At 42.9% G+C, this 274,838-nt stretch overlaps 8 protein-coding genes and 1 long non-coding RNA gene across 20 annotated transcripts; 6 read left to right on the top strand and 3 right to left on the bottom strand.

Annotated features, from left to right (window-relative positions):
• Nucleotides 1-18,090: 18,090 nt before the first annotated feature.
• On the bottom strand, nt 18,091-24,794 carry CPXM1 (carboxypeptidase X, M14 family member 1). Its single transcript, XM_070588923.1, has 14 exons — nt 24,257-24,794; nt 22,703-22,864; nt 22,406-22,515; nt 22,144-22,283; nt 21,951-22,041; nt 21,185-21,335; nt 21,013-21,101; nt 20,566-20,689; nt 20,286-20,482; nt 20,019-20,198; nt 19,636-19,933; nt 19,318-19,457; nt 18,568-18,670; nt 18,091-18,466 (listed from the first exon to the last, which is right to left on the bottom strand). The coding sequence occupies exons 1-14, from the start codon at nt 24,426-24,428 to the stop codon at nt 18,225-18,227; spliced, it is 2,199 nt and encodes a 732-aa protein (XP_070445024.1). The 5' UTR covers nt 24,429-24,794; the 3' UTR covers nt 18,091-18,224.
• Nucleotides 24,795-28,873: 4,079 nt separating this feature from the next.
• Nucleotides 28,874-31,873, bottom strand: LOC139078176 (uncharacterized). Its single transcript, XR_011531003.1, has 2 exons — nt 31,766-31,873; nt 28,874-29,138 (listed from the first exon to the last, which is right to left on the bottom strand). It is a non-coding gene; the product is annotated as an uncharacterized lncRNA (long non-coding RNA).
• On the top strand, nt 30,790-31,403 carry C21H20orf141 (chromosome 21 C20orf141 homolog). Its single transcript, XM_008527593.2, has 2 exons — nt 30,790-31,055; nt 31,132-31,403. Exons 1-2 carry the CDS (start codon nt 30,790-30,792, stop codon nt 31,367-31,369), a joined length of 504 nt encoding a protein of 167 aa, XP_008525815.1. The 3' UTR covers nt 31,370-31,403.
• Nucleotides 31,874-32,127: 254 nt separating the features above from the next.
• On the top strand, nt 32,128-32,599 carry TMEM239 (transmembrane protein 239). The gene has a single exon (XM_008527594.2). The coding sequence runs from the start codon at nt 32,128-32,130 to the stop codon at nt 32,584-32,586; it is 459 nt and encodes a 152-aa protein (XP_008525816.1). The 3' UTR covers nt 32,587-32,599.
• An 11,058-nt stretch (nt 32,600-43,657) lies between these two features.
• Nucleotides 43,658-48,801, bottom strand: PCED1A (PC-esterase domain containing 1A). The gene is made up of 8 exons (XM_008527596.2): nt 48,321-48,801; nt 47,882-48,023; nt 47,280-47,359; nt 46,933-47,171; nt 46,681-46,831; nt 46,317-46,563; nt 44,361-44,636; nt 43,658-44,043 (listed from the first exon to the last, which is right to left on the bottom strand). The coding sequence occupies exons 2-8, from the start codon at nt 48,003-48,005 to the stop codon at nt 43,796-43,798; spliced, it is 1,365 nt and encodes a 454-aa protein (XP_008525818.2). The 5' UTR covers nt 48,006-48,023; nt 48,321-48,801; the 3' UTR covers nt 43,658-43,795.
• VPS16 (VPS16 core subunit of CORVET and HOPS complexes) lies at nt 48,776-69,050 on the top strand. Of its 2 annotated transcripts, none has more exons than XM_070588921.1 (24): nt 48,776-48,934; nt 62,173-62,261; nt 62,787-62,884; nt 62,975-63,103; nt 63,184-63,328; nt 63,453-63,568; nt 63,673-63,795; nt 63,926-63,981; nt 64,336-64,425; nt 64,519-64,613; nt 64,767-64,843; nt 65,321-65,452; nt 65,550-65,677; nt 65,810-65,848; nt 66,042-66,150; nt 66,304-66,438; nt 66,533-66,641; nt 66,733-66,830; nt 66,916-67,023; nt 67,345-67,422; nt 67,514-67,683; nt 67,765-67,861; nt 68,557-68,660; nt 68,776-69,050. In XM_070588921.1, the coding sequence occupies exons 1-24, from the start codon at nt 48,882-48,884 to the stop codon at nt 68,918-68,920; spliced, it is 2,523 nt and encodes an 840-aa protein (XP_070445022.1). In that variant the 5' UTR covers nt 48,776-48,881; the 3' UTR covers nt 68,921-69,050. The 2 variants fall into 2 exon arrangements, with proteins under 2 accessions (XP_070445022.1, XP_070445023.1); XM_070588922.1 differs by having other exon boundaries at nt 48,790-48,934; nt 65,813-65,848.
• Nucleotides 69,051-75,558: 6,508 nt separating this feature from the next.
• On the top strand, nt 75,559-243,020 carry PTPRA (protein tyrosine phosphatase receptor type A). Of its 10 annotated transcripts, none has more exons than XM_070587979.1 (23): nt 75,564-75,860; nt 136,371-136,443; nt 180,729-180,807; nt 181,297-181,638; nt 200,337-200,421; nt 201,610-201,683; nt 201,897-202,033; nt 211,004-211,097; nt 215,243-215,333; nt 216,243-216,319; nt 222,624-222,660; nt 226,705-226,802; nt 227,979-228,098; nt 228,843-229,009; nt 229,500-229,635; nt 230,315-230,464; nt 231,621-231,714; nt 232,011-232,087; nt 232,579-232,713; nt 236,825-236,950; nt 237,029-237,180; nt 241,769-241,904; nt 242,724-243,020. In XM_070587979.1, exons 6-23 carry the CDS (start codon nt 201,663-201,665, stop codon nt 242,796-242,798), a joined length of 1,923 nt encoding a protein of 640 aa, XP_070444080.1. In that variant the 5' UTR covers nt 75,564-75,860; nt 136,371-136,443; nt 180,729-180,807; nt 181,297-181,638; nt 200,337-200,421; nt 201,610-201,662; the 3' UTR covers nt 242,799-243,020. The 10 variants fall into 10 exon arrangements, with proteins under 10 accessions (XP_070444076.1, XP_070444080.1, XP_070444073.1 ...); XM_070587972.1 differs by lacking the exon at nt 211,004-211,097 and adding an exon at nt 187,211-187,237; XM_070587980.1 differs by lacking the exon at nt 136,371-136,443 and adding an exon at nt 187,211-187,237 and having other exon boundaries at nt 75,578-75,860.
• A 5,330-nt stretch (nt 243,021-248,350) lies between these two features.
• LOC103555821 (progonadoliberin-2) lies at nt 248,351-249,284 on the top strand. Its single transcript, XM_070587983.1, has 2 exons — nt 248,351-248,799; nt 248,922-249,284. The coding sequence occupies exons 1-2, from the start codon at nt 248,490-248,492 to the stop codon at nt 249,146-249,148; spliced, it is 537 nt and encodes a 178-aa protein (XP_070444084.1). The 5' UTR covers nt 248,351-248,489; the 3' UTR covers nt 249,149-249,284.
• Nucleotides 249,285-249,528: 244 nt separating this feature from the next.
• MRPS26 (mitochondrial ribosomal protein S26) lies at nt 249,529-252,236 on the top strand. 2 transcript variants are annotated; one of them, XR_011530744.1, is made up of 4 exons: nt 249,529-250,545; nt 250,622-250,768; nt 250,850-251,171; nt 251,717-252,236. XR_011530744.1 is itself a non-coding variant. In XM_008527604.2 (4 exons), the coding sequence occupies exons 1-4, from the start codon at nt 250,322-250,324 to the stop codon at nt 251,849-251,851; spliced, it is 630 nt and encodes a 209-aa protein (XP_008525826.2). In that variant the 5' UTR covers nt 249,529-250,321; the 3' UTR covers nt 251,852-252,236. The 2 variants fall into 2 exon arrangements, 1 of the variants encoding a protein (XP_008525826.2); XM_008527604.2 differs by having other exon boundaries at nt 250,850-250,973.
• Nucleotides 252,237-274,838: the final 22,602 nt, after the last annotated feature.

The raw sequence follows: 274,838 nt of genomic DNA, 5'->3' as shown, positions 1-274,838 counted from the left end.
TTTGAGCTTCATCCCACTCGGAGGCTGCAGGGCCTCACCTGGGCTGTGTCAGGCAGCTTTTGGCTCACAGGAGAGCCTATTTTGAGTAACGCCACCCCTCCTGCCTCCTCTCTCCTCCCCAGGCCTAGGTACCTTCTGGCTCTCCTGTCTCAGAGATTGGGACGAGGGGTAGTAAAGAGGCAAGGCTCCCAGGCTCATTTACTGCCCCCCCCCCCCCGCAATGAATCCCAGTTGTCTCCATGAGACATGTTCCCTAGACCCCATAGGCCTAGTTGTCTGACCCTGGAAGCCACTTTTTTGACCCACTGTCCAGAGAGCCCACTGTCCAGCCCCAGGTCTCAGGCCCTCCTCTCTCTCCTGGCAGCACTCCTTGGCTCTGGCCTTTGGAAACCCTGTCCTTTCCTTACCCACTTGCCCACACTCTGCAGCCCTCTGGACAAACACACTTGCCAAGGCAGATGGGCTGGCCCTGTCCATCAGAGGCCTCCACTGCCTTCTCTTGTCTTATTGGCCAGTACCTGGGATTCATCTCACCTAGGACCTGTGACAGGGTTAGTGTCTGGTCATCCTGCCCTATTTTCAGTGCTCACCTGGCCTGTCCCTCAGTTCCTGCTTCCAGCCTGTGTTGCAGAGCCCCAAAGCCTGTGAGCCCATGCCCTGCTGCATTCAGGCTCCGCACAGTTCCCACTGCCCAGGGCCCTCCCAGGGTGGGCACCCGCAGGACTCCACTCTGACTGGACGTGGGTGGTTACTGGATGGTGATCACACTCTGCTTCCTGGGATGGGTCAGGTGCCGTGGTTGATATAAATGAGGTGTGATATCTGTCCTCAGAGACCTCACAACAGTGTGCTCCAGCCACCATGTGGGTCAACACTGCCCTCTCCCTCATCCACAGCAGGCAGAGCTAATCAGTTATGAAGTTTGCTATGGACTGAATTGTGTCCTCCCAAAATTCATACCTTGAAGCCCTAACCTCTCCTCCCCATGGGACTGTATTTGGAGACAGAGCCTTTAAGGAGGTGAAAGGTTAGTAAGATCGTAAGAGTGGGGCTCTAGTCTGATAGAACTGGTGTCCTGTATAAAGAGAAAGAGACTCCAGAGCTCTCCCTCCACCATGTGAGGACACAATGAGAAGGTGGCCGTCTACAAGCCAGGAGAGAGTCCTCACCAGGAACCAAATCAATTCAACTGCCACCTTGACCCGGGACTTGTAATTTCCAGAACTGTGAGAAAATAAATCTCTATTGCTTAAGCCACCCAGTCTATGGTATTTTATTCTGGGAACCCGGGCTGACTAATACAATGTTCTTTCCCACATGTTGTAGTTTTGGTTCCCCTAGAAGCGGAAGCTGAGACAGTCCCTGCCGGAGAACTCTGGGAAACACTTTAGAGCACACCACAGAGTTTTTGCACCCAAGGGACAAAGGATCTAAGATGCTGATCCCCCAGCCCTCATCTCTCATTGCCTGAGGGCTGCTCCCAGGAGATTAACCCTCTAGCACTTCTGGCCTGCCCCTCCCACCTGCAGAGAAAAAACCACCAGTTAGGCTTCTGTTGTACAATGTTGTAAGCAAATTCTAGAATAATGAGTCAAAGGGATATAGGCCAGGCACTGATAGCCTCTGCTATGCCTCAGAGCCACCAGGATCACAGAATCCTTTTCAACACAGCCCCTGATTAGAGCTGTAACTTGAGATGAAAACTATTAACCAAATGTGGTAGATATCACACCAGGCCTTTTTGTAGCCAATAAATCAGTCACAAGTCCGTGTAAGACGAGCCTGCAAGCAATCCTGGGCCTGTGTCTGCGTCTGCGTCTGCAGCACCTCCAACAAAGCAACAAGGGCATCTTCTGGGCCTCACAGACGGATTACTTCCTGGACTGCCCACATTCCTTAGTCTACTCCATTTTCAGTAGCTCCAGCAATCCTAAATCTGAGGATGACATTGAGCCAAGTGACAGAAGCTCAGTCTTGATCTTACATAAACCTGTATAGAGACCCCACTGCCCAATAAATGCTATCAGATAACCAGGTCTTAGTTTAGCAACAGTCCTGAGGCCTCGTACACAAGACAGAATTGATTGATTCCTGGGGCTTGACCCCTACATGTGCTGGACATCCCAGACCAGTGATGGAAATCCTAATCTTGGCTCCAAAGCCTACGTTCATTTTGGTCAGAGTGGTATCATTCACTTGGAATGGAGGTTATCTTAGTATGGATTCCTCTCAGGAGCAGAGCCCTGAGACAAGGATTTGGGTTCAGATGGTTTATTTGGGAGGCAATCTCAGGAAGCACCAGTGAGCGAGGAAGGAAGAGAAGCAGCGAAGGGAAGGAAACCCAACACAGTGTGTTATTGAGCAAGTTACTACTGTGGGTTTTCTGGACCTCAATCCCTCTGGGGAACTCTGGGAAACATATTAAGTAAATGCCTCAGAGATTTCCCACCTGAGAGGCGAGGGAGCTTGCGTATTTGTATACTATCTTCCATCAGTCAGGGGTTGAGGGCTTCTGGGGGCAGTGGGAGGGAAGCACTACCTTCCTGGCACTACAGTTGGCCCCTTGGGTGAGAAAACAAGGCCCCAGACACTAGAGAAAGCTCTCAGGCAAAGAGATGCAGGTGCTGGCAGATGGAGTCAGACAAGTATACACCAAAAAGGTAAAGATGAGGGAATACAGATGGGGTATAACAGGGTCTGCCCTGGAGGTGGTCCCTGGCAGTCAGCCTGTGGAAAAGGAGGCTGGCTTTTCATACTTAGTACATTTAGAGTGGTCATGAATTTTCCTCTACCTACAGATCCCACTGTTCTTGGGACTAGGTGACAGAAACTCTGCCCAGGCTGTTTCTAGTTGAGGTATCAAGATGCCAGGTGACAAAGGGACCCTTCGCAGCATCAGCCCGCCCCCAGGCTTTTTCCCACAGGGCCAATGAGGATGGGGGTTGGATGGGGGTCAGACCCTTGGTTGCTTGCCCTTCAGAGAGAAAGCATCTCCAGGAAGTCCTCTGCTTTCTCCCCATGTATGTTTCCCGGCAGAACCAGACTGCTGTGTTCTACATCCTACCCGGGGGATCATACAGCCTCTGGGGCTGCATTTGGCTGGAACAGGACCCACTGTGGATAGGCCTCACTGATTCAAGGGAAGCCACACAGCAGCTTTGACCAGCCCTACTACTGACTATTCTGCAAAATACCCTTCTTCCTCCCACCCACGTCCATGTTGGTGGGGCCCTTAGCTTCTTCCAAAAAGGAAAAATCTCCCAGAAAAATGGAAACTGCCACGCAGTGGGGAAAGGATGGTCTTTTCAGTAGTGGCATTGGGTCAGTTGGATACTCATATGAAAACATTAAACTTGACCTCTGCCTCACACCTTATACAAAAATCAATTCCAAGTGGACTGTTGATCTAAACGTGAAAGCTAAAATAATAAAGCTTCATGCCCTTGAATATAGACTAGAAGTCTCTTTCCAGAGTAACCTCCAAGGTCTATTTCCTCACTGTATGATCAACTTTAGAATGAGGCAAGCATTGAACATATTTGAGGTGATTCAAATGGACCCCAAGATCTCTTTTCCCTTCCCTAGGATAGTTTTTATAAATAGGAAAAATTTTCACAGATCACAGTGTCTTTCTCCCCTAGAATAGACAGGCTTTTCACAGTTACTGATTCTCTGAAGCTCCTAGCTCCTGAGCCTAGGGTAGCTCCCTTCCCCCTCCCCATCCACACCTTCGAGGCTATAAGTATACCCTTCAGCTTCCTTCCTCTGCTACCACCGCAGTGGCAGTGACAACACTCATTGGATGGTGGCAAAGAATGAACCAGCTCCTTGAAGCCACCAGGCTTGAAGTTCTGTGTTCACAAGACTCCCACTGTGAGAGTCCTGATAGTTGTGGGGCATTGGCTACTCCCGTGGACTCAGATCCTCCTGTCACTTCTTTACATTCCCCTTCTCTTCACTCTCATTATGAGCTTTTGATGACTAGAACTTATTAACTGAATGTAGTGTAAGTTGTCAATTTTTTCTTTATAATTAGTGCTTCTTGTATCCTTTTAAGAAATCTTGGGGCCAGCCTGGTGGCATAGTGGTTAAGTTCATGGGCTCTGCTTCGGCAGCCCGGGGTTCACAGGCCCGGATCACAGGCAAGGACCTAGCATCACTCAACAAGCCATGCTGTGGTGGCATCCCACATAAAACAGAGGAAGATTGGCACAGATGTTAGCTCAGTGATAATCTTCCTCAAGCAAAAAGAGGAAGGTTGGCAACAGATGTTAGCTCAGGGACACTCTTCCTCACACAAAGAAAGAAAGAAAGAAAGAAATCTTCACCTACCCCAAAATCAAGAAGATAATTTGATTTTTTTGTGTATGGTATAAGCTAGGGATCAAGTTTAATTTTTTCTTTTTTTGTACGGATAGCCAATTGGCTCCACACCACTTATTTGTTGTTGTTGTCGTTGTAAAGATTGGCACCTGAGCTAACATCTGTTGCCAATCTTCTTTTTTTCCCTTCTTCTCCTCAAAACCCCCCAGTACGTAGTTGTATATTCTAGTTGTATGTCCTTCTGGCTGTATATGGGAAGCCGCCTCAGCATGGCCTGATGAGTGGTGCTAGGTCTGTGCCCAGAATCCGAACTGGCAAAACCCTGGGCCACCAAAGCAGAGTGCATGAACATAACCACTTGGCCATAGGGCCAGCCCTCCCACACCACTCATTGACATGACCATCTTTTCCCCTACTGCACTGCAGGAGCATCTTTATCATAAATGAAGTGTCCATATATGTATGAGTCTGTTCTAGATTCTCTGTTCCGATCCATTGGTCTTTTTGTCTATCTTTATACCAATACTACACTATCATAATTACTTTCAATTTATAGGAAGTTTTTATATCCAGTACAACAAGTCATCCAACTTAGTTCTTCATGCTTATCTTGGCTATACTTGGTCCTTTGCGTTTCCATATAAATTTTATAATTAGTTTAATAATTTCTATTTTTTAAAAACCTGCTGAATTTTCATTGAGATTGCATTAAGTTTATAGATCAATTAATGGAGAATTGACACCTTTAACAGATTGAATATTTCAATCTATGGATATTGCATATTCCTCCATTTATTTAAATCTTTTAAAAGTTCTCTTAATAGGATTTTATAGGTCTCTATGTGGGAGGCTTACACATCTTTCATTTATTCCTCAGTATTTGATTATTTTGTGCTATTATAAATATATCATTTTCTTAATTTCACTTTCTGTTTGTGGGCACATAGAAATACGACTGATTTTCGTACAATAACCTTCTATCCAGCAACCTTGCTTAGCTCACTTATAGCAAGACTTTATCCATAGATTATCTTGAATTTTCTTAAGTAAATAATTACATCATCTGAAAGAAAGACAGTTTCATCTCTTCATTTTCAGTCCTTATTTCTTTTACTTCTACACTGGTTGGAAGCTCCAATACAATGTTGAGTAGAAGTATTGGTGGTGGACATCTTTATTATGTTCCTGGTTGCAGAAGGCAAATTTTTAAGATTTAACCATTAAGTATCATATTTGGTTTTATACATATCCTTCTATTCTTAATTTTCCTTTAAAATTTTAAAATTGTGAATAGATGCCAAATTTTATGAAATGCTTTTTCTGCATGTATTAAGATAATCGTGTGACGGTCTCCATTATTTTGTTAATGTGCTGAATTACATTAATTCTATGTCTAGTGTTAAGTAATTGCATTAACTGTTTAATTACATGTTTAATGGTACACTCCTTTGTCTCCTTTACCCAGAGTATACCAATTGTTAACATGTAGCCCCATCCCCCCCACGTTTGTACTACTCTCCCGGAAGGCATCCTTTGGCCCTCACCTTCCCCACTTCTCCTCAAGAAGCTAGGCTTCTGGGAAACAAAATGCAGAGATCTGCAGACTACCTCGGTCCTTCACCCTGCCGTGCTACCTTCTGGGAGCAGGGGAGGTAAAAAAAACCACAAGAGCAAACACAAATTAATCTCTCACTAAGTCATTCTACCTCAATTCTACCCTGTCTCTCCCCAGCTGGACTCTTAGTTCTGGGTTCCCTCTACTGGAGCTCCAGAATAGCACTTGTGGGCCATCTGTCCAGGAGCCCCTGCCTCCACTCACTTCCCAAGGGGAAGGTGTCCAAAGCACCCCGCCTCACCTTAGCCTTGGCAAGGGAGTGCAGAGTGGCAGCCCCCAGGGGGATTGCGGGGTTCTGCTTTTGGAGCTGCGGGGACTGCCGAGGAGAATGGGTGGGAGGGTTCTGAGTGCACAAACCCCTTTCCCCACCCCCCGCCCCCACTGGAGACACAATGGAAGAAACTTCGTGACTCCAAAGATATAGAAGAGGCTTCCCAGCAGGGCAGTAACAGAAACAAGATCGTTTTTGCACATGTCTTTGGGCTATTTTATTCCTTGAGAGAGAAGGAGCCAAGCATTTAAAGGAGAAAGGAAAAACGCCGTCAAGTAGCACTGTTTTTTGGGGCCCAGCATCCTGGCATCTTGGTTCTCCAAAGCCTTTCCTTCCTCAGCCTCTGCCAGCTTGGGAGTGAAAGCTGCTCCCAATGTAACCTGGGCTGTGCGGTGGGCCCCTCAGGCTAAGCTGCCGGAGCTCGGGGGATGAGCTGGGAGAAGCTGCGAAGGTGCTAGGAGAGGGGAGGTGTGGATGTCGCCCCATGGCAGGGTTGTAAAGTCCTGTCCATCCAGCACTGTGGCCAAGGGCCACTCCGTAGCCTGGCAGCCATCCCGTGAGTCCAGTTCCTGAAGGCCTGCCTCGGGATGGAGTGTGGGGCAGGAAAGCCCTTTGGCCTGGGTCCTTGCCCTGCTTCATCTCCCAGGGTTCCACCCACCTGGGAGCCTGGCCCTCCTCCATACATCCATCAGCTCACCTAGAGCCTGAGTCCACTTTCAGGTGAGTGAGGGAGAGTCTGGCCACTTCCCAGCTGGCACCATCCAAAGCCCAGCCAGCCTTGGCTTCTGTGGTAAAAACTGGTTTGTCTGGGCTGTTCCCCAGGCCCTTCTTGGAGCCAGGCCTAGAAGGCCACCTTTGCCAAGACAAATTGTGGCTGCTGGGTGGAATGTGGTAGAATGGCTGCTGAGCAGGCCCAAACCTGACAGGCCTGTCAATCGTGTCCCTGCCAGTTCCACAGCAGGGAGCCCCTTTTCCACAACAGGGTCCCCAGGGTGAGGCCAGGCCAGGACCAGGTACCAAGAGACTGTCAGGCATCTCTCCACCCTCTTTTGAGTGAGTAGGGGCATCCCCTCCCTTGGTCTCACCTGAAAACCAAAAGCCCATAATGAGGCCTCAAGGTTGACAGAATTCCTCCAAACCCGCTTCCTCCGGGGGAGCGGGGAGAGGCTCAGTAGCAGAAGGCGGGAGAGGAAGGGTGTAGGGAGATGTGTGTGCCTCTGTGTGTGCCTCTGGGTGTATGTGTGGAGTGGGGGCTGCCAGAGCAGGAGAAAGAACCCCAGCAGGGCTTCTTCCTCCCTCAACACAGCCCAGTATAAGGGGGCTACATTGCCATTAGATCCCCCACTTACTCAGCACTTGCCATAAACCCATTCCCTTAGGTGGGATTCCCTGAAAGCAGGACCTGAAATGGGGATTTGGGAGCATGTGAAAGTACTCTCTGGAAGAAAAGGGGTGAGGGTGGGGGAGCTAAGCAAGAATGTGCTCTCGGTAGGCTCTAGCATGATCCCCCCGGGAGCTCTGGAGCATGAGGCACAGGCACCACAGTTGGACCCTCTTAGTGGCAAGGAGATGACTATAATACCCCTGTGCCAGTCAGTCATTGGCTGCTGGTTGCCAGAATGGGGTGGAACATAACCACTGGGTCAAGTAGCTCCCTTTGGCCAAAAGCAGTACTTGGGGGCAGGGGGCATCTGTGAACTGTTAGCAGCCAACACCCCAAAGTTAGGGGATGGGTACACTGGCTAGGAAGGAGGATCTTGGTGAGACGCTAAGGGACTCCACTATACCCATCTGTGTATTACCTCCAAGACCAGGGCCTAGGCCTTCCTTTATGGTACCACCCCTTCTTGGATGGCAAGGACTCTCCTTCTGTTTCAAGCAGGGCTTATAGGGAATATCCTGGGCTGTTGACAAACAAAGGGCAGCGATCCACCCATCAGATGAGGCTCTGGAGAGCTCTGCAGCAGAGGTGGACTTATAGCCAGTGGAACAATTGACTCAACAGCGGTCACTCATTGGAAGAGTGATGGGTGGTGTCTACAACACTCTGCTGACCCAGGGCTCCTCATTCATTGCCACAGATGTCTCTGAAAGCTGGCCCACCCTCTTGTGCCTGTCATTCTCTGCCTCCTCACCCCTGCTACCCAAGTTGGCCCCATTTCCTTTCTCCTCTACCTCCCAGATCAGGTGACCCTCAGCCAGTCCCCAAGGTAGGGGGAGAGGTGGCAGTCTTGCTGTCCCTCTAGTCTCTTTCCAAGAGATCATCTTGGCATCAACTCCTGCTTCCCTCAGGCCTTCCCTTTTGATATTCAAAAGCCAACTTCCAAAACAAAACAAAAATTTCTGAGCCTGCTCTGTTCCCCCTCTGACTTGCTGGGATAGCATCTTAATTCTCCTTTGGGCAATGTGGACATTACTGACTGACTGGGGGAAGATCACAGAAATGAGGGAAGAGAGGAGGAGGGAAGTTCAAAGGGATGCAGTGTCCGGAGCCTGGGAAGGGGACACTAACAGGAAGCTGATGGGAGGGAGCGTTAGGAACAAATAAAGGATGCGTGGAAAGCACTTCGTGCACCAAAAGACAAGTAAAACAAAACAAAAGCGCAGTAGAGACTCCCACTTTGAGAAGACGGAATAGATGTACTTTCCCCTATTCCTTCTGCTAAGTATAACTTAAAACCCTGGACATTATATATAAAACAAACACAAAAAGACTCTGAAAGGTAGAGAAAAGGAGATAATCTGGGGACTTCAACATCTGAGGAAAGAAATGGCAGTGAGTTCCATGGGTTTTCTTTTTGCCTTGTATATTCCAGATTTGGAACTGAAGAAGCTGGCAACCCCAAAATGCCAATGGGTGCAAACAACAACAAAAAAAGGCCCCAACGAAAACCCACTCTTTCTAGCCAAGGGACCAAGAAAGGAGCAACCTGGTAAGATAAACTTTTAGATAAAAAAGTCTCTACTCCAGCCAAACCCCTAGAATAAACTCTGGCCCCACCTATGCCCAGGCCAGCAAAGGCCCAGTGGAGAGCCTAAACTTCCACCCTCCCGAGGCTGCAATGAGGTACCCAGCAACCCTGCTGGAGTGACGTCAAAGAAGACCAAGTGGAGAGCTGAGACTTTCATCCCTGCCAGCTGACAACGAGGTCTCCACTTGGCCCCACCCATGTGTTCTTACTGACTCCTCAGTGAAAACCACGTAAGGAACCCGGATTTCCACCCCACTCAGCAGTTACAAGCGGCCTCTCACCCTCCCTACTGGGATGGTGTCACAGGAAGCCTAATGGAGAGTCAGGACTTTCGCCATGGCCCAGAGGTAACAAGGCTACTCCCCCATGGAGGTGTCAGTGGCAGTCACACTTGGAGCCAGACCTCCCACCTCTGTCCATCAGTAAAAAGGAGCACCCTCATCTCCAGGTGTCAACAGAGGTCAAGTGAGAAACTTGTACCTTGGACCTCCACCTAGCAGTTCCCACCGCTTTCCCTGACAGATTGGTGTCAGAAGAAGCAAGTTAAAATATAAAATTTAAATAAGATCTAGAGTCTTGTAACATAATGCAGAACTTTCAGGTCCTAATTGAAAGTGATTCATCACACCAAGAACCAGGAAGATCTTAAAATGAGAAAAGACCATCCATAGATGCAACACTGAGATGACAGAGGTATTAGAATTATCTGACAAAGATAAAGTAGACATGAGAAAAAAGGCTTCAGCAAACAATTACAAATACTTTTAAAACAAACAAAAAATAACCTCAGCAAAGAAATAGAAAATATCGGTGAAGAATTAGAAAGAAGAACCACATGGAAATATTATAACTGAAAAATACAGTAACTGAAATTAAAAGCTCAGTGGATGGGCTCACCAGCAGAATGGAGGACACAAAGGAAAGAATCAGTAAACAGAAGACAAAATTATAGAAATGACCAAATCTGAGTGAAAACAGACTGAAAAAAAATAAAGAGAGCCTCAGAGACCTGAGGGTTTATAACAAAAGAGTTAACATTAGTGTCACCAGAGACCCAAAAGGAGAGGAGAAAGAAAGGACTGAAAAAGTACTTCAAGAAATAGCTGAAAACTTCCCACCGATGTCGTAAGGGCCCTCCACCATTGAGAAAGACGCTATTTGAAAAAGAGACCTCTGACGGCTCTTTTGAGTAGTAACCTAATTCCATATATACTTGTGTTTCTTATAAAGCTGTAATTAAAAGAACATTTGTAACTTCAAAGTTCCAAGAAGCCTGAGGAGTTGAGTCACTATATTGGGTGTGCTCCCCCAATTCTTCTTCTTGCACACAGATTTTAGTAAGTGATAGTTTGACACTGAATTGTGAGCCTGTGGCCTCTATTTCCTCCATGCTGCTTTCACAAACTTGGGGGCATTTAGCTTGAGACTCATCTTTCACAGGCTGAAACCACTTGTGTCTCCCTCTCCATGGATATCAAACAGGTTTTGTCTCAAGCACATACTAGTACATATGGTGTCTTTGTACAAATTAGAAAAAAAAATCCCTTTCTCAAGGAGAAAAAAAGAAGTATGTGGTGATTTATTTCTTAACAATAATAATTAGGACAAACATACAGAAGCACCTGGTTCCTCCCAAAACTGAAAGCCTTTTATGTCACCTGATATATTTCTAGATGAGGAATGTGCTATCTGCAGAATCCAAAGAAGCTGCCAGGCATTGTGCTTCCTTCCTTGTGGTGGGGCATGCAAGATGCAGCAATTGGTCTCTTACTTTGGAGGAGACATCCTGGCATGCCCTTGATTAATGGATCCCATAAAACTTTATTGAAGTAGCAGTTCCCTGAATCTTCATAGGGTTTATTTCCCAGCATCTGGAGTGCATGTGTCTTACCAAGGCCTGTAGCGTGCTAGCCATGTCATGCTCATCTTGCCCAATCAGCATGATGTCAGCAAAGTAAAGAGCCCTTGTAGTGTTCCACAAGATGTACAGATGGTCCAGATATTTTCAAGCTTACACTTAACGTAGCCCTAGGGCAAAACTCTAGATGAATATTCTTGACTATTCTGTGTGAATGAGAAGTGTTTCTGATCCTCTTTTCTAATTGGGATGGAATTCTAATATAGAATTCACCATATTAACAAACTTAAAAAAGAAAAAAATATATGATCATTTCAATAGATCCAGAAAAAGCAGTTGACAAAATCTAACGTCCATTCATTCCAATAAAAATTCTCAGCAAACTCAGATTAGAAGAGAATCTCCTCAAGATGCTAAAGGACATCTTTAGAAAGCTAACAGATAACATCAAACTGAATGTTTCTCTCCTAAAATCATGAAGGAGGCAAGGATGTCTACTCTCACCACTCCTGTTTGGGGTTTCCTGTACTTCTTTGATCTGCAAATTTATGTCTTTCACCAAATCTGGGGGGTTTTCAGCCATTGTTTCTTAATTCCTATTTAATATAGTACTGCAAGTCCTAGCAAGTGAAATAAAGCAAGAAAAAGAAATAAAAGGCTTAATGTTGTAAAACAACAACAAAAAAACTATCCCTATTGACAAAGGACATGATCATCTATGCAGAAAATCCTAAGGAATCTATTTTTTAAAAAGCTCCCAGGGAGCCGGCCCCACTGCCCAGTGGTTAAGTTCGTGTGCTCGGCTGCAGCGGCCCAGGGTTTCACTGGTTTGGATCCTGGGCACAGACATAGCACTGCTCATCAGGCCACCTTGAGGCAGCATCCCACATGCCACAACTAGAAGGACCTGCAACTAAGATGTACAACTATGTACCGGGGGGATTTGGGGAGATAAATCAGAAAATAAAAAAAGATTGGCAACAGTTGTTAGCTCAGGTGCCAATCTTTAAAAAAAAAGCTCCCAGAACTAATAAGCAAGGTTAGCAAGGTCACAAGAATTGAGACCAATATACAAAAATCAATCATATTTCAATATACCAGCAATAAACAACTAGAAAGTGAAATTTTTGAAAAGAGTACTGCTATTAGTTTGCTAGGGCTGCCGCAGACTGGGTGGCTAATGCAAGAGAAAGCAATTTTCTCATAGTTCTGATGTGAAGTCCAAGGTCAAAGTGTTTGAAGATTTGGTTTCTCCTGACACATCTTTCCTTGGTTTATTGATAGATGCCCTTTCACTGTGTCCTCACATGGCCTTTTCTCTTTGCGTGCGTTTCTCTGGTGTCTCTCCCTCTTTTTATAAGGACTGGGTTAGGGTCTATGCATCTGACCTCATTTATCCTTAATTACCTCTTTAAAGGCTCTATCTCCAAACTCAGTCACATTCTAAAGTTCTGGGGGTTGGGACTTCAACATAGGAATTTAGGGGTACACAATTCAGTCCGTATAGTACCTTTTACAATAACTCAAAAAAATGAAATAGACATAAATCTAACAAAATATATGCAGGATTTGTAGGCTAGAAACTGTAAAATGCTAATACAAGTGATCAAAGAAGACCTAATAAAAGGAAAAACATACTGTGTTCATGGATTGGAAGACACAGTACATTTGAGATGTCGATTCTCCCCCAAATTGACCTATAAATTTAATGCAATTCCAATCAAAATCTCAGCAGGATTCCTTGTAGATATAGACAAGCTAAATCTAAAATGTATATAGAAAGGTAAAGAAACTAGAATAGGCAAAACAATTTTTAAAAAGATAGAGGATTTACACTAGACAATTTTTTGTAGAGTTTTTTTATTGTAATAAAAGTTACCATTATGATAATTTTTAAGTGTACAATCGGTGACATTAAGTACGTTCACAATGATGTAATGCTGGAAGTACTATCCATTTCCAGAACTTTTTTCAACATCCCAAACAGAAACACTGTACCCATTGAAAAATAACTCCTCACTCCCCCTCCTCCTAGTCCCTGGTAACTTCTATTTGACTTTCTGTCTCTATGAATTTGCCTATTCTCAATACCTCATATAAGTGGAATCAAATGATATTTGTCCTTTTGTGTCTGGCTTATTTCACTTAGCATAACATTAACAGGTTTTGTCTCTATTGGAGCTTGTATCACAATTTCATTCCTTTTCATGGCTGAGTAATACTCTATTGGATGTGTAGACTACATTTTGTTTACTCATTCAATTTGTGATGAACACTTGGGTTGTATCTACCTTTTGGCTATTGGGAATAATGCTGCTATGAACATTGGTATACAAGTATCTGTTTGAGTTCCTGCTTAAAATTTTGGGGGGGGTGGAATATACCTAGGAGTGGAATTGCTGGATCATTTGGGAATTTTATGTTTAACTTTTTGAGGAACCACTAAACTCTTTTTGACAGCAGCTGTAACATTTTATATTCCCACTAGCATTACAAGGGTTCCAATTTCTCCACATCATTGCCAATACTTGTTATTTTCCATTTTATTGATAATAGCCATCCTAATGGGTATGAAGTGCTGTCTCATTGTGGTTTCGATTTACATTTCCCTAATGACTAATGATGGTGAGCATCTTTTCATGTAGTCATTGGCCACTTATATATCTTTTTTGAAGAAATGTGTTCAAGTCTTTGGCCCATTTTTTTTTTTTTTTAAGATTTTATTTTTTCCTTTTTCTCCCCAAAGCCCCCCGGTACATAGTTGTATATTCTTCGTTGTGGGTCCTTCTAGTTGTGGCATGTGGGACGCTGCCTCAGCGTGGTTTGATGAGCAGTGCCATGTCTGTGCCCAGGATTCGAACCAATGAAACCCTGGGCCACCTGCAGCAGAGCGCGCAAACTTAACCACTCGGCCACGGGGCCAGCCCCCTTGGCCCATTTTTGAATTGGTTTGTTTTGTTGTTGTTGTTGAGTTGTCGGAGTTCTTTATGTATGCTAGATGTTTAAATTTCTGTAAATATTTTCTCCCATTCTGTGTATTGTCTTTTCACTCTCTTGCAGTGTTATTTGATGCACAAAACGTTTTAAATTGATGAAGTCTAATTTATCTGTTTTTCTTTTGTTGCCTTGCTTTTGGTGTTCTATCCAAGAAATCCTTGACAAAACCAACGTCATGATGATTTTCTCCTGTTTTCTTCCAGGAGTTTTATAGTTTTAGCTTTTAAGTTTAGGTTTTTGATCTCTTTTGAGTTAATTTTTGTATATGGTGTAAGGTAAGGGTCCAACTTCATTCTTTTGCATGTTCATACTACCCAATTTTAAGATGTATCATGAAGCTACAGTAGTCAAGACAGTGTGGTATTGGTGAAAGGATAAATACATACCCATGCAACAGACTAAAAATTTCAGAAATAGACCCACACAAATATGGTCAACAGATCTTTAACAAAAGTATGAAGGCATTTCAATGGAGAAAGAATGGTCTTTTCAACAAAAGGTGCTGGAAAAACTGGACCTCCATATGCAAAAAAATAACCCTCAACTTACATCTCACAAATATAAAAATTAACTCAAAAAGGGATTATAAATCTAAGTGTAGTGTGTAAAACTGTAAAACTTTCAGAAGAAAACATAGGAAAAAGTCTTTGTAAGTTTTGGTTAGTCAAAGAGTTCTCAGAACACAAAAAGTACTGTGTATAAAAGAGAACATTGATAAATGGAACTGCATCAAAATTTAAAACTTCTGCTTGGCACAGAACACAATTAAGAGAATAAAAAGATAAGCCACAGATTGGGAGAAAATATTTGCAAATCACGTATTAGACAAAGGACTTGTATTCAACTCTCAAATTTTTAAATGGACAGAAGACTCCCTTTTTTTGCCCCCTGTACGTGATGAGTCACTTCTCTCTTGCTGCTTCCAAGACTCTCTCTTTGTCTTCTGACAGGTTGATTTTATATCTAGATGTGGATCTCTTTGAGTGTATCCTGCTGAGAGTTCATTGAGCTAAGGCAAAAATACAGGAACAGAAAAGTTATCAGTGATGGCCTAGGGTTTGCACAAGGGAATTCTCTATGTTCGTGTCTACAAACAGGTGATGGGTACAAGAATCTATGCATGTGACTCACTGAAATGTACATCAAAAAAAGGTGAGTTTTATTGTATGCAAATTTTTAATAAATGAAAATGGCTACTTTTAAAAAACATCAAATGTTCACACAAAGTTTAACTTTTTTTTTTTTTTTTTGAGGAAGATTAGCCCTGAGCTAACTACTGCCAAACCTCCTTTTTTTGCTAAGGAAGACTGGCCCTGAGCTGACATCCATGCCCATCTTCCTCTACTTTATATGAGGGACGACTACCACAGTATGGCTTTTGCCAAGCAGTGCCATGTCCACACCCAGGATCCAAACCAGCGAACCCTGGGCCGCTGAGAAGTGGGACGCACGAACTTAACCACTTCGCCACCAGGCCAGCCCCCTTAACATATATTTTTAAGGGAACACCAATGTACTCCCACGAGGAAGAGGAAAAGAATATTGCCAAGCTCCAGAAGCCTGCCATGTTCTCCTCCCTAATTGGTGCTCCATTGCTCCCCCTAGGATCAATCGCTATTCCTAATTTTATCATAATCATATCCTTGCTTTCCTTTATTATTCTATCACTCAAGCATCCATAAACAATTTAATTCCATTTTCCCTTTGTGTTTTGCTTATTTCACTCAAAATTGTTTCTATGAGAGTCTTCCATGTTGCATATGGCGGTTGTTCATTTTCATTCCTCTATACAATTCCATTGCATAAATGTACCATATTTTATTCTCCATTGTACTCTTGATGGACATTTGGACTGATTCCAACGAGGGTCTATGACAAATAAAGCCACTATAAGCATTCATGTACATGTATCCTTTTGCACATCTGTGAGAGTTTCTCTATGGTATATATTGTATACCCAGAAATAGGGGCACGTGTGCCTTCAATTTTGCTAAATTATGCTGAAGTGTTCTTCATCTTGTCATATAAGTCAAGCGGAATGCAAAAGCAAACACCTCTAGTGACACATGGTGCAGACACCAAAAAGGATTTATTGGAGAAAACTTCTAGGCAAAGTGTGGGGAGAATGTACATAATGCCCAGAAGTCCTCTTAGCTAAAAGATGGCATGCTAGGCCAGGCAGGGCTGATCTCACTGCTAAAAGAACTCCCGCAGAGGGGCCCATTCTCACGCCACTTTACATATTATGAGGAAGGAAGGAGGGACCTGAGAACCCCTTGACAACTATGTAACAGAGGGAGCTTTCTGGCCAGGAAAATGTCTCACTAGATGTGGGGAAAATTCAGAGCGTGGACATCACCTGGGGGAGATCGCACACCATTTCAGTTATGCTGAACTAGCTGGTTCTAGGCTACCCAAAGAGAGAAGGGAGAGAGTCAGTGGAAACTTCCAGCAGACACACCTGAGTGTGTTCAGTTAATCATTATATCATGTCTGTCTCTGGTAGTTTTCTTTGCCCTGATGTCAACTATATCTGATATTAAAATAGCCACTCCTGCTCTCCTTTGATTAATGTTTGCATGACATATCTTTTTTCATCCTTTTACTTTCAAGATGCCCATAGCTTTACATTTGAAGTGAGTTTATTGTAGTATATAGTTGAGTCATGTCTTCTAATCCATTCTGCCAATAAGCTGTGCACTTCTCTTTATGTATATTAAACTTTGATGAATAAAAAAAGTCTTTTTTTTTGGGAAAAAATGATGTTGTACAAGAGGAACTGGAGGTAGGGAGAGAAGGAGCAGGGAGATGGGAGATGTGGCCCCAAATTCCTCATGGTGATCTTGCATTGAAAACATGACAGAGAAACAGACATACCTCGAGAAACAAACAACACAAGAGCCCAGAACCAGGCAGAGCTTACATAACAAAGGGCTACATGCACATCTGTGTGCCATATTTTGCCTGTCAGTATCTGTCCCGTTCCTGCCCTTGCAAGCTCTCCTCTGAATTGCAGGGGGCTGGGAGCCTGGAAACCACAATTTGTGGGCTTCTTTGCAAGCTAGGTTACAGTTGGATTTTGCCAGTGGCCTTCAGAGGTTGGAGATTAGAAACTGGAAAGAAGGGAGAAATTATTCTACTTCTGGTTCTGGCCATGGCAGGTGACCACAAGTGATCACAAGTGGCTACAGGTGGCCACAGGTGACTGTGGGCTCCAGCACCATCAGCAAACACAGGCTTATCAATACCAGACCAAGGGTGTTATCAGATTCCTGATTTCTAGGTAAAACTCTCTTCTCCCTTTTTCTCACCCAGCTCTTCCAACACCTTTATATCCAATGCCCAGCATTAAATTTCCCCCTGCTTGAAATACCTAGACTGGGTTGTTTTCCTGGCAAGACACAGACTGACACATAACTTCCCCTTAGTCTGAAAGAAACTATTTAAATCCTGTCATTTACCAACTCTCCAAAAATGACTAGTGAAGCAAATTCAAATGCTGTCAGCTGTTCTCTTTAATTCTCTCTCTTGGAGCTATCTCTGTCCACACCCCTGCACTTGGCCCACCCCCCATCTAAACTCCTAGAACCATGGCCTCTATCGCATCCTTGACCGTTTGAGCTCCTGTTGATCTGCAGTGCTGTATTTCACTCCCATGGATGTAACTCCCTTGTCTGTGCTCCCACAGCAACCGGCCTTCACCTTAGCACACCTCACACTGGACTGTACTAAAGTGTCCTCTCTCTTGACTGGTCCTGGGTGGGCACTGTTTACCTTTGACTCCTTGCACACTTGGCACTGAGCAGACGCCTACAGAATGTTTAACTGCACTACAATGGCACCTGCTACCGAAGTTGATGGTTGATGAGTTGAGTCACTCTGCCAAGCCCTAGGTTCAAAAAGAACCCAGGCAGGATCCTCTTTCCACGCTATTTCTCCAGAAGTCAACTGATGAGAGTATGCAAGTGTGTGTAGAATAGGCTCGGGGAGAAGGGGGAGCTGAGGCCTGGCCCAAGGGGAGGACCTGAGAAATAAAGACCACAGGAAGATTGGCTGAGGTACCAGGTAGCTTTAATGGGTCCAAGCACCTCTTACCCCACTTTGTCCCTCCCTCCCCACTCTCAACCCCCCTCCCTCAGTTCTAGACAGGTCCAGCCTGCCCAAGGCTCTGGGGCTTTTCTGGAGGTGTTAGTCCTTCTGTCCCCTCAGCCGCTCCAGCCGCCTCCGAAGATCTGGGGGCACCTTCGCCCCAGCTGCCAGCAGCTCTCGAAGTCTCTGTTTGGGAGTCTTGGTGAGGTGGAAATTGCAGGGCATGGGGCCCTCTTCAAAGGTGACCCGGCAGCTTCGTGTCACTGTGTGGTAGCCCTCAGCACTGGCAGTCACCATATAGTCCCCTGGGGTCAGCAGGCGCCAGTAATCCCCGCCCCACGCTGAGAGAAGTGAAAGGCAAGATCAGGGTCCAGTGATCCTCGGCTTCTGACTCAGCATAAAGCCCTCCTGCACCTCCGCCATCCCTTCCCCAGACACGCACCTGTTGTCACATCATGGTTAATCCCGTCCACGGCAATGACAGCATCAGCAATCCCAAGCTCCGTGTCCTTGTCCCGCACGACTCCTGCAATGCCCATGCGCACCTGTGTGGGGACAGGTTATCAAAATCCTTTCCCTTCAGCATGAGAATGTTCCTTCAGTTCATTTCCTGGCTCTGCTCCCCTGTGAACTTGAAAAAGACAGTACGTCTACCATGCTCCCAGGTGACGATACACTGGTAAAAATATCTGATTGATCAGTTGCATCTGGACTGGGAGAACTATAAATACCTGACAGGAAGGCATATCTTCGGGCTTCCCCAAGTTCAATGACCCTTGTTACTGGGCTTGTCGTTTTAGAACCTTTGGAAACTATACCGATGGAGCTAGTGCAAGGGACATGAGTTCCTGTGGAATATGAAGCGTCTATGCCAGGGCACTTCCTGCACTTGCCTTATGTGAACCTTTTGTGAGAACAGCTCTCCCGAGAATAGCTCTGGGACCACCGCCCAGACTGCCATGGGGTCTACTCCTACTGGCTAACAATGTCTGACGCCACCCTGCTGGCAAACTGTGCTTCCTGTCCTACATCCCTCCAAGTCAATCTGATGCCAAGTGCAACCCACGGCATTTGTGAGTCAGAATATTCAGCTGGACCTTAGGAGACCCCTGTGGGGAGCTGCAACCTACACGGAGGGCAGACCAGCCAGGAATGACTTGGGCAGGCTGGGGGTGAGGGATTCGGATCCGACCTGTTCCAGGTAGGTGAGGAGGGCATCTTTGTTGTTCTCCCACTCCTGGGGCAGTTCATTCTCGTGAGGGAACTTGTCACAAGACAGCTCCACAGTGACCTCAAAGCAGTTGGTGTGTAGGTAGCTGAAGTCATTCATGCCTAGGGGTACCACAGACACTGGAGCCTAACGGGGAAGGACGGGAGCCCCACCCTCCTGGGGCCCTCCTCTGAGAGACACTTCCCAGTGGGAATTGACACCAATGCTGTATGTGACAGCAGACTGTCTTATTGGGGTGGGGTTCAAGGGACAGGGCTAACTCCATCCTCAGGCACCTACTCCCAGGGACTGTGTGCCAGTCAGCCCCGTTGATGACGTTGCCATGCAAGGAGAAGTCCTGGTTGTGGCAGGGTCGGCGATCTGGATCCTGCATGGCCCGATTAGTGCCGGCATAGACGGTGCTGAGCCAGCGAAACACGGCATCATCTGGGGTGGGCGTGAGTTCACGGGCAGCCCACGGGGTCCGAGTCATGTCAAATGGGTAGGACACCACGAGCTCACCCCCGTGGAGGTTGGCACTCAGCACAAAGGGGATCCGCTCCATCCACTGGATCACTGCCCGCGTTTCAGGAGCCACCTGGACAGGGGCAGGTCAGGAGGGGAGGGAGACAGAGACAAGGGCCCCCAGGGTGGCTCTCCACCACTGCCCCCAGAATACTCACAGTGGCATTGGGCAGGGTATAGTAAGTGGGCAGTGGCAGGTGATGGTTGGGGACAGTGTCAGGCACCAGCCCATCATCTTCTGCTTCCCAAAGTGGTGTGTTGAGGTCAGCAAAATTATGGTTAAGGTCAATACCCTGCTGGTTCCAGCGGCCCTCTGCCCAGCCCACCAGCTCCGAGCCCTGCCAGGGAAAGGGCTTGTTCAAGACAAGCAGACTCCAGGCACCAGGGAGGAAAGAGCAGGGTGGCCCCTCTGCCAGGCTGCCTACCCGGCGGAAGGCAGTCTCATAGCCATCAGGGTTCATGGAGGGCAGCAGGTGAATGCGCATCTCGGTGAGCAGCCGGGTCACCCGTGGGTCTCCTCGCAGGAACTCACGGCACAGGAACTGCATCAGAAGCAGGAGCAACTCCCGCCCCAGGGCCTCATTCCCATGCATGCCGGCCACATAGCGCACCTCAGGCTCCCCTGGGAACACACAGGGGCTTGCAGCTGGCTCACACCCATGGCTCCTCCCTGTGCCTACCTTTCCCCACCCGGCCTGCCAGTACCCAGCTCATGCTCCCCAGGCTGGTCCGACATTTCCATCACATACAGCTTCAGGCCCTGGTGGCTCTTCCCGATGCTGTAGACGCGGGTGATGTTGGGGCATTGCTCGTTCACCTCCTTCATCAGCTGGGGCATAGGAGGATTAGACCCAGGGGTCAGACCACATGTGGCTGTGGAAGGACTTACAAAAGCCAGTGGTGGCCTACACAGATGGGGGCACCATGGCATGGTACAGGAGGGGAGCACCAGACAGGAAGGAAGGGTCAGAACAGGAGAGGCATTCATAACAAGGGAAACTAGGGAAGAGTTTAAGGGTCAACAGGAAAGAAAGATGAGACAGCAGGGGATAGAGGGGGCCATAAGGGCAGTCATAGCAGGTTACGCCGTGGTGGGAAGGGGACTTGAGATAGGCAGCTCCTCCCTCCTGGCTCATAGGGGTTACATCTGACCTTCCTCATGGCCTTATAATTGTGATGCCGGAAGTCCAGAGGGTCGGGGGATCCCAGCACAGGGGCCTCAGGGAACAGGCTGTTAGGATCTGGTGGAGAGGGAGTTCATGGGAAAGGGTGAGTTCACAGTGGAGGTTGCACCCTGCCCATCCAGCCTTGTCCAACTGCCCACCTGAGACGGGGCAGGCCAGGATCTCTGCCCGGAGGCAAGATGCGCCTCCCTGGAGCCACGTCTGGGGCAGCAGGCGAATGAAGCGAGCCACCTGGGGCTCAGGCAGGAGGTTCAGCACTGGTGTCTCTGGGTCTGAGTTGGCAGGAAATACCTGGCGGCATCAAGTCCTTTGTTGGAGCTGCTGGAATCCCAGCAGCTTGGCTCAGGATCCAGGAAAGGAGCTGAGGCCTCCAAGCTCACTGTCAAACCCACCCTGGTGGGCTCAGCTGGAGACTTGCACTCTGTTTCAAACACAGACACCCTGCCCACAACCCCTGCCAATGGGCAGCCCTAGGCGGCCGTGCTTTCTGGCTTGGTCACAGCTCATTAGACCAATAGGGCCACATGACTCAGGAGAAGCCCATCCTAAAGCTGGCCTGGACCCCACCCCATAGCCTGGTGTGAAAAGGTCCATGAGAAGGGGAGATAAGTGATGCAAGGACCAGAGGCCCTTTGCCAGAAGGGGTGTTCCAACAGGAGGCATGAATGGCACCCACGTCACAGAGGAAGTATTTGGGGAAGATGCAGGCATGTTCCAGAGCAGCCTGGTTCCCAAGGCTGCCTGCTGGTGCCACCCATCCTGACAACAACCCCCTTTCTCCTGGGATGCCCAAGTTGGCATCTGTTCTTTGTCCTCAGAGGAGCCCCAGCCCAGCCCAGCACCTTAGAGTGATCTGGGTGCCCAACTCCCAGCACAGAGGGCCTCAGCCACCATGGGACCACTCACCGCGTCCATTCCACTGCTGCGGTTCCTACTCCCCCACCAGGTCCGACTGTCATTGCTAAACTGGACCTTGTATGATGTGACCCAGTCGTACCTGGCAGGAGTGGTGGTGGAGATAATCAGTGGCCCCAGGACTCCCACTCCAGCCCTCCTAAGTCTGTGTATGACTTCCCGACCTGGAGCTAGCCTGCCTCACCTCCAGATAGAGTTCCTGCCCTGTGTGATAACGCCTGAGAAGCGGGTAGGGTGCCTAGCATCCACTTGAAACCACGGCTCAGAATCCTGCTCCTCAGCACACCAGGCCCCATCATATAGATCACCATCCTCTAGGCCTGACTGTGGGCACAGAACATGGTGATTAGACCACAAGGGCAGTGTGGGGTGGGCCAGGATGGGGAGTGGGGCGCAGCAGGAAGAAGGTCTTCGAGGTCGCCTTGCTCTGAGCCAGGGGTGCTGACCTGGATGTTGAGCCGTCCTCGGTGTGGTCCAAGACCAAAGGACTGGCTGCTGGATGCCTCGAGCTGGCTATCTGTGACTCGCAGGGACTCCAGGCCCAAAGGGGGACAGCCTGGGGCAGTGACAGAGCAGTGAGACAGGATCAGAGAGAGAGTGGTGGGGGCAGGTGGGAAGCTGAGCCTCAGCCTGCCCGTGTGCTGGGCAGGCTGGGGGCGTGCCTATGCCTCTGAGGCCAAGAGCAACATTACTATATGGGCCAGTGGCCACAAGTCTGGGCAGAGCCCCTGGAGGGGCGGTACCTGGTTCTTGCTTTTCAGGGAGATCAAGGGCCTTTGCAGGGTTGGTGGTCACTGGAGGCCCAGCAGTCACTGGGGGTGTGGGGCGAGTTAGCTTCTTTCGTTTCTTCATAATGATCTTTTTCTTCTTGATGATGCGAATCCGGACATGCTGTTCTGAGGTCCCTGGAGACCGGGGAGGCATAGCACCAGAGGAGGGAAGAATGGCAGATGGAGTGGTCTGCCAGCCCAAGAAAGCATGCAAGCCCACAACAGCACGCCCCTACACACAACTATCTAAGGACCTCAGCACGGACTCAAAGGCCTACACAGACGGACCCCAACCTGACTCTCCAGACACCTCCTTACCTCCTTCTCCCTCCTGACATGAGTACATGCTTGGTCAGCCTCACCTCTGACCCTCTCCAACGGAGAGCTACATCCAGCCACTGGGAACTCTCTGGTTGCTCCAAAGAGCTGAGTTTGGTTCTTTACCTCCAGGCCTTTGCCCTGGCTGTCCCCTCCCCATCATACTACCCACCACTTCTGATTTTATTGCCTAATTCTCATTCTTCCTTCGCATCTCAGCCCAGATTTCCTTAGAGGAGCCCTCCTATGCCCCAAAGCCCCCATGCCGCCTCCATCATTGCTTCTGCCCTCTGGGTTGAGATGTCCTGTCCGCAAATCCATGTCTGCCAGGGTGCTCAGCCTTTCCAGGGCTGGGCCTGTGTCCTAGTCCCCCATCCACCCACCCAAGCTCCACAGGTACCTCCAGAACATGCTGTGCATTTTCATGTCTGGTGCCCTGTGCCTTTGCACTGTTTCCTTCTTGGCTGCCCTGTCTCTTCAGCTCTTCCTGATTCAGAAATATTCACCCTTCAGAACCCAGTTCCACTTGCCTCCTCTGAGAAGCCCTCCTTGACTACTGTCCCCTTGCCTTCCTCCTCTGTGCTTCCACATCTGAGAAGTTGAGAGGCAGCCTGCCTCTCCCCCTCCCCAGGCAGTGCCCCATTCCTCCAGGCAGCCTCAGCAAAGAGTGTTCTTCCTCCCTTTCTCTTGTTCTTTCCTTCCAGCCCCTGCCCTCAAGCTCTCTCCTACACAGTCTTGCTCTGCACCTCTTAGTCTCAGTGCCTTTGCCTGCACCTCTTTCTCCCCTTCTCCTGGTTCTGGTCTCAGTTTCCTCATCAGTGAAAAGGGAAGGTATTGGGCTGGAAGAGGCAGCATCCCACTGGCTCCCGGCACAGGACTGCTGACTTGGTCTGGCCAAGAACTGGGGCTGCTGAGTCAGCAGCCATTGCACCGGGCAGGGAGTGTGTGTGTGTGTGTGTGTGTGTGCGCGCGCGCATGTGTTGGGACAAGGGAGGAGCGAGGGAGAGAAGAGAGTGTGTGTGTGTGTGTGTCCATGTGTTGGGACAAGGGGGGAGAGGGGGAGGGGGAGGGGGAGAGGGAGAGAGAGAGAGAGAGAGAGAGAGAGAGAGTGCGTGTGTGTGAGTGTGTGTGTGTGTGTGTTTTGAGGCAGGGGGCAGTGGGGCAACCGACTTGCCTGAGAAAGGGCCCTCGGGCCGGGCGGGAGCTCACCATTACTCTTCTCCGCGGGCGGCTGTGCCGAGCTGCTCCGCTGGGCCGGGGTCGAGATCGGAGCCTCGGTGGTCGCAGGCGGCGCATGGTCCGGCACGGAGGCGCTGGGCGCCCCGAGACCCAGGCCGACGGCAGGCGCGAAGGCGGCCAAGGCGAGCAGGAGACCCCACATGGCGGGATCCAGAGGTGGGACGCGCGGGGCCGGCGGCGGTCGGTGGGTCCGTCTCTTCCTGCCGGGTGCTCAGGAGCCCCCCGCCCCTTCCTGCCGCCGCCGCACGCCCCCTGCGGCCTCCGGCCCGCCCACAGCCCGCTCGCTGGCCTCGGACCCGGGAGGGGAGGCGAGGGGGCCGGGCGGAGCGAGCGGGGCGGACCCCCGAGGGGCCGCGGGGTGCGGCCGGGCCGCCAGAGATCTCCGCACCCACCGACCCTGCCCGCCCTCTCGGGCAGTCCCGAGCTCACCCGCTCACTCGTGCGCTGCCCTGTCCAGTCTGCAAAGCCCTTTGCGCCCTCGATTTCACTCGGTCCTGCAAGGCTCCCCCCCCACACAGTGGGCACCTACTTTGTACCATGCACCATGCCAGGCGCTTTACACGTGACCTGTCAATCAAACTTCATTTTACAAATGGTAAACTGAGGCTCAGAGCGGCTAATTGGCTTGGCCAAGGTAGCAAAGCTGAGAACATAAGGGAGGAAACTACAGTACAAGAGGGAAATCCATCCAGAGCCAGAGGTCCCCTGATAGGGTGGGTGGGACAGAAAGAAGAGTGGGGGAAACTGAGGCGGAGATGGGGGACCACAGGAGGGCTGGCCCTCCAGGAATCCTTCTGATAGACAACCCAAGGGGCCCAGCCAGAGGCCGCGATTCTCACCACCCCACCCCCGCCCCCGGCCCCGCCTCTCCCTTCCCTCCTCTTTCCTACTCCTTTGCTCGCCAGGCTGCCACGTTCCGAGGTTACATAACCCGAAGAGAGGAGCTCGAGCTGATACCCAGCGGGCTGGGGCCGGGGGTGGAGGGGCCGAGGCTTGATGCGCGTCCTTCCCTCCCCGCTTCCTCTCCCGCCCCCCGCCTCATTCTCCTCCAGGGCAGCCCCCGGGCTCTGTTTTCGGGACTGCTCCAGATCCAGGGATTCCAGAGCGCAGGACCCTGTCCATTCCCCCTCCGAGGCCCCCTGTGACTCCCCCACGCTAGGGTCGTCTCTCCAGAAGGAAGGAAATGAGTCCATTGTGCGCCTCTGGTCGGTGCTTTGTCCTTGCGAGGAGACCGCCAGGGAGATACGACCATCCCCACGTAAGAAGCAACGCTCAGAGATGGACAGGAATCCTCGGGCGTGCCCGGAGCCCTGAGCAAATATTTTTGGCAGGGCTACTGCCTATATAAACAATTCGAATCACCCCACATCACCGTGTCAGCACCACCTTGGCGGCCCAATCTCACAATCTCAGAAATACCGCTCAGCGCTCCTGGAACTGAGACCCACCACCCGCACGGACGACCTCATAGACGTGAGTCCCGGAGCTCCCCAAGGCATTTGGTCCATCCCATGTGCTCTGGGTAGAGAGAGACCCCCCAAAAGGGAGTAACCGGGTCAGGGCCCACGCGGGTCCCGCTCGCCACTTGGAGCACCCCGCCTGGACGGCGCTGCCAGGTCCCAGACACCAAAGAGGGACTTAGAAAGTCTCAAGGAAGGTGCGCCAAAGTGGAGGCTCCCTGAAGCGTGGGGCCCGGTCAGGGGCAAGAGGATGGTACTTCGGGCCAGGCCGAGGCTTCACAGGGATGGGAGGCCAGTATAGGCTCCTGTAGAGCTAGAAGCGGATCTGAACAGGTCTTGAGGGCTGCTCCGCCTCCCACTAAAGCCCAATCTAGCCACTTCCCTGTCTCTGGTCCCACCCCCATCCAGGATTCACAGAGGGGTGTAAGGGGGTTGAGGGTACACCGGCTAGGACATCTCAGCCTCCTGAGGCTCCCACCCCCTCCCAACCAGTTCCCCACATAGCAGCCAAATCATGGCAAGTTCCTCCTGGTTTAAGTTCTGAGTGGGCTCACCTGCAAGGCCCTTCATGACAACGTTCTTCCCTACATACACCTTTCCCACCTCATCTCCCTGTGCTCTCCCGTGGCTCATATCCCTGCAGCCACACTGGCATTCTAACTGTTTCTCTAATGCACCAGCCCCATCCAGCCTCAGAGCCTTTGCACTGCTTCACCAAGTTTGCATCCTCATCATTTGGATTGCCTTTTAGTTTCACCTGCTTCCAAAGGCATTCCCTGACCATTCTGATGAAAGTAAGCTCCATCCTCTGCACACACTCTATCCTCTCGCCTTGTTTTATCATTGTCATCAAGGCACTCAACACTCTCTGAGATTATCTTGTTTTATTTGTTGTGTTCATTGTCTGGGTCCCCCTCCCCCTGCCCACCCAGCAGGAGGTAAGCAACCCTCCAGAAGAGCCTTTTGCACCCAGGTGTTCATAGCTGTACCTCAGAGCCTAGAACAGTGCCTGGTCCCCTAGTCAGTGCTCAAAAAGTATGTGTCTAATATATTCAAGGGTAGAGGGGACCAAGCAGCATGGAAGGAAGCTGACCCTCCCCAATAGCGCCAGGTTTTGCAGGAGAGGAGATGGCAGGCCATGAACTAGGAAAGACCCACCCCCAAAGGGACTGTTGGTATGGGGCAGGCTGGCCACCTCCTACCAGTCTCTTAGGGATTTGGACCTGCAGGATGCTCGTACCCCTTGTGTCCCCTGTGCCCTCTCATCCCCCTTCTTACCCCACTGTATCCCTTGCCTCTCTGTGCTATTGCAAGCTTTAGGGCCCCTTCATGCCCCTCCATGCCCCCTGAGCCCCTCGGCACCTTCTCACGCCCCTTCATAACTTCCTCATCCCCTCACGCCCCTCTGCGTGCCCAGCCCGGCTGCTACCTTTGGCCCTTGCCACTTGGTTATCTGGGGCTGCAAAGGTGCCAAGCCTGGAAGCACGTTCTGGAGGTGGCAGTTCCAAGGTTTCAGCAGCAGGTTTGCACCCACTTATTGGCACAGCCAGATCTCTAGCCCCAGGAGCCAGGTGGAGGGTTTTTTGTGGCCTCATGAGGATGAAGATATGTTGCAAAACGCAACTGAGCAGGAGTGAGCTGGACTGGGTGGAGGCACCTACCCAAAAGGGATTTTGGTTTAAGGACTGGGCTGGGAATCGCCTCCAGCTCCCTGGTGTGGTCAGGTGGCTGGAAGTGGAGAGGATAGATGACTTTGGCGCCATACAGGCTTAATTTCACATCTCACTTCTGCCATTTACTTTGTTTGGGTATCCTCAGGCAATAATTTCACCTCTCTGAGCCTCAGTTTCCTCATCCGAGAAACTAAAGTGGGCACAATACTATCTTCCTCTCAGGGTTGCTGTGATGATCAAGTGATATAATATGTGGTTCCAGGGGCCCCTCAGTTAACCCGATGAATTAAAGGCGGGGGAAAACAGCTTAATACAGTCCTCTTGCTCCCACATACATGGAAGGAATAAAACAACATCAAGAAAAGAAAGGAGGTTATGTATCTGGCTGTACAAATAGAGAAGTAGTGGAAACCACTGCCTGCCTGTGCCTCCTAATCTGTCCCTGGTGCTGAGGCAGAACTCACTCCCTGCTAGATGCTCTCCCTATGATGCAGGTGAGCATTAAATGGGGGCTCCTGTGACACCTAGATGAACTAGAAGGCACCTCCCCACATGCCCATCCTCCCCTCATCACTACCTCCCCCAGGTGTCTCTCTTTTGTACATCAATATCTTTGAGAGCCTTGCTCTTCATATTGTGGCCAAGGACCAAGAGCACCAGCATCCCCTGGGAGCTTGTTAGAAATACAGAATCCCGTCCCAGACCTACTGAATCAGAATCTGCATTTTAACAAGATCTCCAGAGGATTCAACCCCAGGAGACTCATGTGCACAGTAAAGGTTGAGAAGCTCTTGGTGGAGATTTAGAGCACCTCCATCTGAAATGCATGAGATTCACTACTTCTTAGTTTGATGGTGTTTGATGCTGTCACTAGAAATTTTATCTCAAGCCCCAAGAGTGCATCCACACAACATTAGGAAATTGGTATTTCACTCGTCCTGGGAGAGTATATTCCTGATCTCTACAATATGACCCTGTATTGATGTGCTTTTTTAAACTAAAGCATTTTTATTAAAATACTACAGAATATAGTTTTAATGGTAAACCATATTTAGACCTGTAATAGAAGACTCTTTTCTATGCTTCTCCACTCCCAAGGAAACCACGTTTCATTCTTTTTGTTATTTCTCCTTTTATTTACCTCTATGCTTCTATTGCTATTTCTTTATTTTTCACTTAGATGTTATCTGTGGATTTCCTGCTGCAGAATTAAAGATTTAGCTTTCCTACCACCCTGCCCCATACCGCCTCCCCCCCCCAATACACAAACATACACTTTCCCCTCCTTCTATCCTCCCAAAAGAGCTGAATCCCTGGAGTTAATATTCAGTGCTTATGTTATGACCATGTAAATATTATTGCCCAACTTTTTGTGTTCCCCAGAGTTAGTAATTACTTTGTTTTATCTTCTGCTTGGTTTTACAGGCATCAGTTGCTAATCTAATCCCAAAGCCTCCAACAGAACTGAATATTTATTTTGAACATGTCTAAAAACAGCAGATAATCAACCTCATTTTCTTCTGGAGACATTCCTCCTGGAGCATCTATCTTTTGATTCCAGGCTGGGTTGCTTGCTTTCTTCACTTGGGAGTGCAGCTGACATCCCAGGCTTTTCTCATCATCCCTCTCCAGTGTTTAGCTTCATTTCTGGAATCCCATATTGTCCTTTTTTTTTAGTTTAATTTCTTGTTTTGCTGAAGCACATTCTCTGGTAGCTTCCTAGGAAAGAATGTATGCAAGGTCAGATTTTTGAGAACTTTTATGTGGCTTAAAATGTCTTTATTCTAGCCTCACACGATAATCATTTGGACAGATATACGCTTCTAGGCTGGTAATCATTTTCCCTCAGAATTTTGTGGGCATTGCTTTATTGCTCTAGGAAGAGCCAGAGTGGTCCCAAGGGCCAGTGGCATTGGCTGTATAGGCTCTTGAGCCTATCATCACAAAAGATGCCAAGACCACCAGGCTTGAGTTTTGGATAGGGCCCGCTGGAGGCAGATATGCAGTCTAATTATTGCTCTGTCTCCTCCTCTCCCAGAGGCTGTATGGCCATTGTCCCCTACCTCTCACCCGCATTAGTTTTCCTTCAAAGTATGAAATGTGGGGGCAGGCTCGGTGGCATAGTGGTTAAGTTCGCACACTCTGCTTGGGCTGCCTGGGGTTCACAGGTTCGGAACCTGGGTATGGACCTAGCACCTGCTCGTCAAGCCATGCTGTGGCAGCATCCCACATAAAATAGAGGAAGATTGGCACAGATGTTAGCTCAGTGACAATCTTTTTCAAGCAAAAAGAGGAAGATTGGCAACAGATGTTAGCTCAGGGCCAATCTTCCCCACACACACACAAAAACCAAAGTATGAGATGTGGACAAAGATTAAGTTCTTTCAATTATGATCCATTTCCCTCTTGCCTCTCAAGTCACTAAACTGAGATGTGCTGGAACCTCTGTAAATACCACCCATTTACAGATTATCAGTGGGGAAAGATTTCTTTTCTAGGTGACCAATCCCTTCATCACATGTTCATTTTCCTTAATTTCATCCTCAGAGGGTAACCTTAACCTCCAGTTTGGGGGTTACTATGTTGCAGCCTTCTTACATTCACATCCTCTATGCCATTTCTGGAATCCCAGTATCTGGAACACCTCCGACAAACCATAGTGTTTAGAACACCTAAACCACCCCCTCCTGCCCCACCCCCAGTTAGCAGGTCACAGGGGAGCCCAGCCCCAGAAAGCCTCAGGTTGCTTCCTGGCAGAGCCCGTCTCTGCATTCCAGGGCCAAGTCCTGAAAAATTCCCCATAAAGGCCCACAGACATCATCACCCCATTCTTGGGAGAGAGAAAGATTGAATGACTTGCTCCTGGATGCACAACTCTAGAAACCTACAGAACAAAGCAAGCAGCCCTTCCTCCCTTGGTCAGCTGCCCATGTAGTGATGGGCTTAGAATGCCTTCCTGGCAATTCAGATCCCCATGGGAGGGCCCTACTCCGGAGAATTAGCTAAGGCGAAAGGGTGAGTCTTAGTTCTCAGAAATTGCTGACTTCCTTTTGGCTAAGCCCCACCTAGGCCACCAGCTGCTCATGAGGCTGGAACCAGCAGCAGCCCCCTCCCTTTCCTAGGACCCCACCTGGCAATAGGTCACAATGCCCCAGCTGCCGAGTCCCAGAATGGCTGATCAGAGTGGGAGGAGGTGAGGAGGGCTTGGTGGGTGGGTGTGTGGGGAGGGGGAGATTCCCAAGGAGCCCAATTCCCCGCTCCCTGAGCTCACCCTTGAGTGTCACTCAGGGTCCCACCCCCTACCACACTCCCACCCCTACACCCCACCCCCCCCCAGCACTAGTCCTTCCTGTAACCTCCACCTCCCTCCATGACCCATCTCTACTTGCCCGGGCCTGAAGCCCTTGCTTATCCTATCCCAGTCCATCCTAGGGGCCTTGGTGCTGGGCAGGGGTCAGGTAGTCCAGTGGGTCCATGTGTGTCCCCCTGGGGCCCTAGCCCGGCCCAGCTCCTGGACAATGTCCTAGGGCTAGCAGCACTGGGACTGACAACTCTGGCAGTCTCTTCCACGGCTGGCCCAGCCTTGCTGTTGCTGCTGCTACTGGTCAGCTTCCTGGCCTTCGACCTACTCCACAGGTAAGTGGGCAGTAGCCTGGTAGGTGGGCAGGTGGTCAACCATCTGAAGTCCAGCTGCCACCCTCTCTTTCCACAGGCCTGCAGGTCCCACGCGGTCACAGCATACACTTCTCACAGGGGGCCAGAGTCAGGGGGCCGGCGAGGGTCCAGGACAACAGGAGGCCCTACTTCTGCCAACAATGGCAGTCACAGGACAACTCAGCCTCCTGGAGGCTCTGTTACTGCTGCTTCTGGGCCTGAGGCTGCTCCTGGGAGCTCACGGCATGCCCTTGGCCCTGCTTGGCCTGGCTTTCTGCCTCCATCCTTGGGCCTGAGTGCCCTCCTGAAATACACTGGCCACACTGCTTCCTCAGGCCTCCTTTCCTCCACCCTGGGCTGGGCAGGTAGGAGGGTACCCCTTTATTCCCAGCCTGAACCTTAGGGGACCTCCAGGCCCACAATATGGACAGTGGATGCTTGGGTCTGAGTCTGAGGTCAGTGATAGAATGTGAGATAAAGGATAGGGAGCCCAGGGCAGGGTGTGGTAGCCATCTCAGAGCCTGCTGGTTGGGGATGGCCATTCTGGCCTTCTCTGTAGTTCTAGAGAATGGGCATCCAGAAAGACTTGCAAGAGAACAGAGTGGGACTGGCTATCGGCCATCAGGGAAGGGACAGAAATCCAGAGAAGACTTCTCACAAGAAAGCATGAGAATCTACATCTGTGGGCTTACCAGACTCCCCTGCCAGCCTGGAGGGTCCATGGAGAGGGGCTCAGGTGACCCTCATGCCCTCCAGTGGCTCCTCTCTTGGCTGGACCCCACCCCAGTCCGGGTCACAATGGGGCTCCTCTGGGGAGGGTGGGAGTGAGTGAGAGTGGGGGTTTGCCTCTGGCTGCCAAGCCGTCCTGGGCACTCAGGAAGCAACATGACTTAGGTGGCTCTGCCCAGAGGTAAGACCCAGGCCCCAGCTCAAAGCTTCACCCCACGCACACTGGTTCCCTCCTGATCCCCTCACCCCCACCTGCCCTGAAGTCTCAGGCATCACCAGGACTGCTCCTACAGCTGGCCTGGCTCTCTCCCCAGGTGCACCAGGCATGATGCAGCAGCCGCGAATGGAGACAGATGCCACTGGGGCTGGCGAGGGGCTGCAGCGGGCAGTGCCCTGGTCGGCTTGGGTCACACGGCAGGGCTGGGTGCGCTGGTGCATGTGCCACGTGCCCCAGAGCTGGACCCAGTGGTGGACCACATCGGGCTGGCGGCAACCACTGCAGCGCATGCTGTGGGGTCTGGAGGGGATCCTCTACCTGCTGCTGGCCCTGATGCTGTGCCATGCACTCTTCACTACTGGCTCCCACCTGCTGGGCTCCTTGTGGCCTGTCGCGGCCGCAGTGTGGCGCCATCTGCTGCCAGCTGTCCTCCTGCTGGTGCTCAGTGCCCTCCCTGCCCTGCTCTTCACCGCCTCCTTCCTGCTGCTGTTCTCCACGCTGCTGAGCCTCGTGGGCCTTCTCACCTCCATGTCTCACTCAGGCTACGCTCAGGACTTGGACCAATAGAAGGGCAACCCCATCCCGCTGCCTGTGTCTGTTGAGCCCTGGCCTAGGGCCTGAGGCCCGGAGGGAGAGGGAGGGCAGTGGGACCAGGGCCTTCCTGCTTCAGCAGGCCCCAGACCCCCAATCCTTAGCACTGGTCAGGGCATGTGTGATGTTGCTGGAGCTGGCAGGGTAGCCTGGCCTCTGGGCACGTCCCTAAGTTGATGCTGTAGGCACTTGGTGTAGGGCCTCAAGGGCTTCAAGAAGAGGGGACAGAGCAGAAGGCTTAGCCAGGAACAGAGCTTGGCCAAGCCACCAAGTGCTCCCACATGGGTGTGGCGACACCACTGGGGCCCCCTTAGTGACTGGCAACATCTTCTTCTTGCAGCTGTCCTGCTGTCTCAGCTTCAGACTCGTTGAAAACTACATGGGTACCCCTGGACTTAGCATTCCTCCCACCCCCTCTTTTAACTTCCTGAGGCTCTAGAAAAGGCCCACTGACTGAAACCTAGCTGAGAGAGGGCTGGCCAGAAGCCCTATGAGACCTAAACTAACTAACCCTCAGGCATTTCTGCCCCCCACTCCCTAGACTTCCTACCTCCTGCCTCAGTCCACATCCCAAGTCTGGGAAATGGGCCAAGTAGAGAAGTGAGGGTCCCAGAGAGTACCCACTCTTTAAGACTCCTAAGTTCTGTTATAGAAAAGTGAACAAGACATCCCATTTCACCCACCTACACAATGTGTGGCCCTGGCCAATCAATTCTTTTGAACCTCAGTGTTAAGTGTGCTCCAGCACTGTCATGGGGTTGTTGTGAGTCAAAGGCAATACTAACATGTGAAGTACTTTGTAAAGACCAGAAAACTGTAAGATATTGTATTGAACCCTGAGGACGTTCTGTAGGCTCAAAAGGTCTTTTGACCCCGAAGGCCAGTGAAAGAGCAGGAAGCTTCCCTAGGCCTTCAGAGAAATGCTCTGTATCTGGGGATACAGTTTGGGCTCTACAATGGTAAACAGAGGATGGACGGGAATGGACAAGATGTAAAAGGTCTTGTGCTCTGAAATCTCAAAATGTGCACATGTTGAACTCTTCTGATTGTGAAATGCTTGGGGCTGGGGCTTGGTGCCAAGAGATGCTTGCACAGCTGTGTGAGTGGGGACAGCATAACCCATGGGTTTCTAAAACCAACCCAGCAAGCTGCTCACAGCACCAGAAGGGCCTTGGAAGGTGGCATCTCTTGATGCCCAGGATGCTGGCCATTCCATCTGCTGACCCTCCAAACAAAACAGTGAGTGATCAGTTATTACCAAGTAAGGCACATGACAGACAGCTGTATCCACAGCAAAGACCCGCCCACCTGACCCCCAACCCACTCCTGACCCCCACCCAATTCCTGACCCTCCCCAGTTCCCACCCAGTCCTGACCCCACTGTGTACCTAAAATTCCTACTCCTAAAGCCCTAGACCCAAAGTCCCCCTCGTCTGCTACCTAAATACTCAGGCCCTGGGAACCAGCCCCTAGAACTCGGGTTCATTTTTGCCAAAACCCATTTGCTGTGGAGTTTCATAACCCTGCATGCCACTGGTTAGATGCCTTCAGCATCAGTGACTGAAACCCCAGCACATCCTTCCTGTTCCCTTGTGGTTCTCCTTGAAATATGGCCTGGTAGTGAGGGCAAAGCAGAACTTGGAGGTGGTATGCCTCATGGTTAGCATGGGCTTTGGTGTATGAGCTGAGGCTGAGTTCGAATCACAGCACTGTCACTTTCTAGCTCCACGGCCTTGGAGGAAATTGCTAAACCTTCCTCAACTTCATTGTCCTTGCAGGTAAAACAAAGGCAAGAACACCTGGCTCCTGTGGGGCTCCTGGGGTGTGGGTGAAGTTCCTGGACCGGCGCCTCACACCACTAACTATAGCTATGCTGTTACTATCCCATTTTAGACATGAGAAGTCAGGCTCGGGGTAGCCTCTTGACAGTGGCAAAGCCGGGTTGTTTGAGTCCTAGTCCACCCTACCAGGCTGCTAACGGGAAAGCGATGGAGGAAATACAACCTAAGCAAAGACCCCATGGCTTCCCAATGCCTGTTCTTAAAGTTCCCGTCAGAGATAAAGCCAGGATGCTAGTGTCGGGTCCATCGTAGACTTAGCCATGCATTGCTGGCCAGGGATATCCCCCCAGAGGCTTGGAGCCATTCTGATTAAGGGGAGAGGAGGTTTTGGCCCAGACCAGATACACCGTGAGGGAGGATGTAGACGGGAGCAAGGAGAAGGTCCTCTTCCCTTCCCCACATAAATATATGCCTTCCACTCTCCTGCTATGCTGGTGTAGGGTAATGTGGTACAGCCAACCTGGAGAACAGATGGGCAATATTTATCAGATTAGATCAACACGTACCCTGTGACATAGCAACCCAAAATGAATTCTCACAGAGGCCCATAAGGGCCTTGCTCCTCAAGGTGTGGTCCCAGGACCAGTAGTGTAGGCATTACCTGGGAGCTGGCTAGAAATGCAGAGTCTCAGGCCCCACCCCAAGCCTGCTGAATCAGAGCCTGCATTTTAGCAAGATTCCCAGGTGATACACGAGGACACTAATGTTTGAGAAGCTCTGCATAAGAGGGGATATGTGTGAGAATGATGATTGCCCTGTTATTGGTGGTGGCAGGAGATGGGAAAGGTAAAACATGGTGCATGAGCACCCCGAGGAGGAGGAGGCAGTTAGAAGGGGCAGAAGCTATATGGGTGGATCTTGAAATCCTAGCATTGAGTGGAAAGAAACTAAGAAATAATACAATTCTTTTTACACAAATTTAAAATACATGTCAGCAAAACAAGACACTTTTTGGCAAGACAAAAAACAGTGGAATGGCCAACTCTAGGGGCGGGCAAATAGGAGTGGAGCATGCAGATAAAAAGGAATAAAGTGAGCGACCTTGCAGAGAGGAAAGAAAAATGATAAGATGAACATAATTCCTGAAATTCCTTTAAATGTAGACAAAGTCCTCCCTTTAGAGTTAAAAGGCCTAAAAATGCAAGACTGGGGACAAAGAACATGCTGGAATGAGGGAGTTCTAAGCTTTTCCGGTGTGGGTCAAGAAGGGAAAGCTGTTTAGTGGCTGAGCCTGTATCTCTGCCGGTCCTCCCCCACCCTACCCCACAGCCTGCTCTGATGAGATGGGGGTGGGGGTGGGGATCCAGTCACCCGTTTGGCCTGGCCAGAAAAATAATCAGATCAAGCTGGAGGTGGGTGGGGTGGCATAAGGAACCGGAGCGGAGGATGTGTCAGCCGCGAGGGCCTTGTGTCAAAGAAAGCAGAGAGGAAATCCGCAGCTGCATACACATATCCTGGGGGCTCCTAGGAGCATTAGCGTCCGGTAGGACTTTCCTCTGCCTCAAGGAACAGGCAGCAACGAGTAGGAACGGCCAGGACGCGAGAGGGCGGTGTCAAGAGGGCTGATGAGGCTGGGGGGCACCACTGGAGACATAGTTGTCAGTGGGCACCCTGGGGGAAGGAGAAGGGTCCCTGGAAGTAGGTGGCTGTGCGGCGCCCGGGGAACCTCTAAGGGCCGGCTGCGGGAAGCCGGGAGGGGGCACTCTCCCCAGACTCGCGTGTGCCGGGGAAAGCGGGAGGCCACGTCCCGCCTGGGGACTGAGGGGAGCGGCTCTGCTCCCTGAGCAGTCCGCGGCCACAGAGGGGAGGGAGGAGACTGGGTCTCGTGGGGAGGAGGAAGCGGCCAGCGCTGCGCGGAGAAGTCGCCCCAGGAGGAGGTGCGGGTTGCGGGCACCGCGCAATCCCCTAGGTTCAGGTGCGCGGGAGGGGGGCCAGGGTGATGGCTGGAGGGCGTCAAGGCGGGCGCGTTGACTGTGGGGGCAGAGCGGGGCGAGCAAAGGCCTGAGGCTGGAAAAGAAATCCCAGACCCAACCGGGGATCGGAGGGCTGTGGGCACCCACACAGGGAAGGTGCTAACCATCTCGGAAGATCGACACCCTCCGGAATCGCAGCTTGCTGACCCGGCGACCGACGGTGCAAGGTGCGTCCCCTGGCGGAGATCTCCAGCTCTGGCCACGAAGAGTCAGGCTTGGCTGGGGTGTGGGAAGAGAGGGAAAGCGGAGAGAGGCACACAAGCGGAGACTCGGCGCTGGGAGCGAGGGTAGAACTTGGGGCCAGGGATGGGCATCTCCGGCCCACCGTCATCACAGTGTCGGCGTCGTTGACTCCTCACCCCTTACCCCAAATCTCCAGCCTGGGTCCCCCAGCCAGAAACCTAGAGGCATCGAGGGCAGAGCTCATGAGAATCCTGGAGAAGGAAGGGCCCAAACTAGCCGGCTTCACGGTGTCTCAGACTCCTGGCCCAGCCCTAGTCTATTATCCCATTCCTCCTGGGATAAAGAGCTGTCTTTGTGAGGTTCTGTCAGGGTCTGAATGCAACCAACTTGGGGCAAGTTATTCCCTCCTGCTGAGCAAACACCTCATCTGTATTCTGGATCTTGCTTCCTTTATGCTGCCTCCTTACCTTTCAAGTATTTTTCCATCTTAAAAATAAAAGAACTTGATTTAAGATCTGTTCCTTCTACCATATTTTCTGGCTTGTATCTTCAAATGTCTAACCAAAGCCCAATTTTTTAAAATATGTGATACTGTACACTTGAAAATATTTTTAACATATATGGAAGTTGTGAAGCCCTCTATCTGAAGGCTACCACATTGATCTAACAGCCAGGCATTATCAGAATAGGGCTCTTTCTGTGTGTTTATCTTCTGACCGTGCAAGCTGGAATTTCCAGACAATGGCATATGGAATTGCTGTTCATAGGCACCTTTGCCTTGAGCCTGATTTAAAAGAAACTGCTGGGCCAGCCTGGTGGTGCAGCGGTTAAGTTCACACCTACTGCTTTGGCAGCCCGGGGCTCACTCGTTCATGATCCTGGGTGTGGACATGGCACCACTTGGCAGGCCATGCTGTGGCAGGCGTCCCACGTATAAAGCAGAGGAAGATGGGCACGGATGTTACCTCAGGGCCAGTCTTCCTCAGCAAAAAGAGGAGGATTGGCAGCAGATGTTAGCTCAGGGCTAATCTTCTTTAAAAAAAAAAAAAAAAAGGAACTGTTTCCAAGGTTCCACCATTAAGAATTATGTAGATTACTGTAGAGTTTTGGTGGTTAACCTTTATCCAGCGAAGGAAATTCCTTCCCATTCCTAGTTTGCTAATAGTTTTGATCATGAATGGATGTTGAATGATAAAATTGTTTTTTCTGCATCTACTACAAGGACTATTTGGTTATTCTGCTTTATTCTGTTTATACCATGAATTACGTTTTTAGATGTCTTTTCATATTAAATCATTTTGGAAAAAACTCATCCTGGTTCCCTTTTAATTGACATGTAATTCACACACACATTTTACATTCAAGTAAAATGCACAAATCTTGGGGATACCGCACAATGAATTTTTGCATATTTGTGTGTGTGTCCACGTAACTACCACCTAGACCAAGATATAGAACGTTTCTATCATCCCAGAAAGTTCTGTTATGCCCTTTCCCAATCAATACTTCTCCTGAAAGGAAGCCACTATTCTATCAACATAGATTAGCCTATTCTTGAAATCATACAAAACAAAATCATACAAAATGTACTCTAGTGTCTGGCTTTTTTCAAGGTTACATCTGTGAGATTTATCCATGTTGTTGCATTTATTGGTAGTTTGTTCTCGTTTATTAGTGTGTACTATCATATTGTATGGGAAGACAACAATTTATCCACTCTCCTGTTGATGGACATTTGGCATGTTTCCAATTTTTGGCTACTATATGAATAAAATTTCTATGAATATTCTTGTACAGGTCTTTTGGTAGACAGATGCACTCATTTCTCTTGAAGTGAAACTGTTGGATCACAGAGTATGTAAATGTTCAACTTTGGTAAATGCTGCCCAATAATTTCCAAAGTGATTTGTACCAAGCAGTGATTCCACTGCTTATTTCAGCCTATGAAATTCATTGTTCGGGGTTTCTGCTCTCTCCTGGTCATCAGATATGGTATTTACTTTCTGTTTCTCATTTTCACTTTTGTTTGGGTGATTTCTGAGAGGAACAGGAAATATCTTTATCACAACCTCTTTCCTTTTCAAAGCCAAGAATGCAAGGTTGGCTTAACATTCAAAAGAAATTAATGTAATTCACATCATCAAACTAAAAAATTTTTTAAAACGATCATTTCAATAGATGCAGAAAAGGCATTTGACAAAATCCAACATCCTATTCCTGATTTAAAAAAACAAATAACAACAAAAAACACCTCTCAGCAAACTAGGACTAGAAGGAAACTTCCTCAACTTTATGGAGGGCATCCATGAAAAACCTATAGCTAATCTCATACTTAATGGTGAAAAAATTGAATACTTTTCCCCTAAGATCAGGAACAAGACAAGTATGTCTGTCTCACCATTTCTATTCAACATTGTAGTGGACATCCTAGCTAGTGCAAAAAGGCAAGAAATAGAAATCAAAAGCATACAGATTGGAAGGCAAGAAGTAAAACTGTCTTTATTCGCAGACAACAGGATTGCCTATGTAGAAAATCCAACGGAATCTATAAAAAAGCTATTAGAACTAATAACTGAATTTAGCAAAGTAACTAACATGTGTACATGGTCATGGTTATGATGTAAGGTTAATATACAAAAATCAATTGTATTTCTCCTTACTAGCAACAAGTGATCAGAAATAAAAATTTAAAAAACAGTATCATTTAGAACTAAAAAAATATGAGCACTTAGGGGAAAATCTGACAAAAGATATGAAAGATTTGTACACTGATAACTACAAAATATTGCTGAGAAAAATTAAAGAAGACCTAAATAATAGAAAGATATATCTTGCTCACGGGTTGGATGACACAATATTATTAAGATGTCAATTTTTCCCAAATTGACTTATATATTCAATACAATTATAATCAAAATCCCAGCATTTTAGTAGAAATTAACAAGTTGATTTTAAAACTCGTATGGAAATATAAGGACCTAGAACAGACAAAATAACTTTGGTAAAGAAAAACAAAGTTGGAAGATTAACACTACCTGGTCTCAAGACTTATCATAAAGCTATAGTAATCAAGAGAGTATAGTATTGGCATAAAGACAAACAGATCAATGGAAGGCAGTAGAGACCAGAAATAGATATACACATATACATACATCTGATCTAGACAAAAGTGCAAAGGGAATTTAGTGGAGGACAGGCTTCAACAAATAGTGCTCGAACCACTGGATATTCATATGCAAAAAAAAAATTTCAATTCATACCTTGCACCATATATAAAAATTAAGTCAAAGTAGATCGTAGACCTAAATGTAAAACCTAAAACTATAAACCTTCTAGAAGAAAACATAGAGGAAAGTAGTTGTGACCTTGGGTTAGGCAAAGATTTCTTAGATATGACACCAAAAGCATAATTCATAAAAGAAAAATTAAACTACCCTCAATCAAAATTAAAATTTTCAGTTCTTCAAAAGACACTGTTAAGAAAAAGACAAGACACAGACTGGGAGAAAGTATTTGCAAACCATACATCTGATAAAAGACTTGGATCCAGAATAAAGAACCCTCAAAGCCTAATAATAGTTTTTTTAAAAGGGGGGGTGGGTGTAGGGAGAGGATGAACAAATAACTTGAACAGAAACTTTACCAAAGAAGATATATAGATTGCAAATAAGCACAGGAAAGGATGTTCAACGTTAGTCATTATGGAAATGCAAATTAAAAACATGCTACCCACCTCCTAGAACAGCTAATATTAAAAAGACTCCGCAATACCAAGTGTTGGCGAGGATGTGGAGGAAGTTCAACCCTCATGCACTGCTAGTCAGAACGTAAAATGGAACAACCACTTTGGAAATTCATTTGACAATTTCTTAAAAAGTTAAACATACATCTACCATATGATCCAGCCATTTCATTCCTAGATATTTACCCAAGAGAAATGAAAACATGTCCATACAAAGACATGTACATAAATGTTCATAGCAGCTTTATTTGTGATAGCAAAAAATTAAAAATAACTTGGATGTCCATCAAAAGGTGAATGGATAAATAAACGCTGGTATAGCCAAACAATGGAATACTACTCAGCTATAAAAAGGAATGAACTACTGATACACACAACAATGTGGATGAATTTTCATGTTGTTCCACTAATCTCATTAATCAGACTGAGTGAAAGAAGCCAGATGAAAAAGAGAAACTTTGAATGATTCCATTCACATAAAATTCTAGGAAACGCAAATTCATCTATAGTAACAGAAAGCAAGTCAGTATGAATGGTTGCTTGGGGATGGGAGTGGGGAGATGTGAGGAGGCTGTGGGGAGGGGAGACGGAGAGGGATTATAAAGAGGCAGAAAGATAAATTTCATTATCTTGATTGTGATATGGTTTCACAGATGTATACATGTCAAAACCTATCAAATTGTACATTTAAAATATGTGCAGTTTATCATGTCAGTTATACCTCAATAAAGCAGGTTTTTAAAAAAAAGTGTAGGTCCATTTCCTTGCGATCAGGAGTTTGTCTTTCCCCAACGTACGTGGCACATGTACTTGAACACTAAAATGAACTCACACAATCTATGCAAGGAACTGGATAATGTAACAGAAGGCAAGTTATCTGCTTTTGTTGGGAAACTTCCAGTTTGGTTAAAATGTTTTGAAAAAATTCCACTAATTTTCTTTTCTTAAAAGACTCTTTTCTCCTGGAAAATAAAGGCTGGCATCACAACTGAAGTGCTCAGATATCTTTTACTCCTTTCAGGAACATCTAAGTGTGGCAAAGGAAAGGATACTGGAGCCATTCTTCAAAAACCCATTCCATGAATGAGAAGGAGTCTATGTAAGACTGTCTTATTAAATGATTTGTCAGTGGTCACATATGAATGGTTTTTGAGACAATGAAGTTTGCGTTCTGTCATGCTTAACTAGCAAATAACGTGCCTACATACTGGAGAAACATAAGATTTGCATTGGTTTTATATCTCAAAACAAAGTTCAGGAAACAATTTAAATGCATGTAATGACCTGTATGTAGCTATCTTGTTGAAGTTTCTTGTTTCCCAGTCACGACTGAACAAAATCTATAACAGAGTCAAGTGTCTCACACTGTATGCTTATAGGACAACAAACCGAAAATAAAATAACTTATCTCCGTTCTATTCTCATGATTCAAAGCTATGTTGGGATGCTGAAGAAAAGTTTATGAAACCTCACAGTGGACAAGGGAATACTAAGATGGAGTGGAAATTAGAAACGTAGAGGTAGAAGGATGGGGGACGTGGGGCACACTGAACAGTCTCAAAGTGCTTACACAGTGAGAATTTCAGAATTGGGATGGGGTTTGAAGAGAGCAGAAAAACCAATAAAGGCTCAGTAGGGAAGGTGACGGAATTCTTAGAGAACAGGAGGGCAAGCAATGGAGAAGACCCCATGAGGCTGAGTAACTCACATTACTTTATTCCACAAATCAGTCCGGGCAGACAATTTTCTCTAGCAATGCTGCAGAGCCCCAGGGTGAGAGGTGCAAAAGTGACCAGAGAAACGGGTTTTGGGGAAAGGCACAAAGGACTAACAAGGGATTGGGCAAATTAGATTCTGCTAAGAGGGCTGCTCGAAGGATGCATTTTTCTTAACAAATTTTTTTTTTTTTGCTGAGGGAGATTCACCCTGAGCCAACATCTGTTGCCAGTCTTCTTCTTTTTTCCTTTTATGTGAGCTGCTGGCACAGCATGGTCGCTAACAGACAGTGGTGTAGGTCTGCACCCAGGAACCAAACCCACTGCTGAAGCAAAGCACATCGAACTTAACCACTAGGCCACTGGGGCTGGCCCAGGAAATTAATGTTTGCAAAAAAAAAAAAAAAAAAAAAAAAGATCTAAAATCTTATCTCCCTAACAAGGGGCTTTTTTTCATTTTCATATGTTCCCTTCCACATTTTTTGTCTATACCAAGGAAAACCAAGCTTTTCTGAGGCAGTGCTGGTGCCTTTGCACTTTCTCATCTGACTCTCAACTGCCCTGTTGAGGTTGCTCTCTAAAGGGTTTATTAACTCCCATTGTCTGCACCAGTTGCCCCAGCCCCAGCGTGTGTTAACAGCTTCTTTTGATTTGCATTTAATAGATAGCTACTGAGGAGCAACACTTTTCTGTTCTATTTCCATCTCCTTCTGTGCGAGATGTTATATCCTTTGCCAAGGTAAAATCTCAATAAGCACGGAAAATCAATGCAAGAACTCTGCATCCCTCTCTTCCACCCAATTTTACTTGAAGATTAGCTAATGGGTCTTTGTGTACCTTATTTTCCCACCTCACATCATTTATCAGCCCACTGCCATGCTCCATCCCCCACCCCATGCCACCCCATACTCCACCTTTGACACTTAGTGGAGTTAGGAACCTACGGCCAAGACCACTTGTTAAAGCTGAGACCCTGTACTCTCTTCTTTAACTTCCTTATGGAGTTCAGCACATCCTCCTACCCCCCACCTTGGAATTCTCCCTCAGGTCCTCCTCTATTGCCCCCCTCCCCCAAAAGAAGTCAATCTGTGTTCACTTTGCTCCCATTGCACATTATATCCATCAAATAATGGGTTTCTAATTGGTCTCCCACTTGGGTTTGGGAGCTTCTTGTTTAGTTCCAACCACTTATTGAGTGTCTACCATGTGCCAAGAATTATGCAAGATAAGGTATGTGTCTTTCTGTCTCCAGGAGTAGATGAATGTTGAATGTACACATGAATGTGTAGTATAGGTGAGAACTAGCCAAATTCAAAATTTCATATAAAATGTTGACAACTTCAACTCAGCCCTTGATGTTTCCCAAACCTAAAGAGCTGCTGACAACAGGCCCCTCCAGAATCTTTGTTAATCAACATGAGTGTTCTGGTGAGGGTGGAAATGAGTGAGAGACAGCAGGAAGGACATATTCAATGACTGCTAAACAATGTGAGGGGAAATGTCCAAGGTTGGAGAGAGCCGAGAGGCAGCCTCTCCCAAATCTTAAGATTATGGTTTGGGAGACCCACTCCCTCACACAGGAAAATGCCACTCTGTTCTTCCATGCCTTTATTGGTGACAGCAATGGACAAGAACAATGCCAGGCACAGCAGACATCCTGGCCCAGTACCTGGGGTGGCAAGCAGGCCCTGCAGGGCCATTGGTACATCCAGCCCCAGCCCAAGATCCAGTTTACCCAGGCCATGTCCCCGAATGGGCAGGAAGCCGTCTGTCCAGTTTGTATGTGTGGATCAGTCTGTCTGAGTGTCTGAGCCGCTGCCTGCAGGGCCCCCCCATCCTCGGCACATGGTAGGGGCTGTTGGGAACACAGCGTGGCATCCCCCGGTGGACCACTGGGCCCCAGTGATGACCATGGGGGATAGCGCCTGGGCCTGGAGGTGGCAGGGGGCCAGGCACAAAGTTCACTCCAGGGCCGCATCCTACAAAAGAACCAGTCATTATCAGAGTGGACTTCTGGCCAGGGTGGGCCAACTCTCCCTTCAGGCAGCTCTGGTCCTCCAACGTGTTTCTCTGCACTTCCCCGTCTGCAAAATGGCAATACCACTTCCCCTACCTCCGAACCAGGAAATTATGACAATCAATGAGTTGATTAACGAGTCTATAGATGCTGCTCCAGACTCAGCTGTGACTGAACCCAACACTGGAGGGGCACAAGGGCTACCCAACTCCTCTCAGCCCACCTGGGCACAGAAGGTTAGGCTGGGGGGGTGTAAGGGCAGGCTGAGGAGGCACCTACCTAAGTGGGGTGGCATCGAGAAGTCTTCCGTTGGATTATAATTGAAGAACTGAGGGGGTGGAAAGGGTTGGCCTGGGAAAAAAGTGGCATCCTGGGGCAGGGGTGGGAACAGAGGAGGCGGGGAGGGCTGAGGAAGAGGGTAGGGAAAAGGCATGGGAGGGGGCAAAGGAGAGGGCGGGGGTGGGGGCAAGGCCAGCTGCTCCCCGAAGTCTGGGGGCTGCCCCTGGCTCCCCTGGAACAGATGATCCGGCTCTGGCCAGTCCTCAATCCATGGGTCTAGGAATGGGATGGTTGTCTTAGGTAGGCCTGGGGAGCCAGGCCACCCTGAACTCTGGCTGTCCACACTTCTAAACCTCTACTAGCTCCTCTAGGAGAACAGGACCACGAGGCGGAAGCACCCTCTCATTTCCCTGCTTTCTAGCCGGTTTTCCTCATTCTCTCCATTTCAGGTCTCGCCCAGGGTGTGTTCCTTCTTTCTTGCCTTTCTCAAGTCATGGATCTGCCTTTGTTCTGACCTCATGCTCCCCTCCAGAGCCTTCTCCCTTTGTACGCCCAGATCCTCTGTCTTACGCTGTGTCTTCTCCCAGCTTCTCCTCACAGACAGATAAGTAAACTTAGTAAGTCTTCTCTTAAAAACATAAAAATCCTGTTGCTCCCTTCTCCCAGTAGTCCTCTGCTCCTTCCAAACTTCCAGAGTATTTTGCCTAGTTTCCCTTCCCCCATGAACTGCTCAGTGCCTCTTTTAACCCCATCCCACTTCTTCAACACCTTTCCTACTAAAATGTAACCAATTTTTGGCAAATTTAACAAACTCCTTTCTTCCTAACACGGCCAACAGCCTCTGTCCTCCCTGAAGGTGCATCTACCCTCATCTCCTTTTGTTTCCTCCATCAGCCCCTCTTTCCTTCAATTCAAAAACGTGCCCATTGTTCTGCTCTCTCCTGCATGGTTCACACTCACACCCTCAGCTTCCATCTCTCTGTAGGCACTACTCACTCCAAATCTAGTCCACATTTCCACCAAAGTCACCAACTCATCCTCCCACCCAACGCTTTGTTTTGATGTCCCTACTCCTGTAGCTCCAAACTGGATTCAGAAGACCTGAGCCACCATGAACTAGCCTTAACAACCTTTAGAGCATCCCTTCCTTTGCTGGGGATCAGTTCTCTCATCTAAAAAACAAGGAAATTGGACCATTATATAATCAAAGTCCTAATTCACCTCCATGAAGCTCCAACTCCTGGCTACCGAGTCCCAGAAGTCCACTTCTAGGACATCCCTGGCCTTTCTGTGTCCCCACACCCTCTAGTGCTGCTACAAACAGCCTTGTAACGTGACTTGTGTCTCTGATGCAACAAACACTATCCCGTAGGTGTTATGTACACAGCAGTTGTGCTAGACACTGGGGTCAAAAAGGGGTAAGCTCTCAACAAGTGAGGTGGGAACTTTGCCCTTTGAGAACATGACCCAGTGGGGAAGTAGACATGGAAACAATCAGCCACAACACCCACTTTGTGAGGAGGCAGGAACTGAGAGCACAGCCAAGGGGCTTCTTTGCTTCTGCCACACTGCCTGGATCGTCCTTCCTCCATTTCTGTCTTTCTACTCCCCACATCCGTGCCTAGCTAAAAGCACCCTCATTTCTTCCCTGTTCGCCTATAGGGTAGAAGTGAACAGCTTTTGACATGCTGCCTCACGTGCTCAACACTTGTCTAAGCTCACTCATGTACACAGAATTGACTACATGGCTAGACCATAAAGAACCCAAACTTGGACTGGAATACTGCTCCTGTGATCTCACCTTCCCCAGGGGATGAGGAAGGAGCACTCAGGGGCCACAACAGTCCTTTAAGGGGCCTCTACTCCCCCTGAGTACTTGTTCTGTTCTCTTTCTGAGCCCTGTGCTCGGAGGGCCCCCTCTGTATCACTATCCTCCCCCTGTGTGGTAGGGCTCACCAGGGGGATAGTCACGCTTGGGCAGCTCCACACCCCAGGCATCGGCCACATGAGTCAGAAGCAACTGTGAGAGGTGGCGGTGGGCGTGCTGGTCCCAGTGGATACCGTCCCTGTGACGGTGCTGTACTGCATGCCGGAAATGAAAATGGAGGTCCAGGACATCATAGAAGTGGTCCCCAGCCAGCGTAGCACTATAGAAGTTCCCTTCAACCACATCCCGCCGCAGAGAGCCCGCCAGGGACTGGAGCTGAGTGAGAAAGTGCAGTATCTAAGAGCCGCAGAATGAAGCAGGGTCGGGAGGGAGAGTCCTGTATCTACCAGTCAGCTGCCTCCTCCCCGATCCTGAGAGGCCCCGGTCACTTGCCTCTGGCAGAAGGAAACCCCCAGTGACGCGCTCCCCCAGGGGCATTGCCATGTTCCACACCAGCAGGCAGGAGTCTGGCAACACTTGGTCCATGCGCACAAACACCCGCTCCAGGTTCTCTCGGTAGCTCTCCATTGAGCAGCGGCCATACCTGTTGGGCAGCACACAGGGTGGGTGAGAGCACAGGGGTAGATGGCCTCTGAGCCGTAGCTCCACCCCCAACCAGTGTTTCCCTCTACCCCAGCCCCCAACCTGGAGAGATCCCAGAGACAGGAGTTGATGATCACCAGGTCCGGGGCAGGCCCACATGTCAGTTCTTCCAGCACGTCCTCGAGGTACTCGGAGTAAACGCGGGTGAGGAAGTAGAAGCGCACAAGGTGGTGGCCAGAACCCGAGCAGAACTGGCGGACTTCCCGATACTGTGTCCCGTTGTGCAGCTCACCCAGCTGACCCCCAGCCACCAGCTGGTCCTGTTCAAAGCTCAGCTCCCCCTGCCCACCCCCCACCCCAGCTGGTCAGACCCATGCCAGGGAGGAGGACCCTGCCAGGCCAGGGTCTGCGCCCTCCCACCACTGTCAGGGCTGCCAAGCTTCCCTCACCTTGGCCTTCAGCTGGGCGGCTGTGAGAAGTGAGTCTTTCTGGAGCAAGAGCACCAGGTCCTTGTACACAGCCCGCTGGACTGCAAGGAGACAGAGATCCTGAGGCTGAGGCAGGCCTCACCCCACCCCAGCTCCTCCCAAGCCCAGGTCTCCCATCTTCCCAGGGCAGGGGTTGCCCAACACCACCTCTGTGGAGTGTGGACTTCGAGGCAGCAGAAAAGATGAGGTTAAGAAGTCCTGGCACTGCCTCCATTCCCTCTAGCTGTGCACCACCCTCTAACTTATTAGAAGGTGACCCAAGATCACGTGGCAGAGGTAAGTCTGCCAAATCATCCAGGGGGACAGACCAGCGCTCCCATGAGGGAAATTATGGGGGACAGTCAGGGAGAAAAATGCTGAGCAAGGATGGGGTAAAGAGCTTGACAGGCTACATCTGTCAGGACACCTGTGGCAGGTGCGTGGGGAAAAACAAAAATAAAACCTACTGGACTGGAACAGACTAGGGATCAGAGAGGAGGTCTGACATGGAGACAAAGGGTCTAGATGTAGACAACAGGCTGCAAACGCAGGACTAGGAAGTGTGATCCTAGAGGGGCACTCACTTGAGTCTCCCAAGATGACCACGAACTTGTTGTGTAGCAGCTGCTGGACTTCCGAAGCCTGGAAGTGGACCATGGTGCTTCGCAGCGGGCGGCGGGGCTCTTCGTTTTCCAAACAGAAGACCATGCCGCAAGCAACGACGGGCTGCAGGGAGAGGCTACTAAGCTGCGCGAGGGCGGGGACTCAGGGCAGGTCCGCCCGAGGGACCGCCCCAGGATAAATCAGACTTGCGCCGGGTCCTCCCGGGCTGCTGAGGGCTACAGGAACAAGGTGGCCCCGGCACACTGGGGCCCAAGTTGGCGCCGGCCTCAGTCACACTTGGCACCAGTGGCAGGGGTCGCCCCGCCCGCAGGCCTCCAGGGCATGGAGGCGCTTCCCGCGCGGCCCCGCCACGTGCCCGCCGCCCTCCCGCGCATGCGCGCACCCGCTCGCGCCAATTACCGATTCCCGGGGCTCTGCGTTGTTCACCCGCGGCCAGGGCAAGCCTGCGCCCCACGCGCCTCGCCCGCGGCGGGCTCCGGGCCTAGTCTCATGTTCCCGCGCCCTGGGAGGCCGCTCCGTTCTGCACAGCCCACGCCCCGCAGAGCCCGTGCGTCCCAGTTAGCCGTGGGTGCGCAGCCCGGCGCCCAGCCCTCTCCATGCGTGCGTCGCGGCGGCCCCGACGGCGCCTCGGGCCTGGGCGCCCCGGGCAGAGACGCTCACAGTTCCCACTTCCGGTCACCCATGTCCCGCCCTGGGCGACGCCCAACGCCCGAGGGGAAGAGGAAGTTGGCGGGGGTGGCCGCCGCGGGGGCCAGCAGCCAGGGCCGGGCCCACCCGGGCGGGCACGCGGCCCGGGTGTGGGCGGGGGCGCGGCGGCGGCTGAACTCAGCTGCCCACAGTGGTGATGGCCGCGGCGGCGGCCTCGCCACGTGACCCGGACGGGCGGAAGCGGAAGTTCCGGCCTGGAGCCCGCTAGGCGGGTGTCCCCTCAGCGTTGCCCAGCCGCCGCCCGCACCAGCCATGGACTGCTACACGGCGAACTGGAATCCCCTCGGGGACTCCGCCTTTTACCGGTGAGCAACCCGCCCGCCCGCCCGCCCACGGCCCAGCTTACCCGCCTCACCTGCCGCCTCCGGTCTCCGGGTGGAGCCGGCGGCGCGCGCCCCTGTCCCCGCTGGCTTGGGGTCCGCCCCTCGCCGGCTCTGCCCCGGCGTCTACCACTTAACGCACAGCCGCCTGTGGGGAGGAAGCCGGGCCTTCCCCTCCTCCACAGAAGGAAACTGAGGCAACACTGTAGTCACACAAGTAGGAGCGGAGCCCAACGCTGAAGCCCAGGTCTTTCAGTCCCCGGAAGGATGCTCGGGTCACGTTGAGGGAGGCGCCCACGGGTGACAGCGAGTGCCCAGTCTCCTGCCGGGAAGCGCTGCTAAAGTCAGAACACAGGGGCACTCCGAGGGCGGCGGGATCCCGCGGCGGGATCCCGCGGCGGGCCGGGTAACAGTGCTGACCACGGCTGGGAGAAGGGGGGAGTCGTCAGTGAACCCAGGGTCAGCGCGAGGGAGGACTGCCAGCTAGGCGCAGCCCTCTCATGGGAGCGGTCGCCTGCTACATCACTAATCTTTCTCAAGTGTAAACCGATCACATCATTACCCTGATTAGGATTTTTCAATGGCTTCCGTTCTTTATAGGATAAAGTACAAACTCCTTCTCGTGGAACATCTATAAACAACTATAAATCAGTTTCTATGTCTCTCCAATTTCACCTGCCCCTCTCCTGCCCAAATCTTGTGCTCCAGTTGCACAGAATTACAGGCCCCAACACACCATGATGTATTATAGCTCCTTGTGTTTGCACCAGTCTGCATGCAATTCCCTCTCTGGGCACTGCCACTTCTCTCTTTATCTCACTGGAGATTCCTGCTCATCCTTCAGGACTTAGTTCAAGGGTTCTTTCTGAAACCTTCCCTGGTCCAACCCCAGGAGAGTCAGCTGACTTGCATTTGGGACTCACAGGTCCCGGTGCTGGGGTCTGCTATGTATGGCACAGGAAGGCAATATTTGTATAGATTTCTTTGAGTGCTGAGACTATGTTTCTTGTATCTCTTTATCGCCAATACCTATTTAGAACAGTGCCTGCTATGTGGTAGTTGCCCAGTAAAGCTTTTTAAAAATACTTTATTGATTGCAACTGAAGATCACAAAGACATCACGTTCGGGTCTGATTTCAATAAAAGACTCCCATTTGTGTTAGAGAAACTGTATACCATTCTTACTCACATATTAGAACTTTTCGATGTAATTTTTGATACAGAAAATGTCAGCCCTTAATACTCCCAAGGTGGGGGCCGCCCAGTGGCGCAGCGGTTGAGTTCATGCTCTCTGCTTTGGCAGCCCGGGGTTTGCTGGTTCGGATCCCTGGCGTGGACCTACACACTGCTCATCAAGCCATCATGTGGCAGGTGTCCCACATATAAAGTAGAGGAAGATGGGCACAAATATTACTGCAAGGCCAATCTTGCCAATCCTCCTCAGCAAAAAAGAGGAGGGTTGGTGGCAGATGTTAGCTTAGAGCTAATCTTCCTCAAAAAAAAAACACTCCTAAGGTGGACGAATGCCTTGTGGTAGCTCTTAGAGATCTATTGCACTTGGTGTTTATTTATAATTCTTCTCTCTTATAAACATGCATATACAATGTGGAAAAATTGCAAAAATGTAGTTAAAAATCAGTAAAGGTAGTAGAGAATAACAGTGATTTCAACTCTTTTTGTGGAGAAGGGATGGCTGTTGACTAAAGTAGCCATGTAATTTTGTTTACATGCATAGCATACACTTTTAAAAATATTAACTCGTATTACTTTTTAAAATACATGTTGCCTGCACAGGCTTGCTAAATCAGAGAGTACTAAAGATGGTGACCTCATTACCACAGGGCTCCTGCTTATCATATGAAGTCTTAGTTTTGTTGATAACACTGGTAAAATTTTAAATGAATGTAAGTGTTGAGCGCATGCCATAGACATGACTTGTGTGGCTAGCATACCCTTATCGTGCTGTACTGCCAGAAAGGAGGAGAGCTCTAAGCCTTGCTGTGGAGGATATGTTATTTTTGCTAACAGAGTTGAGCCTTTCTATGCACTAGACACTGTGCTAAATACTTTATGTATTTTAACTTAAGTCTTACAACCCCATGAGGTAGACATCGTTAGTCCCATCTTACTGATGAGGAAACTGGGCACAGAGAGATTAGGTGACCAGGTTACACAGCTAGAAAGTGGTGAAGCCAGGACTTGAACCCAGTCCTTTTCTACAATGTGTGCTGCTAAAGCATAAGATTTTTTTTTTAAATGGGGAAATATAATAGTGTGTTCCAGCTTCTCCACCAGAGTGGAAATGTTTTGAGTGCAGATACTTAGTTTTATTTGTATTTGTGTATAGCCTTCTATCAGGACATAATACATGTTCCAGTAAGTGAATGAATGATAAGCAGGTCGCAGACGTTACATTTTGAACCCCTATCTATAGAATAGGATTGTTTGCCTTGGAAGTAACGTTCTGGAAAACTCACTGAATTTGGGAAGGCAAGGAGAGGAAATCATGACTAGTTCTTATGGTGCTCCAGAATTTTAGCCATTTTTATCCTAAAAACCCAGCTTGGGCTAATCCCATTAATTAATTTTGCCCAACCCTTTGCCAAGCTGAGTGTGTATTGACCAATAAAAAGATGTGGACCCCGTCTGCCATTATAGAGCTTATAGCCAGCAGGGGAGACAGTTGATAACCACTAATGACTCAGGATTTGTTTAATCATAATCATTATAAAGGAGGGGTGTAGGGTCCTAAGAGAGCATTTAACGGACTGGGAGGTTGGAGGTAAAGAAGACTTTCTGAAGGAGATAGTAATACCCCATCCAGGCGATGAGTAAACTTAGATGCAGGGAGTGGGATGGGGAAGAGCATAAACAAAGGTCCTGAGGCAGGAAAGACTGGGATACTCTCAGTGACTGAAACAGAGCCAGTGTGGCTGCAGTGCCACAGGCAGCAGGGGCAGGACAGGAGGTCAGGTTGATGCCTTTCTTCTAGGCCTTGGGGGCCACACCCTGCAGGGCCTTGAAGACCACCTTTATTTGAAGAACAATGGGAAGCCTTAATGACAGGATTGATGTAATTGGATTTGTAGATGTGTGTGTCTTTTAAATTCCTTCTGGAGGCCATGGGGGGACAAGTCAGAAGGGGCAAGCAAGAATGGAAGCAAGGAAGACTGGTTTGGAGGCTGGTGGACCAGACTAGGGAGAAGTTGATGGTGGTGAGTACTGAGCGGGTAATGGTGGGCATGGAGAGGAAGAGACCGGTCTGAGAGAGATTTAGGAGGTAAAATTGAAGGAGATTGTGATGGGTTGCATTTGGTAGGGAGGAAGAAGAGCAGGGAATGGAGGATGACTTGGTTTTTGGCTTAAGATAATGAGAAAGGAAGAGTGAGTTTGGTGGAGAAGAGGTGAGCTGGGTTTTGAACACATTGTTTCAGGTACTTTAGAAACGTCCCTTATGGTGAAAGAAGGGAGACTGAAGATACATTATATATTCCTGAAAATCTTCTTAGAAGAGAGGTTGAGGGGCTAGCCCGGTGGCGCAGCGGTTAAGTTCACACATTCTGCTCCGGCAGCCAGGGTTTCGCTGGTTCCGGATCCTGGGTGCGGACATGGCACCACGTGGCAAGCTATGCTGTGGTAGGCGTCCCACATATAAAGTAGAGGAAGATGGGCATGGATGTTAGCTCAGGGCCAGTCTTCCTCAGCAAAAAGAGGAGGATTGGCAGTGGATGTTAGCTCAGGGCTAATCTTCCTCAAAAAGTAAATAAATAAATAAACTTCTCTATTCAAAAAATAAATAGGTCCCTTCTCCTTGTCCCGTCTTTCTCTGCCCCCTGCAAGTGTCTGAAAACTGCTGTCTATACTTCCATTTTCTCTCTTCCCACTGAGCACTACTCTGGTCTGCCTGCCCTGTTCTCAGTGATATCTCATTACTGCAGTGGACACAGCTCAGGCCTCATCTGAGCTTGACTCCCTGGAGCATTGGATAGAGTAAACCCCCCTTTTTTCTTGGAAATTGTATTTAACCTTTTACTTTGAAAATTTTCAAGTGTACAACAAAGTAAAAGAGTAGAATGAGCACCCTCATAGCCATTATTTAGGCTTGATGTTACTGTGTTGTGATATTTGCTTCAACTCTTTTAGAAGTTAAAAAATCTTAGTAATTTAGTGAACATCCGTGTATTCATCACCCAGCTTCAACAAATATCAACAGTTTGCCGTTCTCATTTCATCTCTTCCCCATCTTCCCAATACACACACACTTTTTGGGGACTGTTTAAAAACAAACTCCAGACCTATCTTTTCAATCAAATACTTTTTCTGTTGTATTTTAAAGTAGACTACAGACATAACTTCAATGTGCATTACCTTAAAAAAAACCCCACAGTTTCCTCTAAAAATACTCTATTTCACACCTAACAAAATTAACATTAAAATGACAGCCCCCCTTATTCAGACTTGCGCAGTTGTCTTCAAATTGTCTTTTTTATATCTGGTTTGTTCAAATCAAGATCCAAATAAGAATTACTTGTTTGCTTACCTCTCTTGATTAAGCCTCTTGTAAACGTGAACATTATTATCCCCACCCCACCCCTACCCTTTGTTTTCATGACATTGGCTTGTTCAAGAGACCAAGTCACTTCTAGATTTGTCCCTTTGCTTTCTTGTGGTGCCTTTAAACTTTTTTCTGTATCGAAGCCTGTGTTTCCTGAAACTGTTTTAGACCTAAAGGCTGGATTAGATTCAGGTTGAGTATTTTTGGTGGAAACGGTTTGTAGATGATGCTGTTTGTGCTGCCTCATATCTGGAGGCATCAGTGTATCAGGCTGTCTGCTGTGAGGGAAGTTGAGGTGGACCAGTGGGTTCAGATGCTGGTGGCCACATCCTCCATTGTAAAGTCATATTTTTTACCCATTTGTGAGAAGAAAGTAGTCTGTGGAGTGCTGCACTGGTTACATCAGTATGAGTCTAAGCAGGAAACAGAAACTATACAGTGATTAAACAGGGGAAGTTTAATATAAAGAACTATTAAACCATGATAAAGTAACTATAAGATAAAATAAAACTGTCCTCCTCAGGGGCTGAGGAGAGTACCCAAGAGAGGACAACCTTGGAAGGGGGGTACTCTCCCCAAGCTGGAGAAGATGTAGTTGCAGCCCACTGGATGACAGAGAAGTTTGCTGGTTTGCCTGGGCCAGAGCTGGTCCACAGTCACTGGGCAAGAAGGAAGCAGCCCTCTAGGGCATAAATGGGGCACAGGTGAGCCACAGCTGGTGGTCAGGTTCGTGGGCTTGCACAGGGAGTGGGAGCACCAGTGTGGACAGGAGACTTGGTGCATGCAGTGTCTGTGTGGAGAGAGCTGTGGGAAGATGGACACCAGTCTGAGGCCAAGGCTGTGAAGTCACCAGGGGATTGTGTGTGCTAGGCAGTTGGTTGAGGCAGACCACCACCAGGTGTCCTCATACCCACACTGCTGACTGACTTTGCAGTTGCTGGAAACAGCTAGAGAGCCCCTTCCTCCTGCAGTGTCCCTGCAGCGCCTTCTACCAAAAAAGCTTAACATCCGGCTCACTGTGTAGCATGTATCGAAGGGTGAATTTGGAGCTGGGAGGCAAAAATTGATACTGGCACTCTTTGGCTACTTGGCTACACACTTTTTTTTTTTTTTAAAGACTTTACTTTTCCTGGGGCCGGTCCAAGTGGTGCAGCGGTTAAGTGCACACATTCCGCTTCGGCAGCCCAGGGTTGGCCCGTTCCCATCCCGGGTGCAGACATGGCACTGCTTGTCAAGCCATGCTGTGGCAGGCGTCCCACATGTAAAGTAGAGGAAGATCGGCATGGATGTTAGCTCAGGGCCAGCATTCCTCAGCAAAAAGAGGAGGATTGGCAGATGTTAGCTCAGGGCTGATCTTCCTCCAAAAAAAAAAAAAAAAGACTTAATTTTTCCTTTTTCACGCCAAAGCCCCCGGTACGTAGTTGTATATTTTTAGTTGTGAGTCCTTCTACCTGTGGCATGTGGGACGCCGCCTCAGCATGGCCTGATGAACAGTGCTGTGTCCGTGCCCAGAATCTGAACCGGCGAAACCCTGGGCTGCCGAAGCAGAGCGCGTGAACTCAACCACTTGGCCACAGGGCCGGCCCCGGCGACACGCTTTTGAACTCCCTTGCAACAGCAAAATAAGTCTATATTTCTGCTTAACAAGATAGCCCCATCCTTCTTACAAGTAAATTACTCTCCCAAAATGAGAAGACACAGTCTTAACAGTCATTGTATCCACCACTGTATTAATTTCTCTTCAAACTGAGCCACAGTCCCATTGAGTATTCTGTTACCTAAAAATTATTATTATTATTTTTTTAAATTTATTTTCTTTTTGAGGAAGGTTAGCCCTGAGCTAACTACTGCCAGTCCTCCTCTTTTTTTTTTGCTGAGGAAGTCTGACCCTGAGCTAACATCCGTGCCCATCTTCCTCTACTTTATATGTGGGACGCCTACCACAGCATGGCACACCAAGCAGTGCCATGTCCACACCGGGATCCGAACCAGCGAACCCTGGGCTGCCAAGAAGCTGAACGTGCGAACTTAACCACTGCGCCACCGGGCTGGCCCCATGTTACCTAAAAATTAAATTGTAAAGTTAATGTCTGGTAATTTGTGTATAAAATAAAGATGAGAAGGAGAGAGAAGATGATGACTAATATATACTTATAAACACATGCATATAACAAGCATAGAGGAAATACGCAAAGTGTCTCCAACCTTCATTTCTGTAACTGGTCACGAGATCATAGTTGATACCTGTGGTTTCCTTCTTCACCTGCCCATCTCATATCTCCTTGCCCTTAGCCAGAACCTGCACTGCTCTGGGTTCCTTACATAGTGGAGTGACTCAAGCCTTCATTCCTGAGTCTTACAGCTTTTTTTGGTTGCTGTAGTTTTTCATTAACCTTTACTGTTGGACATGGAAGTACTAGGAGGTGCCTCAGAGGATCCCCTGGGTTTCAGACGTAGTCCTCCTTGCCTCCATTGTGTAGCAGCAACTCGATTTCCCTTTGGTAATCAGGATGTTCTCTTCAGCCAGTAAATTAACCCCATTTTCTTATGCCTCTTGGTTCAGTGGCGTAAGGAGCCTAAAATGGCAAGGTGGCGCTCTTATTTTCCAATTCAGTGAACCCATTGTTGTGTCCCCTGGTGGAAACATTCTCCCCTTGAAGACTAAGCTCTCCAAACCAATAGATCTCAAAGTTACTGTAACTGGAAGCAACATTTTTGTAAGAGAGTCATTAGATGTAATAGTGAGGAGCCACTCCCACTCCCACCCTTTGATTCGTGGTCCCATGTATTCTGACTATGGAGGAGACAATACCATATGATGGTCTCTGATGCCGAGCATAAGCTACGTCTTATAAGATAGAACCCCATCCTTCTAGGATACTGTCTCCCAGTTGGCACTATAACTGAGTTGTCAGTAAATTTAGGCCAGCCACTTCTGGGTGATGGAGTATATGGTAAGACCAGTTGATTCTATGGACCTGAACCCACTGCTGTACTTCCTTTGCTGTGAAATGAGGTCCTTGATTAGATGCACTGCTTTGCAGAATGCCACAAAGGTAAATAAGGCAGAAGTCCACAGATAGTGGGTGCTGGCAAAGGCATTACAGACAGGAAAGACAAATCCACATCCAGAATATGTGTGTATTCCAGTGAGAACAAATCTTTGCCCCCTCCATGATGAAAGAGGTCCAATATAATCAACTTGCAGACTGGTCTTCTGGGAATGGTGCCATTTGGGACCATGTATTGGTCTCTGCTGTTGGCAGATTAGCCACTCAGCTGTAGTGTTAGCCAGGTCAGCCCTGGGGAGGGAGGCATTCAAGACATCTACCCTAAGTGAGGTCATCACAGGGTTTGCAAGCAGAGGAAGGCTAATCTCGGACACCCACCACCTGTAGGTGGACACAGGAGGGCAAGCTACTTCCACTGGTAAGGAAGGCTGAGAATGACTTGGGGGTTCAAGATTGTCAGTTTCATCTGGGTCTAACCAGATATCCCCCTTCTGTTTCAGGATCCCATTCTTTCTTGAACAGTACCCTAACTTTCACATGAGAAATGGTGCATTAGTGAATTCAACTGTCATAATTTAACAGCCCGCACAGTTCACTTTTGCATTTGATTTTCAGCAGTAGCAGCTGTGTGGCTACAAGAAATAAGAGATTCTTTTAGGGCTGTTATAGAAGCTTTCTGCTTCTTAGACCATGACTTGCACTGAAAGTTAATGGACCCAAGCTTGTCATTTTCTCTTTGCAAATTTTCAAGTGCACTCAGAATAATCCATCTACACCACAGCCCTTATAATCATCATGCACCAAAGTCACTCTCGATGCACATGTTCGACTTGGCATTTCACCACAGTAAACTGCAGACTTGGTTAATTGTGATGCCACTGCATTCACTTGGTTACTAGCATCCGTTTCCCATTGGCAGGGAGCTCAATACTGCTCTCAAGCCCAAGCACACGACCAAACCAATCCCCAGAGCTCATCTTTAGGGGGTCTATCTCCTGGGACCACTCCCTGCACCAAGTCTATGTCAGTCTAGGTCCAGTCAGGAGACTTAAACTAGTAAAGTTTAATAAATATAAAGAATTATTAATTGGGGCTGGCCTGCTGGCACAGCGGTTAAGTGCACACGTTCTGCTTCGGTGGCCCAGGGTTCACCAGTTCAGATCCTGGGTGCAGACATGGCACCACTTGACAAGCCATGCTATGGTAGGCGTCCCACATATAAAGTAGAGGAAGATGGGCATGGATGTTAGCTCAGGGCCAGTCTTCCTCAGCAAAAAGGGGAGGATTGGCGGTAGTTAGTTCAGGGCTAATCTTCCTAAAAAAAAAAAGAATTATTAAACTGTGATAAAAGAGTAACTATAAGATATAAGAAAATTTTATATGGTAGCCTATGGCTGAGGGAGAATACCCAAGAACTAGAAACTAGGAAGGGGGACCCTTCCCCAGACTGGGGTTCAGACCTTATTGGAGAAAATACAGTTGCAGCCCACTGGATGGCAGAGAAGTTCACTGGTTTGCCAGCTGGTACACTGTTGCTGGACAAGCAAGAAGCAACCCCCTGGGATTCAGAGCGTAGAGGGGCAAAGGTGAGCTGCAACTGGTGACGAGGGGTGTGGGGGTGCAGGGTTAGTGGGGGAGCTGGTTCAGGCAGGCACCCTGGAGCCCACGGTGTCTATAAGGTGAGCCACAATCAGTGACATGGGTATGTAGAGTGGGGTCAGTGGAAACACTCAAGGGCGCAGGTAGGGTAGCCAGTGGGGAGGCATCTTGGCATGCAGAGGAAGTGGGACCTGGCATGGGCAAGAGGCCAAGAATGTGGTGTCTGTCCAGGGAGCCGTGGGAAGGTGATGCCAGTCTGGGAGAGCCTTGGAGGTTGCTGCCTGCTGCACCACCAGATGTCCTCACAGCCTGGCTGCTAGCTGGCTGTGCCCGGCTGGAAGCAGCAGGAGAGCCCCTTCCTCATGCAGCATCCCTCCAGTGCCCTCTACTGAGAAAGCTTAACATCACTCTCACTGTGAAGGAGAAATGCTTAAAGGAATGCTGAATTTGGAGCTGAGCAGCAATGAATTGACAACTGGCTAGGTCCGTGTGACTGTTTTCCTATCAGATTTTCATCCAATGATTTGAGGAGCAAAATATCAAAAGAAATGCGTATGGGGTTATAAAAACTCAAATAATACAAAAGTATACAGCCTAAAAGTTGGCAGTCCCCCTACAGCTCTCCCTGATTGACCACCCTCTTCAAAGGTAACCACAGTCTCTGACTTGGTGCAGCTTAGTGTCTCCGGGTGTTTTTCTGTGTATTTACACACGTGATTATCTATAAATATGCTTGTCAAAAATGTGCTCAGTTTTCCTATTACAGAAATGGGTTCATATGGTTCATATTGAGCTGCAGCTTTTTTAGCTTAACAATATATCTTGAGATCATTTCATGTCAATATACATAGAGTCACCTTATTAATGGCCACATAATATTCCCCAGAATGGGCCTACCATAGTTTATTTAACCCCTCCCATTTTGGTGGACATTTAAGGAGATTTTTTTCAGGATCTTTTTGAACTATTTTAAATAGGGGTGCAGTGAATTCACACCTTTGTGCACTTGTGCAAGCAGTTTTATAAGTTACACTCTTGGAAGGAAGTGGCTAAGTCAGAGGGTGTACACCTTTAAAAGGTGGATAGATAGCAGTTCATTGTCTTCCGTAACAGCCGGACCAATTTATACTCCCACTAATGTATGAAAGTGTTTGTTTTTCCACATCTTCACCAATATTGGATGTTATTAGCCTCTTAATTTTTGCCATTCAGAAGGCCAAAACATAAAAAATAATTCTTATTTCATATTTACCTAGTCGTTAGGTATGTCTATTCATATCCTTTGACTGTTTTCCTTTTGTGTTGTTTCTGTTGATTTGTAAAGGAGCTCTTTACATGTTCTCCCTGGTAACCCTTTGTTACAAATGTTACAAAGATTTTCTCCAATGATCACTTGGCTTTTATTTTGTGTGTTAATTTTTAGTGTATAGATTTTAAATTTTTATACAGTAAAACCTATCAGTCTTTTCCTTGATAATTTCTGGGTTTTGTGTCTTCCTCAGAAAGACTTTTAAATAGTTTATTTTTTTCAAGATTTTTATGTTTAGTTTTTAAATATTTTCACATAGGGCCAGCCCAGTGGCACAGCAGTTACGTGGCACCGCTTGGCAAGCCATGCTGTGGCAGGCATCCCACATATAAAGTGGAGGAAGATGGGCGCATGTGTTAGCTCAGGGCCAGTCTTCCTCAGAAAAAAGAGGAAGATTGGCAGCAGTTAGCTCAGGGCTAATCTTCCTCAAAAAAAAAATTTTTTTTTCACATAAAGTAGTATGCTATAGCCCTTGACCATTTATTTTATTTTTTAAAACTATTTAGAGCCTTTTGAGTTTTTAAGGAAAATATCCCTTTTTCACATGAGTCACAAGCATTTTTTTCCCTTTTCATAGTTTGTCTTCCTAGTTTGTTTTTGGTGAATTTTTTTTAATGCATAAAATTTTTTAATACATTAATTAGTTAATTATCTAATACATATTATATATTAGATTTATATTATATCACATATTATGTATTTGTATTATGCAAACAAGTATTTAATACATGAATTAGTTAATCTTTAAATTTTCAATTGTTTTAATAAATAACCATTAATATGGTTTAAAAACTCAAGGTCTCATTCCCACTCCTGTCCCTCTTTAACTGACTGCACCCTTCACCTACAAGTAAGCACTGTTATTAGATTCTTATAAGTCTCTCCAGAGTTTCTCTTTTCAAATAGAAGCAAGTATAAATATGTATTGTTTTTACCCCCTTTTATGTAGAAGTAACCAGAAATTCTTAATTTTTATTTAGACCCGTTTGTTGCTCTTTTTCTTTGTGACTTCTGGGTTTTATATCATGCATAGAAATTGTCTCTACTTTGAGATCGTTAAAATAGCCAAGATTTTTTCTGATGTGGCTTCATATTTTTTAACATTCAGATCTTGAATTCCATCTGGAAAATATTTTGTTGTAGAGATTAAGTAATGAAATATTGTTTCTTGTGATTCTTCCCATATGGCCCATTGTCTCATTTCAAGTATCAATTTGCACCAATTTGAAATGCCATCTTTGTTACAAGCTCAATTCCCAGGTCTTTTCTGGATTCTGTTCTCCACTGATCCATGTTTGCATCTTCCTGTGCCAAAACAAGTTTTAATTAATTTTAGTTTTAAGTGTATTTGATATCTGATATATATGTGTTCTCATATTTTCAAAATGTTCTTAAATATTTTCCAGTATTTTCTCTTTCAGATGGTCTTTTTTCTTTTCCCCACATGAAATGGAGAATCAGTTTGTGCTTCCCTCCCCACCAAAACATTGAGGGTGATTTTTATTGGCGTTCTTGTGCATTTATAGGTCATTTTGGAATATTTCTCCATGTCTTCTGTATCATTGAGTAAACTTTGATTTGATTTTGTAAAAATTTTTATTAGGTCCATTCTTGGGGATTTTATAGTTTTATTGCTATCATGATTAGGATCTTTTTAAAGTTATATTTCTAACTGGTTCTTTCTATGTTATAGAAAATTAGTTGGGATGGCAGATATATTGATTTTGGTTCATCACACTACTAAGCTCTTTTATTCATTGTTCCATAGACTGCTTTGGATTTTCTAAGTAGACAATCTGATTATTTGTAAATAGTAGCAATCTCACTCTTTCTCCAAAATAGAAGCCTCTCTTTATTTTTTTCTGAAATTATTTTGGCTAGAACCCCAAGAAGAATGTCAAATAGAAGGTAGCGGTAGTCATCTTTCTGATCTTTAATGAGAAGGCTCTTGAAATGATATTAGCCAAAACACTCTCCTTCTTCAACACTGTCTTCTCTTGGTGTCCTGGAATAGTGATCACTCCTTCTCTGTCCCCTTTTCCCCACCTCCCACCATCAAATGATGGCATGCCTCAGCCTCCTGCTCCATCCTCGGTGATCCATGCACATCTCAGATTGCAGTCATCTCATGCCGGCTTGTGGTTTCAGTTACTTCCTGTGAGCCAAGCATTCACAGTTTGACATCTCCAACCCAAGACTCTCTCCCCAGCTCTGGACACACTGAAGAGCTGCTCTTGGTTTCTTTCAGGCCCTGCTAACTCAGTACCTCTAGAACTAAGTTCATTATCAACAAGTGTTGAGCTAGACCCTTGGGTATACAGCCCACAACCTGATTTGGTGTTAAGTACTAGAACTAGAAGAAAGGCTGCCTACCCTGAAAGACCCTCTCAGAGGGTCTTATGTCCTCCTAATGCAGGCCCAAGCCAGCCACCCCACCCTAGTCCTACCTCAGTTTGTGCCCTGGATATTGGCTACACAGCCTGCCTGTCCCAGGAGCTCCTGCCGTCCTTGGACACTTGCCCCAAGAACCACATCCTTCCCTGCCAACACCCTCTGCTCCCTCACCTGCTATCCCTAAGGTTGCATGTGATCTGTCGGCCTAGCTGTTTCTAGTCAACGCCCTCCTCCCCGCCTCTGGGGGGAGGCCTCCTTGACTGCCCTGTAGAGGCTTTAGGGGGTCCTCTGGGGCTCGCTCCATCCAAATACAGGTCCACGAGGAGGCTAATGTCTGTTTACTCTGTATGGGCAGGAAATATGAGCTGTACAGCATGGACTGGGACCTGAAGGAGGAACTCAGGGACTGCCTGGTGGCCGCTGCGCCCTATGGGGGCCCCATTGGTATGTTATCCCTTTACCACCTCATGCTCTGGGACCATGGGATGAACTCAGGGTCCTTGATTCCTGGGGACCTTGCTGTTGGGTTGTTCTTGCTGGCGTATGCCACCCTCTCCACCCTACTGAAATGCTTTTTTTTTTTTAAAGATCGGCCCTGAGCTAACATCTGTTGCCAATCTTTTTTTTTTTTTCTCTTTTCTTCTTCTCCCCAAAGCCCCCCAGTACATAGTTGTATATTCTAGTTGTGGGTCCTTCTAGTTCTACTGTGTGGGACGCCGCCTCAGCATGGCTTGATGAGTGGTGCATGTCTGCGCCCAGGATCCAAACCGGCAAAACCCTGGGCCACCGAAGTGGAGCGCATGAACTTAACCACTCTGCCACGGGGCCAGCCCCCTGAGATGTTTTTAATTCTGGTTCTCATGAGGCTTGCTTCATATGAGGTGGGCCTGAGGAGCTAGTTCATAAGGCCTGCTTCACATGGGGTGGACCTGGTGGAGCTAGATCAGAAGGTCTCTTCTCAAACTGCAGCACTGCTGAGGAACCCCTGGCGGAAGGAGAAGGCTGCCAGTGTACGGCCGGTTCTTGAGATCTACTCTGCTTCCGGTATGCCTCTGGCCAGTCTGCTGGTGAGCAGCCCAGACCTGCCCTGGGGCTGGGGGCTGGGCAGGGTTTCTGTGTTCCAAGGACAGCTTCAGGAACCTCCTTCTCCTCTGCAGTGGAAGAGTGGGCCTGTGGTGTCCCTGGGCTGGTCAGCTGAGGAGGAGCTGCTCTGCGTGCAGGAAGACGGTGTAGTACTGGTTTACGGGCTTCATGGTGACTTCCGGAGACACTTCAGCATGGGCAATGTAGGGGCCACAGGGGCCTGGGGAAGGGGGATAGAGTCTGTGACCCCCTGGTTCGCTCAACTCATGGCCCTTCTCCCCAGGAGGTGCTCCAGAACCGGGTTCTAGATGCCCGGATCTTCCATACTGAGTTTGGTTCCGGGGTGGCCATTCTCACAGGGGCCCACCGCTTCACCCTCAGTGCCAATGTGGGTGACCTCAAACTCCGTAGGATGCCAGAGGTGCCAGGTGAGTCCTGACACCCCTGAGACAGCATTCACTGCCCACAGATGTGCCTCCAGACCATGGGACCAACAGAAGCAGAAGCTCTGGGCTCTGGTCATCCTGAGGTTGTCCTCTTTCCTGACCACAGGTCTGCAGAGTGCACCCTCATGCTGGACCACACTGTGCCAGGACCGAGTGGCACACATTCTTCTGGCTGTGGGGCCCGATCTTTACCTCCTGGACCATGCAGCCTGCTCCTCAGTGGTGAGAGCCCTGAGTGGGAGTGAAATGGGTGAGGGGGCTGGAGGAGGCAATAGGGAGGCTCTGAGAAGTCAGTGTCTCTGGTGTCCTCTGTGGCCCTGCCCTAGACGCCCCCTGGCCTGGCCCCAGGAGTGAGCAGCTTCTTGCAGATGGCTGTCTCCTTCACCTACCGACACCTGGCGCTCTTCACAGACACGGGCTACATCTGGATGGGGACAACATCACTCAAGGTGTGATCCCAGGACAATATGGCGGCACCAGTCCTTGTCCAGGGAAGATCTTTTGAGGGTAGGGGAAGGGCTTTTCAACCAGACTGGTGATTGCTAAGACAGGGCCATGACATTCCCTGCACCCTTTCAGGAGAAGCTGTGTGAGTTCAACTGCAACATCCGGGCCCCGCCGAAGCAGATGGTCTGGTGAGGATGGGGGTGTTATGCTTGGAGTGGCGGTAGACATAGTCTTGTTTCTTGGGACACCTAGATTCATCCTGTCTGCTGGCTAAGCCAAGTAGAGCTTGCATCTTATCTTCTCTACCAGTGCACACTTGAGGGAAACCCCTACCCCACTGTGGGCCCCAGATGCCCCAAGAGCTGAGAGCACAGGGTGAGGGAAGCAGACAAGTCAGTCAGAGGAATGGGATAAGTGGCAGCAAGCATGTGCAGGGCTGTCCTGAGGCAAAGCAATCTAAGCAGTGATGTGGGAGACATGGCTGTGGGCCCGGTATCCTGTGAGTGTCCCAGACATATGTGTGTGTGTGGTGCTGCCGACAGGTGCAGCCGTCCTCGCAGCAAGGAGAGAGCCGTTGTGGTGGCCTGGGAGAGGCGGCTAATGGTGGTGGGCGATGCACCTGAGAGCATCCAGTATCCTTTGAGGGCTGCCAGGAGGGGGAGGGCGGAGGGGGTCACCTGCCCTGCCCCATCTCTGCTGCTTTTGGGAACCTTGACCAAGATCAGGTTTGTGCTAGATGAAGACTCCTACCTGGTGCCTGAGCTGGATGGGGTCCGCATCTTCTCCCGCAGCACCCATGAGTTCCTGCATGAGGTTCCAGGTGAGGTCCTCACAAGGGCACCACGTGACCCAGGGCACAGGCTCCTCAGCACCACAGCTGCCCTGGGCCAGTGCTCCAGAGCAGGATCAGGGCACTGAGGCAGGGCTGGGGGTTCCCTGCCCCCATCCCCTACTCACTAACTCCCTCCCACAGTGGCCAGTGAGGAGATCTTCAAAATTGCTTCAATGGCCCCTGGAGCACTGCTGTTGGAAGCCCAGAAGGAGTATGAGGTAAAGCCCTGGGCTGCTTCTTGGGCCCCAGGATGCTCTCCTCCTTCTCCTTCCCCTGATTGGCCCAGCCCCCTGCCCCTGCCTGGGCATGGGTGGGCACAGTGAGGTGCCACCTGTCAAGAGAGGGATCCAGGCAGGACACTAGGCTGGGCTGGGGAGGGCTGGCTCAGTTGGACTGAAGGGACATGGTGTCCTCCATGTAGTGATGGGGAGGGGGAGTCCCCACTATCCCCAGCCCAGGCACAAGTCAGGGCTACTATCGAGAGGTCTCAGGGCCCCTCACAGGCAACTGTGGGCTGATAAAGGGGGAGTGTGGGCACCTGGGGTGGCCTGAGTGGGCTGAAGAGGTTTGGGTGCAAGCCTCTGCAGCCCCTCCAAACCAGCCCATTTGAACCGTAGCCCAGAAGGGCTGGGGGCCAGATGTGGGGGTGTTCTCTGTCGTGACGCCCTGTCTTTGGAACTCCCCCCACACCCCAGAAAGAGAGCCAAAAGGCAGATGAGTACCTGCGGGAGATCCAGGAGCTGGGGCAGCTGACCCAGGCCGTGCAGCAGTGCATCGAGGCCGCAGGACATGAACACCGGCCAGACATGCAGAAGAGTCTGCTCAGGGTTGGCCTGGATGGCAGGGCTGGAGGGAGGGGACACTGGGCATGGGTGGACTGGCAGTGGGGGAAACTCTCTTCTCTTGCCCTCTGGCTCTTCTCAGGCGGCCTCCTTCGGAAAGTGTTTCCTCGACAGATTTCCACCCGACAGCTTCGTGCGCATGTGTCAGGACCTGCGTGTCCTCAATGCCGTTCGGGACTACCACATTGGGATCCCCCTCACCTATAGCCAGTATCCCCAAGCGTGCTGGAAGGGTGTTTACAGCCAGGGGTGGCAGGGGACGGGGAAGGGGCTGGAGATGCCACCTGAAGGTCTTTGGCAAATAGGGTTATTCCCCAGCTGGATCCTTAACCGAGTAAAATGCAGATACAAGCAGCTCACCATCCAGGTGCTGCTGGACAGGTACAGCAAGCCCAAGGGGTGCTGGGAGGAGGCCTGTGGGTGGGCGGGCATTACAGCTGCTGGTGGGCTATTGTGGTCACTGCCCCTGACCCATTTCTCTGGGACCTAGGTGGTCTAAGTTACAGTCTGAGGCCACTCTGCTCTCTCGTTCTGCTCGCCTCACCCCTGTACCCTTTATCCTCCTTGCCTGCAGGCTTGTATTGCGGAGGCTTTACCCGCTAGCCATCCAGATATGCGAGTACCTGCGCCTTCCTGAAGTGCAGGGTGTCAGCAGGATTCTGGCCCACTGGGCCTGCTACAAGGTGAAGATGTAGGATGGAGTGCAAGGGCATTTAGGGGATTCCAGGCCCTGGTGAGGTGTAGGAAATATAAAGTACAGAGCTGAAGAGGTGGGTCCTGATTGAGGGCCCCTGAGGGGTGAGATCCAGGTGTGTGACACCCCTCTCTCTCTGCAGGTGCAACAGAAGGACGTGTCTGACGAGGATGTTGCTCGGGCCATTAACCAGAAGCTGGGGGACACGCCTGGTGTCTCTTACTCTGACATTGCTGCGCGAGCCTATGGCTGCGGCCGCACAGAGCTGGCCATCAAGGTGTGGGTGCCAGCCCTCCCCAGACGCTCTGATGTGGCTATTAGAGGCCCCCAGGCCAGCTCCTTCTCTCTGTGCCTTCCTTCCCACGCCACAGCTGCTGGAGTATGAGCCACGCTCTGGGGAGCAGGTACCCCTTCTCCTAAAGATGAAGAGGAGCAAACTGGCACTGAGCAAGGCCATTGAGAGTGGGGATACTGACCTGGGTGAGCAAGGTTTGGGTGAGGGCAAGTCTGGGGCCCCTGGGCTGAGTGAGGGGCTGAGCTGAAGTCCCTGTCCCACCTCATCATCCCACAGTGTTCACTGTGTTGCTGCACCTGAAGAATGAGCTGAACCGAGGAGATTTTTTCATGACTCTTCGGAACCAGCCCATGGCCCTGAGTTTGTACCGGCAGGTGTGTGCGGTGGGCAGAGGTGGGGGCGGAGCCTCCTGAGCCCCTGACTTGGCCTGGCTCACTGACTACCTGTCTGTGGCCCCAGTTCTGTAAGTATCAGGAGCTAGAGACGCTGAAGGACCTTTACAATCAGGATGACAACCACCAGGAGCTGGGCAGCTTCCACATCCGAGCCAGCTACGCTGCAGAGGAGGTCTGATGTCTATAGAGCGGGTGGGGCCCAGGGCCTGGGCTGCTGGTCTGGTTCTTTCTCCAGGAGACTAGGCCTCACATTTGGTGCACACCCCATCTAGTCCTCACTATTGAGGGAGAGTCTGGGAAGATGTGAGGCCAGGATGGGGGTTTGTCGCAGAGGAGCTAGTCTTCCCACTAGGGACACCAGAGCCATGTACCCAATGGGTAAGGCTGGTCCTGGTGACCCTGGGCACAGAGATTGGGGAGAAAACTGTAGCCTGGGTGGGGAGGGCTGAGGTCCTTTGTGCTGTGAGCTCAGGCTTCCTTCTTGCCCTTGTAGCGTATTGAGGGGCGAGTCGCAGCCCTGCAGACAGCTGCTGACGCCTTCTACAAAGCCAAGAATGAGTTTGCAGCCAAGGTTTGGCCTACCCTTTTCTGAGAACCTCCTCTCCTCTCTGTCTTCCCTCCTTGTCCCTCTCATCCCCATGCTGCCTCATCTCTGTCCCCAGGCCACAGAGGATCAAATGAGGCTCCTACGGCTGCAGCGACGCCTCGAAGATGAACTAGGGGGCCGGTTCCTAGACCTGTCTCTACATGACACGGTCACCACCCTCATCCTTGGTGGCCACAACAAACGTGCAGAGCAGCTGGCACGTGACTTCCGCATCCCTGACAAGAGGTGGGTGAGGGCCTGGACTGCATGGAGGTCCTGGGACCACCTGCCCCTCCTGCAACACCTCCAAGCCCAGCTTTCTCACAGGCTCTGGTGGCTGAAGCTGACTGCCCTGGCAGATCTGGAAGACTGGGAGGAGCTAGAGAAGTTTTCTAAGAGCAAGAAATCACCCATCGGCTACCTGGTGAGGCAGGGGCCTTCCCTCCACCCTATCCCACCCTCAGGAGAGTAGTCCTGGGGAGAGGCCCAGGCCCAGAATAGACAAGGTGGCCCGTTCTTACTCCTGTTCAGCTATCCCATGTAGTTAGTGGTTGCCTCCCGGGTATGCATGTTCGTGGGCCAGGTACATGAGATAATGGGCCCGAATCTGCCTGAAAATGTTGGGAGGAAGGAGCATGAGCTGATCTCCCCAAGGAGGGCCTCAGGGCCATGCGCCTGAGGAAATGTAGTTGAGTGGGGGTAAGAAGGGGGGACAAGGAGGGCACATCTGCGAGGCAGTGGAGGTTATTGAGGAGGTTTGCTTTCTGTGGCAGGCAGTTCAGAGGTGTGTGGGTAAGTGGGATAAGGGCAATGAGAGAAAACGCAGGCCCTGAAAGGGCAGGAAGCACCTGTTGTGAGGGGGTGGCAGTGGATGGTGGAGTGGACACATGGAAATAATTGGTCTCAAGGCTCTAACAGATCCTTGATATAGTCGTTTCTGCCCTGAGAAAGTTGAGATCACAACTGTTGTATGTGTGTGTCAGGGTGGGGTGGGGCAGGATTATACATACTAACAGGTACATAAAATATATAGGGACGATGTGTCCATTGGGCTTTTGCTTGTGAGTGAGAGGACAAGAGGGCTCTGCCTTATCTTCTCCCCCCCCCCCCTTTCGTAAGCCCTTTGTGGAGATCTGCATGAAGCAACACAACAAATATGAGGCCAAGAAGTACACCTCCCGCGTGGGTCCTGAACAGAAAGTCAAAGCCTTGCTTCTTGTTGGGTGCGTCAGCTGAGAGCCCTGTGGGTGCTGGGTGGCTGAGCCACTGAGCTGATGAGGGGCAGGATTTGAGCCCTTAGGCAGCCCAACATCGTCTCCCCTCCTGCTCGAACCGCAGGGATGTGGCTCAGGCTGCAGACGTGGCCATTGAGCACCGGAATGAGGCAGAGCTGAGCCTTGTCCTGTCCCACTGCACCGGAGCCACAGATGGGGCCACAGCCGACAAGATTCAGCGGGCCAGGGCACAAGCCCAGAAGAAGTGAGGGGCCCACCCTGCACATCTCCCTGAGCCCTGGGCTTGGCAAAAGTGTCTCTGCTCTTCCAGCTCCTCCCTCAGAGCAAAGCCGAGGAGCTAGGGTGGGGTCTGGTTGTAAATAAAGTTGGAACATTTTAGAGTGCTTGTCTTATGCAGTCCAGCTTAAGTGAAAGCAAGCTGGAGGCAGAACCATCCAGACACCTTGGCAAAAAAGAAAAGTATGTTGGGGCTGGAGGGGAAGTTTATCCAGTGACATTTACAGGAGACCTGCCCCTCTGCGCAATTACTAAGGAAAGCCCTCTCAAGCTCACAGCCCCCTAGGAAGATCATGGAGAGAGATGGCACAAAACTTAGTAAGCACCAACTCATCAAGAACCGCACTGAAAACCATAAAGCATCACACACACACACACACATACACAACACACACACACAACCATTGCTATTTCATTTACTGCACATCACAGCCCTGTGAGATAGGTAACATCATTCCATTTTACAGAAGAGGAAATTGAGGACACAGGGAGGTTTGGTAACAGCGAGTATGTAGCAAAACTGGGATTTGAAACCAGGTTGGGTACTTGGGGGTCTTAGAGCTGCTCCTTGACTGCTGTGGTGACAGAGGAGGGATGACTTAGAGCTGGAATTTGGCCCTCTGTGAGCAGAAGAGCCCGAGGCAAGGCCCTGGGTTTGTATTACTGTGAGGATTGGAGGACTAATGAGAGTCATGTGGCCAGCAGGATGGAGGGGTTGGAGGAGGAGCCATTGGAAACCCTGCCTACTGAACAGTGGTGAACGGAGCAATTCCTGAGTGGTCTCTGGGCTGAAAAGAAAAGGAAGATCTTAATTCTTCCAAGGACGAACTGCAAACTGGAGACCCCTGGCTCCACCCTCCCCCCAGTGGAGGCTTCATCCCCAGCCAGTAGGAACACTGTGGCCCTTCAGTCCCCTATCTTCAGCCTTCAGTTTGCACTCCGGTGCACCTTGGCTTCATGACCCAGCGCCCCCATCCAACAGAGGGCATTACCTTTTCCTCTTGTTGCTCCCTTAGTCTAGAAGGAGGACAAAGGAGGAAACCAAAGCCCTGAGGGAGGGCAGGCCTCATTGGAGCTTCCCACTTTCCCCTCTTTGACCCCCTTAGGCTGATCCTGGTTAAAAAGAGCGAGAGACAGCCCGGTAAGGTGTTTCTTTTTCTTTTTCTTCCCCCACCTGATTTGTAAAAGTAAGTTTGTCAAATCCTCCAAGGGGATATAAATCAAATTGTAAAATAACGATTTATTATGCTCACTAATTATGTGGGTCAAGAATTTGGACAGGATAAGATGATGGTTTGTCTCCACAATGTCTAAGAAATCAGCTGGAACTTTCAAAGATTGGGGTGACTTGACAGCTGGGGCCTGAATTCATCTGAAGGCATGGCAATTCACGAATCTGACAGTTGAAGCTGGTTGTTAAATGGAACCTTAGCTGGCCAGGACACCTACAACCTGCAGTACCTCACAATATGGTGGCCAAGTTGCAAGGGCAGCATCCCAAGAAAGCCAGGCAGAGCCATACTGCCTTCCTTAACCTAGCTTTGGAAGTCACACACAGTCAAACCTGCCACATTTATCAAGGCAGTCACATAGGCTTACCCCACCCATTTTGAAGGGGAAATAGACTCCACCTCTTGAGAGGGGAGTAGCAAAGCTCTGGAGGAGTGTGTAGAACTGGAAACGTGGCCAGTTTTTGGAATCACAGTCTGGCACAGCCTATCAGGCTTCTCTCTCAGAATCAGCAGACACCTCTGGGGATAGGAAAGGAGATCCAGAATACTGGGATCATCATTCTGGGGTTTTTCCTCCCTAGTCTTGGCCCCACAACTCTTCACTGCCCTGATAGTTCTTTGATGCCTTTAAAAAGTGTTTTCTCCAGTTTTTCTAGTTGTTCTCAGTGAAAAGGGGTTAGTACCATACGACCCAGTCTGTCCTCTCTGGAAGGGGAGCCCAGGGCAGTGCATTTAGAATATACACAATAAAAAGCCTATGTCCCCAAAATAACATACACCATATCTACTGATGTGATGTGCAAACATTAATCACTGTACACATCAAGTTGTACAAATATATGAGAACTAACAATGATAACATTTATACAAGCATAGTGATTACAACTTCATAAAAAGTTTGTGTGTGTGGAGAAGCACTGGAATTATTTGTGGGGAGAGTTGTTTGAAAATTAAAGGTAGCTTTGTGTACTTTTTTGTAAAGTTAAACACTGATTTTTTTCCCCAACATTTTATCATAAAAACTTTCAAAGATACAGCTAAGTTGAAAGGATTTTATGGTGAACATCTCTATACCCGCCACCTGCATTCTACCATTAACATTTTATGATACAGTCATGTGCCACATAATGACATTTCAGTTATGAACAGACCACATAGATGACAGTGGTCCCATGAGATTAGTACCATATAGCTTAGGTGTGTAGTGGGCTAGACCATCTAGGTTTGTCTAAGTACTGTAGGGAAGGAAGAAACTTTCCTCTACCTTTCTGGGTTCTTCTGGCTGGTCTAGGAATTAAATTGACATGAGACAGATTAAGAGGAGGAAAAAAACCAAGTTTAATAACGTATGCATGGGAAAACCCCAGGAAAACAGTAATTTGCCAAAATGACCAAAGCCCTCACCTTAAATACCATCCTTAGCTAAAGACAAAAGAAGATGTTGGGGGTGGGGAGAGTCAGGGACTTCAAAGCAAAGGAAAGCAATTCACAGGTAGCTGAAAAGAAGCAAACGTTTGGAAAACAAGTGTGTGTTTGGCCACACAGAAACAAGAACACAGAGGGGGACACAACAAACAGACTTTCTAGGTTGCTCCCTGTCTACCACCTAGTTCATGTTATGCTAAGGTGATAGCTTGCTTCCTAAGACAGGTTTTTTTAATCTGAATTCTTTTAGGCAGTTAAGGGGAAGATAAGAAAAACTTTGAGTCTGTCTGTTTCTTAAAAATAGCCTAAAGTAATCTTCAAAAGACACATTTTGGGGTGGCAAGTTTTGTTCCCCTTCAGTACACTCTATGATGTTTGCACAATGACAAAATTACCTAACGACATATTCTCAGACTGTATCTCTGTCATTAAGCAACACATGACTGTAGTTACTTGATTGTACATCTATCCTTTCCTCCGTCCATCTTATTAATCTGGCTTATTTTTAATGCATTTCGAAGTAAGTTGCAGTCATTAGTACACTTACCTCTAAATATTTCAGAATGCACTTCATTAACTAGAGTTAATTATTTGCAATTTTTTTCTTTTCAGACAAAATCTATATATAATGCTGACAAGTGTACATTTGCTGATTTTTGACAAACACATACCCCTATAAATAGTGATGTTTTAAAAACAACTAGGATCTTTTTCAAATCCTCAATTGGTCAGTCGAAATTAGTGTAAAATGCCTGTACCCTGAGTGAGTTGTACTGCAGGCCTGAGCCTGTAGTCATAGGTGGGGCCTAGTCTTGGCCAATGGATGGGGCTAGGATTGGGCCTGGGACCAGGATTTTGGTGCTGGGGGCAGAGAATGTGGAAACATTTCTTCTAGTTTAAGATATCAATGGCAGCCCTGGAGTGAGGGTCAGGGCAATGGCTCCTTTCTCAGGGCTGCAGTCTCTTTTAGGTACAAAGCTCTGGTGAATGACCCTTGGGAGTAGAACTGTGGCCTAGAAAGACACTTGGCTCTTGTTTACTTCAACTTTCTATCTTACTGCCTTGCTTTATTTTCATTACAGCATTTGGAAAGTTTTCTTGTTCACTTGTTTGTTTATTGTCTGTTGGCCCATCCACAATGTAAGTTCCTGAGAGCAGAGACCTTTTCTGTCTTATTCCCTGCTGTGTCCAGCACATGGTCTGCACTCAATAAGTATTTGTTGAGTGAATGACTCATTGTTCCATTTACCACATGGGAAAGGAGGCCCCGAGAGGGGAAGTGACTTGCCTACAGAAACAGGAGTCTTTTACCCCATCTTCCAGCTCTCCTTCTAGTCTAGTCCTTCTCTCATGAACCCCATGACTCCTAGGGCACCTGTTGGGTAGCTGACAAGTGCCTACTTGTAGGTGTGTGCTCCAATGGGCTGGGACTAAAGCAGGATGGTGAGCAGTCTACCACTTGGGTGGGCCTGGGTACAGGAAGCCTGCCTCCCCTCCCTCTCTCAGTTCTTCTCTTCTCCCCTCCTCTCCTCTTCAAAGATAGCTCTTTGCCCTATGGTGATGGGGAGAAGCTGTGGACATCCTGGGCAGCAGGTAGGATGAGGAGGCGGGGCAGGCCTCCACAGGTGGGCAGCCCAGGATGGGACTCTGTTGTCTCTCACCAGAGTCAGGGTCTATGTGGTTGCTGAGCTGAACTCTCCTTCCCAGGGTCTCCAGAATGGGACACTCAACACCCTGCCTCTCCTTAGTCTGAGGTTCTGTCACCCCTGCACACACACCAAAAATCCTCTGACACAGTGCAGCTGTCTCATGGAGAGAAGGAACTGTGTTTCCTGAGAATGGGTTACTTGCCAAGCTGTACATGCCTGTAATTCTCAGTACAACAAGGGAGGTTCCGGGAAGAGTAGCAGAAGAAGATTCAGATCACCCAGCCAATGCTGAAGCTTGAACTGCAGGGCTCTCTGACTCCCACACCCACTGCAGCACTTTCCCAAGTGTGGTCAGATGGGGTGGGGATCCTTCAGATGACTTCAAGGATGAACATTTTTATTTTAATAGCTATTTATTTCAATGTATCTTAGAAAATATAAGCATGGCAAACCTTTTTATGGGACTATAAGTAAAGCTATAAATAAAAAAATTAATCAAAAGAAACATATTAAGAAATATTAGTGTAGGTCAGATGCAGATAAGGTAAAACTAAGCTGGTGGGGTTTGGTCCTAGGACAGGGCTATCCTAGCTCCCCAGGGACCTCTTACACTCACAGTCATTTTTCAGAGTTTCTTAACACTTTGAGTTCAGGTTTTTCACTTTTCCATTCGGTGTGCAGATAGACTGAGTTCAGACTTCCTGGGAAACATGAATAGTGGGCGTGTGGAAGGGCTTGCCCTCCTTGGCTGCCCCTGGGGTCCAGCGAGAGACTGGGCATGTGGTCTCCAGGCCTTTGGGCTGAACTGTCTATCTGGCAGAGGCGCCTTGAGTTTCTCGGTTTCATGACGCCTCTGGACCAGCCCTGTGAGAGGGCGTGAGAGACATAACGCCCACTTAAGGAGGGGCTTCCCTGTCCCGGATGGCCTGAAGGAGGCCCACCGCACCCCGTAGTCCCAGGCTGTGGCTCTGGTCAGCATACACTCGCTTACTCCATAATACGGGCGGGGGAGGCGGTTGCACAGAGTCCTCAGTTGGAGACCCAACTGCAGGCGGTGGTGGGACTGGAGGTGGTAGGGGTACCAACCATGTGGAAACGGCAGCTGATGTGGGCTCCTTCTTCTGTGCCGAAATGTCCCTGCCACACCCTCCCTGGCGTGAAGAATTGCCGCCAGCCTCAGACCCTTCCCCTGGGGCGCGCTGAACGTGGGGCTCTGCCTCGCAGGGAGTGGGAGAAGGGGGCTCGGAGCCTGCGCGCCTGGAGGAGCGGCTTGCCTCCACCCACCCCAGGCAGCGCAGTCTCTGGGTCTGGAATGAAGTGTCCGCTGGCAAGCGCCAGCCTACAGACGCCCAGCCACTCTCCTTGAGCCGACCCCGGTGCGTCCAAGGGACCCTGCGTAAGGGCCACAATCAGGAAAGTGTCTCCCACCACAACTGTGTAATTGGCCTTCAGCTGCGGGCTCCCAGGTCCTGCAGCCTTGGAACACGCTGCGGTCGGCCGGCCGGACGGTTTTGGGGCGCCACACGTTGGGTAGGGAGCGTTGGGGAGAAGGTCCACTCCCCCTATCCCACCCTGTTCCCGGCCCCAGCCGGGGGACGCATCTCCTGGTCCTCTGCGCTTGGAACCTCCCCTCCCTTTCCAGGCTTATGGCAAACGACACCCCCACCGCAGAGCACCATGTGTCGTGTTTCTACCGGCTGGGTGGCAAGCCAGTCCCCTGTATGCGCGTCTGGAAAGTGGGAGAGATTTCCCTGGGACTCGGGTGGGGATGGCGTGGGCTGACTCGATGTAGGAGGACACCCACCATGCCAGGCCCGTTCTAAGGGCTTTGTAGGTTCCTCTCTCCCCAGTGAGAGCCTTCGTCCTTTAAATGCCTTGCAGCAATTAGCAAAACAAAAAAGGTCTGAATGAAATACGTTTAGATAGAGGAGTGGAAAGACGGGTTTTGAGTTTCAGGCTGCCCTGGTCGCTAGACACTGGAGTAACTTGTATCTGGCCTCAGTTTCCGCATCTGTAAACTGGGAAGAAGGCCCACGTCCAGGGGGCTGGGACGTAGGGCGGAGGAAGGCGTTGGTGCACGGGCGGCCGGTGCTCCCGGGGTCCCGCCTCGCTAAGGACTGGGCTGCAGTGGGACACACATCTCCCAGGCCAAGCGTGAGACCGCGAGCGCGTGAGACCCGGCTCTGCGCCCCAGGCCAGCGAGCGGGCGCTCGGAGGCGCGCACGGGCGGGGCCCACGAGAGTCGGAGACGCCCGTTCGGCGTGGGCCAATCAGCGTCCGTCTCTGAACCACCAATGAGGAGGCGCCTTACAGCCCAGGCCGTGTCGGGAGCGAGGCTGCAGCGAGCGCGGCGCTGACAGAGACGCGCGCGCGCGACCCAGCTCGGACCCGGGGCCGCCGCCGCCATCACCGCCGCCCGCCCAGTCGCCCCTCAGCCGCTTCCGCTCGCCATGGAGGCGAGGCCGCCGCCGCCGCCGCGGGGCTCCGAGCCGCGGGCCGGGCGGCGGCCCTGAGGGCGTGTGGCGGGCCGAGACGCCGCCGCCGCCGCGGAACCGAGGCGGAGCCGCCGTCCTCGTCCCCAGCGGTCCCGCCCAGCGCCCGACTCGGTGAGTGCTCGCGGCTGCCGCCGCCCGGGTGGGCTCTGGAGGGCCGGGCGCTCCGGGGGCGGGTGGGAGGGGTCCTCGGCCGGAGCCCAAATCTCTCTATTCCGGGGAGGACCCGTCGGGCGTCTCCAGTCGGATCCCACCTCCCTGCGCTGTCCGCAGGGGGGTCCCCGGAAGCGTGCCGGACGGGGCGCGACCCCTCTGGACTGCCCGGGAACTTCGCGGGCGTCCTCCCGGGCCGGGCGCCGCCGCAGCTCATTCTGAAAGAAGAAACTGGGACCAGCGAGGACAGAATTTGCTCAGGTCCATTTAATGGGAAGAAAGAGGACAACTGCTGGCACGAAAACGTTTGCTCTTGCAGGGACCAACTTTTCTTCCCCTTAAAGCCCCCCGGCCCCTCTCCCAGGCCCGCCTCTTTCCCACCCACTCCCAACTGTTGAGGCTGCTTAGGAAGGGGGCTGGGGGCTCCGAGCTGCCCAGAATGCCAAATGAGCCAAATGGGAATGCTGATCTCGTCCCCCCCTTTTTTTTTTTTTTTTTTACTTTTGGTGAATTAAATAAAGAATACGAGTTCCTAATTGTATTTCCTGAAGATAAAATTAATAATGGCCCAATGTGGACGGCTTTTTGTTTGTTTGTCTGTTTTTTGAGGTCAGTGATGATGTTGGTAGGACAGGAAAAGAGGAACGTTCAGAACCTCCCTCACAGGGCGAATGCCTTCCCCAGCCTTGGCCCAGGGCAGGGATTCCTGCTCTAGAACCAGTCGCGTCTCCGGGGAGATTGCTTCATTGCCACCTGCTTGCTGTTAGAGCGGTTCTAGAACCAGAAGATGGTGGGCGAGGAGAGGACTGACTGTGGAAGATGGGCGAACATTTTCCTGCTTGGCCACTCCTTTAAAAACACAGATCTGATGCTGTCACTTGTTTACTTAAAAATTCCCTCCCTCTCCTTTTCCCATGGGATGAATGAAGCCCAGAATGCCTTATCAGGTCATACAAGGCCGTTGACAGTCTTGCCTCAACTTACTGTTTTACTTTTAGTTTAACCTTTCATTTCTCCTTCCCCTCGTGCCCCTCCCTGGCCATTCAGAGCTGCTGGGCTGCCTCTCTGCGTGTTTGGATGCCTTTGCTTGTGTGATTCTCTTTCCTCCCCAGCTTTTTACCTGCCGAGCTTCAGTGTTTCCTGTAAAAGCTCTTCTCATTTGAGAAGCTTCTTGAGGGCAGGAGCTGTGTCTTGTTTACCTTTCCATCCCCCATGCTGAGAGAGTTCTTCCTCCCAATTGTCTTGTAGGTCCCATCCCATCTCTTCCCCCTTATGTCATGGCTTTTTTTGTTGTTGTTTACTGCCAGGTACCCACTTCCCCGAGAGAACCTTTCCTGAAGTCCTGCTTTGAGTGCACGCCTAGGCCTTTTAGTATCTCTGATTTCTCCATCTCTCCTTGTCCATCCCATCCAGCCTCCATAAATAGTCAGCGGGAAGTTATTGGCTGATCTCATCCCACTTGCCTCCAGTCTACTGGACTCTGAAAGGGTCTGTTTTTCACCTCTGCCTGCCTGAGGTGGCCTGGCTAATATGTATGCTCTAAGGCATGGTAGGATCTAGGAGGCTGTTCACTGGGTACCTTTTAGCCACTTATTTACCATCTGGGTGACATTCAGAACCAGAAAAGCCAGTCCTCTGACTTAAGTACATTCATGTGCCTTCTATTTGCGAGGCAAAGTGTTTGGGATACAAGATAAAAGTGAGGAAGTCATATCTTTACCTTTGAGGGGCTCACAGTTTAATGCAAGATAGGTGGATACAAATACTTACAGGTGCTATGAGATGTAATAATAATAACTGTTATCTTTTATTTGCCTTGTGACAGGCTATGTCATAAATGCTTTCCACACATTACTTATTTACTCCTTTCAACAGTCATAGGGGTTTATTCCTATTTGACACAGGTAGAAACTGAGGCCATACAGTGGGCAGATGAGGAAATAGTTAGGATTTGAATCTTGGCAGTCTAGTTCCAGAGCATCTGCCTGGCTGGATAGACAGCATTCTTTCCTGGATGGTCTGAGAAAGCTTTCTGGGAGGGGGCCTTTGGGTCATGAAGGATATGTAGGAGTTTGTGGTAGACAGGATATAGGAAAGAGGGACCAGCATAAGCAGGTGTGGAGGTGGAAGGAACCCACTGTCCTTGGAGAGCAGAGAGTGGTTAAGCATAGTTGGATTGGATAGAGAGAAGGATGGGAGATGAGATTAGGGTCAGCTTGAAGGGCTGTATGTGCTGTGTTAGAGTTTGGGCAGTGGAGAGCCATGAAGATTTTAAAGGAGGTCAGGGACTTGGGCTGACTGGGCTTTGGAAGGGTCATTCTAGGGCAGCATGGGGCCAGATGCTCATGCCCATGCAATTTAGGAGACAATGGCAAGGCCTCACAGAGGCGGAATCACAGCCTCTTAGACCCAGAGGGAGGCCTAAAGACAATTCTGCTCAGTTTCGGGAAAAGATAATAAATACATAGGAGAAAAAATTCCAGCAGTACAAAAGGTTATGTAGAGAGAAATAAGTCTCCTTGGTACCCTGACCTCCCCAGAGATGGCTGAAGTTTCCAGTTTCTGTAGCCTTTGACAGACACTTATAAACACGTGTCTATTCATGTCCATATTCTTCCACCCATGGTACATACCAGTCACACCTTGCTTTTTTTTCACTTAATGTGTTTAGGAAATCATTACATATTAGTACGTATAGAGCTGTTCGTTCTTTTTGTTGACATTCTTTTACTTACATCGTTGTATGGCTGCACCGTAACTTGTAACTAGTCTTTGGGTTAAACGTTTAAGTTGTTGCCAAGTTTTTCTATTACAGCGTTACAGTGAATGTCCTTGTGCATACTTTGTTATGTGCTCTTGTGTAAAATTATCTAATAGTGTATTTCCAAAAGTGGAATTACTGTGTCAAAGGATACAGGTGCATTTTAAATTTTCAGACATGTAGCCAAATCATCCCCCTTCAAGGGGGTTGTCCTAGCTTATCCTCTCCCCAAAAATATGAATAAGACAATAGATTTTTGTCAGAGTATACATCAAGATCGCCTGGGATGCTTTTTCAAATATCATATGCCTACTTTTTCCTTACCTAACTTTCTCTCCCCATGTGATTCTGTCTTATTTCTTTCAGTTTACAGAGGGAGATATTGAGGCTCAGAAGGATAAAGTGACTTGCACAAGACAGTCATTGTGGGTGGTGGTGGTTTTTTAAGCAGCTCTGATTTGTATTTGCCCAGCACCTTTCATTGGAGGCGCTCAGAGTCGATTTGTAAACATTGATGCATTATTTTTCTCCACCTTCATGTGGAAAAAATGAGAGGCAGGTGAAGTTTGAATGATAAGCAGGAAGCTGGCCAAATATAGAATCTTCTCTTTAGTGCAGTAACTAATAAATGTTTCCAGATGCCAAAGCTGAAGAGATGTTTTTTTAGTGAGTCTGAGTACAACAAAAATAGCAATAACACAACACTAACTTAATAAAACTGAGCAGCAAACCCACAAATAACCCAACCTTAAAATTTGTTTTAATATATTCTCAATAGAAAAGAGAATCCATTAAATGTGAAATTAATTTTACGTTTATTCTAAATTTATATCCATTTATGTACAGGCATAGATTTTTTATAAGTGTAATCATAATCAGTACATGCAGTATATGATCTTTGTATTCTCGAATACAAGAATTACTCATTTATGTATCTCTATCTTAAATCATAGTATAGTATTCTATACTGATAGTATATATGCTATGAATATAGTATTCTATATTGATAACTGTTGCTTGTGGATTCTTTTTAATTCTTTCCACCTCCCCACCCCTCCTTTTTACTATTGTAATGGTACTTCTGAGCACCCTTGTTCAAATACTTATTTTGGATTATTTTCTTGGACTCTTACCCCCTAAAGTGAGTTCACTGAGTCAGGAACAGTTTCATTGCTGAATTGCTATCTGGAAAGGTTTACACAGCCATCGGCAGTTTCCCTGCTTCCTGACAATCCGGCCAGTGCTATTACAAACAAAACATAATATTTGATTTTATTACTTTGAGGGAAATATAATGATACTTTGAATTAGGTTTAATTTATGTTTCTTTAGAAAAAGAAACCAGTAGCTCCTTTAGATTTTGAAATAAGTACAGTGCTGTGATATATATCATATCCACGTGTTATATAGGTAAAGCCAACTTGTTTTTAAAGAAACACATGGTTGATGGGGCAGAAATATTGTGGAAATTTAGGATAAGATGATATTGTTATGAGATAGAAGACCAGATGCTGTTCAATTGAAAATACCATATATTGTGCCAGGAGCTGAGGATACCTGAGTTACATGGATGTGATGTCTGTCCTTATGACACTTAGGGGCTAGTGTAGTAGACAGATGTTAATCACCTCATGGTAATTACAGATGTGATCAAAGGGGAAGAATAGAATGTCTTGGGAGTGCCAGAGAAGTTCAGTGTTAATGCATTTGCAGTTAAACAGCACTTACAAAGGCCTGGAGCTGGGAAGGGGTTTGATACCTTAGGGTAATACTTCTCTAACTTGAATGTTCACATGAACCATCTGGGGAGCTTGTTAAAATGCCAGGTTCTGATTCAGTAGGTCTGAGGTGGGACTTGGGATTCTGCATTACTACCAGCTTCCTGGTGAGGCACGTGCTGCTGGTGGGTGGATCACACTTGGGGTAGCAAGGCCTAGTTGAGAGCTTAATGAGCACCAGAATCTGACTGACTGTGGTGAGTAGGAGAGGGTAGTTCTCTGCCCTGGCTACACTTTAGATTCACCTGGGGAACTTAGAAAAATCAGTCATGCAAATGTCTCACCCCCAAGTATTTTGATTTAATTGGCCTGGTGTGGGCCAATATATGTATATATTTTTAACTTCCCAGGTGATTCTTTTTTAATTTCTTTTTGTTTTTACCTATTTATTTATATATTTTTTTCTCCAGGTGATTCTAATGTGCAGCCAGGCTTGAGAACCACTGAACCAGACAGAGGCAGGGGCCGCCAGAGTTGAGGGCTTTGCATACTGTGCAAGGATTTTGAGCTTTATCCTGAAGGCAGAGCCAAGCCATTGAAAGGTTTTGAGGAAGAGAGTGAACTAATCTGATTTGCAGTTGTAAACAGTTCACTGACTGCAATCTAGAGCAGTAGTTTTCAAAGTGAGGTAGATAGATGATTCACTGGGATGCTGGAAGAAAATTTTAGACCTTTTTATTTTTATCTAAAAAATGGTAAAACATTAAATTGAGGGATTGTCACTGGCATCCTCTTAGGTCTATAGGTCAAACAATGTTAATATGTTGACTATGGATCCTGAAGGAGGAGAAGGGAGTTCTGCAGTGAGCAGGCAGAGCCATATTAATAACAGTTTATATTATCTGGTTTTCATTAAACTAACCTTCACAAAATGGACAAGTGGCTTAAAATGATTTCTGCAAAGAAACCAGTGATTGAAGAAAATGCTAGTAGTACTAGCAAGCACAAGCAAACAAACAGAAACAAAATGGCAGAGCTGACCCTTGCCCAACTCCTATTATGAGCTCCTGGTGAGCTATTAAATCAAGTAACTAAGTCAACTGTTATTACACTGGAAAGTATCAATTCTATTTGAAACATGGATTTACATCCTCTGTCATTAATAGGAATCTTGCTTTGAGAGTGTGTAGAACCTTGAGATATTAAATAATGAAATATGAGACTCTCACTAGCACCAAGACTTGAAAACTAAGCATCTAGAACATGAGAACCTCTACATTTTTTTTTTTCTAGTGATGTTTGAAGTCACAGGCTATTCATTCAGATGCTGTACAAAATTTTACTAACCTGATGATTAAAGTGTATATTTTGAGGTTTCTTGTTCTTATAAAAGACAAAAAGGCACATACCATTGGCAGGTCCCCCCCCCCCCAAAAAGGGCCCGCTTTACAAAAAAGACTGATATAGTACATGGAAAATAATGTCAGGAAACCAAAATACTTTCCTTTGTCAGCAAATATTCTTGTAAGATGGGTAGAAAATGTTGCTCAAGATTTGAACAAACAATGTTAGAACAAATTTTGCAGTGTGGGAGGTTTGCTATAGTTATAAAAATATAGAAGCTTCTAGCATGCCTTAGTATTTGCTAGATTCTTTTAACAATTAAAGCCAAGAAAAACCACCTCTTTTGTGAGCTACTGTGAGCTACTAGAGGAAAGTTGTACTGGAGAAGACGTATTCTTTTTTTTTTTTTGCTTGAGAAAGATTGTCAATGAGCTAATATCTGTGGCATCTTCCTCAGTTTTGTATGTAGGACACCATCACAGCATGGCTAGATGAGTGGTGCATAGGTCCATGCTGGGGATCTGAACCTGCAAACCCTAGGCCACCAAAGCAGAGCGTGTGAACTTAACCGCTGCGCTGCTGGGCTGGCCTGAGAAGACATTCTTAATAGTAAATGACTGCCTTAATAACATTGCTATATGGAATAATTGTCTAATGTAAACTACTGACAGAACAACTGTTTTGGTGAATAAAGGATGAAATTCATTCATGCCTCTTCATGGACTATTGAGGCAGGTTATCATTCATTGTTGTCTGGTGGTAGAGTTGTTGATGTTATGTGTTTTTCTTTTACACCCCCCCAAAACTGCTGACTTTGTGATAAATGGCTTCCCTGCAAATATTATTTGAAAAAGTAATATCCTTAGTCTATCTCTTCAAGCAAAGATGTTATTCTAACCATGAATGAGAAAGTAACTGCTTTTTTCTTAGAAAGAAATGTGCTATGGGATAGCATTTTTCTTGTAATAAATAACAATAAGCTTTATTGAGATATAATTTACATACTATATGTCACCCTTTTAAAAGGTACAATTCAGTGATTTTTATTTTTATTTATTTTTTTGAGGAAGATTAGCCCTGAGCTAACTATCACCAATCCTCCCTTTTTTGCTGAGGAAGACTCGCCCTGAGCTAACATCTATGCCCATCTTCCTCTACTTTATACGTGGGACGCCTACCACAGTATGGCGTTTGCCATGCAGTGCCTTGTCTGCACCCAGGATCTGAACCGGCAAACCCTGGGCCGCGGAGAAGCGGAACGTGTGAACTTAACCGCTGTGCCACCAGGCTGGCCCACAGTGATTTTTTAGTATATTCATGGAGTTGTGCAACCATCACCACTATCTAATTTCAGAACATTTTCATCACCCAAGAAGCAGTCTTGTATCCATTAGCTTCACTCCCTATTCTGCCCTACCCCCAGCCCCCGGCAACCACTAATCTTTCTGTCTTTGTGGATTTTCCTATTCTGGACATTTCATATAAATGGAATCGTACAACATGTGGCCTTTGTACTGGCTTCTTAGCATTATATTTTTGCGGTTCATCCATGTTGTAGCAGGTACCAGTACTTCATTCCTTTTTATAGCTGAGTGATATCATATTCCATTGTATGGATATAGGACAGTTTGTTTATCCATTCATCAGTTAGTGAAAATTTGGGTTGTTTCCACTTTTTGGTATTAGGAATAATGCTGCTGTGAGCATTCATGTACAAGATATTGTGTGGACATGTTTTCATTTCTGTTGGGTATATACCTAGGATTTGAATTGCTGGGTTAAATGGTAATAACTCTGTTTAACTTTTAGAGAAGCTGCCAAACTGTTTCCCAAAGCAACTGCACCATTTTACATTCTAAGCAGCAATGCACAAGGGTTCCAGTTGCTCCACATCCTTACCAACACTTGTTATTCTCTTTTTGGTTATAGCCGTCTTAGTGGGTGTGAAGTCGTATCTCATTGTGGTTTTGATTTGTATTTCCCTAATGACTCATGAGCTCATTGTGATTTTGTTGTACCTCTAAAAACTCTCATAATTTTATGCATGAAAAACTTGGAAACATAAATTTGTTACCTGGTAAAAATCTCCAAATGTATTTCTAAAAAAAATTCCAAGTGGTCTAATGAAATAAAGGACCTAGGCATTGATCATCAGTGACTGTTAAAACAATTAGGGAAGTTTATAATAGAAGGATCAGACTGACAACCTTCTGATCAATCATAACCTCTCTAAAATGGATACAACCAAACCTTATGTTCCTCTGATGTTGTACAATAGGAAAAATATAACACTGTTCATTAAATATTCTTGCCCCTCCTAAATCAAATCAAACCTGAGTCTGATTAAGCTTCTAGATCTAGCACCCAGTTTATAGAACGTAATTATGAAATTTAGAATGTGAGAAGTTCTATAGGACACATGAACCCAGTTACATCAAATAAACGGCAAGAAAAAAATTGGAGGAACTACTGCAGATTAAAAAAGACTTGAGACATATTAACCAAATGTAATGTGTGGACCTTGTTTACATCCTGTTACATACAAAATAACTATAAAAAGATATTTATGAGACCATTGGGAGTAATTTGAATACTACTTTTATATTAGGTGATTTTAAAACAATTTTTTAAAAAAATTTTTCCTTCTCTCTGAAGCCCCCCATTACATAGTTGTATATTTTAGTTGTGCGTCCTATTTGTGGCATGTGGGACGCTGCCTCAGCATGGCTTGGTGAGTGATGGCATATCCGTGCCCAGGATCCGAACTGGCAAAACCCTGGGCCGCTGAAGCGGAGCGCACGAACTTAACCGCTCGGCCATGGGGCCAGCCCCAACAATTTTCATTTTTTTAAGGTGTGATAATAGTATTATAGTTATATTAGGAAAAGGAAAGACTTTTTTTCTCTTAGAGATAAGTACTGAAGTATTTATGGATGAAATTATGTGATTCTAGAATTAGCTTTAAAATAATTCATTGTGTTTGGAGGTTTATAGATGATTTACCATATATTGATTGAGGCTGGATAATATTTAAGGGTTTATTATAGAGTTCACTCTACTTTGTATATGTTTCAAAATTCCCATGGTAAAAAGTTAAGAAAGAAAATACTCCAAGTGCATAGTTTTAGTGAGTTTCAAATTCATTTGTTAGAAATAAAATAAAGGTAACATCTGATTAGTTTTCAAGAGTAACTGTATTAGGGAAGATGGACATTTGCTAGCCAAATTTAAAGGAAAATGTTTATATAATTGAATGGGGTTGGGAAAATAAATAACGATTTGGTTAGCACAGCCGTAGCACTTCTTCTTTTTGGACCCATGTTTCTTTTTGGCTGTGATAACCATTAAAACTAAGTATTGACTTGAAGTCAGATTTTCAGATTGCTCTATCACAAAGTATTAAAAAGAGATTTTTCAAGTATAATGAGAAGTAATTGATCATATGGATCACACTAAGATATTTTTAAAACAAGTTTAACATTAATGTTTTAGTGACAGCATTAATGGTTTTTATACTTACCCATATAAAAATCATTGCAATCATTATTTTGTTTGAAAATGAATGTTTTGTAGTATTCATATGTATTAGTACCTTTCTCATATTTATGGGTGAACATATGTGAAGATGTGTGCATTGACTGATTGATTGGCCAGTGTGCAGTCAAAAGGTTTGATGTCATTATTTTGGAGAATGGACTAGACAGAGCATAGAGACTAATTTGGTGATTGTTAGAGGTGATTTAGCCGGTCCTGGTGGTCTGGTGATTAAGATTTGGTGCTCTCACTGCCGTGGCCAGGTTCCTTTCCTGGTCAGGGAACCATACTAGCCATCTGTTGGTTGTCATACTGTGGGAGCTGCATGTTGCTGCGATGCTGAAAGCTATTTCACATACCACCAGGGTCACCCATGGTGGACAGGTTTCAGCAGAGTTTCCAGACTAAGACAGACTAGGAAGAAGGACCTGGCCACTTACTTCCGAACAAATTGGCCATGAAAACCCTATGAATAGCAGTGGAGCATTGTCTGATACAGTGCTGGAAGGTGAGAGGATGGCCAAAAAAGACTGGGCAGGATTCTGTTCTGCTATACACAGGCCTGCTAGAGTCGGAATGGACTCAACCGCCTCACTCACAACAACAAGAACAGATTTGGCCAGGGATGATGGTGTTCTCGGTTTAGGGTAGTGATGGTGGTGGGGATGGATGATGTAAGTAGTAGAAGCATTAGTAGGATTCCAGATTTCTGGCTTTTTGGAAGAGATGATTGTTAGTGAACTGAACTTTTGTGTGTGGGAAGAAGTTGAAACCTAGTTGCTGTGAATTGTGCAAGTAATTCTCAAATATTGATTGACAAATAGCTTAACCTGCAATTAGTTTTCAAACATTGGTTGACAGGTGGCTTAATACAATATTGTAAATGCATAATACTACCCATTAATAAAGAGAATGTCTTCCATTGACGTATCAGCAGTACTGTTACCAGAGCAGTGTGAAGTTCCAGGACTTCCACTGTTGTTCTAAAAGGAACTGGGGGTGAGAGTTGGAACAGAACTTTACAACGATGCTTCTGTTCTCCTGGTGGCCCTTTACGTGCCTCCGGTGATATGAATGCTTCACCCACCTTTCGGGGAGTGAGACCAGTCCCTGAATCACGGCCTCCTGCCCATTCTCTCTGTGAGACCACTCCTCTCCACTGCTCCTTACTTCCCACCTAGACCTTAACAGAGGCTGAATTCACAGTGACTTCCAGCTGGTGTTTCTCTCTTTTCCTGGTCTGGTGTTTGCCTGGCCCAGAATCTTGCTACTAGTTGGTAGAAGTCATAGAAGATCCTTTTTTCTTCCTCTTGTTCATAGTCAGTTAACAATAGTGTTGTTGGCAGCACTTGTGACTCTCTAAGGCAGTAATTCTCAATGGTGGCTGACTGTGGTTGGGGGGAAGTAAGTTTGAAAAAGTTTTTTTGTTGGCTTGGAAAGATTCTGCCTGAGCTAACATCTCTTGCCAATCGTCCTCTCTCTCTCTTCTTTTCTTCCCCAAAGCTCCAGTACATAGGTGTATATTCTAGTTGTAAGTCCTTCTGGTTCTTTGTGAGCCACCGCCACAGCATGGCTACTTACAGATGTGTGGTGTGATTCCACAACTGGGAAGCAAACCCGGGCTGCCAAAGCTGCGAGAGTGCCAACCTTTAACCACTAGGTCCTCAGGGCTGGCTCAAAAAAAGCATTTTTTAAAAAAAGAAAAACATGATTTTATGTTTTTTAGTCAGTGTTTGTATTTTAAAATTTTGTTTCATTTGAAATTGTGTATTTGAATGATTAATACATGTACATGTTAAAATATTCAAATAGAACTAAAAATATACAGTAAAAAGTAATTCTCTCCCCCATCTTCCAAGTTGCCCAGAGGCATCCCCACGTACTTGTGAAACCTTCCAGAAATAGTACATGCCCATACAATATAAGAGTTACTTAATTTTGACATTTCAACTAAAAATAAAGGAGGATATGAGAGTTTTATGTTTATCAAATGGGGTGAGTGTTAAGGCAGATTGACATGTGCTGTTCTTACCTTTGGGTTGGGTTATGTGGAGTTTAGTTCCTTTTGTCCAGTGTTAATGGGAGAGATTGCTTAAAGAATTCATTCTTACTCAGTTGTGCTTAGTTTTCAAAGGTTCTACTTTGAAGAAGGCTGTTGTAGAGCAAGTAGTGGGTAACAAAGCAGCTCCATTATCTGTGGTTTTCTTAACATCTGAGGGGGGCTCTTGTGCACGGAAAGGACTACTTAAAATTACTTGGGTTTCAAATTAATATTCTGTTTATTTGAATGGCAAATTAAAAACCTAGTTTTCCTTTAGTCTTGTTATTGTACTTGTAAGCATTGTAATTTTTGTATAGAAATGAGAACAGTAACTTTCACTGGCTCTTTAATTAATGGTAATTCAAGCTTAACAGATTAAATTTTTCCATACCTTTTTGTTAGTGAATTAAATTTCCTTAGATGTTTAAAATACGTTTATAGGTTGTCAAGCATAACCAGTCCTTGGCAGGTCAGAGTTACCACCTTAACAGAATCTCCTTAAGCACTTGAGCAGTACTGAGAAATTAAACTTACAAATATAGTAAAGTGGGTTCTCTTAAGAGTTCCAGTGCTTTTCATTAGCTGAATCTGAATTACCAACATTAAAAAAACACGTATCCTAAACTTAAATCAAAAGTATCAGTATCATGGGTTTGATATACCTCATCTTGTTGCTCGCTTGTTTTTCTTCAGGAGTTGTAATGTCAACCCTGTTAAGGAGGACAGCTTTACCATCTAGCAGAGCCAAGGTTACTGGATTGAAAATATAGGAACATGATACGGCTATTTATTGGTCAGAGGATCAAGACTGAGACAAGAGAACTAAGGGCTCTGTGTTCCAGAATGATTTTACTCAAGAGGTGCCCTTCCTTTTATAATAGTCCTGAATTCAGCATCAATGCGGAATCTTTGGGGTTTGTTTTGCAACCCCTGTACTTTTCTTTTGTTTTGTTTTTTGTACCCGATGCAGTTTATTCTATGTCAGTTTTATATCAATAAAGCTGTTTTATTTTATTTTGTTGAGGTTATAATAGTTTATAACATTGTGAAATTTCACTTGTACATTATTATTTGTCAGTCACCATGTGTATGTGCTCCTTTATCCCCTTATGCCCACCCCCCAACACCTTTCCCCTCTGGTAACCACTAATCTGTTCTTTTTTTATTTATTTTTTATTTATTTTTTTAAAGATTTTATTTTTTCCTTTTTCTCCCCAAAGCTCCCCCGTACATAGTTGTAATATTCTTCATTGTGGGTCCTTCTAGTTGTGGCATGTGGGACGCTGCCTCAGCGTGGTTTGATGAGCAGTGCCATGTCCGCGCCCAGGATTCGAACCAACGAAACACTGGGCCGCCTGCGCGGAGCTCAGGAACTTGACCATTCGGCCACAGGGCCAGCCCCTAATCTGTTCTTTTTATACATGTATTCATTTACTTCAACATATGAGTGAAATCGTATGGTGTTTGTCTTTCTCTGTCTGGCATATTTCACTTAAGATCATACCCTCAAGGTCCATCCATGTTGTTGCAAATGGGACGATTTTGTCTTTTTTTATGGCTGAGTAGTATTCTGTTGTGTGTGTGTGTCACCCACACACACACACACACACACCCATATCTTCTTTATCCATTCAGCAGTTGATGGGCACTTGGGTTGCTTCCATGTCTTATCTATTGTGAGTAATGCTGCAGTGAACATAGGGGTTCATAAGTCTCTGAATTGTTGATTTCAAGTTCTTTGGATAAATACCCAGTGGTGGGATAGTGGGTCATATGGTTTTCTATTTTTAATTTTTTGAGAAATCTCCATACTGTTTTCCATAGTGGCTACACCAGTTTGTTTTCCCACCAGCAGTGTATGAGGGTTCTCTTTTTTGCACTTCCTCTCCAACATTTGTTGTTTTTTGTCTTGATCATTATAGCCGTTCTGACAGGTGTAATGTGATATCTCATGGTGGTTTTGATTTGCATTTCCCTGATTAGTGATGTTGGACATCTTTTCATGTGCCTGTTGGTCATCTGTATATCTTCTTTGGAAAAATGTCTATTCATATCCTCTGTCTATTGTTTGATTGATTGTTTTCTTGTTGTTGAGTTGTATGAGTTCTTTATATATTTTGGAGATTGGCCCTTTGTTGAGTATATGATTTGCAAATATTTTCTCCCAATTGGTGAGTTTTCCTTTCATTTTGTTCATGGTTTCTTTGCCTTGCAGAAGCTCTTTAGTCTAATGAAGTCCCATTTGTTTATTTTTTCCTTTCTTTCCCTTGCCTGAGTAGACATGGTATTCAAAAAGATCCTTCTAAGACCGATGTCAAAGAGTGTACTGCCTATATTTTCTATAGGAGTTTTATGATTTCATGTGTTACCTTCAAGTCTTTAATCCATTTTGAGTTAAATTTTATGTATGGTGAAAGATAATGCTCTACTTTCATTCTTTTGCATGTCCAGTTTTCCCAACACCATTTATTGAAGAGGCTTTCCTTTCTCCATTGTATGTTCTTAGTTCCTTTGTTGAAGATTAGCTGTCTGTAGGTGTGTGGTTTTATTTCTGGACTTTCAGTTCTGTTCATTGATCTGTGTGCCTATCTTTGTACCAGTACCATGCTGTTTTCATCACAATAGTTTTGTAGTATATTTTGAAGTCAGAGACTGTGATGCCTCCAGCTTTATTCTTTTTTCTCAGGATTGCTTTAGCTATTTGGGGTCTTTTGTTGTCCCGTATGTATTTTAGGATTCCTTGTTCTATTTCCTTGAAGAATGTCATTGGGATTTTGATTGGGATTGCATTGAATCTGTAGATTGCGTTAGGTAGCACAGACATTTTAACTGTGTTTATTCTTCCAGTCTATATGCATGAAATATCTTTTCATTTCTTTATGTCATCATCGATTTCTTTCAAAAATGTCTTACAGTTTTTGTTGTATAGGTCGTTCACCTCCTTGGTTAAATTTATTCCTAGATATTTTATTCTTTTTGTTTCAATTGTAAAGAGGATTGTATTCTTGAGTTCTCTTTCTGTTACTTTGTTATTAGAGTACAGAAATGCAACTGATTTTTGTAAGTTGATTTTGTACCTTGCAACTTTGCTGTAGTTGTTGATTATTTCTAATAGTTTTCCAGTGGATTCTTTAGAGTTTTGTGTTCACAGAATCCTGTCATCTGCAAACAGTGAGAGTTTCACTTCTTCCTTGCCAATATGGATACCCTTTATTTCTTTTTCCTGCCTAATTGCACTGGTCAGAAGCTCCAGTATTATGGTGAATAAAAGTGGCGAGAGTGGGCACCCTTGTCTTGTTCCTGTTCTCAGAGGGATGGCTTTCAGTTTTTCCCTGTTGAGTATGATATTGGCTTGGGTTTGTCATATATGGCCTTTATTATGTTGAGGCACTTTCCTTCTATACTCATTTTATTGAGAGATTTTATAATAAATTATGTTGGATCTTGTCAAATGCTTTCACTGCATCTGTTGAGATGATCATGTGATTTTTATTCCTCATTTTATTAATGTGGTGTATCACATTGATTGATTTGTGGATGTTGAATCATCCTTGTATCCTGGTATAAATCCCACTTGATCATGGTGTATGATCCTTTTAATGTATTGCTGTATTCGGTTTGCCAATATTTTGTTGAGGATTTTTGCATCTATGTTCATCAGTGATACCGGCCTGTAATTTTCCTTCTCTGTGCTGTTCTTGTCTGGTTTTGGTATCAGGGTGATGTGGGCCCCATAGAATGAGTTTAGGAAGCATTTGTCTTCAATGTTTTGGAATAGTTGGGAAGGATAGCTATTAAATCGTTGAATGTTTGGTAGAATTCTCCAGGGAAGTCTTCTGGTCCTGGACGTTGTTTTTTTGGGAGGTTTTTGATTACTGTTTCCATCTCCTTACTTGTGATTGATCTATTCAGATTCTCTATTTTTTCTTGATTCAGGTTTGGGAGGTTATATGAGTCTAAGAATTTATCCATTTCTTCTAGATTGTCCAGTTTGTTTGCATATAGTTTTTCATAGTATTCTCTTATAATCCTTTATATTTCTGTGGTACCCATTGTAATTTCTCTTCTTTCATTTCTGATTTTATTTACTTGAGCCTTCTCTCTTTTTTCTTAGTGAGTCTTGCTAAGGGTTTGTCAATTTTGTTTATCTTCTTGAAGAACCAGCTTTTAGTTTCATTGATCCTTTCTACTGTTTGTTTTGGTTTCAACTTCATTTATTTCTGCTCCGATTTTTATTATTTCCCTGACTTTGGGCTTTGTTTGTTCTTCTTTTTCTAGTTCTGTTAGGTGTAGTTTAAGATTACTTATTTGAGATTTTTCTTGTTTGTTAAGGTGGGCCTGTATGGCTATGAATTTCCCTCTTTGGACTGCTTTTGCTGCATCTCATATGGGTTTGTATGGTGGATTTTCATTTTGATTTGTCTCCAGATATTTTTTGATTTCTCCTTTAATTTCTTCAGTGATGTGTTGGTTGTTCAGTAGCATGTTGTTTAGTCTCCACATATTTTTTACTTTCCCAGCTTTTTTCTTGTATTTGATTTCTAGTTTCAAAGCATCGTGGTTTGAAAAAGCTTGGTGTGATTTCAGGCTTCTTAAATTTATTCAGGCTTGACTTGTTTCCCAGCATATGGTCTGTCTTTGAGAATGTTCCATGTACACTTGAGAAGAATGTGTATTCTGCTGTTTTTGGATGGAGTGTTCTATATATATCTGTTAAGTCCATCTGGTCGAGTTTTTTGTTTAGTTCCACTATTTCCTTGTTGACTTCTGTCTGGATGATCTATCCATTGATGTAAGTGGGGTGCTAAGATCCCCTACTATAATTGTGTCATTAATATCTCCTTTTAGGTCAGTTAATAGTTGCTTTCTATACTTTGGTGCTCTTGTGTTAGGTGCAATATATTTATAAGTGTTAAGTCCTCTTGGTGGAGTGTCCCTTTTATCATTATGTAGTGCCTCTCTTTGTCTCTCATTGCCTTTTTCATCTTGGAATCTACTTTGTCTGATATAAGTGTGGCAACACCTGCTTCCTTTTGTTTGCCATTAGCTTGTAGTATCATCTTCCATTCCTTTACTCTGAGCCTGTGTTTGTCTTTAGAGCTGGGATGTATTTCCTGGAGGTAGCATATTGTTGAGTTTTGTTTTTTAATCCATCCAACCACTCGGTGCCTTTTGATTGGAGAATTCAATCCATTTACATTTAGAGTGATTATTGCTGTATGAGGGCTTACTGCTGCCATTTTATCACCTGTTTTCTGGGTGTTCTGTATTTCCCTTGTTTCTCACCCTGTGTATTTTGGACTGCTGATTCAGTGTGGTGGATCTGTGTGATGGTTTTCTCTTTATTTATCATTTGTGTGTCCGTTCTGATTTTTTGTTTAGTGGTTACCATGAGTTTTGTAGAAAAGATCTCATAGATGAGATAGTGCATTTTCCTTTAGCCTCTTATTTCCTAAGTGTAAGCAGATTCCATCCCTTTCCTTTTCCCCATCTAAGTTATTGTTATCACTACTTATCCTGTTTTGTGTCGTGAGTTTGTGGTTAAAGTGAAGTGGTTATATTTATTTATGTTTTCCTTCTCTTTATCTTTAATGTTATAATTGAGTGTTTTCTAACCTTGTTCTGATAGAGTTGCAATTTTCTCATTTTGTCTGTTTATCTCCTTGCTCAAGGCTTTGTAAACCCTTTCTTTCTTTTTCCAGGTATGAGGACCTTCTTGATCATTCCTTGGGGGCGGGGAGGAGGTGTCTTACAGTGATGAACTCCCTCAGCTTTTTTTTTTTCCTAAAGATTTTATTTTTCCTTTTTCTCCCCAGAGCCCCCCGATACATAGTTATGCGTTTTTAGTTGTGGATCCTTCTAGTTGTGGCATGTGGGATGCCACCTCAGCATGGCTTGATGAGCGGTGCCATGTCCGCGCCCTGGATCTGAACTGGTGAAACCCTGGGCCGCCAAAGTGGAGCGCACAAACTTAACCACTTGGCCATGGGGCTGGCCCCTCCCTCAGCTTTTGTTTATCTAGGAATGTTTATTTCTCCATCATATCTGAAGGATATTTTTGCTGGATAGGGTATTCTTGGCTGAAGGTTTTTGTCTTTCAGAAGTTTGAATATATCATTCTACTCTCTCCTAGCTTATAAGGTTTCTGCTGAGAAATCTGCTGAAAGCCTGATGGGGTTCTTTTGTAGGTTATTTTCTTCTGCCTTGCTGCCCTTAATATTGTTTCTTTGCCATTGACTTTTGCCAGTTTTACTAATATATACCTTGGAGAAGGTCTTTGTACACTGATGTAATTAGGAGTTCTGTTAGCTTCTTTTCCTTGTAATTCCATCTCCTTCCCCAAGTTTGGGAAGTTCTCAGCTATTATTTCTTTGAATAAGCTCTCTGGTCCTTTCTCCGTCTTGAGTACCTATAATCCTTATGTTGCATTTCCTAATTGAGCCGATATTTCTCAGAGAATTTCTTTGTTTTTTTTTTCAGTCTTAGTTCTTTCTCCTCCTTTCCTTTCTTCTCTGCTGTCTGAAGCATTTTTATATTTCTGTCCTCTACGTTGCTAATTTTGTCCTTTGTAATATCAGCTCTGTTATTTAAGGACTCCAGATTTTTCTTTATCTTTCATTATGTTTTTCATCTCCAGCATTTCTGATTGGTTTTTCTTTATAGTTTCAATCTCTTTTGTGTAGAATTCCCTCTGTTCATTAATTTTATTCCTGGTTTCATTGAACTGTCTTTCTGAGTTTTCTGTAACTCTTGGAGGTTTTTAATTGCTATTTTGAATTCTCTGTCATTTAGATTGTAAATTTATGTGTCTTCAGGATTGATTTCTGATTGTCTTTTTCCTTCCAGTCTGGAGTATTAATATACCTCTTCATATTATTTGATGAGGTGGATTTGTGCCTTTGCATAGTGATAGTGTTTGGTTGTAGATTCCTCCTGCTGCCACTGCAGGGGGACAGGGGCTATGTATTCTGACCATGCCGTGATCCCTGGCTACTGTGCCTGTCCAAGCCTGGGCCACTTCTTGGGACCACAGACCCTCTGTGGACTCTTCCACCGAATTGGAAAGCGGTCATGCGGGGGCTCAGGATTGCCACTGCTGCTCCCACGGTCCCAGTGAGGCATGCTTTCACTGTTAGGGCCACACTGGTTCCATGGCATTCTCAGCGGCTGAGAAGTTGTTGGTCTGGGCCTGCAGGTCCACCGCCCCCTCTTCCTAGGTTGTACTGGCCTCTGTAGTTCATGGACAGGTCCTCCTCACTGGATCTGAGCCTGGACCACTCGCTGGGACTGTGGTGGCACTGTGGGCTCTCCCACCAGATAGGAAAGCGATCACACAGGGGCTTAGGGCTGCTGCCACCTGCTCCCACACTCCTGCTGAAATGCACTCCCACTCTCAGGGCCGCAGTGGTACTATGGACTCTTGTGGCAGCCAGGAAGTCATCCACCCAGGCACGCAGATCCACTGCTGCCTCTTGCCTGGTTGCACCAGCCATTGTGCTTGGTGGACGGGACTTTCCTGCTGGTTCCGAGCCTGGGCCACTCCCTGGGATTGCAGCTGCACTCTGGGCTTTACCACCAGATGGGAAAGCGATAATGCAGAGGCTCAGGATTGCTGTCACCTTTTCTGCAGTTGTGCCAAGACACGCTCCCACACTTGGGGCCCCAGCGGTGCTATGGGTGCTCCAGCCAGGAGAGCAATTCCACGTGTGTACAGGGCTGCTGGAGGACTGTCGAGTGCTCACCTATTTCCACCACCTCCCCAGGGGTAGTCCATCCACTTTCAGATGTATACCTGCTTGGGTCTCTGAGGCATCCTTTTGTGCTGTATGGGTATCCCCCATTGATCAATGAATGTCTATTTAGTTGTAGTCAGAAGGGGGAGAGAGAAAGGGAACAGCTCACTCTGCCTTGTTGCTAACCTCACTTCTCTTTTTTTTAATTAACCTCTTAATCAACTTTTTCCCCAAATCAAATTGGATTTTATATTCTTTCTTAGGTTTCTTCTCAGGCCTTAGAGTTATGTTAATTTTGGGAGTTGGATGTGACTAGGGTTTATATCTCATGCCTGCCAGGCTTTGTGAAGTTGGGCAAAGCACTTAACCCTTCTGAGACTGTTTCCTCACCTATTAAATGGGTTCATCAGTAGTACTCTTTTACTGCATGTTTGTTTTAAGGATTAGCTAGTGTATGTTAAGTGCTTAGTCCAGTTCATAGCACACAGTAAACCTTCAATAAATGTTAGGAGATACTATAATGATTGTTTCTTTTCTTTCTAGTAGTTTTGTTTGGATGCAGTGTAGCTATATGGATTATCGTAGAATAAATTTTAATCTTCCTGGTTTTAACAGGAAAATTTGGAAAGGGTGGGAGAGAGAAGAGAGAGGAAGAAGAATTGAATAACTATGATAAACTATACAGCATTTACTCCCTGAACTATCTTCCCTGGAGTTCTGTGACACACTGTTTTCTCTACCTCTTTGGCAACTCCTCAGCTCCCTTAGGCCCCTCTTCGCTGACCACTCTTTGTTTAACTTACCAAAGATTCCTTCCTCAGCCCTCTTGTGTTTTGTCATACACATTCTTCCTCTGCCTGTGCCTGTGGTTTCAGCTTCCATCTCATTGCTAATTAGGAGAAAATTTGTCCTCAGCATAGATTGGATGGTAGCCAGCAACCTACTGGTCATCTCCATTGGGCTGTTTCCCAGGCACCTACTACAGCCTCAGGACTGAGCTCACCTTCCCTTTAAATGTGTTAGTATTTTTATATTCTTTATCATGATGAATGGCACAAGCCAGTCCCCCAAACCACAAACCTGGTTGATGATGTTCATCTGGTTGATGATGCATTCCTGTCTGTTTTACCTTTAGATATTTAGTATTTAAATATTGAGAAATATTAAAATACCTTTAATGTTTCTCAAATTCACCTACTTTCCTCCATCTCTTCTGTTTCTTATTCAGGTTTCTTCTCACTTAGATGACTGCTGCAGGTTCCCTACTTGTCTACTCATTATTACTTCCTTGTTGCAGGTCATTTACCACATTGCTGCCAAGAGTGATCTTTTTCACTTTCTTCTCTAATCATAGCACTTCCCAGCTTAAAATCCTCTGGATAAAATCCACACTCTGTATCAAAGCATGCTTTTGGGATCCAACCCCTCTTAACCCTTTAGCCTTATCTTTTCCCTGTGCCTAATGCCCTCAACTGTGCTGCACTCTTTCAGACCCTTTGCCTCTAGCTGGACTGCCCATCTCCCTCTACTTTACTTTGCATTTTAATTTCTTAGATAGGGATCATCTCTTCCAATGAGCATTACCTTCCTGACTGCCCCAAATCTGATCTAGGTGTAGATCCTGTGCTTATTTCTGTCATATTGTGTGATAATCCACACATTGGCACATGCGGGTTAATGGTGTTAGAAGGATCCTGGTGGTCCAAAATGTGTAGTAGTATGTAATTTTGCTGAGGCTTGGGTTCATATTACTTGCACTTTTAGTTTGGTGGTGGCCGGTGAGTTCAGTTAGCTATTCAGTGAGCCTTGCCTTGCATCTAAAGCTGTCTTTTTATTATTTCCTGCTTTTTGCTGTTTATCTTCTAGTTTTCTAGGTTTTATTTTCTGATTCCAGAACTGGAAAGTACATTTAAAAAAGAAACTTTAAGCCCATATAATGCTCTCAAAACTGAGAAGTTTTTTTTTTTTTAAAGATTTTTTTTCCCCCCAAAGATTGGCACCTGGGCTAACAACTGTTGCCAATCTTCTTCTTCTTCTTTTTTTTTTTTTTAAGGCTTGGCACCTGGGCTAACAACTGTTGCCAATCTTTTTTTTTCTCCTTCATCTCCCCAAACCCCACCTGTACACAGGTGTATATCTTAAGTGTAGGTCGTTCTAGTTGTGGGATGTGGGATGCTGCCTTAACGCCGCCCAAGGAGCAGTGCCGTGTCTGTGCCCAGGATCTGAACCCTGGGCTGCCTCAGCAGAGCACGCGAACTTAACCACTCAGCCACGGAGCCAGCCCCTTAAAGATTTTATTTTTCCTTTTTCTCCACAAAGCACCCCGGTACACAGTTGTATATTTTTGGTTGTGGGTCCTTCTAGTTGCGGCATGTGGGATGCCGCCTCAGCATGGCTTGACGAGCGGTGCCATGTCCGCGCCCAGGATCTGAACCAGCAAAACCCTGGGCCACCGAAGCAGAGCGTGTGAACTTAACCTGGCTGAGAGGCTGGCCCCTCAGAAGGTTTTTAAGATGCCTTTTTCTTCTCCTCCCTTCATCTCATTCCCCTCTATCTTTGGCATTAAGTTAGTCAGGGTTGCAAACTCAATTATGTGTTTGGAGGCCAGGCAGGCAATATGACTGAGAGAAGTAGATTTATTGAGTCTGGTGCCACGCTGGAGGTTCCATGGCCTATCTGAAAGTGTTCACATTCAATTTATTTATTTTTTGGTGAGGAAGATTGGCCCTGAGCTAACATCTGTGCCAGTCTTCCAATATTTTGTATGTGGGACACCGCCACAGCATGGCTTGATGAGTGGTGTGTAGGTCCATGCTCGGTATCTGAACCCGCAAACCCCAGGCCTCCAAAGCGGAGCCTGTGAACTTAACTACTACGCCACCGGCTGACCTCATATTCAATTTTTTCTTTTTTTAAAGATTTTATTTTTATTTGTTTTATTTTTTATTTTTCCTCCTTCTCCCCAAAGCCCCCAAGTACATAGTTGTATATTTTAGTTGTGGGTCCTTCTAGTTGTGGCATGTGGGATGCCACCTCAGATTGCTTGATGAGTGGTGCTGGGTCCACACCCAGGATCCAAACCGGTGAAACCCTGGGCCATGCAAGTAGAGTTAGTGAACTTAACCACTCAGCCATGGGGCTGGCCCCAAGATTCAAATTTTTTTTAATACACTGTGCACCAATTTATGACCTACACTGTAACTACCAAAGACTGTACATGTGTTATTCACTTTATCTTTCTCTTTGAAATTGAACTCATTAAACAAAAACTTAAGTAACCTTACCACTACTTATTCTTCTAGACCCAGCCAAAGTGTCACCTACTTAGTAAAATCTCCTGGATTCTTCCAAGAATTATTTTTTTCTTTTTTTTAGGACTGGATAACAACTATATAGTATTGATCATAATGTATTTTAATTACTTGTTTTCATGTCTAATTTCCTGGTAGTTTATTGAGGACAATTTATTCAGGAGCATGTCTTAGCAATCCTATTAGGAGTTCAGTACATTCGTGTTAAACGTTGAAGGAAGTGCTAGGCATATAGTAAACAAAGACATGTTTGTTGATGAACAGATATTGATTAAAACCAAAATATGGGGGTCTATAATATAATAGCATTTCTTTTTCTTTTGATGATTTGAAGGGCTGGGTGTCTACACTAAATTTGAACTTTATTTCTTAGAAAAGTCCAAGAATGTTAGTGATGATAGATCTATTTTGTTGGGTTTGGTGTGGGCAAATCTGTCTGTACACATGATGACTAAACCACCTAATCATGAGTGACAAATATTTCATCCTCCTGAGAGAAGATCCATTACAAGAGGAACTTCCTGGTTTCAACTTCATACAGTTAAGACAAATTAAACACCTGATGATTGTGGAAAATGTAAAGAAATTTGAGTGCATCTTGGACAAGGAAGGAACTTGGAGTTAACAGACCTCAGCTCTATTTCTGGCGGTACTAATTAACCATGTGACTTTAGGCAGGTCTCTCTGGGTCACAGTTTCTTCATCTATAAAGTGATAAGTAATTTGATGGTTTAAGATGCTTTATAATTCTAAAACACTAATTTTTAAAATATTAAGACCACTGAAGGAAGTACTTATAGTCTAGTTCATTCTAAGAATTTGAAGTAATTTACTGAAATACATATAGTGCCTTAATATGTGTGTATGTGTGTGTGTGTTTAGGGGCTCGCTAGAAAGACGTGAACAAACTGGTAACTTAATTACCTCTGGAGAGTGGGGAACTGGATAGCTGGTAGGAAGGAAGGATACCTTCTATTCAGTGTATTTTCTTTTGTATTTTTGAATTTAATAATGTGTACTTGATTACCTACTGAATGAGGACAAATAAAACGTAAATATATAGGGGCTGGCCCGGTAGCGCAGTGGTTAAGTGCGCAAGTTCTGCTTCGGCGGCCTGGGGTTCACCAGTTCGGATCCCGGGTGTGGACATGGTACCACTTGGCAAGCCATGCTGTGGTAGGCATCCCACCTATAAAGTAGAGGAAGCTCAGGGCCAGTCTTCCTCAGCAAAAAGAGGAGGATTGGCAGCAGGGCTAATCTTCCTCAAAAAAAAAAAAAACCCGCAAAACCAACTATGTAAATATATACATAAAGTCAGAGTAAAGAGAAAGTAAGGGTCTTATGGTAAGAGAGAGGCAGCCTAGGGATGTTAGTACAGAGAGTGCAGTGCATTCAATCCTGTGCAGTTGTTTCAAGAAGACTGTATATTGAGCTCTCAAATCATATTGGCCAAAACAAAGCAGTCCTGAGAGATTCACTTGACTTTCAAGATATAAACCATCATCAGTAGTGAAAAACATAGCCTTTCCTGGCACTAAGATTTGAGGCATTTCCCTCTTAAAAGGGGTACTGTGTGATATGGTGGAGGATGTTTTCAGTAATGTAGTCCAGTGTCCCAATGGGGTTCCTGTGATATATTTTGGCGAGAAGTTTCTCTAAGGAGACTCTAATAGTTTTAAGAATTTCAATAATCTGAAATGTAAGCATATAAATGACTGCTTAACTTATAACTGAGTATTACCACACGATTTCAGTGTCCATGTTTGTGTGTATGTTTAAGTTGGTTATATACATCTTTATTTGTGAGTAAATAGTTTGTGGGACAGTGGAAGGCCAAGTAGTGCTGGGTACACTGGATGACTTTGCTGCTGTTGTTGAATGGGAAAGTGGTGAGAGAATTGGTATTATATGGCGTCTACATTTAAGCATGCCAAGTTAAAAAAAAAAAAGTGTACTAGTCAGTAGCATATCCATGTTGTGAGTGGTGATTTAATTTCAACATTAATTCTATCATCTATTCAGTATTGTTAATTTGAATTTCATTAGTTTTATATTTTTCATATTTTATAAATTTGCTTTGGTTCTGTAGCTATATGATAGCATAGTTTTATGTTTATATTTATTCAATAAAAATTTAACTTAGCATTGGAGGTGTGTTAAGAATTTTGTTGCCCAGGGCCAGCCCCATAGCTGAATGGTTAAGTTCATGCACTTTCCTTTGGCGGCCCAGCGTTTTTGGTGGTTTGGATCCTGGGCGTGGACATGGCACCGCTCAACAGGCCACGCTGAGGTGGTGTCCCACATGCCACAACTAGAAGGACCACAACTAAAAAAATATACAACTGTGTACTGGGGGAACTTGCGGAGAAAAAGCAGGAAAAAAAAAGTTTGGCACCTGAGCTAATAACTGTTACAAATCTTAAAAAAAATAAAATAAAATAAATTTTGTTGCCCTTTAAAGGGAGTCTGTATATTTCTCACATTTGAGAAGCCCTGCAGTAGTGATTTTGTTGTAGATCTTGTTACAGCTTTGCTCATTCTAAGCAGAGTCCACAAATGCCCAAATGAAAGGCAGTTTTCTAGACATCATTTCTCATAACAATTTTATTGAACTAGAAAAAGAAACTTTGAAGTCATGAGTACAGTTGCTGATTAATGACAAATCCAACTTACTTTGAAAATGGAGTCTGGGGGCTGGCCCTGTGGTGCAGTGGTTAAGTTCGGACGCTCCACTTTGGTGGGCCAGGGTTCGCCAGTTTGGATCCTGGGTGCAGACCTATGCACCACTTACCAAGCCATGCTGTGGCAGGCGTCCCACATATAAAATAGAGGAAGATGGGTACAGATACTGGTTCAGGGCCAATCTTTCTCAGCAAAAAGGAGTAGGATTGGCAGCAGATGTTAGCTCAGGGCCAATCTTCCTCAAAACAAACAAACAAAAAGAAAATGAAAGTCTAAAGACAACACTGCCTTGAGTAGATGGTAACATCATCTCTACGTGAAGCAACTGCAGGCAGGACTAAGCTGATTATCAGAAAAGATTTCAACCACTGCAACCCATAAATGAACAGACAGACTAGGCTCCAACCTTTTCTACAGTTGAATAGAGCATGACTTGAATGAGTTTTGTCTGAAAAAATATCAAAGTTCAAGTACCTAGTTGTTCATCTTAGCCATAGGAAGATATCCGTAATCTGCCTGTGAAATGCCTTCTTCTAACAGCATAATTTTGTGGTGACTCTAGCAGGACAACTCTTTTGGAAAAGAAACTCTAGAAAACAGAATTGTGCTATTTAAAGAATCCATCGGATATTAACTTCCTGCCCAAAATGATGATTTTGATGTTAAAGTTGTTGATCTTAAGCCATTTTTTCTGATAATAGCTTAAAAGAGCCTTTTTTCTGTTGAAGCGTTTGTTCTTGATATCAAAATATTTGTCAGCATAGAGATAACTTCTTTTTCTTTCACTTTTCAAATAGTTGTGAGAAAATTTTGAAAGAAAGGTGCAAGATTTTATATGTCATTCAGTGTTATCTGGCTAGACTCTGTTCAATCCAGTCTTGTGATTTGTAGGGCAATTTGGCTGTAAATACCGTTTATCAGAAGAAGGAAGATTCTTTTTATTCCTTGTCTGCAAAGAATTTTTTATAGATGGATGTTGAATTATATCCTATGCTTTTTCTGCGTCTATTGATATTTGTATTGTTTTTCTTTAAATTGTCAATATAATGACTTATGTTAATCAAATTCTTATGAGAAAATGCTGTTTTATTTTTTCTTTTAACTCATTGTTTTATCCAATTTTTTTTTTTTTTAAAGATTTTATTTTTTCCCTTTTTCCCCAAAGCCCCCCGGTACATAGTTGTGTATTCTTCGTTGTGGGTTCTTCTAGTTGTGGCATGTGGGACGCTGCCTCAGCGTGGTCTGATGAGCAGTGCCATGTCCGCGCCCAGGATTCGAATTAATGAAACACTGGGCCGCCTGCAGCGGAGCGCGTGAACTTAACCACTCGGCCACGGGGCCAGCCCCTATCCAATTTTTTATTGTTAAATATACATAACAAGATTTATCATTTGAACTATTTTTATTTTTATTTTTATTTTTTTTGAGGAAGATTAGCCCTGAGCTAACTACTGCCAATCCTCCTCTTTTTGCTGAGGAAGCCTGGCCCTGAGCTAACATCCGTGCCCATCTTCCTCTATGTTATATGTGGGATGCCTACCACAGCATGCCATATCCGCGACCAGGATTCAAAGTGGTGAAACCCCAGGCCACCGAAGCGGAGCATGTGAACTTAACCGCTCGGCCATGGGGCCGGGCCCTCCTCTTGTATTTCTAATTCAGAGACCATTCAGGACCATGCCTTGCATTTAGTTGTCATGCCTCTTCAGTCTCCTTTGATTTGGAATAGTTCCTCAGTCTTTACTTGTTTTCAGTGATCTTGACATTTTTGAAGAATAGGCCAGTTACTTTGTAGAATGTTCCTCAATTTGGGTTAGTCTGATGTTTCCTCATAAATAGATTTAGGTTATACAGTTTTGGCAGGAATACCACAGACATGATGTGTTCTTCTCACGGCATCGTATCATGAAGCACATGTCAATGTGTCTCATTACTGGTTATGTTATATTTTATCACTTGGGTAAGATGTCTGACAGGTTTCTACACTGTAAAGTTAGGTCAAAAGTATTTTGCACTTACTAATTAATAAGTAAATAATATACATTTTGTGGGTTGATACTTTGAGGCTATATAAAATGGTCCACTTCTCCTCACATTTTCACCTACCAGTTTTAGCATCCATTGATGATTTGTGCCTGAATCAGTTATTACTGTAGTGGTTGCCAGATGGTGAATTTAAAAAATTTCGTCTTTCCTTCTGCAATCATCATCTGGCATTTCACTGTAAGGAAAAGCTTACTTTCCTTGTTTATTTCTTTTTTTAAAATCATTTAAATATATCGGTGTGGACTTCTGGATTCCTGTTTTATTCATTTTTAATTTATTTTGATGCTCAAGTTGTCCCGGACTTGGCCGGTGGGAACCCTTTCGTCCTGTACTCTTTTTTCATCTCCCCATCATTTTTTTGATCACTTAACTTTTCGGCACAAGATTTTCCATGCTCATTGTGCTTTCACTGCCGCAGTCTTGGAATCAACCATTTCATCAAGGAACTCTGATTCCTTTTATTAGAGGATGTAGTTGGAAAACAAGATCTGGACACCAGATGTGTTCCTTGCTATTGGGCTGTCGTTGCTCCTAGGCTCTATTAGAGGTCAGAGGTAGGATATTGTTTTAAAATGTACCCAGGATTTAATTTATAGGTATGACTGAGTGATGACATGAAGGGGTCAATGCCATTGAAGGAAGTTTATTATTTATAGTTCCCCAGAAGCAGGAGGCACACCATGCTATGCAGGGCCACATGGGGGAAGCACCAGGGTCAGTTAGGAGGCAGAAGGAGCGAAGGGAGAGCATTGGTGAGAACCTTTATTGCTATAGTGGTGGGAATGTCCCATTTTGGACAGGAAGTGAAACACAAATGTTGGGGTGTGGGTTGTAGGGTTTGTAATATTTTTAAACATATGCATATAAACATACGCAAGCATTCATATCTGCCTATAAATATTGAAAGCTGTCATTTCACTCTGATACCTTAATTCCATTCCAACACACAGGGTTTTTCTAATCTTCCCCCTTTTTGAATTTGTACCTCCTTTCTCTGACATTGAGAATCTGGCTCTCGATCCTTTTTTGCTCCATTCCCCTGTAGGTAACAATCCTCTGACCATGAGGGCCATCCTTTTGGTCCCAGCCCCACTGAGAGTGCTGGCTGAGTGCCCCCATCTAGTTCCATGAGCCATTTTTATATACAGACAGTTCTCACTTTGCATGATTCCAATATGCATGAATTTCTGTTAACATGGTCCCCAAATAACAGCTAATGAAATGCAGACTATAACTTGGGGTCAGGACTAGTTTCTCCAAAACTTTACTCTGACCCTGTAATAGCTGATTAATACCTCCCTAGACATCATTCAATTGAAGGTAGCCCTTTTATTTTTGAGGAAAATGACATTCTCTACATTACTCTCAGCTGAACTTTACACAGTTCTGCATTTCCCTCTGTCAGTTCCTCTTGGAATGGTGGGTGGATAGCAGAAGAGAGGATATGTACAATAATGTATTTTTAGTTCTTTTGAACAGAAGGTTTACTCCAACCATTGCTACTGATGACAGGAAATATATTTATAGCTCCAGGGAAGAGGGTCCTGGTTTAAGAAAATCTGAGAGGTTCTATTTAATATATTTCATTAAAGCTCATTTGCACTTCACTGAAAGTTCTTGCCTTTGAAATGTAGTTCAGATGAATGAACCTGTAACTTGTGAAGTATAGGTATTTTCTTAACTATATTCAGCCTTCTCCTAAATTTGGAAAAACTTTCTATTTTGAGATTTCACAGTTTGCAATGTCTAAAACAAAGGACTCTTCTAGAGTATACAGGATGTGTGTGGATAATTCAGATGGTAGCATGCAGTTGTGCAGTAAGGATATTGAGGGGTTACTAAATATTGCTCCCAATTTGATATTATTCGTGAAGTTCTTATTGGTACAGTTTCTATTGTGATTTTCTTTTAGAGATTGAAACCAAAATATTGTATGCAGATTGTAAGATATTTTCTGTAAAACCGGTTTGGGGTTTTCCACCAGGTACCACATTACTTTCTCGCAGGTTTGAGACAAGACTTTTGCCCATGATTATCATGTGCAATGGGCACATTAAACACAAGTTAAATTATTCTGAAGCTTTTCCTCTTCCCCCCCCCCCCCACTCTCTTTCTTAATTGAGGGAAGCAAAGAGTTGGTTTCCAAGGATACGTCTTCTCTCTTATGCTGATCTTGGATTGATGCAGTCATGGAAACCAGGCAGTAAACTCATTCTTGGCAGCTGCCAGCACTGGTCTGATCCTTTCTTTTAAAAGCATGAGATTCTTTAATAATACATTTTGTGGAGGTTGGTGCCAGATGATTCCAGGCCATCCCAGAGGGGGGTTGGGAATGTTGTTGAATAGATGTAAGTGATTCAGTTAAGTATTAACAGGTTGCTAAACAAAACTGCAGTGATTTGGCTAGAGATTTTTATGTCTGATTTAAACAGAAGGACTATAAAATACAGAATTATTAATGTTTAGTTCTTTTTAAAAATATTTAAAAACATTTCTAATTATAATTTTGGGATTTTATTTTTTGTTTTTAACTTTATGAATTCAAAATGCTGAGTTGTAGATATGCTGAGCTTTATTTAGCACTGTAAAGGTTTTCAGCTGGCCAACTAAAGTCTGTCCACTAATGAAATGAAAATATGAAGTAATGTGCTCTTTAAAATATTTTGTAGATTTGAGGGGCTGGCCCCGTGGCTGAGGGGTTAAGTTCCAGCACTCCGTTGCAGGCGGCCCAGTGTTTCATTGGTTCAAATCCTGGGCGCGGACATGGCACTGCTCATCAAACCACGCTGAGGCAGCATCCCACATACCACAACTAGATGGAACCACAACGAAGAATATACAACTATGTACCTGGGGGCTTTGGGGAGAAAAAGGGAAAAAATAAAATCTTAAAAAAAAATAAAAAAAGATATTTTGTAGGTTTGAAGCTGATTACGTGATTCAAGTCCTCTCTCTGCTACTTATTAGATATAAAACCTTGGGCAAATTACTTCACCTCTGTGGTTCAGTTTTCTCATCTGCAAAATGGGAGTAATAACAGCCACTTCATGGGGTTGTAGTGAGGAGTAAATGAGCTAAATTATGTACATGCCTGACTTACAGGGAGCACTCAGCAAATGTTGCTATTTCATTTATACATTTATACATAAGGAATAGAATTATTGATGAAGTTGTAAAGGCTGAAAAATAGATAGATTTAGAGAAGATTGCACTGAATTCATTTAAAGGAAGGAAGGTATTTTTGATATATGTACTATTTTTTAGATTGCCAAGGGTGGTAGAGGATTAAGGAATCTTGTCCCTACTCCCAAATGAATAAATCATCTGTTTTCTTGTTCCTTTTAAAGATTTAATATTAGGTTTACATAACTTAGCAAGATATTTGTCAGTGTAGGAAACATTGATTGATTGCTACATAATAGGTAGATGCTAAAATTTCAAAGGTGAATAAGACACATTCTTTTTCCTCAATAGTTTCCTGTTTTGGAGGGATGTGGGTGAGGGGAGAAGGCTGAAGAAGTGAGGATGACCTCTTCTTATAAAATTTAGTTCTTTATCTAATCATCAGGGAAATGCAAATCAAAACTACACTAAGATATCACTTTACACCTGTTAGAATGGCAAAAATATCCAAAACCAAGAGTGACAAATGTTGGAGAGGCTGTGGAGAAAGGAGGAGGGTATGTGACACTTGACTATCAGAAAAGATATTTAAGACAGTTTTGCATTTGTGTTAGAATAGACAAAAAGTATTTAGAGCAGAATAGTAAGTTCAGAAACAGACCTGGATATGTATGGGAATTTAGAATGTGATAAAATCACGGAGAAAAGAAGGGAGTATTCAATAAATGGTCTTGCAACAATGGGCTGTTTTAAGAAAAAAATATGTGAAGATTGCTAACATGGATGTGCTCAAATAATCACCAGATTATAGAGTATATTTAACCAAGTAACTGAATTAACTACACTCTATTCTTTTTCTAAAATATATGGAGTGATTCTTAAAATAAGCTGAACACTCATGGCTGGTAGGCTGCTCTCTGGTTTTCCTTGCCTTCTCTAATCACTAGTTGAATTTTATACTTTGAGGGGTCAGTAGGTCCCAAACCTGCTTATACTGGGTATAGTTACTATTGTAATTTTGTAACCTAATTAAATATTATATAAACTAATGAAATATGAGTACAAAAATAGTTGTTTTTAAGAAAGTTAAGTTGAAGATCTTGAAAGGATTAGATAAATATAAGTTCCTTTCTCCCCCAAATTACTGTCTTCTTAGTTGTGGGCACAAAAGCTTTAAAAGACTAGGGGGAAAATCATAAAAATCTTATTAAGAGTTCTGTGCTCAGTTGTCTCACAGTTGTCTAAGTTCTTGTTCCACTTTAAAGAAATTGAAATGTGACATCATGGATATCTATTGTGGGATATGGTATATGCAAGAAAGAATATGTGCAACATTAATTAGCAGATCCATACTCAAAGAAGAGGCCTTGGTCTTTCTACTGAAATATTGGCAGATGAATGTGCATGTATTTGTTTAAAGTCAAAATCAAATATTTAAGTTACATACATATTTTTTTGATTACCTGATTTACTGTACTTTTTCATATAACCAATCAGTCCTCCTGTCTTTGCTGGGTAAAAGTTTTACCCATCTCTGAAGGGAGTTGAGGAGATGCTTTTATATCCTTAGGCTAAAGAAAACCTTTCTCTAAAGCAGGGGTCATCAAACAGTTTCTGTAAAGGACCAGAGAATAAATATGGTAGGCTTTGCAGGCCAAAAAGCAAAATCGAGGCTATTATGTAGGTACGTACTTTATAACAAGAGAAAAAACACATTTCCACAGATTTCTTATTGATAAAATTTGAATATAATAATAGTTATTTGAGTATGACTTTTTGTAATATAGGTATACTAATGAGAAGAATGGAGTTCTTTTTTAAGGTAATACATTTTGTTTATTTGTGGTTCAGGGTTAATGTGTCCTGTCATCAAAAGTGATTGCAAATCTTCATCTTTTAATACTGATTTGTAATGAGATTTTGCATATTTCATCTTTTAAAATGTTTTCACACAGATATACTGCCAAGTATTGATATCAGCCCACAAGCATATTATTTTAGTTGAGCATATTAATCACTTGGGAAGCATTTATAGCATTAGATATAATATAGACTTTAATATTTGCCATTTTTAGCATATCATTGCAATGCAGATTAATTACTTCCAGTTGCAGGTTAGGTGGAAGCTCCATAACTGCACTGTTAAATAGATTTTGAAATATGGAAAAATTTTTTTACTTGCATTGAAGTCCTAAAATGCTTCCTGAACTGTAGTTTGAACTAAGAAAATATATCCACTACAGATTAGTTTTGGAATGGAGATCTCACTTCCTATTTTAACTTTTTGACAGCATGGGAAGTGTATAAAGTAGCTCGACATTACTTACGATTCAAATATTAGTTTTTATCTAAATGACTTAACTTCAGTTTGTTTCACATATAAGTGTTCTTCCCTGTAATTTTAGGTTGAATTTATTAAATATTATAAAATCTGCAGCAAAAGCTAAGTTTCAAAGCCATTCATTATTTGATAATAGTGGCTGAAAGAAGTCTTATTGTTCTGAAAAGTTTCACTCTCAGCCCTGAGCTTTTTAAAGGAAAAAAAAAATCACAGTGAAACTTTACTACTGCTAAGCCATCAAACTGCTGTGTGGTCAAGCAAGTCAGATTATTCAGCTTTTGTTTCTGACAATGGTTAAGTCCATGACAGCAAATGAAGTTTGCCATCGACACTATTGGTTCAGTAACACATGATAAATTCAGATATTTTCCATAGTACCTGCTGATGAAAAATAATAGTGAATAACTGCCTTACATCTTCACAAGCTTTATAAATTATCCACCTAAGCCTTTTTTTACTCCATGCATATTTTTACTATCATCAATTATAACACATCTTAGCAGATTCCACCTCATGTTAAACTGAATTAGTGTTTTCTCAACTTCTGGGCTTTAGTTGTTCCATCCAGACTGTTCATAGAGGGCAATTCTTCAATCCCTTTAAAGTTGGGACTGCCTCCTTGAGTAAACAACAACTGCGGAGTATTGGTAACATCTGTCAACTCATCTAGAGACAGAAGCATCTACTTGAAATAATTTGCCTTGTTTTTTTAATAGATTATTAATCTTACTCCCATTGTCCTCAACTTCTGGAGCAGCTGGCCTTGCTGAAAAGCTGATAGTCTTAAGTTTACTTTCTCTGAATACACTTCTTCAGCCCCTGCAGTCAACCATGATTTAATTAACTCACCATTGGCAAATTACTTGCCTTGCTTGGCTAACAAATCACTCTCTTGGAAACTGGTAGATTTCCAAGTTTTGGTTGCAAAACCTCATATTTTTTTTGATTGCAGCCTTATATCTTTTTCTTCCCTCCTTCCCTTTCTTCTTTCCAGAAATTAGGCTGTGACAAGATATTCCACTTTAAATTTTCTAATTTTGTTTCTGACCATTGGTTTCCTGTGAATGGAGATGACTAGTTAGTCTGGTAATGTTGATGTATATTGAATTCTTTTAGCACAGTTATAGTGTCGCTGCATAATAAACATCATGCTTTCCAATCTGACTTGATAACAAAATAATCCACTCTCCACTGTGCCTTAAAAGCACTACAAAGTCCACTTTTCTTGTTTTGACATGATAGCTGTGCACTAGTAGTAAAAATTAATAAATAAACTATCAGAGTATGCCAGGGTGCACGTGTAGCACTGGAAGCACTGAGTTGTAACTTTGCCACTGTGATTTGTGGTGCACTGAGCCCCAATGTAGTGCTCTGTGAGCACCGCATGTATAAGTAGCCAGTGACCTTTGCCATTGTGCTCTTGAAGCCAGCCATAGACAATACGTAAATGAGTGAGTGCAGGTGTGTTTTATATTATTTATGGACACTGGAGTTTGAATATCATATAGTTTTCGTGTCCTGAAACATTATTCTTTTGATTTTATCCAACCATTAAAAAATGTAAAAGTCATTCTTAGCCTGCAGGTCTTACTAAAACAGATGGTTTTGCTCACCTCTGTTTAGTGTAAAGCACTACACCAAGGCCAAAATCAAGAAGGAAAAGATTGCATAAAATTTGACTGCAAAAAAAGATGATATAAACAAAAGTAAAAGATAAACTGCAAATTGGGGGGAAAATATTTGTAAACATATGTTAGGCAAAGGTTGTTATTGTTGGAGAGGAAGACAAGTCCCCTACCCTTTGGATCCTTCTGGCTGGGCTTTGAATTAAATTGACATGAGACAGACTAACAGGAGAAAATCAAACAAAACTTTACAAAATGTTTATGTGGGAGAGACTCAGGGAAACTGAGCCAACTCACCAAAACAGCTGAGCTTCCAGTTTAAATATCATCTTCAGCTAAAGACAAAGGAGGATGTTGGTTTGGGACTTCAGGGAAGAGGAAGGCAATTTACATGGAGATGGAAATGTAAGTGGGCCAACTGCAGACAATGTGACCTGAGAGACACATTTTACATTACACCACAGTTATCTTATAGTATTAGCTCCTTCCTAGAACAGGCCCTTCTTTTTTAAATTCTTTTAGGCAGTTGTGGGAAGGTCACAGTTTCTTTCCGTGTCTTTTGTTCTTAAAAATAATGACCCAAAGAGAGAGATTTTGTGGTGACCAATTCTGATCCCTCACAGTCCTGCCTTTGAAACTTTAAGAAGTTTCACAGTCCTTTGAAACTTTAAGCTTCATAGTCCAGAAGCTGAGTCTGGTAGATTGCTCCATCTCACTAAACACATTTCTTAGTCCTGATAGTAGGTCAGTCCAGTTAAATTCATTTTAGAAGGTGGTGATGCAAGTGGGCTCCCAAAGTTAGGCCTATAGTGTGGAAGCAAGCCATCAAGTATTTAATAAGAAACATTTCTGTGGAAAGAACAACAAGGTTAGTGCTTGGAGCAAATTATTATCCAGTTTCTGAGCCCCAGGGGCAGCCAGTCAAGAAGATTTTTAGATGTCAGGGTTGAAGCATCTTTTGCAGCTTGAAATGTCTTGGATGATGTCATTGGGTTTTCAGGTGTCCTTTTGAGTGGCTTACTGAGCAATAGGCATGGTATTCTGTTGATCTCTCTTAAGTTTATATCAAGTTATCCAGCTTCAGTTTGTAGGGCTTCAGAACAGGGGTGGTTTCAGTTCTCAGTGATTCCAAATGAAAAAGATAGAAAAAATTGAAAATGTTAGTTTGGAGATTTATAGCCAGATATTTCAGGAGATTAGAAGAATTTAGGATCCAGTCTAGTTTACAGGTGGAAAACAAAAACCTCAAAGACAGTTAAGAAAATTAGGGTCTAATAATATCCACAAATGTGTTATAGCTTTTACTGAAACATAATTTTTCTCTCTAAAATCACCCTCATTTTTGCCAGACATAGCAAAATTAAGACTGATTGGTTTGTAAAGTAAGTCTGCTTGCAATAAATCTGGCCCAATTATTTATGTAAGTACAACAACAATAGCAAAATAAATAAATAAGTATAGCAAATAGGCTCTTTTAAACCTTATTTGCTGGAACTTTTTATAAGGAATCTCAGATTGAACTTCAAAGGCCCCTTGAGGCCAGGAAAGCCAAGGACTTACCAGACAAAGCCTGTAATACCCACAGATTTGGGTGAATTTCTCTTCTCAGGGTCCCCAAAATATTTTGGGACTCCAGGTACCTGTGAGATAAGTGACCTTCCTTACTTACCCAGTAAGGTTGCTGGGAATCCTGTAAACAGGGTATCAGGCCAATATTTCCAAGTGGCTTTATTCCATAAATCCAGTTTTTGTTTCTCAAAAGTTGTCTGGTTGTATCTGAGTCTATGCCTGTTTCTCTCAGATTGACATTCCAGTCAAAGCTTTGGTAAGATAACCACTGTTTCCAATTGTGTCCTCTTATAAGGAGAACAGATTCTTTTTTTTTTAATTTATAAATTTTAATATTTTTATTTTTCCTTTTTCTCCCCAAAGCCCCCCGGTTCATAGTTGTGTACTCTTAGTTGTGGGTCCTTCTAGTTGTGGCATGTGGTATGCCACCTCAGTGTGGCTCTATGAGCAGTGCCATGTCTGTGCCCAGGATTCAAACTGGCAAAACCCTGGGCTGCTGCAGCAGAGCACACAAATTTAACTACTCAGCGCAGGGGCCAGCCCCAGGAGAAAATTCTGATTGAACTTATGCGAATAACTATGTTGCCATGAAAGTAACAGTGCTTACTAAGTTTCCAAGTCCTGGACAGATCAAGTAGGGAGAAAAAGATAAATGTTGCAATTCTGTTTACAAAAGGATAATTTACCAAGTTATAGTTCTAAGTCATAGTTTAAGAGAAAAGAGGAGAAGTTTTTCTTAAATCTGAAAAAATAAAACATTTAAAAAATCAGCAATATTTCAAATGAAGTCATAAAAATTGTAATCATCCCCTTCAGTTCATTCAATCCTGTGTAATTGATTTTTGATCTTCATCTTCTGTTAGCAGTCTTATGGGCTCATCAGTTTCTCTGTTAGAGTTCTGTAATTTCTTACCCAGTTCAGTTTTATAATCTGAAAGTTCATTAGAAACCTGCATTCGAGTAAACGTCAGAGTCCTTTTCATGGATCTCTCTGAGGATGAAGACAGTTGCAAAGGCATCAGAGTAAAGCTATAACTTTCTGTAAACAACAAAAGACTTAAAAATGACAATTGAAAGAAATTTGGTTAATTTTGTGACATATAACACTTTAAGATAATAACTAGAATTATGGATGAAAACCAGGACAGATCAGAATTTTAGGAATGTTATATAAGTTTTAAAACACTTATGTCAATACCTTTACCCACACAATACCATAGGTCACTATGAAACAATGCTTAGTTATCCAATTAACCCTGGTGACAATTAAAGATTTTTAGTTGAATGCATGAGATTAAATAGCTGTAAGAAAAACCTTAACACCTGTGGTTAAAGACCTGATAAAAACAATACAGGAACTTTATTTTGATTAAACACAAAACCCCTACTCTTCTGGTAGACTACTCAAAGCAAAAACCTTTCCTAATCTCTTTACGAAGAGCAGACTAAAAAGTTCAAGAAAATTATTCTTTTAAGAGAGGGAAAAAAACAAATTTTAATTTTGCACCAGCTTACTTTTGATATTAAAACTTATTTACTTAAATTCATTTTAATTTTAGCCTACTTGACCATGCACAAAACTCTTAAGAATTTCTCTTTCACAAATCTTCTGTAACTTTCTTTCTACATTCAGAATTTGTCCCATGCCTCCTTTTTTCATCCTAGTACCTTAGGACAAATTTATCTTTCTTAACCAAACAAAAATATTTCCATTCTTTATACCTTCTTTCTGAAAATATACATCTTTCCTTGAATACAAAGATGTTTCCCTTATTAATTTTTAACAGCTTTAATCACATTAAAATTTTTAACCTTTGGGAACCTTAATTTTTATGTAAAAACTAAAAAACAATTATAAACTGTCTTTTACATTAACATTCTGTGGCTTGGCAAGTTTATAAATACGTTTTATAATTTCAGAAACACTTTATCTTTTTATAAAGATACATCTTTTAATAAAAGATGTTTACCAATAGACCCAAAACGTCTTTTAGTTTTTCTGTAATAAGAAGCCAAAAGTAGATAAACTTGTATTTAGTAGTTAATGTCTAATATTGTATCTTATTTAGAAATAATGTAGATAGTCAATGAATTTTCCATCATTTAAATGAGGAAAACTTCAAAGTTTCAAGTTACTACAGAGATTTTGGAAGTTATTAAATACATCTCATAAAATATGGTTATTGCTAAAAATTTAAACTTATCTTGTTTACATCTAAATCATTTGTTCCCAATGATTACATTTAGATTACCCACGAAAACTTTATGAGACATTAGACAAAGTTAGCTATCATTTTAACTTATTATTCTGACAAATTTGTAACACGGATAACATGAGTTTATTTAACTAGTAAACCCAGGCTGCATGTCTGCATCATATGCAGTGCTGATAACTCTGATGACATGTCCATTTTAATCAAACCAACCAACTTAAACAAGCTTTCATTCACCAAAGATTATTTCCTATCATGTTAACTTGAAAGACATGTAAGCACTTACTTTAAGTCAATTAAACAGAGCTCTTAATTTTGGCCACAGCATCTGAGGTAAAATATTACACATATATAGCATACATATAGACACACATAAACACACAGGTAGACACAGAGATGTTAAATTTTTGTTAAGAATCAGGTACAATACAAAACTCAGTAGTTTATGAGAAATTTTTGTATTTCAAATAATGGCTTAGGTCCTAGGGAACATAGGTGCAGAAAATTTATATCATAAAGGCACAGAGAAACCAGTCAGGTGTTCTTCAAGAGGGAATTTCTGGGGCTTATTTGCCTTATCGGTTTCTAATGTCTCAATCGATATCTAGAAGCATTTTGGGAGGAACAGGGGAGGTCCTGGGGTTGGCAAAGGACAGGTGGACTTTGAATTGCTTTCTAGAGACATACCTCCAGCCTTGCAGAGATTTGCAAAAGAAAGATCGTTCCTTCCAATTCCCCAAAGAACTGGATTACAGCCTGAGTGACCAAAAGAAGAGGCTGACCCAGCCCACCAACTACACCTTTCCAGTTGCGTCTTTATATCAGGGAAATTTTTAAGTTAAGAGGTGAATCAAAGATTTGTGTGTTCTGAAACTTTTAGGACAATGTATCAGACCTTTAAAAGTCTGCACAAAGCATTTAACAAAGGCTCTTTTTTTCTAAGTGTACAATTTAACCCTAGACCAATTTACCTTGGGAGGGGGCTTTTCCTATCCTTTTATTAGCACCTGATATTAGCCTCTAGTTTTTATCTGATACTGTGTGGGCTCAGGCACCTCCATTGACTTCCCTTTAGCACGTTTAGTTAACACTGTCTGAAGGGCAGATTTGTATGCTGTCTTACACTCAGGCATGGGAAACATTCCCTTTCCCCAGTGAGACACAGTGTCTGTCCCCACGATACAGTCTATAATACAATCAGGCAAAAGGAGATGCAATCACTTCACATAAAAGCCCATAAATATATTAATTTTTCTACAAAATTTAATCTGAATTCCATCAATTCTTACACTTCTTATCATAGCTTTCATTAGAACTTTATCAATAGGTCTTGGTCTTATAATTTTGGATAGGGGAAGCATTCTTAGATATTTTAAAACATACTCAGGCAAAGTTGATGCAACCTCTTTATATAAAATTAGCTCAAACGTTCCAGCCTTTATAATCTTATCAACATCTGTACTTTTACATTTTCTCAGTTTAATTGTAACCTGAGTCAAGGCCTTAAAGCTAGCCATTATTATTTTTTGTATTTCCTTTTTTTCTTTTTTGAGGAAGATTAGCCCTGAGCTAACATCTGCCACCAGTCCTTTACTGAGGAAGACTGGCCCTGAGCTAACATCTGTGCCTGCCTTCCTCTACTTTATACATGGGATGCCTGCCACAGCATGGCTTAGCAAGTGGCACGTAGGCCCGCACCTGGGATCCAAACCAGCGTATCCCAGTCTGCCAAAGTGGAATGTGTGAACTCAACCACTGTGCCACCAGGCTGGCCCCTGTATTTCTTTTTTAATTTGGCCTTTTCCTAGGTACTGATAAGAATTATGATGAGAGCTCTCGCAAATTTTTTTCCCAATTTAGAAGTTTTTCCAATTTAAACAGTCTATTATCTGGCCACATTGACAAATAGGATCTTAACAGCGACCCATACCAATAAGCTTTTTTTTTTCTTTTTTTCCCTTTTTCTCCCCAAAGCCCCCTGGTACATAATTTTGTATTCTTAGTTGTGGCATGCGGGATGCTGCTTCAGCATGGCTTGATGAGCGGTGCCATGTCGCGCCCAGGATTCGAACCAGTGAAACCCTGGGCCGCCACAGTGGAGCATGCAAACTTAACCACTCGGCCATGGGGCTGGCCCCCATACCAATAAGCTTAAGCATGGACGCAAGAGGCATCCCCAGAAGAGATCCAGAAAGTTCACTCCCAAAAATAATCAAAGAAAGCAAAGGCCTTCATTGCATAACAAGCAATGAAGGTTGAGACAACAAAGTCCACTTATGACAAACTCCCCTGAATCCTGACACAGCTGGACAAAAAGAGCGTGTCCTGGAACCGCAGTCTACTTGACTGGCCACCAAGATGCGTGCTGCTACATGCATCCTCCAGATGGTGGGACCAGAAAGGTCACAAAGTCAAGCTCTCAAGACAGAATAAGACAAAAGCAAAAACCTCATCTGATATGCACATTAACAGCTTTAGCCATGACTTGGGTCTCTTGGAGCCAGAATAATACCTAGGAGGGGGCTACCTCGGGGTTTGGGATTGTGTGTGCTTTACAGAGTACCTCGTCATTGCACAGACATTTTCTTGAAGTTGGCGGAGGACCTGTGTCATCTACGCTGTTCTGTGACCAACTCATCCTTTACATGGGGGACTTCTTGAGGTGGCAAGCACCCTAATGACTCTTAACTACTCGACCCGCACCCACCACATTTGCAGCCTTTTTGGCTTCCAAGAAGCCCTTAACGACAGCTTTCACCTCACATGCGTATTCCCAGACCACAGGCTTATGGAGATGCACATGTCTTATGACAAATGACAAAAAAGACAGAGACAAGGAAAATAATTACTCTCTCTGGGAGGAAAAGGATCAATTAGTACTCAACCAAATCCTGGAATTGCTGAGTCCAAGAAGTTAGCTTCACCAATATTTTCTCCTGCTAATCTAAATTTAGAAAAGCAAAAAAATTCACCACTGTCACTTCCATTGGACCCTCCAGGCAGAGATCCAGGAGACTGATGTGGTAAGAACTCTTACATCCTGCTAGCTCTTCTCAGGGGTCCAGAATCTCTCAACTGCGGTAGTCCAGGAATGAGCAGTGTCCAGCCAGTGAAATTTTATCCCGTCCTTGTTGCCAGCCTGTAGGTGAGGAAGACAAATCCTCTACCCTCTGGGTCCTTCTGGCTGGGCTACGACTTAAATTTATATGAGACAGAATAACAGGAGAAAATCAAACGAGTTTAATAACATGTATAACATGGGGAAAACCAAGGAAAACTAAGTAACTGCTTGAGATTTTTACAGCAAGCAGATACTATATTTATCAATGTTTATTTATTTTTTGAGGAAGATTAGCCCTGAACTGACATCTGTGCCCATCTTCCTCTCTTTTATATGTGGGATGCCTGCCACAGCATGGCGTGATAAGTGGTACGTAGGTCTGCACCCGGGATCTGAACCAGTGAACCCCGGGCTACCGAAGTGGAATGTGCAAACTTAACCACTGCGCCACCAGCCTGGGCCCTATCAATGTTTAAAAAGCAAAAAAAAAGTTGTAATTTTTGAATTGCTGCTTGGTTTTCTATTCCCTTAGCTTTCTGTGTCCCTGAGCAGAGACAGAGAGAAGAGGGTGAGTCCTGTCCATTTCCTGCCTCTGCTTTGCTATAGATGTTGCTGTGGTTCAGAAGACAGACCACGTGGAGTTTAGGTCCCAGCAGATGCCGCCACCCCAGTCCTGGCTTTTGTATCTTCTTGGTGTTTTACTGGGACAACATAATGGGTACTGCTTGCATTGATGCCGTGTTGACTCGGAAGTCTAGGGTTTGATTTTTCAAATGACATTGGAACTTTGTTGGTTCCGTTAAGCATCTTATAAATAATTTTGATGTTAGGAGTTTTGAATTGCTTTTTAATTTTATTTTTGTTGTTTTAAATAGTTATTAATAGAAGCAAGGGAATGGAGGGAATCTTCTAACTCAACTCTTGCTTAAAATGGTTCTACTTTTGGTAGGATTCTAGATTTTTCTAGATTTGTTAAATGTTTCTAAAAATGTTTGGCATAAGTGTTAACTTCATGTGTCTGTTGTATACAAGCCAATTTTTTTTTCTGTTTCTAAGTTAAGTCAGTCGTGAGCAATAACAAGAAGCTGGTAAGTGAATAACTGCTGCTGCATTTGCTTCAGGCATTAGGTTACCAAGGTGAACCACAAGGTATAAGAATTCTATTTTCCCTTTCTTTTCAAATCAAGAGTTGTGGAATTTGATGTGCATGAATCATGCTATTATTTTTTTCCTATAGCCTATGTAGATGATGTCATTAAACTAGACTTTGGCTTTTAGATCTTAGTTTAAAATACTAGAATGATTGGCTAAGTGATAATTACGTGTATTTCATGTGGAAAAGGAGTGATATGCTTGTCCTGAAATAAGCTGATCTGATCAGGAGGAACCTTATCCTGAGCATGGCAGGAAATAAACTTGTAACACCAGTGATATACAGTGTAGCAGTTATGACTGGGGCAAGATGAGTATGAGAGGGAGTACATGTAAAATGTAAATTATAAGAAGTTTGAGAGAAAGTGGTTTTGTGATCTTTGTGAGAGCTGGAGGTGGGAATATTGGATAGACATATAGATGTGCCTGTATTTTAGGAAGGCATACTTCAAAAAGTAGGGAAGACACGGATATGAATTGATAAGAATGGTATACCAAAAGGGAAGTCAGTTTAAAGAAAAACGAAAAAACTGCTCTCAAACTAAAGATAGATAGGTGGTTGCTTCTAATAGATATTCAGACTTAGAAATTAGAAGACAAAAGTTTTGAGAAATATGCAGAGCCATTAGCCTATCAGCAAATATAGAAAAAGTAAAGTAACTTAATTTCTTTTAAAATCTACTTAGTATTAAAACTAATTTTTAATGAAAAAGCTCTTTAATCTTTTATGGCTTTTGCCGCTATTCTCTAGACCTGCACTGTCCAATATGATAGTCATCAGCTACGTGTGCTAGTGTATTGGGCAACGCTTATGTAGAACATTTCCAACATCACGGAAGTTTTTATTGGGGAGTGCTGTGAAAATGAGACACATTATTACAAAAGCTAGTAACAGTAAGTAGGGGAAATTTTCTACCCAGAAATTTTCCTAAGGAAGAACTAGGTTTTTATAATACCTATGAAACATTGGTGTGTGCTTTTTTGTTTTGTATTTTGTCCTTTATTTTGAAATAATTTTAAATTTACAGATAGGTTGCAACAATAATACAAAGAGCCCATTCACTCTCTGGACCATTTGAGAGTAACTTGCTCACTTGATGCCCCATCAGCCCTGAGTACTTTAGTCTGTATTTTCTACAAACAGGGAAATTCTCCAGTGTAACTATAATCCCATTAAAATCAGGAACTTAACAGTGATACAGTAGTACCAGCTAATCCTCAGATCCTGTTCAAGTCTTACCAGTTTTCCCAATAATATCCACTATAGAAGAAGGATCCAGTTCAGAATCACACATTGTTGTCTTTGACTTGATCATCTTGATACTTTTGAAGAGTATAGGCTAATTCTTTTCAGGAATATTCCTCAATTTGGACCTGATGTTTCTTCATAGTTAGATTGAGAATATACATTTTGTTTGGAATACCACATAAATGGTGCTGTATCCTTATTCTGTCATGTCGGGAGGTACACAATTTCCATGTCTCATTTCTTGTGGTATTAACCTTGATCACTTGATTAAGGTAGTGTCTGTCAGTTTTCTCTACTATAAATTTATCTGTTTTTCCCTTTGAAGCCAATGAGTATTTTGTGAGGAGGAGGCACTTGGAGACCATGTGACTATCCCATTCCTTGTCAAATTTTCACCCACTAATTTCAGCATTCATTGATATTTCTTGGCTGGATTATTACTGTGATGGTTGCCAAATGATAATTTTCTGTTTTCACCATTCCTTCCACATTCATCAATTGACATTCCATTGTAAGGAAAAGCTTTTCTCCCCATTTATTAATTAACTTATATTAATATAGACTTATGGATTCCTATTTTATTCAATGACTTATTATCTATTAATATAATTTCTTAATTTGATACTGAATTTGTCCCAGATTTGGCCAGCAGAAGCCCCTTCACATTGGCTCCTATATCCTTTTGACATGTCCTGTCATTCTTTTCTTTTTTTCTTTTTTTTTTTTTAGATTTTTTCCCCCCTTTTTTTCCTCCCAAAGCCCCCTGGTACATAGTTGTGTATCCTTAGTTGTGGGTCCTTCCAGTTTTGGCATGTGGGACGCCTCCTCAACATGGCCTGATGAGCAGTGCCATGCCCGCGCCCAGGATTTGAACCAGCGAAAGCTTGGGCCCCAGAAGCAGAGTGTGCGAACTCAACCACCCAGCGTGGGGCCAGCCCCTGACATGTCCTGTCATTCTTTGATTACCTCCCTTCCTTGCTTTCTGGCACAATAAGATGTTCAGGTGTTTTCTTGTACTTTTCCTGCCCCAGTGCTGGAATCAGTCATTTCACCAAGAAGCCCTGGTTCCTTTTATTGGAGAATGTATTTAGAAACCAGGTCTGGACACTAGGTGTGATGTTCTACTGGGGCATCACTGCTCCTAGGCCCTCTCAGTGGTCAGAGCTAGGGAGTATGCACATGTATATAAATATGCAAACGTATAGCTACTCTTAGACGTGCGTCTATATCTGCATTTTCTCTGTGTGTGTATATATATGTATGTATATATGTATACATAAAATTCTGAGTTTATACTTCTACCTCCAATTCCAGTCCAACACCTTAGAGTCCAGTTTAGTTTCCCCATTTTCGTGTTTGTAACTCCCTTCTCTGACAGAGAAACTTAGCTCTGATTATTCTTAATTTATTTACTTAATTGATCAAGCCCCTCTAATGTACCCAGTCTTTCTTTCCTTATGAGACCATGTGGATGACAGCCTTGCTCAGCACCACCTAATGGTTTTTAGATTGAATTATTCAGGAAGGTAGGAAGTACAGTGTATCATCATCATTTGCAGATTCCATATTTGCAGATTCACCTACTTGCTAAAATTTATTTGTAACCCCAAAATCAGTACTTGTAGCACTTTATGGTCATTCATGGACATTCACAGAGGGGTGAAAAATTTGCGTTGTCCAGTACATTCATTCCCTGTTGAGGTCAAACAAGGAGATGCTCTGCCTTCTTGTTTCAGCTCTCATACAGGAAGCAAGTGTCCTTTATGCAGTCTATTTAGTGCTATGTTTTTTTGCATTTTTGTGCTTTTATTGGTGATTTCACTGTTTTAAATGGCCCCCAAGTGTATTGCTGAAGTGCTGTCTAGTATTCCTAAGTGCAGGAAGGCTGTAATGTATCTTATGGAAAAAATACGTGTGTTAGATAAGCTTTGTTCAGTCATCAGTTATAGTGCTGTTGGCTGTGAGTTCAGTATTAATGAATCAATGATATAATACATCCAGAAAAAGGAAGAGGAAATTCACCGATCTGTATGTGAAGTTGCTCCAGAAAGTGCTAAGGTAACATCTAAGTGCATGGCGAATCTATGGAAAAGAGGGAAAAGTGGGTAAATTTGCGAATTTATGAGATGACAAAGATAAAAAAGGCATAGTGGAAAGCATCATTGTAAGGCTGAAGGCCAAAGAAATTTCCCATCATGATGCTAGGATAAGGAAAATATCCTTCATGGCTCAAGGAAAAGTCCTTCATGGCTCGTTTGCATGTTTCAAAAGATAATCCTGCGTGAAAAATGTTAAACTTGCAGACAGTGCAAGTTCCACAGATCAGGAAGCTGCAGAAGAATTTTTAAAATACTTGCTAAACGTTATACAGGAAAAGGGTTATGTGGAAGAGCAGATTTTCAATTCTGAGATTGGTTTGTTTCCTGAAGACGTTGATGAATAAACTTATATTAACACAAATGGCATCTTGATTGATGGAAATGTTGTGACCAGAGGCTCACAGGAACCTAACCCTATATTTCCCCTGAGAGCAACAGTTTGGTATTCACTAATTCAGTATTTGTGGTGACTTTATAGAACTTAACTACCACAAATAACAATCGTTGACTATAGTTTTACCTTTCTAAAAAAGAAAACTGTTGATTTTTATTCTTCTTGTAAAATTGGCATCACTTAGTATCTTTAGTTTTAGTATGACTTGTGAAAAACCATGTTACAAAATCAGAATCTTACCTTTTCTACCAGTTTATGATCGGTCCCATCCTTCCTCTCTTACACATAGATTTGGAAATCTCAGAGTAAAGGTTTTCTTTTGCCTGTTGTTGTTTCTTCCTTTTGGCTATTGTGAATAATGCTGCTGTGAACATTCGTATACAAGATTTTGTTTAAAAACCTGTTTTAAGGTTTTTTGCATATATATACCTAGGAGTGGAATTGTTAGGTCATAGAGTAATTCTATGTTTAACTTTTTGAGGAACCACCAAACTGTTTTCGACAGCAGCAACATCATTTTACGTTCCTACCAGCAATGTACAGGGTTTCTCCTCATCCTTGTCAATACTTGTCATTTTCCCCTTTTTTGAGGAAGATTGGCTCTGAGCTAACGTCTGTTGCCAATCTTCCTCTTTTTGCTTGAGGAAGATTGTCGCTGAACTAGCGTCTGTGCCAATCTTTCTCTATTTTATGTGGGATGCTGCCACAGCATGGCTTGATGAGTGGCGCTGGGTCTGTGCTTGGGATCCGAACCTGCAAACCCTGGGCCACAGAAGCAGACCACACGAACTTAACCACTATGCCACCGGGCTGGCCTCTCCCTTTTTTTTTTAAATAGCCATTCTGGTAGAAGTGAAGTGGTATCTTATTGTGGTTTTTATTTGCATTTCCACGATGACTAATGATGTTGAACATTTTTTCATGTGCTTGTTAGCCATTTGTTTGTCTTCTTTGGAGAAATGCCAATCAAGTCTTGTTCCCATTTTTTGATTGGGGGAAGGGGTCTTTTCATTGTTGAATTTTAAGAGTTCTTTATATGTTCTGGTTACTAGAGCAATATCACATATGTGATTTACAAATATTTTCTCCCATTCTGTAGGTTATCTTTTCACTCTCTTGATAGTCTCTTTTGAGGTACAAAAATTGTTAATTTTGACGAAGTCCACTTTATCTATATTTTCTTTTGTTGCCTGTGCTTTTAGTGTCATATTTAGATAGGATTTTGGGGAATCCATTTCCAAATCAAGATCGTAAAGACTTACTATGTTTTCTTCCAAGAAATGTATACTTCTAGCCCTTATATTTAAATCTTTGATTACTTTTGAATTAATTTTTATATACTGTGTGAGATAGAGGTCTAACTTCATTCTTTTGCATGTGGTTATCCAGTTGTCCTGGCACCATTTGTTGAAGAGCTTATTTCTCCCCACTGAATAGTCTTAGCACTCTTGTCAAAAATCAATTGACCAAAGATGTTTGGGTTTATTTCTGGACTCTCAATATTATTTCTTTGATCTATATATGTCCTTATGCTACAACCATACTGTTTTGATTACTCTAGCTTGGTAGTAAGTTTTGAATTTGGGGAGTATGAGTCCCCCAAATTTGTTTTTCTTTTTCAAGTTGTTTTGGCTATTTAGGGTTCCTTGCAATTCGGTATTAATTTTAGGGTCAGCTTTTTTATTTCTGCAAAAATAGGCTTTTGGGATTTTAATAGGGATTACACTGAATCTGTAGATTGCTTTGGGGAGTATTACCATCTTGACAATTTTGTCTTCTAATCCATGAAGCCAGGATGTCTTTCCGTTTAGGTCATCTTTAATTTTTTTCAGCAATGTTTTGTAGTTTTCAAGGTACAAATCTTATGGCTCCTTCATTAAATTTACTCTGTAGTATTTTATTCTCTGATGCTATTTTAAATGGAATTTTCTTTTTTTGGTGAGGAGATTGGCCCTGAGCTAACATCTGTTGCCAGTCCTCTTCTTTTTTTTTTCTCCTGAAAGCCCCAGTACATAGTTGTATATCTGTATATCCTAGTTGTAGGTCACTCTAGTTCCTCCATGTGGAATGCTGCCACACCATGGTTTGATGAGTGGTGTGTAGGTCCATGCCCGGGGTCTGAACTGGCGAACCTTGGGCCACCAAGGCAGAGCACGTGAACCTAACCATTCGGCCACAGGGCCAGCCCTGTATATGGAATTTTCTTAACTTCATATTTGGATTGATTATTGCTAGTATATAGAAATACAACTGATTTTGTGTGTTGTTCTTGTATCTGGCAATTTTGGTTATTTATTAGCTGTCATAGTTTTTGTTGTGGATCTTTTAGAATTTTCTATATATAAGACCACATCAAGTGAATATAGTTTTACTTCTTTCTTTCTACTTTGGATTCCTTTTATTTTGATTTTTCTTCCCTCATTGCTCTGCAAAAACGTCTAGTACAGTGTTGAATGGAAGTAGCAGAAGTGGGCATTCTTGTTTTGTTCCTGATATTGGGGGAAAGCTTTGGAGTCTTTTCTTGTGAATATAGTGTGGGTTTTTCATAATACTCTTTATTATATTGACGAAGTTCCTTTCTACTCCTAGTTTGTTGAGTGTTTTTGTCATAAAAGGGTATTTGATTTTCTTAACTGCTTTTTCTGCATTATTGGAGATGATCATGTGTTTCTCACCTTTATTAATATGGCATATAACATTGATACATAGACTTCTAAATAGCAATTAATTAGCTGTTAGCTTCTGTTTTATCCCATCTTTTGCATCATATGTAGGGTTTATTATGAATGACTGTTCATCAAGATTATATTGTAGGCATCTCTTCAGGATATCAGGTGTTAAATGAGATTATCTTTTTAAAAATCAACTTTATTGAGGTATAATCAATCTTCTTACAATAAAATCTATCAATTTTTCGTATACATTTGGATGAGTTTTGCCAAATTTATATAGCTGAGTAACCATCACCGCAACTGAGATTAGAACATTTCCTTAACTCCCGAAAGTTCCCTTGTGACCTTCTCAGTGGTTCCTCCCCCTGCTCCCCTGTCTGGGCCCCAGGCAGCTATGGATCTCTTTTCTGTCACTGTAGATTAATTAGATTTGTCTTTTCTAGAGTGTTGTTTAACTTGAATCATATAGTATGTACTCTTTTCTCTGGATTCTTTCACTCAGCATGATGTTTTTGACATTCATCCATGTTGTTAGGTATATTAGTAGTTCCTTTTTTTCTTTTTTCTGAGTAGTATTCTATTGTGTGAATATGCTACAGTCTGTCTTCCACATGTTAATAAGCATTGTTTCTAGTTTGATTCCTTCATGAATAAAGCTGCCAGGAACATGTGTATACAAGTCTTTGTGTAGATATATGTTTTTATTTCTTTTAGGTAAATCTTAGGAGTGGAATTGCTGGATGTTATGGTTTAAGTGTATGTTTAGCTTTATAAAAACCTGCCAGACTGTCTTCCATAGTTTTACACTTTACATTCTCATCAGCAGTGTGCAAGAATTTCACTTCCTCTACATCCACACTTGATATTGTCAGCCTTTTAATTTTTTAGCCATTTTAATGGATTTGTGGTGGTGAATCATTCTGGTTTTAATTTGCATTTTCCCAATGACTAATGATGTTGAGCACCTGTTTATGTGCCTGTTGGCCATTTGTATATGTGCTTTTGTGAATTGTCATCTTAAATCCTGTGCCCATTTTTTTGTTGGATTATTGTTTGTTAATATTATGCATGAGTTGTAAGGGTTTCTTATATATTGTGGATACAGTTCATTAATCATGTATATATTTTACAAGTGTTCTGTCCCAGCCTGTGGTTTGCTTTTTTGTTTTTTTAATGATGTCTCAAAGAACAGAAAGTTGCAATTTTGGTGAAGTCTAAATTATCCCTTTTTTTTTTTTTTTAAATGCTTCCTGCTTTTTGTGTCAAATCTGAGAAGTCTTTGTCAGGGACCGGCCCCGTGGCTGAGTGGTTAAGTTCGTGTGCTCTGCTTTGGCGGCCCAGGGTTTTGCCAGTTCAGATCCTGGGCATAGACATGGCACCACTGGTCAGGCCGTGCTGAGGCGGTATCCCACATAGCACAACCAGAGGCACTCACAACTAGAATATACAACTATGTACTGGGGGGCTTTGGGGAGAAGAAGAAGAAGAAAAAAAAGAAGATTGGCAACAGATGTTAGCTCAGGTGCCAATCTTTAAAAAAAAAAGTCTTTGTCTATCTGTGGTAGATAGAATCCTAAGAAGACCTCTGATGACCCACACTCTTGTATTATTTCCTTCCTGTGAGTGTGATGGGATTTTACTCCCGTGATTATGTTACATGACAGTCATGCATAGCTTAGCGATGGAGATAGTTCTGAGAAATGTGTCCTTAGGCGATTTTGTCATTGTGCAAATATCATGGAGTGTACTGAAGGGGAGCAAAATTTGCCACCCCAAAATGCGTCTCTTTAACTTGAGGATTATTTCAAGCCGACTATTTTATTTTTTTTTTGCTTGGCTTTACATCAGTATTGTTGTTATTTAATGAGATACAGTAAATGCACTGTCAATAAAACTGGAAAAGATATTTATTAATTAGGCTGATTATTTTTAAGAAACAAGGCTCAGTTTTTTTTGTTGCCTCCCCCATAACTGCCTACAAGAATTCAGATAAAAAAAACCTCTCTCAGGAACCATGCTATCACCTTAGCATAACATGAAGTAGGTGGTAGATAGGTAGGAACCTTTTTAGAAAAGCCTGTTTGTTGGGCCCCGCTCTGTGTTCTTCTGTTTCTGTGTGGCCAAACACATACTTGTTTTCCAAACATTTCCTTCTTTTCACTTACCTGTGAGTTGCCTCCCTTCCATTTGAAGTCCCTGACTCTCCCCACCCTCAACATCTTCTTTTGTCTTTAGCTAAGGATGGTATTAAGGTGAGGGCTTTGGCAGTTTTGGCAGGTTACTTGTGTTCCTGGGTTTTTCCCAAGTATGTGGTTAAACTTGTTTGTTTTTCTACTGTTAATCTATCTCATGTCAATTTAATTCCAGCCAGAAGAACCTAGAAAGGTAGACAAAAATTTTCTTCATCCCCTACAGTACATACACAAGTGTAGATGGTATAGCCCACTACACACATAGGCTGTACAGCACTAATCTTATGGGACCACTGTCGTGCATCATCATGCAGTGCAGGACTGTATGTGGCAAAAGGGATATTAAAGGTGTAATTAAGTTACTAATAAGTTGGCTTTGAGTCAAACAGGAGATTATGCAGAAAGGCCTAACCTAATCACATGAACCCTTAAAGTCTCAGTCCAGAAGTCAGAGCCAGGAGAAGTCGTGAGAAGGATTCAGCAAGAGGGAGATTTTTCCATTGCTGGCTTTGAAGATGGAGGGTCCACATGGCAAGGATTGCAGATGGCCCCTAGCAGCTGAGAATGGCTCCAGGATGAGAAGTAGCAAAGAAACAGGGACTTTAGTCCTACAGCTGCAAGGAACTGAATTCTACCACAACCATGTGAACTTGGAAGAGGTCCTAAGCTTCAGATGAGAACACAGCCTGGCAGACATCTTGAGTTTATCCGTGTGAGATTCTGAGCAGAAAATCCACCCATGCTCTGCCTGGACTTCTGACCTCTAACTTAGTGATGTTTTTTATGCAGTAATATAAAATTAGTACACCGTGTCAACATTGTGAAGTTTTCTCTTATGTGTTCTTATACTTTCAGCTTTTACATTTAGGTGTAGATTTAATATCCTTTCAAGTTAATGTTTGTGTATGGTATGAAGGTAAGGGTCAAAGTTCATTTCTTCCATATGAGTATCTACTTGTGCCAGCAATGTTTGTAGAAAAGACTCTTCTATCCCCATTGAATTGCCCTGCATCTTTGTAGAATGTCAGTTGATCATATGTGTGTGGTTTGATTTCTGGATTCTCCAGTCTATTCTCTTGATTTATATGTCCTTATACCCATAGCATACTGTCTTATTCAGTGTGTCTTCCAACTTTCTTTTTCTTTATCAAAATTGTTTTGGCTATTTTGAGTTCTTTGGATTTCCATGTAAATTTTAGAATCAACTTGTCAAATTTTACAAAATTCTGCTGAGAATTTGATTGGGATTCCATTGAATCTGTAGATGAATTTGGGACAAATTGACATCTTAACAACATTGAATCTTTTGATCCATGAGCAAATTATCTCTCTTCATTTGTTTATTTTCTTTAACTTCAGCAGTGTTTTGAGTTTTCTTTTTTTTTTTTTTTTTTTTTGAGGAAGATTAGTTCTGAGCTAACATCTGCTGCCAATCCTCCTCGTTTTGCTAAGGAAGACTGGCCCTGAGCTAACATCCATACCCATCTTCCTCTACTTTATATGTGGGACGCCTGCCACAGCATGACTTGACAAGCAGTGTGTAGGTCTGCACCCAGGATCTGAACTGGTGAACCCCGGGCCACCGAAGCAGAATGTGCGAACTTAGCCACTGCGCCACCGGGCTGGCCCCTGTAGTTTTCAGAGTACAGATCTTGCACATCTTTTGTTAAATTTGTCCCTAAGTAATTTGCATGTTTTTAAAATCCTATTATAAATGGTATTTTGAAAAATTTCAGTTGTAAACTATTTATTGCTAATGTATAAAGATACAGTTGATGTCTATGTTTATATTTTATGCTAACCTTGTATTCTGCTATTTTGAAAAACTTAGTAGTTTTGCTTTTTTGTAGACTTCTTAAGGTTTTCTATCTATAAGATCACGTTCTCTGTAAATAAAGACAGTTTTACTACTTCTTTTCCAATATAGATGCCTTTTTATTTATTTTTCTTGCTTTATTTCACTGACCAGGATGCCCCAATGCAATGTTCAGTAAAAGTAATGGGAGGGTGTCTTTGCCTTGTTTCTAATTTTAGAAGGGAAGCATTCAGTATTTCATCATTAAGTGATGTTAGCTTTAAGTTTTTCATAGATGGCTTTTATCAGGTTGACAAACCTTTCTTATAATTCCCAGTTTGCTGAAAGGAGCTTATTCGGATGATTTGGATTATAGGGAGAGAGAGTGCAAAATGGACTTACTCTTTGAACTCAGATATTATTCTAACTTTCTTTTTCTTTATCAAAATTGTTTTGGCTGTTCTAAGTTCTTTGCATTTCCGTGTAAATTTTACAATCAGCTTTACAACTTTTCTCCAGATATTTTTCTAAACCAGTAATGTTTATTTCTTTGTGCAGCATTTTTGATACATTATTCAGATATATTTTCCAGTTTATTAATTCTCTTGTCAGCCGTGTCTTCTCTAGTGGTTAACCCATCTACAGAATTTTAGATTTCAGTGACTCTTTTTTATTCTGAAAGTTCCATTTGGTTGTTCTGCTTGATTTTATTCTTCTTTTTAATGCTTTTTTTGCCTTAGTTATGGTTTTGATGCTTTTCTCTTTAATCACTGTTAAACACACTTATAGTCTTTATGAGACTGTTCTGTTTTCTGAATCCTGTGCATTTTGTCTTGAGGGTCTGCCTTTCCGCAGTGATTTTACTTTTGTTTCTATTAGAGATGTCTAGTGGTATCACTGGCATGGGCCAGTTTTGGTAATTTCTCATCAAGAGGTTCCTGGATCATATGATAGAGTGAATTTAGACCCCAAATCCCTATGAAGCATATGCCTCTAGTTTCAAATTCTCAAGGGGAGCTTTTTCCTCCCCTTACCCACAGCTCAAACAGAGGCAGATAAGCTTTCTAGTCTTCTTGTTCATGCAGGTGTTTTGGGGTTTTTTTTTTTTTGATCCATTTCCATTGAGAGCATAGGCCTTTGAGTGCCATAACTTTGGAAGAGGTCTTGAATCCAACTCTCCACCTTTCTCAAGAGCCTTTTCTACTTTTCTCCTGCTTCTTGTCTTCTTTCTTCTACTTCCCTTGGTTACTAAAATGTCTTGACAAATGCTTCTCGGGCCAGTGCAGAGGTCAGCACGTGCTTCCAGCTCTGGCTTTTGGTTTGCTCTTTGTTTCATGCTGATGACAGTTTTCTTTACTTTCTTGAGTACTTAGCTAAGCTTTTCAAAGTATGTAAGCATTTATTCAGCATTTCTAGATTTTTGTAGCTGGAGAATTTTACTAGATTTTCTAGATTGCTGTATTTCAAGATAAAAAAGATAAGACTGTGCTTTAAAGATTGAGTTTAATTTACAGAAATATTAGGTGTCAGCCAAAGTATAAAATTACTTTTTTTTTTTTTAAAGATTTTATTTTTTCCTTTTTCTCCCCAAAGCCCCCCGGTACATAGTGGTGTATTCTTCCTTGTGGGTTCTTCTAGTTGTGGCATGTGGGACGCCGCCTCAGCGTGGTCCGACGAGCAGTGCCATGTCCGCGCCCAGGATTCGAACCAACGAAACACTGGGCTGCCTGCAGCGAAGCGCGCGAACTTAACCACTCGGCCACGGGGCCAGCCCCAGTATAAAATTACTTTTTACATATTCATTTATTAATTTCTATTTTTAAATGGCAGCTCCTCTTTAAAAAAAGAGATCAGGAGCCTGATTTTCCTGTCTACTTCCTTAGGAAACAGAAAGGCAGAAACCTGGTGAATAGCAAGACCAGTGGTCGCTGTAGTAAGCATGGGACTTTCTGGCAGTGGCTCTGTTAACTGAACCATGGCAGTGTCTAATTTGCTGCAAGATTTTGTTTCCTATTCTTGGAGTAAGAGGTTCTGCTACATCAAGGAATTGGCTCTTTCAATTTATTTTATTCATTCAGTCAGACAGTGATTAGAAAGCCTCACTGGCTATGTACATTGCGCCATACTTAGGAGTTTTGTAATTATATGACAGTTTTGATACATTTCAAACAGTGCTTTTGAAACTTTCCGTTCACCTCCTTCTGGAGGAAGCCCATTTCCTCCTGCGGCTATTGACATACGTTGTTTATAGGCCCTATTCAACTAGCAGATGAGAGCAGAGATTTGGAATCAGATATACCTGGGTTTGAGTCTCAGTATTGTCACCCCCCAGTTGTTTGACTGCGGACAAGTTATTTAACTGCTCTGTGCCACAGTTTCTTCATCTGAGAAACGAAGCATCTATTTCCTGGGCTTGTTTTGATGATAATGTTAAATAATGTACAATATACACTTGGACACAATGCCTGACACATAATAAGCACTTAATAAATGGTTATTATTCTCATCCTTGTTCAGCTGCTGCTTTTTGAGATGTCTGGTTATTTCTTTTTTCTTTTAGCATGCCTGGTTTTTCCTTTTTTACTGAATGACTTTCGAATGTAGTTACAGTGGAAGCTGACATGTTAGAAAGGAGAAGTGCATTGAAAGCATGAGGCTGTGCACAGACCCAGCTCTAGTGGTAATCAGCCACTGTATTGGCGTCTTCCAAGATTTGACCAAGTCTGTTTTTTCAAAGATCCAGGCAACATTCCTTGGCCTTGAAAAGCAGAAAAGTGCCCAGAAAACAGAAATTAAGCAGTTATTGATGCACTGAATAGTAAAGAGTATTATTTGTACTTAGTAAAGAATATGCTGCATGTTTGCCTGAGGTTTTATTTAATGCATTTTAAAATTTACTGTGTTTTTATTTTCCTTTTAAACCTTACTGTCAAGTTCAAGAATAAGCTGAACTAAAAAGAAACTAATATCTTAGGATAAAGAAAGATTCAAATTAGTAGGCTATACCACAGTATTGGTGGAGTTTTTCTCTGTGTTTTGAACTAGAGAAAAGACTTATAGGAAGAAAGAGTCCTTTTATAGATTGCTTGCAGTATTCTAAGGGCTCTGCTAGGCTCTGTGGATATTGTTAAGACATGATTCTTAGCCTCAAAGATCTTACTGTCAGTTGAGGGAGGCCATAAACAGTTACAGTAGTTTGTGACACATACTTTGTTAGAGGTAATAATTGACTCTGGTGGCTAAGGGACAGGAAGGTATTGGGACTCTTGGATTTCCAGCTTGGACAAGGAGGAAGACAAGAGTTGGCAAACTGAGCTGCTGGCGGTTTTTGTATAGCTCACAAACTAAGAATTGCTTCACATCTTTATATGGTTGAGAAAAATTAAAAGAAGAATGACATTTTATGATGTGGGAATTATATAAAATTCAAATTTCAGTGTTCATAAATACAGTTTTATTGGCCTGTAGCTATACTTAAACTTTACCTGTTGCTTGTAGCCACTTTGGTGATACAACAGCAGAGCTGAGTAATTGTGACAGAGGCTATATGGCCTGCAAAGCCAAATATTTACTGTGTGGCTGTTTACAGAAAAAGTTTGCTGATTCCTGGGGTAGATGGCAATTTTTATCCACTGAGATAAGCAGTTAAGGAGGAACAGATAGAGAGGAAAATAACGTATTTCTAGGAGTATGGGTTGTTTGAATCAGAGGTGCTTGTGAGCTATGCAAGTCTAGAAGGCAAGGTCATGTATATCTAGGTTCTGAAGAGATTTTGAGGCTGGAGTTAGATGGGGGAAGAAAAGATGACATCCAGATAGGTGGATGGGGGGAGTGGTTCTTAGCCCTGGCTGCACATTGGTATCATCTGGGGTGCTTGAAAACAACCAAAAACCCCCAAACAAACACTGCCAGGCACACTTCCTACCCCTGACCCCTGAGATTATGATGTACTTGAGCTGGGATGGGGGGATATTTAAAAAGTTCCCCTACGGATTCTAATGTGCAGCCAGCTTTGGGAACTACTGGTGTAGAATGAGAAGGTTGAGGATGGATCCAACATTTAAGGGGCTGTTCTAGGTCTACTGAGAAGAAATGCTGATTGAGTAATGATGGGAATTGTGGGAGTGGTCAGATCCTGCAGTTTGGTGGAGTAAATAAGGATTGGGAACTCCCCTTTCTAGATCATTGTTGACTCTATCAAGAGCAGTTCCTATGGATACTAAGAGAGGGTGTATGTCAAAGGATTTGAGGTTAGGGGAGGAGAGAACACTCAGTGTGAACTATTGAGAAGACTGGGAGGGAGGGAAATAGGAGAGAGTGATAGCTGGGATGGGAAGGCATTGGAGCTGTAGTTTGTTTAAGAGAGGTTTTTTTAAGATGATACAGCCTTGAGCCTATTTATGTACTAAGGGAGTCAGTACTCAGAAAGGAAACTGCCTGAAATGACAGTATCAGTTGCTACCATTCAGTTTTCACAGAAAGAGCTAGATTTTGAATAGTTCTTAGAATAATCTTAATATTTTAGCCTTTTTTGGAATTGTATGCAACTGTGCTTCCTACGTTTAGACACATTACCAGTATAGCTGGAAAGAAATGGACATAGGATTTAGAAACAAGGCCAACAACTGTTCTTTGCTCACCCTGTCACTGTCATCCTGTCGGAGGCATTGATCTCATCTGTGAGGACAGGACGGTGAACTGAACAGGCTCCATAACAGACTTCTAAAAGCCTTTAGTTTAAACTAGTACAACTTGTAATTAAATAAATGAAGAAGCTGAGCTTATGAAATGTCTTAAAGTCCACTGCCTGATCTTTTAGTTCCTTAGTACCTGAGCATGCGCTTCTTTTGAGAACACCAGTGGTTTGGTTATGATTCACCCCGGGTGAATTTGGGCACATAGTATACAAAAAATACCACTTCATTTTGCCATTAGAATATTTCTTTAGGGAGCTGGCCCTGTAGCTGAGTAGTCAAGTTTGCATGCTGTGCATCGGTGGCCCAGAGTGTCACCAGTTCAGATCCTGGGTGGAGACCTAGCACCATTCATCAAGCCATGCTGAGGCGGTGTCCCACATAGTAGAACTAGAAGGACCTCCAGCTAGAATATACAACTATGTACTGGGAGGCTTTGGGGAGAAGAAGAAAAAGAAAAGATTGACAACGGATCCTTAGCTCAGGGCCAATCTTTAAAAAAAAAAAAAAAAAAATTAGGAGCAAAATCTAGCATAAAGTCTTCTTTTAATGTTTTTATTATGTACAAGTAGTAGCTAATAGTTAAATAATGCAGGGATGGTACAGAGATCCCACCATTGTTAACATTTTGAGGGTTTTTATTGGGAGTCTTTCTTTTCCCCAGTGGTTTTTGTTTCTACATCAGTGTAAATACACTTAATATATGTGCCAGTTGCGTTCTCCGGAAAGCAGATTGAGGTGGAGTAGGAGAGAATAGGGCTTATTGGGGAGCGATGCCTGTGAAGAAAAAGGGAAAGGAGTGGATTGGGCATGGGAAGCCATTAGACTGCAGTGCACACCTGACAAAGTCTCTGGCAGCCCAGATTGCCTGATAGAGGAGTACCTCACTGGATGGAAATGGCTAGGCCATTGTACCACCACATTGCCTAGTCATTGTCTGGGGCCGTCCTGAGGGAAGGGTGCCCTCAGCTTGAAAGCTGAGGTGGATTCTGAAGGAACTAACAGCAGGAAGCTGTCAGCTAACCACATCCCTTGTAGCTGGGCAGCAAGTCCTTTCTTGAAGGGATCTGAGCAGTATATCTTTGTGTCTGCCATGACATAAAATATTCTGTCCTGCTTACACCCATTAGGATGGCTACTATCAAAAAAACACAAAACAAGTGTTGGTGAGAATCTGGAGAAGTTAGAACCCTGTGGACTGTTGGTGGGAATGTAAAATAGTATAGCTGTGGTGGAAAACAGTGTGGAGGTTCCTCAAAAAATTAAACATAGAATTACCATGTGATCCAGCAATTCCACTTCTTGGTATGTACCCAAAAGAATTGAAAGCAAGATCTTGAAGAGCTATTTGTGCATCAGTGTTTATAGTAGCATTATTCATAATAGTTAAAATGTGGAAACAACCCAAAAGTCCATCGACAGAGGAATGGATAAGCAAAATGTGGTATATACATACAGTAGAATATCATTCAGCCTTAAAAAGGAAGGGAATTCTGCGATATGCTACAACATGGGTGAACTTTGTGGGCATTATGCTAAGTGAAATAAGCCAGTCACAAAAAGACAAATACTGTATGATTCTACTTATATGGAGTACTCAGCGTAGTTAGAATCATAGAGACAGAAAGTAGAATGGTGGGTTGTCAGGGGCTTGGGGTAGAGGAGAATGGAGAGTTATTGTTTAATAGGTATAGAGTTTCACTTTTACAAGATGAAAAGACTTATGAAGATGGATGGTGGTGGTGATGGTTGCACAACAATGTGAATGTAATTAATACTGCTGAACTGTACACCTAAAAATGGTTAAGGTGATAAGTTTTTCATTATGTATATTTTAACACAATAAGAAATGTAAAAAAAATGTGTCCTGCTTTTTCTGTTTATCATAAGTGAGTTATTTTGTAGTCTTCATAAACTTTTTAAATGGATACATAATATTCTAACAGTGCTTACTTTATATATCCATTTCCTACGACTCTAAATTTTCCATATTAATAAAAATACAGCAATGCTATCTTTGTATGAAGTTCTTTACTGTATTTAGGATTGTTTTCTTTAGGATTGTTTTCTTTGAATAGATTCCCAGAAGTAAAATAGATTGAAAAGTGTGAACATTCTTAAGGTCCTTCATGTTGAAAGGCCTTTTACAGTGTCAGTGCAAGGTATAAGCAACCTGTGTCATCAGGTTTTCAACAGCTTCAGATCTTTTCTTAAGCTTGGGTCATTTGTAGCTGAAAAATGGTGTCTCTTCATTTCTGAGCTACAGTCCTGTATAGTGTTTAGTGAGCTGTGAATTTCAACTCATTCCTCCGTCCAAAAGAATGGAGAAGATAATGATGATAATGAGGGCACCAGAATCAGAATGACCACGTTCAAATCCTGGCCCTGCTGTTTACCACTTTGTGACCTTAGACAAGTCTCTGTGCATCACTTTGTTCATGTGAATAACAAGACTAAAGATAGCATCTACCTTATAGGGCAGTTTTGAGGGTTAAATGAGGTAGAACACATAAAAACACTCAGTATGATGTCTGGCCCATTGTTTATGCGTAAACAGATATTATTTCAATATAAATTTGATTATTTTAGTATTTTAAGAAGTAGAATGGGAGAGAATATTAAATTCAGACTATACCCTTTTTCCAAGAGAAAAATCTGAGGCCTAAATACGTTAATAGATGTGGCCTGGGTCACTTAGCTAATGCGTTGCAGAGCTTAGACCTGAAGCTGGGTCTTTGACCAATGCAGGGTTTTTCAACCTTGGCATTTGGGGATAATTCTTTGTTATGAGAGGGCTCTCGTGTAGATTTATGACTTGTATGACTATCAAAACTAGTGTCAGATGTTGCCAGATGTCCCCTGGTGGGACTAATCCAAGATAAGGGAGAAGTGCTTCATCCTGCCTCCACTGGAAATACCTAATTGCTCATTGAATTTGGTTCTCAGGAGCTCTTCAGTGATCTGAACTAACTACTTAAGATGGAGCTTTGTCCTGTGGCTCCTGGAATCTTCAGTACAGCTCTGTGTGACATCTTGTTGAGTGTGCTCCTCTACTGGGAACAATCCGTGGTGTTTAAATAGAGCTCTTCTATCTTTGTAAAGGTTTTATCCTTTGGTTGCAGGTGGTACAACTGAAAAAAGATATTTATGGAATTCCGATGAGTGGTGATGGATGATGCAGTTCAAATAACTAAGGTACGAGAAATAAAACCAGAGCTTGCAAGGAGGCTTTGTCACCCAAGTTAGTGTCCTCACAAAATAAACATAAAGTCAAGTTCTCTCCTATTCCATTTATTTCCAAGCTATAGGAGTAGTTTATTTTTTTATGATTAAAAGTGTTATAATTATCATTGTTTAAGGCAGTGGTTCTCAGCTTGGTCATCAATCAGAATCACTTAAAAAACTTTTTTAAAAAAAGACCCAAGTCTGTGCCCTGCCATACTGTCCTTGTTGAATTAAAGTTTCTATGAGTGGAGCACAGGCGATCCTGATATGCATCCTTGTTGAAGAACTGATGCACTGAGAGATTCAAAGAATGCAATACTCAGTCTATGTAGCATCAAATAACTTGTATTATAAAGGAAAAACAGATTTGTATTCAGCTTTCCCATTGCTTTAAGTTTTAAGTGGTAGTGCAAACCAGCACTACAGCTTTGGAAAACTTGTGGGTATTTTCTACAGAGCTAAACATACATATATCCAATGACCCAGCAATTCCACTCCCAGGTATTTACCCTTGAGAAATGAAACTGTATGTCTACACAAAGACTTGCATATAAATGTTCACTGTAGCTTTATTTATGATAGACAAAAATATTAGAAATAGTCAAGTGTTCAAAAATAGATGAATAGATAAATAGTGGTATATTCATACAATGGAATTCTAGTCAGTTATAGAAAGGAACAAACTACCATACAGCAACATGGATGAATCTCACAGGTACAAGGTTGAAGCAAAGAAGCCAGACAAAAAAAATTAGATGTAGTTCAATTACCAGAAGATATGATGATAGAAGTCAGACTAATGGTTGCTCTGACAGGAGGTGGGAGGAGGAGGTATGAGAGAGCAGCACTGAAAAGCTTTTACGTGTTAATGTGTTTGTTTTATCTTGTGGTAAAATATACATAACATAAAATTTACCATTTTAATCACTTTTAAGTGTGCAATTAGTTGGCATTAAGTCCATTCACATTGTTGTGCATCCATCACTACCAACTCTCTCTAGAACTTTTTCATCTTCCCCAATTGAAACTCTACCCCTTAGACACTAACTCGCCATTCACCCTCCCCTGAACCCCTAGCAGCCACTGTTCTGCTTTCTGTTTCTCTGAATTTGACTACTCCAGGTACCACATTGTCGATGCAAATAACCAATACCCATCCTATAGATAAGAGGGGTAAGATGAGTTTTACTTGAGCCAAGCTGAGGACTACTAGCCCAGGAAGGCATTCCAGAGAAGCATGGTTTATACGTTTTTAGAACAAAGAACATAACATCAGACATGCCCAGGATACATATTCATCAAAGTTTCAAAGAGGTATTTAGCTACAGATTAGCAGGTCAACGTGACTTTGATGTCCAAGAAAGGAAACTTATCTTCTGGAGTCTGATACTGGCATCATAGGAAAGGAAGTATGCATTCTTATCTTCAAAGAGTGCATTCTTTTACTTTGAGATAATGTTTAATGCATTCTTTACTTTAACAGTTAAAGCATATGTACAGTGTATCTTTGATAGGCCATAAGTTAGGCTTCTTTGGTTCAGGCCGAATCAGGTTTAAACCAGAATAGTTACTCCATAGACCTCAATATGTGAAAATTTCTTATTGACGTATAAAGGGAATCATACAATATTTGTCCTTTTGTGTTTGGCTTATTTTACTTAGCATAGTGTCTTCAGGGTTCTTCCATGTTGTAGCATGTATCAGAATTTCTTTCGTTTTTAAGGCTGAATAATATTCTGTTGTATGTATATACCACATTTGTTTATCCATTCATCTTTGAGTGGACGTTTGGGTTGTCTCCACCTTTTGCGTTGTTGTGAATAATGCTACTATGAATATTGGTGTATAGATATCTGTTCAGATCCCTGCTTTCAATTCTTTTGGGTATATATTAAAAGTGGAGTTGCTGGATCAGATAGTAATTCTATGTTTAATTTTTTGAGGAACCACCATGCTGTTTTCCACAGTGGCTGCACCATTTTTACATTCCCACGAGCAGTGCACAAAGGTTCCAATTTTTCTACATCCTCACCAACAGTTATTTTCTGTTTTATTGATAATAGCCATCCTAATGGGTGTAAAATGGTGTCTCGTGGTTTTGATCTGCATTGCCCTAAAGATTAGTGATGTTGAGCATATTTTCGTTTGCTTATTGGCCATTAGTATATCTTCTTTGGAGAAATGTCTATTCACGTTCTTTGTCCATTTTTAAAATTAGATTATCATAGTTCTTTTTCAAAAGTGAGATTATACCATGGATGTTCTATAACTTGTTTTTTAAATTCTGATTCTTGTTGTAATATGCTTACACAAAGTTATAAAGAAGAAAACTGCAAGAGAACCTGAAATAAATGTGTTCTTCAATTCCTATCCAACTCTGCTGAGACAGTCTTTAATTGTTTTGAGACTTTTTGATGACCTCCATAATTCTAGATTATATATTTATGTTGCTGTTTCTTTTTTTAACCTTTAAAAAAAATCAACACAATTTTCTGCTTCTCCAATATGAAAGATGAAGATTTACCTCACACACTCCCCATCTGATTCTTGCATTACGTTTTGTTCTTCTGTTAAGTATTAGTTTCCTGGGGTTGCTGTAAAAAGGACTACAAACTGAGTGGCTTAAAACAACAGAAATTTATTGTCCCACGTTTCCAGAGGCTAGAGAGCTGAAATCAAGGTGTTGGCAAGGCAGGGTTTCTTCCTTCTGAGGAAAATAAGGGAGAGTCTGTTCTTTGCCTCTCACCTGGCTTTTGATAGCTTCAGGCATTTCTTGGCTTATAAATGGCATTCTCCCTGTGTCTTCATATTATCTTCCCTCTAAATTTATGTCTGCCTTTGTGTCTGAATTTCCCTTTTTATAACTGTACCAGTCATTGGATTAGGGTCCACCCTAATGACCTCATCTCGGTCATCGGCAGAAGCCCTATTTCTACCTATGGTCACATTCACAGGTCCTGGGTGTTAGGACTTTTGGGAGGACACAAATCAGCCATAACAAGTTGGTTACTTTTCTAACTATCAGAAGTGCTCCAGAACCTTTGTTTTTTGTTGTGTTAAGTTTGAACAGTATTTCTTGACTCCCTCTCTTTGTTAGATGAGATTAGTACCCTGCCTTTCTGTCAGATACAGTTTTCAATTTAACCTATCAGAATTGTTAACCTCTGCATTCTGTCCTCAGAACACAACCAAGCCTTTCATGGTCTGTCCATAAAACTGGAAAGCCAGTAAACAATATTTACATTATTATAGTAAGTAAATACTGTGTACTGTCAGGCCAAACATTGTTTCCTGGGTTTATATTTCTTTCTCTATAGGTTCAATGTCATGGACCCTGGGCTGTTCAAATGAGAAAATGAAGAAAAAATTACTTCTCTTCTTGAAACTATCAGTTGCTTCCAGTCATATCTTTATTTCATATTTGGACCATGACTTTCTTTTTTTTTTTAAGATTTTATTTTTCCTTTTTCTCCCCAAAGCCCCCTGGCACATAGTTGTATATTCTTAGTTGTGGGTCCTTCTAGTTGTGACATGTGGGACGCCGCCTCAGCATGGCTTGATGAGCGGTGCCGTGTCCACGGCCCAGGGTCTGAACCGGCGAAACCCTGGGCCGCCAAAGCAGAGCATGTGAACTTAACCACTCGGCCACGGGGCCGGCCCCTGGACTATGACTTTCTTTTATAATTTTTTCCCTGGGGTTTCTAATTTTATTTTTTCTTATCTGTCTTTATTATTAGCTTTCTTTTCCCCAGGCTCTCAATCATACACATTCTAGTGTGTCAAGACCCTGCTCCAGTTTGTACTAATTGTGTTTTAGGCTATGTGCACAGCTGTTTTCTTGGGATTTTCCTTACTGCATTTTTGAGTTGGATCCAGTCCACTGATCTTAGATCTCAGTCTTCCTTTTTTTTTTCATTAATTTTTTTTTTTAATATACTGGAATTAATTCTCAAGTAACTTCATGAGAAAAAGAGTACATGGCAGATAAAGTTTGACTCTTTTTGATGTCTCTTATTCCCCCATGTTTGAGTGATGGTTTGGTTGGTTATAGAATTCTAGGTTGCAGATTATTATATTCCCTCAGAACTTTGAAGTCATTGCTCTGTTTCCTCTGACAAATCCATTGTTGCTCAGAAGTAAAAATTTAGTCTCATTTTGTTTCCTGTAGGAAATTTATTTTCTCCCTTCTCTGGAAGCTTCTCTTTTATATTCCCTATATTCTAGAATACCATAATGGTGTACTTGGTGTAGGCCCCTTTAAACTGAAAACTCATGTTTTTTGTGTGTAATGAATTGTCTATGTTACTTTCTTAGGTAATATCCTCCCCTCCGTTTTCCTGCTTCTTTCTGCCGGAAACCCTTTTTGATATTAGGCCTTCTGGATTGATCATGTAATGTTCTTCCTCTCCTGTTTTTGAACTCTTTGACTGTGGTTCTTTTCTGAGAAATTATCATGACTTTATCTCTCAATGCTTCTATTGAATTTTTTTTCAGTTTGCTTAAAAAATTTTCTAGAACTGTTTCTTGTTTTCTGATTTTTAAAGATTGCATTCTGTTTTTCTCTCTGAAGATAGTAGTTTTTTGAAGTTTGATTTTTTTCCTTCAGTCATTTTCTTTTTCTCCTTGTTTATCTTTGTGTGGTGATCCTTGTCTGTTCTTTCTTTCTTTTTTTTTTTTTAAGATTTTATTTATCCTTTTTCTCCCAAAGCCCCCTGGTACATAATTGTGTATTTTTAGTTGTGGGTCCTTGTAGTTGTGGCACGTGGCATGCCACCTCAGCATGGCTTGATGAGCGGTGCCATGTCCATGCCCAGGATTTGAACCAGTGAAACCCCGGGCCACCAAAGCGGAGTGCGCGAACCTAACTACTCGGCCACGGGGCTGGCCCCTGTTCTTTCACTTTTAAGAATGAAAGTTAGAAAGTTGAGTAAGAGTTGTAAGTACATAGGCTGGGCTTGTCAGCTGGCTGTTACACTTTAAAGAATGCAGGGTTTTGCCCTGGAATATGTATCAACTGCTCCAGGTTTATAGAGTCAGTGTGTTTACTGTTTTCATAAAACCTTCCCTCTCACACTCTTTTTTTTCTCTCTGAGGGTTAACACCTGACCATAGCATTAGTTCCTTTATTTTGTTCTTCTTATCTCTCCAGCTTTATTTAGCCATTGTTGTGTGTTCTTTCTTATTTTTTCTTACATTCTTTCTTATTTTTTAATGTACATCCCTGCTTTTGAACACTATGTAGTCATTAATGAGTGTGAGGTAAGATTATATATACTGACATCAAAAAATGACCATAAAATATTTTAGGGCAAGGGGCCGGCCTGGTGGCGCGGTGGTTAAGTTCAGCTTCAGCAGCCTGAGGTTTTGCCAGTTTGGATCCCGGGTGCCAACATGGCACCGCTTGGTAAGCCATGCTGCAGCAGGCATCCCACATATAAAGTAGAGGAAGATGGGCATGGATTTAGCTCAGGGCCAGTCCTCCTCAGTGAAAAGAGGAGGATTGGCAGCAGTTAGCTCAGGGCTAAACTTCCTCAAAAAAAAAACCCAAAATTTAGGGCGAAAAAAAATCAAGTTTCAGACTTCTGGTTCATGATGGCAGATTAAAAACATTTATTTATGTTTTCTCCCTTATAACACTTCATTGAAATGGTAGTGGAGGAATAAAAAAGGTTTAACAATGAGAAAATGGGAGTAGGGCTCATTGTAGGTAAGGGATTTTAAGGTTCGTGAAAAATAGGGAATTGATGGAAGAGAGGAACTAGGTAGAAGAAGCCATAGCCTGGAGAACTCATAGAGTGGGCTCTGGCTCTGGAGAGTGGTGGTAGGTACCTTGTGCAGAAGTAGGAGAGGTTCAGGACCTAGAAATGCTGGTAGTGAAGCAGGCACTGACTGAAGAAAATTTACTTAAAAGTTTGGGGCTACCCCGACGTAACCCAAGCCAGGCTGCCTAAAGTCAGAAGATTTCTAGTTTATGGCAGAAGAACCCCTCAATAAGCTCGCAACCCCTCACCACATCCCATAGTGGCTGTGGAAATGAGAGACAGAGTGAGCTGTTGTTGTTAATATAAATTTGTTACCGATTTCATCCTCATCACTACTTGTGCAAGTTTGAAGTCTCAAGGAACATGTGGAACACTTCTTAGGGAAAAAGTTTGTGTAAAGTCTTAGGAATTTGAGTTTTATAATAATGAGTTGTATTTGAGTTCCTCATCTTGAAGGTGTACATTAAGGTAAGGGCTTGATCTGAGCCATAAAAATCAAGGCAAAGAAATGTATAAATTGAATACAAATAAATGGTCATTTTGGTCATAGTAAAGGATTAGTGAGTACAACGAAACATAAGGAACTCGTGAAGAGGGAAACTTGGATAGTGCCTGCTGTGTACTAGACGTTGTGATAGGGGGCTTACATTATAACATAGAGATAGAGTTACATGTGTATTACATATATTATTTTATAATACAGCAATCCTCTGATAGTAGTGGGAGAGATTGCTGTTTTAAAGATGAGGAGATGAAAACTCGAAAGTTAAATACCAAGAGCTTTTCTAAGCTATAGGAGTGTCAGTGCTAAGATTCAAATGTAAGTTTGTGTGATTCCACATTCCACGCTTCTTTTACTCCACCCTATTGCCTCTCTAAGGAAATAATTGCTTTCTCAATTTCTTGTGTATGATGAAAAATATACTAGTATGTTTGTAAACCAAGCAGTGTTAGTCTTTTGTTCGTCATGTGTATTGGGCATTTGCTGAGTGAAGTAGAAGACTTGGATTTTGTTCTCAAGGAGTATATAGTGTAAGTTGGGGACATGAAAAAAAAGTTTGCTTGTGGGCCGTGAGTTCATTGAAGACAAGGACTGGTATTAATTGGCGTTCTAAACCCAGCACTTGGCACAGTGCCTGACTTTTCAGTGAAGGTTTGTTGAGTGAATGAACTGGAAAATGAATACATGAACTTCAAGATAAGGACTTTGTGTTTTTCTTCCTTGCATCCCTAACATTTAGTGCAGTGCTTGGCCCATAATAGAACCCAAATAAAATGTTAACGTGTGAATGGTGGAGGAAGAAAAGGTATTGGAGCTAAAATTGAATAGTCATTGTGTCAAGAAAACCAGGAAACTGAGATGCTTTTGAGAAAGGAGATAACGATCACGTGTCAAATGCAAGTTAAGGAGAATGAAAATTGAGGAAAAAAATTGGATTTGATCAGGAAGTTATTTGTAGAGTTGAGAGTCAGGGTGTTAGGAACATAATGACGTTGTTAAGGAGAGGTAGGAATGAGGAAATAAAAGCAAGGTACATCTTGGTGGAATGAGGAAAGAAGGGAAAAGAGAGGGCTGTGGGGTTAAATGAGGAGATTATTTTGTTTGCATTTTTAAAAATCTGTTTGGAACATCTCTGCCTGTTTGTAAACAGAGGGAGGTGAGAACTGGAGAGGGAAAGATTGAAGGTGCCAGAAGGAAAGGCTTATTTTGGGGGAAAAATCTCAAATGGGATCAAGGCCACAGAGATTAGCCTTTGAAAGGATGAGAGAATCTCTTCTTCCTGTCTAAACAGAGAGAATAGAGGCTCTACAGAGAAGGAGGGAGAGGTGATGTCTTCTTGTCACTAAAGCCATCTGTCCAGAGGGAGCTTGGGCTGTTGTACTAGAAACTGGCAAAGGAAGAATGCTTTTTGCACAGCACTGAGGCCCCGAGTGTGGACACTTCTGAGCTGTGGTTGGCAGCCTGAGATAGGAATGGCAAAACCAGATGGTATGAATAATCCACAAATCAGCATGACACTTTTTTGTAATTAGGGAATTATGGAATGGAGATTTTCTTAGTTCACTCTAGCTACCATAACAAAATAGAGTCATGTGCCACATAACAATGTATCAGTCAACAGTGGACCACATATATGATGGTGGTCCCATAAGATTATATAATGGAGCTCAAAAATTCCTATCACCTGGTGATGTCGTAGCCATCATGATGTCGTAGTGCAGCACATTACTCATGTGTTTATGGTGATGCCAGTGTAAACAAACCTGCTGTGCTGCCAGTTGTGTAGAATCAGGACATAAAGAAAATATTTTTGTACAGCTATACAATGTGTAGTTTAAGCTGTGTTATTATACAAGAGTGAAAAAGTTTATAAAGTAAAAAAGTTACAGTAAGCTAAAGTTAATTGTTGAAGAAAGAAAAATATTTTTTATGAATTTAGTGTAGCCTAAGTTTACAGTGTCTGTAAAGTCTACAGTAGTGTACAGTAATGTCCTAGGCCTTCCCATTCACTCACCACTCACTCACTGACTCACCCAGAGCAACTTCCAGTCCTGCAAACTCTATTCATGATAAGTACACTACACAGTTGTACCATCTTTTTCTTTTATACTGCATTTATATATTTTATATATATATATATATACACATACATACTGCATTATATACCTTTTCTATGTTTAGATACACAAATACTTAACATTGTGTTACATTTGTCTACAGTATTCAGTACAGTAACGTGCTGCACATGTTTGTAGCCTAGGGGCAATAGGCTATACCACCTAGGTTTGTGTAAGGACACCTTATGATGTTTGCACAATGATGAAATCACCTAAAGATGCATGATATTACCACAGACTGGGTGGCTTAAACAACTGAAATTTATTTCTTGTAGTTCTAGAGACTGGAAATCCAAGATCAATGTGTCAGCAGGGGTTGTGTCTGGTGAGAACTTTCTCCTTGGGTTGCAGAGATGAGACTTCTCGCTGTGTCCTCATGTGGTCTTTCCTTGGTGCATGTGTAAGAGAGAGAGAGAAGGAGGAGGGAGTTATCTCTTTTTCTTCTTATAAAACCACTAATCCTATCATTAGGGTCTCATGCTCGTGATCTAATCTAACCCCAGTTACCTCCCAAAGGCCCCATCTCCAAATATCATACTGGGGATTAGAGCTTCAGCATATGAATTGAGTGGCGTGGGGGACACAAACATTTAGTCTGTAACAGATGTACTTTTTATTCACTTTTAAGTTGATGGTTGAGAGATTTTTATAATTTTCATTAACATTGTTAACCAACAATATTGAATACTTATTATGTGTAGGTTTTTAAATTTAATTAAATTAATTAATTTATTTATTTTTAAAGGTTTTTATTTTTTTCCTTTTTCTCCCCAAAGCCCCCCAGTACATGGTTGTATATTCTTAGTTTTGGGTCCTACTAGCTGTGGCATGTGGGACGCTGCCTCAGCATGGCCTGATGAGCGATGCCATGTCTGCACCCAGGATTCGAACCTGCGAAACCTTGGACCACCGCAGCAGAGCACACACACTTAACCACTCGGCCATGGGGCTGGCCCCGGTTTTTATTTTCATGTTGGGAAAACAATAAACTAAGAAAATTCCTGCGCGAGGCTTCTGATCTTATTGGGGAGAAGTATTATATGCATAAAAAGCAAATTTAGTGTATGGCACACAGCATTATAGACTAAGTACCAAGTGAGGACAATAGGTATGTGTCACAGAGATTACAGTTAGAACAGTTACCTTGAGTTTCATTTCTGCATAGCTTGTGAAGATTTAGATATTATCTCTTTTATAAATATGTGCCAATTTCAGAGGTAAAACACTTATATTTATGCCTATTCCCACCTTTTGTACTCCCTTCTGTGGATGTGTTTGTACTTGCTGATTTGTAAATATTTTATTTAATAAGGTTATTTAACCCTTTGCCTGCAGCATTTTGCAAATGTTTTTCCTAGTTTCTTATTTTGATTCAAATTTTCTTTATGAAGTCTTTTTGACATACAAGAGTTTAAATATTTTATATATTTGAAGTTATTTGATGTTTCTCTTTTTTGTTTAGAAAGTCCTACTGCACCTCAAGAACAGAGAAATAGTTACATGTTTTCTTCAAATTGTTTTATAGTTTATTTATACTTAGATATATTATAGTATTTTATTTATTATTATTTATACTTAAAACTAAAACATTTGTAATATGTTTTTGGAATATTATGTGAAATGAGGAGCTAATTTACCTTTTTTGCAATAGTTAAGCAGTTTTCCTAGTACTATTTATTAAATAATCCATTCATTTTCTCCTCATTTGAAGTCCTTTCTTTATCATATACTCAATACTTACGTATACAGACTTTCTTGTTAATTTGTTCCTGCACCATTACCACAAAGTTTATTTTTCTTTCTCCGCAAAGCTCCAGTACATAGTTGTATGTCCTAGTTGTAGGTTCTTCTGTGTGGGACGCTGCCTCAACATGGCTTGACAAGCAGTGCTAGGTCTGCGCCCAGAATCCAAACTGGCAAAACCCTGGGACCCCGAAGCAGAGCATGCAAACTTAGCCACTATGCTACCAGAACGGCCCCACCACAGAGTTTTAATAAATTTAATTATGTAATACCCCATAGTACAAATATCTTTTCATTATTTGTTTTAAAAAATGTCTAGACTATATGCTCACTTGTTTGTGTATTTGAAGTTTTTTGGTTTTTACTTTTTTATTTTTAAATAATATGACTCAAAAAAGGTGCAAAAATAGTACAGTATTCCTGTGTACACTTCATCCAGGGCACCCTAGTGATAACATCTTATATAACCGTAGTACCTTTTCAAAAACAGGCAATTGGTATTAGCATAATACTGTTACCTAAAAAAATAGGTCTTATTTGGATTTTTGCCAGATGTTACATTTATGTATGTATGTATTTATGGTTTTGGTATATATTACTGTGAAATTTTATCAGATATGTAGATTTGAATAACCACAATCAGGATACAGAACTTTTCCATCACCGCAAAGAAGAAATCCCTCACGCTACCCTTTATGATCAGATCTTCTTCCCAACCCTAAATCTTGGCGACCTATCATTATAATTTTTTCATTTCAAGAGTGGTATATAAATGGAATCATATAATATGTAACCTTTTGGCTTTTTCACTCAGCGTAATGCTTTTGAGATTTCATCCAAGTTTTTACGTGTATCAACAGTTTGTTCTTTTTTTATAGATCAGTAGTATTCCATTGTACAGCTGTACCACAGTTTTATCTGCTTGTGGAAGGATATTTGTGTTGTTTCCAGTTTGGAGGTATTAGAAAAAAAACACAAAACCTGTTATCAACATTTATGTACACATTTTTTGTGTGGACATGTTTTCCATTTCTCTGGGATACATGCCCAGAAGTGCCGTTGCTGGGTCATATGTTAAATGTGTTTGGTTTTTAAAGAAACTGCCAAACTGTGTTCCAGACTACCTTTTACATTTAACATTTTACATTCCCTTCGTAAATGTATGTGGGTATGTGGGTATTAGCATCGTACGAGAGAGACGATTTCTCTATATCTTCACTAGCATTTGGCATTGTCGCTATTTTTTTATTTTAGTCTTTCTGATAGGTGTGTAGTAGTATCTCATCATAGCTTTAATTTGTATTTCCCTGATGGATAATGATAGTGAACGTCTTTTCATGTCCTTATTTGCCATCTGCTTATATTCTTCAATGAAATGTGTATGTGTTTTGCCTGTTTTCTGATGAGATTCCTTATTTTCTTACTCTTGACTTTGGAGAGTTAATTATACTTTCTGGATAAAAGTTCATTGTTAGATATATGTTTTGTTAATATTTTCTCTCAGTGTGTGGCTTGTCTTTTTATCCCCCTACCAGGGTCTTTCATAGACCTGGTTTTTAATTTTGATCAAGTCTGATTTATGAATTTCATCTTTTTGGATCTTTGGTGTCACGTCTAAGAACTCTTCCCCTAACCCTAGGTCACAAAGATTTTCTCTTATGATTTCTTTTAAAATTTTTAATCATTTTACATTTTATATTTACATCTAGGATCCATTTTTAGTTAATTTTTACATAAGGTATGAGATTTTGGTCAAGGTTTTTTTTTTGTTTTCTTCGCCTGTGAAACTCCAGTTCCTCCAGCCCCATTTATTGAAAAGACTATCTTTCCTCCATTGAATTGCTTTTATATCTTTGTCAAAAATCAGTTAGGCATTGGGGCTGCCCTGTGGCCAAGTGGTTTGCAGGCTCCACTTCGGCGGCCCAGCGTTTTGCTGGTTTGGATCCTGGGCAGGAACCTGGCACCGCTCATTGGGTCATGCTGAGGCGGTGTCCCACATAGCACAACCAGAAGGACCTACCACTAGAATACACATCTATGTACTAGGAGGGCTTTGGGGAGAAGAAAAATTGGCTACGGAGGTTAGCTCAGGTGCCAATCTTTAAAAAAAAAATCTTTTTAATCAATTAGGCTTCCTTGTGAGTCCATTTCTAAACTCTCTGTCCTGTTTTATTCATCTCTGTCTATCCCTTCTTCAGTACCATACAGTCTTGATTACTGTAGCTATATATTAAGTCTTAAAATTGGACAGTATGATTCTTCCCAGTTTATTTTTCAGTATTGTTTTATTCTAATTCCTTTTCCTTTCCATATAAATTTTAGAATCACTTTGTCTATATCTACCAAAAAAAACCTGCAGTGATTTTGATAGGAATTGTGTTAAACCAATAGATCATTTTGGGGAGAATTGGCAGCTTTCCTAATTTATTTGTCTAATTTGATTTCTTTCATCATTGTTTTGTTATTTTCAGAATACAGATCTGAACATGTTTTGTTAGATTTATACCTAAATATTTCTTATGTTGGAGAGTGATTGTAAATAGTATTGTGTTTTTAAGTTTGTTTTTTAATTAATCATTGCTAGTGTATAGAACACTGTTGATTTTTCTGTGTTGACCTTATAGCCTGTGACATTGCTGAACTCACTTACTAGTTCCGGGAGTTTTTTAGTAGATTCCTTTGGATTTTCAATGTAGATCATTATGTCCTCTACAAATAGAGACAGTTTCATTTCTTTAGTTCCAGAGATTAGTTCAATCTATGGAAATTTTTATTTCCTTTTCTTGCCTTATTGCACTATCTAGGACTTCTGGTACTATGTTGAATAGGAGTGGTGAGAGTGGACATTCTGCCCTTGTTCATGATTTTAAGGGGGAAGTATTCAGACTTTAGGGTTTTTTTGCAATGCCTTTTATCAGATAGAGGAATATTCCTTAAATTCCTACTTTGCTGAGAGATTTTCTCATGAATGGGTGTTGGATTGTGTCAAATGCTTTTTCTGCATCAGTTGATTAGGGTCATGTGGTTTTTTCCCTTTAGACTGTTGATTCACATTGATTTTTTAAATTCATGGGATAAACCCTACTTGGTCATGGTATGTTATTATTTTTATATATTGCTGCACTTGATTTGGCAATATTCTGTTGAGGATTTTTGTTTCTATGATCATGAGGGAAATTGGTCTGTAATTTTCTTTTGTTTACTCTCTGGTTTTGTTATCAGGATGATGCTGGTATAAAGTGAGAGTTGAGAAGTGCTCCCTCTTCTACTTTTTGAAAGAGGTTGTATAGAATCAGTGTTACTTCCTTATTTGAATTTTTGGTGGGATTTGCTAGTGAAGCCATCTGGGCCTGAAGATTTATTTTTCAGAAGTTAGATATTGAGCCAGCCCTGATGGCCTAGTGGTTGAAGTTCCACATGCTCTACTTCAGTGATCCCAGTTTGGTTCCCAGGCACAGAGCCACACCACTTGTCTGTCAGGGACCATGCTGTGGCAGTGGCTCATGTAGAAGAACTGGAAGAACTTAAAATATACACAGCTGTGTACTGGGACTTTGAGTTGTGAGGGGGAGAAGAAAAGAGGAGGAAGATTGGCAACAGATGTTAGCTTAGGGCAAGTCTTCCCCTGAAGCAAAAAAAAAAGAAGTTAAATATTTCTTTAATAGTTATAAGGAGTTTTGATAGTTTGTAGTTTTCAAGGAACTGGTCCACGTTGTCTGTGTTGTTGGATTTCTCTATGTAGTTGTTCTTTGTATTCCTTTAACCTTTTAATGTCTGTGGTATCTATAGTGATATCCTTTCTTTTTTAAAATTGTGAAGGTTTGCTTTTGAACTAGGATGTGGTGTGCCCTGTAGAATGTTCTGTGGGAGCTTGAAAAAAGTGTCTAGTCTGCTGTTGTTGGATGAAGTGTCCCATAAATGTCAATTAGATCTTGTTGGTTGATGGTATTGTTCAGTTCTTCTGTATTTTTGTTGATTTTCCATCTAGTAGTTTTGTCAATTACTGGGAGAGGGTTATTGAACCCCCAAACTACAGTTGTTGATTTTCCTTTCAGTTCCACCACTTTTTGCTTAATGTATTTTGGTGCATACACATTTAGAATTTTACGTCTTCTTGGTAAATTGGTTCTTTTATCATTATTTATTATTCCTCTTTATCTCTGATAATTTTCCTTGCTCTGAAGAATACATTATCTGATATTAATACAGCTACTTCAGCTTTCTTTTGATTAGTATTTCCATGGTGTATCTTTCTTCATCCATTTAAAAAAAAATTTAGGCAGTTTTTGTTTTGCAGAACAACTGATTGCAAAATGTTAATAATAAGGGACACTAGGGGTGGGGACTCTTGGGGGGAAGAGGGTATGTGGGACTCTGATGGCGCAAATGTTAGATCTTTATTATTGTCCCACAGGACTCTGAGGCTCTGTTCATTTCTTTTTCATTTGTTTTCTTCCTCTTGTACAGATTGGACATTTTCTGTTGATCTGTTCTTAAGTTCATTGATCTGTTGTTTTCGTTCTGCTGCTGAGCCCATCCAGTGATTTTTTTTTTCCAATTTCAGCTATTGTATTTTTCAGTTCTAAAATTTCTATTTGGTACTCTATCATCTATCTGTTTGCTGAGTGTTTACAGTTTCCTGTTGGAGAATTTTGATGGTAGCTGCTCTAAAATCCTTTTCAAATAATTCCAACATCTCTATCATCTTGGTGTTGGCATCTATTGATTGCCTTTTTTCATTTGAGTTGAGATTTTCATGGTTCCTAGTATGACAAGTAATTTTGGATTGCATCCTAGACATTTTGAGTATTCTCGTTCTTATTTAAAATTTTATATTTAACGGGCAGTCAACCTGTTTAGGTTTAGAGCACACACCCTGGCCCACTTTTGTTGGCCGTGATTCAAAAGTCAGTTTAGTTTTCCAAGTCCTGTTGTGCTGTTCTGATCTCCCCTACTTATATGCTACCAAGAGGCCAACCAGAAACCTAGGTGTTATTCCATACCAGTGTTCAGTTCTGAAACCTTTGTGTTGTTGTTTCTGGTCACTTTTACACATGGGTTGCTCAGAGGTATATCTAGGATTTTGTACACATATTGAGAGGATTCATTTTTCTAGCTCCCTCCTCACCATAATCTTCCCCCTACTCTCTAGTTGGGCTGGTGATGGAACACTGCCTTGTTATTCCAGGGTGGAGATGGAAGACAGGGCTCTACCCACATTCTCCAAAGCTGCAACATGGTGGGAGGGAGAGTGCCCTCATTAATGCCAGGCAGAGTTGGAAGATGGTGCCTGGTGAAGAGAGGGAGGGTCCTGCCATTTTTTTTGTTGTTTGTCTAGCATAGGACAGGTATGGTCAAAATGTTTCTGTCTTGCTGTGCTGACCTTTTCCTGGTCGTTTGTTTAGAGAAAGCAGGCTTCTCTTGGTACTTTTTTGTCTGTAGTCACTGGTGTTTTCCGGTTGTGGGCCTCTCCAGAACTCAGGCCAGGACATACTAGAAGTCAAACCAAACCAAACAAAAAAAAGCAGGAAACTTTCTACTGGGTCAGTCCTCATGTCCCATGGTGCCTAGCCAGTCCACCTTCTTTTTCCCACTTTTCAGAATCTTCTGTCAGTTGCTTCATGAATTTTGTCTGGGGTTTTCTGTTGTAATTAGTGGGAGGAATAGGGTAGAATATGCTTATTCCATCTTGTCCTGAACTAGAAGTATCTGTTTGAGTTTTAAGTTATGAACATTAGTTTATGAACATTACTTTTTTACCTGTGTACCTTTTTTTTCCCCCCTAAATACGCAGTCTTTCATCTGCAGGTAAGTTTTGGGAGATTTTCCCCAATAATTATATCTCATTTTGTTTTCTTTTCTTATCCCATTAGCTAGAACTTCTGGAGCAGGGGTCAGCAAACTATGGCCTGTCTCCCGTATGCAGCCTACTACCTTTTTTTGTACAACATATGAGCTCAAAAATGAGTTTTACATTTTTAAGTAGTTGGAAAAAAACTCAAAAGAAGAAGAATATATGAAAATTATATGAAGTACAAATTACATGAAATTCAAATTTCAGTCATCATAAATAAAGTTTAATTGGAACACAGCCATGCTCATTTGTTTACATATTGTCCATGACTGTTTTCATCATACAGTGGCAGAGTTGTGTAGTTGCAACAGAAACTGTATGCCAGCCCCTGTTGCAGAAGATTAGTAAATCATTGTGGTGATAGCCAACATATTTTTCTTGTCCTGCTTTAGTGATAAATGATTTCAGTGTTTGCTTTTCAGTATGTTGTTGGCCATTATTTTGAGATAATTTTCTCAGCTGAAAGATTCTTTTGTGTCTTGTTTCTAAGGGTTCCTCAGAACTTCCCCTCACAAATGTGATTCTGTTCCTCCATTCCCTGACTCATTGAATAGCACCTGCTGGGTAAACCAGAAACCCAAGAGGAGTAGACTGACACTTCCCTCGCCCCCAACTCAAGAGAAAATCCGCTGTGAAGTCCTGGTGCAGTTTACCTCCTAAATATCTCTTTACTTGTAACATTTTACATCTCTGCCAGTACCTTAGACTCTTAACTAGGCTGCCCACGTCCTGTACTCTGTCCTCTATACCCAGCCAGAATATTCATTCCAGAATGCCTGGCAGGTAAATCACCCTCTAGTAGAAGTAGAAGTCATGTTGTTCTCTTCAAAGGCTTGTTAATGCTAGCAGAACAAAGAAAAATCCCACTTCTATGGTCTTGCCTTGCATACGTCTCCAACCTTCTCTGGTACCATGCTCTTCCTTGCTCTTTGTGCTCCAGACACAGTGGCTTCTTTCAGGCCCTGCTCCCACCATTTCTGAGACAACTGACTAGAATGGAGTTCCCTATCCTTATTGACTGTTCAACTCCTAGTCATTCTTCACATCCCAGTTCAGGAATCAGTACCTCAGGGAGGCCTTGACTGAGCTCCCTGACTAGGTCGAATTTTCTTCTTGTAGGCTTTATAGTCCTGTAATTCTCCTCCTGTCACTTGTCACATCTGTGAGGGGATTTGTTTAATGTCACTTTTTTACTCCTAGACTGTAAGTTTCATGAAGGCAGAGGGTCAGTTAGGTTCCACTTACTGTTTCATTTCTAGTACCAGGAACAGAACCTGGCATATAATGAATGCTCAATAAATGTTTTTGTCTAATGAAGGCATTTTTTAAAAATCAGGAGTTTTACAAGCAGGTTTTCTGGCATCCATCAAGGTAATCATATGCCTTTTTATACCTTGAATTATTTTTGTGTAGATTTTTATTAATAAGTTTCCTAATAATAAACCATGGTTAAATCTCTAAAGTAAACCTTACTTGGTCATACTGTGGTATAATTATAACATATGTTGCATTCTCTTGGCTGGAATTTTAAGATTTTGCAGTTACAATTTGTGTGTGTATGTGTGTGTGTGTGTATACTTTGTCAGTTGTTGATATTGGAGTTATACTAGTATCTTCATAGTTTGTTTTATTCCATTCCTTTATTTTCAACTTTTCTGCATCCCTGTTTTAAATGTTTCTTACAAAGGGCACATAGTTGGGTTTTTTTGTTATTAGGTCTTAGAATTTTCACATTTTAATTCGAGCATTTAGTTCATTAAATGTAGTTAATATTTTGAATTTAAATCTGTCATCTTACTCCTTGCTTTCTATTTGATCCACCTGTTCTATGTCCCATTTTCTCTCCTTTCTTGCTTTTTGGATTGATTGGCTTTTTTACTATTCCAAATTTTTTCCATCTTTGAAGTTATAAACTGTATTGTTTTGGTGGTTACCCTAGAGATTACAACATGCAACCTAGAATTATCAAATTAATGTAAACAGTGTATTGGTACATTGATTCTTAAACAATACAAAGATCTTAGAACACTTGTAACTTCTTTAATTTACTTCCCCCTATATATGTTTTTGTTGTGTATTTTAACCATATATGTTTTAAACCCCATAAGACATTATTATTGTTTTATATGGTTGGCATACATTTAGATCTACCCACATATTACCATTTTCATTTTTCTTCACTCCCTTCTGAATCTTTTTGGGATTATTTTCCTTCTGCTTGGAGAACATCCTCTAGTAATTTCTTACTGTAGTTTTGCTGGTAATGCATTTTGTTTGTTTTTCTTAGTCTGAAAATTTTTAAATGTCACCTCTAGATTCCTGAAAGATATTTTTGCTGAGTATAGAATTCTAGATTGGCAATTATTTTTGCCCTTTGAACATAGTCACTCTGTCATCTTCTGGCTTCTGTCTGTATTAGGGTTCTCCAATAGGATGTGTGTACATGTATATAGAAAGAGATTTCTTTTAAGGAATTGGTTCATGCACATGTGGAGGCTTGGTAAGTCTAAAATCTGGTGGGGTAGGGCAGCAGGCTAGAGACTCAAGAAAGAGCTGCAGTTCAAGGGCAGTCTGCTGGAGAATTCCCTCTGGCTTGGGGAGAGATCAGCCTTTTAGTCTGTTCAGGCATTCAATTGATTGGATGCATTCAATTATGAAGGACAGTCTGCTTTCCTCAGCCCACCAGTTTAAATGTAAATATCGTCTAAAAACACCTTTACAGAAACATCAGACTAATGTTTGACCAAATATCTGGACACTGTGACTTAGCCAGGTTGCCACATAAAATTAACTGTCACAAGTCTACCCCTTGTTGACTTGGCACCCATAAGCATCTTCTTAAACCATGCTTGATCTCCAAATAAAGACAATAGCAAGGTCGTGCTCCTGCCTACCATGATTCAACTATCCTACATACAACCAAAACCTCACTAACCCTTTCCAAAGAAGAGGATGCAAAGTCTTTTGGATGATGTTTACTTTTCTTCTTGATATCCTGTAATTTAAATGCTGTGTTGTAAAGTTAGCAACACATAAATACTACGATCAGCTGTTTAGTCTAATTGTTTTTCCTTGAAGAAAATATTTCTGTATCTTTTCTATAGCTGCGTAATAAAAGATCCTAAAACATGGTAGTTTAAAGCAATAAGCATCTAATTAGCTTATGGTTCTGTGAATGAGCAGTCTACGCTGGGTTAGCTTTTTAGTTCCTCTGTGATCTTTACTGGAGTCATTCATGAAGCTGTAGTCAGCTAGTGGTTAATCTGAGGTTGAGATTATCTCAAGCACACGTCTGGCAGTTGCTGTTGGCTGTCTGCTGGAGGTCAGCCAGGGCATTGTCACATTATGGCAGCAGTGTTCTCAGAGAGGAAATCAGAAGCTGCAAGGTTTCTTGAGGTGTCAACTTGCAAGTTATACCATTATTTCTGCTGCATTTTATTGGTTCAAGCACATCACAAGGCCAGCTCATATTTAAGGGATTGGGAAATAAACACCCTTTGATAGGAGTACCAAAATCTCATTATAAAAAGAATGTGTACAGAAATTGGAGGAGTTTGTTTTTTTAATTATTTTAAAAACAGTTTTATTGAGATGTAATTGACATAAACTATGTAAAGACTACACTTTGACAAGTTTTAACATTTATATACCTGTGAAACCACCCCCACAATCAAGATGATGGACATATTCATCATTCTCCAAAATTTTCTTTGTGTCCCTTTGCAATCCTTCCCTCCTACCTTTGGAATCCCTCCCAGCTTCTTCTGACCCCCAGGTAACCACTGATCTGTTACTACACATTACTTTTACATTTCCTAGAATTTTTTTTTTTTTTTTAAGATTTTATTTTTCCTTTTTCTCCCCAAAGCCCCCCAGTACATAGTTGTATATTCTTTGTTGTGGGTCCTTCTAGTTGTGGCATGTGGGACGCTGCCTCAGCATGGTTTGATGAGCAGTGCCATGTCCGCGCCCAGGATTCGAACCAACGAAACACTGGGCCGCCTGCAGCGGAGCACGTGAACTTAACCACTCGGCCACGGGGCCAGCCCCACATTTCCTAGAATTTTTGCATCCTCTCTTCTTTCCTTATATAGTTATTTAAAGCTATACATTTCCAGTGAAACATTTATCTCCCACTAGTTTTGATAGTACTAATTTCAGTTCTAGGAATTTTTAAAATTCAGTTTTTTGTTTTTCTTGACCTTTGAATTATTTAAAAATATGTTTTGTAGCCTACAAATGTGGAAGAGGGTAGGGGGTTTTTTTGTTATTGGTTTCTAGTTTAACTGTATCATGATTAAAGAGGCAGCATGAAAAAGTGGTTAAGAACATGAGCTTTAAAGCTAGATTCCCTCAGTGTGAATCCTAGGGTCCACTGTTTACAAGCTGTATTATCTTGGGCTGCAGCAAGAGTGGTACTAAGTGGGAGGAGTTTTTCTAACTCTTTTTGCAAACAGTCTACCAGTGTCTTTTTTTCTTTCTGACTACTTAAAATTTTTTAAAAAGAAGATTCTTTGGTTTTTCAGAAGTATTATTGTGGTGTATCTAGACACAGATTTCCTTTTTTTGTTCATCTGCTTGGGGTTCTTGGGACTTCTTGAATCGGTAGCTTAATGTCTTTTATTGGTTTGGGAGAATTTTCAGCCTTTGTTTCCTCAGATATTTCTTTTGTCTCATTTCTCTCTTCTTATCTGGGACTCAAATTATATGTAGATTAGATCATCTCAACGTATTCTGCATATACTCTTATCTTCTTTTATGTATTTTTTATCCTCTTGCCTCCCTCTGCTTTATTCTAGATATTTCCTTTTGACCTATCTTCCATTGCACTAATTCTCTTTTCATCTGTATTTTATCTGTTCTGAAATCTATGTATTGTGATCTTTGTTTCAGCTGTTGTATTTTCTCAGTTCTAGAATTTATGTTTAGTCTTTTTTTCTTTTAGTTCTGCTATAATATTTTTTTTTATAGGACTGATTCTTTGCTGAAATTCTTAATGCCGTGGTACTGTTCTTATCTGTTTTCCACTGATTCTTATGTTATCTCCTCATGGAGCACAGATTGTATTTTTAAAATTGTAGAAATAATTTGAGACCTAGGAAGATTTCGTTTTCTAGAGAGGATTTACATTTGTTTCTGGCGTTGCCTAGGGGTCTTGAATCATTTTAATCTAGTTTCAGAGATTGAGATGCTTTTAAGCAGGAATTTAGTCCCTATAGGGGCAGGTCAACTTCAGTCCACTATCTGAGATATCTCTTATGTGTGGGGCACTTTTCTCGGTGCTAGGTAGGTCTTGTGCGCAGAGTAGATATGGTCTTTGATCCACATGGAGCACAGAGTCTTGATTACAATTGACAGCTTAATTAAGTTCTGCAAAAGCAGTGAATATCCTGTTATGGAATGGGAAGGGGTTGAGAGTGGCCCAGCATAACTAACTGGGGCAGGTTTTGTTTGAGCTGAGACCTGGCTAATGTGAGAGGACCAGGAGCAGAAGCTTCTGAGCAGGAGCAGTTACCAGTATAAAGACTAGATGTTGACAGAAAAAGTGGGGATGGGAAGAGGTGGGGGGAGAGTTGAGATTGATTTAGAACTATGTTAATGAATGTTGGAGACACCACCCACCCCTGCCATTTTTCTCCCATTTTCCTTTGGAAAGATTAGCAAATTGGGAATTGACACTAGGCTGTAGATCTAGCTCTGTGATCTTGGACTAGTTACGTAATTCTTCATTAAGACAAAAGGGATGGAGGGGAAGAAGGAGAGGAGAGACGTGGAAGTGGGATGGGAAGTAATGAAAAGGGCACATGAGGAGAGGGACCATGTCAGATTTCTTCTGTTCCACACAAGTGTTTGCACAATTTGGCACATATCATAGGCATTCTCTAAGTACCTCTTGATTTAGCAAAATGAGAACAGATCAGATAATTTTTTAAATGGGTAGTTGTTGTAAAGAAGAAGAAGAAGAATTTTGCATCTTATTCCTCTGCTTAAAGAATAGAGGATAAATGACTCAAAATTAAGAAAAGCCATATTTATCTACTTCCTGGTTGATAAGAGTTTTATTGACTAACCTGAAATGTTTTGGGTAACGTGAGAAAGGTAGATGAGAAAACACTTGAGATGTAAGCTTCTCGAAGTTAGGAGCTTCTCTCTTCTTTGCATCCCCACCTGGCACGAGACCAGGAATTTAGTTGAACAAATTAGTAAATGAGTGGTTCCCTGCTTTGGAAGAACTTAGGCTGTTCTTACCTTACAAGATGGGTTTACCATCCATTTGCTTTGTGTAAATACCAGGAAGAGATTAAGAAACGATTTCCTCTCATAATATTATTAGCCCAAACTTCTGATCTGATCGATGGATTATAGAACTTAAATTTCCTCAAAGCCAGCAGTCAGAGAACACATTGTTACACTGAAGTAAACAAGAGCATACCTCTCAGAGCCTTGTGAAGCGTATTCTGTCTCTGGCCACAGACCCTAGGTCTTGAGCTGATATTTGAGAGGGAAAGATTGGAACTTAGTCAACTTAAACTCCCTGTATCTTAATTTTCCAGCCATTATGTAAGGTTTTCTTTTTCTAGAAAGAGACTAATCTGGAATGAGAATTAATTCTCGTCAGTAAAATCAAAGCTTTAAGTAGGTCATCTGACTTTGCTTTTGTGCTCCACATTCATCCCAGTTATAAAAAGGCCTTTCATGAGTTTTCTAGGCTTTCCCCACTGCCGGACTCTCCACAGGCATTGTGAAAGCATTAAAACCCTCCCTCCCCCCAGTGCCTGTCTCATGGACCCTTTCATAGAGTATACACTGCACTGTGTTTAGCTCAGCGGGAACTCTTTGCAGACACTGAATATATGAACAGTCCGTCTTCCAGATAAGGGATTTCAGTATTGATTAGTGTCATAGCCATAGAAGTTAGTGTCTGCCAGTATATTTAATAGATAGAGTGACTTTCAGCCTAATTTTTGGCAGTTATTAGGCCGAAGTTTGTGTTTATGTTAAAATTATTTATATACAAAATTGGCCTCTAGATAATTTCTCTCTAATTGGAGGTTGATGAATGCTTCAAATAGCCTACGTACTCATAATTAACTTTTTAAAAGAAGATAATCAGCACTGAAATAGCTTTTTAAGTTTTCCCTGCAGGAGTGGAGGAGGAAAGTTTACATGGAAATTTGAAGGGATATTAAGCAAGCTGCTTATGGCATTTTTTGGAGGTAGTAAAGGATTTGCATTTTACTGAAATTGAGATCCATGTGTCTCAAGGAAACTATAACTATATAGAGTTAACCATATTTATTGATTTTTCAAAGACTACAGCCTATCAGTTAGAATAGATTCCAAACAATTCTGGTAAAATCAGTCTCTTGGGGCCTTCCAGTTTACCTTCTCTGTTATTCCCACTATAGAAAATTGTCTAACATCTTCTGAGCTTTTAGTCACTAAATCCTTTATTTTCTTAATCATCTTTAATATCTACCTTCCTTTCCTGTCAAGGCTAGACTCTTTGGTTCAGTAATTCAGCTGTTCTCTTGCTGCTACTCAATCCTATTGCTTATGTTCTGTTATATTCACCCAGCAAAACCTTAATTCTGTATGTTCTCCAAACCATTACTGCTTAGAGCATCTTTCCAGAAAAGAATTCTTGAAAAATGTATCTCATCTCACCTGGACCCTCAGGGCTGCCTGATGTCAGGCTTCCTGCCATTTCCTGCAACAGCAGTGTTAATCTTAGCACTTCTTAAAACCATCCCACTATTTCCTCTTTTTTTAGCCTTTGACTCTGCTACATACTTTACAGGAAATCTTGAAGATGTCACGCTGAAGCTCCCTCACTTTTCTACTAGTTCTCTTATCTCTTTCTGCCTTTCTTGTATACCTTCCTATCTGATTCCTTCTTATCAGCATTTACACATGATTCCTTCTCTCTTAACCTGACAACCAGCCAACCCTTTCTTGAGTGCAAATCAGTGGTTATTTTTGCTAGGGTATAATAATCGTATAACTAGTTACCTTGATAACCTGTCTTCTTATTTCTAGTGATTTGCCTGTAGGTTCTTGTGGGTTTTCTATGTAAACAATAGTATTTCCTACAAATAATCTTATCCTATCTGATTTTTATGATTCTCATTTCTTTTTCTTGTTGCAAAGGCTAGGACCTCTCATATGTTATTGAATAGAAGAAGTGATAGTGGATCACCTTGTCTTATTCCTGATTTTAAAGGGAATGCTTGCAGTGTTTCCCCATTGAATATGATAATTATGAAGTGTTATTGTTTGTTATTGTTTTAAAATGGTAACTGTTCTTTGGGTTAAGGAAGTTTTCTTCTATTCCTCATTAAGAGGGTGTTTTGGTTTTTTTTGCTGGAGGAAGATTAGCCCTGAGCTAACATCTGTGCCACTCTTCCTCTGTTTTGTATGTGGGATGCCTCCATAGCGTGGCTGACGAATGGAGTAGGTCCACATCCAGAATCCGAACCTGTGAACCCGGGCCGCTGAAGCAGAGTGAGCAGAATTTTAGCCACTTGGCCATGGGGCTTGCCCCAAGAGGGTTTTTTAAAATATCATGAATTCATGTTTTTTTTAATCCAGTGCTTTTTCTACGTTAATTGACATGATTGTTAGATCTATTTTCTTTAATATGGGTGAATTATATTTAGTCTGTATATTAAGATGTCCTTGTATACCTTGGGTAAACTCAGACTGATCATGGGTTCTTTTTTCACTAACCAGATTCTATTTGTTAATATTTTGTTTAGGATTTTTGAATCTATATTATTAAGTGGAAATGGGCCTCTAATTTCCTTTCTTGTAGTATTTTTGTCCAATTTTAGTGCCAGGTTTCACTCATCTCTTAGAATGAGTTGGGAATTATTCCGTCTTTTTTCTCACCTATCATCTGGGCCCAATGTGTTTTCTTTGCGGGAAAATTTTTAACTTCTCATTCCACTTCTTTAATACTTATGAGAATGTTCAGTTTTTCATTTCTTCCTGAAATACTTTTATGTTTTTCCAGAGATTTGTCCATTTCTTTTAAGTTTTCAAAATTATTTGCCTATAGTGACTGATAACAGTCTCAGTTTTCATCTGTTGTGTCTGTAGTTATTTCCACTTTTCATTCTTAATATTAATTTGTGCCTTCTCTTTTTATCTGTTTTTGTTGGTTTATCAAAGAACCACCGTTTGGGTTTGTTTCATTTATATTGTATATTTTATGTATTCTTTTCATTGTGTTTATTTATCATTCCTGTAATTTTTGAAAACATAATAATTGCCATACAGTTGTACACATTTTAAGTGTAAAATTTATTGTTGCGATGTATGCATACAGCAGTGTGAAACTATCACAATCAAGAGAGTATGAACATATACATCACCCCCCAAAGTTTTCTTGTGCCTCTTTGTAATCCCTCCCTCTTGCCCCTGCCTACTTGTCTATCCCCAAGCAACCATTGAGTTGTTTTCTGTCACTATAGATTAGATTGTATTTTCTAGGGTTTTATATAAGTGAAATCATGTGTTATTGTATTAACCATTTCTGATGTTCTGATGTTTGATGTTTCTGATGCTTTGACATCTGGGTCCTTGCTGACCCTAGAGAGACTGCCCCTCTCAGGGTTAGCCACTTTCTAGACATGGTCAGCAGCTCACCTGTTAGGACGCCTTGCGTATGCAAACCAACCAATCCAGAGCCCATACCCCAACCACCTCCTTTTTGATCTCTCTCACTCTGGGGCACCATCCACCTAATCACTTCACCCCAGTGCCAGGTGCCAGGCAATTAGGGATAGCCTCTAAGCCCCAGAGCCTGTTGATATTATTCAAATTAGATAATCCTATACCTATTTACCTTGCATCAGCCCATTCCTTCCTGCAGAAACCTCCTTCTGTGTCCTGACTAACCCTGGTGCTTCCCTATGTGGCCCCTGTATGGCATGGCATGGTGTGTTATCTCCTTTTGAGAACTGTGAGTAACAAACTATCTTTTCAATGACAGTCATCTGATTTGTTGGTCTCACCATACCTGAATAACTCTAAAACCTACATTTTAAAATAAATATATACTCTCTTTTGTCTTGCTTCTTTTGCTCAGCATAATTATTTTGCGATTCATCCATGTTGTTGTGTGTATAAACAGATCATTCCTTCTCTTTGATGCGTAGAACTCCATTATATGGATATATACCAAAATTTCTTTATCCATTCATCTATTGATGGACATTTGAGTTGTTTCCAGTTTTTGGCTATTACAAATAAAGCTTCTGTGAACATTAATGTATAAGTTTTGCATAGACATACATTTCCTTTTCTCTCGGATGAGTACCCAAAAGCCGAATGGCTGGATCATGTGGTAGGTATATGTTTAACTTTTTAAGAAACTGCCAAGCGATTTTCCAAAATGGTTATACCATTTTAGATTCCCACCAGCAATGTGTGAAGGTTCTGATTTCTCCATATCCTTGACAATACTTGGTATCGTTGATCTTTTAATTTTAGCCACTTTAGTGGGCACATAGTAGTTTCTTGTATTTTACTTTGCATTTCCCTAATGATTAATGATTTGAAGCCTCTTTAATGTGCTTGTTTGCTTTATATATATCTTCTTTGTTGAAAATATCTGTTCAAATCTTTTGCCCATTATTTTATTGGGTTACTTGTTTTCTTATTGTTGAGTGTTGAGAGTTTTTTATATATCTGGATACCAATCCTTTATCAGATAAATGCTTTGCAAGATTTCCTCCCAGTCTGTGGCTTGTTGTTTTAAGAAGTGTGGCTAAATATATACATAACATAAAATTTACCATTTTAACCATTTTTAAGTGTATAGTTCTGTGGCATTAAGTTTATTCATGTTGTTGGGTAACCGTAACCACTATCTATCTCCAAAACTTTTCATTTTCCCCAACTGCAACTCTGTACCCATTAAACAATAACTTCCCCTTCTCTCCTACCCCTGGCAACCACCTTTCTACTTTGTCTCTATTAATTTGACTATTCTATGTGCTTGATATAAATGAAATCATACAATATTTGTCCTTATTTCACCTGTATGATGTCTTCAAGGGTTATCCATGTGATAGTGTGTATCAGAATTTTCTCTTTAAGGCTGAACAATTCTCCATTCTATGTCTGTACCACATTTTGTTTATCTGTTCGTTTGTCGGTAGACACTTGAGTTGCTTCCGCCTTTGGCCATTATGAATAATGCTGCTGTGAAAATTGTTGTATAAATATCTGTTTGAGTCCCTGCTTTCAATTCTTTTGAGTATATACCCAGAAGCAGAATTGTTGTATTATGTGATAATTCTATGTTTAATTTTTTGAGGAATCAGCATACTGTTCTCCACAGCAAATGCACCGTTTTACATTTCCATCAGCCATGCACAAGAGTTTTAGTTTCTCCACATCCTCGTCAACACTTGTTCCTTTCTTTTCTTTTTTCTTTGCTAATAGCCATCCTAATGGGTATGAAGTGGTATCTCAGTATGATTTTGATTTGCATCTCTGTAATGATTAGTGATGTTGAGCATCTTTTCACATGCTTATTGGCATTTGTATGTATCTTCTTTGGAGAAATGTTTATTCAAGTCCTTTGCCCATTTTTTGACCAGCTTGTTCTTTTCGTTGTTGAGTTATAAGAGTTCTTTGTATATTCTAGTTTTCAGTTCCTTATCAGATAGGTGATTTGCACATATTTTCTCTCATCCATGAGTTTCCTTTTCATTCTGTTGATAGTGTCCTTTGGTACACAGAAGTTTTTTTTTTTTTTTTTTTTTTTATAGTAAGATTAGCCCTGAGCTAATATCTGCTGCCAATCCTCCTCTTTTTGCTGAGGAAGACTGGCCCTTAGCTAAGATCCATGCCTGTCTTCCTCTGTTTTATGTGGGACATCTGCCACAGCTTGGCTTGACAAGCGGTACATATGTCTGCGCCCAGGATCCAAACCAGCGAACCTTGGGCCGCTGAAGCAGAACATGCAAACTTAATCTCTGTGCCACCAGGCCAGCCCCTGGTACACAGAAGTTTTTAATGTTTTATATATATATTTATTGAAGTTATGATAATTTGCAACATTGTGAAATTTCAGTTTTACATTATTGTCAGTCACCATATAGGAGTGTCCCTTCAACCTTTATGTCCACCCCCCATCCCCACTTCCCCCTGGTAAACACTAAACACTTCTCTGTGTCCATGTATTTATCTTCCACGTATGTCTGAAATCATATGGTGTTTGTCTTTCTCTATCTGGCTTATTTCACTTAACATAATACCCTCAAGGTCCATCCATGTGGTTGCTAATGGGATGATTTTGTCTTTTTTGTAGCTGAGTAGTATTCCATTGTGTGTGTGTGTGTGTGTGTGTGTGTGTGTGTGTGTATGTGTGTATACACACCACATCTTCTTTATCCAGTCATCAGTCTGATGGGCACTTGGGTTGCTTCCACATCTTGGCTATTGTGAATAATGCTGCAATGAACACAGGGGTGCATGAGTCTCTTTGAGTTGTTGATTTCATGTTCTTTGGTTAAATACCCAGCAGTGGTATAGCTGGGTCATATGGTATTTCTATTTTTAGTTTTTTGAGAAATCTTCATACTGTTTTCCATAGTGGCTGCACCAGTTTGCATTCCCACCAGCAGTGTATGAGGGTTCCCTTTTCTCCACAACCTCTCTGGCATTTGTTATTTTTTGTCTTAGTTATTATAGCTATTCTAATGGGTATAAGGTGATATCTTAGTGTAGTTTTGATTTGCATTTCCCTCATGATTAGTGATGTTGAACATCTTTTCATGTGCCTGTTGGCCATCTGTATATCTTCTTTGGAGAAAGATCTGTTCGTATCCTCTGTCCATATTTTGATCAGGTTGTTTGGTTTTTTTTGTTGTTGAGTTGTGTGAGTTCTTTATATATTATGGAAATTAACCCCTTGTCAGATACATGATTTGCAAATATTTTCTCCTAATTGGTGGATTTTCTTCGTTTTGACCCTGGTTTCCCTTGCCTTGTGGAGGCTCTTTAGTCTGATGAAGTCCCACTTGTTTATTTTTTCTTTGGTTTCTTCTCTCCGAGTAGACATAGTATTCAAAAAGATCCTTCTAAGACCAATGTCAAAGAGTTTACTGCCTATATTTTCTTCTAGAAGTTTTGTGGTTTCAGGTCTTAGCTTCAAGTCTTTGATCCATTTTGAGTTTATTTTTGGATATGGTGTAAGATAATGATCTACTTTCATTCTTTTACAGGTGGCTGTCCAGTTTTCCCAAGACCATTTATTGAAAAGACTTTCCTTTCTCCATTCTTACCTCCTTTGTCGATGATTAGCTCTCCCTAGATGTGTGGTTTTGTCTGGGCTTTCAATTCTGTTCCATTGATCTGTGTGTCTGTTGTACCAGTACCATGCTGTTTTGATTCTTATAGCTTTGTAATATATTTTGAAGTCAGGGATTGTGATGCCTCCAGCTTTGTTCTTTTTTCTCAGGGTTGCTTTTGCTATTCGGGGTCTTTGGTTGCCCCATATGAATTTTAGGATTCTTTGTTCTATTTCTGTGAAGAATGTCGTTGGGATTGTGTTTGGGATTGCATTGAATCTGTAGATAGCTTTAGGTAGTATGGACATTTTAACTGTTTATTCTTCTAGTCCATGTACATGGAATCTTTCCATTTCTTTATGTTGTCATCAATTTCTTTCAATAATGTTTTATAGGGGCCGGCCCGGTGACGCAGCGGTTAAGTGCACACATTCCGCTTTGGTGACCCGGGGTTTGCCAGTTCGGATCCCAGGTGTGGACATGGCACTGCTTGGCAAGCCATGCTGTGGTAGGCGTCCCACATATAAAGTAGAGGAAGATGGGCATGGATGTTAGCTCAGGGCCAGCCTTCCTCAGCAAGAAGAGAGGAAGATTGCCAGCAGATGTTATCTCAGTGCTAATCTTCCTCAAAAAAAAAAAGTCTTACGGTTTTCATTGTATAGGTCCTTCACCTTCTTGGTTAAATTTATTCCTAGATATTTTATTCTTTTTGTGGCTATTGTAAATGAGATTGTGTTCTTGAGTTCTCTTTCTGTTAGTTCGTTATTAGAGTATAGAAATGAAACTGATTTTTGTTACTTGATTTTGTACCCTGCAACTTTGCTGTAATTGTTGATTATTTCTAATAGTTTTATTGTGGATTCTTTAGGGCTTTCTATATATAAAATCATGTCTGTGAACAGTGAGAGTTTCAGCAGAAGTTTTTGATTTTGATGAAGTTTAGCTTATCTATTTTTTTATTTTGTTGTAAGTGTTTTTGGTGTCATATTTAAAAAATCATCGCCAAATTTGATGTCATGGAGCCTTTTCTCTATATTTTCTTGTAGGAGTTTTATAGTCTTAGCTCTTATGTTTAGGTCTTTGATCCATTTTGAGTTACTTTTTGTATGTGGTGTAAGGTGGGGGTCCAGCTTCATTCTTTGAATGAGTATATCCAGTTTTCTCAGCAGCATTTTTTGAAAAGGCTATCTTTCCTTCATTGAATTGCCTTTTCACCTTTGTCAAAAATTATTTGGGCATATTTGAGTGAATCTTTCCAGTTCTCTGTTTAATTCTATAGATCTGTATGTTTAACCCTTTGCTAATACCACACTGTCTTAATTTTGGTAGCCTTAACATTGGGTTGATGGATTCCTTGCATTTTATTCTTCTTTTTCAAAATTGTCCCTGGTTTTTAAAGCATATAGCCTTGTACTATACTTTGGTTTCATATATCTGATAGTTTATTCCAAGGTACGTTTTAAGCAGAATAAATACTTTTCCATATTGTTCTTTGCCTTCATTAATCTGCAATATAAATTTATACCGAATTATTTTGTATTACTGAAGTAATCTAGTTGACCTCCCTGCCTCCAGGCTCCTCTGTCTCCAGACCCCCAACTGAAGTAAAAGTTAAAGCAGTAGAATTTAACAATCTGTTTCATAGCCTTAGTGGTCCCGATTCTTTATATAATTTCACTTATGGAAGCAAGCTGCTCTTCTGGGCCTCAGATTCCTGCTAATTTCAGGGGGTCCTCTTCCCTTTGTTTTAGACTTCTCTATCATGTTTCCTTTCTCAAGAGAAGGTTTATAATGAAGGTTGATTTCTGGTGTTCTAATACTTCTTCAGAAGCCCTTCAGCAGTTTCTCAAGCTCTTTTCTCTCATGGGCAAGTATTCAGTGTGTTGTTCCTACTCCACCCTCCCTCGGTGGCATGTATCATTTTTCTACTCATCAACACCCACCTACTCCTGCGCCCGGTGCTTGTCAGATGTCTCCTGCCTGGCTCATTGCTGCTTTTCTCCCCCTTTTATAGCTTTCTTCTTCCTTTCTTTGGCTTACTGCCTGACTTCCCTGGCAGCTGTTCTGTCATTGCCTGCCTGCCATTCTGCCCCTTCTCCTACCCTCCACCCCTGCCCTGTGTAGGTACTACATGTACTGTAGTACTGCATATTCTCCATGGTCAGTACTAAGCTTATCACCTTCCCCATGGTATGTCCCAAAGCATGCCTCCTCCTGCTTATAGCATTGCGATTCACCTAAGTCAGATACCTGCGCCTTCCTTACCTCTGGCATCTCATTGTTAAGTCTTCCATTCTGCCTCCATAAATTCTCTTGTCATCTCCTCTGTATATTCCTGCCCTGCTCTGAGCTCTTCTCATTTATTGGCCAGATTACTTCTGAAGGCTTCAGTCAGCAACCCTCCTAATCTCAGCCTCACCAGTTGATCCTCCACCTGCTGTCAATCAGTTTTTCTAAAATCCAAATTGGTCTGATCAACCTCCCTGTGCTGAAGTCTTTGCTGGTTCTTCAGTGTGTTCACTGGAAAGTCAGAACTTTTTATTGTGGCCTACAGGCCCCTTCATGATCTGATTGCTGCTTCCTCTAGCCTCATCTCCTTCATTTCCTCCACATAGCCTCACAGACCCCAGTCTTTCAAGTCTGCCATTTTCACATTCATTTAACAGGTATTTATTGAGGTCCTGCTCAATTCCCTTGCCCAGCTCTTTATCATTCCTGGAACCGGATAGACTTTTACAAACTTCCAGTTCTCTGTGCTTAAAAGACTGTTCTGACCCTTCTCTTGGCTCACTACTCTTTATTCCTGCCAAGTTCGGCTCAAGCATTACCTCCCCTGAAAATTCGTTCTTTGTTCTGCAATTTCACCACCTCACCTTAGTCTTAATTGACTAATATTATGTATGGCAGGTGGTAATTCAGGGTTTGAATAAATAGTTTATTTGCACCTCGTTACTGCTTAGTGAACTACTTGCTGATAATGTCCATGTCTAATCTGTCTGTGTAGTCCCAATATTTGGTGAAGCATGAAGGGAAGAACATGAGCTCTGGAGTTTTAAAAACCCTGAGTTTGAATCCTGATAGCCTCTCATTAGGTATGTGGCCTTGAGCAAATTCCTCTATGATCTTTAGATTCTTCATCTGTAGAATGGAAAGAATATCTAACTCATAAGCTGGTTGTGAGGATTAAATAGGTTAAGGTACATAGAATGCCTAGTACGAGGACCTACACATAGCACGCAACCAAGGATTGTAGCTGTGAAAATAGTTTTTGTTCTCAGTAATAAATAAAATAATGTTGATTGAGTGAACAATTAGCTGAAGGAACTGAACACTCCTTCTAGGTGCCTTTTCTTCAAATCAGAGAACCTGAAAAGTTTTAAGAGAAGGCCCAGGGCAGAAGTTAACACTCCTAGCTGTCGCTTCTTCGTTTATCCCACACCTGGGAGACATCCTCAATGAGGCTGAGAGTTGAATGCGTATCTTTCCCTCAGAGGGCTTCATGTCTGCAAGAAGTGAGTTTACTTAAAATCAAGACTAGTACTTGAACAGTCATATATATTGAATATCTGAAAATCAGTGGTTGATTTACATGAGCACATTTTAAAAAATCACTGCCCCTTTGTTTAGAACTCTGTCAAATGGAAATAATTATCAATTAGTTTTAGTTGGCATTAGGAAGATCTATCTGTTTCTTCATTAGTCTTGAAACTTTTGAAGGATCAAATGGTGATAAGACACGTGAAGAAAAGTTAGGTAGTCCTGGATTTGAATTCTCCTTCCACAACTTACCAGTTATGTGACCATCTCTCAGTTTCTTTACCTGCAAAGTGGGAGTAAGAGAAGTATCTAATTTGTAGAGTTGCTGTGAGATTTAACTGAGCTAAAATGCTGGATGTTGAGATAAATGTGCATGACACTTGAATATTTTATCAGTGCTAATGTATTGAATATTAAATGCTTAATTTTGAATAAATGGATTCTTAATGGAAGCTATCACAGCCAAAGTTTAAACTTGAGAAAGTGCAGGTCAGCTGAGCTTCTCCCTTGCTAGTGGGGACTTCATAATATTGATTCCTTGTAACAGTTTTTCTTTAGCAGATGTATGCAGCATTGTACTTACTAACTTAGAGGACTGAGAAAAATGCATTCCAGAGCACCCTCATCATTTCCATTCCTAGATCATCACAAGTCATAACTTTAGGAGTTGGTCTTCTTATTCCTTATAACTAGCTGTATCAGGATTGGGGTTGGTTGCATATATCAGAAAATAAAATAGGTTTATTTCTTTCTTGTATATCCGAAACCTGAAAGTAAGCAGGGCTCGTATGGCAGTTCAACAGTGTCATCACAGAACTGTCTCTTTCTAGCTCTCTATTCTGCTATGGTCAAAGTCATTTCAGGGTTCATGATGGCTGCTGGGACTCTAATTGTCACACCTAAATTCCACAGGAGAGAGGTCAGGGAAAAAAGATTCACTCTCTTCCTTTTAAACCACCTTCCTAGAGATCTCATAATACACTTTAGCTTATATTTCCTTGGCCAGAATTTAGTCACTTGTCCACACCTAGCTGAGGAATGGGCATGTTTTCCTTAGTACTAGCACTCAGTTTTCTTTCTTCTTTCTCTCCTAACTCTAAGGTGATGAGGATAGTATGTCTCTCAGGATCTCAGGGTTCATTGACAGGGAGTGTATGTCCAGGTAAGGAACGTTTCTCTTTGGCCAGAAGCCAAAGGAATCTTTCTCTAACAGATACTCAGAATGCCCATGAATGGTTCCTTCATGTCAGGTGTAGGATATATATTTCAGGTGGTTTACCACTAAGTGCGTGTAAACATGTATAATTGATTGTTTATGAATTTAACAGTCAAGGTTTATGCAGTTCAAGAGAGGCCCCCCCGCCACTGTCCTGTCCCCGCCCCCCCCCACACACAAGGGTACACAACATAGGAAAGTTGCAGTACCACCAATATCAGCATCATAGGGTTGAGGAGGATTAGTGAGAGAAGGTGTTCAAAGTGCTCAGTGCAGACTTGGCTTTGAGATGGAAGGGCAAATGTGAATGATATAACAACCAGTGGGCACTGCCCACCATCCATGTTCCCACTGCAGAATTCAGACACTTTACATGTATCCCTGGAGAATGTCTCAGATCTATTATGCTGAATTTGAATTTTGAGAATATTTAGGAAATGTTCTTAGACATTCAGGCATCGGAAAAACAACAGCTATTATTTTTCAGAACTTCGTTTGTCATTTATCCTTGGGCTTTTAAGTATTGCTGATGGCTCTTGGTTTTCATATGTTATTTGAATGTTAAACTTTCCTGACTGAGCATCCTAATGTCTGTGCAGTAGAAATAATGTTTTTTTAAGTAAGAAATGTTTTTGTAATGAAAGAAGGACTGTATATTGCTCCTTTGTCTGGGTGAGGTGGGGTAAGAGAGAGAATACAATGTGAATGCGAGTGTCCAGTAAATTAGGGAACTGCCCGGACTTCATGACTCATCTCCCAACACCTCTCTGCTCAGTTGTTCTATGTTCACAGTTAACTAAAGGTTTATGATTCTCAAGTGCTTTTTGAAAAATGAACAATGTATAAACTTGCGTTACTTTCATTATTTTGACTTTCCTGGAATATATAATTCTATCTTTACTCAGGCCACTCTTGGCTAATCGAAGGTAATATAGGGAATAGGGGCGGAAATCATAAGTAATTAACTCTTACTCTTCAAAAGCGAGCAGAAAGACTGGTTAAAATAATTGTGATGTATCCATATGATGAAACACTGTGCAGCCATTGGAAAGAAAGGTAGCTAGATGTATTGATGTGGAAAATGTCCAGGATTTTTTATTTAAGTAAAAATGCAAGCTGTAGACAGTATGTGTAATATGATCCTATATATGTGTGTATATATATAAATATATGTATTTTTTAACGTATAGGTAGGTATATGGTGGTATAATATAGGAAATTTCTAAAAGGTACAGAAGAAAATATTTAGTGATCACTTTTGGGAAATGGGACTGGCAGGAGGTGAACGAGACTTAATTTTGCTTTATATCTCTCTGTTCTGTTTGTATTTCTTGTAATGAGCATGCTTTACTTCTTTTTTTTTTTTAAGTAGTTTATAATTTCAGTAGGGGGGTAGAGAACTAGTGTCTTTCCTATATAACAAAAGCAACCTTTTAATAAATAACATTAAAAGATTCCATTCATTTCAAGTAGAAGACAAAAAGGTCTCAGGATCTAATGTAACACATGATAACTATGGTTGATATCACTGTATCGTGCAATTGAAATTTGCTAAGAGTATAACTTAAATGTTCTCAGCAAAAGAAAAAAAAAGATGAATGTGTTAAGTAACTAGATGGGGGGAGTCCTTTCACAAGGTGTATGTATATCAAATCACCACAATGTTCACTTTAAATATCTTACAATTTCATGTCAGTTATACCTCACTAAGCCTGAAATTTAAAAAAATAAAAAGATTCCACTCACAATGGTTACATCATGTAAAGTAATCGAGAATAAATACAGGAAGAAGTAAATATGACAAAAAATACATTAACACTTTGAGGAATACCATAAATTAAGTAAATGGAGAAAATACTGTGTCCCGGGATTATAAAATTTAATATCATAAAATGCCAATTCTCCCTGAACTGATTATTTTATTAGCCTTTCATTATAAAAAATTTCAAATATAAGAAAAGTTGAGAAAATTTTATACCTACCACCTAGATTCTACAATTAACATCTGTACTTGTTTTATCATGTGTCTGTCTCTTTACTGATCTGTCAATTCGTATTCTTTTTAATGTATTTCAGAGTAAACTGCATGTATCAGTACACTTCTTCCCAAATACTTAAACATGCATATCATTTACAATGTTTGTTTATGGGTGGCGTCTTTTTTAGAGGTGAAATTTAGTTATGGTGAAATGCACAAATATTGTTATCATTCAGTGAGTTCTGAAAAATGCATACACCATGCAACCCAATTCCCTGTCAAGATACAGGATATTACTAGTATCCAGGAAGTACCCTCATGTTCCTTTCCAGTAAATCCTCCATCTCTTTCCCAGGCAACCATTATTCTGATTTTTTCCACCGTGGATTAGTTTTGCTTGTTCCAGAACTTCATATGTATGGAATCATACGTTATAGGCTCTTCTGTGTAAGGCTTTTTTCACGAAGCATGGTTTTTGGATTCATGTTGTTGTGTATCAGTAATTCTTTCATTTTCATTGCTGAGTAATATTCCATTGTGAGAAAATACCAGTTTGTTTAAATATTCTCTTATTGATGGTTACCTGGGTTCTCAGTTTTTTTGTTATTACAAACATTATTATGTTAGTCTTTTTGTAGACATATGTTTTTATTTCTCTTGGGTAAATATATAGGAATGGAATTACTGGATCATCCTGTAGGTGTATGTTTAGTTATATAAGAAGCTTTCAGACAAACTAATTTTTAAAATAAAAGAATCACAAATAGTAGCTCATGCTAAAAATCATACTGTGACAGGGCAGAAATTCCCACTATGAGAATGTGTGCACAGGGTTTCCAACATCATGCAGACTATAGCTGGCAGGGCTGGACTCCTTCGGACTTTTGATAGTGCATGTTTCCTTCAGATTCACCACTCAGTATCGAGGCTAGACCTTCATCGTAGAACCAGCTTTTAAAATCTTCAGTCAGAGAGAAGTATGAGGAAGAGAGGAATTTGGGAGAGAATGGGGTATCAATAAATCAGATGTGACAGAGAGAGATCGAGGGATTTAACCACAAAGAGGTCATGTGTGGCTGTGAGTGTGAGTCTGCTTGCGTGGGTGGGTGGGTGTGATGTATGGGGAGAGAGGGGGGGTGTGGTGAAGAAAGAAATACCTACCAGTGGGCTTTTCAACCTGTGAATTTTAATTTAATTTTTTGTAAAAGTTATTTTTTAAATGGTTCATAGTTAGAAGTGTCTTGTGGACTGAAAGGAAATGATCTGCAAAAAGTCTCTTCAGGGGAGGGCCCGGTGGCACAGTGGTTAAGTTTGCATGTTCTGTTTCGGTGGCCCAGGGTTTGCTGGTTCAGACCCTGGGTGCGGACATGGCACCTCTTGGCACGCCATGCTGTGGTAGGCGTCCCACATATAAAGTAGAGGAAGATGAGCATGGATGTTAGCTTGGGGCCAGTCTTCCTCTGAGAAAAGAGGAGGATTGGCAGCAGTTAGCTCAGGGCTAATCTTCCTCAGGAAAAAAAAAAAGCCTGTTCATTCTGTATAACAGCTGCATAGTATTCCATTTTAGGAATATGCCGTAATTTATTTAATTGTGTTCTGCTCTCCCACTGGTAAACATTTAAGTTATTTCCAATGTTTTTTTATTGCAAACAATGTTGCATTGAATTACCTTGTAGGCCACCTTAAAAGTAGGGGTATATCTGTAAAGTTCTCATGTAGAATTGTGTCAAAGGGTTTGTGCTTTCGTATTTCTAAAAAATATTTACAAATCTTATGAGAATACTTGTTTACTCAAACCCTTGTCAGTGCAGTGTTGTTAAATTTTTTTATATTTGCCTATCTGATAGGTGAAAAATGATATTGCAGTATAGCTTTAATTTGGCTTTCTCTGATCTTGAGTGAGGTTGAGCATCTTTTCATATATTTAAGGGAATATATATTTAATATGTTTAAGAGGTTTTCTGTGAATTGTCTGTTTCATATCTCTTGCCCATTTTTCTTTTGGATTGTTGGGCTTCTTTTTATATACTGCAGGAGTCTTTTATATGTTAGGAAAATTAGATCTTTGTAAACGAGTTGGAAATATTTTTAAAGATTTCATTCTTTAAAAATATAAAAGTATTTGTTTTAGTAGAATGGTGGGAAATGAAGCCAGATTGCCATGGAGACAACTCTTTCTAGAAATTTGGCTGCGACGTGGAGTAGAGAGAATGCTAGCTGGAGGATTGGTGTAGATTCAAAGGAGTTTTTCTTTTCTTTGAAAAATTCTTAATTGTGTTTAAATGCTGGTATGAGAGGAAAGAGTTAAAGCTAGGAGATGGTTGTTGAGGATCACAGGGCAAAGTTCCTAAGGGACTGAGGTTCTTGGGAAGAATTGAAGAGAAGGAGGAAATTTATAGATATGGTGACTGGAAGTTAAGGATGTCCCATTCCAACTGCTTCTGTTTTCTTTGAAGTGAAAGCAAGGCCACCAGCCAAGGATATGTGAGGAAGATGGTTGGAGAGGAGAAGAGGTCCTTTGAAATCACTGCTGTGGAAAATTGAAGAGAGAGCTGAGTAGGGAAATAGAGAAGGATTGCAGAAAGTATTCAGTGTTCCACTGAGGCAGAAATAGTGATATCAACCTTATGAGTTGTTTGATTTTCTTATGTAGCATTTGACAATCCAAGTGTAGGGCTGACCGTTTAGTTCAGGATTGCGTGTTTTGTTTTGTTCCGTTTTGTTTCCCATGTAGGCTTGATAGAAGAACAGTGTAGCAAAGGAATTTAGGAAAGTAACAAGGGAGTGATTGAACTGACATTGTTCCTTGGTTAGCTAGAGAAGGAAATACAGACAGAACAGAGATACTGGAAAGAAAATCAGAGAGGGGTTCCAGGGACCAAAAGCCTGGGTGAGATCAGAGAACCTAGGTGTAGTAGACATAACAGAGAGAGAACTGCAAGTGTAGGGAGTGAGGTTGGAGAGAGGGAAGGTAAGATTGGGTATGAGGGCTTTTCCTGGTGATGAGAGAATCTAGAGTGCAGCCGTTGTCATGGATGCCCAAGTGGAGTAGAGGTGTAAGGTTGTTGGAGTTGAAGAAGTCAGGGAACTCGGAGGCTAGCCCAGATGTGAATTGTGGTGCCTGTGAGGATGTTGAATGGTCTTCCAGGAGAATATCAGGACTTGGGGATGGGAAGAAATCTGTGAGCCACATTCCAACGTCCAGTGCCAAGGGAGTACCAGGAAATTATTAGGCAAAAAAACCATTAAGAACAGGGACTATTAGAGCAGGCTCCAGGAAGAATGGTTTGCACATGGCATCCTTGAGGAGTGAGGAAACCTCAGCTCTACTTCCTGACGTGCAGCTCTGGGATGCTTGGAACAGAAGACTGGAGACTGGAGAGAGGAAGTAAGCATAGGTGTGGTTGCAGTTTAGCCAGGGGGTCAGGAAGTTACAGGAATTTGCCTGAGGGTCTTTGTATCCTCTGGGAAGAATGAGGCCTTCAGTATGGTTTTCCTGGTTGTGGTATGTGGATGTAACTGTTAGTGACGTGGATCTTCTTCAATTCTGACATGTCTCACTAGTTTACACATACAAATCCTCTGCAACCTGCCACCCTTTATGCATTTGTTCTTTCCCTTACATGCTTTCGCTTCAGGTACACCTTTCTTCTATACTTTCCTTCTTTTAGTTTTGCTTCTTATGTTCATACTCTGTTGTGAAATCTATTTTCTTTTTAACTTTCTTTTATTTATAAAAAGATCATGCTTTTTATTTGAAATTTTTTGGAAATAAAGTGAAATATATATAGAAGAAAATAAAAATCTAAAATGCTATATGCCCAAAGTGTTTATAGAAGATTTTACCTTCCAATCTTACTTTCATGCGTATACATTCATATGCATATATAAATTTAGTTGAGATCATGTGTTATATTGAGTTTTGGTCTGGCGTTTTCTTCTAGCTTAAAAAAATGAAGGGTTCGTTGCATTTTCTTAAATTCTTTGCGTATTGCATTTTGAATAGTAACAATATATTATCTTAAATGACAACATAACATTTCAAGAAATCTTTTTCAGATTTTCCCTATTGTTGGGTATTTGAATTGTTTCTACTTTTACTTTTTGGATTGTTTTTACATTTACTTAATAATAGAACTGTGGAAACGGGTCAGAAAGTAATGGGTTTTTTTCATTCTTAACCAAAACACGTTAATTTACAATTTTAATGTACAATATGAAGTCTGTAATTTCTTGAAATTCTCACTTGGCTCTTGTAAAGAGCTGAGTCTACACTTTAAGTCTTCATCATCAGGAAGGAGGCCTAGTTCTTCATCCATCTACTGGGAAGGATCTGGATGTGGAAGGTCATCCAGCCCAGCATCTGAGTCATGCCAAAAGCACCAGAGAATCCAGAACCGCATGGTTGCACTGAACAACTCTGCCTGGATCACTTAGGATCTGGTCAGCTGGGGGAAGTGCCTGTATCGGGGCTGGATATGCACACCACCACTGGTGTGACGGACTCCACTGCCTCCAGCTGCCCGAGCGGATCCCTCTGAAGAGGTGGCCTCCAACACAAATGAAAGGCGCACATCAGAGCTGACATGCCAGCCTGTGTCCAGACAGTGGTCCTCAGGCCTTCATGTCCTTCAGATTTTTGTATAACCTTTCTGGAAAGGAGTTTGTTATTGTAGGCTAATTGACATTCCCACCCCTAGTTGAGTCCTTTTCATATGACTCTGGCTAGCAATGAATATTTCATATGATTGATTTTTTCTGATTTGGAAGGTAAAAATGCTACCTCATCATTATATTCCTTTACTTAGTGGGGATGGTCAACACTTTTTTGTGTATTTTTTTTAGCTGTTTATTTTTCTCTTCTGTAAATTTACTGTTTAGGTTCTTCAGATTTTTCAAAATTGGAGTCTTAATGTTTTCTATATTGATATGAGTTCTTGTTTTAATCCTTTGTCTTACTTATGACCATTTTCCAAGTTCGTTCCTTTTTTCTTTAAAAAAAAATAAACTTATTTAAAGAACAGTTTTAGGTTTACAGCAAAATTGAGCAGAAAGTATCGAGAGTTCTCAAATATTCTCTGCCCCCTCCCACACACACACACAATCACCCCCACTATTGACATCCTGCACCACAGTGGTACATTTATTACAGTTGATGAACCTATATTGACATATCGTCGCCCAAAGTCCATAGTTTACATTAGGGTTCACTTTTGGTGTTGTATATTCTATGGGTTTGGGCAAACGTATAATGACGTATATCCACCATTGTATTAGCATACAGAATAGTTTCACTGCCCTTAAAATCCTCTCTGCTCCACTTATTTGTTCCCTCCAGCCTCCTTAATCCCACAACCACTGATCTTTTCACTATCTCTGTAGTCTTCTTGCCTTTTTAATGTCGTATAGCTGGAATTATACAGTATGTAGCCTTTTCAGATTGGTTTTTTTCACTTAGTAATAGGGATTTAAGGTTCCTCCATGTCTCTTCGTGGCTTGATAGCTCATTTCCTTTTAGTGCTGAATAATATTCCATGGTCTGGATGTACTACAGTTTATTTATCCATCCACCTGCTGAAGGACATCTTGGTTGCTTCCAAGTTTTGGCAATTATAAATAAAGCTGCTGTAAACGTCTGTGTGCAGGTTTTTTGTGTGGACGTAAGTTTTCAACTCTTGTGGGTAAATGCCAGGGAGCTAGATTGCTGGATCATATGCTAAGAGTATGTTTAGTTTTATAAGAAATCGCCAAACTGTCTTCCAAAGTGACTGTGCCATTTTGCATTCCTACCAGCAGTGAATGAGAGTTCGTGTTCCACATCCTCACCAGGATTTGATGTTGTCAAGTGTTTTGGATTTTGGCTATTCTGATAGGTGTGTAGTGGTATCACATTGTTTTAATTTGCAGTTCACTAATGACATATGTTGTGGAACATCTTTTTGTATGCTTATTTTCATCTGTATATCTTCTTTTGACTATTTTTTAATTGGGTTGATAGTTTTATTATTTTTGAGTTAGAAGAGCTCTTTATTTTGGATAACAGTTCTTTAGCAGATGTGTCCTTTGCAAACATTTTCTCCTAGTCCATTGCTTGTGTTCTCATTCTCTTGACAGTGTCTTTAGCAGGGCAAAAGTTTTTAATTTGAATGAAGTCCACCTTACTGATTATTTCTTTCATGGGTCATGCCTTTGGTGTTGTATCTTAAAAGTCATCGCCATAACTAAGGTCATCTAGGTTTTCTCCTATGTTGTCTTCTAGGAGTTTTATGGTTTTGCATTTACGTTTAGGTCTATGATCCATTTTGAGTTAATTTTTGTGAAGAGTGTAAGTTCTGTGTCTAGATTTTATTTTTTTGCATGTGTATGCCCAATTGTTGCAGCACCATTTGTTGAAAAGACTCCATTATATTGCCTTTGCCCCTTTGTCAAAGATCAAGTGACTGTATTTTTGTGGGTCTATATCTGGGCTCTATCTTCTGTTCCGTTGATCCATTTGTCTATTCTTTCACCAACACTACACAGTCTTGATTATTATTGCTTTATAAGAAGTCTTGAAGTTGAGTAGTGTTTGTCTTCTGACTTTGTTGTTCTTCTTCAATATTGAATTGGCTATTCTCAATCTTTTTTCTCTGTATATAAACTTTAGAACCAATTTGTTGATATCCACAAAATAACTTGCTAGGATTTTGATTGAGATTGTGTTGAATCTATAGACCAAGTTGGAAAGAACTGATATCTTGACAATATTGAGCCTTCTTATCCATGAACATTGTTTATGATTGATTTCTTTTACATTTAGTAGCTTTTATTTTTTCTATTGTCAGATATTCCATTTTTTTCTTTTGTAATTTCTTTTCTTTTTCCCCTCCCCAAAGCCCCAGTACATGGTTGTGTATCCTAGTTTTAAGTCATTCTGGTTCCTCTATGTGGGATGCTGCTACAGCATGGCTTGATGAGTGGTACATAAGTCCATGCCCAGGATCCAAACCAGTGAACTCCTGGCCACCAAAGCGGAACACATGAACTTAACCACTTGGCCACGGGGCCCGCCCTGCTTTGTGATTTCTTATATTGGCTTTATGTTTAGAAAATCCTTCCTCATCCTGAGCTCACCTATTCATTATTTCATGAACTCATTATTCACGTATTTATTCCATTTAAAATGTGTTTTTAGGCATTTAATTCTTCAACTCATTTGGATTTTATTTTGGTATGTGGAATGAAATGATGGTCCAATCCCCTTCCCTCAAATACATAATTTTTCCCCAAACCATTTCCTATTGATTTATCAAGAATAGACATGTATACATATACAATAATCAGCCTTCCAACTCCTAACCCTTATGGAGGGAATTGTATGCTTTCCCAAATTTGGATTATCGTCAGGTTGGAAGAGTAGGAAAACAGTCAAACCTTGTATGGCTGCACCTTGGGAAGGTCACCTCCCAAACCCAATTCCCTGTTTCATACAGTTGCTGGTGGTACCAGAGGCAAACTCTTGGGATGTATATGAACCTCTTGCATCCCCCTCGCCCTCCCTCAGAGATTCTTATGTGCCCCTTGGAGAAGCATGTCTTGATTCCCTTGGAGAGTCATTACCATATTGAATTACCTTTAGTCTGTGAGTCCCTTGAAGATGGGACCTTGAGTGTCTTGCTTCCCAATTGTTTTCCTAGTACTTAGTTTGGTGTAGGGCACAGAAATCTGAACGGATGAATGAGCCATTATTACCAATGGGAATATGCCACAGCCCTCTGATGTGGTTTGAGGTGGAATAAAGGTTGAGAACTGCTGTATAATGTCTGCTTTGAAGGGCAGTACATTCATGCAGTCAGCCTACCTTCTCCAAACTTCTCATTCTGAAGAATGAGAAGCTGCACGTAGCAATTCTTGGAGGAGCTTTTTAAAAGGACTGCTACATAGCTCTCACCCCCGAGAGATGTAGTCTGGCATGGGAATTTTTTAAAGTTCTTTGGGTGATTGTAAAGTGCAGTCAAGGTTGAGAATCACTGCTCTAAAAAGTATGTTCTTATTAAGTCTTATTTATATTTGTGTAAAGATTCAGTTAGGTAGTTGGATTCCTGGAGAAATGTGCCTATCAGACTCCCAAAAGATCCTTGGTCCTTTGTGCACTTTTTAATAGCTGGGAAGATTTTGCCTAAAATACTCCTTTGCTGAGTAGTTTGGACGTAATTACAAGAACATAGGACCTTATCTAACATGACTTTCTATTTTCCAGGTCAGCATGGATTCCTGGTTCATTTTTGTTCTGCTTGGCAGTGGTCTGATGCATGTCAGTGCCAACAATGCTACCACAGGTAAACTGTCATTTGATAAGGCTGGTATTTGGAATAGAATTTTGCTTTCACATTTAATGACCCAAATTTGAAGACCTAGGTACTGTTAAAGAAGAAAAATATTAAAATATTACTTAAAAGTGATGGTAAAATAAGTGTTTGGAAATCTCTGAGTTGTGTTGTATGCTCAGCATTGTTCTATATACCACATACTACTTTAAATAAATAAGGAGATTATGTGTTCATTCCTGAAAAGTAAAAAAAGAAAAGAAAATTGTTGCTATAGATTGATTTTGAGGGACTAATCTGGTTTCTTTCTCCCTTAGCACTAGCCCTTTGGAGGTGATAGGAACGATCCAGCATTAAATAAAAGTGTGCGTGTTTGTGTATCTGATCTTTGTTCAGTCTCCAGGTGTTTGAGAGTTTATTAAGGCTTGCTTCTTTGTGCCTCATAACTTTTGAGTTATCATATTCTTTGTATGATGTTTCCTTATTTTTTGGTGTTCATAGTTTCACCGTCAGTAGGCGTTACAAGATCTATTAAAGCATCGACAGCAGAATCAGTTAAAGAAGAGACCAAAACTTCAAATCCTACTTCTTCAGTAACTTTTCCTTCCACGGCACCAACGTTCAGCCCAAATGTAACTCTGGGACCCACATATGTAACCACTGTCAATTCTTCAGACTTGGACAATGGGACCACAAGAACAGCAAGCACTGATTCTGTAGTCACTACAATTTCACCTAATGGGACATGGCTTCCAGATGATCAGTTCACAGATGCCAGAACAGATCCTTGGATGGGGAATTCCAGCACTGCAGCAACCACTCCAGAAACTTTCCCTCCTTCAGGTACTAGAGATAGTTTGTGTTTGTTCTTTCTCTTCTGTACTGTCTTTCGTGCAACAATTCTGTCAGATGACTTGGATAATTATCTCCTTTTAATAGATGCTTAATATAAGACTATAGAGGTTAAATCATTTGCCTTAGATCTCAGGGCTGTCAAGTAGCAAGTTAACCTATTTCTTGTTTTTTTTTGTGGTCTTTCCACATTGCTGTTAGGGAACTGAATTTTCCATAATCTGCTACAGGTCCAAATTATGCCATAGCTAAGAAACCAGCTATTGTACAGATAACCCATTTCATGTCTCAGGAGACTGAGACTACATTTCACTGGTGACTTATTCCAGATCAGTAAAACGCAAGGAAACCTTTATGGTACATGAGCATGTCACATTCTGAAACCCCACATCCTAGCCATCACCACCATCTTGCCAATCCTCCCATATTATTACACCATAATTTTTGGTTAAATCAGTATTTAATGTTTTATGTTATTATGACTATGTAGTATTACTCCCTGCTGAGTTATAGGTATCGTGTGATTATTTTTCCTTTCTTGTACAATTTTTTTCTGTATTTAATAATTCCCTTATATTATTGTTTGTTTCGTTTTCTATTTGTCTGTTGCGAACCAATTCTTCCCACATCCTCCATAGCCTCTCAAGACAGTTTTCCACAAAGTCAGACCTCTTACATAATCTGTTATTTCTTTTTTACCTGGAGATCTTCCTCCTGAGCCCTCCATTGTCTTACTCAAGTCTAGGCTTGTTGATCACTAGGGCTGCTCCAGGGTTGCTGCCCAGGTGTCAGCCTGGGATTTCCCTTCTCTATCATTCTGGGAATTCCCTTTGCTTTCTGGCTTCTGTATTGTCTTCTTTCTTGGATTACCCCATCATTTGTTATAATATATCTTCCAGTAGCTTCCTGAGAAAGGGGCCCATGGGAGGTAAATTGTATGAGACTTTACATGTCTAAAATATCTTTAGGGCCGTGTATAAAATTTGAGGAAATATTTTTATCCTCAGAACTTTTAAAGCATTGCCTAATTCCCAGGCTTGGAAGATTCTACTGCTGTCCTGATTCCTAATTCTTTATCATCGGTGGCTTAAAATTTCACAGAAATACTTCTTGATGTGGGTCTTTTTCACTCATTATGTTGATAGGATCTTTGGAGCTGTGGTCCTTCAGTTTTGGAAAATATTCTTAATTTCTTTGAAAATTTTCTTCCTTCTTCCATTTTCTCTGTTTTCTTCTTCTAAAACTCCTAATATTTGGATATTGGCCATATCTTGAATTAATTCTTTAATCTTCTTAATTTTTCTTTCCTATTGACCTTTGCTCTTTGAGTCTCTGTTTTTCTCCTTTTTAAAATAAGCAAGTGTGTATGTAGTCCTTGTTTTCTTCCACTTATAAATAATATACTTTGTACATTTCTGCACATTGTTTTTTTCAATTAGCCTTTCATACTTGTGTATTATAGTAAACAGCTGCTTCATTGTGTGGATATGCCTTAATATATTTATCCAGTCTCCCATATCAGTGTACATTAAGGTTGTTTTCAGAGTACTCTTACAAAGAATTCGTCATTTCAAGCCTATATGAGAATATTGGTGGAATAAACTATTTTAAGCGTGCATTTATAAATTGACAGATATTTCCCGATCTCCTTCTGTTGAGAAATATATTCCTGTAGGCAGTGTGTCAGAGTGCCAGTTTTTCTATACTCTCTTCAATGCAGTAAATTATCAAACTGTTGGATCTATGCCAATCTGACAGGTGAAAATTAGCATCTCAGTGTAGCTTTAATTTGCATTTCACTGAGTGAGGTTAAGCATCCATATTTGGAAGGATAATTTATATTCTTTTTCTGAGAACTGTCTGTTGATATCCTTTGCCCATTTTTCTTATTAGGATGTCAGGTTTTTCTGACCCATGTGTAGAAGCTCTTTAATGTTAGGGAAATGAGACCTTTGCCTACCTATGATAAAGTTGCAAATATTTTTTCCCAGATGGTCATCTAGCATTTCTGCATCACAGAAGGTATATTAGCAATTTTTAATTAAAAAACTTATCAGTGTGTTTTAACTGTTTTCTAGGTATTAGATCATAAATAGGAAGATTTTCTTTATTCCAATATTATAAAATAATTTTCCTTATGTTTTCTTCTAGACTTTTATGGTTTCTTTCTTCTGTGTGTGTGCATGTGCACTGTGTGTGTGCTTAAATCTTTGATCCATCTGGAATTCTGTTGTAAAGTGTAAGCTATGGATTTTTTTCCCCTAAATGGTTAACTGCATGTCCCAGTACCCTTTAATGAATTATCTGTTGTTTTCCTCACTGATATGAAATTCTCCCTTTATCATATATTGAATTCTGATATGTTATTAGGTTCCTATATGTATTTGAGTTCTATTTCTGGACATTTGTGTTTTCTATTAATCTTTTTCTCTGTCCGTGTATAGAACCTCACTGTTTTAATAATTGCAACTTTATAAAATATTTCATATCTGACAAGGTAAGTCATCCCTTGTTAAATCTTGTTTTTCGTAAGTTTGCTAGCAATTCTTGATTTTTTTTTAATGAACATTAGAATCAACTTGTATAGCAGGGAAGAAGTTTCTACTGACCATGTTGAATTTATAGATTAACAAGGACAATCGACATCTTTAAGTCTTCCTATCCGAGAATGTAGTGTATTCCATTATTCCGTTTGCTGAAGTCTTATGATGTATTTCTTGGTAGTGTGTTTTTGTTTGTTTATTTTTCCTTTTTCTCCCCAAATCCCCCCCGGTACATAGTTGTGTATTTTCAGTTGTGGGTCCTTCTAGTTGTGGCATGTGGGACGCCGCCTCAGCATGGCTTGATGAGCGGTGCCTGTCTGCACCCAGGATTCAAAGTAGCGAAACCCTGGGCCTCCGAAGCAGAGTTCATGAACTTAACCATTCGGCCACGGGACCGGCCCCTTGGAAATATTTTAAAATTTTGCCACTGACATTACACCTGTTTTGTTCAGCTTATTTCTGGAAATTTCAGAGGGTTTTCTTTGTCTTTTGTTTTGTTTTTGTTAGTATAAATGGAGTATTTTCTCTCGTTATATCTTCTCACTGGCTGCTGTTGGGGATATGAAGGCTATTGAGGGTTTTCTTTTTGAGATATAATTGACATATAACATTGTTTTAGTTTTAAGTTTTTTGATTTTAAGTTTATTGATTTTTGTACATATATTTTACACTGGTCATCTTAATTTCCTTAGTGTTTGACATCATTTTTTTCAGTTATCATAAGTCTTCAAATCATGTGACCTACAAATATCTCTTCCAAATTTTTAAATCTCTTTCTTTTGATTAAATGACTTGGTGAATACCTCCAGAACAAAGTTAGGAAGCGGTGGTAAAAACAGACAGCCTTAGCCTTGTCTTATACCTGACTCTAAGAAGGATGCTCTCAGTGATTTTCCATTAAACTTGATGCTGCCTTTTGGGTTGAGAGAAACATATTTCTCATGTTCAGGATTTATCAATGTCTTCCTATTGTAAAGAGCATGTATGTCAAAAATGGGTGTTAAATTTTGTCAATTATCTGTTCAGTGTCAAGGAGCAAGATCTGTATGATTTTTTTCTCTTTTTATTATATGCTATGGTGAATCATCTTAATAGATTTCTTAGTTTTGAACTATTTACATTCCTGCAAAAACAACTCTACTTGGCCGTGTATTTTTCTTGAATGAACTGTTGTAATTTGTTTGATGTTATTTTATTTTGGATTTTTCCATTGGTTTTCGTAAGTTATTTCTAAAGGAGATTAGTCTGTTTCCTTTTTACATGTGGTATTTTTTGATAAATTTTAGTTGTCAGTTACTTGTTTTGCTTCATGGAAAGAATTGAAGTTTACCTAGAAAACTATGCATTTTAGTCATGTTTCCAAAATTATTGGGATGGATTTGAGGAAAAGTCATATTTTAGGATTAATTTCCTACATAGCTATGAATATTTCCTATTTTATATGTTTACGTCCTTTATCTTGTTTAGGTTGACTATCCATTTATCTATGGTTTGTTACTTTTTTCTCCAAAGAACTTATTATTATATATTTATTAGTTCTGTCATTTTCAGTTTTTATTTCATTTCTTTCTTTCTTTTCTTTTTTTTGGTGGGGGGGGTGTAGTTTGACGAAGATTAGCCCTGAGCTAACTGCTGCCAATCCTCCTCTTTTCTCTGAGGAAGACTGGCCCTGAGCTAACATCCGTGCCCATCTTCCTCTACTTTATATGTGGGATGCCTACGACAGCATGGCATGCCAAGCGGTGCCACGTCCACACCCGGGATCCAAACCTGCGAACCCCGGGCCACCAAGGCGGAAGGTGCACACTTAAGCGCCACCGGGCCGGGCCCCTCTTTTTTATTCTTACTTTTTGTTCTTCTTAGATTTATTTTGTGCTTTTTTTCTCTTCCTTATTTGAATGCTGAATTTTTTATAAGCACAGCTTTAACCATATCCCGTAAGTGTTCCCGTAGGTAGTTGTTTTAGTTAGGGTGCATTCTAAGCCACTCTGACAAAGACATACCAAAATTCAGTGACCTAAGTAAGACAAAAGTGTCTTTCTCTCCCCTGTCACATCTGGAGGTAGACAGGGCACTCATCAGGACCCACTTCCTTTTTTGTTGTGGCCCTGCTATCCTGACAAAATTGCCCTTATCTGCTTGTTCAGAGATGGCTCTCATCATTGCATTCTGCTTCCAGCTCCTGGGAAGGGGGAGCAGAGGAAATGGGGACATACAATTTCTCTTCCAAAGGATGTGACCCAGAAATTACCCTTATCACTTGTGCTCCCATCCCATTGGCTGGAATTCTTCATATGACTACACCTAGCACAAAGGAGTCTCAGAAATGTAGTCTCCAGCTGGACAGCTTTGTGCTCAGCTGAAAAAAAAAGAAAAAAAGAAAAGGTTCTGTACCAAGCACAAGAAGAGAAAGAGACTTATATTGGGGGAGAGTTGGTGGATTCTGCCACAAGTGTGATTTTGTTGTTATATTTTAGGTATTTTGCAATTTGGTTTTGGTTTTAATTTTCATGTGTTTTCTTACTTTGTTAAGTTCTGGTTTTATTGCATCATGATAAAAAGAATATTGTTTGTACTGTAGGGAATTTATTAGGGCTTGTGGATATTCCACAAGCCTTTGAAAAGGTTTTCTCTGTTAGTATATAGTTTGGTCTATACCAATTAGATTTTATTACCTATTATCATTAAGGTCTTTCATACCCTTAACTTAATTTTTCCCTGTTGCATTTTAATGGCCTAAAAGACATGAAGACCTCTAATACCATTGTGTTTATATTTCTCTTTGCATTCTTATACTTTTTATGAATGTTGATGCTGCATTGTTGTTACACTCAGGGAGAATGACAAACCACTGATCTGGGCAGTCTTGTCTCCCAGTTGTTGGAGGGTGCCTCATTCCAGCTCCACCTTATACAAAGGGAAACCTATATTCCTGTAGAATATTTTGTCTTTCCATAGATTGAATACTACTGTTTTCCTTTAATCTGAGTGAATGTTTTTATTTTTCACTTATTACACAGGTAATTCTGACTCGAAGGACAGAAAAGGTGAGCCACTCACCTTATGTCTGTTGTCCCTTTTACAGTGTACAATATTTGTTGTGTTTCCTCTGCTCACAGTCTATGGTAACTTTGCATCTGTGGTTGTTATGTGTTTACTTTTTTTTAAGTTGTTTCCATAATAACCCCATAGAGAAGAGTAACACAAATAAGTATTCATTATGTTTTCAAATGTAGATTAAATATTCTAACAGCTATGATGTATTTTAACAAGTAATTCTATCAAGTAAGCTGTATCTTACTTTATCATGTGACCTTGTTAATAGTACTCTTTGGTGATATTAGGCCATAATTTTTATGCCATAGTTAATTTCTAATTTCTAGGCTGTAGTTGCCTTTTAAACATTGTAGCTTTGTGTTGTTTTTTGCCCTAGTCCATAAAATGTCAACCCTTTGTCACTTCATGTGGATTTTATGGATTTTCAGCTCTCTAGTGTATAGTCCCTTTGGCTGCAGATGCTGTGTCCGTTGGTCTAAGCAGGACTGCCGTATCCCTGGTTACCATAGAAGAGAGTATGTGGGTACTCATGTATAGAAGTGGCACATTTTGCTTAGGACAACAGTTAAGGCTACCATCAAAGAGTGTAAGAGAAAGAGATCATCCAACAGTATCAGAAATGACCATTGCATTTGAGTTTGGAAAAATGTTAATCTATGAAGCAATTTTTCTCATCATGATTTCCTATTTTATCAAATCAGACTTTTTGAGACTTTTTTTCTTGATTCCCTGCATAATTAAGTAATAGAACATTTGAAGGCTTATGAAGTCCCACTAAGTAGGGAGCTTTTAAATCAGAAAAGTAGATACTCTAACCCTTTATGTGTTGTCTGTCTGCCTCTGCATTTGGTGAGGAATAGTGAGGTGTTATCATATTGTTGTACAGATTTCCCAGCTCTTGCTTTCCTAAACTCAGGAATGAGATTCGGTTAATGTGTTCTTGCTGTTCACGTTCACTTACCAGATTCTCACTATCACATGGAGAACTTAATAGATTTATGTTGCAATAGATACTTATATTTGCTCCCTAAAACTGCTCTTTTAATCAATTTTACAATAAAGTCAGAAGTCAAAGTGGTAGGCTTCAAAATTAAACATAAGATCTGTGATTCCTTCCTCTACATAGTATGTATTTTCTTAATCAGCCTTTTTCTTGACCTAGATAGTATCCCTGTTTTACCTACCTAACTAGTATGGATTTGAGTAGTTTCAATATTATAATTAAAAAGAAATAAAATTACCTTAGTTATCTAGGTCATTGCTAATTGTAACACGCTAATATAATAAATCTTCTTTTTAACTTAAAAAATAATTTTGTATAATTGCCTTTAACCACACAGGAAAATGAAGAGACATACATGTTCTCAGCAGTCTCTAAAAGCCTCATGTGTAATGACAGTTTTATCAGGGTGGATCTTTAGAAGTAGTGCTATAAGTTTTTATATCACATTGTAATTTTAAAACCAAATGCTTTTTGAGAAATGAGGCAATTATTTTGAAATATATATTTGCATTATAATGGGTTTGCTAAACAAATTATCTTATGCAGATGAATTAAGGGTTATAGGTTTTTATGCACTGGCCTTTGGGATGCTTTTGAACAGCAATGGCTGATGTTTTAGTCGTCAAAGCAGGAGGGAATAAAAAGAGGAAGGGAGGCAGGCGGTTTTGCTTCTTTTCTTTCAAAGTCCAAGAAACTGGTTATTTTCTCATGTGTGTTATTTTTAAAATGTAGTCCAAGTTATTTTGTTAGGACTAGCTTTTTTTCTTTTCTTTTTTTTTTAAAGATTGGCACCTGAACTAACAACTGTGGCCAATCTTTTTTTTTTTTTTTTTCCTGCTTTATCTCCCCAAATCCCCCCTGGTACATAGTTGTATATCTTAGCTGCAGGTCCTTCTAGTTGTGGCATATGAGACGCCGCCTCAATGTGGCCTGATGAGCGGTGCCATGTCCGCGCCCAGGATCTGAACCAGCGAAACCCTGGGCTGCCGCAGCGGAGCGCACAAACTTAACCACTGGGCCACGGGGCCAGCCCCTAGCTTTTTTCCTAATTGTGGTGAAACATACATGATATAAAATTTACCGTTTTAACTGTACAATTCAGTGACATTAAATCCATTCACATTGTTGTGCAGTCATCACTACCATCCATCTCCAGAATTCTTGTATCATCTCAAACTAAACTCTGTAACCCATTAAACATAACTCCCATTTCTCCTTCCCCCAGCCCTTGGCAACCACTATTCTCCTTTCTGTCTCTATAAATTTGTCTCTTCTAGGTAGCTCATTTAAGTGGAATCATACAATATTTGCCCTTTTATAACCAGCTTTTCTTTTAAAGCATTTTTTATCTTGTTAATTTGGATGATTTGTGTAATATATAGTAATACATTAAATCGAGTTCTGGCATTATCTGTCAAGTACCTCTTCACCATGAAGTGAGTGGTCATGAGTATACTCTCCAGTTGTTATTTAGTATTCCCTAGTTTTACATCTCGGTTTTGTTTTGTTCTAGGGGAAACAAACTGAAACAGAGATGCACATGTGACAAGTTTGTTGGTGATACTTTCTACCTACAGCACCTGTGAGGCAGTGAAGGCAGTTCTGTTGGGTAGAGGGAGGAAATGAGGTGCCATCTGGTCAGAGGCAAAGGCAACAAAGGCCTCAGCCAATCCCACAGGAAGCTCTGGAGCTGGAATGGAGGTGAAGGGTAGGGGTTTTCACCTGGGCCAGGTTACTCTCTTAGGCCAGGGCAGTTCCTGGGGAAAGACTTGGCTGAGAGCTCATAGCCACTAACCCTCCCACCAGCTGGAGGAATGAGGTCTTTGGTCCTGAAGAGGAGAATCTGTAACATCTACTAGCATTCCCATGAAGTTTGAGCAAGATAGTGATGCATGCTCCCATTCATAAATAGAGATTTTTCCATCTAAGAAAATGCTATTGGATGATTTTGATATATGTATTAAGGTTGGGGAGTGGCGTAGTGGGATATTTGGAGAGGTAGTATATGCAGTGGTTAAAAGTATGGGCTCTGAAACTAGACCATCCCGGTTTGTATGTTGACTGTACCACTTACCAGCAGAGTGGGGTAGGTGTTTAACTTCCCTATGCTTCATTTCACCATGTGCAAAATAGGATAGGAACCGAATTTCCTTCATGGGGTTGTTGTGAGGAATGAAGTAATGAAGTAACACATATAAAGTGCTTGGCCTAATGCTGGGTTGGCACATAGCAGTTGCTCAGCAAGTGTTGGCTATTACATTGCTACTCCTACCACCACCACCACCACTCTGTTACCAATACTATTAGTTGGGAAGCTAAGGAGATAAAGAATCTCAGCTCTTCAGTCAGAACTCTTGGAAACAAGGGCACTCCTAGGCTCCTGGAGGCGGTGTGCAAGGCAGCTCCCAAGGCAGGGTCATCTTGCAGCCATACCGCCACAACTGTAGACACTCCTAATCCTCTGCCCTGTACCTTTTAGACAAAATTCTGCATAAACTCATCTCATGCTATTCTTCAATAGTTTTTTTAATAATAGGATTTTCACATGAAGACCTTATAACTGATACTTGTTAAATAGCAAGAACACAGGATAAAGCTGCTCTAACCATACTTTATTTTAGATGTAATCATTTATATAACTTTTTTTAAAAATCTGAAAATAGTATCCTCTTATATTTGTGAAGAAGTCCTTGAACTACGGAGTTCTAGAACCCCAGAGGCTCCTTAAAGTTTCTCAGCTCTCAGATCAGTTCACCTGCTCCCCCTGGCTTTCTCCTTCAATACTTTGCTAGTGTTGGAGTCAAGAAAGGGATTGACATTCCTGTTTAAAGAGATCTTTTTGGATTATCATAGTAAGTGACATTATTATTGTGAACTCCATTTATGATGGCTTTCGCTAGGCACCTTTAATAATGTATTCATTCAACAGCTGTTAGATGTGAAGGATTCCAGAAAGGAAAAGAAATGTTCCCTGTCTCATGGAAGAAACACATAAATACCAAGAATCGAGTCCATTCAGCTGCTTGCTGTTGGGTATACTACACAAAGTGCTGTGAGAGAACTTAAAAAACTTATTGTACCTGGGGAGTGGGAAGGAGGCATGGAAGTGAGCTTTGGGCAGTTTAATATAATAACTGCAGAAAATGAGGACGCACCAGATAAGGTAAAAGCAAAGAGACAGGAAAGAGCAAGTATGTGTTTGAGGAAGTGTGCACAGTTGATGTGCATAAGGTGGGAAGTGACTGGAGGTAGCCTCAGCAGAATGGGCCTGATGGTGCATTGGGCTCAGGAATCAGGGTGTCTCCTGGTAAAGGGAAGGAAGGAAGTGACATAGTCAGATTTTTGTTTTTAGAAAGATAACTCCAGATGCTGTGGTGAAGATAGATGGGCAGTAGAAAGTAAAGTTTCTGAATGATAATTTGGCCCTTGACAACAGTAACGGCTCAGCCCAGTGGCTTGGGCTCTTGAGGCAACCTGATGACTTCTGCTGTTTTTAGAGCCAATAGGAAGCACTTAAAACAACATTCCAACTCTGCCTTTGAGAGTTGATATATATACTTCTACCAAAAACTGGAGATGAGACAAAGAAATCGGCCTTAGAAATTAAGGCTAGAGGAGTATGGCTTTTACTTCACTGATTATTTTTTAGTTGACCAAGGTGTGTCTAAGTCCTTAGGTGACTTAGAGGTGAGCCCTTAGAATATTATGATCCTCCGTTTTCTTGGAAAGGGGATATAGCGAATAGACGTCTGTTATCCCAGAACACCATTTTAGTATTTTTGAAATGCTGCCCCTGATCTGACTCTAGGAAGTGAAATTTTGCTAGAATGGATGCAGGGGAGGGGTGGGAATGGACCAGTGTGTGCCTGCTTTGCCACTACCAGCTTGCATCATGCAAGGCCACCTCTCCAGAGGACCCAGACCAGGACAAGCCTGAGCATGATGAGACAACAAGTCTGCCCAGTTTGGGAGGAGCCTTAGGAGGGTGACTTGATCCTGAGCATATCTCCAAGTCTGAGATTTGATACTGAGAGCTGTAAGTTCTCTCCTGTTTTCTTGATAAATCTGAATCTCTTTTCCTCACAGAGGCCCGAGGACATCTTTACTATCGGTATTGTCTTTAACTGTATCAGAAACATGGATGTAATTCAGATCTCAAGAGGTAAAATCTGACTTTTATGATAGAGGAGTAGTCTGGCCTGAAAGCTTGGAAGAGTTAAAGTGTTGTTGGTCCTATAGTTTATGAAGAGTCTGGAGAATAGTGTAACTTTGTGATCTTGCTTTAGATTTGCAGCTGTGTGATATGGGCAAGTTAATCTCACTGCTCTGTGTCCTCATCCATAAAATAGGGTTAATAACGGTATCTATCGTAAGGTTGTTAGGGTAATTGAATGATATAATATGTGTACGGTGCTTTGCTCTGTGCCTGTTACATAGTGCTTAAATATTAACTTTAATAATAATTTTTATTAATTTCTAAGATATCTGGCCAGCTGACACTCTTCTTGTCTTACTGCTTGTAGTTGTCAACTCTACTAGTAGTGGTCATAAACAATACTGCACTGTTTGTGCCTTCGGGATACTCATTCCATCCATTCATTCATTCAGGACTTTTTCTGACCACCACATCTTACATCACAGAACACTTTCCCCAATTCCCTCTTTTACCCTGCCTTATTTTTCTTCATAGCACTTATCACTTACCTGTATCATATATTTCTTTGATGTGATATCATATCATATCTGTTGTCCTGTCTCATCCACTAGAATATACGCTTCATAAGAGCAGGGAATTTTGATTTGCTCACTGCTGTATCCTCAGGACCTGCCTGGCACAGTCACTCAATATGTACTGAATGAAAGAAATATTGAAAATAGAGATATCTGGAGGTAATCTTGAATCTGCACCCTCAAGAAGTTGATAATTTAATGGACATATAATCAATGACCTCAATGTGATAAGAGTTGTAGCAAAGTAGGTATGTAGTGTTAATGGAAGTACTAGAAAGGAGCAATTACCAAAAAAAAGTGATATTTGAGCTAGAATTGTGTAAGGGGGAGGTGGTAATAATATTCTAGATCAGGGATTGGCAAATTTTTCTATCAGGGGCCAGATAATAAATAATTTTAGTTTTGTAACCATACTATCTCTGTCACAGCTACTCAGCTTTACCTTTGTAGTGCAAAAGCAGCCGTAGATAGTATGTAAATGAATGAATGTGGCTGTACTCCAATAAGATTTTATTTACAAAAACAGGCAATGGATTACATTTGTGCTGTAGTTTCCCTGTTCTAGATGAGGGAACCTGCCTGAGCCTAGAAAGCTGGACTGAGGTTCTCTGCTAGTATGTGAGCTTCTGGATGCCAAGGCCAAATTGTTTCCCTTTGTATCAGGCACTTTACAAATGTTGCTTCTTTTAAATCTTCCATTAACTGTGAAGAGGTGGAGAGCAATGATATATTTGCATTTCATAGAGCATTCCACAAGGGTTGCAAGAGATTATCACAGTACTACTAAGTAGGGTAGTAGAGATTTGAACTCCCAGATCTGTTTGATCCTAAAGGCCCATGCTCTGGAAATGGCTGTCATTTGACCTCATGCTGAAATGAAAATTGACTAGGTAAATAACACTGGGTTCAAAGTCCTTCCTAAGAATTTAATAGACAGTGCACCATTGACTTCTAGCAAAGATATTTTAGATGAGCAGTCATATGCAAATCTGATTTTTATTTCTCTGTAGGGAAGCTTTTTCCTTTTGCTGGAAGTTTTTAAGGATGACCTGTGGTTGGTTTCAATCCAGAATTTCAAAAGTTTGTCAGGATGCGTCTAGGTAAAGATCTTTTTTCAATATTACTGCTCAAATTTGATGGTCCCTTTTGGCCTGGTAACTCAAGGAACTTGCTTGTATAATTTCTTCCCCTCCTTCCTTACCATTTTCTTCTTTGGGAACTCCTATTGAACAGATATTAGAACTCCTAGATCTATCCATCTTATCTCTTTTCTCTGCTCTTATAATTTCCATCTTGCTCTTAGTGCTCTGTGTTCTGGGAACTTCCGTGATTTGGTCTTTCACATTACTAATTTGTTTTTCAGTATGTCTTTTCTCCTGTCAGCCTTTCTATTGAGATTGTTTTTCCCCCAATTATGTCTTAGTTTTCTAAGAACTCTTTCTTAATTCTCAGATTGCTCCTTTTTTTCCCCATTTTTTTATTGTGGTAAAATAGACGTAACAAAATTTACCATTTTAACCATTTTTAAGCATACAGTTCATTGGCATTGAGTTCATTTACATTGTTGTACAACCATCACCACCATCTGTCTCCATAACTCTTTTTCATCTTGTAAAATTGAAAATCCATACCCATTAAACAGTAACTCGCTATTCTCCCCTCCTCCCAGCCCCTGGCAGCCATTCTACTTTCTGTCTCTATGAATTTCACCACTCCAGGTACCTCACAGAAGTGGAATCATATGGTATTTGTCTCTTTATGATGGACTTATTCACTCAGCATATTGTCTTCAGGGTTCATCCATGTTGCAGCATATGTCAAAATTTCCTTCCTTTTTAAGGCTGAAAATATTCTGTTGTATATGTATACCATTTTGCTTATTTATTCATTTGTCAGTGGACAGTTGGTTGCTTCTGTGTGTTAGCTATTGTGACTAATACTGCTATGAACATGGGTGTACAAATAGCTCTTCAAGACCCTGCTTTCAGTTCTTTTGGGCATATGCCCAGAAGTAGAATTACTACATCATATGGTAATTCTATTTTTAATTTTTTTGTGGAACTGCCATACTGTTTTTTACAGCAGCTGTACCGTTTTACATTTCCACCAACAGTGCACAAGGGTTCTGTTTCTCCACATCCTGCCCAACACTTGCTGTTTTCTGGTTATTTTGGTAGTAGCCATCCTGATAGGTATGAGATTGCTCCTTGTTTTATAGTGGCTTTTTTTTTTTTCAATTGATGCATTGTCCTCTTGCACAAATTGCAATGTATTTTATTTAAAATATATTTAAATTTTATTTGAAAATTGAAAAAATTCTGGTTCTTGTGTTATCTCTGTTTTCCAGAACTGCCGTTGCTGTCCTTGGTATTTGTGAAGGTCACTTGTAGGGCTCTTGGTGAGCTTTGCTCTGGAGCATTGAATGGACTAGAATGTGCTCCCAGCAGGTGTCCCTTGTAGAGGACAAATAGGGACATATCCTAAACTAAGGGTTCAGTCGTTGTTTAGGAAGTTGGAACACGGTTATTCTCTAGGCAGAGCTGCCTTTCTTTTTCTTTTCCCCTTCTTCATCTCCTGTAGCTGCCTAGAATAATTGGAGGCACCACCCTTGTTCTTTCTCTGTCTTCAGAGACCACCCAGGAAACCCTCCATGGACCTAGTATACCTAGCAATCATGTGCAATGTATAGGCCCTCTTTGGATGCCAGCTCTAACCCAACCAAAAAAAGCGTTTATGAGACAGTCAGGGATATTTAAACAGTAACTGAATATTAGATTATATTAAGGAATTGGTGTTGCTTTTTAAATAGGATAACAGTATTGTGATTATGTTAAGAATCCTTCTCTCTTAATGATACATACTGAAGTAACTACAGTTGAAATGATATGTCTCAGATTTGCTTTAAAATAATCCAGTGGGGTGGGGTATAGACCAGTGGTTCTCAGGGTGATTTTCCCCCCAGAGGACATTTGGCAATGTCTGCAGATGATTTTGGTCATCACAATTGGGGTTTGCTAGTGGCATCTAGTAGTTAGAGGCCAGGGATGTTGTTAAACATCGTAAGCGCACACGACAGCCCCCACAACAAAGAATTATCTAGCCCAAAATGTCATTAGTGCAAGATTGAAAAACACTGGTATAGATGAAAAAACTGGTATATAATGATAATGTTGAAGTGAAGTGATAAGTACATAGGGGTTTATTGTAGTGTTCTTTTTACTCCTGTGTAAGTTTGAAAGTTTTCCATCATAAAAAGTTTGAATATTTATATATATGCAACTTCTATTTGTTAAAAAAAGAAGCCATCGACACTCTCTGTGACAAACTCCCACTCTTTATAGAGTGCTGTTTTTCCAGTTGAGTCTTGTTATGCAGCCTGTGGGTTTACTGGCCCTGTGTTGGCAAGCCATTGGTTAAATACCATCCTGCTGCCCCAAGGCCCACTTTCATCCCCAGTCCTGGTTGACTCTAAGCTTGAGGTGTTTCCAGATCTAGACTGCTAGACCTAGAACTTACCTTTCAACTGGAGGTTCTTTGGCTCTGATTGGTCTGTTCAGCAGTCCAGTCCCATCTGCTTTGTCCTCTGCAAATCCCTTGGAGTTTCTGGTCTACTGGTGCCACTCTTTGCTGCCTTCCAGTTATGCTTTTGGTTCATTAGTATTTTTATATTGCTTCCATCATTTCAATCTTCTTTTAGAAAGAAGAAAAAGAAGTAAAATTATGGATTCAGCCCACTGTCCTGAGCCAGATGTCTCTAATTATCTTCTTTTAATGCCTGATATACAGCATTTTAACTGGAATTTAACAAAGACATATTTAGCAATAAGTCATTAATTCTTTTATTTATTCACTCGATGTAGTCCAGTATTTGTCTAGTGCCAACTGTGTGTGAAATTCTGTGCTAGGTTTTAGGTATATGGTGAGAAAGAAAGTAGGTATGTAATCCTTACCCTTGTGGAATTTATAGTGTAAAGGAGGGACAATTATTAATGAACTACACTCAAATAAATATATAATTAAAAAGTGGGATTGATGTCATCAAGGGAAATAACAGAGTGCTCTATGAGCATAATAAAGGAAATAATAGCTAACATTGACTGAGTACCTAGTGTATCCTAGTTACTGTGCCAAGAACTTTACATGAATGATCCCATTTAATCTTCAGAATAACTAATTTTAGAGATAAAGAAACTAATACTTAGGATCCTAATTTAGTATTAGGAAGTTAGAAAAGACCTCTCTAGGAGAAGTAACACTTAAAATGAGAACTGGATGACTTAGCCAGGCAAAGAACAGAGGAATGCTATGTAAAACAGAAGGAATGACATGTTCAAAGGACTAAGGAGGGAATGAACTCAGCATGGGAGGACGCCAGTGGCTGAAGTTTAGTGAGCAAGAAAAGAGTGGCAGGAGACAGAGTAAGCAGGGGCTAAAGTAGGGAGGTTGTTATAGGCTAGGGTAAGGATATTAGATTTCATTCTAAAGGCTTGGGAAACCATTGAAATAAGAACATGATCTGATTTGCTTTCTTAGAGGTCAGTCTGCCTACTTTGTGGAAAATGGATTGGCAGAGGACAGAGGCTTACTTTGACCCAGATGAGAGGGGATAGAGATTGGGACTGTGGTGATGGCAACAGAATGGAAAAAAGGCAGACAAATTTGAGGTGTTGGTTCCAACCCTAAAACATATTACTTGCAGCTGGGTTGTATATAGAAGATAAGCATGAGGAAGAAACCAAGGAAATTTCCACATTTCTTGAGCAACAGAGTAGGTGGCTACTCTAGCTACTGAATGGTGAGGGGAAGGTTCTAGACACAGAAAGTTTGCATTGCCTGTGAAATTAAAGTGGAGGTGGCATATAGGCTCAGAAGAGAGGTCTGACCAAGCAATACAAATATGGGAATTGCTAGCGTTTCATTCTTGCTTACAACCATCTGGCTGATCAGATTAACTAGGTAGAGTGTAGAGAAGAGTGCCAAGGACAGAGCCCTGAGGAAATCAGACATTTAGAGATCTGATGTTGGAAGAGGAACAGCTAGCAAGGAGAAATGAGATGGAGCAGCCAAGAGATAGAAAATCAGAAGAGTGCTTTGTTGCGGAAGCCAAAACAGGAAAGTTCATTAAGGAGGAGAGAGTAGTCAGCCGGTTTGGATGCTCATTTTAAGATGAGAGCCACATATCAGTGTGTTTGAAAATTGCCATAAAGAAGCATGGTATAATATTTCCCATCTCTTGCAAAAAAACCCAGAAAACTTTCCACCCCACATCTCCCTCCTGCTGCTACTCCTTTTCTCTGTATCCCTTTATGGTAAAAGTCCTCACCTGAAATAAGAAGTCAAGATCTCAGTGTATTCTCTTTCCATCTTTATTTCGTTCCATTTAGACTTTCTCACCAACTGCTCAACTGAAACTACTCTTCAAAAGGTCAGCAATAGTGGCCATCTTGTCAAATTCGGTTTCATGTCCCTGTTTTCATCCTACTTAATTTGTCGGTACTATTTGATTGAGTTGATTACTCCCTCCTTCTTGAAAAACTATTCTTGGCTTCCATGATACCATATTCTGCCGGATTACCTTCCACCTCGTGACTGCTGCTTATGAGTCAGTTTAGCTAGCTAATCTTTTAAAAGAATGTAAATCCAGTTTTATCTCTCCCCTGTTCAAAGCTCTCCAATCACATAGTGTTTCTCATCACATTCAGTATTAAATCCATGCTCATTACCATGGCCTACAAAGCTAAGTCTTCTGGCTCCTGCTCACCTCTCCAGTCACATCTTGTAGCAAAACCGGCCTTTATGCTGTTTTCTGAACCCGCCAAGCTCCTAAGGGCCGTTTTGCTTGCTATTCTCTGTGCCCTGAAAGCTGTTTGCCAAGATCTTTGCATAGTTCACTTCTTCACGTTATTTAGACCTCTGCTCAGTATAAACACTTCAGACCTTCCCAAACTACTCTTAAATAGCCGACCAGTGCCTCCCCACCCCATCTCTCTCTGTCCCGTTACCCTTCTTTTCTTCATAGCTCTTGTCTCTGTCTGAAATTATGTGTTTACTTGTTTATGTACAGTATCCTTCCACTTCCCCCAGACTGTAGGCTCGCTATCACTTGTTTACTTGATCGCTTCTGTATTCTCAGTGTCTGAAACAGTGCCTCGCATACAGTTGCTGGTCCATAAATATTTTTTGAATGAGTGCTGCTAAGAAGTTGAATCAGATGAGGATGGGAATGTTTCCATTGGATTTGGCAATATGCCATTTGTTGGTGTCCTTGATGAGCAGTTTAAATAGAGCACTGAGGGGTAGAAGTCAGCAAAATAGATTAAGAAGTACTTGGAGGTAAGGAATTGGGTTAAATAACTGTTTTATAAGACAACTGTTTTGAGAAGTTAACTGTGAAGAGAGACATAGGGCTGTTGGTGGCTGGAGGAGAGGAGAAGTCTTTGAGGTGACAGTAATAGATGTAATCCAGAATATATGTGACAGAATTGACCTTTACATGGGAGGGATATGTCCTCCCTTTTAACAGGATGGAAAATGGTGAAGATAGTTACAAACTCAGACTGGTTGTGTAGTTCCTGGTGGGGGCATCACAGTGGAGAAGGAGGAGTCAGTACCTGGTCAGTTGCCATGAGAAAAGGAGGCTAAGTACTGGGTGGAAAGGAACCCAGGCCCTGTGGCATGGAGGGAAGAGTTGCTATATTTCCAAGCCAATGTTGCTATAATTGGGGTCCTGGTAAAAGGTAGCTGTGGAAAGAGGTAGAAAAGAGTACCCAGCATTTTTGGATACCTAGTGCCTAAGGATCTAATAGTGTCTCCTTGCTTTAATCAGGAACAGTATTCTCTGGGTCAGGAAACCATTTGGGCTTATGATAGGAAAATTGTCCTTTTCCGTTCCTCTTCCGTCTTCCTCTAGATGGAGCTCATTGAGGCCAAGAGAGAGTACATTGTTGGCCCTGCACACTCAGCTTGCCATCAGGATTGGATATGTTCATGCTCTCAAATATTTGAGTATTTTTTATATGCTAAGCACTGTTTTAGGCTCTGTACCAATGAATGAAACCAAGTCTCTGCCTTGAAAGAGCTTTTCTTCTAATGCAGGGAGACAGAGGATAAACAAATGTATGATAAATCAGAGAGAGAGTGGGCATGTCACCCTTGGTCCTCACCCTATCCTATCTATCCAGTAGCCCTGGGGTGGCAGTGGGAGATGTTCTCTCTCTTGCTTTATCCATACTCTGCCATCTATTGAAGCATTGAATGAGCCCTTTTTTCTCATCTGGATGTTTCCCTGAGCAGCCAACTTGAGCCCTCCATTGCGCACACAATGGTAATGACATGTTTTGTTCTCTTAATTTCAGATGAGACGCCAATTATTGCAGTGATGGTGGCCCTGTCCTCTCTACTAGTGATCGTGTTTATTATCATAGTTCTGTACATGTTAAGGTGAGCATGCTAATGCTTCTGCATTCTCTCGGACTCTATTTCAATATGCCAGGGTCTCAATAAGCCCAGACAGACCAGAACACAGTAGAATAAGGAAAATTAATAGGATAGAGGGGAACAACTCCTGATAGTGATACTAAGGTTAAAATTCTGCTTAGAATGGTTTAAAAGCTCTGCATAGTCTTGCTGAAGACCCAGTCCCTCCCCTTTGCTTCCATCTGTCTAAGTCCAGGACAACCTAACACCCAGGATCGTGGTTTGGAGTTTGAGGGAAGAAGCCACAGTCTGTATTATTACTGATAGATGTTTTAAGATCTTCAGATCTAGCCCTATTGAAGCAACCCCAAAAGTGCCCCAGTGGAGCTTATGTGCTCAATAAAGGCCTTCTTTATTTCTAATTGGGGCTTTGTCTCCAAACGCCTCTAGGACCCCTGACCCTGGTGTGCTAGACTGAGCCATGTGAGTTACAGGGTTCCCTTTCCTGACTTTCTTTTAGGGTCCTCTAGATGTTACTACTCAACAGGGAACAAAAGCAAGGAAAGGGGACCCAAGGGGAAGAGGAGGAAGGTGCATTTATTCTCTTCCTGTTGAAGTTACTGCCCTGACTAGTTGGATTTAATTCTGCCTTTGTCTTTGGCTTAAGCTGGTCTGCACTCCCTCTGTTCTTCTTCAGGGATAAAGAGAGGTGAACCTTGTACCCCTCTACAATTTGTCATGGGTCTCTACCATTCTGCAGGAGATCTGTGGCCAGACCTGTGCCCACTTAGTCTGAAGCTCTGGCTTCTCCCTGGTTGCATTGGGGAAATACCAGGGTTTGTATTTGATATGGATATTCTTATCTCCCCCCACCATATTCTACCACTCATCCCTTCTCCACCTGCTATGGCTGTGATCTCCAGTGAGTCCTAGAACTAGAGCTACACAGAGGAGCTATACAAGCCAGAATATACTGTTGGTGTTACCTTGGTTGGATTCTAGTGTGCTGAGGGTGAGCAGGAGCATCCTGAGGCACTAAGTCACCATGGAATGGAGCTGCCTCAGCATGTGCAGGACCTGTCTCTAAAAGAGTCTGTTTATTCGGTAAAGGAGATTTAGAAAGGCTGAATTGATAAGTGGAAACAACAAAGCCAATGATTGATCTCTACTCACCCTGTGCTTAGTTTTTCACTGTGAACATTTTCTCATTAGGTTTAAGAAATACAAGCAAGCTGGGAGTCATTCCAATTCTTTCCGTTTATCCAATGGCCGCACTGAAGATGTGGGTAAGGCACCCCCTAATGACATGGGGAACTTTCAGGGAGAAGAAAATCAAGAAATTAGGGGTTTCCTCATCCTAAAAGGAAGGAAGAAAAAAAGAAGAGAGCAGCCCTAGTTCTTGGAGGCCTGGTCCATGAGATTAAAATCCCCAATTTAGTCTCCAGAGAAGGGCTGGGTCCTCAGGGCACCTGACCAACCTTCCCCCTTGTGCACTGCAGAACCCCAGAGCGTGCCACTTCTGGCCAGGTCCCCAAGCACCAACAGGAAGTATCCGCCCCTCCCCGTGGACAAGCTGGAAGAGGAGATTAACCGGAGAATGGCCGATGACAATAAGCTCTTCAGAGAGGAATTCAACGTGAGTTCTCTGCTGAGGCTGGTGTGTCAGCAGGGAGGAAGGCAGACCCAAGGTCAGGCCTTTTGAGTCATGGGGTAGAAAACAGGTTGCTAATGGGTTAAGAGGTGAGAAATTTTTACCAAGCTCATCTGACTCCTTTCCTATGTGATCATGGACAGGAAATGAAAAAAGATTTGCTTCACCTCCCTCATCTACCCATCCATCCATCCATCCATTCGTCATCACATCTGTTATTTTGTTTGTTTAATAAATACTTATCAATATCTAATATGTGCTAGGTGCCAAGAATTTGCTGGGGAGCAAAAACAGATTCAGTCCCTACACTTAGGTAACTCGCTGTCCAGTAGGGAAACCCCCATAACTATGTAAGTTCAAAAATAACTATATATCAGAACAAAAATAACTGTTTAAGTTCGAACAGCAATATAGGACATGGAACGACTGGTGCGTTGTTGTAGGAGCCTGTGTTAAGAGATGGCCTTTTAGAGTCTAGAGTGGGGGTCCCAGAGTGCCTTAAGTCGACAATAGGAGTAGATCAGTATGGAAAATGAGGACCGTTAAAGACTGCAGAGCACAGGCCTCATCTTTGGCATTTAGATTTGTATTTTTTATAACTCCCTCCAGGAAACAACATGTTTGTGAATATAGATTGGTAATCCCAGCCCACCAGTTCTGATCCCAGGTCAGAACTTCTTGAAGAAATGATGTTGTAATTGAGACCTAATTATAGGCAAAGGCATTGGGAAGGGGTGGGGAATGTTCCAGGCGCTGAAAATAGCAGGAGCAAACTATCAATAGGGTGGGTGAGGGAAGGGCACATGTGAAAAATAAGTAAGGGCTATGTGTGGCTGAAGGGCAGAGATTCAAGGGAGTAGTAAGAGGAAAAAACTGTGCAAGAAGACTGAGCCAGTCAGTAGATCTTGTAGATTGTCATTAGAGAAGTGGAAAGTCATGGACCAACCAGATTTATATTTTGAAAAAATGCCTCTGGCTGCTGTATAGAGAATAGTCCATGAGGAGACCAGAATAGATGAGGAATACAGTTAGGGGCTGCAACACTTGTTAAGACCCGAGGTGCTGGTGGGTTGCCCTAAGGTGATAATGATTAGGGAGCGGGGAGTGGATTTGAGGACATAGGGGAACAGTTCCAGAGTTGGCTAATTCATCAACTTGGGCATTGTTAAACTCTCAGTCTCCTTCACACTTTTCCACTCAGCTATGGATCAGCTTTGTCTCTTAGGCTGGCTCCCCTCATGATGCGAAAATGGCTTCCCCATTCTAGGTGCCACATGGAGGTGTAACAAGGTTCAGTGAGAAAAGGATGACTGCTTCTTTCTGTGTGTCTCCTTTTATCAGTGAGGAAAACTTTCCCAAAAACTTCTGGAGACTTCCCTTATCACATGCTCCTTCTTAAACCAGTCATAAGCAAGGGAGAAATAGGCTTACTGCTAGTGGCTGAGACCAATCTAGATTATTCTTGTGTCGTGTAGAGGATAGGCAGGCAACCCCACAGAAGGGAGCTCCAGTAGCAAGGAGGAAAGGAGAAATGGTTATTGGGTGGATGAGTGGGTCACCAGTGGTATGTGCTTCACCACTGAAGGGCTTGTAGGAGTAGAGAGTGTGACGTCAGATTTGCACTTTGTGAAAATCACTAGCTACAATGTGGAAAATAGATGGGAGACAGGCAAGAGTTAGTGGAATAACTTGGACTCTTTTTTCTGGCTGTTGGAAAAACAGCACCATTTATTGCTCGTTATTGATTGAGAACATTTACCTCATCCCACAAGATAGGACCCCATCCTCAGCACCATAGCTAAGTCTTCAATAGGTGCTCTACTGTTTTGTAATCTGTAGTGCCAGCTGCTTCTGGATAATAGGTTATGTGACCTCATGGCCATACTTCTTTTTCTGTAAATGAGTTCTTTGGAGGTAATATTCCCTGAGATCCTGTGATAGGGCACTCCAGTAAATCCCTGGATGAAGATGGTGTTCCTAGAGACATAGTAAACAAATTCAATGGTGAGAGCCAGTTGCCATGCTACCATGGCTACTATGTTCTTGGGCTTATTGGGCCAGCACTGGGATAGTGAGGGAAAGGGCTGACCAACATCTCCTGAGTTCTTAGCCATGAGTGTTATCTGGTAAGCATACACATGGAGCATAAATATTTCCTGTCTTTCTTGTTCTAGTTATCCATTATCCAGGGGTTGGCTTAGATCATGACCTCCAGTGAGGTAGATAGTGTGATACCTTGCTTGAAGTTCTGTTCACTAGAAGGATTTCTCATTTATACTCATTCAGAGCCATCCCTTAAGTAGATTATCCTACAGCAATCTACTTCCAGAATGAGCCAGCATGTCTCACAGCAATTTGTACGCTAGACTGGACTTTTTTCTTCTTCAGTCAACTGTTGGTATTGTTGGGAAATCAGAGCTGTCCATTGAGGGAGTATGTGTGTGGCAAGAGTTTTGTACATATCCCTTAAAGCTGGTGATTGGATTTCTGCTGGATGTATTCAAATTTATGGCTTATTGAATCACATAATACTTAGTTTAGGATAGGCAATTGAAGTCTTTTGTATCTCTGGTGTCCCATCATCAGGCTTACAGTCTCTACCAGAGCCCAGTGCTAAGCTAGGAACGTGATCTTGCTGACAGGATCATGGTCTTGTCCCCAGATCTAAGGTTTTCATTATGATTCTCCTGCTCAGCCTTAACCACAGACAATTAGGGCCCCATGGATCTACCAGAGCCAGTTTCTCTGTGGCCTGGATCAGCTGGAGAGGCTTCTTTTTTCAGATCACTCAATAAATGAGTCAGAGCCGGACACCAGCATGTGGTATATGCTGTCTCCAAAGTCCAAAATGGCCCAGCAAGCGTCACTTCTCCTGCTTAGCAAAGTGGGAAGTGGTGGGGTAAGGAGTGGCAACTTGTGCTTTATGTTGGAGGAGATATCCTGGCCTGCCACAGGCCTTTGACTTTCAGAAAACTTGACTGAAGTGGCATGCCACTGTATTTTTTTTTTTTTTTTTTTTTTTTGAGGAAATTAGCCCTGAGCTAACTGCTGCCAATCCTCCTCTTTTTGCTGAGGAAGACTGGCCCTGAACTAACATCCATGCCCATCTTCCTCTACTTTCTATGTGGGACACCTACCACAGCATGGCTTGCCAAGCAGGGCCATGTCCACGCCCGGGATCTCAACCAGCAAACCCCGGGCCACCGAAGCGGAATGTGCGCACTTAATTGCTGCGCCACCGGGCCAGCTCCATGTATTTTTATTTTTATGTTTAGCATGTACATCTGAGATACATAACATCCTGCTCTTCAAATACTGTCAGCTTGATGTCATCAGCATAGTTGGCAAGGTGATGTCTGGTGAAGCAGTGAGACAAAATCCGGATGAACCAGATCACAGCAGAGAGAGGTGAAGATGATTTATCACTGAGGCTGCTCCTGCCATGAGAAAGGGAAACTACTTTGTGTAGTCTTTGTGCACTGTAAAGGGAAAAAAAAACACCACTTGCCTCGTTAGTAGCTATATGCCAGGTGCTAGGGCTTATGTTAATCTGTAGGAAGGAGAGTACATCTGGAAAAGCTCAGATCTGCAACTCCACATGATTCATATACTATAGTCTACTGACATTCTTAACAGTTGTCAATATTCTGTGCTAGTCTTTGGTAGCTTGCATGGGGAGGTGATAGGAAGCATCACGATAGCTAATTTTAGTGGTTGTTGAGCACTTGCTTCATGCCATCACGAAACTCAGACATGTAAAAGAATTATCATTATCCTGCATTATTTTAAGTCTTCTGTAGCACTTAGAATCTCTGTGACTCACCTAGGGACTTAGCCTTTTGGTAAAGAGAGATTACTGCTCCAGCAGCTTGCATTTGCTCTTGCTACTGTAAATGGTCCTTATCTAAAGGGTTGGGGACCGATGTGGGTATCCTGCCACTTGCTATAGATTTTTTTTTTTTTTAAGGAAGATTAGCCCTGAGCTAACATCTGCTGCCTATGCTCCTCTTTTTGCTGAGGAAGACTGGCCCTGAGCTAACATCTGTGGCCATCTTCCTCTACTTTATATGTGGGATGCCTGCCACAGCATGGCTTGCCAAGCAGTGCCATGTCTGCACCCGGGATCTGAACCAGCAAACCCCAGACTGCTGAAGCGGAACATGCAAACTTCACTGCTGTGCCACCAGGCCGGCCCTTGTTATAGATATTTATTCCAACCATAAATTGGGAAAACAAATAATTCCTAAGGTGAGGCCAGTTCAGGCCAAAATTCCTTCCATTACCTGGCCTGCAAAGGCTCCATTCTAACTGGCATAAAATAGTGGCATTCTGGGTTCCCAGGAATTGGTTAGTTCAAGGCCTGAACCCAGTAGACTCCAAAAGGTATATTTCCAGGGCCAGCCCCGTGGCCTAGTGCTTAAGTTCACTGCTCTCTGCTTTGGCTGCCTGGGTTTGGTTCCCGGACTTTGACCAATACCATTCATCAACAGCCATGCTGTGGCAGTGACTCACATACAAAATAGAGAGAGAATGGCACAGATGTTAGCTCAGGGTGAATCTTGCTCAGCAAAAAAAAAAAGAAGTGTATTTCCCTTTACTCAGTGGAGTGACCATAGTAAATGGCTACAGATTCTTAAGAGAAGATGAGGAGGAAGGTTCATGGTATGTAAGTGTTGATGTGCTGTGGCAGGGTGCTTCCTTACATATGCCCATCATTGAAGGGTTCTGGGTCTGTAAACTGACCCAGGCCTGGGAGTTGGATGAGAAGGGGCCCTTTCTCTAGCATGGCAATCTAGTCAGGCCCCCTCAACTGACCTGGGCTGGCTGCCTCCCCGTTTCCATTATTGGGAGCTTCACAGTGAATTATCAATAACCAGAGATATCTGACCTCTGGTGACTGTGGCCTCTGAGGCTCTTTCAATCCTACTAAGATAAGAATCCCATTTTGAAGCCAGTTCCTTACACCAGCATCTCATTCTGGTAAAGACAACCAGGAAAGCACTTCTGAAAGATTCCAGTGCTTTCCTCACCAGTGTACACCCTCTAGCAAGGTGCGTGTTGTGGATCTCATCAGGGACATGGTGAAGGTGTCAGTGGGAATGTTGAGACTGTTGGATCCTGTGTAACATTGATCTCTCCTTTGTGCCAAGGCTTTCTGGCTTTTCATTGTCACCTAGCTATACCTAGCATTCAGTCCAGACTTCCAGTGGCCAATCTAGCCCACTGTTAGAACCATGGCCAGTTTCCTGGGATGTTACACTAATTACAGAAGTTCAGTTAACCATACCATAACTAGAAATTTGGTCTTATCCAAAAATTATGCTCTCCTCTCCTTGGTCTAATGTCGTCAAAATATATATTCCTATGAAGTTTGATGATCCAACTCAGTGGATCCCTGCAGTTTCTTCTAAGTATCAGTGCTTTGCTTTAATACCTTGTTTATGTATTTTACCCTCCACATTGTGTTATGCTTGCATCCTGATTACCCATGAGCATGAAGAGCTGGGTTGTGGGACAGCTTTCATTATGAAAACAAGATGTAGTAGAAAGCACAATAGAGATTTTTAGAAGTTAGCTGTCTCCAACTCATCCATTTCCTTTCAGCATCATTTCAGTTGTCTCACTTAAGGCCCTGTCTTTTTACATGAGCAACCCAGGAAAGATGTGAATTCCATTGGCATTAACATTTAGCAACCAGCAGAATTCTGAAATCTTAACATTTGGTTCAGCGAAATACATAGCACAGTCATAGAAGGCACTGAGTCTTGTGCTGTCTTTGGAGATGAGCATTTGCTGTTGGAACTGGGGTTTTTCTTGTTTTACTATTTGAAATTGTCAGAAGTAATCCTACTCCTTGGTTTCAACATTTCTCATCTCCTTTTGATTGGGACTTTGTCACCCCTTTACCACCACCTAGAATGTGTCCCAGGTAATTGGAAGCAATAACTGAAGTAACTGTTGTACAGTAGTGAACTATGAGTGGCTTGCTCTTTCCCATCCTGAAAATTGGTTGACAGTTCCTTTCACTTCATCTGAACCATAAATCAGGTTCACATCACCCACATTTCCCCCATCAGTCTCTCAGCTACAACTCCCTCTGATACTAGCTGCTAAGTCAGTTAAGTTCCTTTATTTAGTAACAGGGGAAGTCACTTAAGCAAAACAACAAAACCATCAATTGAGAAGACACTGGGGAAGCTGGCAAAATCAAAATCAAAAGATGAGGCAGACTCCAACCCTTGGGCAGGACAGACCCTATCCTGGTGACTCTGGGGCCCTTTAGGGAAGCTTCTGCTGCTTTCTGCGTTTCAGAATCCTGGGAAAGAGAATCTGGTTGGCACCATGTGGGTCAGGTGTGACTGTGCTTGCGTCAGTCAGCCCTGGCAGGGAAGAAGAAGAGTAATACATAGGGCAAGTGCATCAATTTGTGTCTACTCTCATAGAATAATATTCTTATAATCATGGGGTGAGGAAGAAGGCCTTTCTCAGCAAAACACAAGATTCAGGAGCCAGAATGGAATAGATTGAAAGAAAATAGATGGAAATGTTAAATATCTCTATGAAAAATAATGCCATAGAAAAGAGGCCAACCAGGAGAAACTATTTGCCACAGGTAGAGAATTTTCTATAATATAAAAAGAACTTCTACAAACCTGTGATAAAAAAAGTAAACATTGCAGTAGAAAAATTGACAGTTCACAGAAGAAAAGCAAATGGTCTATAAACATATGAAAAGAAGCTCAACTATATCTAATAATCAGGGAAGTCCAGATTAAAAGTAACCATTATTTGGTGCCTGTTAAATTTGAAAATTTAAAAAGATTGATATGAAATATGGGCAAAGGTATGGGGATACAGATACTCTGATACATAGGTAGGGGAGTTTAAGTTGGTATAGCATTGGAAGGATGATTTGGCAGTATCAACCAAACGTTAAATGCTTATGCTATCTGACCTAACTTCCGGCACTCTAACAGAAAACCAATTATATATTTGTCCAAGGATACTCATTGCAGCATTATTTGTAATAGCAAAAAATAAAATGAAAAGCAGATATCCTCAGCAGAATGGCTAAATGATTTCTTGCATTCATTATGAAATTCTATACTATCATTAAAATAAATGTGTTGACATAGAAAGATCTCTAAGTTGTATTATGGGAGAAAACATCACAGAGGACCATACACAGCATAATCCCCTTTCTTAAAAAAAAAACTACGTATGTCTGTGTGTGAGTGTGTTAACACATTTTTTAAGGTCTGGAAGAATACTGTAAACTGTGAGTAGTGGTTACCTACTCCTACAAGAGGAGTGGAAGATAGGAGAGACGTGATAGGGAACTTCCACTTTCTGCTGAATTATTTGGCTTTCTTTACAACAAGCATATTCTTTTTATAACATTTTAAAAAGCAAGAGTTTTTTTTTTTTTTTAATATGGTGGTAACTAAAGCTAATGGAGCTTAGTTTTAGCATAATATTTGTTATGCTTTAATGAATATATAGCTTGTAGAATAAAGCGTTGATGTCCCCAGCTTGACCTATGCCAAGAGTCTTGTGGTCAGGTCTCTGTGAAAGGAAATATCATTGAATGGGAAGTTGTTCTGGAGAAAAACTGGACCATGGGGGTGAACAGCTGAAGGAACAGTAGGCATAGGATATAACAGCTGTTTTCAGATATTTAACAGGCTAAAAGGAAAGTGTGTAGCATTTCTGTGAATCCTCACCATGGTTGAAAGTTCCAGGCAATGGCTTTCGTCCTAGAGTTATAAACTGGAACTTTTATATTTACTAACATTTGTCTTAGAAGCAAACGTTACATTTGTTTAAAAGAAACACTTTGAAAAGCCACTTATTGAAGTCTCTAAAACATGTTCAAGGTTTAAAAAAAAAAAGATACAATGTAGTTAGGTCCTGAGAAGAAGGGGATAGGAAAGAAGGGAAGGAAAGAGGTGAAGCCAGTGAGATGGTCAAAATCTCTGCATTGTGAAACCACACACGCGGACACCCCACCCTACATCTTTAGTAGAGACAGCTTAATTCTTGGATTTCCAGGTGAAGAAGTGTGAATATGCAATCTGGTGACAGGACTGTGTGACATCTGAGGGGAGGCAGAAGCAAAATAGTGTCTACATTGATGAATTGTCTCTAAATAAATGAGTCAGAGCCAGAGGCCTATGGAAATTAGCAGGAACTTTGTGAAGGGCTTTGGAATTCAAAAGTGCAGGGAATTGGCGGTTCAGGGTTTCCAGGGGCCAGAGAAGGCTCCAGCTGACATCTGGGTTTTACATTAGTCAGTACAAGGGAAAGACAAAAGAAATTGTGTATCTGGCTGTTGGGTCCTTCTAAACAGAACTATTCTAAGATGAGATGAACTGCCTTGGAAAGTAGTAGATTCCCCATCATGGCAGAGTGTTCAGGCACTGGTGACTATTAGGCGAGAATATTTGAAAGGGGGTTCAAACTCAGAAGTGAATGAGATTCAGGGCTGTACTAGAGACCTTGGGCGGCACAGTGAGACACGAAAAGAAATGGAAGATATTGAGGATTGACAAGAAAGAGACAAAATATGTGGTTTTCACAGAGGAGAATATTGTCTTCAGAGACATCCAAAGACTCATCAGATAAATTATTAGAATTAATAAGTTATTTTAGAGAGGTCAATAGATACAAAAACAGCTTAAAAAGTTAATGCATTTCTATATGTAAGACACAATAAAAAAATCTAATAATTTTTAAAAGATGCATTTATAGTAGCACCCAAAATGTCAAGTACCTAGGAATAAATTTAACAAAGTCTTTGGAGGAAATTATAAAAATGTTGAAGACATTAAAGAAAAAAGCCTAAATTAGTGAAGAGATAAGATCAATGGATTAGAAGGCTCAGTATTGTAAAGATGTCAGTTCTCCCCAAACTGATATGTAGATTCAATGCAATTCCAATAAAAATCCCAACAGGTTTTTTGTGGAACTTGACAAGCTGATTCTAAAATTTATATGGAGGAGAAAAGATTCAAGAATAGTCAAGACATTCCTGAAGAAGAAGAACAAGGTGAGGAGACCTGCCTTACCAGATGTAAAGAGTTACTAGAAAATTTAGTAATTAAGACAATTTTGTATTGGCACTGGGATAGACGGATTGACCAATGAAATAAAATAGAGAGCTCAAAAGCAGATTCCTGTGTAAATGGAAACCTATTTATGACAGAAATGCTGTTGCAGTTTTGGTGGGGGAAATGATGGTCTTTACAATAAGTAGTGCTGGGACAATTGGGTAACCCTATGGGAATAAACGAAATTGAATTCCTGTCTCATACCAAATCAGTCATCACAAAAATCAGTCCCAGTTTGCATACACACTGAAATTTGAAGGACAAAATGATGAAACATAGAGACAATAATATAGGAAACTATATTTATGATCTCAATTTGGAAAGGATTTTTTCAAACTTAAAATGTTGATAAAGGGAAAGATTGATCAACTTGACTACCTTAAAATGCAAAACTTCTGTTCATAAATAGATACCATAAAGAAAATGAAAAAGCAGGCCAAAATTTTGGTAAAAGATATGTTTAACACTTAAAAGGGATAAAGGGTTAGTATCCAGAAGATATAAAGTACTCCTACAAATTAATAAGAAAATAAATGAGCCAACCCAGTAGAAAAATGAGGAAGACACTTGACTAGGTATGTCACAGAAGAGGAAAACCCTGTTGATTGGTAAACTATAGAAAGATGGTGAACCTCATTAATAATCAGAGAAATGTAAATTAAACCTACCTCTGATACATTTAAAGTCTGACAGTAGCAAATGTTGATGAGAATACAGAACAACTGGAACACTTTACATTGCTGGTGGAAGTATAATTGGTACAACTACTTTGAAAAACAATTTGGCCTTATCTGGTAAGGTTAAAGATACTCATACTTGAAACTCTTGCACATATGAACAAGGAAATTCATACAGTTAGTTTTCAAAGCAGGATTGTTAACTGTAAACAACCCAAATATTCATCAGTAGTAGAATGGATAAATAAATGTTGGTATGGTCTCAAAATGGAGCACTACAGAGTAGTTAACGTGAATGAACTTTGGCTGTGTGGAAAAACCTGGATGAATCTTCAGAACATAATGTTAGGCCAAAAAAGCAAGTCACTACTTGATTATGGTTCCATTTTTATCAAAAAATAGACTGAACCCTAAAAATACATTGTTTAAGGATACAAAATGTATGAGATACAAATAAGTTAAAGCAAAATCCCAGGCTTACTTGTGAGAGGAGAAGGAAGAGGATATGATGAGGAAGGGCCCAAAGAAAACTTCTAACTTAAATTGAGTGATGGATATACTTTTTTAAAAAATAAATATAAAAATTGAAAAACAATTTTTTAAAAAACTGATGTTTTAAAAAAATGGCTTAGTACATAGCCTTGCTTCCAGTAAAGGCTTAAGCAAGGAATGAAATGGTCTTTGATGCCACCTAGTGTTTCTTGTAAATTTAACATCTTATAGCCTTCTGGTTCAACGCTAGGTTTTTCAGAGTAGAAACTAAAAGGAGAATTCCCCCTGTTTTCATCCCTGACATAGGCTCTTCAATCTGACTCTTTGCATCTAGCACAATATTCTCTAGGGCTTTCTTTTCCCTTGTCAAACAATGGCTCCTGTTTCTTCCTGACTTTGCTTTTAGGATCCTCAGCCTGCCTGATCAGACCTTTTAGGATCAGACCTGGTTTGATTTCATCGTGACTGGGGGAGCAAGGAAGGTTGATAGGACTGTGACGTGTGGTCATTGTCATTACTGACCCTGAGGACTATTTTCAAGAGTCTTGCGGTCCCTACCTCTGTTCTACATCATTTTACTCAAGGGATGTACAGGAAAAGTGATGCCTCTGGATTTGTCATGAGGGCTTTCAAAACTTGTATCTCATCCTGTCCCATACCAGGGTGGAAATCTGGGGAAATCTAGCCTATCTGGATGAAGAGAAGGCAAATTGGGTGAATTGGGACATTCCAGTCTTAAGTAAGGTCTCTGTTCCCTGTGTAAGAGTCCAGCCCAGGAAACTTTTTTTTTCCCCTTTTTGTATTGGTAGTACAGGATCTGAAGAAATTACCTCTCTTAGTAAAATAATATGCAGAACCTCCAGGGTTTTAACTCTGAAGGGAAAATCTCTGAGTAGTGAAGACAGATGAACTCTGAGACCCTGACTTTCATTTTCCTAAGGTCTTTCACTTTAATTTCTCCTACCACCATCTTGCTGGTTCCCAGGAAATATGTTTGCCCTCTTCTTAAAGCTCTTACTTCCATCTGGCAAAATTGATTCCTTTAGGCTGGCATTTCCTTTATTTAATCATGTTTTTTTGATTAGCAAAGCTAAAAACCTGAAAGTCGTCCCTCATTCCTGTATCTTTCTCTCCCCAATCTACCTTCCCTTCATTCTATCTGTAATTCTCACTCCAGAATACATCTCAAATGCATGTATTTCCTTGTACCATCATCTTTCCACGCTTCTGTTCTTGCCTTCTTCCCAGTCCATTTTCCACACAGCAGCCAGAGAGAATGGTCTCCTCATGCACTTAAAATTCAAACTCCCTATTCAAGAACCTACATGGAAATGTGTGATCTTACCTTCCCAAGCTCATCTCCCACTTCCTCTTGCCATCCCCTCCCACTTCCTCTTGCCATCCCCACCAACCACACTTTCTACATAACACCCCCGTTGACCTGTCAGCTCCTCTTGAGAGCCAAGCCTTCTGCCTCTGGGTCATCACAGATGCTGTTCTCTGTGCCTGGAATACTGTTTTCCACACTCCATCCTTCCCCGCAGAGACCTACCTTTAATCTAAATTTGGGTATATGAGTATTTCTTGAGCTTTCTGACACTTTCTCTAATAAGCATTCTGTTCTTTCATTGCGTTTATCATGGTGTGTAATTTTATATTTATTTTTTTATTTGTTTAGTGTCCATCTTTCACCCACAATTTTGTATTGTCCATGAGAGCAAGAACTGTGCATATGATTGATTCACCACTGTTTCTCTGTACCTAGCCCAATACCTAATAAGTACACAATATATATTTGTTGAAAGAATGAATGAAAGTAATATGTGAACCGTAATTTACTTAACTGTTCCCCTACTGCTGAATACTGAGGTTGTTTTCAGTTTTTGGTCATTCAAAATAATGATCAAGTAAATAATTTGAACATAAGATTTTTATTTCTTTAGACTAGATTCTTAGAAGTGGAGTTGCTAGGTCAAAGGGCATGAATATCTTTAAGACTCATAAAACATATTTTCAAATCACTTATCAGAAAGGTTGTATAAGTTGGAATTTTAAACTGTTTCCCTTTCTACTTTCTTAGTTTTGAATATATGGAACATATAAGAAGAAAATATTTCAGATAATAAAGTTTAGCTTCCCATTCCTGTAAAAGTAATTTACTGAATGTTTATTCTGTGCTAGACATGAGATTATCTTATTTACTTCTTATGTGACAAGATGAGGAAACCTGGGCCTAGAAAGTTTAACAGATTTGCTGAAGTTCACACAATCCAGACTATCTCATGTCAAACCATTTATGTTTATCCATATGCCTCCCAGTGCTAGCTAATTTACATTTGCTCCAAAACTGCTGCAGGTTCAGTGTCACCTCACCCAAATCCTCTGCTTCCTAACTGCTGCATCCATGTGAATGCCCTCTCACCCACCTGCCTGTCCTTGCTTCCTTGCCACAACGCTAGAGGCTGGGCTGCCATACCCCCTTGTCAGGCCCCTAGAGAGGGCCCAACTCAACTGACCATCCAGATCCCTCCCGTGTGGTTCGCTCTGAGATGCGTCTCATCTTTGCATGGTGATTAGCATGGTGATAAATGGCTCATCCCTTCAGTTATGTCCCCACTTCATTTACAGGGGTGGTCCATTTTGACCCAGCATTTTAAAAGGCCTTTAACCACATAGTAATTATATGAAGAGCATGCTGCCCCCTGGGGATTCTTGGTGTTAAACTGTAAGGAGCATGCAGGCTATTTAGAGGAGAGGTTCACTCTCTGTGTTAGAGTGCAAGTATTCACCTGGGCTCATCTTTTTCCCCCCAAGAAAAGGTAGAACTTGCTGTCAGGTCAGGATATGGTACAACAATTTGCATATGTGATATTTATCTCTGCTAGTAACTCCTCTAATTTCTCTTAACCTTTCAGGCTCTCCCTGCTTGTCCTATCCAGGCCACTTGTGAAGCTGCCTCCAAGGAAGAAAACAAGGAAAAAAATCGATATGTAAACATCTTGCCGTGTAAGTGTTTGTAGGGTTTCTTGGGAGGTAACCTGAAACAGCATCTCTAGCCAGATTTTCTGAGGAGGGAAAGAATCTTGCAGTTGATCATGGGAGGGTTGGTAATAAGAGTAGGGTCAGGCCTTTGGACTGAAAGAAGCTTGATGGCTCCCAGGACGACCCCAGGTGTTCATAAAGTCAGTTGGGGTGCTTGGCCAGGTTTTTGGTGGCAGGCCTAAAGTTTCTAGGAGGTCAAGGAGAGCAGTTTCTCTAGGACCAGATAGGAAGTGCATGTTGGTTGTGGTTTTTTGTAGTGCTCATTGCAAAGCAATTTGATACAGAGTTCTCTTCATAACCCCTTCCCAGAGTTAGCCATTGCTAATCAGTTGATCTATAACCTAATAGACATTTTTCTAGGCCAGTGGTCTCTAGAATGGGATATGGGTAAACCAGTAGAATGTGAGAGCAAAATGGTTGAACTTTTTAAAACAATTTTATCCTTTAAAAGATTTCTGGTGTATTTTTGAGTGCATAATATTAGAGATCACTGTACTGCCACTATACTAGGCATTTACAACTACTTTTATCTTATTTGTGTATGAATGTGTATATATATTGTATGTTTTTAAAATGTAATTGGTATGCTGTCTGTAGACATTTCTCTTTTTTTCTTTCAACATATATATTAGCAGTTCATCTGTCAAAAAACAGAAGTGTTCAGTTTTCTTTTTATCACCTGCTTACCATTTCATACTGTGTTTCACACATACACAGTTTCATATGTGTATTTCATACAAATAGTGCTGCAGTAACATCTATATACATGTGTGTCTCTGTATACATAGTCACAGATGTCTCAAAAGGCCTGGTTGCATCAGGACTAGTGAGAAATAAAATTGAATTTAATTGAAATATTAATTTTTTTTCTAGATGACCACTCTAGAGTCCATCTGACACCAGTTGAAGGAGTTCCAGATTCTGATTACATCAATGCTTCATTCATCAATGTAAGGAAGCTTGAGCTTTTCTCATTATTACCTTGAATGAGTATTGGCTACCATCCACTGGCTCCTTCCCAGCTACACGTTAGGAGGAATATGTGTCATTTCAAGTTTTCCCTGAGGAGTCTAATTTTTTTAAGGGACTGAAAACATTTTTTTAAAGATCAAACAGATAGTTTAAAATGTATTCTTATGTTTACCTTGTCATCATTCCCAAAGGTTTCCCATGCAGAAATCTGATTCTACATGTGTACTTTTCTGTAAGAATCAGTGAATCCTGTATTGAGCTTATTCAGATAACTAAGAACAAAAGCAGGGCTTGCCATCTATAGTAAAAGTAAAGGAGAACAGGACAAGAATGTCTGACACCAGGAAGTCTGGTTAGTCCTGTCTGCTATGAAGCAAGGTCTGAGGGAAGAGCTCAGACTGGGAGGAGGTTTTTAGGGGTGATTTGGAGAATGTTTATACAGATGGTATGAGAGACTTGAGTTTGTTTTATAGGCTTGGGGAAGGAGCCAGTAATGAGAGTTTGAAAAGAAGAGAAAGAGAGAGCAAGCAAGCTAGTAAGAGCAAGCCTGACTACTGAAGCAGGATGCATGAAGAGAATACTGATGGAATTTGTACACCCATGTTCATAGCAACATTAATCACAGTAGCCAAAAGATGGACCAGCTCAAATGTCCATCAACAGATGCACGGATAAGTAAAATGTATACATACATTATATACATACAGTGGAATATTTTTCAGCCTTTGAAAAGGAAGGGAACTTATATATGCTACAACATAGATGAACCTTGAAGACATTATGCTAAGTGAAATAAGCCAGTCACAAAAGAACAAATATTGTATAATTCCACTTATATGAGTTACCTAGAGTAGTCAAATTCAGAGAGAGAGAGAAAGTAGAATGGTGGTTGCCAGGGGCAAAGGGGAAGGGAGAATGGGGAATTATTTTTGTTTGTTTGTTTTTATTAAGATTATGATAGTTTACAGGGAATTATTTTTTAATGGGGACAGAGTTTCAGTTGAGGAAGATGAAAAAGTTTTCGAGATGGACAGTGGTGATGGTTGCCCAACAGTGTGAATAAACTTAATGTCAAAGAACTGTACACTTAAAAATGGTCAGTTTTCTGGGCCAGTCCTGATGGCCTAGTGGTTAAAGTTCAGCACACTCTGCTTGAGCAGGCCGGGTTTAATTCCCAGGCGCAGAACCACACCACTCATCTGTCATAGAAGAACTAGAAGGACTTATGACTTGAATATACAACTATGTACTGGAGCTTTGGGGACGGAAAAAAAGAGGAAGATTGGCAACAGATGTTAGCTCAGGGTAACACTTTCCCAGAAAAAAAATAGGTGAATTTTTGAGCCGGCTCTAACCGTCTAGTGATTAAAGTTCAGCACTCTCACCACTTCAGCTGCCCGGGTTCACTTCCTGGTCACAGAACCACACCACTTGTCTGTCAGCCATACTGTGACAATGGCTCACATAGAACTAGAAGAAGTTACAACTGGGATATCCAACCATGCACTGGGGCTTTGGGGAGAGAAAGAAAAGTTAATTTTATGTTATGTATATTTTGCCACAATTTTTTTTTAAAGAATACCGATGGTGAGATTAGCACTGAATGTGAGAAAGGGCATTTCTTCCTCTGAGATTGATGGTAAAGGAGAATATAGAATAGATAGAGATGATTCGTAGGTATGGGTAAATCAAGCTGAGGGAACTCATCTGTTTTCTCTAAGAAGTAAAGTCATGATTATCTGCTGAAAGAAGGGGATGGGACTGTGACACGAGAGTGATGAAAGTTTAGAATAGCTTCTGAGATTCGTAAGAAAGAATATTGAAGAGGGAAAGAAAAAGGCATGTCTAGCTGTACTAAAGGCTGGGGCCTCAATTATGTGATTTTCTCCAACTGTGCCCTAGGATTAGTGATACACAGAGAAGATGTAGTATTCAGACAGAGGGACTGGGGATATCAGTTGCAGCTTCAAGTAGTCAGCTGAGGGCTTCATGTTCAGTAGAGAAGGGAAGTGATGTTAGGAATGACCGTGTCTTTTGATCACAAGATGGCTGCAGGAGTTCCAGCTATTCCTTGTAAACACAACAAAGAACATACAGGAGGAACATTTCTGCATGTCCTTTTCTCTTTACTAGGGAGCGTGGCCTTTCCCAGAAACCTCTCCATTACACTGCTCTTCAGGGCTAGCTGGCCAGGATTGGATCACCTGCTTTCATGCTTTCTCCACTCACTTGCTAGGGCATTGAGAATCGTCATGATTTACCCTATGCAGCTGGGGAATGGTCACCTTCCAAGCCAATGGAAGGTGAATGTCCAAACAAAATGGTTCTGATTGTAGAGAAGAAATGGGAGGAATGGCTTTTGAGTTAGTAACCAGCAGTGTCTGTCACCATAACCAGTCTGGCTTCTTCTCACATTAAAGGTGAAGACAGATAAAAATTAGTTGGATATTAAGGCTGGTAAGCATGTAAGATGGGTCTGTTTATGGTGATGATGAGCAAGGCACTAGGAGCAAACAAGCCTTCTCCTTTGGCCATGCTTAGTTGGAGCTCACAGTAGGGAATCCTATAATGACTTGATGGTTATTGAAGAGTCATTAATAGGTGAGATGAAAGTTTAGATGAAGAGGGTTAAATTTGAGACACCGAACTTAGTAAAAGTAGAAAAGCAGGAAAAGGCTTATGGTTAACCATGATTAAGAGTCAGGCATTAAAAAGATTTAGGTGTCACAATTTATTAAATTCAGTCAACATTTTTTGAGCACCTGCTATGTACTGAGAACTGTGGGTAGGCTCAAAGGTTACAGAGATAAGATATGGTCCCTGGTATGGCATACAGGTCGATTGTTTCCTGTAATGCACAAGGTGTGAAGGGAGTATTGCCAGGTTCTCTGGGGCTTAGCGAAAGAAACATTCAGCCAATCTGGTGATCCAGTAGAGCTAAATATTGAAGGGTAAGTCAGTGTTCAAGAGAAGAAAGATGGGTAGAAACTTCAAAGCAAAAGGAGAAGCATGAGCAAAGTCAGAGACTGGAAACAGCAGTCTTAGATTATAAGGTACAAGATGGGAAGTCTTGGGGCATGAGGCTTGGGGATTGGTAGGGACTTGATCTCAGAAGGCATTGAATGGCAAGTGTGTCCATTGGGGTTCTTAGTTGCAGACAACAGAGTACACTTTTTGTCTACTCTTTTAAGCAGGAAGAGGTTTATCATAAGCTGTTGGGTAGCTTACAAAATCTGTGGGAGAGGCAGTGAACTAAGCTAAGGTGCTGCTCAGTGAGGAACAGAGCAGCCATAGATGTACCCAACTACCCCATGTAACTCTCATAGTGAAACCTCTGCACAGGTGCTACAGAAGAACTGGATGCTTCTGCTGCCATGTTTGCCCAAAGACCAGATCTTCCTAGCACAGTCACCATCTCACATTGCTCACTTCTACCCGAAGTCTTGTGTGGGAGTCTGGTAGGAAGAAGCTAGGTTTTATGCAGAACTGAACTGTAAGGGAGTCTAGGGAATTTATCTTTTAGTTTCTCAGTCTCTGTAGTAAGAGTCAAGCTAGAAGAGGGTGGGACTGGGTGCTGAGTGAGCCACTTAGAGTATCTGCAAATTTTCAGTACAGCTAAGGGTTTTGATTAATTCTCTAGGAAATTGGGTAACATTGAAAGATGTCAAAGACAAGGAGTGACATGGCCACATCTGGATATTGATCACCCAGGTTACCATGTACAACGTGGATTTAGGAGGGGCTGGTTGGGGCCTGTTAGAATAGCAGGTCACAGATGATGAGGGCCTGTAAAAGGGTTGGAGAGGAAGCAGCAAAGTAAAAGCTACTTTGGAGGTAGAATTTAGCAGGACTTGGTGAGTGTATATGCAAGAGAATACAGGGTGTATGTAGAGTATGGGGTGGTCCACATGAATGTATCCAGCATACAGTTGGTCATATTGATCTCTATCTCAGAGGAGATACTCCAAAGCCATGCCCTTGGAAGTCTTTAGAGAGAGAAGGGTGAACCCTGGGACCCACTGAGCCCTGGGGCCAGGCACACTGAGCAAGAGGAGAGAAGAGCATCTCAGAGGGCAAAGACTAAAGCATGGAGGAAGCGTTAGGTGGCCACAGGGTTAAGTAAAGATTAGAGCCCCTGGGAAAGAGAGTGGAAGTGCTTTGGACTTCGAGTATAGGGGCAGACTATACTAAACTAAAGTAAGCTTACCAAGTTATGCTGCCATTACCACAATTGTTTTAGAACATTTTTTCACAGCTTTATTGAGATGTAATTCACTTACTGTGATTTTCACCCATTTAAAGTTTACAATTCACTGGTTTTTGGTATATTCACAGATATGTGCAGCCATCACCAGTCAATTTTAGAACATTTTCATCACCTCAAAAAAGAAACCCTGTACCCTTTAATAGCTGTTACCTCTTAGTCTTTAGAACATTTTGCTCACCCCAGTAAGAACCTTCTTCTCCATATACATCTATATACAGTTAATCCCCTATCCTACCCCCTGGCAACCACTTACCAAGCCTTACCAAACCCTTTTTGCACGGAGAACTAAGATCACACATGAATCTTGAAGGGAAGTGTTACCAGGCACCACAGAGGTTAGTAACAGGCAAGGGGGAATGGGACCTGTGGTTTGGGGAACACAAAGGTCTGAAAGTGAACCTGACATTGGTCACAGGAAGAGACGAAACAGGCAGTGGCACTGTTGGCAAGTGGGCCTCCAACCTGGAGCGTTAGGAGGGACCAGTTTCTTCACTTACCTTTAGATGTCTAAGAATATATAGGGTCTAAGAGTGTGGGTTTTTTTAACTGGTAGGAGTGTAGCTACCAGCTAGAGCCAACTGGGATTTGACTTTCAGAATCCAAAGATGTCTTTGGAATCAGGGAGCCACATTTCATCAACATAACACAGGGAAGATTGGTAATTTTGCTTCATTCTAGTTACACCTTACTGGTTAAGCAGTGTCACCATATCACTATGCAGGCATGCTTTCCTGGGGGACATATGGCACGTTCCTGGTAATGATGGCATAGGCAGCACTTTGGAACTGGGCCCTCCAACTGTGCTTTCAAATTATTCATGGCCCACGTGCTCTGGTGAGAATTTAGCAGTGACTTCTTGTGGAGCCAGAGATATGACGAGGCTTAACATACTCTAAGAGCTTCTCAGTTGTACTTACAAGTTTAGTACTATAAGCAGAATGCAATGTCCTGAAGAAAGGCTTTCTCAATTTCCATCTTCTAATGAATAAAAATATTTGTGGAAACTTAAATTCCTCTTCTCATCAAAAATTTTAACAAGCTTCCTATGGTGACTCTAAACGTGTCCATCTCGAGGCCTAAAGCTTTCTCCTTCTGTGTTGGGAAGCAATCCTGTCCTGCCCTTGTTTGAACTGGAATAGGAAGTGGCTTCTCAGACTCAGGTCCCTCTTTATTCTGCCACTACCTTGGAAACTTGTATTTCACATCATCACCTTGGTGTGACATGGTGTCCCATCCATGAAGCTGCCTCCCTCATTGCCTGTGTTACTGCTGAGAGTGGCAGGGGGTAATTTACAATCCTTGCACCAAATGGTTTTTCACTTAGCTGGAAATTCTCAAGTAAACACTACATTTAAACAGTGAAGTTGGGAAGATGTATAACTGAAACAATAAAGACTAAAAAACAAAGTTACTGCCAGTTGTCAGTTTTTCAGAGGCTCCTTATCTCTTAAATGGCACCCCCAGGCTCCTTTGCTTCTTATCTCCCACTACCTGTAATGGAGAATTCTGCTGTCAAACACTGGGAGCTGTTCCACCATACCCACAGGCTATTCCCAGAAAGTTTTAGCACCTGGGTAAATCATCATCAAGAAAACAACCCCTTTCCATTCCTAGTGTGGGCCCAGCTTTACCCCTAGAACCACCACATATGCTTCTGCTTTGGAGAGTTCTCAACCATTAACTCTAAGACCCAGATGTCAGCTGCTGAGAAAGTATCACAGAGTCTAGCCTAGGAGTTGGTGTTTGGATGTTCTTACACTGGTGTTCATTAATAATTCACTTTGAGAAGACTACCTAGACTGTGTAATCTTTGTAATCATTGATTCCTGCTACCCAAAGCTAATCCCTTGGAAATTTCTAGAATAGAATCCTTGTTAATTTCCTGGATCTTTTACAAGAGAGGCTTTGTTAATTGGTTGGGAGTCTGGAGAATTTCATTCCAATCCATTTTTGGTTTTCACTTTCTTTTTCTCCCCAACTCCCCCCTGCCCTCTTCAACACCCCCGCCAACCCAGGGCTACCAGGAAAAGAACAAATTCATTGCTGCACAAGGTAAAGTAATGATAATTTTTTACTCTTGGGCTTAACTATGAGCTCATGGTGGATTTGGGTTTTTCTTCCAAATGCTAAACAGATTAATCAGAAGGTCGTAGTTTTTCTGCACTTATTACCCCTTGAAAGAAATGTAATCCAGCTTGCAGTTTTATAACTAAGCGCCTTCATCTTGATGACTTAGTAGCTAGGGATCCTTTAAAAGAAGTCCTTTTGTATATGTGCATTAAAAAGACTGGAGAAGGACATACACACAAAACACAGTCTTATGAGGCCCTCTGTCTTTGGGGCCCTTTGGGAATATTAGGTTCAAGCCAGGCTGCTCAAGTTTGGATTCAGTCTCCAGAGAGGATTGGCCACCTCACAGGGTACAGGCTGGCTCATCTCCTCCCCCTACCCATGGGCCTGAGCTCCACTGTTATTTATAGATAAGTGGCCTAGGAACCCTCAAAGCAGGGGCCTAGTGCCGTGGTCCTGCACATTGCTCTGCACGCATTTCCCTAGACCAAAGTTCTGACCAGCAAAATTATCTTGATGTTTGCAGCATTAAAAAGTAATTGACGTTGGGGCTAGCCCGGTAGCATAGACGTTAAGTTCGCACTCTCCGCTTCGGTGGCCTGGGGTTTGCCATTTCGGATCCTGATGCGGACCTACACACCGCTTATCAAGCCATGCTGTGGCAGCATCCCACGTATAATATAGAGGAAAATGGGCACAGATGTTAGCTCAGGGCCAATCTTCCTCAGCAAAAAGAGGAGGATTGGCGGTGGATGTTAGCTCAGGGCTAATCTTCCTCAAACAAAAAAAGGAATTGATGTTATTGGGGTCCATCAAAGCCCATTTATTTAGTCACTCAACAAATATTTATTGACCATCTGTTGTGTGCCAGGCACTAGCCTAGGTGATGGGGATATGTAGGGAATAAAACAGGATATGGTCCTGCCTTTTTGGAGCCTTTAGTTGGTAGAGGACAATTTATAGCAAAATTAACAGAAATTTTGGTGAGTAGCTATGCTGTTCAATATGGTAGCCACTAGCCATTCGTGGCTATTTAAAATTAATTTTTAAATTAATTAAAATAAAATTTAAAATTCAGTTCCTCAATTATACTAGTTTAATTGTATATTTTAAGGCTCGAGAGCCACACGTGTCTAGAGGCTACCATAGTAGTACAGATATGAAACATTTCCATCATCGCAGAAGGTTCTTTTGGACAGTACTGGGACAGAGATAAAATAGAGAGGTAAAAGAAGGTGGTCAGGAAAAGCCTTAGATCCTCCTGGTCCTAGCAGTCTCCCACTGGGGCCTGGCCATTGCCTGCCAGGCCCGGCTTTCCCTTCCCCTGTAGCTGTGAGGCCTTGTTGACACTAAAATATTTATTGAATTAAGGTCACCTGTGACTTCCTGGTGGCCCTTTTCTCAGACTCCCATCCCCTGAAGCCTCTCCACAATACTTCATGCTCCTTAAAACCCTCCTACGTTATTTCCTGATACTCAGATACCTTGATTTTTCTCACTTTTCTAAATATTCCTTCACTGGTTTTTATTCTTCTTTCTGCCTACTAGATATAGCTTCCCCCCCCCCGTTTGTGGATGACTACTTCCTTGAAACTCCTTTTTTGTCTTTCATGGCACCATTTCTCTCAGTTCTCCTGCCTCCGCCTGCTCCTCTTTAGTTTCCTTCCCAGGCTTTTTGTTCTGTCTGAACTTAAGTAATGCTAAGGATCCCCAGCATTCTTTGTTGGGCCCCTTCTTTTCTTCTCCTCCTCTGTATTCTCTCTGAGGCCTCATCTAATACCCACCTCTGTTTGACTGGCTGCTGTCTCTCTTGAGCTTCTGAGCCACATTGTCATATGAATTTTGTACTGCTCTACCTGGATACCCCCACAGACTCTTTAGATTCAATGTCAGAAACTGAAACATGACTCTTCCTCAGCCCCTAAACTGCTTTTCCTCCTGTATTGTCTGGCTGTCACCATGACTGGAATGTAATCCACCTAATCACCCAAGCCAGATTGGGGATCATCTAGATCTCCTCCTTTCCCTTGCTCAGAGTATGACTAGTCCTCATTTCTCTCTCCGGTGTCTTTCTTCTCTAACACACTGCCTGACTCCCATCCTTTCTTCCAGTTCTCTTGCAGTAGCCTACTGACTGATCCCTCTAGGCCCTAGCCTTGCTCCTTGCATTCCTTCCACCAGAATGGACTTTCTCCCTGTGAAACTTTTATCAGGACTCTCATGAAAGTCCTATAACAATTTTCCATTATCAGTAGGACAGCCTTTCCTTAGCCTGGCCTCTACCCCTTTAGATTCTGATACTTACCAGCTCTGATATCTTTCCAGCTCCCTCTTGTACCAGTCTGTGCACAATGACCTCACTAACTCCTTGCCGTCCTGGATGTCTCATGCTCTCGCTTGCTGCCAGCCCCCTGCACCTCTGCCTGAAGTGCCTCTTCTCACTGTGCCCCCTTTATGAACTCCCATCCACCTGGTCTACCCTAACAAATGGCTCAAGTGTCACCTCCTCCAGGAGGTTTTCCCTGACCTTGCCAGGCAATAAAACAGTTTCCACTCTGTACATCTTTCTGGTGTGTGTCCAATTCTATCATTATTTGTTTTTCTTTTTAATACTTATTTTTTTATTTTACTAAAGGGAATACAAAGTTTAAGAAAGTCAAAAGGTATTACAAAGCTAATAAAAACAAAGCTCTCCCCCATTTCCTCTTTTTTTAGTCTAATGCAACCATTTTTATCTGTTGACTTATTCTTATGGTAGATGATAATTTATTTAAACCTCTTACAAACTTCCTCACATTCAATCAGACAGACATGCATAGACATGTCCCTTTTCCTTATTCTCCCAGTAGAGTTAAATCACAATTTGGAGTTAAGATAATATTTATTATTTACATTTTTATTACTATACCAATATTATTCACAGCTAAAGCATATAATATTATATGATTTTTTTGTACAGTTTTTGGTTTTCCTCTTTTCCAAGAGTTAATAATTATCTTTTTTTCTTATTCACTTAGTTTTGAGGTTTTTTGGAGTTTTTTTTCTCCTTTTCTTTCTCCCTGAAGCTCCCCAGTACATAGTTGTATATTCTGGTTGTAGGTCCTTCTGGTTGTGCTATGTGGGATGCCTCCTCAGTGTGGCCTGATGAGTGGTGTCCTGTCTGCACCCAGGATCCGAACCAGCGAAACCCTGAGCCACCAAGTGGAGCCCATGAACTTACCCACTCGGCCACAAGGCCAGCCCCTCACTTAGTTTTTTATGTACCTAAGGCTGATTTTTTTTCCCCTAAACTCTTACTAGAAGTATATGTTTCTTCTCAGTGCCTTCAGATACATGAGTTTTAATTTTTTTAAGTTCAATTTTTTATCTTGGGATCCTTCTAGGACCTTCTTTCTTCAGTTCTATTCTGGATTGGTTTCCCTGTAGCCCTCTGGCAGAGTTATCACCTTAGCCTTCCCTTCACCCACACCCTGGGAATTCCATTAGCTTCTCTCCTGCGTTAGATCCCATTTCTTTCTCTCTCTCTGCTCCCTCATTTTTGTTTAGAAATCTTCTACTGGCTTTCTGGAAAAGGCGGTGTAGGAGGTGAATTTTAAATTCCAGCCTAAGCAAGTCACCCAACCTCTTTGTGGCTGATGACACCTACCTCAGAGCATGGTAGGAAGGAGTAAATCAGATATAAAGCACTTATCTCACTGTCTGGCCCATAACGTCAGTATTCAATCAGCAGTCATGATTTCTAATCCTCAACTGTGATATCCTTGGGAGACATTGTTCATGTTATCTTTATATTTTGACGACTTTTTACACCCACTTCACTTTCTGGTGAAGTGCTTGGCACATACATGGTGGATACATGGGAAATGTTCGGTTAGTAGGTGAGTGGATGGATAGACGGACTGGATATTTAGCTGAGGACATGTGGGCCCAGGCTTCCAAAAGTCAGGAATAAATGTTCCCAGTTTCCCCAGCATCTTTCTTCACCTTAGTGTTTATTCTCTTCATCTTTGCTATTGGCTACTTTAGGACCAAAAGAAGAAACAGTGAATGATTTCTGGAGGATGATCTGGGAACAAAACACAGCCACCATTGTCATGGTGACCAACCTGAAGGAGAGAAAGGAGGTGAGTGGAGAAATTAGATTGGTGGACCCCTGATACACACATGACCAGCAGAGGGATTGCTCTGCTGGAGGTCTCTGTTGGAACCTGTGCTATCCACCGTTTCTGGCTCCTGTGCCAGTCATTCATCCAGACAGAACCCCAGCCAGTATGCCTACCAGACTTTCCTATGGTCTGGAAGCCTCCAGTGAACCTCAGAGGTGTGTGTAGGGTATGTTTCTTGTGTCTAGTAGTCAAACAGCTCACCCTGGTTCCCGAACAACGTGGAAGAAAAAATTGAGCCATTAGCCAAGGAAAGGCCCCAGAGTGGCTTTTCTCCCCTGGCTTCTCTAGTTTCTCATTCCCTTGATTTCCTGACCCTTCTCCTGAGTCAGCAGAGGGAGCTATATGAACTGAGACCCTGAGGAATGCAAAGGAATCTGAGGCCGTGGCCTTATCTTGCAGGCAGCTTTCTGACTGGTCCTTTTCTTCTCATGGCTGCCAAGTCCATACCTGGCCAGCGCCATCACTGGGCCACAGCCAGCACCAGTCTTGAGTCCTGGATCAAGCCCCAGAGAGAAATCCCCGTTCAAGACAGTCTTTCTCCAGATGGCCCTTAGAGTCACCTTGATCCCTACACTGGGGTGTTGGGTGTGTCGAGCAGCACCTCCACAGTGCTTAGGAGGGAGAGCACTAAGGCTGGGCTTTAGGTTTGTTTCCTCCAGCTGGGCCTCTGGCTTTTGGAAGCTGTCCAAGGCCTAGGCACCAGAGAAGGCCTTGAGCTTCTCATGGCAGGTTTACAATCAGCATCAGTCCACCCTGGTGACTCCTCATAACGAGTTGCTAGTTCTAGAGCATCAGACAGGCTTGCCCCTGGAATATTGTGAAAGTGCAGATTTTGTTGGTAAAATGGCTTCCAGTTTGCCCTGAACTGAGGGAATAGGGGTGGGAAAGAGTGAGAAGTATGGGGTTGGAACCATGCGTAAGTTAAGAGACTGTGCTAAACAGGATGGAAGCTGAGGAACTTGAAGAATGAACAGTTAAAATAAATAAGTCTACAGTAGACTGAGGTAAGAGAAGAGGCCACAGAGCTTTCTGGGACTTCAGTCTGGACTTGTGTGGTCTTTTCCTTTCAGGCCCTTTGCATTTGCAGGGGGCTAGAGGTCTGAGGTCAGGGGATGAGTGTCTGTTCCTTTCCAGTGCAAGTGTGCCCAGTACTGGCCAGACCAAGGCTGCTGGACCTATGGGAATATCCGTGTGTCAGTAGAGGATGTGACCGTCCTGGTGGACTACACCGTGCGAAAGTTCTGCATTCAGCAGGTACTATTTCCTACCTCCTTTCTCAGTTCTCATTTAGGATCTGCTGACCATTAAGAGGGTGGCACAGGCTGTGTCATCCCCTCTCTTATTCAGGGTGGTCAGGAATCGCGGAGTGGGTGGTACATTTGGACTCTGAAATCACAGATCTGGGTTCCCAGGGAACTTCTTTATCAAAGCTAAGAGAGGAGCATTTCCATGACTGGGAGAAAAAGTATTATTGAGATAGTGTTTGATCATCTTGGGTATGAACCACGTACATCGGGAAGTGGTGTAATTTTCTGAGTGCTTGACTCACCTCTCCTCATTTCTTACTCCAAAGGCTCCTGACATCAAGGTTGTGGTGGGCCCTGTCCTAGCTCTCCAGAGTGACCCTGGAGGCTTGAGCAAAGGTTGCTTTCAGCTGAGGGGCATGTGGTGCTGTGAAAAGGGGGTTTACCAAGAGTCAGGAGACTCTGCATTTTAGTTCTGACGTTGCCGTTTACTAGTTCTGGGACCTTGATCAGGTCATTTAACTTCCCTGAGTTTTACGTTCCATATCAATAGGCTGAGAATAGTAGTAACAGCCCTGCCTACCCCATAGGATTCCTGGGAATATTCTCTGTCCATGGTTAACCTTCCTTGGGTATATTCTCACTTCCCCATTATCACTGACAATCACAGCTGGCCCCAGCCCCTAAGCCTCACCCTCCTTCCCCTGGTGCTACCCCAGGGTATTAGGACCCACACAGTCTCCTCACTTCACAGGTTGGCGACGTGACCAACAGAAAGCCACAGCGCCTCATCACTCAGTTCCACTTTACCAGCTGGCCAGATTTTGGGGTACCTTTCACCCCGATTGGCATGCTCAAGTTCCTCAAGAAGGTGAAGGCCTGTAACCCTCAGTATGCAGGGGCCATCGTGGTCCACTGCAGGTCAGTATGGCCTGACCCTTGGCTCCTCACTCATATCACATTCTGCTCCCATGGCCAGAGCAGGGCAAAGTGCAGAGGCCCTGGCTGAGGAGGCTGGCACAGAGCAGATGAGCTGTTGGGGCCCTGGGGCAGCAGCCAGAGAGATTCCTCAAGTTTTCATGCTGGGTGGAGAGTACTTGAGGAAAGAGGGAAGGCAGTCCTCCAAGATTGGGGGTGGGGAGACTACTGCTATGCTTGGTTAAGTGCCGCCTCATGTGCTTGGAGCCCTCAGACCCTTCCAAGCGTCAAGGTTTCCTGGTCCTGATAGCTAGAGGTAAGGAGTGCAGGGTGCAGTGAGGTTGTTGGTTCCACGAGAGTCCTAGCTCTACCCCATTCAGAATTTAGAATTTAGAGGCTTGAAGAAAGAGCCCTAGCCTGTGCTGCCCCCTCCCTGTATGTTCCCACAAGGAATGCTCAGTATCCTGGTAACACCCCTGCTCTCTGGCTACAGTGCAGGTGTAGGGCGCACAGGTACCTTTGTCGTCATTGATGCCATGCTGGACATGATGCATACAGAACGGAAGGTGGACGTTTATGGCTTTGTGAGCCGCATCCGAGCACAGCGCTGCCAGATGGTGCAAACAGATGTGAGTGATTTGTGGGTGGAGTGAGGGTGGGGGGCATTCCAGGATCAAAACATCTACCAGCCTTGTGGATTACTCAGCCTCCCAGGTTATTGTAAATGATCATCATACAGTGTGGTGAAGGGTCCTTATAAATTATGTATTGAAAGGAACATGGAACACAGAGGAGGTTGTGCCCAGGGGAATTGGGAAGACAGAGCAAGTGTCATTTGCACTGGGCTCTAAGGAGAAGGAACAGGTCTTGAGGGAAGCAGTGCCCACAGCATTGTGACGCAGCTCAGCTGTGTTTGGAAGCATCAAGGAGATCAGCTCTGTGGTTAGGGCACAGGATTCAAAGGGCTCAGCATTGGGAAGGAGGATGGCACAGGTTTTGTGTGTCACCAGATTTTGATGGCCCCTTCAGGCTATCGAATCTTTACTCTTGGAATGAGCAGGAGTTGGATTTGTTCTTCTCTCCAGGAGGGTGCCATGGTAGGACCCTCCTTCCCCAGTTAAGCACCCCCAGAGGGAATCATGCATTTCAAGTTCTGCCTCACTGAATTGGGACAACGAGAGCAAATCATTTTATCCCTGGTAGGATCAAAGAAGTGGACTGGAGTGAAATGGGAGTGGGAGTGGGAGAGGGTGCTCTTGCACCACAAAAACCATGTTGTGTGTAACTGGGAACTCATCTGTGTTTCAGATGCAGTACGTCTTCATATACCAAGCCCTTCTGGAGCATTATCTCTATGGAGATACAGAATTGGAAGTGACCTCTCTAGAAACACATCTGCAGAAAATTTACAATAAAATCCCCGGGACCAGCAACAATGGATTAGAGGAGGAGTTTAAGGTGAGTTGGAGCTGAACCACCTCTTTCAGAAGGAAGGATCCCTATGATCTGGTGCATGTGGGATATTTGACTCCAACAAATGGTGAGTCCCCTTGCTAGGAATGTGGGTGGTTAAAGAGTTGGGTCTCTGGCCTTTGACTCATACCCTAGTCGTTCTCAACCCATCCTGCATGTTAGAATCACTGGGATTGTGTTTAGGGGGAAAAAAAATAGTCAGTGGTACTTTTTTTAGTTTCCCAGCTCCTCCCTACCACCCCCTCAGGTGATTATAATGTACAGCAAAAGCATACTTCTATAAAGGGCCAGATACTAAATATTTTCAACTTTGCAGGCCATGCAGTCTCTGTTGCAGCTACTTAACACTGCGGTTGTAGCACAAAAGTAGCTATAGCCACTAAGTAAACAAATGAGCATGGCTGTGTTTCCATAAAACTTTATTTCCGGGCAGCAGGCCCATGTATTTGGCCCATGGACCATAGATTGCTGACCCCTAAGGAATATGTCACACTGTCATCGATAAAAGTACTCCCAGAAGCCAGAGAGTCTGGGATGGGATGGGGAAGACCACATTCCTTAAAGCACTCCTTCTCAGGCTATAACATGCAGACAGATTACCTCAGAAACCTGTTATAATGCAGGTTCTGATTCAGCAGGTCTAAGTTGGGGCCTCAGAGTCTGAATTTCTAACAAGATGTGGCTGATGCTGCTGGTTTATGGTCTACACTTTGAGTAGCAAAGATCGAGAAGGAACCTCAGAATCAGGGGAAAGGAGCATATACATTTGAATAAGGTTTTCTGAAGAGTCTGAGATAGCCTCTGGAGGTAAAACAGCAGGGAGAAAGGGAAGGAGGGCACACTCCCTCCTGTGGGGCTGGGATCCTTGCTCCAGGATCATAAAGTTCTAGTCCAAGGGAATCCCAGAAGGGTCCACGGGAGCCCAGAAGGCAGTGTTTTCCCAAACACTCTCTTGGCTTGTTGACTGAACTTAAAGACAGAAGAAACAGTGTTTTGACATGTAGAAATGGAGGTCAGGGCTCTGGTAAGAAGAGCATTGTGCAGCCAGTGTGACCTGGAGATGCAAGTCCAGTGACAGGCATAACCTTGTCAAATTCAGTTATTGGGATCAGTAATGTTTCCCCTCCCCTTCCCAATTTAGAAGTTAACATCAATCAAAATCCAGAATGACAAGATGCGGACTGGAAACCTCCCAGCCAACATGAAGAAGAACCGGGTTTTACAGATCATTCCATGTAAGAGTCCTCTCTCCACCCAAAAGCCTTAGTACCCCATTGCCCCTTTCCCTTCACCCCTTCCACTTCTCAGTTACTAGGTAATGATCGGCTTGGAGACAAGAATTACCACATTGCCTCTTGTTGCTCCCACTTCTTTAGTGGCTTCTGGAAATAAAAGAGCATGAAGGCTAAAGTCTTTCTTCCTGGGCTAGGAACAGGCATGTTGTTGCCCAGCTGGGATCTGCCCAGGGCCTGGGGTGGGGAGGAGAGGACAAGTGATGTTGGGGAGCCACAAGCCACTGTCCTTCCTGCAGATGAATTCAACAGAGTGATCATTCCAGTTAAGAGGGGTGAGGAGAATACAGACTACGTGAACGCATCCTTCATTGATGTAAGTGGTGGCTTTGTCCCCAGAGCTCCCAGCACACCATGGAGAGTCAGCTGGGCCTTGCAGTGTGCCCTTCCAGTGCTTGGGAGGATTGTTTTTGAGTCAGTCATCAAATACAGAACTGATACCCACCTACCCACCCTGTGCACTCAGTCTGTCAGGCCCCAGAGAGCAGAAGGTGGGGGAAACAGGGCATGCACTAGGGTAATAGCTGGAGGAAAAGATTCACAACACAAACCTCAACCAAAGGTTGAAAACACGAACCTCTGATCCTTCCCATTCCTGCTCTCTTCCTCCTAGCCCAGGCCCCCCTTCCCTCGCCCTCATCAAAAGAGACCATCGTGTCATAGGGTTTGATCCTTGGCCAAAGGGGCACTCTGCCTGGGATGAGTTTGCCTCCAAGCAGCCACCATCCCTTCCCAGTGGCCTGTCTTCTCTGCTAGCCCCTCCCTGATCAAACCACCTCACTCCTACCATTGGCCTGGACTGTACAGGGCTACCGGCAGAAGGACTCATACATCGCCAGCCAGGGCCCTCTTCTCCACACAATTGAGGACTTTTGGCGAATGATCTGGGAGTGGAAATCCTGCTCTATCGTGATGCTAACAGAACTGGAAGAGAGAGGCCAGGTGAGCTGAAAAAGGTCCTGGGCTGTGGGAACCAGAGACTGTGTGAAAAAGGGGTAGAGGGAAGCTGAAAGGTATGTTTGGACTTTTTCTTTGTCTTAAACTATCCAAAGAGCCATTTCCAGGCAGTATTGCACAGCCAGTTGATGTCTGAGCAATTGGTAGCTTTTCTCAGGACTGGAAGAGCAGTGCGGTCTGAGCCTCCATTTGGTTCCCGAATCGTTCACATGCTCATACTTCTCTTGTGAATACGGTTCCCCTGTGCCTAACTTTATGCATACCCTCTCCTCCCCAACTCCGCAGGCAGGACAAGCTAGTGAGATGAGGGATACAGAGCCAGACCAAGGCTCTGATATGGAGCTCCTGTGAGTGTCCCTAAGAAGAGGGTGCCTTCCAACCCAGAGAAATGAACTAGAGGCCTGTGGGAAGATGTTGCCTCTTTGCTGATTACATAGCAGAAAACAATAGAATTTGAGAAATAACAACAAAAAAAAGAAATTTGTAAGTTAACATTCAATAACAAGGAAATCTTTTGAAGAAAAAAGCCCTCAAGTCAATTATAGAGTTGTCTGTGAACTGAGAATATACAGGGACCTTCGAGGCCCCCTAAGTCAGCTCCCACTCAGTATAGGAAATCTCATAACACTATTCCTGAGTCAGAGTCTTGCAGCCTCTGCTGAGCACTTTCTATCTCAGGGATTGCTCTTTCTCTGTCCACCTCCCACCCCTACTTCTCTCTCTGTTACTGGGTGGCCCAGCCTGTGTTCAGACAGTGCACCTGAAACAGTCAATGCCTCCCCCCTCCTCAAAATGCTTTCTTCCCTTGACTTCCATTATGTCACCCCGTCACTGACCTGGCAGCTCCTTTCATTTCCTTTGTTACCACCTCCTCCTCTGCATGACATCTAATCATTGTCCTAGACTTAACCTTAACCCCCTCTTGTTTTCTTTTGACACACTGTTCCTTGAGGATCTCCTCCTGTCCTGTGGCTTTAAATACTATCCGTATGCCAGGGATTCCCAAATCTATGTCTCTAGCCCAGTTACCACCCCACCTTCCCAATTGTGGACTGGTGAATCCACGTACCCACTTGATATCTTCACATAGATGTCTTTTAAGGATCTCAAACTTCATATGGCTCAAATAAAACTTGGTTTCTTCCTTCCCCATATAGTAGTGCACCCCACTCTTACCCATCTTAGTAAATTGTACCACCTTCCACCCAGTTGCTCATGTCAGAAGTCTAGGAGTTACCTTCATTACTCTCCTTTCCTCACTCCCTGCATCCAGTCTGTCAGTGAGACCTGACATATGCTGAGCATATCCCCTTCTCTCCACTGTAACTGCTGTCACCCTCATACAAACCATCATCATCTCTCACCTGCATCACCAAAGTAGCCTGGCAACCTGTCTGCCTGCTTCCATTCCCACTCCCTTTTAGTCACTTCTTCACATGGCAGCCAGCAATCTTTTTGAAAATATAAATCTAACTATGTCACTCCTTGTCTTAAAATCCTCTTTGGGCTTCCTGAGATCTTGAGGGAAAATCTACCCCTACACACGATAAGTTTAGAAACTTTTCATGTTGATATCCAGTCCCAAGACTTGATATCCTCTTCCTCTCGGTTTCACTTGCTTATTTTAAATCTCCTAGTTACCGTTTTCCCCCGTCCCCATTTGCCCTCCAGATGCTAAGTGGGGCATGGTTTCTGAGATAGGTCACAGCCTCTCCTCCTTGGGAGCAGGATCCCATATTTGTTGTGGCCTTCCATTCCCCTCAGGCCTGGTCTCCAGCTCTGTGCTCTCATGTCTCCATCCTCAGCAGGATCCCAAGGCATTTTTAGCCCTGGGCCACACTGGGTACAGCCACTGCTGGCCCCTACCCAGGATTCCTCAGGCCCATGTTCTCCCTTGTATGGAAGGGGTCCCTGTCCTTTAGCCCAGTGGAGAGTTACCTCAGCAGTTCTCTGAACTGAGGCTGCTCTTGTTGAATATTCCACAGCCTGTGCCTTCTCTGCTAAAACCTTGTCTTCAGCTTAACTCAGCCTTCTGAACTAGTGTTACTTCACTAACAGCTCTTTCTGCCATCTCCCTCCCCATAGTCATGAGAGGCACCTCTGGGTAGCATTTCCCTCCATTGTTCCCTTTTTCTCTCAAATAGCTGGCTTTGTTTTTAAGTCCAATCTACTCCTCTGTGTTGTTGAGCCTGCACAGAGGGCTGAATTAAATAAACCCTGTAGCCTTCACCTGGCTGAGTAGAATATGTTCCTGCCATCAATCCAGCATCTATAATTGTCTGTGTGGCTTCTCTTTACTCCATATCATCCCTTAAATCATAACTCTCTAAGGTTCCCAGGCTTGTTGTCTCTCAGCACATCATAGCTACTTCCCTACGATAGCTGTGTCACCTTGAGACTCACTCTGCAGTGTTGATGTAACCTCTTGGTTGGTCCCAACCACAGGTAACCACCTTGGGTAGTTGTCCCCATTTGTCTGCCAAAGCAGGCTCCCCATTTGCTTTCACTGTTGACCAACTCCCTGTCCACAGTTTGAAGAGGGGGCTCTCTTGATAGTTCCCCAGCTCTGCCTCTCTGGGACCTCCTTCCCATCTGCCCTTTACTTCTCTGTTATGCCTCTGCCTAAACTAAGAAGATCTAAAATATCTGAAAGCCTTTAAGTATGGGAACATAGTATTGTTTTTTCTTGTCATAGTGTGATTCTAACTCCTACACTCTTTTGCTCTCGAGCCCATTTGGATCTTAGTGGTCTAATGGCTTTAAGGCCCCAGTCTTCTGTCCTGCCTGATAAAGGGCCATGTTGGGAGGGAGCTGTGGTAGCAACCTCACTACACCCTCCAGTGCCTTAAAACCATGCAATCTGTGGGTATGGGAAGCCTTAGTTAGAATTTTTTTTAAAAGCTGTTCTGGTTGAAGGGAGGGCCTGGAGCCCTGACCCCCAAGACACCCTCAGGGCTCCTAGTGGGCACACGTAGAAAAGCCCTGGTCTGTGGCATTTCCTTGATCCCCTACTTTAATAATCCTTTGTTTTAAAATGAGCTCAGTATCATTTATAAGGGGGATAATGAATGATCACACATATGTAAAGCAAGAAAAGTTACTAAAATGGACTTTTAATAGTGATTTTATTAGACCTAAGAGGCTGTCAGTCATTTTTATTTTTGTACTTTTCTTAATTTCCCCAAATCTTTTCTAATGAACATAGAGTACATTTATGGTTGAGTATTTTTAAACTGCCAACAGTGAAATATCTAAGGTCTTCCCCAAAATGCTCTAAAGAAATAACTATATTTTGTTTTATTTATATATTTATACCCTGGCTTGTTCTGCAGACATTAAAAAATTCATTGATCAGATACTTACTGAGAACCTACCATATGCAGGCAGTGTGCAGGTGCTGGGAGTACAAAGATTAAAAGAGGCCGCCTCTGCCCACAGGAGCTGTAGAGGGAATTGAGCCAGGTGCAAGCAGAGATAGACAGTAAACCATCTACTGCTCTCCTGCTCACTAGCAAGGACAGAAATGCGAGTGCTAGCAACTTTAAGGTGTCATTGCAGATACAGAGATAAAGAGGAAAGGATGCTGTGTCCTGGGCTATGGTAATGCACCGTGGCTGGTGGGAATGTCATTGGGTTCAGTTTTTCTGGATTAGCAGTCTGACGTATGTAAGCAACTATAAAATCTGGAAACGCTCTAAGGGAGAGGGGGAAAAAAGGAATTGGAACAAAGACACTCATTCCTCCTCTCCCTCCACCTGCCATTGAGGGTTGGATGCAGCTGTGAGGCAGTGGTCAGAATTCTTCAGAGACCCTGTCAGTGTTGCAAATTAGACTATAAATAAGTAGCAACAAAAGGTTAAGTGATTATCTCTGGTAGTGGAATTAAGTTTTTAAATATAGATGTCCTGGTGAGGATCAGAAGTTAATTGGAATGATGTTAAGTGATGTAATAACTCTCTGAGTTTTTGATAACTTGAGGATGACGTGTGTCGGCATAAGAGGTGCTGTACTGAGGGAGGGACAGGCTCATGGGGCTGCCCTGCTTCAACTACACATGGTACCCTGAGCCCCTCACCGCTTCCATTTGTCCCTCCAGGAGAAATGTGCCCAGTACTGGCCCTGTGATGGACTGGTATCCTATGGAGACATCACAGTGGAGCTGAAGAAGGAGGAGGAATGTGAGAGCTACACCGTCAGAGACCTCCTGGTCACCAACACCAGGGTAAGATGGCTGGTAGTAGGCTTCTCCCACAGGGAGAGCAGGGTTGCCCCTACCTCTCTGATCTCACTTCCTCCAAAGGAGAACAAGAGCCGGCAGATCCGGCAGTTCCACTTCCACGGCTGGCCTGAAGTGGGCATCCCCAGCGACGGAAAGGGCATGATCAGCATCATCGCAGCCGTGCAGAAGCAGCAGCAGCAGTCAGGGAACCACCCCATCACTGTGCACTGCAGGTACCGCTTGCCTCGGCCCTCAGAGGGGAGAAGGGGGAAGTGATCGTGAGGGTATCAGACAGGAAAGCCAGACCAGAGTGGGATGTTAGTGAGCACCTGGCAATCAAGTTTGATGACCAGGATAAGTCCAGGTGATAAAAGAGGATCTTGGAGTTTGAACTTAACACTTTAAGTGCTAGGGAACCAATCATATTAAGATATTGGGCAGGGGAGCATTTAGGATGGTGATGGGTACAGGAGAGCAGCAGGGGAGGCTGACACTGGAAAGACCAGTTGGGTGACATGGGGGTGAGGGCCTGGCCTCCATAAGAAACACAGGAAAAGAGAAAAGGGCAAGTATTTTGAAAGAAAATTAACAAGACTAAGACTTAAGAAAGTTGTGGAAGAGAAGAGGAGTCAAGGGTGTCTCTCAGGTTTGAGACTGGATAACTGGTAATGGCTGGTATCACTGACAGAAGAAAAATGGTAGGAGGACTCATGAGGGGTGTAAATTTTGTTTGAGGCATGTTGTTTGAGATTGCATTTTAGAAAAAAATTTTAGAAAAATTTTACCCTGAGTTTGTATTGCTTTTATAATTAGGGGAAAAAATGTCTCTTTTAAAAGAGAAGGAAGAATATATTAAAAATTCCTACAAATTGGTTTTGAAAATGAAAAATGAGCAAAGGAACTTCTAGGAATATATCCAATAAATGTTCTTCAAGTGGCCAAAATGAAATAATTACAGGAATTGAAGCACTGCTTATAATAGTAAAAGACGGTAAATAATCTAAACCTGTATCACTTGGGGCCTGATTCAGTAAGCTGTGATATATCTCGGACTACAGAGCTGCAAAAAATGAACAAGGAATCTGTTCATGTACTCGTATGGAATAATCCTCTAGATTTATTGTTTGGTGGGAAAAGCAATGGGAGACAGAGAAACAGTACGTATATATTTATGTTGGTATATGCATAAATTATCTCTGGAAGGACACACAAAGACTTGATGACGTTGGTTGTTTGCCAAGAGGAAAACTGAAGAGTGTAGAAATAGAGCAGGAAGGAGACTTTTCACTGGTTCAGACATTTTTGAAATTCAAACTATGCTAATTTATTACCTTTACAAAAATAAATCATTTAAAAAATGTTTTAAAGAAGAAAGGTGCCAAAATACAGATGGACAGTAAACATGAAAAGATGCTAAACCTTACTAGTAATATGAAAAATGGGAGTAAAAACAATGAAACACGGCTTCTGGCCCATTGGATTAGCAAAATTAAAAGGATTCCTTGGCCTACCAGAATAAACACTTCCTTGCCCACATTTTTTTATCTTCCATGCTTCTCTCTCCCTTGGTCACCCTCTCCTGGCAAACCCCATGTTCTCTAGCTACCCTGCACCATCCAGCTGAATGTGTCTGAAGAAAAGCACCATGTTATAGGCCTCACTTTACATTTCTGACCTCGGACCTCATGGTTGGCCCTTAGTGCTGCCCTGCAGGCCTTTTGCCTCTCCCACTCTTCTGTGCTAGGCCTAGGCAAACTAGGGCCTAAGGCCAAATCCGGCCTGCTACCTGGTTTTGTGTGGGCCTGCATGCTGAGAACTGCTTTTACATTTTTAAATGGTTTTTTAAAAATCAAAAGAAGAATATTTCATGACGTGAGAGTTAGATGAAATTCAAATTTCAGTGTCTGTATATAAGGTTTTATTGGAATACAGCTATGCCCATTTGTTTATGTATTGGCTGTGGTTGCTCCCATGCTCAAGCAGCAGAGTTGAGACCGTATATAGTGCTCTCATCACCTCACACTGCTGTTCAACACATAAGAAGTCACAACTGCACAGTTATAGCTCGATTTTGTCTTGTCCCCGCAAAACCTAAGATATTTTCTGTCTGGCCTTTTACAGAAAATCTTGCCAGCCTTTGTCCTAGATGATTTATTCACACTTTCTTTCAAACCTCCAATACATTTCCCTTCTCATATTTAAGAGATGACCATGTTTTCTGTTTGTCTAAGAAAAGAGAAGCAATCAGAGAGAACTTACACATGCTCCCACCACCACAGCTCCTCATCTACCTGCATTGGTGCTGTGGACCCTGCATCCCTCCTGTTCAGTGGGTGGCTTATTTGATCTCTCTCTGAAGCCAGATACATTAGTCATCTATTGCTGTGTAACCACCATATTACCACAAACTTACCATCTTAAAACAATACACATGTATCTCACAGTCTCTGTGGTCAGAAGTCTGAGCATGTCTTAGCTGAGTCCTGTGCTTTAGGGTCTCACAAGGCTGCAATCAGGCTGTTGGCCAGGGCTGAGGTCCTATCTGAGGCTTGACTGGGGAAGGATACACTTCTCAGCTCATTTGGTTGTTGGTAGCATTCAGTTCCTTGTGGGTTGCTGGACTGAAGTTCTTTGCCACATGGACCTTCCTGGCATGGTTGCTTGAAAGACCAAACCAGCAAAGGAGAGAATATCTCCTTACAAGACAGGCATTATGGTCTCATGTAACATAATCACATACATGTAATGGTGGACATCCCATCACCCTTGCTATATTCTGTTGGTAAGAAGCACATGCCAAGTCTCACCTGCACTCCAGGGGAAGGTACACAAGGGCATGAACACTAGGCGGCAGGGATCTTGGGGGCCAAGCTAAAGTCTTTGTGCCACACCCAACTTCCACATGGATACCAATTCTCCTTTTGTCTCCTCAGGGACCTGACTTCATTATCCTCCATGATCAGGTTCTCCTCCGCATAACTACCATCTGCATACAGACATGCTATAATTTCTCTCATCTTAATATTTTTTTTAAAAACTCTTGCCTCCAATTCCCCTCCAGCTACCCCTCTATTTCTCTGTTTTCTTTAATAGTAAAGTTTCTCAAAAGATTTGTCCATACTAATTCTCCAGTTCTTCTTCTCCCAGCCTCTCTTGAGCCCATTCCAGTTAACCCCACATACACACCCCATTGCAGCTGCCCCTATGAGGACTATCTGTGACCTCCATATTGCTGAGTCCACCGATCACTTCTCAGTCTCATTATCCTTGGCCTTCATCAGCATTAGACACAGCTGATCACTCACTTCTCTGTGGAATGCTTTCAGCATAGCTTCTCTCCTGGATTTTGTCCTCATTGGCTGTTCTTTCTCTGTCTCCTTTGCTGATTCCTCCCCATCTGTGATTTAAGGCCCAGTCCTTGGACCTCTTCTCTGTCAACTGACAGTTACTCCCCTGGGTGCACTCATCCATACTCCTGACTTTAATACCAATTCCCAAATCTTTATCACCATTTCACCCTCTCCCTTAAATTCAAGATTTATATATCCACTTACTTACTCCACAGTTCCACTTGGGCATCTTCAAAAGGGTTCAAATCAGAACTTCTGATCTTTCTTTCCAAGCCTACTGTTTCTACAGCCTTCCCCAAAACAGAAAGTGGCATTTCAATCAGCCTTTTAACTCAGGTGAGGAGCCTGGGAGCCATCCTGTTCTCTTCTCTTTTTCCCATATATGTACATCTAATGATCTACCTGCAAAATAATTCAGAATCAAGTGTTTATGACTCCCTCCACCACAGCCCTCTGTCTAAGCCACCATCGCCTCTCCTCAGGAACTCTATTGGCCTCACTGATTTCCCTGCTCCCACCCTTCCCCCTTCAATCTATTCTCAACACAGGAGCCTGAGAGATCCTTTAAAAACTTCAGTCAGACTACATCACTCCTTTACTCAGAAGTCCAACAGTGGCTTACAAGGCCCAACGTGACCTGAGGGCTCCTTGCCCAGGCCAGGCAGGGGGTACAACAGTGGACTAGCATTCTCTCTGAGCGCTCTGACCCCATCCCTACCACGCCCCTTCCTTTCTCAGATCCAGTTATGCTGACTTCAGCACCTAGACACACTCCTGCCTTGTGCCTGAGATGCTCATTTCCCAGAGAGCCATTGGGCCTTGCCCTCACCTTCTTCAGGTGTCTGTTCATGTGACACCCTATTAGAGAGCCTTCCCTGATCACCCTGTTCACAGTAGCAGCTCTCCCCACCCAGCAGGTACTCAGTAAGGGTCTGGTGAGTGAATCAACTGATGACATTGAATGGGATGGATAGTGTCAAGGTGAGAGTCTGGATTCCTGGTATTATTTAGGAAAAAATGAGAGGCAAGGAAAGGAATCAGCAGACATACACCAATGCAGAAGGGCATGGCTTGTCAAGGATAGGAAAGAGAGGACTAGATATCCAGCATGAGTGAGCAGGAGGTCAAGGCAACCCAGGCACGTTTGTAGGTGGACAGTGAAGGTTCAGTGCTGAGGGTGGGTGAGTATGAGGTTCTTTGCCACTGTTTCACAGGTGAGTCCATCAGCAAGCAAAGTGGGCCGTGCAGGAAGGGCAGCAGGGGTGCACCTACCTTCCAAGAGCTGTGTGAACATGGGGCTTATGTGGAGAGAAGCAGTTGGGCCTCCTGTCCCCACCCCCAGCAGCTCCATTGGATAACAGACCTTCCCTGGAGCAGCTCCCTCGGCCTTTATCTGCTCATTGCTGCTTCACTCGCCTCCTTGGCACAGAGGGCCGTAGCAGGTGTGGTAAATGTATCTGTTTTCTTACAGTGCGGGTGCAGGACGGACAGGGACCTTCTGTGCCCTCAGCACAGTCCTGGAACGGGTGAAAGCAGAGGGGATTTTGGATGTCTTCCAGACTGTCAAGAGCCTACGGCTGCAGAGGCCACACATGGTCCAGACACTGGTATGCTGCCCCGCATATTTGTCCATGCCACCACACCATCTGCATCCCTTCTCTGTCAGGGCCAGCTCAGGGGGGAAGCTCTTCCGAGGGGTCCATCTGGTAGTCAAAGACTGTGTAACCACAGACTCATCCTTCCCCAAGGTGCCCCAGACAGACAGAATGAGCTTTGAGAGGCAGGAGATCAATGGGGGGATAGTCCCACACCAGTAAGAGATGCAAGTGGCCTCTGTGAAGGCTAGAAGGGGCTGCTCAGGTACCTCACAGGGCTCTTCTTTGCTTCTCATGGGTCCTGGGCTGGGGAAGACTCAGGAGTACCTCCTTTCTCAGGCTCCCTGTTAAGAGATCTGACTCCTGACAATCTAGATGACAAGTAAGTACTGAGTATGGGGACAGACATCCAAAAAGGTTCCTGAACCCCATGAAGTTGGCACTGTCTGAAGGGAAAGAAAAGGAAATTTTAAGAGGTTTGGGAGTTGATGAGGCTTTGAGAAATGAGACACCTCCAGGCTGGCAGCCATGGTGAAGGTGTGGTCCACACAGAGCCATCTTCCCAGTCTGCCAGCCCAGCGTGCTCACCCCTGACCTCTGCAGGCCTAGGACCATCATCTTCATGTCTGGTCACCGCTATCTATAGAAAATTGGGTGCACTCAGCCGAGGAGTGCTGTCAGAACTCTGGTGGGCAGATCAGGGCTCTGGGGGAAGTCCAAAAACATTCATTTCCTCTCAATTTTCTATTTAAGAAAAGTGAGTCTGTCAGTAACTGCAGGTACGTTGTTCCCTACAGTAACTCTGGCTTTCCCCCTCCTTTCCCTCTCCAGGAACAGTATGAGTTCTGCTACAAGGTGGTACAGGAATATATTGACGCGTTCTCAGATTATGCCAACTTCAAGTAAGAGGCGAGGAGGCCCCGTGGACAGAATTGCCTTTAATATTTTGTAATATTCTGTTTTGTTAATATACCCAAAATTGTGTATATATCTTATAACTGTTTTAGAAATTGGTACATAGGCTTCTATTACATATTAGGTGGAGATTTTATATGTAAATGTGTTAGCACTGATAGTCCTTTTTCCAATGTTTTATTGGGGAATTAAATAGTGTGATGTTTGGATTGATATCGTGAAATCCTCTGCCTGGAAATTGGGCTGTACTGTTCTTTGGTTTATACGTCTTTTCCTAAAGAAGAAAAAGCTACCATTCCAGGTAGCTTGGCATCAACCTAGAAAAAAAAGCACAAAGTTCTTAGAGCTGTTGAGGAGATTGGTTGTCCCAGTGCCCCTGTTCAGGCCACTGTTCCCTCCATGCTCTGTAAATAATCTCCCTCCTCTCCTCCCCTGCCCCCTTCTCCCACCACCCACATCCCACCATGGGGAGTAAAGGGACCAGGGCATTAGCTCTGCCACCACACTAGGGATTATCAGGTAATAAAGCTTTGACTCCCGGAGGAAACGTCTCTCCCTTTGTCTGGGGTAGGGCAGCTAGACCAGCACTGGGGCTCTTCTAGGCCATTCCTGGCCCTGCTGTTCCTATTCTGCCTCAGCTGGCCACAGAGAGGCCGTAGTCCTCCTGACTCCTCCTTTCCAACAAGTGCTGCCCCTCTGGCTCTTCGCTAGTTGCCAGGACCCTCCCTTCACTCCTAGCACATCTTTGGTGCAGTGGTCCCAGCCAGCCTCACTCCCTGGGAAGATGGCCAGGGTCCTCACTGTTTCCCTAAGTGCAAGGGCCTGGAGGAGAGAGGGGTGGCGTAGCTTTGGGGCTGAGGCCAGTCTCACCTCTCCAGTCCTTGGTGCTTTGCTACAAAAGTGTCTGGATTGTGTCACTCTGTCCAGAGTAAGTCTCTATATCTATACTTATTGTGTTAAACAGCTTCCATTTCCTTTCATATCTGTCCTCATTGCCAGGACTTTTATGTGGAAGTTCCTCAGATCCATAGGCCAGGATGGCGGGAGTCTTAGATTCCAACTTGATTTCAAGCCTGACATGTTGTACAAAAGTGTCTAACTCTTGTATCTTAAATAAGGCAGATGTTCATTTATTTCTCATGTGACAGTATCCAGAGACCTGGTCTCCTCCCATCTCATGGTCCCAGTGTCCCTTAGGATGTTATTCTCATCCTCATGGTTGAAGCCAGGTCACTGTCTTTTCCCATGGAGAAGCAAAAAGAGCATGGAGAGCAAGAACTTCATTTTTAAGGACATGAAGCAAAAGCTGCACTTTTCATTTCCACTCATATCCATTGGCTAAAACCAGCCAAAAGGTGCTGGGAAATGTAGTCTTTAGTTGGGGCACAGCTGGGAGGGTGGGTCTGTCCACTGCCTCCTATCCTGATGAGCAGCTCATCACAGAAACAGGAGAGTAAACTGGTTGCCACGGCTGTCAGTGGAGGGCTGAGAGAGCCTTGTGGCCTGTGGGGTCTTTCTTGGGGAGCAGGAGCAGGCACTGGGCTCCTCAAGGGCTGTCAGGAGTGAGAGGCGGCACCCCAGCCTGGTCCGTAGAGGCAGGCTCAGAGGTCATTGCTGCTGTGCTGCTTGCAGGAGGTGGGACTTGAACTGGACCAGAGGGATGCTGGAATTTAGATGAGTGAAAGGAAAGGTCAAGTGGAGCCACATTACAGAGGGCCTCAGAGGCCAGGCAAACAAAGACACAGTGGTCCAAGATGGGAGCCAAGTTCTGCACCACATATTCAGAGTGTCTGCAGGAGGCAGGGACGCCACACAGGCCACCTCTGGAAGCTTGCAAGAAGTGAATATGATTCAGCAGAGGTACTCGGTCCTTCTGTAGGAACCAAGGAATTTCAAGGGGCAATAAATTCAAAAGTCAGTAGTTTTTAAAAGAAGCCTGGATAAATTAAGCAAAGACAGAATCAGGAATTTCCTCTGTGTATGTATTATTTTTTTTCCAAGTAATTTTATTGAGATCATGATGGTTTATAATATTGTGTAATTCAGAGTCAGGAATTTCTGATGAGGGGTGCCATGTTTGGGAAGGAGACCCTAGCCCCTTGCAAACTACCTTTTGGTGCCTGTGTGACCAAGTCCAGGCAGATGGAGGAGGGCAGGCCTTGGGTCAGCAAGCCACGCAGTGAACAGGCAGGTGAGCTGTTCCTGTGCTCTGCGCTGCCTCCCCACCTCCCAGCAGGCTGCCTACCTCCCACTGCCAGGGCTGGTATTAGCTGCGCACCAGCGTGGCCTGGCAGCTTTCTGCTGGAGTCCATGCTGACTTGGCCAGTGGCAGGGCCAATATTGTAAATATCACCTTGTTGCTAAACAGATGTCTTCAAGGAGGAATTATCTCAGCTCTTTGCTCCCCTTCTCTCTCTCAGCTTATAAGGTATTACTCATCCCTTTCTTTTCACTCCTTTCTTTTCCTTGTATTACTCAGGGCTCACATGGTCGCAAGAGACATGAACTGACAGGAACTAGTCTAGGCTAAAAGGGGAGTGTATTGGGGCTCACATGGCACAATTGTGTGAGAAGGGCAGGGTGACTGCTTCATCCAGTGCCCACCCCTCAGCCAGTCAGTCATGACCCATGGGGTAGAGCAGGGGTGAGGATTTCTCAGAAGGAGAGCGGCATCCAGTGCCCACCACACATCCAAAACTTGGGCCTGCCACACTCTCAGAGACCTCACTTCATCCAGTCAGCCCCCTCCTGGGTTTTCAGTTTTCTTATAATGAACCTTCTCTCCACCCCCTGTCACCCAAATGCTCGTCTTTCACTTAAAAAAAAAAAAAAAAAAAAAAAAAAAACACATCCCCAAGGTCTAAGTTCTTCCTTCTTTATGCTAGACTTCTTGAAAAGTCTACACTCTCACTTGTCCCTCTTCCCCACTTCATTCCCACACATTCTTTTCTTATCCCATCTTGTCAAGGTTGCCTCAGTGCTGAGCCCCAGGGATCCAGTGTCTGTCTGTCCACTAGCTCCCCACTTGGTATAGTGATTCCCTTCTGACTTGTATCCTCAGTCTGTAGCTGCTCCTCTGGTGTCTCCTTCCTCAGAGGCCAGGCATTCCTGTGGTCTGTATGGTGTGCACCCTGAGCTCCAGGTCCACATATCCTGCTTCCTGCTGTAACTCTACTAGGGTGGCCCAGAGGCACCAGTCTCAGGCTCCCCATACCCAAGTGTTCACCTAGTCTCTCCAGAGTCCACTGCCCTTTCCTGCAGCCCTCCAGCATCCTCTGCCCAGCCCCTGCTCACCCTCATTCCCACCACGCCCCAGCCAGGATCCACTGGCAGTTCCTGTGTTAGCTCTTTTCAGTTTTCTTCCTTACACTGAAGCCCCCACTGCTGCCTGGTTTGTATGACTCTAGCTAACTCTGCATCCCTCATCCCAGACCACCTGTTCAGGGGCTTGTGCCCCTCTGTGCTCTGACAGCACCTGAGCATGACACTCTAAACCTCTGCTTTCCCAGCTGACTATAAGCAGCTCTCAGACTGGAATGATGTCTGAGCATTAGTTGGAGCTCAGTGGTGAACAAATGGCTTTCTGTGTCCTGCTGAGAGGGATATGAGGATGAATGCCAGAGTTTATGTCTGCAAGGAGACAGCAAACATTCCTGAAAAGTTAAGCATGTTGCCAGAAAAAAAGGTACCAGAGCTTTCCCTGGGAAGCTTAGTTGTTCTGGTGTGGATTTTTCAGAAAAAAACACAAATTACAGAAAAAATAAAAGCACCCCATTCCTCTTTAAAATAAGCACCAAGGACTTTGAATAAAAGGTTCTATAAACCCAAACGAGAACTAAGCTAGTTTATTGAACTCAAAGAATCATTTTCACTAAACCACAAAGCAAACATTTTCCTAAAAACTACTTGGTTAACCAATACATAAAGGAACAAAGTCTGTGTATTTCCCAAAACAATTTAACTGAACATACAATTGACACGTTCGTTTTAGGTGCTTGCTAAATAAGTCAGTTTGGAAATTCATCTGTGCCCTCCTGCCTGGGCAGCTGAAGTCCAGGTGCCCAAGACCGATTGTAGTACCCATTATGCCATCCCCTCCCCCATCTTTGCCACAGGATTTGATGCACATGCTCTCCCACTGACTGGCCACCACGATGCCCAGCCTGACCCTGGCCCTCACATTTGCTGTTCAACCCAAATGCGGAGATTGGCTATTAACCCTGTAAATAGGCCCTCTGCCCCCCAGAGGCTGATGGTTCATGGTGGAAAGCTGAGCTGATGCAGACTGAGGGGCGGGAGCCTGTTTCTAGCATCCCAGGGCAGCTGTGCCTGAATCCATGCGTGGTACTGTGCTGAGCACAGGATGTGGAGGGTTTGGAACCTTGGGAGGCAAAATTATTCCTACCCCCTGCTGATAACCCCACAGAAGCTGCACTGCCCCCTTAGCTGAGCCCCCTCTCATGGGCCTGCTTGGAAGAGAGAGCGGCCACCTCTGGGTAGGTGTGTCCCACCTGAACCTGCCTCCAACTCAAGTGACCCAGCCCTGGTGCCCAGGTGTGTGGATGAGGTCTGTGCCACCAACCCATTTTACAGGTGGGCAAACAGAAGCCCTCAGGGAAGGTGGTCATAGCCTCCCCCAGACCTCTTAATTCTTAGGCTGCCATTTTTCCTCTGAGGAGAGTTCTGAGCTGGTTGGGACCCAGGGAGTCACCAGGCTTTCCCCCTCTCCCAGCTACAATTTCCTTTTCAGGTCACGGTGGGCTGTGAGGGCTTTCTAGACCTAAGGGCAGGAGCGTGAGGATGTGCAGCCTGGGAAGCAGTAAGATGATTCTCCAGGGCACGGGCCAGGCTGCAGCAGGAGCCCTATGACTTCAGATCCCTGGGAAGATGCAGGGAGGGAGCATCTGTCTGGTGATCCTAGGGCCAGCACTGAACATACACCAGGAAGGGAAAGGGGTAGGTGGCGAGCTGCTCCCTTCCCTCTTTGAGACGTCACTGGAGTCTTGGCCTGGAGCAGGGGGTGGAGCCACCTGATCAATAAGTCTAGGGCTGGCTGGCTGTGGTCCCACTGCTGCCTAGAGGAGCCACCTCAAGGAGCCACGCTGTCCACAGCTCTCCCTTGGTGAGTGAGGAGGCTGCCCTCTCAAGGGCTGGGACTTCTGGATGGAGTTCCATCCTGGGTGCATGGCACACTGCTCCTCTTCCCCTCCCAAGTCCCTCTGTCCCTGACTCATGCCCAGAAAACCCCCTTCTACTCGTCCCCCAACAACACTCTGTTCCTGTGCCTGTGGCCCCTAGCATGGGAGGAACAAGGGGTTAGAAGCACTTGTCCCTGTCACCACCACACATCCATTCCACATTTCTAAGTGCCATGGAAGAGATGGCAAGCCACAGAGGAAAAGGGCAGGGAAGTTGCCACTCTGGTCCCCCAGCACCGGGTGCCCCAAGTGCCCCCACATTGCTGCCTGTCTCATGGAGAACTCCCTGTCCAAAGTCTCTGTACCCCTCTCCAACCTTCTCCCACTTCTGGAATCCCTGAAGGAAGAAGGGGTAGGCCTGACCAACTGGGGAGGACCCTCAGCTGGCGAGGCTGGGAGTCTCTGTGTCCCGGCGGCTCTGGGAGAAGGCTAGTTGCTAGGAGCCCTCAGGGTCCAGACCCCTGTACTCCTGGGATGAGGAGCAATGGCAGAAGAGAGAAGGGCATTGGGAGACACTAAAGCTGCCCCTGAAGTGCCAGTTGTCCAAGGGGACCCTCAAGGAAGAGGCAGGGCGTATGCATGGGAGTGTCAGACTCCTTCAGTGCTGTCCACTATACATGGGAGCAGTGCTGCCATGGCTAGCTTCGGGCTAGGCCTACTACTGCTGCTGCTGCTGCTGCTGACCACCCACCCTGGAACTTTGGAGGCTCAGCACTGGTCACATGGCTGGTACCCTGGAGGAAAGCGAGCCTCTAGTTCACCCCAGAACACCCAGCATGCCCTTAGGCCCCCAGGTGGATGATGGGTTTCCTCAGCCTGAATGAGAAGAAGAAAGTGCTGGCTGGGGCTCCTTCACCTACCTTGAGCCTTGGGTGGGGGTAGGGAGGGCAGGCTGCAGCCTCAGCTCTCTGCTGAGGAAGGATCCTGGGCACTGCAGCAAGCAGCCCAGGCCAGATTGCCCATAGCCACCCAAGCGATGCCCTGGTTCCCCATGAGGACAGTGTGCCCTGGGAGAGCAGGACCATGGCTCCGTGGCCCCTCCACGGGAAGCAGCACCTGGTACAGAGACTGCTGGTAAGTAGGGTGACAGGCCCCCAGCATTGGCCACCAGTAGCCATCAAGACTAAGAACTGGGGGTTATGAGGGGAGGGAGGCATGGTGAGATACCACTGAGCTTGGTGCTCTTGCTGCCCACAGTATGGTGCCATCTGCCATCTTATTTCCCAGAATTCTAGACAATGTGTAATACGTTTATGTTAAAGTAAAATCACTAGTGGAGTAGAAGAAGATAATTGTACTAAAAACCTCCATAAATAAGACAGTGGTGGCGGTGGGATTCCCCAGGCTTCTTAACAGTCAAGAGAAACCAGTAAGTCTCAAGGTGGGCAGGCCTCTGGCCAGGGGGCGCCCACTCACACTGATAGGCAGCAGCAGGGTCCTGAGAACCGTGCTCAGTGACATGTGCAGTAGGAATGACTGGTTGCAGAGCTCCGCAAGGCCATAGCAGAAGATGAGTGTGGGGAGATGGTTTATTACTATTTTACAGATTGTACTTTAAAGTGCACCAGGGGGGTACAGTAACTAAAGGAGAAAGGGGTAAATTTTTCTGTAAGGCAACACCTTATCGCCTAATTTAAGTCGGTGTTAGCTCAGATTTTCGCATATCAAGTTTGTTGTGCGCAACGCCGCATGCCCAGGGAGCTAGAGAGACCCGACGCTGGGTTCCCTAGGAGCCGGAGCGCGCGGGGCGGGGCGAGGGGCTTGGGTCGGACGACGGACGCGACGACACATATCCGCACGACGTAGGAGCAGGCAAGGGCGCACCCTGGTCGGCGAGGCTAAGGCTGGTGGGGAGGGGAGGGGAGGCGAGGGGCGGGCAAGGCCGCAGGTTGGCGGCCAGGTGACCAGATCTTCCGCTGGAATGACCGCACCATCCTCCCGCAGACCGGACTCCGACCGCCGCCCCCCGCCGCCCTCCAATAAAGATGTGAGGTGTCCGAAGCTGTTGCCTCGGGTTCTGTCCTTCGTCCTCTCCCTCTCCCACCCCTACCAAGACCGTTCCCTGTGTGCGGCTAGAGGGACGCTCGGCTCGCAGGCAGAAGGGACACGGGGCGAGGCCGGGCTCCGCAGGGAGGGCGCAGCCCAGGCCCTCTGGCGGGGGGCGGCTGCAGACCCGCAGGCTCGCAACCCGCGCCGCTAGCTCCAGAGGGTGGGGATGGGAGTGAGTAGCCTGCGGACTACACGTTCCGTGCTGCCCTGCGGCCGCTTCCGGCCCCCGTGATACTCTGCGGCACGCGGACTCGGACGGCCTTGGTCATGCTGCGCGCGCTGAGCGTTTTGGGCGCGCGGCCCCGGTGCCGGGCCCCGTGCCAGCTCCCGGCCCTGCTGCTGCTACCCGCGCGCGGCCGCAAGACCCGCCACGACCCGCCGGCCAAGTCCAAGGTCGGACGCGTGGCGACCCCGCCCGCAGTGGATCCTGCGGAATTCTTCGTGCTGACGGAGCGTTACCGGCAGTACCGCCAAACCGTGCGCGCCCTCAGGTGTGTGTGACGGAGGAGAGGTGTGTCGGGGCGGGCGGGCGAAGAGGGTGCTGACTTTGGGCACGTCTCGGTCCAGGCTGGAGTTCGTGTCCGAGGTGCGGAGGAAGCAGCACGAGGCCCGGGCCGGGGTCCTGGCAGAGCGCAAGGCGCTGGAGGAAGCCGCTGAGCACCGCGAGCTGATGGCCTGGAACCGGGCGGAGAACCAGCGGCTGCAGGAGCTGCGGTGAGCGGCGGGCCGGGGCGGCGCCGCCGGGCGGGCCGGGAGACCCACCCGCGCTCAGGCTCAGCCTCTCGCCCCTCCCAGGATAGCGAGGCTGCGGCAGGAGGCGCGGGAGCAGGAGCAGCGGCGGGCGGAGGAGAAGGCCCGCCAGGCCCGGGAGGCGCAGGCCTGGGCGCAGCTCAAGGAGCAGGAAGTGCTGCAGCTGCAGGTGGGCCGCGTGTGCAGGGGGCGGGGCTGCAGCCGGGGACGACTCCTGTGCGGCGGTGGGCGTCCTGGGCGCAGCCAAGTGGGGCGCTGGCTACGTGCTGAGAGAGGCAGCGCAGCCTGAGCCTTGAGAGAGGGTTAGCAGGTGACGATCCAGGAGACGGAGAGCAAGGAGAGTGCCTGTCGGGCGCAAAGACCCGAGGTGAGAGTTGACACTTGAAAGTGTTCCAGTGGCTCGCGGGCGGTAAGCCCATTTCTGTGGGAGGGACTCCTGCCGTCCGCAGGGAGTTTGTATTTTGCCTTATGGGTGATAAAGTCACCGAAGGGTTAAATATTCTGGGCTAGGATGGCAGGGTTGAGACTCAAAAAGCAGCGAGACATGTTAGGAGTGATCCAGCGAGAATGGATGAGGCTTGAATAACAGTAATAGAGAGAGGAGGAGGAGTTTGAGAGAGTCTGAGAGACCCAGGCCACACTGAGGGACTGACTCCGCCCAGCGGGACCGAGATCCCTGCAGCTGGTGTGCTTGGGGTTCTGGGCTGAGGTGTCCAGCGGACGATTATCTAAGAAAGAGGAATGTGGCACGGCTGCCTGACCTTCTTCCACTGGAAGGTCAGTGAGGCACTCAAAGAGCACCTAGGCTCCAAGCATCCTTCCCAGGAGAGAGTTGTGGCTTCCTGAGTGGGCTGAAGCCCAGCAGGCATGTGCTGGGAGCTCCCATTCAGCTGGCCTTCTCTCTCCCAATAGGAGGAGGCAAAAACCTTCATCACCCGGGAAAACCTGGAGGCGCGGGTGCAAGAAGCATTGGACTCTCCGAAGAGCTACAACTGGGCCATCACCAGAGAAGGGCTGGTGGTCAGGCCGAAGCACAAGGGCTCCTAAGGGCCCAGTAAAGACAGTGCCCATCCAAGGACCATGCATGTAAGGGGTAGGAGGGTTGGGCCTGATCTGGAATAAAGCAGTTGGTGTTTCCCATGCAGAAGGAGGCTCAACCTGTTGCCACACAGCCCTCGCGTTCTGGCCTCTGCACCTACCACTTGCTCAGAAACTCCCACGCACAGTGCTCTGCTCTGCACTCATGTGCAGTTCTCACAGAGCACCAGACCTGAGGGGTGTCCATCTCACAGAGGAGCAGATTGGGCCATAGTCCCTGTGGGCAGCCAGGTCATCTCTTGAGTATCCTCGAGGGCAGGGGTTGGCAAATTACAGTTCTTGGGCCAAATCTGGCCTGCTGCTTGTTTTTGTAAATAAAGTTTATTGGAACACAGTCACACCCATTCATTGACTACTTTCACACTACAGTGGTAGAGATGAATAGTTGCGAGAGAGACCATATGACTTGCAAAGTCTAAACTATTTGTTATATGGCTTTTTATAGACGTTTGCTGACCCCTGAACTAGGGCTTTGGCTCCAGCCAGGAGCAGGTCTCATGTCTGATACCTGAGACATAAGCTGACCATTGGCCAAACACCTGCTTCAGTTTCACCCTGGGCTTTGCTGGCCAGGGTCTGGTGTGCCCAAGCCACAACAGGCAAGGAGGAGACCCCATTTCTTCTGGTGGTCCTCTCCACCCGTGGCCTCAGTGACCCACGTTTGCCTTGGCATTACCAGCTTCCTCAGACCACACACCAGAATTGTGCTGGGAGGGGAGGCCTAGTTGACCAAGGTTTTACAAGGTCAGTGTGGTTTGTCAAGCACTTGGACCAAACCCTATGGGTACCAGAAGTACTTGGGATTGCAAGGTTAAATAAACGAGCATATAGATCCATGGCCCCTATTCAGATGCAGGCCCTCAAGCAACATCTGGGATGAGATTGAAGAGACATGTTTCTCTGAGCCAGAGCTGCTGGCCCTTTGCCACCTTCACCTGAACTTGCCCCGATACCACCAGAGGAAAAAAACCAGAATCTCAGCTTCTTTCCCCAACTCCCATGTTTTAGAAAGGATCTGGGAACCCCCAAGAAAGGAAAACCTTTTAGGGAATATGAACAATGGCTCACATTCAGGTGAGGAAGCAAGTAATAGAGGTGCAAGCAGAGGGCCAGTGGTTATAATAGTGCCTTGCACCCAGCCCTGATCAGGGCACTGCACCCCTGAGGGCAATGGCTTCCCTCCTCAGGCTGGTAACAGAAGCTCTTCGCTTCCCTGGCACTGAGGCTGGGCACTGCACAGTGGAGTCCTTGATTTCAGGTGCTCAGCATAACTTCTGGGGTGAGAGCCAATGGGCACACCTTGTGGGCCATGGATTCGCAACTGTGCCCACAGCCTTGGGCTTTATTGTGAGGCGTGGACCTTCCCCTGCAGTGGAAGCCTTTGGTAAGCTTTGACATGGGATGCTGGGCCCGGGTTTGGAAGTCCAGTCCCCGCCCCTCTGCACCAGCATCCAGACAAGCCATCTGTCTTCAGGTAAAGGAGACAGTGTCATACCTTCTTAAAGCTCTGTCTTTGGGCCGCTTTTCTTCACTGCCAACCTTTACTGTCCTGCATGGGACTGTAACTCATTAGGTTTCACTGCTCATGCCAGTATGTCATGAAGAGCCACCCGTAAACCAAGTTTCAGCATTTGTATTCTCTACCCACAGCATCTCACTGGTATAGGCACAAATAGGCAGCTTACTGGTACCTTTAGGGTTAACTCACACCCAGTCCCCTCTGTACCTGCGTCTAATGGGTCATAGAGTACTGCTATGTGCACAGGTAAGCTGTTAGATAGTATCTAGTCTGGGTTGCAGAGTTGTGTGGTATCCCACAGAAGAATGCCTATCTCCAGTAGAACCCTGATGGGCATGGTCTTGCTCAGAGTCACCAGGGTCTCTTCCTGATAACTTTTTTTTTTTAGGAAGATTGGCCCTAGGCTAACATCTGCTGCCAATCTTCCTCTTTTTTTTTTCTTTTCTCCCCAAAGCCCCAGTACATAGTTGTATTCCCTAGTTGTAAGACATTCTAGTTCTATGTGGGACATGGCCACAGCGTGGCCTGATGAGCGGTGCTAGGTCCGCGCCCAGGATCCAAACCGGCAAGCCCTGGGCCACTGAAGCAGAGTGTGCAAACTTAACCACTCGGCCACAGGGTTGGCCCCCACGAGGGTCTCTTCTGATTGTTACCTTTTAAGTTCCAAATATGGTTTGGGTCTGCTGCAGACCATGTGAGCCTGGACCTCCTAGAGAATCTTCTCTTGCTCAAGACTCCACTTGTGGGTAGTAGATTTGAGGGCTACCCGGTAAATGCATTTGGAGCATGATACCCCAGTGTAAGTGCTTTCACCAAGGTTTCAAGAGGCCTACAGCGCTTTGTGCACAATGGGGTAGAGAGGCTACATTGGAGGACAAGTATAGTTTGTGTTTTACTTGTGGGGAGAGGTTTGCTGACCCCCCCAGGAACTTTGCTGAGTGAGCAAAATTTTTCCCAGGATTTCTCTCCCCTATCAAACATAAGTGTTTTACCAAAACACTCAGGATTCCTGTCCCTTCCAATTCTCCAGGATAAGCAGCATGACATCAATGAAGTGGACCACCGTGATTTCTGGGGGGTAGGTGATCAAGGTCTTGAGGATTGGGTTGTACACAACTTACAGCTGTTCCCTTCTTGCGCTGGGTGGTGATGGTCTGCTGCCAGGGGGGAGCAAATGCTTGTGGTGCTCCAAGTGGACAGGAGAGGAGGAGACAGCATATTTAGGCATGGATGGGTGCTGGGTGCCTCCTTAATCTGTTCTGTCGAGACCACACTAGACGTGAGTAAGCCTGAAATCACCCATATTTTCCCCATATATTCCAAGTTTTCTGTGTGGAATACAGTCACAGGTGTCCAATATTCCCTGAAATCTTTGGGAAAGCTCCCCCAGAACTTACCCTGTGGTTATTTCCCTGGCACACGTGCAGAGGTAAAATGGATTCCTAGGAAACAAGCCCAGTTGACTGCTGAAATAAGGACAGTTGTGAATTCTGACAGGAAGAGTCAAGCTTGGAACTCTTTTTTCCTTCCCAAATAGGAAGTCTGAAGCATATTTGCAGCCCCAAATCCTGAGACAGGCAGGCATTTCTCTTGTTGGGTGCTTCAATGAGTATTTCCTCAGTGCAGGTAAGTGCATAAACCATAAATGTGAACATCCATGTCAAGAAACAGAATACTCTGGGTCTAATTCATAGTTCAGTTTACAAGGGCTGAGATCAAGAACCCGTAAGGAAGAACACTGTGCTGCCACAAAAGGGCCCAGTAAAGTAACGTTAAAAAGTCAGAGCTGCATAAGCTCCAGCCGCAGCAGTGCTCCACTGGTCACTCCACTAATGGCTCACAGATACCCAATAATCTTCCCCAAATGTTGGGGCATTTCGCCTCGCTGAGGGTAAGAACGCAGGTAAGTGGTTGGAAGTTTCTGGGAAGTTGTGTTCTAGTTCATGCTCCTTCATTTTTTCATTTTAATGCTGGCTGCCGGGGGGAGAGAGGGTCTGGGAGTGGAATTGTGTGTCTGGGAAATCCAGAACAGATATAAACGTCAGCCACGGCTGCTGCCCCTTCGCCCGTCACTCCCAGAGCCTGAGCCCCCGGATGCTGGTGCTGGCTGACCCGCAGCTGCTCCTGTTGGGACTGCAGCACTCCTGCAGGAACCCAGGAGCCACGCTCATCCCGCTTCTGCCGCTGCAGCTGCCGGAGGTGCCCCAGAAGCTGAGGGGAAACGTGGAGTCGCCTTCCCTCTGGCCTCAGAAACAGATCTTTTGTCGGTGACTCCTAGGTTATTGTCATACTGGAAGCCAGCTGGCAGGGAAGTCTGGGAAATGCAGTGTGCAGCCTCGAGCCTTCTGTGGAGCTGAGAGCTGTGGATGAATGACTGGTATAAACTAATTCTTTAGAAGCACTATGTCTCACAATTTATAGTATTTAGAGTGGGATCGGCAGAATTGTTTTGTGTGGACTTTTTTGAAATAAGAGGATGAAACTTGACACAGGAATGTATTTTGACAATTAGGGATTTATACTTTCTTAAATTCTGCAAAAATTATCAATAGCTGCAAACATAGCCTATCACTAGCTTGTTTTTTAATCTGAAAACATTCTGATACTTTTAAATGTAATTTTGTCTGAAAACAAATATAGTTCACTTCTAACTTTTAATAATTGACAAACTGTATTCGTCAAGAAGGGTTTCATGTAAAATATCTTCAAATTAACGTTTGGCAAAAGTCATCATTAAAATATATATTTTTGAAAACAGTTTATAAGCAGCTGTTCTACCTCCCTTTTATCATTATTTATTAGGATTGTCACTTCCTTGTGTGAGACACGTGGTTTTTTGCCTCTGAATATTTTATTGCTGCCTGTGACATTCAGCACTTAGGAAAAAAGTTTAAATAACAAATTTCCAGTATTTCAGTTACTTCCTGACCTGGTGAAATTTGTGTTTGTTTTGGGGTGATCTTTGCAAGTATACTAACTGTTGTTAAGGGGAAAACTGATTTGGGGATGACTTGAGCTGCTTAAGTCACACCTCGTGGTTTCCTGAGCCCTTTTGTGAGTTTATAATAGAAATAAAATAAGACCTTGTAAAAAAAATCTCCCAGAGAGATGGGAGTGTTTGCATGACTGCTCCGCTCACTGCTTCAGCCCATAAATCCATAGGAATAAATTAAAATGAGAGAAAGCACTGTGAGAGGCTAGGTAGCTTAGTGGTTACAAGCCTGGTGCAATCTGCCTGGGTTTGAACCCCAGCTACCCCTTTACTACCTTGAGTGTCTTTGGGAATATTTCGTAGCCTCTCTGTGCCTCAGTTTCCTCAAAAGCAAAATAGGGATAATACTGGTATCTACCTCTAAGATTGTTGTGGCAAGTAAATGAGACATTCGTGTAAAGCTAAGGTCAGTGCCTGGGAAGCAGTAAGTGCTCAGTGTGTGTTAAATGCTGTTGTTGTTATTTTTCTAGTGAAGCTAGAGAATGGCCTCAAATTCATACCATTGACTAAGAAGAATTACATGCCAAGTACAGTCTCTGGAGGAGGCCAAGATCTGCCCTGTGGTTCCCCTTATCTCCAGCAGAGGGCAGGCTCATCAAGACAGTGACAAGGCCCTCAAAAATGTAAAACTGAAAGATAAGATTGGTAAATTTCACTACATTCTTTTTTTTTTAAATGAAAGAAAGGGGGCCGCCTGGTGGTGTGGCAGTTAAGTTTGTGTGTTCCACTTCAGTGGCCCAGGGATCGTGAGTTTGGATTCCTGACACAGACCTATGTACCCACTTAACATGCTGTGGGATGCATCCCACATATAAAGTCGAAGAAGATGGGCACAGACGTTAGCTCTGGGCCAATCTTCCTCAGCAAAAAGAGGAGGATTGGCAGTGGATGTTAGCTCAAGGCTAATCTTCCTCAAAAAAAAAAAAAAGAAAGAAAGAAAGAAGGAAGGAAGGAAGGTCTTTAGGAACCTAGGTAGATGTTCTCCCAGGCTCTCCTCTAAAACCCGTCTCAAATCTGTTGCTCTCTGTGCATTTGCAGTTTCAGTCTCTGTCTCTCATTTGAAAGTAAGTTGCAGACATCATGACACTATACTTTATCTCTAAACACTTAAACATAGATCTTTTCAGAACAAGGTCATTTTCTAAAATAACCATAATGCCATTATCTACCCCAGAAATCAAACAACTCCCCATTTCCTCCTCCCCCTAGCCCCTGGCAACTACCATTCTCTATGAATTTGACTACTCTAGATATCTCATGTAAGTGGAATCATGCAATATTTGTCTTTTGTGACTGGCTTATTCCCTTAGCATGATGTCTTCAAGATTTGTCCATGTTGTAACATGTGTCAAAATTTCCTTCCTTTTTAAGACTGAATAATATTCCATTGTTGTATATACCACATTTTGTTTATCCATTCATCCATCCATGGCCACTTAGGTTGCTTCCATCTTTTGGCCTTTGTGAACAATGTTGATATGAACATGACTATACAAATATCTCTTTAGGACCATGCTTTCAATTCTGTTGGATATATACCTAGAAGTAGAATTGTTACATCATATGAGAATTTTATTTTTAATTTTTTGAGGAATCACCATACTGTTTTCTGTGGCAGCTGCACCATTTTACATTCCCACCAATGGTGCACAAGCGTTCCAGTTTCTCTACATCCTTGCCGACACTTGTCATTTTCTGGTTTTGTTTGGTTGGATGGTTGGTTTTGATAGTAGACATCCTGATGGATGTGAGGTGATATCTCATTGTGATTTCTATTTGAATTTTTAAATGTTGATGAAGCCTAGATTATCAGTTTTTTTCTTTTATGGATCATGCTTTTGGTGTCACATCTAAGAACTCATTACCTAATCACAGGTAATGAAGATTTTTTCCTACTATTTCTTCTAGAAGTTTGATAGTCTTATATTTTACATTTAGATCTATAATCCGTGTCAGTTAATTTTTGTATAAGGTGTAAAGTTCGAGTCAAGGTTCATTATTTCACATATGATGTCTAGTAGTTCTCAAAACATTTGTTGGAAAGACTAGCTTTTCTCCTTTGAATTACCTTTGAACCTTTGTCCAAAATCACTTGACCTTGTCAGTTTCTTGGTTTTGACAATGTGCTGTGGTTGTGTAAAATGCTACCAATAGGAGATCTTGGGGGAAGCTGGGTAAAAGGTATAGGGTAAATCTTTGTGCTATTTTTGCAACTTTTATGAGTCTTTAAATATTTCAAAATTTGATACTTTAGAAATCAGTTGGTTGTGTTTGTGTGGGTCTATTTTTAGACTCTCTATTCTGTCCCTCTGATCTATGATCTGTGTGTCTTGATTTTTGTAACTTTATGGTAACTTTTTTTTTAAGATTGGCACCTGAGCTAACATCTGTTGCCAATCTTCTTTTTTTCTTCTTCTTCTCCCCAAAGCCCCCCAGTACATAGTTGTATATTCTAGTTGCAGGTCCTTCTAGTTGTGCTATGTGGGACGCCGCCTCAGCATAGCCTGATAAGTGGTGCCATGTCCGTGCCCAGAATCCAAACTGGAGAAACCCTGGGCCGCCAAAGCGGAGCAGGCAAACTTAACCACTCGGCCACTGGCCAGCCCCTATGGTAATTCTTAAAATCGAGTAGTATGATTCCCCCATCTTTATTCTTCTTTTGTTACTGAGCCCCAAGGGACTGGTGACCCTCAAGTGTGTCCTTTTGCCTGGAACCTCCCGCGCCAATAGAACGAGAACAAGTTCGGAATAGCAGAGCAGAAACGTTATTCATTGATCAATGAATGGAGGAGGCAGCGCTCATGCTCTAAAACGCCTTCTCCCCAGAGAGGCAATAAGCCGGGTTCTTATGGGATGTGAAGGGGGAGGGGTCTCACTCGGGGCGGGGGCATTTGGGGCATGCACAGATCTTCCTTTCTTGCAGATGGCGCCTTTTGCACAGGTTTCCTTTCGCGCGTGGCACCGCATCGCCATCGTGGACTTTTCTGGTTTGGACTGGTTCTGCCGTTTGGCTACCTGGCTTTGTTCTGCCTTGGTTCCTGTAAGCAAGCACAACTTAAAACAAAGCATTAGACATAGAAAATGTTTTAGAGACTTCCTTGGGTGACACTTTCACAAAATTGTTTTGGCTGTTATAGTTCCTTTGCCTTTCCATTTCAATTTGAGATTCAGGGTGTCTGTATCTACAAAAATTCCTTCTGGAATTTTTATTAGAATTGTGATAACTGTTTTATCAATTAGATATTATTTTATGACCCATAATATAGTTTATTGGTGAGTATGTTCCATGTTCTTTTGAAAAGAATGTGTTTTGTTTTTGAGTTAAATATTGTATAAATGTCAGTTAGATCTAGCTGGTGGTGGTTGGTGTTCAGTTCTATGTGCTTGTTGATTTTCTGTCTACGACTTCAATAAGTTACTGAGAGTGAGTATTAAAGTCTCTGATTATAATTGTGGATTTGTCTATTTCTCCTTTTTGTTCTGTCAGTTTTTGCTTCATGTATTTTGAAACTTCATTGCTTGGCACACACACATTTAGAATTGTTATGCCTTCTCGATAAATTGACAACTTCATCATTATGTATTTCTTTCTTTTTTTTTTTTTTTTTTTTGTGAGGAAGATTTGCCCTGAGCTAACATCTGTTGCCAGTCTTCCTCTACTTTGTATATGGGTTGACTCCACAGCATGGCTGATGAGTGGAGTAGCTCCATGTCCCGCATCCAAACCTGCGAACCCGGTGGCTGAAGCGGAGCACCAAGACTTTAACCACTCAGCCACAAGGCCAGCCTCCCATTATGTATTTCTTTATCACTGGTTCTCTTCTTTGCTGAGAAATCTACTTTGTCTGATGTTAATTTAGCCACTCCAGCTTTCTTTTGATTTGTGTTTTCATGGTAAATCCTTTTCTATCCATTTACTTTTGAAAGCTGGATGTGACAGATCTGGTAATAGAAACTGAGGTAATCAGGCTTTTAGTATGAGGTTTTTAGGTTAATTTGATTAGAAGCTGGGCTGTGTTTAAATGTTTGCTGTAGCTGTAGGTTCCTGAGGCTTCTATTTCCTATAGTTTCTTTGTTTTGTTTTGTTTTTCTGCCCTGTTATCTTTGGTTTTCTTTAAGGATTCCTTCTTAAATAGAGTCTATGTCTTGCAGCTCTCTCAGTTGTAATCCACTGTCATTGTATTGGAGCCCTATTGGTGTAATGGTAAAGTGTGGCGAGGGGAAGCATTCTATAATCTTATGATCAAATCTCAGGCTTTTTGGTTGTTTGTTTTTTTAAAAAAAAATGGGCCTATATCCCTGGGCTGTGACCTTCAGAAGCCTATTTTAGCCTTTCTCTTTTTGTACCCTTAAGTGAGACAGGCCACTAAAGGGGGCTGGAATTGTCTAATTGCCCTTCCCCAAGTCAAATAAGGCTTTGATAAAGTAGTTTCCCTTGAGGGCAGGTCTTTGTTACAGACAGTCCTCTGGGTGTATTTCAAAATGGTTACTCGATTTTTCTCCTATCTTCACTATGACAATCTTGTGGTATTCCTGGAGGCAAAACCCACTAAACTGTGAGGGTGCACCCCAAGACTGGGTCCCTAGGATTTTTTAACTCTCAAGCTGGTCCATACTCAATCTCTAGCAATTAGTCAATCATCATTTAAACGTTCCTACAAGTTGCTAACTCCAATGGCATCTGCTGCCTAGTAAGCTGGTTTGGGCTCTGATTATCTATATTCACAGATCTCCAATTTTCAGGGTGGCAGTTTGCCCTGTAACCTCAGTTCTCTGATGGATCTAAGAAAAGCCATTAGTTTTCGGTTTACTCAACTATTTTCTTGTTGTGAGGATGGGAGTGATGACTTCTAAGCTCTCTACATGTCAGAGCTGAAACTAGAAGTCTATCCATTTACTTTTAATCTACCTGAATCATTCATTATGTTTCAAGTGAGTTTCTTATAGACAGCATATAATTGGGTTATTTTTTTTTTCCAATCTGTTCTGAAAATCTTGTCTTTTAATTGGTGTCCTTAGACCATTTATATATAATGTATTTTTTGATATTTTGGATTCTGGGCTACCTTTTTTCTTCTGTTTGTTCTCTCAGGTTTTTGTCCTCTGTTTCCCTGCTTCTGCCTTTGAGTTCTTTAGACATTTTTTTCCTAAAAATAGCTTTATTGAGACATAATTCACCTATCATACAATTCACCCATTTGAAGTGTATAATTCAATGGTCATTAGTGTAGCCACAGAGTTGTACAACTATCAAACAATAAATTTTAGGAAATTTTCTTCCTCCCAAAAGAAATCTCATAATCATTAGCAGTCAATTCCCATTTCCCACCTTCTCAACCCCTTCCCATCCCTAGACAACCACTAATCTACTTTCTGTCTCTATATTTTCCTATTCTGAACATTTCATATATATGGAATCATATAATCTGTGGTTCTTTTGTGACTTTTCTTTCACTTAATATAATTTTTTTAAGGTTCATCAGGTTGTAATATGTATCAGAACTTCATTCCTTTTACAACCGAGTACTGGCCCATTGTATGGATATACCATATTTATTTTTTGATTGTGGTAACATTGGTTTATAACATTATATGAACTTTGGGTGTACATCATTATATTTTGATTTCTGTGTAGATTACATCATGTTCACCACCCAAAGACTAATTATAATTCACCACCACACACATGTGTCTAATCACCCCTTTCACCCTCCACCCTCCCCCCTTCCCACCTGGTAACCACGAAGCCAATCTCTGTCTCTATGTGTTTGTTTGTTGTTCTTATTGTCTACTTATGAATGAGATCATATAGTATTTGACTTTCTCCCTCTGACTCATTTTACTTAGCTTAATACCCTCAAGGTCCATCCTGTTGTCACAAATGGCCAGATTTTATCCTTTTTTATGCCTGAGTAGTATTCTATTTTGTATATATACCACATCTTCTTTATCCATTTGTCCCTTGATGGGCACCTAGGTTGCTTCCAACTCTTGGCTATTGTGAATAATGCAATGAACATAGGGGTGCATGTATCTTTACTCATTCACGTTTTCATGTTCTTTGGATAAATACCCAGCAGTGGAATAGCTGGATCGTATGGTAATTCTATTCTTAATTTTTTGAGGAATATCCATACTGTTTTCCATAGTGGCTGCACCAGTTTGCACTCCCACCAGCAGTGGATGAAAGTTCCCTTTTCTCCACATCCTTTCCAACACTTATTATCTCCTGTCTTGCTAATTATATCCATTCTGATGGGCATGAGGTAATATCTCATTATAGTTTTGATTTGCATTTCCCTGATGATTAGTGATGTTGAACATCTTTTCATGTGTTTACTGGCCATCCGTATATCTCCTTTGGAAAAATATCTGTTTATATCCTCTGCCTATTTTTTTTTTTTTTTTTTTTGAGGAAGATTAGCCCTGAGCTAACTACTGCCAATCCTCCTCATTTTTGCTGAGGAAGACTTGCCCTGAGCTAACATCCATGCCCATCTTCCTCTAGTTTATATGTGGGATGCCTACTACAGCATGACTTTTGCCAAGTGGTGCCGTGTCCGCACCGGGGATCCAAACTGGAGAACCTTGGGCCGTCAAGAAGTGGAACGTGTGAGCTTAACCGCTGTGCCACCGGGCTGGCCCCAGGATTTTTCTTGTTTGTTAAGGTGAGCCTGGATTGCTATGAATTTTCCTCTTAGTACTGCTTTTGCTGCATCCCATATGGGTTGATATGGTATGTTTTCATTTTCATTTGTCTCCAGATATTTTTTGATTTCTCCTTTAATTTCTTCAATGACCCATTGGTTATTTAATAGCATGTTGTTTAGTCTCCACATCTTTGTCTCTTTCCCAGCATTTTTCTTGTAATTAATTTCTAGCTTCATTGCATTGTGATCAGAAAAGATATTTGTTATTATTTCAATGTTCTTAAATTTATTGAGTCTTGCCTTGTTTCCCGACATATGGTCTATTCTTAAGAATTTTCCATGTGTACTTGAGAAGAATGTGTATTCTGCTGTTTTTGGATGGATTGTTCTATATATATCTATTAAGTCCAACTGGTCTAGCTTTTCATTTAATTCCTCTGTTTCCTTGTTGATTTTCTGTCTGGATGATCTATCCATTGATGTGAGTGGAGTGTTGAGGTCCCCTACTATTATTGTGTTGCTATTAATATCTCCTTGTAGGTTTGTTAATAGTTGCTTTATAAACTTTGATGAACCTATGTTGGGTGCATAGATATTTACAAGTGTATGTCTTCTTGGTGGAGTGTCGCTTTGATCATTATATACTGCCTTCTTTGTCTCTCTTTACCTGTCTTATCTTGAAGTCTACTTTGTCTGATATAAGTATTGCAACACCTGCTTTCTTTTGTTTGCCGTTGGCTTGGAGTATCATCTTCCATCCCTTCACTCTGAGCCTGTGTTTGTCAGGGGACTGAGATGAGGCAGCATATTGTTGGGTCTTATCCTTTAGTCCATCTCACCACTCTGTGTCTTTTTATTGGAGAATTCAATCTATTTACATTTAGGGTGATTATTGATGTATGAGGGCTTAATACTGCTATTTTATCACTCATTTTCTGGTTCTCCTGCATTTCCTTTGTTTTTTGTCCCATGTGTTTTGGTCTACCAATTGAGTTATGTCGTTTTTTATGTTGTGTTTCTTTGTTTTCTCCTTCTTTATTATTTGTGTCTCTGTTCGGCTTTTTGGTTAGTGGTTACCATGAGGTCTATATTCAAACTCTCGCAGATAAGATAGCTCATTTTCTGATGGCCTCTTATTCCTTAGACTAAGCCAATTCAGTCCCTTCCCTCTTCCCCTCCTAGGTGTTTTCTCACATCTTATTCCATCTTGTGTTGTGAGTTTGTGGTTAAAATGACAAGATTATCTTTGTTTTTGGTGTTTTCCTTCCCTTTATCTTTAATGTTATGCTTGAGTATATGCTAACCTGTTCTGATATATAGCTATAATTTCTGATTTTGTCTACCTATTTATCTCCTTACTCCATGCTTTATAATTCCTTTCTCCTTTTTTTTTTTTTTTCAGATTTGAGGGACTTCTTCAGGATTTCTTGTGTGTGTGTGTGTGTGTGTGTGTGTGTGTGTGCCCGGGGGCAGGGGGTAGGGGTCTAGTGGCTACGAACTCCCTTAGCTTTTGTTTATCTGGGAAAGTTTTTATTTCTCCATCATATCTGAAGGATATTTTTGCTGGATAGAGTATTCTTAGCAAAAGATTTTGTCCTTCAAAGATTTGAATATGGCATTTCAGTCTCTCCTAGCCTGATAGAGGTTCCTTTGTAGGTTATTTTCTTCTGCCTTGCTACCCTTAGTATTTTTTCTTTGTCATTCACTTTTGCCAGTTTCACTACTATATGCCTTGCTGTAGGTCTTTTTACATTGACATATTTAGGAGATCTGTTAGCTTCTTCCACATGGATTTCCATCTCCTTCCCTAGGTTAGGGGAATTCTCTGCTATTATTTCTTTGAACAAGCTTTCTGCTCCATTCTCTTTCTCTTCTCCCTCTGCAATACCTATAATTCTTATGTTGCATTTCCTAATTGAGTCAGATATTTCTCAGAGACTTTCTTCATTTCTTTTTAGTCTTAGTTCTCTCTCCTCTTATATCTGGAGTATTTCAATATGTCTATCCTCACTTATGCTGATTCGGTCCTCTATGATGTCCACTCGAATGGTCAGGGAATCCATATTTTGTTTTATCTCATCAATTGTGTATTTCATCTCCAATATTTCTGATGGATTCCTCTGTATACTTTCAATCTCTTTTGTGAAATAGCCCCTGAACTTGTTGAATTGTTTCTCTACATTCTCTTTTAACTCGTTGAGTTTTTTGATGATAGCTATTTTGAATTCTCTGTCATTTAGATTGCATAATCCAGGGCCAGCCCCGTGGCTGAGTGGTTAAGTTCACACACGCTCTGCTTCGGCGGCCCAGGGTTTCACCAGTTCGGATCCTGGGCACAGACATGGCACTGCTCATCAAGCCATGCTGAGGCAGCATCCCACATGCCACAACTAGAAGGACCCACAACTAAAATACACAACAATGTACCGGAGGGCTTTGGGGAGAAACAGGGAAAAAAATCTAGATTACATAATCCTGTGTCTTCGGGACTGATTTCTGGATACTTGTCATTTTCTCTCTGATCTGGAGATTTAATATAATTTTTGATACTGCTAGAGGATGCAGCTTTGTTCTTTCACATTCACATATTATGTGGTCATAATTACCACCTATTGCCAATGGGTAGGGATCAAGAGCCATGTATTCTGAGCCCTCTGCATTCCAATGGGATCCCAGGCACTGGAGCCAGCACTAGGCAGGTGGAAGCGAGGGGGGGACTTTCACCTGTGAACTCTCATGGGCTTACTCACACTACTCTCTGCTCTCCTGAGGTGTTAGCTTGATGAGGTCACCCCCGTGTTAGCTTTCATCTCAGTAGAGACTTTCCCCTAGGCTGCAAGGGCCCTTGGGGATCTTTGATGTTCCTGTGAATGAGCCTCCCCTTCCCTCTTCCTTCCCTCTCGGAGGCCAAGCGCAGTCTTTTGGGGAGGGAGTGAAGTTTTCTCTTACCTGGTTCCACCTCCTCCGAGGTGGTTCCAACCTCTCCACCCTCCTACATGTGGCTTCATGGGTCTCTCAGACGTCTTTTTTGTTGTGTGGATCTCCTCTGTTGGAGTGTGAATGTCTTTTTCGTTGTATGGTGGAGGGGAGAGATTACAAGGAGAACTCACTCCACCATGATGCTGATGTCACCCTAATATTTTGTATTTTTGAGGTGTCCCTTGTAATTTCTCCTCTTTCTTTTCTGATTTTATTTGTTTGAGCATTCTCTTTTTTTTCTGGTGAGTCTAACTAAAGGTTTGTAAATTTTGTTTATCTTTTCAAAGAACTAGCTCTTAGTTTCATTGATTTTTTTCTTTTTTTTTAAAGATTGACACCTGAGCTAATAACTGTTGCCAATATTCTTTTTTTTTCTCTCCCCAAAGTCCCCACCAGTACATAGTTGTATATTGTAGTTGTAGGCCTTTCTGGTTGTGCTATGTGGGATGCCACCTCAGCATGGTCTGATGAGCAGTGCCATGTTTGCACCCAGGATGTGAACTGGCACAACCCTGGGCTGTCAAAGTGGAGCACGTGAAATTAACCACTTGGCCATGGGGCTGGCCCCTTTTCTGTTGTTTTTTGTTTCTATTTCATTTATTTCTGCTCTGATTTTATTATCTCCTTCCTTCTACTGATTTTGGGCTTTGTTTGTTCTTTTTTTTCCAGTTCCTTTAGGTGCGCTGTTAGATTGTTTGTTTGAGATTTTTCTTGTTTGTTGAAATAGGCCTGTATTTCTATAAACTTCCCTTGTAGAACCACTTTTCCTGCACCCCATAAATTTTGGCATGTTGTATTTTTGTTTTCATTTATCTCCAGGTATTTTTTTATTTCTCCTTTGATGTCTTCATTGACTCAATTGTTGTTCAGTAGCATTTTGTTTAATCCCCACATATTTGTGGCTTTTCCAAATTTCTTTCTGTAGTTGATTTCTAGTTTCATAGTATTATGGTCAGAAAAGATGCTTGGTATTATTTCAATCTTCTTAAATTTATTGAGACTTGTTTTGTGGCCTAATATGTGATCTATCCTGGAGAACATTCTATGTGCTTTTGAAAAGAGTAGTATTCTGTGGTTTTTGGATGGAATGTTCTGTATACATCTACTAAGCCCAACTGGTCTATTGTGTCATTTAAGGCCAATGTTTCAATATTGATCTTTGGTTTGGATGATCTAGCCATTGGTGAAGTGGAGTGTTAAAGTCCCCTACTATTATTGTGTTGCTATCTGCTTCTCCTTTTATATCCGCTAATAATTGTTGTATACATTTAGGTGCTCCTATGTTGGGTGCATAGATATTTACAAGTGTTATATCCTCTGGTTGGATTGCTCCCTTTGTCGTTATGTAGTACCCTACTTTGTCTCTTGTTACAGTTTTTGTTTTAAAGTCTATTTTGTCTGATGTAAGTATTGCTACCCCAGCTTTCTTTTCATTGACATTTGCATGGAGTTCCTTTTTCCAGCCCTTCACTTTCAGTTTGTGAGTGTCTTTAGGTCTGAATTGTGTCTCTTGTATGCAGCATATATATATATGTGGGTCATGTTTTTCTGTCCAATCGGCCACCTTATGCCTTTTGATTGGAGCATTTAGTCCATTAGCATTTAAAGTAGCTATTGATAAGAATGTACTATATTGCCATTTTGTTACTTTTTTCCTGAGTGTTTCAGTAGTTCTTCTCTGTTCCTTTCTTCTCTTTCTCTTTTCCCTTGTGGTTTGATGGCTTTCTTTAGTACTATGTTTGAGTTCCTCTCTCTTAATTTTTTGTGTATTTATTATAGGTTTCTGGTTTATGATTACCATGAGGTTCACATATAATAATCTACATGTATAGCTGTCTATATTAAATCGACGGTCTCTTTAGTTTGACCTCTTGCTAAAAGTTCTACTCTTTTACTCACCTCCTCCCACATTTTATGTTTTTGATATCATATCTAACCTCTTTGTGTGTGTGTGTGTGTGTGTGTGTGTGTGTGTGTGTGTATCTGTTACCCTCTTATCATGGAAATAAACAATTCTGTCTTTTGACCTTCATATTAGCTTCATAGGTGGTTGGACTTTTTTTTCATATTCCATTTTAATTAATCTATTGTGATTTGACTATATCTTTGTATAGTTTCCTTTACTCTTCACTCTAGGGATTACAATATGCATACTTAATTTTTCATAGTCCTCTCAGAATCAACATTTTACCACTTCAAGTGGAAACCTTAGCCCAATAAAGATTCCTTTACCCTCTTTCTTTATGTTGCAATTGTCTTATTATTACATTTACATACTTTGAAACCCCATTAGACGTGTTATACTATGACTTTTCCTTCATCCCTGATGTTCCAAGTTTCCCTCTGGTATCAATTTCTTGACTTGCAAAATATCCTTTGGCAATTATTTTAGAGTATATGATGTATTCTCTTGGTTTTCCTTCACTGAGAATATCTTTCTTTTATTTTCATTCCTGAATGATATTTTAACTGGAATTGAATTTGGGGTTAACAGTTCTTTTGTTTCAGTAATTTAAAAGTTGTTACAGCTCCTTCTGGCCTCCATGGTTTCTGATGAGAAATCTACAGTCATACAAATTGTTTTTCCCCAATTAAGTAATGGGTTGTTTTTCTCTGGCAGCTTTCAAAACTTTTTGTTTGCCTTTAGTATTCAGTACTGTTATTAGGACTGGTCTGGACATGAATTTCTTTGACTTTATCATGTTTAAGGTTTACTGAACTTCTTGAATCTGTGAGTTTATGTTCTTCACCAAATTTAGGAAATTTCTAGGCATTATTTCTTCAAATATTTTTTTCTGCTCCATGCTTCTTCTCCTTTCCTCCCGGACTCTGATGAAACAAATGCTAGACACTTTGGTATTATACCACAGGTCCTTGAGGCTCTATAAACATTTGTTTTCAACCTGGTTTCTCTCTGTTGTTTGGACCAGATAATGTTGACCTTAGATAGTCACTTATTTCTCCAGGGAAAAATGGATTATTTGGGATCAGCAAAGAATTGCAATTAGGGGTCTGCAACCATGGCAAGCCACATGCAAGTTCCCTGATGGCAAAGAGAAGAGAAACTCTTTTAGATGGGGGAGGGTGATTGTAAACAAATTGTCCGTTGGAGGACTTGAGAGTTCTATGTGTAGTGGCTTTTCACTGGCTGAGCTGTGACAGTCTCTCATTGGCTGAGCTTCTTGCCTGTCAAGAAGACGAAGTCTTTCTTCTTTCTGGTCAGCTCTGCTATCAGTGTAGGGCGTGAAAGCTCCCCATTTTGGCATCCCAACTTAATGAGGTTTCTGTTTATTAGTTTCCACAATAATTTCTATTGGTCTATCTTCAAACTTATTTATTTATTCCTCTGCTATCTCCATTCTGCTACTAAGCCCATAGAGTTTTGTTGTTGTTGCATTTTTTGGCTCTAAATTTTCCGTTTGTTTCTTCTTTATGTCCTCTGTTTCTTTGCTAAGACTCCACCTCTCCATTCATTTCAAGAGTGTTCACCTTTACGTTCTAGATTGTAGTTATAATAGCTCTTTTTTTTTTTTTTAAAGATTTTATTTTTTCCTTTTTCTCCCCAAAGCCCCCCAGTACATAGTTGTATATTCTTCGTTGTGGGTCCTTCTAGTTGTGGCATGTGGGACGCTGCCTCAGCGTGGTCTGACGAGCAGTGCCATGTCCACGCCCAGGATTCGAACCAACGAAACACTGGGCCGCTTGCAGCGGAGCGCGCGAACTTAACCACTCGGCCACGGGGCCAGCCCCTATAATAGCTCTTTTAATGTCTTTGTCTGATAATTACAACATTTTGTTGTTTCATTGTTAGTATCTGTTGATTGTCTTTTCCCTTGCCAGTTGAGATTTTCCTGATTCTTCATGGACCAAATAATTTTGGACTGTATCTTGAACATTTTGAATATTCTATTATGAGGCTCCAGGTCTTATTTAAGTCCTAAGGAGAATTTTTATGTATTTTTTTTGTTTTAGCCAATAATTGACCAAGTTAGGTTCAGGCCACAAATTCTGACCTTGTCTGTGAGCTGTGGTTCTAATGTTAGTTCAATTTTCGAAGCATTTGTAGTGCTATTTGGATCCATCCCTCATGTGTGCCACCCAGTGGCTAGTCTGGGATTTGCACTGTGGTCTACCTGGTAGCTGAATTCTAAAGTCTATAGTCTACTGTTTAGAGTGAGATCTTCCTGTGCAGCTTGGAGACACATTCACTCAAGAGAGTGAAGTATGTTTGTTTCATCTTCTGCAGAACAAGATACCACTTTCTTCTTTTTTTACTTTAAACCTTTTAATGGAAGTATAACATATACATAAAAGTGCACAAATCTTAAATAGGTAGCTAATTTTCACAGAATAAGTATACTGTGAAATCAACACAAGATCAAGAAATAGAAGCACCTCTCAGGCCCTTCCCAGTCAATACCTCCCAACAGTAGCCACTCTCCTCTCACCTTTAACACAATAGATTGAATATGCCTCTTTTGAACCTCATATAAATGAAATCAAACATTTCTATTCACATGCATTCTTTCACTTGACATAATGACTGAGATGTTTTCATGTGTAGCAGTAGATTGTTAGTTTTCATTGATTTATGGTATTCTATTGTATAAATTTATTTATTCCATTTTACTATTGATGGACATCTGGGTTGTTTCTAGTTTGGGGCTATTACAAATGGTGCCACTATGACAAACATCCTTGGATATGTCTTTTGATGTTTATCTGTATGTATTTCTGGAGTGAAATTGCTAGGTCATATGATATATGTGTATGTTCAGCTTTAGTCATATTGTCAAACAGGTTTCCCAAGTAATTGTACCAATTTGCACTCCCTCCGGCAGGGTATGAAGGTTCCCGTTGTTCTGTATTCAGTTGGTAATACCAGCCTTTTTAATTTTAGCTATTATAGTGGGTGTGTATCTTGTTGTGGTTTTAATATGAATTTCCCCAATAACTAACGGGGTAAATACCTCTTCATTTTTATTGGACAATTGCACAGCTTCTTTTGTGATCTTCTCCTGACTCATTTGTCTTTTTTTTTTTTTTTTTTTTTTGAGGACGATTAGCCCTGAGCTAACATCTGCTACCAATCCTCCTCTTTTTACTGAGGAAGACTGGCCCTGAGCTAACATCCGTGCCCATCTTCCTCTACTTTATTTTATTTTATTGAGGAAGATTAGCCCTGAGCTAACTGCTGCCAATCCTCCTCTTTTTGCTGAGGAAGACTGGCCCTAAGCTAACATCCATGCCCATCTTCCTCTACTTTATACGTGGGACACATACCACAGCATGGTGTGCCAAGTGGTGCCATGTCTGCACCCGGGATCTAAACTGGTGAACCCCAGGCTGCCGAAGCAGAACGTGCGCACTTAACCACTGCACCACCAGGCCAGCCCCGCATTTGTCTTTATTAATTGATTTGTAGGAGTTCATTTTAGATTTTTGACTATGAGCCCTTTGTTGAATATATATGCTGTGCTAAGAAGAATGGTTTAACCCACAGGGGTGTTTGGGAGGTACTAATTGGTCACGGGTGTCCCAGGACTGAAATAATCAAGAAACCCATTAGGGTCCCTCTTGTTCTATGTGACCAAAAATACTCTATTTGTATTGAATCAGGGCCTAACCTGAGCCACCACAATAAAGCACCCTAGTCCCTTACCCCATTATCAGACCTCTGTTTTCGTTCACAGACCCAGAGCCACTTGGATGAATGAGAGACCAGATGAAGGAAGAACCCTGCAATAACATTTATATTTTACTATATATCTTCCTTCTAACATTTGCCAAAGACACCTGTGACCTGTGTAGCTGGAATGGGGAAAGAAAGACACCCAGACTTTCCTGTAATTACTGGGTAAACTAATCCCCAGGGACCCAGGGTTCCACCGTGGTCTACTGATCAGAGCTGAAGCTTGTGGTGGTCGGGAGATAAGTAAGACCTAGGAAGCAGGGAGTAACACCATGCCTTTATAAAATATAAGTGTGTTGGAGGGTAGGAGATAAAGCCCATGAAAACACAGAGGCTTGCCATGTCAATGACATTTCTGGAAATGCAGTGTTCTGGGGCGTGTTGGGACAGTCTATCAAAAATGAAAGAGAATTCTCACACTGCGCTGGTGGGAAAAGCTAAACCTACAAAAATTCTTGAGTCTAGGAATTCCACTCATAGGTATATACCCAAGAGAAATGATGCTTATGTCCACCAAAAGACAAGTAGAAAAATATACATAGAAGCTTTATTCATAATAACTAAAAACATAATAACTAAAAACCCCAATAACCATCAACAGAATAATGGATAAACACATTGTAGTATATTCTCACAACTGAAGAATACTCAGGAATACAAAAGAAATGAACCACTCCTGTGTTCATCAGAATGAACGGATCATAATGAGATTCTGTAGAGCAAAGAGAGCCAGAAGTAAAAGAGCACATCCTCTACAACTAATCTATATGAGGCTCAAAAACAGGCAAACCTAATCTGTTGTGATAGACATTACAGCAGAGGCTGCCTCTGAGGGCAAACTGACTAGGAGACAGCACAGGACAGCCTCCTAGGGCACTGATCATTGTGGTGTTTTACGCAGTGTATAAATAGGTAAAAATCCATTGAACTGTACACTTAAGATTTGTACACCTTATGTAAATTTTACTCCAATAAATAAAAGTGAAGGAGAAATATTTCCCATCAGAAGGACAAAATGACATAGTGAGAAAGGACTACATAAATTTGGCCACAAAAGTAGAGAGAGCATCTTATGAATGCCTTCTCTTATGTAAATACGTGTGTTGCTCTTATAGTAATAGCAAAAGAGATGGTCTTTCTACCTCTAAAACATGATGGACAAGTTGCTATACCTTGCACCCTTTATCCCTGAAAAAGAGACGCAATGCACAGTGGACCTCTGGATTTTGGAGTCTACATTTGAAAATGTTGCTGTGACTCATTTACCAGAACCAGAAGGGCTGTCAGCTTTGAGGGTCATACAGGGCAAGAGGACACCACAGAAGATCCCACTGCAAGGCAGGCAGCTTTGCCTTTTAGGCCTTATGACCAAGCAGGTCCACTCATGCTCGAGATGTCACAGTTGATCAGAAGGCTGGGGGAGCCTGTGGCAAACTCCAGTGGGATCTCACATCAGAAGTCCCTAGAGTTTTAGAACAAAGCAGTGGCCCTTTTTGACAAGTCCTAGCTCCTTTTGAAAAAAACCTCTTTCCTTGTGCCCCAGCCCTGTTGAGACTGCCTGATCTTGAGACTCAGGTGTGTATGAGCTTACTATGTATAACAAACCACCCCAAACCATAGTGGTCTGAAACAACAAATACTTATTACTGCTCATGGGTCTATGGGTCAGCTGGATTATCCTGCTGCTCTTCGCTGGGCTAATTCATGCATATGTGGTCAGCTGTGGGACAGATAAGCAGCACGGGCAGATGGACTCTTCCTGAACTCATGCTCTTTCCTTAACTCCTGTTTGTGATCTCACAGAGAGCCTTATACGTCCAGTTGACTAAAGAGGAAACAATGGAGGCCAATTTTCAGACAGCTCATATCCAGATGGCAGGTGGCTGTGGTGTTGCTTTCTTGCTCATGAGTGGCCCTGAAGGATAGTAAGGAGATGAAATTCTCCAGCTGGAAGTACTTGAAACATTACATTGCACCCACTTTACCTGGAACTAGAGAGAACCTTAGGGACAGACAGGTAGCTAATGGTGTGTCTGCATGATAAGGGACTTAGCAGGAATATGATGGTAGGATGGTAACACGGAGGCTTGTGAATGAGTATGTCGATGAACCTCTCAGAATGGACCTAAAGTTGGAGAATATTGTGTTCCTTTAGGAAGCTCACCAAAAGGACTCACTGTAGAGATGGCTGTCAATAATCAGGCAGACAAGGTGACTGGCGCATGTCAGACATCTTCTATCCCCATCCATCCCAGTTCTTGCTCATTGGACTCATGAACAAAGTGGTCATGGTGGCAAGGGTTGAAGCTGTGCGTGGGCTCAACCACATGGACTTCCCCTCACCAAGGCTGACCTGGTGACCACAGTGCTGAGAGTCTAACCCACCAACAGCAGAGACCAAGTTGAGCACCCATTCCCTGGAGCCCAGCCAGCCACTGCCAGCACTAACATTCATAGACACACTGAATGCCTCACACAGCATGATAGATATCCTGCTGAATCACTTTTGATGAAGGAACTTCCTGTATAGAAAAAGGAGGGCAGTGTTTCTCTGGTTTTACCGTGCACCCATCCATCAGAAGCAACTGGCCTCAGAGAACAACAGAACAGCCTTTTGAAGGTTGAATTGTTACTGAACACAAACAGAGGTTTGTTTACCCACCACACAGGAGGGCCAAAAACTGGAAACAACAGGCTTGTGGTAAGGAAAGGGGTTTATTATTGAAAGGCAGCCAGTTGAACAACGTTCACACTCAGATCCACCTCCTCAAAGGGAAAAAGGTAGGGGTTTTTATCCAGAGTTTTAGTTAGTGGGGGAGAGTGTGTGTTGGGGTTTCTGGTAGGGGAGAGGGAGCATGTGCCCTTGCTGGTTGGCACCTTCCCACCAGCTTGCATTTGGCCTTGAAGACTGAATTTCTTTTTCCTTGACTGTCTGGACTTTTCTGGTTAGTTTTCATCATTAGCCTGCGTTTGGCCTCATGAGGCTGAATCCTAATGTCTGGACCTTAACTTCCTGGGAAAGGCAGCTCACTCCTATACTAAGGAGGGACAGAAAGGCCTGGTTAGTGTTAAACAGCAGTTGATTATGCTGACGATGCACAGCT

This window comes from Equus przewalskii, chromosome 21 (assembly GCF_037783145.1).
Source record: "Equus przewalskii isolate Varuska chromosome 21, EquPr2, whole genome shotgun sequence".
NCBI classification, from domain to species: Eukaryota; Metazoa; Chordata; class Mammalia; order Perissodactyla; family Equidae; genus Equus; species Equus przewalskii.
This window is presented reverse-complemented; position numbering and strand designations above follow the sequence as displayed.

What these genes read in the sequence shown, in the direction of transcription:
- PCED1A (XM_008527596.2), bottom strand. Translation starts at nt 48,005, where the DNA reads ATGGTCTTCTGTTTGGAAAACGAAGAGCCCCGCCGCCCGCTGCGAAGC. An exon ending in TGTCTCTGGGATCTCTCCAG is followed by an intron (nt 46,832 to 46,932) that starts GTTGGGGGCTGG and finishes GCTGCCCAACAG; the next exon opens with GTATGGCCGCTGCTCAATGG. An exon ending in CTCGATGCCACCCCACTTAG is followed by an intron (nt 44,044 to 44,360) that starts GTAGGTGCCTCC and finishes GTTCTTTTGTAG; the next exon opens with GATGCGGCCCTGGAGTGAAC.
- CPXM1 (XM_070588923.1), bottom strand. Translation starts at nt 24,428, where the DNA reads ATGTGGGGTCTCCTGCTCGCCTTGGCCGCCTTCGCGCCTGCCGTCGGC. An exon ending in GCAGCAGTGGAATGGACGCG is followed by an intron (nt 21,336 to 21,950) that starts GTGAGTGGTCCC and finishes TGATGCCGCCAG; the next exon opens with GTATTTCCTGCCAACTCAGA. An exon ending in ATACCCTGCCCAATGCCACT is followed by an intron (nt 19,934 to 20,018) that starts GTGAGTATTCTG and finishes GCCCCTGTCCAG; the next exon opens with GTGGCTCCTGAAACGCGGGC.
- PTPRA (XM_070587972.1), top strand. Translation starts at nt 136,417, where the DNA reads ATGGATGATGCAGTTCAAATAACTAAG. An exon ending in GCCATCGTGGTCCACTGCAG is followed by an intron (nt 229,010 to 229,499) that starts GTCAGTATGGCC and finishes CTCTGGCTACAG; the next exon opens with TGCAGGTGTAGGGCGCACAG. An exon ending in TCCTGGTCACCAACACCAGG is followed by an intron (nt 236,951 to 237,028) that starts GTAAGATGGCTG and finishes CTTCCTCCAAAG; the next exon opens with GAGAACAAGAGCCGGCAGAT.
- C21H20orf141 (XM_008527593.2), top strand. Translation starts at nt 30,790, where the DNA reads ATGACCCATCTCTACTTGCCCGGGCCTGAAGCCCTTGCTTATCCTATC. An exon ending in GCCTTCGACCTACTCCACAG is followed by an intron (nt 31,056 to 31,131) that starts GTAAGTGGGCAG and finishes CTCTTTCCACAG; the next exon opens with GCCTGCAGGTCCCACGCGGT.
- VPS16 (XM_070588921.1), top strand. Translation starts at nt 48,882, where the DNA reads ATGGACTGCTACACGGCGAACTGGAATCCCCTCGGGGACTCCGCCTTT. An exon ending in GACACTTCAGCATGGGCAAT is followed by an intron (nt 63,104 to 63,183) that starts GTAGGGGCCACA and finishes CCTTCTCCCCAG; the next exon opens with GAGGTGCTCCAGAACCGGGT. An exon ending in ATCCAGGTGCTGCTGGACAG is followed by an intron (nt 65,849 to 66,041) that starts GTACAGCAAGCC and finishes CCTTGCCTGCAG; the next exon opens with GCTTGTATTGCGGAGGCTTT.
- TMEM239 (XM_008527594.2), top strand. Translation starts at nt 32,128, where the DNA reads ATGATGCAGCAGCCGCGAATGGAGACAGATGCCACTGGGGCTGGCGAG.
- LOC103555821 (XM_070587983.1), top strand. Translation starts at nt 248,490, where the DNA reads ATGGCAGAAGAGAGAAGGGCATTGGGAGACACTAAAGCTGCCCCTGAA. An exon ending in GCATGCCCTTAGGCCCCCAG is followed by an intron (nt 248,800 to 248,921) that starts GTGGATGATGGG and finishes CTCTCTGCTGAG; the next exon opens with GAAGGATCCTGGGCACTGCA.
- MRPS26 (XM_008527604.2), top strand. Translation starts at nt 250,322, where the DNA reads ATGCTGCGCGCGCTGAGCGTTTTGGGCGCGCGGCCCCGGTGCCGGGCC. An exon ending in CAAACCGTGCGCGCCCTCAG is followed by an intron (nt 250,546 to 250,621) that starts GTGTGTGTGACG and finishes GTCTCGGTCCAG; the next exon opens with GCTGGAGTTCGTGTCCGAGG. An exon ending in CAGCGGCTGCAGGAGCTGCG is followed by an intron (nt 250,769 to 250,849) that starts GTGAGCGGCGGG and finishes CGCCCCTCCCAG; the next exon opens with GATAGCGAGGCTGCGGCAGG.